The following is a 288,358-nucleotide window of genomic DNA, read 5'->3' on the forward strand; positions in this document are numbered from 1 at the left end:
ACTCATTTTTTTTAATTTTGCTTGGACCTTCCCTTTAACTGCGTGTGAACATAACTACAGAGGGAGGTAACTTAACTACAGAGGGAGGCAACTTAACTACAGAGGGAGGTAACTTAACTACAGAGGGAGGTAACTTAACTACAGAGGGAGGTAACTTAACTACAGAGGGAGGTAACTTAACTACAGAGGGAGGTAACTTAACTACAGAGGAAGGTAACTTAACTACAGAGGAAGGTAACTTAACTACAGAGGGAGGTAACTTAACTACAGAGGGAGGTAACTTAACTACAGAGGGAGGTAACTTAACTACAGAGGGAGGTAACTTAACTACAGAGGGAGGTAACTTAACTACAGAGGGAGGTAACTTAACTACAGAGGGAGGTAACTTAACTACAGAGGGAGGTAACTTAACTACAGAGGGAGGTAACGTAAGGAATGAAGAGATAAGATAACTCTCTTACTGTGTGGAGGTAAGTTTTCTCTTGCCTTATTATATCCAGCATGATCTTAGTGAATTGAGGCCAATGACAATTCTAGTTACTGAAATGAAACCTGGTGGTGGGACAGACTAGCAGCACTGCTATTGATAACAGTGACACACAGAGGTCAGCTGCTGCACAGCAAATGATATGTTTGCTGGGGGGGGGAAATAAATACGGTAGGTGAATAGATAGAACACTAAAGTAGGCGATTCCTTGTTCATCAGTCTTCACGGTTTGCCTTCTCACAATTACAACAGTTCTTAGATAATAACAAGGAACACCAAGAGCCCCAATAGTGTAATATGTACTGGTAAATGGTTACTAGATAGAGTAAATATTATTACTCACAAACCAGGGTTACCATTAGGCAACCACTGTAAAGGCAGGTGGGGAGATTTTCCTGACCCCACTTAGGAATAAGAAGTCGCTCTCTGTAGATGAGAAAAAGGGGGTTCAACCCTCCACCCAGGGTGGACTCAATATTATGCAGGAGAACAGGGGCGCCAAAAGGATAAAAGGAAGCTAAATGAGCTTAAAAACCAAATTCGTGGTAAATAGAGGAGGCAGTGGTGGACTTACCTCCTCCAAGTAGACACACGACGACTGTAGTAAACAGTCAATATATTTTATTTATGAACTCCAAATATGCAACGCGTTTTGCAGGTTTGATCCCGCTTCATCAGGCAATAACAACGGAGCAATAGCATATGTGGTCAGTAGAAGAGCCAGAGGTGCCTGGCTCTTCTACTGACCACATTTGCTATTGCTCCGTTGTTATTGCCTGATGAAGCGGGATCAAACCTGCAAAACGCATTGCATATTTGGAGTTCATAAATAAAATATATTGACTGTGTTTACTACAGTCGTTGTGTGTCTACTTGGAGGAGGTAAGTCCACCTCTATTTACCAAGAATTTGGTTTTTAAGTTCTTAGATAATACACTTCTCACTTCAAAATACTGACCACTTCAATAGGAAAAGTTAAATGTAGAACCAGGGCGGTGGATTCGGGAACAAACAAAAAAATTAAAAAAAATAATAATAATGTGACTCAGACTCTTCAGTTTATGAAACCACCGTCTCCAGGTACCCAAAATGGCTCTGACTCCTCAACCCCAACTCTGCAGTCTAATACTTACCAGGGCTGTACAGTTGGTAGAAAAAAATCATCTGACTCAGACTCCTAAGTTTATTGAAACCACTGACTCAGAGTATCCAAAATTGCTCCAACTCCTCAGCCCTGGTAAGGTCATCATATGTGCAGCTCACAGCGTTGGAAAGCTTTAGATATATCAAAAACGAAAGAAGGATGACATTAACTGGCACAGCAGCCTGGGACACAAACAACAAGAATACTGGACATAAGCAAATCTAAACTAGAGATCTTTGGCCCTTTTGGGAAAGTACATCGTATAAAGGGTTTCTAATCCGGTGACATGGACAGGCGTGACACAACTGAATAACCTATGGAATTCCCTTCATAAACAGGCATGATGTAAATGCAGTCTGAAATGGGGAACACAAGAGAAGATCTGCTAAACAAAGGGAAGAGTCTGAAGATAATTGCAAGGGAACAGTGTGACAAGATGAATCATATATTTGTTTAGAAGCAACAATTTATGCTGCAGATCAGCAGAAAAAAAAATGAAGTGCGGTTTCCAGCATTGAATGCACGTTATTCATTTGTGGCTTATCCTGCTTCAGGCTAAAGGGCTTCATACTAGCCAGGATTTAGGGGTGATGTTACAAAGCTGTATTATTGTCTAACAATCAGAGTAATCCTAAAAGCAGGGGGAAGGTCATGGCTCTTGAGATGAAGCTGGAGAGCGCTGCACCCAAATCACCTGATTATCAAACCTCTTATAACTGAATTGTACTTACAAGAGTTTTAAACTATATAGGAAATATCTGCCTATCCCTAGTCTATACAGTATAATGCTCATCTTAAAATTGTTTATGCACTATATAAATGTGTTACATGCATGTACATGGGCCAGTTATATTTCCCCTACATGTACAGCTCTGCTTCATAATTGTGCCATACAGCTCATCTTCAAGTACTTTGCACTCAAAATAAATGCAACTTTAGATACAAGCCAATGGGAGTGCCAGGCACATACCCAATCTGGTAAAATTAAAAACAATGGTGCATGAGCCAGCCTGGGGCCCCGGGAACTCTCACTGCCTGGGGCCCCAGAACCAGCAAGCTCCAAGGGTTTGGCTGCGCTCACATATGGTGTTAGATGCTGGTTCTGGGGCCCCGGGCAGTGAGAGTTCCCGGGGCCCCAGGCTGGCTCATGCACCATTGTTTTTAATTATTGTAGTATCCCATGCAGTTTAGTTAGGAGGGGGGCAGATGAGAGGGAATATCCTGCACGCTGGTGCCCCCTGCTGGTCATATAGCCATTGTCTATATGCAACTGAAGCCCTCTCCAACTGACTGGCTGACTTGCTCAGCTTCTGCTTGATTAATCACTGCAAGCTAGGTGTATTATATGTGTGCATTTCTCATTGGCTTATAAGCAGCCTGCAGGCTTTATAAAGCAGCAGAGAACTGTTTGGGAGTGAGTTTCTCCATTTGTGTGTTTGGTAAGTTTTAGAGCAGTAGGAGACAGGCCTTGGGGGTGGCAGCTCCAAGGGTTTGGCTGCACATACCCAATCTGGTGTCCTGCCAAATTATGTCATTCATATATGCTGGTTTCAGAATTCATGCAACATATTAGACATGCCTGGAGTCTGACAGTCATCAGGAAATTGAATGTCGCTACTGCCATGCATCCAACTGAGCACTTTTGAGCAAGATCTTTCCAGCATCTAACTGGGCCTAAAGGCTAGTACACACTAGCAATTTTGATTGACCAATGATTGCTCAATTTTACCACCTCCATGTAGTATGACCATGTACCTATATAATCTGCATAGAATTGAAAATCTGTTTGGCCCTCATACTGCATGGAGGTGGTAAAATTGAGCAATCATTGGTCAATCAAAATTGCTAGTGTGTACTAGCCTTAACTCTTGTGAACATGCTAGATGAGCAAAGACAGATGTTTTGATCTGCCTCTGCCGAGAATATAGCATGTGTACAGCCCCCAATAAAATATTAAAGTCAAATGTAACTGACCAAGAAAAATTGATGGGCATTATACTTTGAACTCACCTAACTGTGGGGATAGAAAATGGGCTGATGCAGGCCTTATGCAAATGTATTCAGCTTGAAAAAGAACCCATGAAATGAAGCCAGTGCTAGATGTGATTGGCCCATTGTCCAGCTACATACATTTGTACAACAATTGGCATCAACTCAGATTCATTTGCATCTCATCGACCATAGCAACTTAATAGGGATCTCAAGATTTAATTTTAGGACAGGTGTAAATATACAGATGACATTTTACAGCTTATTTATGCACTGCCTTACAGTTCATGTATTCTAGGAGTTCACTTTCTAAAGGCTGTGGGATGGATGGGCTACAGTGCTATTGAGAAGTATGAAAGTCACAAGATACTTCATACATGTGCTGCAAGCAACTTGTTTTAGTTGAAGTCCCCAAGTCCCAAAATACGTATGAAGGGGGGATATGATTCACCAAGTTCAACAGAACAGAAAAAAAAAAAAAGTAAGAAAAGAAAAAAAAAAAAAAAAGGAGAAGCATAAATGCCATTCTAAGGGACAAATGCTGAATCATGACAGACATAAAAATTTCTGCATATGTTTATTTTCCTAAAGTGTACTGGCTCACAACTGTCATATACAGATATGCAATTGCTTTCATACTTAACTACAACAACTGTCCAAAAGAATCACATGGACACACATTAAACAGCGTGGCTGCCAAGCAATATCCAATCAGGAAGTGGAAAGCAATCTACAGGAAACAGAGATTATTCTACCACCAGGAAGTTTACAAGGAAAAACTTTCTCCTAATTAGACAAAGCTCTCTGTGCTCTTAACAAAGAGGAAATAGAACCTTTCAACATACAATCATATAATGTAAAGTAGTGCACATCATTTAACGTGCCAATTCATTTTCTCAGAGTGCAATCAGAAAACAGTTCAATCCATAAACGTAACAGAAGTGCATTGTTAATGTACAATTGTGTTAATTAGTAAAATCCTGAAGACTAATTGTCAGTTACCCACAGGGCACAATTTGAAGATTATGTAGTTGTGTGTAGTTATGTAGTTGTGAGTTCTTGTTTTTAAAATTACTATTCTTCAACAATTATTCTGAATAACACTCACTTCTAGCAGTTCTAAAATCATGGGCAATCTCAGTGCATTTGTAATACGCAGTAATTGGCAATAAATGTATTGCCATTCAGACCTTTTTTGGCTGGAGGTGGTCTGTAATATGGCAAGCTGTCCCAACTTTTGCTGCAACCTGCCATAATATTGTCCTAACCACTTATGATTTTTTTGTGCGTTTATTCCCATCACTCACTCTGTGTTTGTAATTGCCATTCAGCTTCTCGCAGAAGGTAAGAAAACTTCAGAACTAAACTTTGTAACATAAAAAGACACAGAACATTTATATTGTGCTTTTCTCCTGGCGGACTCCAAGCACCAGAGCTGCTGCCACTAGGACGCGCTCTATTGGCAGTAGCAGTGTTAAGGTTCATACACACATCAGACCATAGTCTTTGGAAAATGAAAGATCACAGACCAATCTTACCCCCTTCCATGTAGTATGAGAGCCATACCTTCACAGTCTTTTCTATGGAGCTGAACTCCCGATCAGAAAAAAATCTTTGCAAGATGCTGCACACACAGATGCTGTACAGACACAAAAGATCAGTAGCTGCAAAAGATCTGTTCCTGCCAAAAATCCATTCCTGCAAATTGCAATGATAGTCTATGAGATCTGCAGATCGTCATACACACATGATTTAACTGACATTCATCTGCAGTTCAGATCCACCAGGATGGATTTTCAGATCTGCAGGTGATTGCTTGATCTGCAGATGAATGTCAGTTAAATCATGTGTGTATGATGATCTGCAGATCTCATAGACTCCATTCCTGCAAATTGCAATGATATTTTTGGCAGGAACAGATCTTTTGCAGATACTGATCTTTTGTGTCTGTACAACATCTGTGTGTGCAGCATCTTGCAAAGATTTCTATCCAATGGGGAGTTCAGCTCCATAGAATAGACTGTGTAGGTATGGCTCTCATACTACATGAAGGGTGGTAAGATTGGACTGTGATCTTTCATTTTCCAAAGACTATGGTCTGATGTGTGTATGCATCTTTAGGCTAGGTACACACCATACAATTCTGTTAGCCCCCCCCCCCCCCCCTCCCAGTATGGGTAGCCATAGGGGTCCTCAAAATAGGTAGCCAGAATAGCCCCTGGTATAGGTAGGAAGAGGGGCACCCAGTATAGGTGGCCGCCTCACTAATGACAGAAAGAGAGGCCCCCGGTATAGGTCGCCACAAGTAGCCCCCTAGTATAGTCAGCAGGAAAAGCACCCAGTATAGGAAGGCAGTCCCCCCCCCCCCCCCCATATAAAAAGAGTAACGAACGTAGTGCAGGAGAGAATCAACATACCTTTCTGGTCTCCACCCATCCATGGGTCCTCCTCTCTATGATAAGAGTCCCCTCTCTTCACCTGCAGGTCACCTGACCAGTGGGTCCATAAGGCTGGGGTGACCACGAGCTAGCCCACACAGATAAAACGAATTGCCCCCTCTAGCACATGTGCCATGGGTTAGCCACTACTGCTATAGAGTATTACAATGCCCGTTTTCCCAAGGAGTTTGATAGGTTCATTTTCAAGCTTAATGAATTTGTATATTCTTGCATCAAACTTGGACTTATTTGCATCTAACTGACGATCGTAGACCGCAGGTAGGTAAAACCACATCTTTGCTATTAGTAGCCTGGGTGCATAACCACAGTGATCTGCCAAATCACCAAATGTTAAAATGTAGTAAGACCAGATTAGGTTAGCACACCAGTTTTATCAAACAGTTGGTTTTATTCCATCAGTTAGTCTACAATGCTAGCTGACAAGAGTTTTGGGGCCTGCTGTCTACATTTGTGGTTCAAGTAAGAGGACTCCTTAGGGTCCTTAAACAATTGTTGGCTAGCACTGTAGGCTAAAGCCGAGTTCACACTACACCGCAAACGCAGTCTATGCATAAGCAGCATGGTAAGCGTCCAGCCAAGATGCACCCTACCCTGAACAGATCCGCTGGTGCTGTTCACTCTAGCTGCTGCATTTGCATCGCCGCATGTCAGCGCAACTGTCCACCAGTACTTTTACCCCTTTTCTTGTCATCCATGCCATCCCCACTCACCCAGAGACCAGGAAGCATGTGAATCTGATCAACAAAGGTGCATTCTCATTGGCCCACATGAACCAGGGATAAATTTTCACTGTTGCAGGATTCCCATTGGTTCTTTTGCAAACCAACAGGAAGCCCTATGCTTCCTGGTCCCCAGAGCAGAGGCGGTGGGGGGCAGCTGCAACAAATTTCCACAGGACTGGTATGCGACCTCTGTGCAGTGGGAAGCCTAGTGGAAACAAACACCATCTGTTCCCATAGGCTTCCATTATGTCCGATTTGTGTTTGCGGTTTGGCATTTGTGGTTCGACTGCTCAGAAATGCAGCAGGTTGTGACTTTGAAGTCGGGCAATTGTGTTCTGCATTTGCGTTTCATTTAACAATGTAAAAACATCTTATTCAGAACAGGATGTAGTCACAATCCATTTTTGCATTTAACTACGTTCTGGTAAATGCAGCAGTTTTTCGCATTATTGTGAATGGGCCCTTAGAGATGGAATAAAAGCAACTGATACAACTTGTGGGCTTACCTAATCTGGACTTACTTCACTGAGCATCCCAAATGCTTAACATTAGGTCTCTGCAAACAGTAAGGCAATAGGTGCAAGTTTGACCAATAAAGAAGCCATTTGCCTATACGAACAGTGCCCTGTGGAACTATTCCATTGAATACAGCATTATTTCTATTGTTTTTGCCACATGGAGCATATTTGTTTCCTGCTATCCCTGTGTCACAGATACTAACTGTATGAGAATACTATTGTTGTGGAGTTTGAAAGCGCCACTACCAATTTCTTGTATGAAAGAAGAATGACTGATTTCTGAGCGACAGCATGCATGCGCTCCACATGACACCTGGTTTATGGCTTTAGAGTTACCCCTCTCAAGGGGGCATATGCATTAAACTGTGGTAATCAGAATAGCATGCATAAAGTATTACTTACGATGAGTAGAGCGTAATTCATTGCATAACACTTTATGAGCATCATTCTGTTTGACTCAGTTTAGTGAATATACCTCAATAAGAGCTATTCTAGGTCTGCTGAGAATATAGCCAGAGTACAGAGTTTTCCTCAGCCTGCCCCCACCCACCACCACAACAGTACAAGTCACTAGCCTGGAAACTAGCAATGCATCTGTACACACTTAGCCCTAACCTACTGACTGAGTCCTAATCCCCACAAGCGACCGCCCTTGTACTTGTGTACAATACTTACTCTGTATGTACATAGAAAGGCAATTTCATAGAAAAGAAATGCAACACTGGAGTCATGTGGGAAACAATTATAACATGGAAACACGTATAATGTTTTCACATGTCAAAGGATCACTTTGAAGTTGGAAGTATAACAGTAAACACAGACACAGTGCCTACATAAATAGATGTGGAACACAGCCAGCACTAGCTGCAGTACATAAGCACTGCAGCACTAAAGAGCACGGCACGCATTATTTACAGACATATACATACTGACTAGCACAGAAATATAACCTGCCATTTTATTTATGAGCTTGAAAAGTGAAGTGTGCACATCGCCTCCATAACAAGCAGCATTTCTCACTCAGAACGTCTCCACAAGCACAGACCATAAACCTCATTTCTGCAGCACTGAGATAATACAGTTAGCTAAAATAACCTGGTTACAGCTGAACATATAGTGTCAAGTGTCTGCATACTTTACTTCTGTCAACCTGATATCTTCCAGTACTAACAATGGCATCTTTTTCAGAGAGGTGACCTTTGCCAGTTAAACTCACTTCCAAATAACTTCTACATACAAGGTGCTGCTTTTGCAGGTTATAGGAAAAAGAGACATTTAGGCTATCTCATACATGCCATTATGAATGTGTGTGAATATTCATCACTATAATTAATCTACACATGCAGTCCTAACCGTGTGTATTCTGGTTACTCAGTAATCACCAGACATTACAATGTAATCCAATCTTGAACACAAGCCAGATGTAAAGAGCATGTAACTATCCCCAGCTTTGCCAACTTCCTCTGCTTGAAGCCAAAGAATAATTTGGTTATGTCTGAAAAGCTAGACTGTTTTTCAAAGTGTAAAAGACAGACCGGGATAACAAATCCAACTTAGCACAGGACATGGTCATCCTAAAGGGTTAACAATTGTTAGGCAAGGCTCTAGCAAACAGATTAGGCCATTTATATAGCAAGCAGCGGTGGTTTTATTGTCGATTGGATCAGATTTTTTTATTTTTTTATCTCCTTTGATGAAAAACTCGCTCTCTCATTTTAACAGAATTTCCAGTCAAAATGTGAAATGACTGCCCAATAACTCAAAACTGTGATCCTTCATAGAAAAGAAAAGGAAAGCATTCTTTTTATTTAGTACCTTCTTCATATTGAAATTGCTACAAGGCAAAGAGCAATTTTCTACTATTTTAAATCAAAGAAATAAAAAGAAAAATAATCTGAAGTGCACAAACAAAATTGATCTGTCATAGGTCTGAGGGTATTTCCAGGCAATCAGTTTCTAACATGTACGCACCTTTACAGTACCTACAGCAACAACAACAATCAGGGCTGTGAAAAAGCAAGGTTAGTACCTGCTAACAATGTTTTGAACAATCATTCAGGGCAAAGGTGAGACGTGGCTGCTCCCAGACACAGACAGCACTTCCACTATAAAAAAGTCACATGTTAGTCCAACCTCAGTGCATTTAGACAAGTACCCGACAGGTAAAACTATCACTCACCCACACTTTGTTAAACTATAAAACAAATGGGTGGGATTGTTGCCCTGAATGATTGTTCAAAACATCGCTAGCATCGTGAACCTCACGATCATTTAGGGCAAAGGTGAGACAATTTAAGTTATTCAACCTCAGGGTGGGAACACTGCTTGGAGGACCTTCCTTCCGAATGCTTGGTCTTGTGCAGAAAGAGCATCTATCCGGTAAAGTCTTATGAATGGAGAAAAGCATGACCACATCACTGCCTTGCAAACTTGATCTGGCAATGCTACGGTCTTATTAGCCCAAGAAGTGGCAATAGCTCTATCCCTCAATTTGAGAGGTCAATTGACCATCTGATTCACTAATTGTTAGATCAGATGAAATCAGTGCCATCAAGTGCATGCCTGATTGATGATGGAACCAATTTTGGGGCCAATATTGGTTGCATGCATCGATGAGACATGCTGCAAAATCTCGGACCAATGTGCTCGATATGGTGTACAGTGGTAGCGGCATGCAATCATGGACGAATGCAACAGAACCGCAGTCAGCCACATCCCCCAAGTGTTAGATGGACTCCCCTATGCCTGTGCATTGATACTTTACCTGTGTCACTCAGTCCCCGAGTGTCCATCACTGTGTCCGCATTCTTCTTCCTCACTGGCACGCTATGCAGACGTAATACACATGGGGCGTGTATGTGAGGTCACACATGCCTGGACCATTTTATCTGAAAGGCTCATATATGCACCCCATCCCCATGAATTTGCATCCATGGTAATGGTAATTTGAACTGGTTCTTACCAGAGCCTGTATTTTACCAAATTGGATTCCTGAATCCACCACTGGAGAGATGCTATTACCAAATTTGGAATAGCCTCTCTGAACTCCAATGTCTGCTGTCTGCCATCCAAATAGACTAGCAGAGCTTAAGATGCATTAGAGCCCAAGGAACTACCACTATGGTGGATGACAGACCCAAGACACTGCTCGTAGAGTAAAACCGACATCCTAATGCAAAGTCCATACCACCAAGGTTAGCTTCTGAACCTTTTTTTGGTGGCAGAAACAACATCTGGTTTATTGAATCTATCAATATCATCACAAAATGCTATTTTACTGGGAATTAGAGATGACTTCTTTAGGTTTGTGACCCAGCCTAGAGATTGAAGGTGTTGGGATACCACCCTTAACGCCGCGAATACACGGGTCGACCGGTGGCTCGATTAGCCACCGGATCGACCCCAGCCGCGTCCCCGCTCGATTACCGCTCGCCCCCGCTTCCTTATCAGCGCTCGATTCCCTGCCATTGTCCGCAGGCGAGAATCGAGTGGGCAGGGGTCGAGCGGCTTGATCGGGCCAGCTGAATTTTATCAGCTTGCCGGATCAGCTGGTCGATACACGGTACAGAAACGTACCGTGTATCCCCAAGCATTATGCTGGATACACACGCTGAGATTTCCCATTCGATTCCCGGGATCGAACAGATCGAAATCGATTATTTCCAACATGCTCGATTCGGATTTCGATCGTTTCTGCCGTCGGTGGGAATCCCAGTGATGTACTGCCTGTCAAGCTGGGAGTACATCAATTAGGGGGGTGCATGCCTATGCATGTGACCCTGTCGATGCACTCTGCCACAGGAGCATAGGATTAACTTTTTGGCATTGCAGCAGGAGCATCACAAGACAAAACTCCACAGCCTTAAAGAAAACCTGTACTGAAAATAAAAGTCAAAATAAGCATACACAAGTCATACTTAACTTCCATGTAGTCTACTCCTCAGTGTCTTTCTCCTGTCCCGCACCCTATTTGTTCACTATGATCAAGGGAATTTTCCGTCCTCCATTTTGAAAATAGCCATTACCCCATAACAGCTTTCTGGTCAGCACACAGTTAAACTGTAACATCGCCCACTTGAGCCATAGGGAAACATGAACATTACCTGGTACATCCGTTTTCCTCTCAGCTATAACTGACAGCAACTGATATTTTACTGACAACAACTGATATATTTCAGATCTGACAAAATATTGTCAGAACTGGATGGGATTATTGTCAGAAGAAAATGGTGAGCTTCTGAGAGGAACTGATGGCAAGGTAACTCTGTAATGTTCATTTGAAGTTACCTCATGTGTTTATTTTAAATATTTTTACTCAGTACAGGTTCTCTTTAAGGGCCCTTGCAGACTCCATCCATGGAGTTGCAGAATAATTTTGCATGCCAACTCCCCACTTTGCATTATATTTGGCCCACTGTAGATCACCAGGGAAGCTATATTGGAGATGAAGCCCTAGAACAGCAGGGGAGTCATATGAGGGAGGTAGGGGGGACAGCATTAACCACTTTGAAACCCTTGCTACGCTTATCTACTCCCCACAAAACTTCATCTGAAGCTCAGGGGAGTAGATAGGCGTACTTGTGGTAAACAGTGTGCTGTATGCCCAATAAGCTATCTGATTATGTATATAGGGTATCATTTTAACCATGACAAGTGAGAGAATAGATTTTGTGTTGTTTGACAACTGAGGGCTAAGTCATGTGATTTTTTTTACCGGAAAACTGAATGAAAAGCAATAAAACTGTTATTTTCATGTACTCTATACCCCCAAATAAATACTTGTAAAACAACAAAAGTGACAGCATTGAAAAGAGAATACATAGTTACCCTAGGGACTTAGCTTTTAAAATATGTATGCCATGAGAGTGTATTACTGTTAATCATGAAGATAAGGGCTTTTAATTACTGATAGAGTACAATGAGAAAACACAAACCAGAAACGAATATATTATCGCCATACATTGTACTAGGAACATTTAAATGTTGAGATAACCAGGACAAATTAGCAAATACAATGTGTGTGTTTTACCTATGGTAACATTGTTTATTTGAAAACTATAGTGGATGGAAATGGAGAAATAGTGTATTTTTTCTTTTTTTTCCCTCATTTTTCCCTTTAAAATGCACAGATAATAACATAATTACTAAAAGCAAATATCACCCTCACAAAGCATAATTTGTGGCAAAAAAACAAGATATAGATCATTTACATCTGATGAGTAGCAATAAAGTTATTGGTGAATGAATGGGAGGAGCGCTGAAATGTGAAAATTGCTCTGGTTTTTAAGCAAAAAACCCTGTGGCGCTGAAGTGGTTAAACACTAGGGAACTATACAGGAGAGAGTTAGGCCCTAGGCACCAGGGAACTGCATAGGGGAGGGAGGACCACTAGACTAGACACCAGGGAACTGTTTAGGGGTTGGAGGGGGTCATAGGACACCTGGAACTTTATAAGGGAATAAGATGGCCAGTAGACATTGAGGTTGGCCCACGACTATGTCCCACTTTGTATTTCAGTTTGACACCCCTGCTCTAAACCTATTTGACAAGAGTCTGTTGAATAGGTTTCTTGTGGCTGCACTCCTGGCCATAGAATAGCGCATCCAGACTGGGCATGCTTGAGTAAGGTCTGTGCATGCCCAGTAGAATAAAGCACTTGAGCGGAGCTAAAAATGCCATTTATTATATCTGGCATGCTTGGACCCCACTAGTGCATGCTCACTCCGGAATGCGCTCAGCCACAGCTGGGAGGGTGGCCAGAAGATAAGGAGAGGAATCATGTGCTGAAACAGTGGGATGGACAAGGATCCAGGAAGCCTCGTGGCCATCCAGAGGCTTCAAACTTCTGAAGTATCAAACTTTTACCCCTTTCCCCATTACAGGCTTGCTTTAAATAGTTTTTTTCTCAAAAGGAAACAAAATGTATGTAAGAGCAAAGCTTTTTGAATTATAATACACATTTTTTGCAGGCAGCTCTGGCCTCGACGTGAATGTCATTTAAACACCATTAAGATGTGATTTAACTGCCAGATAGTTCTGTAATAAAATCTTTATCATGATTTAAATAGGAAATATGCACTTTTATTACAAGCTGGAGTTACAAAGCCGTCATTTTTCTTCACTCTGCCAATGACTCTTTTCTTAATGAAACACTCCAATAGTCATCATTTTTACTTCTATGATTTAACAGGAACAGGAAGTAGCCAAAATCATGCAAATTATGTTTCCTGAGGGCAACATAATAGAATCAAAAAAAGTTTCTCCTACTGAGGTGGTGAACAATGAAAGGTGTAAACTCAGTCAGGAACAATCAGATCCACTCAAAGCGTGATATAAACCCAACTCCATAGCTAAACACCCCCAATCAAAGCTCCGGATGATGCTACACACTACCGAGATCTTCAAGTTATGCTACAAGTAACTGCAGTCCCCCTGATTGCTTGAAATCTAACTTTAATGGCCTATTTAAGGGAAAGAAGACAGAATGTCACATTATTTGGCAGCCTATAATCCTTTTTCTCTGTCAGATTTTTTTATTCTCAAGAATCTTTATTTTAAGAATGTTTTAACATGAGAACAAAAAGATCACTCATATCATTCCAGGTCTCATATCAAATGACAGCCCGTCAAGTTTCTGGCATTTCCAGCAAGTTCCACAGACACACATAAAAAGTTTGTCTTCAGCACAACCTGGATGTTTAGGATGTCTTCAAAAGGGAAGAGAAAAGGCTAGATACAGAAAAAAAGAGAGGAACAGGAACTAGGAAAGAATACTCATCAACGGCCTTAGAAATGAAATAATAGGCTCATCTGCCAAGCAAATCAATCCCCCCCTCCCCTCCCCCAAGTCTTTCTACACCAGGTATAGTCTCAGTTATAGTTTGGCAAGGCAAGAGCTTGAGTCAACTCTTTAAGTTGCATTCATCTACCAAGGACCCACTTTACCTACCCCACTGTCACTGAGGACAAAAGGCTAAAAGAGTTAAAGCGGACCCAAACCAAGCATTTTTTTAATTCAAAATATTTAGTTGCACCACTCTGACACATACAAATATAAAGAAACACTCCTTCAAGCCTATGAGCATTTCAGTGCCTGCTTTTCACCCTCCTCTCTGCATAACTAGGGTTATACAGGTGGCAGCCATTAGCAATTCCTCCTTTGCTGGACACCATCTACTCCACCAGTTTGCCGGATTATTTCCCGGCAAAATGAAAGGAAGGGAGGGGTTTCTCCAACAAATGTAAAATATTTTATATTTGTCATCATGCAACTGAAAAAAGGCTGCTATTATTATAATTTAGAAAATAGATTTTATTTCTGAAATCTTGTATTTTTAATTTGGGTCCACTTTAAGAGTTAAAGTAGACCCAAACTAAAAATACAAGATTTCAGAAATAAAATCTATTTTCTAAATGATAATGACAAATAGCTTTTTTTTCAGCTGTATAATGACAAATATAAAATATTTTACATTTACTGGAGGAACCCCTCCCTTACTTTCAGATTGCTGGGATTTTTCCGGCAAACTGGTGGAGGAGACAAAAAACAAAAACACAGGCTGCTACTGATGATGTCACAGGGGAGGTGATCTCAGCTTGTGTGAGATTTTACATAGATGACGCCCCTGTGAGGGAGGGTAGCTGATGACAAACACACCCAAGATCTAAAACTTCCTACTAAGCTCAGAAGTAATGGCCGTCTCCTGTATAACCCTAGTTATAAAAAGAGAAGGGTGAAAATCTTGCACTGAATTGCTCATAGGCTTGAAGGAGTGTTTATTTATCATTGTGTCAGAGTGGTGCAATTAAATATTTTGAGTTAAAAATAATGTTTGGTTTGGGTCCGCTTTAAGCAAAAGGGAGCAGTTGAGTTTATCAGGCTTTTCACAGAGCAATCCGAAGCCTGTCAGCATCACTGGTTTTGTAACTATGTTTAGGGGCACATCTTAAGGCCTCTTGCACACTGCAAGTGATTCCGATTCAGATTCCGCTTTTTAAATCAGTTTTTACATCCGATTCAGATTTGCAGTTTGCTCCTTGCACACTGCAAATCGGAATCTGAATCGGATGTAAAAACTGATTAAAAAGCGGAATCGGAATCACTTGCAGTGTGCAAGAGGCCTAAGTCTGACACCTGTCAATTTGTGCCCGTGGATGTCCATGTCTTTTGTGCGGATTTTCTTCCAATAAAGAATACCGGCTTTTATTAAATCAACTGAAGTTTAAGGATCTTTTTCTGTTGCTTACCATGGCTTAGCTGACCAGACCCTGCACCAGTAAGTACGTATTTGCGGGTATAGAGAATTTGGACTTTGTTGGCTCAACCATCTCATTTGTCACTACCAGGCACCAAGTTTAGTGTCACAGGTTTCTGTAGAGCCCCCTACACCAGGCTGTAATTATTTCTAAGGAGAATAATGATTAAATATGAAGATATTATACATAAATTGTTTGAAAGCATTTCTAATGCAGTCAGTCTTCAACTCCTTGACATCTCTCAAAAAGGCTGAAACAATAGCCTTTTACTGGTCCAAGACTGTAACCGCCACTATGTCTATATTACCATTCCAATTCTTTTCTCTGTATTGTTGAACCTGACCATGTTCAATCCTTAGCCTAGACTCTCTAATCTGCAGGTTACCGATTAGCACTGTTCTTGTGCCTGTGGATAGCTCTAGACCCTAGAGCTATCCACAGACACAAGAACAATGCTAATCGATAACCTGCAGATTGAATCATCCTGATCACATCTGCTTTTGATCTTTTTCCCACAAAGCTGATGAACTGAGATGGTCAATGAGGTGCCAGTACTTCAAGCTTGCCTGCAAAATGCATGCAGCTTGGCATTGGACCACAGAGTTGACAGGAAGTGCAATTTCAAGTTGCATGCAAACTGCTTTAAATTCACTCCAAATCTGGAATTACTAGCAACTCACTGGTCATGTCTACTGATGGACATAGTTTAATCAATTTAGAGATAAAACACCAGTCAGTGGCCAGGAAAAGGGTGTGAATTTGGCATTCCATTGCTCTTCCTATTTCACATCCTTTTATGCTGCTCCTGACCACTGACTGGCATTCCATTGCTTTTCCTATTTCACACCCTCTATGCTGCTCCTGACCACTAACTGGCATGCCATTGCTCTTCCTACTCACTCCTTTTCCTACTGCTCCTGACCACTGACTGGCATTCCATTGCTCTTCCTGTCAGTGGTCAGGAGCAGTAGAAAAAGGAGTGAGTAGGAAGAGCAATGGAATGCCAGTCAGTGGTCAGGAGCAGCATAAAAGGATGTGAAATAGGAAGAGCAATGGGGTCAGGAAGGAGCAAGAGAAAGGGGAGTGAAATGGGGCGAGCAATGGACAGCCATTTCTACATTCCTGTAGAGCAACAGGCATAATTAATCACATGCCACAGTCCAGAGCAGTGCACAAATCTGTATTAGGATACATTTTTTCACCAACATGCATGCTCTATTTAACCAGGAAGGGAATTAAAATTTGTCAAAAGACTCCAGTTCTGGTTAAAAATAACCAGCAGCTACCGGCGCTGACAAGTTGGATGAAAATGTCTGGATTAGGAGAATCATCTGCTGCACTTTGATTAGGACACTGATCTTCTGCTCCTTTCCCATCTGGTGGCCATCAAGCGCTTTCTGGACGCATTTTAATGCATTCAAATGACAGCATTTGTAATACCACAAGGGTCCGTGTTTGACATGCATTGTGGTTACCCAGCAGCAACAAATCATTCCAGAGTATGCATGCTGGCAAGTGCCCACACAGTGCATGGGAGCAGCTGACCGAGGCTAAATGTTCTACCTGTATCAGCGCAGCTGAATAAGTCACTTTCAATACAAGACTCCTTTTTAGGCTCCCAAGGATGCAAGACAGTACCATGTAGATTTGTGGAAGACTATTTCCACAATGGTGTTTGAATAAAAAAAAAAAAAAAAAAAAAAGACAGACTGGAGCAAAACCATGGCAGAAGAGGGCAATTGACCTTATAAACAGAAGAGAATTTTCCATTTCATTGATGAAATAAGATTGGATGTTCTGGGCACTATTACTCCAGTTTTCTGTACACTAAAGTTTGCAACTCAGCCATGGAAAGAAAATACAAAGTACAGCTAAGTCCCTCCTTCTAGCATTGAATGATTTCATGAGAAGTCATAAACATCTATTTTTCCTCTTATCTTCAAGTCAGCTCCACACTAATAAATCAGCAAGAGGGTTACTGCCTTATGTCATTTTGTTTATTACAAATGAAGAGGGAACAAAGAGAAAAGCATATACTTTTGTACTGCATATACTAGTATATATGTATATATTTGTGATGAATAAGACTGAATGTGTTCTATTTCAGACTGTACCACATGCATTTCTAAAGATGAAATGTCACTGCTGTCAGTTGCCACTCCACAGACATGCAAGACAGATATTTCTCTAAGAGTCAGGTCATGTGGTGCTGTGTAACTGCCCCTTTGTAATGCAGCTTACTGCACAGAAATGTTCACAGTGCAGCGGGTGTGTTGCAGTATAACGGGTTGTGATATGGTAATGCACTGATTACCAATAAACCCATGCATTAAACAGTAAAAGTGAAGCGTACCTTGCAATGACTGCATTCTTCCCTGTACCCGACACAAGCATAATGTGTGGGGCCGCTGTCCTGATCCATTGCTTTCCTACTATCACAGAGAAAGCAACCCAATGGCCACTGTGAACAATGAAAACTTTTCAATGAAAAGGATCAATGTGAACAGGCACATAGCAAATGTATGCAGTCTTTGTCCTATGCACTTGGAGGCTGGATTCAGTTGCAAAATGCAAACGTTATAAAGGAGTATGAGCTGCAATGGGCACTGGACAGGGAATTAAATAAAAAGCCTGCATGCAGCACAAATAACGTGATGCAGCACTGTGAACAGGCCCATAGAATTGTATGGGTAGTGAGCTGACATGCAAAATTATTCTGTAATGCAACTAAGCACTGAACTAGGCCTAAATCCAATGCGTACACCAGAAATGCAGGGTAGCAGACATATAGGGTGTACAGACCGCAAGTAGTAAGCATGTTGCCTTGCAGCATTGAGATTCTGGATTCAGTTCTCTCGATATTCATTATGTGCATACCTTGTATATTTACTTGGATTATTTGAGTTTTCCCATATATGTAGGGTTTATCAGCTACTGATTAAAAATAATTTTCATGTGTACAGTACTTGCATGACTATGTAGGGATTTGTGAACTCCTCTGGGGCAGGGACTGGTGTGCACAATTCTGTGCCCAGCACTGCGTATTATGCTGGTGTTATGTCAGCATGGACAATGACTTCAACTTCCACAGTACTTGTCATGCTACATTGCCTGCACAGCAGAGAACTCCTGCTGTAATTAAAGCATGCTAGATTATGTAATCAATGTGTATACTTCTTATAATGACTAAATTAAATATGCATAAGATATATTGGTGGCTTCAATACAATTTTGTAAAAAATAAATAAATAAAACTATCCCACTTTAAATTAATATCATGATTTACATAAGCAGAAATATTTCTGACACTTGGTTAGTCTTATGTGGGTTTTATGCAAGACTCAATGTACACACTTACAATTACACTTTGTCACAGGTTACACTGCAGTACAATCATCACTACTGCACAGACAATGTATATGTACATGTCATACAGCAAGTATGTAATAAGCTCGCAGCCACAGTAAACACACAAAAATAAATAACTGAAGCTATTACAAAAGGAAACCAGTCTACTTCTAGATTACCTCAAAAAAAAGGAGGGGGGGGGGTCTCACAAATTAGCTTGTCACAAGAACCGTCATATTATTCTTATTAGGATAAATGGAGCAGTCACTCATACCAAGAGACGGATCATGGTCCAGTCAAACAAAATTAATCAGTACATTGGCTTGTAATACATCCTGTCCCAAGGCAATGCTCCACAGGCACAACATGATTATTTATTTATACTGTGGTCATGTGTCAGCCCTCCACACCGATGATCAGTACTCCCCCACCACCACCAACAATAACACTGTAGTGCAATTCATGCAAGGGCTTAGCAGTTCCACAGCCAGGCATGGGGTGAAGAGTTGCTATAAAGCCTTGTTACTGTGAGCAGAGCACTCATCAACACAAGAGCTCCTTTGACATATGTTGTTAATGTTAATTTTCAAGTCATTTTGCCCTGGAGAGAGCTGCACACAGACGGAGCTCCCAATGCAGTTTGCTTGCTGAGTTAGCAGAGATTCTTTTCTCATTACCTGGGATACCAGAGGGACGAGGGTCTGCTCCACAGATTTGGTTTTGATCTCCAGCCCGGTGTCCATGCTGAAGCCAGAGGAGGATGAAGAGGAGACCCCGCTACTGCTGCATGGAGAAGTGGCCATGACTCGGGGAGAGAGTGGCAGAGCTTCCTATGTGTGTATCCGAGCAGCAGCAGCAGCAGCAGGCTGTCTTGTGTCTCTCCCCAGCCCCTTCCTTCCAGGCTCTGACTGGCTGCACACAACCTACAGAGGGACCAAACTACAAGTACTCTATAGTAGAGAAATCAGAGCCACGCTGCAGAGAGGCAGCACTCCAGCCTACAGTCCTCCTTCCCCCTAATGTATCCCCTCCCACATCCCGACCCACCAAGGAAAAAAATCCCAAGCAGTCATTGCAACTTTCTCATTCTTCTCAAATTCCTTTCTGTTTGTCCTAGGTGAGCAAACACCGCGCAGGGCTTTTCAACGCTGCAAGCAAACCATGGGGCTCTGGCTGGGTCATACAGTATCAATCATGTTTAGGTCAAACGATCCGCCTTTTATGTGACTGCAGAATATAGTATAAAAGGCTTTACTAAATTAAGAGGGCTTTTAATAGGTCATTAATCTTAGGGTTATTATGTTATTGTACACCCCAGGCATAACGATTGCTACACAGTGGTTGCTGCAGGGTATCGTCTTGTGTAGAACAGTTTGTGTTAGTCACACACATTACAATTTTGTTTATAGTTCTTTCAATTTGAGAATGATAATCAATGTTTCTGAAAATTCTTGATTTAAAACTTCTTGCTAATGTCAATCACACTCCTGTGTTTAATTTTTTACCCAATTATAAAACAAAAAATGATTGAAAATTCGGAAATAACTGCTAGGGTCAAAAAATCAAGAAATTGACAATCTGTCCTACACAAGTAAATCTTCTAAAAAAAATTGTACAGAAATTTCCACCCCTCTCAGTCGAGGTTTTATCGAAAAAAACGCTACCGCAGTGCACCAGGCAGAGAGTATTTTCGAGTGAGATCTTTCCAGCATGCTGGATTGTTCGACTTCAAACAAAAATCGATGTAAATGACAATTGGGCAGCCACATTACAGTATCAATCTCTGCCATGTTAGATCATTATGATCAAATAGGTATCAATGCCGCAAATGTATGGGCACCTTTCCATAGGAAAATGAATTTTGTCTGAGGGTGGTTCAGGTATTATGAGGGTCTGCTCACTATAACTGCACCCTGACCCAACCACAATTCATGCAAACCTCCCTCCTGAGAAAAGAAAGTGACAGTAAGCTGATTCACACAGAAAGCATTTAAGCATTGTTTTCATCGCCAGCATTTAAAAAGATGCTTAGGAATTGAAATCCTATTCAACCTGGACCACCCATGGACAGAATTAATTTTCCAATGTTAGTATGCACAGCATTAGATAAAGGGCTTGAATAGGCTCTCAGCTGTCACTAGCAGACAAACACAGAGATAAAAGGTAAGATTTTACTTTGGCTTCACATAATGCATCATGTAGTTTAATGTGAACCTGAAGTGACAGTAATAGTACTATACTGAAAATGTCCATACGTAGGTGCTTGTACTCATTCTTACACTATTCATTCCTTCTTTATCATTAGTGTAATGATGTAATCCCCTTTGGCAAACTAAGGAAATTGTCTGTCAGAGTTTGACCAGGATCCAGTGCCATTCGTTCATTTTATTTTATATTTTTACCTCCCTGGCGGTGAATTTCTGTCTGGAATTATAAGTCAAAAGTGGTACTTTTTTTTCAAGAATTTTAGACCTCCAATTCTTAAAGAGACTCTGAAGCGAGTCTAAATTCATATTTTTCACTTCTATTTATGTAAAGCACTATAGCTAGTGCTAAACCGCCGCATCCCAGTGGCAAAACAAGGGGTTTATACCCCCCAAATCCCCTGTGCAAAATCCATGACTTTCTTGGTCGTGGATTTTGCTGCTCATGGAGGCAAAGCTTTGAGCTGCAGCTCTGCCTCCATGCACGTCAATCTGCCCGCGGATCTCTGCCTCTCCCCGCCCCTCTCAGTGAAGGCAGTATGAGAGGGGCGGGGAGAGGTGGCAATCAGCGAGGATTGACACGCGAAGAGGCAGAGCTACAGCCCTATGCTCTGCCTCAAGCAGGAAGCGCTCCCCGGATTTTGCAGAGGGGATTTGGGGGGGTATAAACCCCTCGTTTTGCCGCTGGGATGCAGCGGTTTAGCACTAGCTATAGTGCTTTACATAAATAGAAGTTAAAAACGTGAATTTAGACTCACTTCAGAGTCTCTTTATGTCATAACTCCCCAAAATATGCCAGAATAAAAGCCTGGTAGACATTCTGCATATAAATAAAAGACTAGAACAAAAATTTGTTGATTTAATTCAATTGTAAAAATTGTGAAGCGTACAAATAAGGCAGGCAGAGAGTAGTCAAAATCCAGGCAGAGGTCAGTGCAGGCGGCAGGCAGAGAGTAGTCAAAATCCAGGCAGTGGTCGGTGCAGGCGGCAGGCTGAGAGTAGTCAAAATCCAGACAGAGGTCGGTAACAGTAATTGCTATATTGTCATCCTGTGCTTTCAAATGAGCTTATCGTCATCTCTGCCATGGCAGTCAGATGACACAGGGGAGAGATCGAGTTACAACTTGTGATTAGAGACAAATGACAAGGAATTAGAGATGCTAATATTTATATGCATATACATGTATATGTATATATGTGTGTGTATGTGTGTGTGTGTATGTATGTATATATATATATATATATATATATATATATATATATATATATATATATATATAATGTCCTGTACTTGATTTGTGGGTTGCTTTTGCCTTACAGGTCTTTAGGTGGTACTGTTTGCAGCAATATATATACAAACAGGGTGAGGTCTCTTCACGTCCACTTTAAAATTTTGTCCCACCCCGTGACATCACGCCGCTCCACCGCACTGATTGGCCGCCGGGTCCCCAGAAGAAGAGCGGGGATGTGGGGATCCCGGCAACCCGAAATAGCTTTATGTAGCCGGGAAGAGAGGCTGGACTCCCACTGCGCTGCGCCGATCGTGTGCAGGACTCCAAAACTGCATTGAAAGCAGGGAATCAGCTACCCCGACCTGAGCTCGGGCGTATCGCTAGCAGCTCATTTTTCCTACCCTGAGCTCAGGTCGGGGTTACCGCCAGGGAGGTTATAGCGAAAAATTTTAAAATGTAAAATATGTGCAAAATTAAATTATGCAAAGGCGGCACAGTAATACGACAAGCTGCTCAAAGTTCTGAGAAGAACTGAGCGCTAAATGATGTACACTGTTCAGCTGAAAACGTGATGAAAAAGTACTTGTTCCGTGGAGAAAAGGCTTATATGTCAATTACGGTACTCGTGTATTGCAGACAGATAATAGGAAAATATGTGGCGTGTTTCAGTTCAAAACATACTGTGCAATGTCTGCACGCGTGTTGGGACAAACTGTTTCCACCCAATGCATCAGCCGGAAATAATGGCAGACGTCTTGCGCTCCACGATGCAATCCAGGCTCTGTCGGCAAGGATATCCTGGATACGGGGGCAAGCGAAAGACAAACCAATAGTGCAGACTGCGCCTATAGTTGAAAGACTGCGCATACACATATGCACTTACTTCAAAACTTTTTGATTTAATAGCATGTAACAATACAAAATTCCCAATCCGGATTTTGGCAACCGCCTTCATCAGGGGATAAAATATGGGCAAACATAGACAAATAAGAAGTACGTTTTTTCCAGATTAAAATGAGCCATAAATAACTTTTTTCCTATGTTGCTGTCACTTACAGTAGGTGGTAGAAATCTGACAGAAGCTACAGGTTTTGGAATAATCCATCTCTTCATAGGGGATTCTCAGCAAGGCTTTTATTCTTTATAAAGATATTCCCCAAAAAGGATATAAACAATGATGCTGGCAAGCTTCCCTGCTCGCTACACAGTTTTTTGGCAGTTGGACAGAGCAACTGCCATTCACTAAGTGCTTTTGAAAAAAAATAAATTCCTGAGAATCCCCCCATGAAGAGATGGACTAGTCCAAAACCTGTTGCTTCTGTCAGATTGCTACTACCTACTGTAAGTGACAGCAACATAGGAGAAAAGTAATTTATGGCTCATTTTACTTTGAAAAAACGTACTTCTTATTTGAATATGTTTGCACATATTTTAAATTTTACAATTTTCACCATAGTTCCCCTTTAAGTAAATGTGTACTGTCACTTTTATTTTTAATATCTGACAAGGGGAGTCCTAAGGATATCTTAGTGATATATTTTGCCATAAGTGGTTATTTTATCGTAGGTAATATAACACGGGGCACCTGGCAGGTCCTTTAATTTACCATTGCCGGGTTTTGCCAACATAAGTTAGCTAGACTTTGAAAAAAAGTCCGCCCAGACATAGAACCAAATTACATACAAAAATCGTAGTAAATACTTTATTCTATTTAAAAGCAGAGGACTAAGGGCTTAGGTTGAAACGGACACTTGTACAACATTTACCGCTGTCCAGGGTGCTCATCTTTGAATACATAGGCAAAGCCAGTACCATTGTTTACCACTGTTTACTGTCATGTGCGCAAACACCGTGTTTTGATCCGTATTTTCCCCATTGTGTTTGAGCCGACTCGTCGTGTAGCGTCCCACTACTAGAGATGGCCCGAACGGTTCGCATGCAAACTTGTTCACACGAACAACGCGGGTTCGCGCTCTCGTCGAAACGCGAACTTTATACGAGTTCGACCTGCCCCCTATACTACATCACTGGGCTAAACTTTGACCCTCTACATCAGGGGTCCCCAACCTTTTCCGGCCCGGGGACCACTTACTGACCAAATTTTTCTCCGGGGGGTGGGGTGGGAGGGGCAGGTTATTGCGCGCGCGACCTAGTGGACAGTGTCGTGCGCAGCGGGTTACGGGGGAGGGGCTGGGGTGCGGCGGCATAGCTAGCATAGTTGCCCCAGTATAGGGAGTTTAGTTGCCCCAGTATGGCTAGTATAGTTACCCCAGTGTAGCTAGTATAGTGCCCCAGTATAGCTAGTATTGTGACCAGTATAGCTAGTATTGTGACCAGTATGGGTAGGTAGTGCCCTAGTATAGCGCCCAGTATAGCTAATATAGTGTCCAGTATGGGTAGGTAGTGCCCCAGTATAGCTAGTAAAGTGCCCAGCATAGTTCCCCAGTATGGCTAGTAAAGTGCCCAGCATGGCTAGGCTAGTATAGTTACCCCAGTATAGCTAGTATAGTGCTCCAGCATGGCTAGTATAGTGCCCAGCATGGCTAGTATAGTGCCCAGCATGGCTAGTATAGTGCCCCAGCATGGCTAGTATAGTGCCCCAGCATGGCTAGTATAGTGCCCAGCATGGCTAGTATAGTGCCCAGCATGGCTAGTATAGTGCCCCAGTATGGCTACATCACAGAGTCTACATCACAGTCAGCAGACACATGGCAGCCAATCAGGCTGCACTCCCTCCTGGACCAAAGCCCCCCCCCCCCCCCCTTCCTTATATAAGGCAGCAGCGTCGTCCATTTTCTCACTCTGTGTGCTGCTGTATTAGTGAGAGAATGGAGAGACATTAGAGAGATAGGGAAAGCGATAGTTAGGGGGTCTGTTAGCTTGCTCCTTGCTGATATCTGTTGATAAAAAGCACCCCAAAACAGCTCTTTTGAGAGCTAATGTTCTTTTGATGTGTTTTTTTTTCTTGTGTGTGGCCCACTGACACTGCATATACAGCCCTGTCTGTCGCAGGTGACCCTTGTTAATTGCTATACTGTGCCAGGCCCAGCACATTCAGTGCCTAGTGTAACTGCTGCACATTGTATATTGTATATACCAGTCACTGCATACCTTTCACTGCATCTGTGTGACCGCACACTGTTTTATATACCAGCAGTCAGTGCATCCATTTTCACTGCACCTGTGTGACTGCACATTTTTATACCAGCAGTCACTGCATACCTTTCACTGCACCTGTGTGACTGCACATTGTTCTACCAGCAGTCACTGCATACCTTTCACTGCACCTGTGTGACTGCACATTGTTCTACCAGCAGTCACTGCATACCTTTCACTGCATCTGTGTGACTGCACATTGTATTAGTCAAGTCAGTGTATAGCTTTCACTTCATCCCCCCCAATATGAACAACACAACAGGCAGAGCCAGAGGTAGGCTACCCGTCAGGTCTGTCCGAGGGTCGTGATTTCCTGCGGCCCTCGACCAAAGTACAGTGTTCAGAAAAAGGCACGTGCCATCAACCCCCAATATTGTCGGGGACGTAGTTGACTAACACAGAGCACCTCATCTTCCTCAGCTTCCACACGGAAGCGTGACATATCTTCCTCCTCCTGCTCTGATTCTGGCACCCCACTTAACACTCAGTCGGCAGCCATCACCAAAGTGCCATCATCCCAGGGCTCAGCGGTGTGGACATTTTTTGTGTGTCTGCTTCAGATGAGAGCGATGCCATCTGTACTCTCTGCCACCGAAAATTGAGCCGAGGAAAGACCAAGACCCATGTAGGGACAACTGCCTTATGAAGGCACATGATGAAAAAGCACAAACTGCAATGGGATGGTGTCATCTCTGGCACACAGCGTTGGGTCAAGGGTTCATCTGACCACAGATGCCTGGTCCGCAAAGCATGGTCAGGCCTGCCCGAAGACTAAGTCAGTCTCCACACACAGCATCTCTGCCTGCAGGCGGCTTGACTGCCTTCTCCGTCACCACCAACAGGGTCCAGGACTCCAGGTGGATTCCTGAATTTTTAAGGCTGCTTGCTAGCAGCGGCCGCTATAGTAATTTTTCTGGTGCGTTTACATGCCTGCCTAATTTTTCTGGATGCACTGCAGCTGCAACAACAACACAAAAGGCATGTACATGTGTCAATTCCCCTTCGTGATCGTTACCTTGCCGCGATGAAGGGGCTTGTGTATCACAATGAAGCAATGAGTGCGTTGGGGGACACACCGGACACAAGATAATAAGGTCGTTGCTTCTTTGTGGATGGCCAAATTTGATCAGCTGGACACTCAGTCACTGTTGTTCTGTCATTGCTACCTCAGCCCGACCATATGGGCTTGAAAACCACCATCGCCTGTACTCTCGCCATGGTGCGCACCAGTCCAGCACGGCCGTCACTACACAAACAGCTGTTTGCGGTGCTTTACAGAGTGAGTTTGGTCTGTCAGTTTGAAGCAGTACACTAATTACACTACCTGATTGATGTATACACACGCAAGGGGCTTGATTCACAAACCTAGTTAGCACGCCTAAAGACTTTTGGGCGTGATAAGCATTGCACTAAGTAGGTTAGCACCGCTTTGAGGGAAAAACTCGCAAAGTCCGGTGCGCGCGAAATGTCGCATAGGGTTTAATGGTGTTGCGCGCGTAAAAGTTTACGTGCATAAAACTTTACGCGCAAAACGTTGCGTGCGAGTTTATTTTATCACGCCTAAACTGAGTTTAGGCGTGATAATGGGCTTTTCACCAGCGTGCTAACAGTTAGCACGGCTTTGTGAATCAAGCCCATGATGTTTTAAAGCACTTTATCCCTCCAGTTTAGCAATGCAATGTGATTTCTGCCCTTAAAACCCTGCTGTGCGTCAAATCCGTAATTTTCCCCACGACTTTTGGCATGTATCCCAGTCCGCCATGCCCCCCTCCAGGTGTTAGACCCCTTGAAACATCTTTTCCATCACTTTTGTGGCCACAATTAGTGTTTGTAGTTTTGAAAGTTTACCTGCCCATTGAAGTCTATTGCGGTTTGCGAAGTTCACGCAAACACAAACTTTTGCAGAAGTTTGCGTTCGAGGCGTGTACTATTTGAGCTACACGCCATGTGACCAGTACAGACACCCTTCTGAATCAGCCCTAAGGCTTGGTTCACGGTGGGCATTGTGTTCCCTGTGACAGTAGGAATGCAACACATCGGAACAGGAAAGCTGAGCCGTATGTTATTCGCGCATTGCATCATTTACTTTGAAGCACAGTGAAGCATACAGTTAATGGAAAGTATGCTTCACTGTCAATGTTAATACATGCATTTTATGGTAATGCACAGCAGCATTACCATGCCGCACACAGTTATATCGCAATGCACCCGCTGCACTGTGAACATAGCATAGATGGTGGTGCATTGCAATATGGCAAGTCGCATTACAAAGTGGCTGTAATGCCGCACCGCAGCACACCACTGTGAACTTAGCCTTACCAAAAAAATGTTTTAAATTATATTTCAGATTTTAAGTGTTCAACTATATTTGTGCCAGTCTTTTGCAAAATGTTATTTCTATAATTTACAGTACAACTGACTATAGTGCACATAAACATAGCATAATCTTTATAATTCCCTCTGGCCACTAACTTAGATGGGGCTCTGCGGGGTAAACAAACAACAAATACTGTATTTTTCAGACTATAAAACACTCCTGACCATAACACACCTAGGTTTAGAGGACAAAACCAGGGGAAAAATATATACTAAACCTGGTGCATCCATGGTGAAGGGGCATCTTGTGGATTATACCCCCTTTGTACCTCATGCCCCCTTGTACCTCTTGTTACTCCCTTAGTCCTCTGTCCCCTTGTGTCCCCCATGTGTCAGCCTCTATCCTACTTGTGTCCTCTATGCCCCTTTGTGTCCCCCTTTTGTCTTCCTCTATATCTCTTTGTGTGCCAGTGTCCTCCGTTTGTCCCAGTGTCCTCCTCTGCATGGGCACAGTACAGGGAGTCCCCGACATTGCGGCGGGTTGGAGGTTCATATTGGCAGGTGTTCACAAGTCAGGAACTCTCTCCATTTAGATTATAAGACGCTGTGGAGATATATTGAGGTGCTGATGATATTAAGGATAACAGGAACATATTTCCTTCATTTTTTGACTGTAACATATGGGATTGTCTGTTAGCCAGTCTTCCTGGAATTCCGTATAAAGTGTAAATTACCTATCATTGTCTGCTTCTAATGAGGAAACCCTTAATTAGACAGTTGCTGTGAAGCCTATACAGGTGGTCAGACCATGTTGTCTGAATAATGCCTCAGATGTGTATTGGGCTTGGGAGTAATTGGTCACCTGGCCAGAGTAAACTGAAGTCTGTCTAATGTAATTCTGTATGTAGATGTCCATTACCTCTGCCCCATTGTCCAGCAGGGGAAACTGTGTCTACTGCTAATTACCTGCCAATTGAGGAAGAATAGGCTGGTCGGCATGGCTTTTGAGTCTGGTGTCAGCCATTGGGACAAGGCAAGCCTGCTAGAGTCTTGGGGGCAGGGGGAAGCTGACACCTGAATGTTTGAAATGTATTTGACAGCCTACTGGAAATTATTGAAGAGGTGAAGTCCTTTTGATACCATTTTCTACCTGTGGAAATTGAATTATTGGTGGAGTTGAAAAGCCTCATTTAACAATCTCTTGATGTAAAGACATTGTAACCTGGGGAAATTGGGCTAAGGAAGTCTTTTGTTGGGTGTGTGGACTATAGTGGATGTTGGATCTCTGGAAATCCAATTATGACTGAGGATGTAATTAAATCCAGCTTCCCCCCCCCCCCCGTCCACACAGGCTTACAGCCTCGAGGCGAATATTTCATTATAAAAACCAGGGGACAGCTACCTCAAAGCAGTTCTCTTCTGACGGTAGTGGCAGCCGGTCTCCTGGCCCAAGCTAGTGAACTCCTGGTCTAGCCAGACTGTGTCCGTCCACACCAAAGTCCACGATTCTTCTATCGGGATCCCTTTATTTTGGTAAGCAAAATCGCTTTGTGTGTTATCTTTGTACATTTTATCTTGTAACTATTTTTACTTGTTTTTTTTTGTAATCTCTTTGTATATCTTCAGTTTTGCACTGTTCTATGTTTTTCTAGAATATTAAATTATTATTTAATAAGTTTGACTTCTGCCGTACTAAACTAACCCTCATAGCCTAGAAGAGACTGAAGTGTAACCGTGTATAAGTTCATGCCTAATTGTACGCTTGAGCAACACTACCGTAGGAAATTGTAATTGCATTGTGTGTGGGGGCGTTTGTCATACGTTGGCCTAAGCGCGCAGCTGACCCAACGTACGAACAACGCCAGTGCGAGTAGCTAACAGTATCGTTCGGAACGACTGTTAGTGGGTCTTTGCTTCACGACAGTGTAAGATTGCAACTGTGTGTGTGTGTGGGTGCGTGGCGTTCCCGTATTTGGCCTAAGCGCAAAGCTGACCCAGATACGAAAACGCGGAGTGCGCACTGAGGACTCGACAGCAGAGTGGAAGTGTCTAGCGAACAGCTAGTGGTGGCAGTGAGAAGTGTTTGAGGGGTTCCAGCCTTGTTTGTAGCTTAAATAAGGCTGTTCCCCGCTTAATCTGGTCAAACCCGCAGTCGGGAACCGTATACGCAGGCGTGCCGCGGGCCGGTTCCTGACATAATTGGCTGGCAGTGGTGGCATCGTTTAGTACATTAGTACGCAGTTTAGCTCGCTATTCTGAGTACTAAAGGCTGGAAGCTTGCTAGAAGTAACTAGCCTACAGAAGTCTACTCAGTGCAGAATCTATATACTTTTTTTTTTTTTTTTGTTCAAAGATACACACTTGGTGTTTGCTTTCCCTCCCCCCCCCCTTTTTTTTTCTTTTTATTTTTTGCAACACGATGGCTCAGAAAGCATCCAGCTATGCAAGGCAAAATAAAGAGATGCTACTCCACCTGTGTGAGCACAAAGGCATCGAGACGGTGAGCGGCCAGACTAAGGAGCAGTTGGTTCGTGCCCTCGAGGAGCATGATGAGACAGAGCAAGCCCGTGCTTCAACGTCAGCGGATGCAGCTCACGACATGCCAGAGGAGGAATCGCTCCCGCTACAGGATGCGAGTGGAGACGATGTCCTGGATGATCCACCGAACACGGAGATGACATCTCTGGAAGCTGATCTACAGCTACTGAACTCGGCTGATCCTGAACTGCGCCTAAAGCTGATCCTACTGCACCGACAGGCAGAGAAGGAACAAGCGGCACAGCGACTCCAGGCCGAGAGGGAACAAGCGGCACAGCGACTCCAGGCCGAGAGGGAACAAGCTGCACAGCGACACCAGGCCGAGAGGGAAAGTGCTGAACGGCAACACCAGCTGGAGCTGGCTAAACTTCAGCAGCAGAACCGGTCTGCTGGACCCGCAGAACGCGAAGGTGAGCGAGTCCACAGAATCCCCCTGGATAAGTTCCCCGCTATGGACAAGGACTCTGACATAGACACTTTCCTACAGGGGTTTGAAAGGACTTGTCGGCAGTATGGGGTGCCCCGTGAGCAGTGGGCAAGATACCTCACACCAGGGCTGAGAGGCAAGGCCCTGGAGGCGTTTGTGAGTCTCCCCCAGGAGGAAGAAACAGACTTTGAGGCAATTAAGAAAGCCATCATTGCACGATACCACCTCACGCCAGAGGTGTATCGAAAACGTTTCAGGACAGTGCAGCGAGGTCCTAATGACAGTTACCTGGATCATGCATGCAACCTGCGCACTGCATTCCAGCAGTGGCTAAAAGGACTGTCAGTTAAAACCTTGGATGCCCTGCAGGAGCTGATGATAAAAGACCAGTTCCTACACACCTGTCCTGTGGAGGTCCGGCTGTTTGTGCTGGATCGAGAACCAAAGACAGTGGATGAGGCTGCGGAAATGGCCGATGCCTACACCGCCCATAGAGCACCTGAGTCCCGGAGGACTACTACGCCCAGCTGGAGAGGAGAACAGATGGCTAAACCGGTGTCACCCAGCACCCAGAGGAGGCAAGCACCGCTGTCTCCTGGAGTCAGGCAACCAACCACTGACACTCGGAAATGCTTTGTATGTGACAGGGTGGGTCATATCAGCACGACTTGCCCAGAGAGGAAGAGGGAGGCCCCAAAATCCAGTGAGGCCTCAAACCCCAGTGAAGTCCCAACGGCTTTGTGTGCTACCAGGAATGCCACTGGCTATGCAGAGAATCTGCAGCTTGTCACGGTTGGGGGTACAGTTGCCACTGGGCTGAGAGACACTGGAGCAGAAGTGACTCTCATACATCCCCAGCTTGTGAACCCAGAGCAGTACATACCTGGGAAAATGATTGCTGTCAGAGGAATTGGGGGTGTCACCCCAGCCATACCCACCGCCTTGGTCCACCTGGATTGGGGGGCCGGCAGTGGACTGAAAGAAGTTGGGGTAACTGACAAAATCCCCACCAACGTTTTGCTGGGTACTGACCTGGGACGGTTAGTAGCCCGGTATGAGCCTAATCCAACCCCCGTGGAGCCTGCATCCCCAGCAGAAGTTCAGGACTCTTGCAAGGTACTGTCTGATAATGCTGTGCAAATGGGGAGTGCTGGTGAGGCCCCAGGGGCTATGGACTGTGTGCTAGGAGCCAGCCCTAGTGAGTCTCCAGTGCCTAGGCCTGGAGTGGGACATGTTGATACAAAGAATGCAGAAATTGATGTCATTTATGACGCACGGACTATCCAGGCGATCGATGCAAGAACTGTTGATGCTACTTGTGAAGTGCTGAGTAGCAATGTGTGTAAAGATACAGATAATGTTGATGTTTTATGTGATGTCCCAAATGACAATATATGTAGGGCTGATAATGCTGCTGTCATATGTGTTGTACTACATAATGCTGTGTGTCATGTGGACACTCCGTCAGCTGCAGGAGGAACCCGCGGCGCTCGCTGGGCTGCAGCAGGTGGACTGTCCACTGAAGGGGCAGATGGCACCAGGCCAGATCCTTCCCCTTCAGATGGTTTCAAGACCAAAGGTGATGTGGTTCATGATATGTGTAAGGTGGGCGCTCCCTCGGCTGCCGTGGTAACCCGCAGCGCTAGCGGGTCTACAGCAGAGGGACTGTCCACTGAAGTGACAAATGTTGCTGGGTCAGCCACATCCATTTCGGAACCTGGCCCTGAGGGCCCAGGAGCCTCTCCGTCTGCAGCCTTCCTGGAATGTGTGACAGGCAGCACTGAGCTCTCTGGGGCTGTTCGATTTGACAGCACCCTGGAAGAGCTCAGGGGGCTAGCCAGCAGGTCACCAGCTGGGAGGGGCGGGCTGAGAGGGTTCTGGGAAGTTATTCCCTCGGAGCTGTCCGAAGTGGAGGAGGCAGCCCGGCAGGGAATCGTTCCCCAAAGGGACCGAGAGATAGCTCCTGCCACTATAGAGAAAGTGCGTGTAGCGACGGTTGGAACCCTCCCCCAGCTGCAGCACTGTCTTTATGGTCACGAATTCACGGTCGTCACTGACCCACATTCCCCTGGTTGGTTACGTCAGGTTGCTAAGGGCAACGACACATTGCAGCAACCTGACCTAGCTTTCCAGTCGTGTAGCTTGGAGCTAACTGACAGGTGGGGAACCCTCCTGAGGATGCTAAAGGGTTACCCCACCCGGCCAGGCCGTCAATGTAGGCTTTGGCAGGATGATTCGTTGGACTCACCTGCCAGCGCTATCGGGAAGGGGAGCAATCATGGGAATGCTGATGGGCTGTCCCGTCAAGCAGAACCAACAGTGTAGGTGCAGGCAAGATGATCTGGGAAGATCGTCTGCCTTGCACCAAGTTAACGGCGGAGGTGTGGAGATATATTGAGGTGCTGATGATATTAAGGATAACAGGAACATATTTCCTTCATTTTTTGACTGTAACATATGGGATTGTCTGTTAGCCAGTCTTCCTGGAATTCCGTATAAAGTGTAAATTACCTATCATTGTCTGCTTCTAATGAGGAAACCCTTAATTAGACAGTTGCTGTGAAGCCTATACAGGTGGTCAGACCATGTTGTCTGAATAATGCCTCAGATGTGTATTGGGCTTGGGAGTAATTGGTCACCTGGCCAGAGTAAACTGAAGTCTGTCTAATGTAATTCTGTATGTAGATGTCCATTACCTCTGCCCCATTGTCCAGCAGGGGAAACTGTGTCTACTGCTAATTACCTGCCAATTGAGGAAGAATAGGCTGGTCGGCATGGCTTTTGAGTCTGGTGTCAGCCATTGGGACAAGGCAAGCCTGCTAGAGTCTTGGGGGCAGGGGGAAGCTGACACCTGAATGTTTGAAATGTATTTGACAGCCTACTGGAAATTATTGAAGAGGTGAAGTCCTTTTGATACCATTTTCTACCTGTGGAAATTGAATTATTGGTGGAGTTGAAAAGCCTCATTTAACAATCTCTTGATGTAAAGACATTGTAACCTGGGGAAATTGGGCTAAGGAAGTCTTTTGTTGGGTGTGTGGACTATAGTGGATGTTGGATCTCTGGAAATCCAATTATGACTGAGGATGTAATTAAATCCAGCTTCCCCCCCCCCCCCCGTCCACACAGGCTTACAGCCTCGAGGCGAATATTTCATTATAAAAACCAGGGGACAGCTACCTCAAAGCAGTTCTCTTCTGACGGTAGTGGCAGCCGGTCTCCTGGCCCAAGCTAGTGAACTCCTGGTCTAGCCAGACTGTGTCCGTCCACACCAAAGTCCACGATTCTTCTATCGGGATCCCTTTATTTTGGTAAGCAAAATCGCTTTGTGTGTTATCTTTGTACATTTTATCTTGTAACTATTTTTACTTGTTTTTTTTTGTAATCTCTTTGTATATCTTCAGTTTTGCACTGTTCTATGTTTTTCTAGAATATTAAATTATTATTTAATAAGTTTGACTTCTGCCGTACTAAACTAACCCTCATAGCCTAGAAGAGACTGAAGTGTAACCGTGTATAAGTTCATGCCTAATTGTACGCTTGAGCAACACTACCGTAGGAAATTGTAATTGCATTGTGTGTGGGGGCGTTTGTCATACGTTGGCCTAAGCGCGCAGCTGACCCAACGTACGAACAACGCCAGTGCGAGTAGCTAACAGTATCGTTCGGAACGACTGTTAGTGGGTCTTTGCTTCACGACAGTGTAAGATTGCAACTGTGTGTGTGTGTGGGTGCGTGGCGTTCCCGTATTTGGCCTAAGCGCAAAGCTGACCCAGATACGAAAACGCGGAGTGCGCACTGAGGACTCGACAGCAGAGTGGAAGTGTCTAGCGAACAGCTAGTGGTGGCAGTGAGAAGTGTTTGAGGGGTTCCAGCCTTGTTTGTAGCTTAAATAAGGCTGTTCCCCGCTTAATCTGGTCAAACCCGCAGTCGGGAACCGTATACGCAGGCGTGCCGCGGGCCGGTTCCTGACAGACGCAGCAACTTTTTTTCCCCACTTTTGGGGGAGAAAAAGTGAGTCTTAAGGCTCGTACACACATCTGATCAAAGGCAACGACTGGTCCATCGTCACCTTCCGCTGGGTGGGTTTTCAGCAGACAGTACAGCGTGTGTACAGTCTGTCGGGAGACTGATAAGGCTGTTTCTGAGAGATCCGCCGGGCAGATCGCTCAGAAACAACCTTATCAGTCCACCGACAGACTGTACACACGCTGTACTGTCTGCTGAAAACCCGCCCAGCGGGAGGTGACGACGGACCCGTCGTTGCCTTTGATCAGACGTGTGTATGGGCCTTTATGGTCCAAAAAATACATTATGTCTGAATTTAAAACTGAACTTTTGAGAAATGGTGAAAATTGAAAATCTGCAGAACTGTAAAACCCATCTTTAGTTTTATAACATAATTAAGTTCCTAATATTATTTTTTTCAACATATCTAAGGCATGCAGTAATGCATAACATGTTGTATATTAGTGCTTTTATAAACATCTATGCAACAATTACATGTATCTTTGTGTTCTGATGGTATGTTATGTGTCTGTAGGTGGTAAGGGATAATATTTTTAACATTGTTTATACAGTATAATCTGATTATAGTAAACTCTGATCGAGCACGTCGATTAGAGCACAGGAGATATGAGCGCAGCCAACACCACCATAGACCGTAATAGGAATTACGGCTATAGCAGCACACAGGGAAGATGGAGCTGAAGTTACTTTTAAAACACTGTAATGCGGCCGCCAGCAATAGCTGGAAGCCAAATTACATCATTCCCCCACCATCCACGTGGTCCTGGAGTGGGAGTAGTAATTAACGCCGTCGGGACTTGTGCAGGAGCAGGGTAAGCCCTATATCGGCTGTATCTTGCGCCCAACTCTCCCGGTGTCAAATTGTCTTGTACTCAACTCTGATATAGTAAAACTTTGGGTATAGTAAACTAAATGTCCAGGTACCAGCCAAGCACCATTATAACTATATGGGAGTAACACCTGGTATAGTATACCCGGGTATAAAGGAACTTCTGTTATAGTGAACCTGTTTTTTGGACCCTGCTGTTATTTGTACAGTCAGAGACCCATGACTCCCAAGTATTGACTGATTTAAGACAAAGTACTATGGTACACTTCATGTGTTTGAATATGACCATTTCTGGTATAGTACATTTCCGATACAGTTAACTACTTGGCTAGGTCCCTTGGAGTTTACTATAAAGGGGCGGAGAAGGGGTGTACTGATTGGCTGAGAGGGAGTGTAGCATGAGTTCCTCTCTGGTGGAGAAGGGGTGTATGTGGCGGAGAAGGGGTGTTCTGAATGGCTGAGAGGGAGTGCAGCAAGAGTTCCTCTCTGGTGGAGAAGGGGTGTATGTGGCGGAGAAGGGGTGTTCTGAATGGCTGAGAGGGAGTGCAGCAAGAGTTCCTCTCTGGTGGAGAAGGGGTGTATGTGGCGGAGAAGGGGTGTTCTGAATGGCTGAGAGGGAGTGCAGCAAGAGTTCCTCTCTGGTGGAGAAGGGGTGTATGTGGCGGAGAAGGGGTGTTCTGAATGGCTGAGAGGGAGTGCAGCAAGAGTTCCTCTCTGGTGGAGAAGGGGTGTATGTGGCGGAGAAGGGGTGTTCTGAATGGCTGAGAGAGAGTGCAGCAAGTATTCCTCTCTTGGAAAGAATGCCCGCCCCTTCTCAAGCTATCGACAGGCTCCTTGTTGGCAATTTCAGGGGGTGCTGCGGCCAGGGGGGACCCACAAGAGAGCAGGAAGGACAGAGATACATGTAATAGGGAAATGCAGCCTATTATTATTAGTAGTAGTAATAAATAGAGGAGAAAGGGAGCATACTAATAGAATCCCTTGCACATGGGGATTGGGTGAAACCATGGTCATACCACAGCAATACAAAGTAATACTGCATTTGTGTGGCATATGGAGAATGAACTCCAGGTTACATGTTATTACTGAGGTGTTACCCTATGTTTATCCTCACGCATGGTGTTACCTCCAAGTGGTGAGCAGCCGGTTGTGTTTCCAAGTCATTATAGTGGTGCCTCTACATGGTACAATTTTTTCTTTTTTCTTTTTTAGAGAATTTTGTTTGATTATTCGGTTAGAACGAATATAAAGATATTTTTCCAACATGTCCAATCGGATTTTTTATGAAAAAACTGGATAATCGTTCATTTTTCTTGATTAGAAAAAAAGATTATTTTTGACTTTTATTTGATTCGATTGTTTTGCTCAAATAAACAGGAATAAAAATCGAATGTGTTTATTGTACCATGTATGGGCACCGTAAGTGTGATTTAGCAAGGTTAAGTAAAATGAGGAGCAGTGAAGTAATCTCACGCTGCCTCCAAACATCCAGTATGTGAAAAGGAATTTAAAATTAAACTCTGTTACGGTCAGAACCCGAAGTCTATCCACTTCAGGTTCTGGACAGTCAAAATGCAATTACTGTGGCCAATGCGAGGAATTAATTGATTCCGGCGGCTCTGTGCTCCTCTCCTCAGCTCTGGCTCTTCCCCTTGCCCCCTCTTATTTACCTCTGGCAGCTGGGTGCATGTTCATGTCTGCTTTGCACCTGTGTTGACTAGAGATAGCCCGAACGGTTCGCCGGCCAGTGGTTCGCATTTGTGGCGAACCGCAAACAGATAGCGAGTTCGACCCGCCCCCTATACCACATCATTGGGCTAAACTTTGACCCTCTACATCACAGTCAGCAGACACATGGCAGCCAATCAGGCTGCACTCCCTCATGGACCCCCGCCCCCCTATAAAAATGCTGCTGCGTCGGCCATCTTCTCACTCTGTCTGCTGCCTGCTTAGTGAGAGAAGGGAAATACATTGCTGCAGAGATTGGGAAATCGTTAGTTAGCTCTTGTTAGCTTGCTCCTTGCTAATATTTGTTGCTGAAAAGCACCCCCAAAAAGCTCTTTTGAGAGCTAATGTTCTTGTGATGTGTTTTGTGTGTGTGTGTGTGTGTGCCACTGCATATATACAGCCCTGTCTGTCGCAGCTGGCCCTTGCTATACTGTGCCAGGCCCAGAACAGTCAGTGCATACCTTTCACTGCATCTGTGTGACTGCACATTGTATTATACCAGTCAGTACATACCTTTCACTGCATCTGTGTGACTGCACACTGTATTATACCAGTCACTGCATACCTTTCACTGCATCTGAGTGACTGTGCATTGTATTATAGCAGTCAGTGCATACCTTTCACTGCATCTCTGTGACTGCACATTGTATTATACCAGTCAGTGCATACCTTTCTCTGCATCTGTGTGACTGCACATTGTATTATACCAGTCAGTGCATACCTTTCACTGCATCTCTGTGACTGCATACTGTATTAGTCCAGTTAGTGTATACTGACTGGACACATAAAAAAGCACAAACAGCAATGGAATGACCACCTGAGGAAAAGAAGCACACAAACACAAAGCCACCTGTGATGTTGAAGGGCAAGTGGTGTCATCTCTGGCACACAGCGTTGGGTCAAGGGTCCACATGACCACTGATGCCTGGTCTGCAAACAGGTGGATCAGTGGCTGACCCCACACCAACTGGAGATCGGCAACGTGGTGTGTGACAACAGCAGCAATTTCATTTAGGCTTTGAGTTTGCGCAGCTTGACACATGTACCCTGCATGGCACATGTGGTGAATCTTATAATCCAAAGATTTGTGTGTAAGTACCCAGGCTTACAGGAGGTCCTGAAGCAGTCCAGGAAGGTGTGTGGGCATTTAAGGCATTCCTAAATGGCCATGGCACACTTGGCTTATATTCAGCAGAGAAACAACTTGCCGGTGAGGCGCTTGATTTGCGATAGCCCGACTCGCCGGAATTCAACGCTCCTCATGTTTGACCGTCTGCTACAACAGAAGAAAACCGTCAACGAGTATTTGTACAGCTACAGTCAAAGGTCAGGCTCTGGGGAGCTCGGCATTTTCTGGCCGTACTGGACACTCATGCGTAATGCCTGCAGGCTCATGCGTCCGTTTGAGGAGGTGACAAACCTGGTGAGTCGCAGTGAAGGCGCCTTGATCCCATATGCTTTCTTCCTGGAGTGTGCCGTGCATAGAGTGATGGATCAAGCTGTAGAGGAGCGTTAACAGGAAGAGGAAGAGTTGTGGGAACCATCACGACCACAACCAGATTTTTCGTCAACACCTGCAGCAGCACAGAGGAAAGGGAGGAGGAGTCGGCTGGGAAAGAGGAGTCAGATGAAGAAGGTGTTTTTTTTTTGAGGAGGAGGTGGAAGAACAACCGCAGCAGACATCGCAGGAGGCTTGTGCTGCTCACCTTTCCCGTGGTATTGTTCGTGGCTGGGGGGAGGAGGAGAACTTACCTGACATCACTGAGGAAGAGCAAGAGGAGAAAGCTAGTAGGTCGGCACCTGACTTTGTGCAGATGGGGTCTTTCATGCTGTCCAGCCTGTTGAGGGAAATGACCTGTACTGGGTGGCAATGCTACTAGACCCTCGGTATAAGCACAAAGTGGCGGAGATGTTACCAAATTACCAGAACGCAGAAAGGATGCAGCACTTGCACAACAAGCTGACAAGTATGCTTTACAGTGCGTTTAAGGGTGATGTCACAGCACAACGGAATAAAGGTGCCACTGCCAGTAATCCTCCTCCTCCCATGTCCACGCAGGCAAGGACAGGACGCTCTAGTGATCTCATGGTGATGTCGGACATGTGGACATTCGAGTCCTTAACCTCCCTGGCGGTAAGCCCGAACTGAGTTCGGGCTATGCCGCCGGGAGGCACCGCTCAGGCCCCGCTGGGCCGATTTGCATATTTTTTTTTTGTTACACGCAGCTAGCACTTTGCTAGCTGCGTGTAACCTCCGATCGCCGCCGCTACCCGCCGATCCGCCGCTATACACGTCGCCGCAGCCGCCCCCCCCGCCCCAGACCCCGTGCGCTGCCTGGCCAGTCAGTGCCAGGCAGCGCCGTGGGGTGGATCGGATTCCCCTTTGACGTCACGACGTCGATGACGTCGGTGATGTCATCCCGCCCCGTCGCCATGGCGATGGGGGAAGCCTTCCAAGAGATCCCGTTCTTTGAACGGGATCTCTTGATCTCCGATCGCCGAAGGCGATCAGAGGGGCTGGGGGGATTGTCTCGCTACATGAAAAAAAAAACGTATTTGCTGCCCCCTGGCGGATTTTAATAAACCGCCAGGGAGGTTAAGTGTGGATATAGACACTCTGAGCAGCGATGAACCCCTGGACTACTGGGTGCGCAGGCTTGACCTGTGGCCAGAGCTGTCACAATTTGCCATGCAACTTCTGGCTTGCCCTGCCTCAAGCGTCCTGTCAGAAAGGACCTTCAGCTCAGCTCGAGGCATTGTCAGTGAGCAGTAGAGATGTACCGAACGGTTCGCCGGCGAACGGTTCCAGGCGAACTTTGGGGGTTCACGTTCGCCTGCACCAGACGAACTTTTGCGGAAGTTCGATTCGCCCCATAATGCACTATGAGGGTCAACTTTGACCATCTGCATCACAGTCAGCAGGCACATTGTAGCCATTCAGGCTACACTAAGCCCTGGAGCCCCACCCCCCCTTATATAAGACAGGCTGCCTCACTCGTGTGCCTGCTAGAGACAGACTAGGGACAGCTGCTGCAGACTTGTTCTTCTATGGACAGATTAGTTAGGTTCTTGGCTGCTTAGCTTGCTCCTGGCTGATTGTTATTGCTTTTATAGCACCCCTCAATAGCTCTTGTCAGAGCTCATCCTGTACTTTTTTTTTTCTGTGTGTCAAACTGACACTTTTGTTGCATGCACAGCCTTGCTAATTGATAGTGTGTGTGCCACTGCCAGCAGCCCAGCACATTCAGTGACTACCTGTGTGTGTGACAGGGAGCTGCACATTGTACTGCCCAGTACTGCATATACCCAGTACCTGTTGGGTTTACTTAACCCACCTCGTCATCACTGCATATACCTAGCTTTGTGTTGAGTGAACCCAGCTTACTGCATCTAACTACCTGTTGTGTTCAGTGAACCCACCTCACTGCATCTAAGTACCTTTACTGCTCAGTGAACCCGGCTCACTGCATCTCACTACCTGTTGTGTTGAGTGAACCCACCTCACTGCATCTAAGTACCTTTACTGTTCAGTGAATCCAGCTCACTGCATCTTACTACCTGTTGTGTTCAGTGAACCCAGCTCACTGCATCTAAGTACCTTTATTGTTCAGTGAACCCAGCTCACTGCATCTTACTACCTGTTGTGTTCAGTGAACCCAGCTCACTGCATCTAAGTACCTTTACTGTTCAGTGAACCCAGCTCACTGCATCTTACTAGCTGTTGTATTCAGTGAACCCAGCTCACTGCATCTAAGTACCTTTACTGTTCAGTGAACCCAGCTCACTGCATCTTACTACCTGTTGTATTCAGTGAACCCGGCTCACTGCATCTAAGTACCTTTACTGTTCAGTGAACCCACCTCACTGCGTCTAAGTACCTTTATTGTTCAGTGAACCCACCTCACTGCATCTAAGTACCTTTACTGTTCAGTGAACCCGGCTCACTGCATCTCACTACCTGTTGTGTTGAGTGAACCCACCTCACTGCATCTAAGTACCCTTACTGTTCAGTGAATCCAGCTCACTGCATCTTACTACCTGTTGTGTTCAGTGAACCCAGCTCACTGCATCTAAGTACCTTTACTGTTCAGTGAACCCAGCTCACTGCATCTTACTAGCTGTTGTATTCAGTGAACCCAGCTCACTGCATCTAAGTACCTTTACTGTTCAGTGAACCCAGCTCACTGCATCTTACTTGCTGTTGTATTCAGTGAACCCAGCTCACTGCATCTAAGTACCTTTATTGTTCAGTGAACCCAGCTCACTGCATATTACTACCTGTTGTGTTCAGTGAACCCAGCTCACTGCATCTAAGTACCTTTACTGTTCAGTGAACCCAGCTCACTGCATCTTACTACCTGTTGTATTCAGTGAACCCAGCTCACTGCATCTAAGTACCTTTACTGTTCAGTGAACCCAGCTCACTGCATCTTACTAGCTGTTGTATTCAGTGAACCCAGCTCACTGCATCTAAGTACCTTTATTGTTCAGTGAACCCAGCTCACTGCATATTACTACCTGTTGTGTTCAGTGAACCCAGCTCACTGCATCTAAGTACCTTTACTGTTCAGTGAACCCAGCTCACTGCATCTTACTACCTGTTGTGTTCAGTGAACCCAGCTCACTGCATCTAAGTACCTTTATTGTTCAGTGAACCCAGCTCACTGCATCTTAATACCTTTTGTATTCAGTGAACCCAGCTCACTGCATCTAAGTACCTTTATTTTTTAGTGAACCCAGCTCACTGCATATTACTACCTGTTGTGTTCAGTGAACCCAGCTCACTGCATCTAAGTGCATATTACTACCTGTTGTGTTCAGTGAACCCAGCTCACTGCATCTAAGTACTTTTACTGTTCAGTGAACCCAGCTCACTGCATCTTACTACCTGTTGTGTTCAGTGAACCCAGCTCACTGCATCTAAGTACCTTTACTGTTCAGTGAACCCAGCTCACTGCATCTTACTACCTGTTGTATTCAGTGAACCCGGTTCACTGCATCTAAGTACCTTTACTGTTCAGTGAACCCACCTCACTGCATCTAAGTACCTTTATTGTTCAGTGAACCCACCTCACTGCATCTAAGTACGTTTACTGTTCAATGAACCCAGCTCACTGCATCTTACTACCTGTTGTATTCAGTGAACCCAGCTCACTGCATCTAAGTACCTTTATTGTTCAGTGAACCCAGCTCACTGCATCTAACTACCTGTTGTGTTCAGTGAACCCACCTCACTGCATCTAAGTACCTTTACTGTTCAGTGAACCCAGCTCACTGCATCTAACTACCTGTTGTGTTGAGTGAACCCACCTCACTGCATCTAAGTACCTTTACTGTTCAGTGAACCCAGCTCACTGCATCTTACTACCTGTTGTATTCAGTGAACCCAGCTCACTGCATCTAAGTACCTTTATTGTTCATGGAACCCAGCTCACTGCATCTCACTACCTCTTGTGTTCAGTGAACCCAGCTCACTGCATCTAAGTACCTTTACTGTTCAGTGAACCCAACTCACTGCATCTTACTACCTGTTGTGTTCAGTAAACCCAGCTCACTTCATCTAAGTACCTTTACTGTTCAGTGAACCCAGCTCACTGCATCTTACTACCTGTTGTATTCAGTGAACCCAGCTCACTGCATCTAAGTACCTTTATTGTTCAGTGAACCCACCTCACTGCATCTAAGTACCTTTACTGTTCAGTGAACCCAGCTCACTGCATCTAACTACCTGTTGTGTTGAGTGAACCCAGCTCACTGCATATACCTAGCAAAAATGGACAACAAAATGGACAAACCAGGTAGAGGAAGAGGTAGAGGCAGACCCAGAGGAAGACCACCAGGCACCGGCAGGTCTGTGCGAGGTGGTGTTGCTGTGATTTCGTGCGGACCTGGCCCAAAATACAGTGCTCAGAAGAAGGCACGTGCCATCACTTCCCAAGATCAGGGCGTGCTTGACTATTTAACACAGAACACCTCATCTCCCGCAGCCACCAGTGCTACAACAAGCACCACATTTGCTGCATTTGACACTTCGCAGGAGTTATTTGGTGGTGGTGGTGAAATCACTGATTCACACCCACTACTGCAACAACAAGAAGAAGGCGCAGGTACACTACCTCATACGTCTGAGTTAGGTGGCAATAGTATGGACGTAATGTGTGAGGAGGGGGATGATGAACCACCTGAAGTTGGTGCAGTTGAGGAGGTGTCTGAGGAAAGCGAAGCTGGCCAGGAGGATTATGATGACGATTATACGGATACCACATATGTTTCCGGTAGAGGAGATGACCATGGGGATAGTTCAGAGGAGGAGTCAGAGAGGAGTAGGAGGAGACGACTCCATGATAGAAGCAGAGGGAGCTCGTCCTCAGAAACAGCTGGGGGCAGTGTCCAGGGCCATGTATCGCCAGCTATGGCCAGCCAGCCAACATGCTCTTCAACGTCAGCTGCTGATGCCACCGTAGCGCCATCACCCCAGGGGGGCTCAGCGGTTTGGAAATTTTTTCACGTGTGTGTCTCAGATCGGAGCAAAGACATCTGTTGTCTCTGCCAGCAAAAATTGAGCCGTGGAAAGGCCAACTCTCACGTAGGGACAAGGGCCTTACGAAGGCACCTGGAGAGAAGGCACAAACAGCTATAGCAAGAACACCTGAGGAAAAGCAGCACCCCTCAAACGACAAGCCACACTCCTTCTCCTCTTCCTCCTTCAGGTGCATCGTCTTCATCCACTTTCTCCCTTGCACCTTCACAGCTACCCTCCTCCACACCGCCTCTTCCCTTCAGCGGTTCCTTCTCCTCTGCCCACAGCAGTACCCAGCTGTCCGTGAAGGAAGTATTTGAGCGTAAGAAGCAAATGTCTGCCAGTCACCCTCTTGCCCGGCGTCTTACAGCTGGCGTGGCGGAACTATTAGCTCGCCAGCTATTACCATACAAGCTGGTTGAGTCGGAGGCTTTCCGTAAGTTTGTGGCCATAGGTACACCGCAGTGGAAGATACCAGGCCGCAATTATTTTTCACAAAAGGCCATACCCAAACTGTACCGTGCAGTTGAGAGGCAAGTGGTGTCATCTCTGGCACACAGCGTTGGGTCAAGAGTCCACCTGACCACGGATGCCTGGTCTGCCAAGCACGGGCAGGGCCACTACATTACATACACAACCCATTGGGTCAACCTGGTGACTGATGGCAGCAAGCAGGGAGTACGTGGCTGCGCAGCGGACCGACTTGTCACACCTCCACGGCTTGCAGGCAGGGCTCCAGCCACCTCCTCTCCACCTGCTACCACCGCTTCGCTGTCGTTATCCTCCTCCTCCTCCTTGGCTGGTGCCGCGATCTCCTCTCCAGCTACACAGCCCCAGCACCCCAGGGCCTATGCTGCATGCCAGGTACGACGGTGTCACGCAGTGTTAGACATGTCTTGCCTGAAAGCGGAGAGTCACACTGGAGCAGCTCTCCTGGCTGCTCTTAACAAACAGGTGGAGCAATGGCTGACCCCGCACAAGCTTGAGAACGGCAACGTGGTGTGTGACAACGGCAGCAATCTCATTTCCGCGTTGAATTTGGCAAAGTTACCACACGTACCCTGCATGGCACATGTGCTGAATCTGGTCATGCAAAGATTTGTGTCCAAGTACCCAGGCTTAGAGGACATCCTGAAGCAGGCCAGGAAGTTGTGTGGGAATTTCAGGCGCTCTTACAAGGCCATGGCACGCATTGCGGACATTCAGCGTAGAAACAACTTGCCGGTGAGACGCCTGATTTGTGATAGCCCGACTCGCTGGAATTCCACCCTGCTGATGTTCTCTCACCTGCTAGACCAGGAGAAAGCCGTCACCCAGTACCTGTATCATTACAGTACAAGGACACAATCTGGGAGGATGGGGATGTTGTGGCCCAACAACTGGACACTGATGCGAAATGCATGCAGGGTCATGGAGCCCTTTGAGGAGGTGATAGAACTGGTTAGTAGTGATGAAGGCACCATCAGCGACTTGATCCCCTACGCCTACTTCCTGGAGCGTGCCATGCGTAGAGTGGTGGATACAGCTGTGGAGGAGCGTGAACGAGAAGAGTTACAGCAGCAGGAGTCATGGGAGCCATTTACACCCGAACCCAATGTTCCCACAACACCTGCGGCAGCACTGAGGGGGGAGGAGGAGGAGGAGGAAGAAGAGGAGTCGTGTGGGGAAGGAGAGGAGTCAGACTCTGATGATGGTGATGATGAGGAAGGTGTTTCTGTGGAGGAGGAAGAGGCGGCGGAAGAAGAACAACCGTGGCAGCCGTCACAGGGGGCTTCTGCTGCTCCACGTTCCCGTGGTATTGGTCGTGGCTGGGGGGAGGAAGAGGAGTTGCATCCTGTCACTGAGGAAGAGCAAGAGGAGATGGAGAGTACGTCTGCATCCAGCTTTGTGCAGATGCCATCTTTCATGTTGTCCAGCCTGTTGAGAGACCCCCCTATCAAAAAAAGACGAATGTGTAACGATTGTAGAATTCTCTCCGTGGTCAGCGCACAAGACTGCGCTGACACTGCAGAAATCCTCCACAAGCGTGTAATTTGAGGGAACCCAGCAAAAGGTGCAATGCACCTGTAGAGGGAAATTCCTGTCGGCAGGTGGAGCTGTGGAGTGCAGAGGAACCGCTCCTCTGCCCTACCACACATGCCAGACAGGAATTGCACGAAGGGAAGAAACGCAGGGCAAGATAGCCCTGAATGAGATTGAGCAAAGGGACAGATTGTATGTGTGTGCACCAAACTAGTCGCCAACCCGCGACGGTGCATACACAACAGCAGATATGAAGTAGGAATGCAATGGCGAGTGAGGCGATTGCCAGAGGCGACACAAGGCTACAGCAAGGCAGAGCACGAGAGTAGCAAAGGCACAGCAAATCATACAATAAGGAGATAAGGAAAATAACAAATGCTAGCTAAACGCGAACATTCGCAACAGTGCACGCGTTTATGCGCGGTCTCCGCGTGTTAAGCACAACAGAGACAAGCACGCCTAACTAACCACCGACAAACAAACATGAAACAGAGGACGCGAGCGCTTGCTTAACGGTTACCTCACCAAGCCTCCAGCAAGCGTTCGTAGAAGACAAGACAGATACACGAAAACAGGAATAAGCGAGAGATGGGATCCACAGCACTAGCGCAAGAGGCTAGTGCGATCCAGGAAGACAGAGCTGAAGGATCCACAGCACTAGCGCAAGAGGCTAGTGCGATCCAAGTACAGCAAGAGAGATGGAGATCAGACGGATCCACAGCACTAGCGCAAGGTGAGTGCGAACCTGACAAGACAGAACAGATGAGATAGCTGGTAGCAACCGCTGCTCCAGCTATACTCCAAGAACAAAGTTCATAACGACTTCCTGTCGACCACCGCTGGGACAGGACAATTGCAACAGACAAACAAAGCAGATATGCAATCCTAACTGCACTAGGGAAACTGCCTAGTGCAGTTCCAGGAATTACTCCAGGCTAATCTTCAAACAAAGAGCAAGGCTGACACTCCAGGCGAGTGTTACACAGGAACTAACTCTTATGACCAGCAAAGGACTCTGGGAAACATAGCTCTTTATACTGCCAGTCATCAAAGGAGGCAGGTAAGGGATTTGCATAATGAGTGTATGCAAATTCCCCAGCAGCAGAACAGACCAGAATCTTGTAATGGAAAAACAGGTCTCTCTTGCAGAGACCTGCAGCCCACAGACTAGGGAAATGGTCAAACTGCTGTCTGCCAGTGCATCCAGCTGGGCGGATCATTACAGAATGACCTGTACTGGGTGGCCACGCTACTAGACCCTCGGTACAGGCACAAAGTGGCGGACCTGTTACCAACTCAACACAAGGCAGAAAGGATGCAGCACTTGCAGAACAAGCTGTCGATGATGCTTTACAATGCTTTTAAGGGTGATGTGGCTGCACAGCGCAATCAAGGTACCACTGGCAGTAACCCTCCTCCTCCCAAGTCCATGCAGGCAAGGACAGGACGCTCCAGCGATCTCAGGGTGATGTCGGACATGCGGACATTCTTTAGTCCAACTCCTCGCCATAGTCCTTCCGGATCCACCCTCCACCAACGCCTGGACCGGCAGGTAGCCAACTACCTGGCCTTGAGTGTGGATGTAGACACTGCGAAAAGCGACGATGAACCCTTGGACTACTGGTTGTGCAGGCTTGACCTGTGGCCAGAGCTCTCCCAATTCGCCATACAACTTTTCTCTTGCCCTGCCGCAAGCCCTGTCAGAAAGGACCTTCAGTGCAGCTGGAGGCATAGTTACTGAGAAGAGAAGTCGCCTAAGTCACGACAGTGTACAGTACCTGACCTTTATCAAAATGAATGAGGAATGGATCACGGAGGGCTACTGCACGACCGAAGACTAAGTCAGTCCCCACACACAGCATCTCTGCCTGCAGGCCGCTTGCCTTCTCCGCCACCACCACCAGGGTCCAGGACTCTAGGCGGATTTCTGAATTTTTAAGGCCTCTGCTAGCAGCGGCCGCTACACTAATTTTTCTGGTGCGTGTACATGCCTGGCTAATTTTTCTGGCTGCACTGCGGGCGGCTTCAACAAAAAAACAAAAGGCATGTACATGTGCCCATCCCCCTTCGTGATCATTATCTTGCCGCGGTGAAGGGGCTTGCGTATCACAATGAAGCAATGACCGCCAGCTATTTGAGTGTCTCGGGTGGGGGTGGCACACAAAAGATAATACGGTCGTTGCCCACATTGTGGTCAGACCAAATTTGATCAGCTGGACAGTCACTGTTGTTCTATCATTGAGCTACCACAGCCCGGCGACCATATGGGCTTGAAAAACGCCACGGCCTACACTCTGGCCATGTTGCGCACCAGTCCAGCACGGCCGTCACTACGCAAACAGCTGTTTGCGGTGCGTTACACAGTGAGTTTGGTGTGTCAGTGTGAAGCAGAACTCTAATTACACTCCCTGATTGATGTATACCCATGCAAGATGTTTGAAAGCACTTTAGGCTTGCAATTTAGCATTCAATGTGATTTCTGCCCTTAAAACGCTGCTTTGCGTCAAATCCAGATTTTTCCCCGGGACTTTGGGCATGTATACCACTCCGCCATGCCCCCCTCCAGGTGTTAGACCCCTTGAAACATCTTTTCCATCACTTTTGTGGCCAGCATAATTTTTTCTATTTTTCAAAGTTGCTTCTCCATTGAAGTCTATTGCGGTTCGCGAACTTTTACGCGAACCGAACCTTCCGAGAAGGTTCGCGAACGGGGTTAGCGAACCGAAAATCGGAGGTTCGTGACATCTCTAGTGAGCAGAGAAGTCGCCTAGGTCAAAAAAGTGTTCATTACCTCATCTTTATCAAAATGAATGAGGCCTGGATCCTGGAGGGCTACTGCCTGCCCGAAGACTAAGTCAGCCCCACACACAGCATCTCTGCCTGCACGCCGTGTGATTGCCTGCCCTAAGACTAAGTCAGTCCCCACACACAGCATCTCTGCCTGCACGCCGTGTGATTGCCTGCCCTAAGACTAAGTCAGTCCCCACACACAGCATCTCTGCCTGCCTGCCTGCCGGCCGCTGCTGCCTGCCCCAAGACTAAGTCAGTCCCCACACAGCATCTCTGCCTGCAGGCCACTTAACTACCTTCTCCGCCACCACCAACAGAGTCCAGGACTCCAGGTGGATTAGCTAGCAGCGGCCGCTAACAAAAACAATAATAATTTTTCCGGTGCGTGCACATGCCTGCTTAATTTTTCTGGCTGCACTGCGGCTGCAACAAGAAAACAAAAGGCATGTACAAGTGTCAATTTCCCTCGTTATCTTGTCGCAGTGAAGGGACTTGCGTGTCACAATGAAGCAATGATCTATATGAGTGTGTTGGGGGGCACACCCAAGATAATAAGGTCGTTGCTTCGATGTGGACAGACCAAATTCGATTAGCTGGACAGTCACTGTTGTTCTGTCATTGAACTACCTCAGCCCGACCATATGGGCTTGAAAACCGCCATCGCCTACACTCTCTCCATCATGCGCACCAGTCCAGCACAGCCATCACTACACAAACAGCTATTTGCGGTGCATTACACAATACGTTTGGTCTGTCAGTGTGAAACAGTACACTACTACCTGCTGTTTTAAAGCACTTTATGCCTCCAATTTAGGAATGCAACGTGATTTCTGCCCTTTAGGGATTATAACCCTGCTCTGCGTCAAATCCGTAATTTTCCCCGGGACTTTTGGTGTGTATCCCACTCTGCCATGCCCCCCTCCAGGTGTTAGACCCCTTGAAACCTCTTTTCCATCACTTTTGTGGCCAGAAACAGTGTTTGTAGTTTTTCAAGTTTGCCTGCCCATTGAAGTCTATTGCGGTTTGCCGAGTTCGACGGTTCAAAATCTGCGGTTTGAGCCGTCTCTAGTGTCGACGTATAAGCTGATTATGACTGCTGATTACAGCTGTCTTTAGCTACCTAGGTGGAGTGAACTCAGCCGATAAATACCACCTCAGCCATGATCCAGGGTGTGTACAGTGGCCACACAATGCCTGCTAAAGATCCAGGGTGCCTAATGCCAGACAAACAACTATCGCATTGTTCATGCCATTCATCCAGCCCATGGTAAACAGCTCCATCGTATGCCGCTTGTTGTCCCTCTGCCCCCACATAGCAAAAGACGCATTACTAGCCTGCAGGTTAGTGATGCATCTGTACAGCGTCGGCACTGCACTGTCACACAAGGGATCAAGTACCGATCCCTGCTGAGCAACAGAAATGCCTTTAGGAGAATGAGGCTTTCCACATGGCCTGACCTTTATTTTGTCCCATAGTGTGATTCCACTTGACCATTTGGTACTTCACTCAGTTTCCTGGCCTTTGTTTACTGTCACCAGTTATTATCTCTTTCTGTCAAAATGAATATCCACTTCAGGGAGAGGCTACTGAAGTGCCTGCATACTCAGTGTCCAGACTACATAATGGTTTTATTATTGTTGGTTTAGATAGCAAAGTAAGAAACAAGCATGGATACAAAATAAAGAGGTAATAGACACCATCAATGTTACAGTGACTGATGTCAACATGTCTAATCAAATGTGCCACAATTACGAGAAACAAAAGTGGTAAAAAAAACTCTGCACTTGTGAACTTATAATCTAAAGGAATAGGGGTAAAAAAACAAGGAAATGATTAGGGAGTATGGAGTAGTAGGAATACTTGATGGTGAGAACTTGAGTTATGTTCTGCAAGAAATGGAGTTTGGTCAGGGGATGATTCTAGCCTAGAATTCGGTCTGTCATGGTTATTGCTGGGCTGATCCTGAACTACAGTGGGTTGCAAAAGTATTCAGCCCCCTTGAAGTTTTCCACATGTTGTCACACTACTGCCACAAACATGCATCAATTTTATTGGAATTCCACGTGAAAGACCAATACAAAGTGATGTACACGTGAGAAGTGGAACGAAAATCATACATGATCCCAAACATTTTTTACAAATAAATAACTGCAAAGTGGGGTGTGCGTAATTATTCGGCCCCCTGAGTCAATACTTTGTAGAACCACCTTTTGCTGCAATTACAGCTGCCAGTCTTTTAGGGTATGTCTCTACCAGCCTTGCACATCTAGAGACTGAAATCCTTGCCCATTCTTCTTTGCATAACAGCTCCAGCTCAGTCAGATTAGATGGACAGAGTTTGTGAACAGCAGTTTTCAGATCTTGCCACAGATTCTCGATTGGATTTAGATCTGGACTTTGACTGGGCCATTCTAACACATAGATATGTTTTGTTTTAAACCATTCCATTGTTGCCCTGGCTTTATGTTTAGGGTCATTGTCCTGCTGGAAGGCGAACCTCCGCCCCAGTCTCAAGTCTTTTGCAGTCTCCAAGAGGTTTTCTTCCAAGTTTGCCCTGTATTTGGCTCCATCCATCTTCCCATCAACTCTGACCAGCTTCCCTGTCCCTGCTGAAGAGATGCACCCCCCGAGCATGATGCTGCCACCACCATATTTGACAGTGGGGATGGTGTGTTCAGAGTGATGTGCAGTGTTAGTTTTCTACCACACATAGCGTTTTGCATTTTGTCCACAAAGTTCCATTTTGGTCTCATCTGACCAGAGCACCTTCTTCCACATGGTTGCTGTGTCCCACACATGGCTTGTGGCAAACTGCAAACAGGACTTCTTATGCTTTCTGTTAACAATGCCTTTCTTCTTGCCACTCTTCCATAAAGGCCAACTTTGTACAATGCATGACTAATAGTTGTCCTATGGACAGAGTCTCCCACCTGAGCTGTAGATCTCTGCAGCTCGTCCTGAGTCACCATGGGCCTCTTGACTGCATTTCTGATCAGCGCTCTCCTTGTTCGGCCTGTGAGTTTAGGTGGATGGCCTTGTCTTGGTAGGTTTACAGTTGTGCCATACTCCTTCCATTTCTGAATGATCGCTTGAACAGTGCTCCTTGGGATGTTTAAGGCTTTGGAAATCTTTTCGTGGCCTAAGCCTGCTTTAAAGTTCTCAATAACTTGATCTCTGACCTGTCTTGGACCTGTCTTGTGTGTTCTTTGGACTTCACTGTGTTGTTGCTCACAATATTCTCTTAACTTTTTTATTTATTAATCAACAAACTTAAAGCATACAAAGAATAAATTAATAAGATAAAAGGTATGCTCATAAATCAGAAATACCATTATACAGCATACAATGAAATAAATAAAATTAAAAGTATGCAATACAAACAAAAGCAAAGATAGTTAGGGAATAGTCTATCCCACAATATAATGCAACTGAAATAGTCATAAGTGCAGAAATACTCTGCCAATTCACACAAGAAAAGCGTACTGTTCCATAATCAGGAGATATGGCTGTTGAGGAGACACCACTCATTTACACACACAAAAAAAACCAAAAAAACCCCATACACCACCACCCAAAAAGTGAAAGACAACACCCACACTACACCATGCATCCCACATGCATACAGCGGGACTTTTACGCCCGACCAATGAGCAAGTACATGAGACTAAAGACAATACACAAGACAAGACTAAAATAAAACTAAAACCCAACACAGGACGAAAACCACACCAACAACTAAGAAAGAGCACAAAGGGACACTCCCCTTGTGTCTGCGGCCAGACTTCAAAAAACATCAAGAATAAAAATTGAAAAAAAACTAAGGTGTACAAGAGAAGTGATAGACAAGTGAACACCTAGGAGAGATCTCCACCGGTTTAACCTCCTTAGCGGTAACCCCGTGCTGGACACGGGGTAAGCCGCCGGAGGGTGCCGCTCAGGCCCTGCTGGGCCGATTTTCATAATTTTTTTTTTGCTGGACGCAGCTAGCACTTTGCTAGCTGCGCCAGCACTCTGATCGCCGCCGGCCCCCGCCCGATCGCCGCTATCTGATGCGGTGCGCGGCCCCCCCCCCCAGACCCCGTGCGCTGCCTGGCCAATCAGTGCCAGGCAGCGCCGAGGGGTTGTTCGGGACTCCCAATGATGTCCCGACGTCGCTGACGTCAGTGACGTCATCCCGCCCCGTCACCATGGCGACGGGGAAAGCCCTCCAGGAAATCCCGTTCTTTGAACGGGATTTCCTGATCGCCTATCGCCGGAGGCGATCGGCGGGGCTGGGGGGATGCCGCTGAGCAGCGGCTATCATGTAGCGAGCCCTGGGCTCGCTACATGATTTAAAAAAAATAAAAATAAAAAAAACTGCTGCGCTGCCCCCTGGCGGAATTTTTCATACCGCCACTGGGGTTAAGGAGGCTTGATGTTCTGCCATGCCAGAACCCAAGCTCCTCTCCCCAGCTTCTTTCTCTCCAAGAACCGAATATTCCCCACCTCACCAAGAATAGTGCTCACCACCACCTGGACGGGCAAGTCTTTCTGTCTAATAGCTAAGTCACACCGTGCCAACCATAAGTGTCTCCTGACCACTAAGCTTACTATATATAAAGTGCACAAATTATAACCCTGGCGCTGATTGAAAGCCCCATAAGCCCACTCGGCATAACTGAGATGCGCTAGAAACGGGATATTCAAGGCCCTCCCCACCTGTTTGTACACCTCCACGTTGTAAGGGCATGACATCAGGAAATGGTCCATGGTCTCCTCAACAGCACACCCCTGCCAAGGACAGCCACGTTCCGCCACACCCCGACACTTCATGTTCCCCCCAGCGTAGAGTTTGCCCTGAAAGGTAAGCCAGGCGATGTCCCACAATTTATTAGGAACTCGCGGCGAATTTAGCAAACGCAAGCCGTCCTCCAAAATTGTGCCTGGGCAATCCCTCAAGGCCAGTGAGTCAGGAAAGTAGGAGTCCACCACTCTAGTCAACAGGACTTTCCTGTCGACCGATCTGATGTCCTTCACCATCAATCCCCACTGCCGCAGTTTCTTCATGCAAGGCAAGACATAGGCCGGAAGATAGCCGTGACGTGCTCTCAGATTTTTCACCGGGCCACCGCTCTTCCATTCTCCAAGGAAAGGCTCACACCAAGTCTGGAAGATACCTACCCAACCAGGCGGGCTCTCTAACAACAGGCTACCAAGATTGTGTTTGATGAAGATTAGAGAGAAAAAGACAATTGGGTTGACCATGCCTAAGCCACCCTCCCGCCTGGTTTTGTAAGTGATATTCCTGCGCACATGGTTCAGCCTGTTTCCCCACAACATTAGGAAAAACAGGTCATTAACCCTGGTGTACAAGGATGCTGGCAAAATCGCGACATAGCTGACATATAACAATATCGGCACCAGATAGGTTTTGATCAGGTCAACCCTTTTCCTACAGGTCAAACTCCAACCTTTCCAGCGAACTACTTTCCTGTCAACATCAGACAGCTTGCTCTCCCAATTTCGCAGGCCATAGTCGCCTGGGCCAAATTTGATGCCGAGAATCTTGATTTCCTCTTGAGGCATGGGAAAGGATCCAGGAAGTCTGAAGGACTCTCCAACTTTGCCCATCCAAAAAGTTTCACATTTATCTGGATTGATCTTTGAACCGGACGCCAGCGAGTACCGGGTGATCTCCTCAGCAACCACCAATGCCTCCTCTGCATCCGAGACCACCACAGTGACATCGTCAGCGTATGCCACTACCTTCAATGATGAGCCACCAGAAATGCCAGCCGGAACCCCACTAAGCACGCTGCCCTCAAGCCTTCTCACAAAGGGGTCGATGGCAAACACGTACAGCAAGGAACTCAGCGGACACCCCTGGCGGACCCCCGAGCTCACCTCGAAAGGCTGGCCGATCCATCCATTGATCAACATGAAACTCTCAGCCCCCTTGTACAAAGTTCGCAGCCAATCAACAAACCTCCCCTGCAAACCATACACAGTAAGTAGTCGCCACAGGTACTTATGATTGACCCGATCAAAGGCCTTAGACTGGTCCAAGGTCAGCAAGTACTTTCCCCAACCTTCAGCCCTGCACCGTTCCAGGACTTCCCGGACAGCTAACAGTGCTGAGAGCGTGCTCCTACCTACAACAGAGCAGTGCTGATGGCGAGAAAGTACATCTGTCATCTGGGACAACCGCCAGAACAAAATTTTCACCAGGATCTTCCTGTCGACGTTGAGAAGGCTGATGGGACGCCAATTCTCAATCATCTCAGGATCACGATCCTTTGACAGCAGGATCACTGCAGATTGTCTCATGGAGGGCGGTAACTGGCCCTCAGCAAGACAATCATTAAAAGCACCGGCCAATTGAGGGGCCAAGATGGACACGAAAGCCTTGTAAAATTCGGCCATCAGTCCATCCGGACCCGGAGTCTTTTTAGGCGCAAGGCCACCAATGGCTCTTGCTACTTCATCTGCAGTGATCTCTGTCGTCAAGTCTACGGCAGAGATATCAACATCTTCCAGACCTGGTGTGGAGACCAAGAAGTCCTCCATCCTCGTCTGATCAAGTGGCTTCTCCCCAAGCAGGTCAGCGTAAAACCCTCTAGCGATGTCTAGGTTCTCTGACCTGGACTTCGCCAGAGACCCCGAGGCATCCCTGAGACCGATGACCGTCTTAAGCGCTGCAATTTGTTTAAAACACTGGTAAGGATCAGGCGAACGGTATTTACCATGATCCTTTTCCAGAGTCAAAGAAGCCAGCCAGTCGTACTGCTGCTGCTTAAGGCGAAGTTTGACCTCGGAGATCTCCCCCGGATCCCCGCCCTCAGAGACGAGGACAGTCAACCTCTCCCTTAGATGCTGGTAAGCTAGATTTCTATCAATACTCCTACGGGATGCTAGACCCTTGAAAAATCCAACAGCACATTTTTTGACCTCTTCCCACCGCTCAGACCTATTGTCAAAGCAGTCCAGGATGGAGACCTGTGCATGAAAAAACTCCTCAAAGGATTGTCTTACCTCATCTTCCAGTAGCAGGGTCGAATTCATCCTCCAAATACCCGGCCTCTGGGAGGGGCATCCGAAGCATTCAAGCCCACCGACAGAATAAGGTGATCAGAGAACTCCACCGCCAACAACTTAGGAGTTGAAGTGATGAGGCCCACCGAAACAAAAAACCTATCTAGCCTAGACCTACTACTACCTCTATAAAAGGTGAAACCCGTGAGATCCGGGGAGTGACGAACGTGCACGTCCACCAGATCAGCCTCACTAACTAATCTAACTAAATATCTACTATCTACACCTATCCGGACCTTTGAAACATCATGTCTAACATAGTGTTATGCGGTGATCTAATCAAACCCCCTTTCTGCACTAAAAGTACCTCACCACCCTTCTCTGTTTGTACTAACAACCCTTTCTGAGCACTATCACTATCCAAATCTGTCTCCTCAACCACAAGCTGTTCAGCCTCCTCACCTATATCACCAAGTGGCAACTTCACATGCTTGCTAATTTTATTTCTACCTTTTTTTGTTTTTTTCTTATCAGAAAGTAAAGAAGGATTGTTCTCACCCTCCGAAGTAGTCCCAAGTTCAACCACCAGAAGTCCTTGTTCTTCCTCATCGTTGTCCCCAGAAAAGAGTTCCTGAGCCAATTGTTCTAGTCCAACGTCAGGTGGAGTCCAGAATCCAAGGGAATCCATCCTCTCGCCTCCAGTAGAGTTTCCCTTAAAAAGGTCCTCTTGAGACACTCCCGGACTTGCTTGCCCAGCTCCTTGCACTTTTCTTGTGAGTTTCCCCTCTTCCTGGGTCTCAGGAGACCCCTTAACATCATCCTCACAAGTTTCCATACTTTTAATGGCCATTGGCAACCCCTCCTCCGTATTAGCATGCTCCTCCTCTCTTTCTCCTTCAGATTTCACCTCTGGTTGCGGATTTCCATACTCATCTTGGGCATGCGCATTACTGGACGCCTCCTCTGCATTGGAAACAGCGTCGGGCACACGCGCATGCGTACAAACGGTCGCTTCCCGCTCACCCATACATCCGCTTGAAGGCGGGGCTTGCGCTCCACTGGCCGCATCGTTCCGGACTGAATTTCTGCGTGGCACTGGCACATGCGGATTAGCATCCGCGTCATCCATGTTGAAGTCCCCGCTTGGCATCCGGACATGCGTATTAGCGGCCGCATTGACTTGATTGTTAGATGACGACGCGGGCGTACTGCTGTCCACGTGCGTCACTTTCGGCGGCTCCAGCGGAAGTTGACTCGGCGTCTCTCCCACGCCGCTCCGGACCTCCGCGCCATCTTGGATACCAGCACAAACAACAGGTAGGCTTTCCCCCGAGCCCTGGGTGCACTTCTCCTCCCCCATCTTCACCCCAGACCGCACAGGAGTTACAGGTAATGACCCCATTGCGGGCCCCGGAGTTCCGACAGGGGGGAATCCATGCGGGCCCCGGGGAGGCTATCACAGCCCCAGCCACTCCACCATCTCCAGGTGACTTAGAGGGAGGGGGCACAGCAACTACATTTTGGGCACCAGAGATGCCCGCATCACCACCCCCGGCCCCACCGGAGACCCCAGCAGCATTTATGCCGTAGAGGCAGCAGCACAGGCACCCTCCCGGGCACCCACCACAGGGCTGGGTACTAACCTCGCACCCCCGGTTACCTCCATGGGCACGCCATCACCGCACTCTTTGATCACAGCCTCTCCGAAGGCCTTCCCTTGTCCCAAAGGTATTGGGGACTGGGTGTCTTCGTCCTTCACCAATGAGGGTTTCTCTTGCGGGGTGCTCTGCTCCTCCAGGACAACACAATCCTCATCGGTATCATCACCCGTGTCTATATCGGTATCAGGACTCAACATTTTCTTGAAGCACCTTTTGTAGCGCATCTGCTCCACAAAGGGCCCACCAATCTCTTCCAGTTTGGCTAGCTTGGTTTTCTGCACCCGAATGTCCCTGCGGAGCTCGGCCAGATCTTCATCCGTTTTCAGAAACTCTGGTCTCCAGCATATACCATAACGGTACCTCAAGGTGTTGAAGTTCCTCCTTAACTCTATTATCGTCTCTTCACAGGCTTTAACTTCTTTCAGCCAACGGACCATATCATCCGCCATGGATCCCTCGGAAGAGGACCCACCCCCCGGGTAAGTTGGTGAAGTAGGAGGGGTATGAGCTGGCCGCTCCATGTTTGGAGCGGCCAGTTAGCACAGGGAAAGTACCTGCCCGGTAAGGCCCGGAGCAGGGACCTCAGGTGAAAATATCCCCAGAAAAGGTGCTTGAAGATCGGGTGCATTAACGGCACAAGAGGACCTCCCCTGGAAGTTGAGGAGCTCATCCACACATGTCTTTACTCTCCCAATATTCTCTTAGACAACCTCTGAGGCCCTCACAGAGAAGCTGTATTTGTACTGACATTAGATTACACACAAGTGCACTCTATTTAGTCATTAGCACTCATCAGGCAATGTCTATAGGCAACTGACTGCACTCAGATCAAAGGGGGCCGAGTAATTATGCACACACCACTTTGCAGTTATTTATTTGTAAAAAATGTTTGGAATCATGTATGATTTTCATTCCACTTCTCATGTGTACACCACTTTGTGTTGGTCTCTTATGTGGAATTCCAATAAAATTGATTCCTGTTTGTGGCAGTAATATGACAAAATGTGGAAAACTTCAAGGGGGCCGAGTACTTTTGCAACCCACTGTAGATGCACATTGCCAAACACTAAGCCAGTCATGTCCAAAGTCCGACCCAGGAGCCAAATTTGGCCCGCTGCACCATTTCTGGTGGCCCTCAAAGCTTTCTATAGTTGTTAATTCCATGTGGCCAGCAGGCTGTAGCTGAGGTGCCCGCATGCAGGGGCCAGCAGCAGTAACAGGCACTGATTAGCAGTTGCCACTGTGCTAACTGCACACGGATGTGGGTTATTTCCAGTGAAAAAATGTTATTTGACAAATATAGCAGCGGCTATCATGTAGCAAGCCCTGGGCTCGCTACATGATTTAAAAAATTTTTTTTAAAAAAACTGCTGCGCTGCCCCCTGGCGGTATTTTTCATACCGCCAAGGGGGTTAATTACTGACACATATGAATTCTACAGGTTTCATGGCTAGGTAGATGCAGTTAAGGGCAGGCACTGATTATGTGTAAGTAGCCCCAGAACCTGTAAACCTTAGATGTGTCAGTAATTAAAGGGATGAGTTGGCAACACTGATTCACTGTCCACAGTAACTAAATAATGATTTCCCTGCTGACAAAATCTATTACTAGCTCTCTCTCTTTTGCTTGGTTTGTCTATCTTGCTGTTATTTTAATAGATAATATCCTGTCATGCAAAGCTCAAGACTGTGATATTTTTCACTATAAACTTATTGGTACATTAGTTTCCATTGCCAATATGGGGGCATGGTATGATTTTAGCCTTGAGATGCCAGATTGAAAAAGTTGCCCATTAGTTAACTGGTTATCCCTCCCAGGCTCTGTACCCTAATCTCAGGAGCCTTAAAGAGGAGCTGTCAGCCATACTATCTCAGAAAAAAAACACCTATATAAGTAGATAAATACTTGCTCTACTTACATAACATATGTATTGCACCGTCCCCGTTTTGATTGTAGTGATTTTTCTACAGTAAAAAAAGAGAAAATCATTCTTAGCATTTTCATTTTAAGTGTGGCTATTTTGAAGCCAATCCTGATATAATTTCCTGCCCTACTCTCCTCTGCCCGATTTGCCCACCCTTCACTATAGAAAGTGCATTGTCTCAGCATGAGAAATATTGGCCAATCACAGAGGAACAGAGGTGTGGGAGAGGAAAACAGGAGGGAAACAGGCTTTAGCCAATCAGGCTGCATTAGTTAAGTCTGAGGGGAAATAGAGAAGCAAAAAAGGACAACCCAGCATGCCCTGCAACTTCCTTTTTGTGTACCAAATTTTGTGTGTACCAAATAAGAGTCAGGTAAACTAGGGAATGATAATTTATCAACAAGAATAGTAAGAGTGATTTTAACTTTAGTATTGCCTGATTAGCATCCTTATTACTTATTTACCAGATGAAAATAAAGAATTGATTATTGATTTTATGCCAGACAGTTACACTTTAAAGAGGCACTGTAGTGACATATAGCAGAATGCAGTAAATTATTAGGATTCCCGCTTTTACGGTCATTTTCCTGGTTTCAGCAGAATCATATTGTGTAAATTGATAATGTTACCCAACAACATTGAGGGACTTCTCATAGTTCAATGATTTTAACTGTAAATGATTCAGGAGCTGTACCAGTGTACTATATACATTGTACATTTAGTATTATAATTCTGTTTGATCCTGCATTTTATACATGACATGCAAAATACATGACAAGTAAAATATATGATTGTATTATTTATCAGGACTTATCAATTTATTAATATTTAATATTACTACTAGGAAATGCACTAGCAATTCTGAGGAGAGTCCCTACCCTTTTACCCTGTAGCAGCCAATTCATTTAGCCACTTCAGTGCCCTTGCTACGCATATCTACGCCCCTGTATACTACACTTCAGGCTCAGGGGCGTAGATATGCAAACTGTGTACTTAGCGCCGCCACTTACGATCGGTGGGTCTCTCCCATTCGCAATAGCCGCAAACCTGTCCCTCCATGATTGGGGAATGAGAAACAGCTGTTCTCAAACCTGGTCACCATGCCTGTGGAGAATCAGAGCTTCCTGCAGCAGTGCAGGCTCTGATTAGAAAAAAAAATAACTTATTGTAACCTAAAATTCAAGTCTTTATTGGTAAACTTTTATATACAATACATTATTTTCCAAAATGGGATATACAGTACAAGATTTTCAAGGCAGACACTAATGGCACACATTTGATCTTTTAATAGTAAAGATTAATTGCTCTTTTATTATAAGTGTTTCCCATGGCAAAGAGACTGTAAGGAATGTAGTCCCCAGTCCACCATGATATGTTCTTATCCTGCAGTTTTTGGACAGTTTATGATAATATATTATGACCTTTTAATTACTGCCTATGCATCCATGCTAATCTCCATTCTTTCTCAGTGTAAAAATAGCTTAAATGAATACATTTGGATACTGGTTGTTTAATGCTGTAGCTGCTCTGCCACTGCAAAGAAAGCTCCATATGTACAGCTACCTTTAGTTCAATGCTATAGTTTTTTTTTTAAGTGGTCTGAAAGCCAGCATTTCTACTTTGCGCTAAAAGATTCCTCACAGCTTGAAAGCTACTCTCCCAGAATTTTTTTTTTTAGCAGAACATCACTGAAATGGTTAAACAAAGCACTTTGTTCTGCTATTCAGCTTCAAATCTGCATCCAATCTGGAGATAACCGTATATTTGTTTACATTCCAATGTTGTTACAATATGTGTAAACACAGTGTAACAAGTGAAAAGGAGCTATTTGTGAAGCTCTCCATGCTTCAGACACACACAGTTCAGAATAGCTCATTAGAAGATGTTAATATATAATAAAAAGCAGTTTGAATAAACTGCAATGACAGCTTTTAGGGAAAGATAAACTACACTTTGGAAACTTGTAATTTGTAAACAGACAAATGCAAATATGATAACTGTATGAGTAATAAAAAGTAGGAAAACACATTTTTATTGAATGTTATGTTGGAGTTTCAGACCACTTTAAATTGTCTATCCAGAAAAAAATAATCTGATTACGTTTGCATGTTTTTTTTACATTCCTTTTATTCACCAGCTTCGGTGTTATTTCTTTTTCATTGAACCTCAACTTTTTATATTTGTTTTCAAGCACGTTGTTGTGATACAGTCAAACTTTTAGCTAGTGAACCAGTTTCTTCTCTAATGCCATTATGATACCAAGGAAACGTGTTAAGAGGCTTATATGAGTACATACAGTGCAATAAGACAAAACGTAACGTAGGATACAAAGTGTTCTTGCAAATCCAATTTGAAACACTGACGTTTTATCCAAAGAATTTAAGAATTCTGTTTGGAAATACACTGCTCTTAGTTTTGCTTTTTAAGGTGGACTTACTTTGGGCAATGTTAGAATTCTTACTTCTTTAAACAACTAAAAGCAACTTAACTCCTTACAAAATAAATCTTTATAATGTGTGCTAATGCTAATATATGTTATTTACGATGTTACTCCAGAATACTGGGGCAGCCATTCAAGTTTGTTTCATTTGGCTTTGACAAGAGTTTTCGTTTGGTGATATGGGATATACATGTACCCATACTCCCTCAATTCATATACATGGTTACCATGATGTATGTGACATCACCCTCACATAAGGCTTCTCTAAGGCAAACACTAATAACTTCATTGCCTAGGAAAGTTTTCCTAATTGATGTTCCTGGGCCAATATTTTTTTTTTTTAATTATTATTTTCTTTCAATGAAAAAAAACAGTTACTTTGCTAAAGTGCATTCTTAGTATTTAACCCATTCGCGTTCCGTCGTTTTCACTTGAGCAATGTTCACCTCCCATTCATTAGCCTATAACTTTATCACTACTTATCACAATGAACTGATCTATATCTTGTTTTTTCCGCCACCAATTAGGCTTTCTTTGGGGGGTACATTTTGCTAAGAGCCACTTTACTGTAAATGCATTTTAACAGGAAGAATAAGAAAAAACGGAAAAAATTCATTATTTCTCAGTTTTCAGCCATTATAGTTTTAAAATAATACATGCCTCCATAATTAAAACTCACGTATTGTATTTGCCCATATGTCCCGGTTATTACACCATTAAAATTATGTCCCTATCACAATGTATGGCGACAATATTTTATTTGGAAATAAAGGTGCATTTTTTCCGTTTTGCATCTATCACTATTTACAAGTTTAAAATAAAAAAAATATAGAAATATTTCATCTTTACATTGATATTTAAAAAGTTTAGACCCTTAGGTAAATATTTACATGTTGTTGTTTTTTATTGTAATGGTTTTTTTTTATATTAAACAATTTATTTGGGTATTTTTGGGAGGGTGGGATGTAAACCATATTTTTTTAATGTAATTGTGTGTTGATTTAAATTTTTTTCACTTTTTGTTGTAGTTTTACTTTTTGGCCACAAGATGGCGGCCATGAGTTTGTTTACATGATGTCACTCTAAGCGTAACACGCGCTTAGAGTGACGCATCGAGGAGGGAACAGCCAGAAAAGGCGCAGCTTCCGAGAGAAGCTGTCGCTTTTTCAGCGGGGGAGAGGAATCAGTGATCGGGCATCATAGCCCGATTCACTGATTGCCTGGCTAACGAACCGCGGGCCGGGAGCGCGCGTGCATGCGCCGTAGTGCGCATGGTTCCTGGACGTAGTTTCTACGTCCAGGAACCAAAATAGGTTAATTGTGTTTTAACTTGAAATTTAAACCACATAGAGACACATTGGGCTTTATTAACTGATGAGATAATATTCCAACTGCAGACTTACTAAGCAAAATATGCCGCGCATGGGTGCATGTGACCTGTGATGGCACATCACTTTGCGATTTCTGGCCATCGTAATTCTCCTGGTGATAGCAATGATTGCCACTGCTATCATTCATCTAAATTTCATTCACATAAAGCACTGGTTTTGTAACCCTTGCAATGGAAAAAAAAAATAAATAAAAGGAAACACAGGCAAGTTCTTGCTATGTTTAGTAGTGAATTTACTCATGTTTATCTTATCATGTCACATGCCAGTTCAGGTTAGCTTTGGTCATTGAACTTTCACTTCTTGCACAAATGAAGCAGGAAATAACATATTTTGTTTATAGTCCTGATTCAAGTTTGACCACCAGAAGGCCAAATGCATTAAATCAAATATCCGGCATAAAGGCATAGTGGAACCAGGTTAGAAATGAGCGCACAGCTGGTGACCAGGCAAGGTAGTTTCTAGGGGCAACCAAAAATACATACTGTATTACAGGGAACGATCAGGAACAGGACAGAATTAAGGGCAGAGGCACAGTTTGTAAGCAATCCAGAGGTCAAAGCAGGCAGTGGGCAAGTATAATTGGTTTCTAGGCAGAGTTCATTGGCTTAGGTACATTGATGATGTGCTCGTCGTGTGGAGAAAATCCATGGAGGAGTTTGGAAATTGATGTTTTCAGCTGATACTACCAATATTACCTTTCTTGATTTGGAAATTATCAATGAAGACCGGTGTCTTGAGACAAAAACATTCCAGAAGCCTACTGCTGGGAATACTTGCGGCGAGCCATCACCCGATGTCTGTTCCTGAGGATTTGTCGGAATTGCTCTGGGTTTGATGATTTCACCTATGAAGTTAAACAGGTGTATACCGTATATACTCAGATACAAGTCGACCTCATGTACAAGTTGACTCCATTATTTGAGCCTCCTAAACTGGATTTTTTTAGAGGCTCAAGTATAAGTCTACCCCTCAAAGTTAATGGCTGCACTTGGGGACTAGGAGGGGTTAATGGCTGCACTGCGTAAAGTATAGTGGCCATGAATCCCTCCTGGCCCCCAAGTGCAGCCATGATTGTCTCTCCCCCACCCTGCAGACTGCATGGCACTTGTGACACGGGACATTGATCCTCCTTCCCACCCACCAACACCCAAAGGGCAGCCACCTCTCTCTATCCCCATCCCCCCCCCCCCATGTAATTGAATGCAGAGTAATACTGCAGCAGAAGTGAAGTGGTTGCCGGTGAAGTGGTTGCCGGGGACTTTAATGAGAGGGCACCTTTCTCTCTCTCCCTCCCTGCAGTGCGTGCACTAGTGGCCGGGTATTGAGGTCCTCCGTAATCCCCGCAGCAGAAGGGAAGTGGTTGCCGGGGACTTTAATCCTCCCTTCCTCCATCACCCAAAGTGCAGCCGCCTCTCACTAACCTTCCTCCCCGTGTGAAATTGAATGCAGCGAAACATCGCAGCAGAAGTAAAGTCATTTCCCTTCCAGCGCCGGTTGCCATGCCCGCTCATCTTCCTCACTCGCACCGCGTCATATGACTTCAGGAGACGGTGGTACGCTAATGCACGTACCACCGGCTCCTGAAGTCACATGATTTGATTTAATTACCTGGATAAAAAAATTGAATGTCAAGTTCATTCAAATTGATGTGTGTATGGTGTATATCAGGAGGGTGGCTGCCCATAACTAAGGTCTAGCTTTGTGATAAGGACACAGATAGCTAATTTAGTTGCTTGAGTCCCACAATAGCATTTTCCTGGACAATATTTAGCAGCTGCATACAAGCATTATGAAAAATGCTTTGTTTTTGCATCCCGGATCCTATATTGCAGTTATCATGGGAGTCATCAGGCTTGCTGCACACCTGCTATTTGCCCTGTGGTATTGAGAGTGAGGCGCTTAAGAGCTGGGCGCAATACGCAGCATAGCTATTTCTAGCTGCCCAGTTATGACAGCACCAGCTGGTACCCACTGAGGAGGAATGGGTTGCAGAGGTAGAGGTGCCTAGAGACCCCCGAGAACCAATTATGCACAGTCAATGAATTTTGTTCAAGAACTTTGGAGATACTGTACATGGTACAGGGCTTGGGTACCGTTTGTTCCATGAGTATACAGTACATGTTGGTAATCCATTGCTGGTCTGGCTCAGAAAGTGCTATTTATGTGCTTCTTACTAACATCACTGGCTGTTGCGCTGATGCTTATATGTTTATCTGCATCTTCTACTGGAATGTCCAAGTTGGAGAACTGTTAACCCTGTTTGGGACTGCTCTCAAGTGGAGTTCATTTAGATTGGATGCAGCTTTAGGAATTAAGTTTCCCGTATACTGCATTAGACTTTGGTAGGCCTCTTGGTATGATCGGCCTGCATGTGTGAATGATGGGTATGCTGGCATGTTTGCATTAACAGCGCTGTTATTTTAATAGTTTTTACTCAAATGCAATTGATCCCAACTTTGTATGTTCAACCTTAATACTGATCAATTAAATATGTTTTTTCACACTGGTCAGCTGGCTAAACATCATTCTTTTTGATCTAAGTGACATTGATGTGCCAATCGGATTTATCACTTAGGGCCTGTTTCCACTACACGCAGATTGGATGCAGAATGGATGCAGAAAAACTGAATCCAATGAAAGCCTATTGGCCTGTTTCCACTAAACGCAATTTTTCTGATGCAGATTTTCCCATAGGCATTCATTGGAGTCAGTTTTTCTGCATCTATTCTGCATCCATTCTGCATCCAATCTGCGTGTAGTGGAAACAGGCCCTTACAGTTGAGTTAATGTATTTTTAAAGAAGAGTTTTCTTCATCCTCTCCTCCCTTTCCCCTTTCCCATTGTTCCCCATTCCTGTAGTAGCAAACAAGTTATAGTTGGTATCTTGATAGAGGTTGAGGCAGTGTGAGAGGCAAGGATAGCCAAACTGATATCAAGTAAACAGGATAAACTGCATCCGGAACAAGTTAACAAAATAAGTGGTTAGGAAAATGTTAGCAAAAAAATGAGATATAAGATCAGGAAATCCAGCTGTATGGCAACAAATCAATGGTCAGGTTGTACTGTAGAACCAGCAATGCATGCTGGAAACCCTGGAGGCTTAAAGTTTCCTCCCGGAACACAGGTGAGAAACATAGACATAAAGAGACAAAAAAACCTAAAGCAGACTGTAGAAAAGCAAGACCAGAGGCAGGCATGGGGAAAAGGTAGTTGTGTAGCAGCAAGTGGCATTGGATCAAAGATCTTTTGGGCCCTTGGAAAATACATTTATTGCCAGAGGTAGTGGAATTGCCACTTGAATTGGAACTCTGCTATTGCAGACAATTTCTTCAATTTATTACAGGGGTTAATGAAAACCTTATTTCAGCTTGCAGATTTTATGCATCCTTTACATAGTCTGCGACAGTGCAGTCTCCAAGCTTGTTGTCAGTCAGTTGATTACTCCAGATGCAGTTTATTGGGCTGTCTGTACCCCACAAAGAGTACAGATTCTAGGATGCAAATAAGATCAATTTCAGCTTCAGTTCAAATTCATAACTGGCTGCAAACAGAACCTCAAATATATATGTTTAAAGACACTAAATTATAAGAAATCTTCCAAAGAACTGATATACGCTTGCAGCAATTGTCAATGAAAGCGGAGTTTTACTTTAAAATCTTCCAGATTAGTGTCCTTGTGATTGCCATTCCTAATATTCCCAACCTATACAGGAAAGAGCAATAACAGGCATTACGCCATGAATAACATCTAATCTTTTGATTATAAAATGCAAATTATAATTAAAATCAAGTGATGTTAATAGAAAGCATTAGTACTGTTGGCTCTCACCAATATCCTGATTAAGTAATTTTTATCATGGGTTTTCTTTCTCACCCTTTCTGCATAATACCTTTAGAGCACCCAGTAAATGAAAAACTCCTTAAAACAAGTTGCCCTCATTAAAGAGTAACTGTCAGGCTGCAGAAGCTAATTTAAACCTCTATTCTCCTGTGTTAAACAGTTTAGAAGGAAGCCATAAAGCAACTAGTGAAGATAAAAATCTCAGTTACCTTTGATGTGTGCTTATCAGCAAGTCTGTTACAGAGCCATAAGGACGCAAGCCGCATACTAAACTGCAAAGCATTCTGGGGCCCTCCCCTCGGCTGCTAATGAGACGGTACAGGAGCTTCTAATCAGTCCAGCGCTTAGCACTGATAAATCTCCGGGCAGAGTACACTGCAGGAGTCAGCTATTGTTCCTAGCCACATGGCTCATTAATATTCACTGCACACTGTGTTGTTCAAGTAGGAGCTTATCTGTGATCAGGAAGCAGGCAGGACATGACGACACATTTGACAGAAAAACATGGAGCCTGCCATGAGCTGTCAGGAGCATCTATCTCTGCATATACTATATACAAATTCTGTGAAATCCAAACGTGGACAGTGAAATGCATATGTAATGTAAGTACAGCCAATCTTTAGCTACTGATATATGTGTTTATTTTCTCTGAGACCTTATACCTAACAGCTCCTCTTTAAATGAAGGTTGATTCTTACCTTATTTTTTTTCCTTATGGCTGGCTAGGTAATAAGAAGGTATTACGTAGATAAATTGATAAAACGGCACTAAGGGCCCGTTTCCACTATCGCGAATCTGCATGCGTTTCCTGCATGCAGATTCGCACAGCCAATACAAGTGGATGGGCCTGTTTCCACTTGTCAGTTTTCCTGAGCGTTTTTCTGTGCAGGATTTTTCTGCACTGCAGAGCCCTCAGAATTCGCCTGCGTGTGGAATGCATGCAAATCGCCGCTAATGTATTTAATAGGGAAATCGCCTGTGGCTTTGGTATGCGAATTTTCATGCGAATTCACATGGAAATCAATGGAAATGCACACCGGCACTGCCATGGTTAAATTCACATACAGCGTCATTCATGCGAATTTGCATGCGAATTTGCATGAAAATTCGCATACACCCGCATGCGAAATTCGCATCCGCATGTGAATTTTTACCACAGTGATTCGCACCGCACAAGTAGAAATGGGCCCTAATACATATTTCTTTTCTTTTTTTCTCACCTTTACTTTTTTTGTGTGTTGATTAATTAACCACCTGAGCGGTCTGGACGAGCTCAGCTCGTCCAACACCGCCGGAGGCTGCCGCTCAGGCCCTGCTGGGCCGATTTTAATGAAATAAAAAGCAGCACACGCAGCCGGCACTTTGCCAGCCGCGTGTGCTGCCTGATCGCTGCTGCAGCGCGGCGATCCGCCGCGTGCAGCGGCGAAAGAGGGTTCCCCCAGCCGCCCGAGCCCAGCGTAGCCGGAACAAACAGTTCCGGCCAGCGCTAAGGGCTGGATCGGAGGCGGCTGACGTCAGGACGTCGGCTGACGTCCATGACGTCGCTCCGCTCGTCGCCATGGTGACGAGGTAAGCGAAACACGGAAGGCCGCTTATTGCGGCCTTCCGTGTTACTTCTGGCCGCCGGAGGCGATCGGAAGAACGCCTCCGGAGCGCCCTCTAGTGGGCTTTCATGCAGCCAACTTTCAGTTGGCTGCATGGAATAGGTTTTTTTTTATTTAAAAAAAACCCTCCCGCAGCCACCCTGGCGATTTTATCAGAACGCCAGAGTGGTTAACATTAGAAATTCTGCCATGCATGTTAATCAGAGGATGGTATTAAAGCGGACCCAAACCAAACATATTTTTACATCAAAATATTTAGTTGCACCACTCTGACACATACAAAGATAACTAAACACTCCTGCAAGCCTATGAGCATTTCAGTGCATGATTTTCACCCTTCTCTTTCCATAACTAGTGTTATACAGGTGGCAGCCATTAGCAATTCCTCCATTGCCAGACACCTCCTACTCCACCAGCTTGCCGGATTATTTCCCGGCAATATGAAAGGAAGGGAGGGGTTTCTCCAATAAATGTAAAATATTTTAGATTTGTCATCATGCAGCTAAAAAAAAGCTGCTATTTATTATTATAATTTAGAAAATAGATTTTATTTCTAAAATCTTGTATTTTTAATTTGGGTCCACTTTAATACGAAAGCTCATTAATGCACACACAATTGGTTGCGTGGTAGCAGGATCATCACTCTTGCAAGAACTACATCAGTTTTCTAATATGACAAGTAGAGATTGTCAATGAGATGCAAACAATTTTGGATAGATGCAAATCTGATTTACATTTTTTCAAATTTAAATAGCTTGGGTTTGGACCAAAGAAATGCAGTAACTGATGCTTTGATTGGTTCAGTTCTGAGCTATGTAAGTTTACATAAAATGAACACCAAATTTGCATGAACTTGGAATTATAAGCATCTCATTGACCATCTTGTATGGCAAACATATGCTTAATTATTGCATAGTAGGAGCTCTCCGGGGTGCTGAACTTGAGAAGAACCTGTCACCATGTTTGAATAAGTATGTATGTTTATGGCTAGGCTTACAGCGGTAGTTGCATTCCCAGGAAGCAGGAATACAATGGAACAGGAAAGTCACACAGCACGTTATCCGTGTGTTGCCTTGCATATAGTGAAACATACAGTCAATAAAAAAAATACTTCACTGTCACTGTTAATGTGCATGTTTTGCGGTAATGCACTTTATGCAGTGCGTTGGGATGCTGCATGGAGTTAAACTGTGCTGGCCGCACTGTGAAAGTCTCATAGGCTTTGCATTACAGTGTGATGTTCTGCATTAAAATGCGTCCATTACGTTGCACCGCAATGCACTAGCCTAAATGTTCAAATAATGCAACATTTTAAATGAATGAAAAAAAAACTTAAACAAACATGTAACTTAGTAAATTAGAAAGAAAACCTCCCCACCAGCCAGTACCTCCCTCTGTTCTTTTGGGAAGATGCAATGTATGCCTTTTAACTTTTTCAATTAAAGCTCAAGTTTTATTCAGGGATGTGCAAGGCCCTTTTTTTCTTTCTAATTTGCTGCATATACAAAGTTGTTTGGCTGGTTGCACTCCCTTAGTAATACATTCAGCCTCCTGTGCATGGTCTTTTTCTCTCTGCAAATAAACATGTAACTTAGTGAAATGGGCCATTGCAATAAAAAGTAGCCTTTGCTGAAGCAGAAGGGAAGAAAGAGGTTTTGATGCGTTTCATGATCAAATATCTACTGCATCAGAAGACATGACATTAAGAGGTTAATTTACTAAAGAAGCGTACATTCCCAATCACTGAAACACAGAGGTTGTGAATTTAATAAATTAGAACTAGCTGTGTTCATGCATTTAATGGGGAGTATACAGTAAAAATACACATATACTATGGATAGACATCTAACAAGAAGATATCATCAAAGTGGATACCACTTCTTTATTCCAATTTTTCTCTTCCTTGCAGGCTATTACGCATGCACTAGGGATGTTTCATTCAAATATGTTAGCAGATTCCCCACTCAGCACTAAAGGTTGACAATGATACCAATTTTATGAAACATTTGTGTTAGATGTCTGCCTTCAATGACAGGTGATGGGTAAGGCGATCTGTCGGCAGACATTAGGCATTACACACATGTCAATGTATAAACCTCAGTAGATGTGTATCCACTGTGTCAGTGGCGGACACAGCCAGCAGTGGGCCCCTGTGCAAAATTGTAATTGTGGGCCCCCTATGACGGCAAAATATTGGTGTGGCTACAACCTGCGGCGCGCGAAGCGCGCCGCGGCAAAAAATAGTGGATAGAACCTGCGGCGCGTAGCGCCGTGGCAAAAAATGGGCGTGGCAATGACCGGATGAGGGCGGAGCTAACTGTAACTTAAAGCGAACCCGGGGTGAGGGTTTATTTCCTTTTAAACAATACTAGTTGCCTGGCGGCCCTGCTGATCTATTTGGCTGCAGTAATAAACTGAATTACACCAGCAACAAGCATGCAGCTAATCTTCTCAGTTCTGACAATATTGTCAGAAACCCCTGACCTGCTGCATGCTTGTTCAGGGTCTATGGTTGAAAGAATAAGAGGCAGAGGACCAGCACGGCAGCCAGGCAACTGGTATTGCTTAAAAGGAGAGAAATATGTCAGCCTCAATATTATTCTCACCTCAGGTTCCCTTGAAAAGTGCAACGCAAAGACAGTGGGCCCAAGTTTTGGTGACCCTTTCCCCAGAAAATTCACATAATTGTGCAGGTTTTCTCAAGAAAATACACATATATGCCCAGAAAATACGTGCAATCATGTCGGCAGATATGCCCAGAAAATACGTGCAATCATGTCGGCAGATATGCCCAGAAAATACGTGCAATCAAGTCGGCAGATATGCCCAGAAAATACATGCAATCAAGTCGGCAGATATGCCCAGAAAATACGTGCAAACAAGTCGGCAGATATGCCCAGAAAATACATGCAATCAAGTCGGCAGATATGCCCAGAAAATACGTGCAAACAAGTCGGCAGATATGCCCAGAAAATACGTGCAATCATGTCGGCAGATATGCCCAGAAAATACATGCAATCATGTGGCAGACCTGCCCAGAACATACACCTGCTAATATAAATAAAACAAAAACATTTACTCACCTGCAGCAGCAGACCTCCTGTCCCAGCCTCCATCCGGCGCGCAGCTCCCATGGGTGGTTGAGTGGATAGGTAGCCTAGTGGGTGGGTGGGTGGGTGGGTAGGTAGCCTGGTGGGTGGGTGGGTAACTAGCCCGGTAGGTAGGTAGGTAGCCCGGTGGGTGGGTAGGTAGGTAGCCTGGTGGGTGGGTTGGTAACTAGCCCGGTAGGTAGCCGGGTGGGTGGTTAGGTAGGTAGCCTGGTGGGTGGGTAGGTAGGTAGCCTGGTGGGTGGGTTGGTAACTAGCCCGGTAGGTAGCCGGGTGGGTGGTTAGGTAGGTAGCCGGGTGGGTGGTTAGGTAGGTAGCCGGGTGGGTGGTTAGGTAGGTAGCCTGGTGGGTGGGTAGCCTGGTGGGTGGGTAGGTAGCCTGGTGGGTGGGTTGGTAACTAGCCCGGTAGGTAGCCGGGTGGGTGGTTAGGTAGGTAGCCGGGTTGGTGGTTAGGTAGGTAGCCGGGTGGGTAGGTAGGTAGGTAGCCTGGTGGGTGGGTGGGTAGCCGGGTGGGTGGGTAGGTAGCCTGGTGGGTGGGTTGGTAACTAGCCCGGTAGGTAGCCGGGTGGGTGGTTAGGTAGGTAGCCGGGTGGGTGGTTAGGTAGGTAGCCGGGTGGGTGGTTAGGTAGGTAGGTAGCCGGGTGGGTAGGTAGGTAGCCGGGTGGGTAGGTAGCCGGGTGGGTAGGTAGCCGGGTGGGTGGTTAGGTAGTTGGGTGGGTGGTTAGGTAGGAAGCCTGGTGGGTGGGTAGGTAGCCGGGTGGGTAGGTAGCCGGGTGGGTGGTTAGGTAGTTGGGTGGGTGGTTAGGTAGGAAGCCTGGTGGGTGGGTAGGTAGGTAGGAAGCCTGGTGGGTGGTTAGGTAGTCGGGTGGGTAGGTAGGAAGCCTGGTGGGTGGGTAGGTAGGTAGCCGGGTGGGTAGGTGGTTAGGTAGCCGGGTGGGTAGCTATCCTTAAACTTTATAATGGGAAAAGTGCCAAAATAATTTATCAATGAACACTGTAAAAATATGTAGCTTTACTGATTAAGGTATGTACTGTAAAAAAGAAAGTGGCAGTGGGGCGCCAAGAAGGTGTCAGCAGCTAGATCTAGATAGGAAGTTCCCCTTTAGCCTCCACACAATAAATAGCAATGAATCTAGACAGCGCTAGAAAGCTCACTGATTAAAGCTTTTCAGACAGAATGATAATTCAATGCAAATGTATTAAATGTAAATATAGACAATGGACTCATTCAATTGCACTCATATATCACACCCACCTACTGCAGTAGGAAAAATCTTAAAATATATGTAAAAATGTAAATATATATATATAAACTTGTATAAAAAAGCAAAAATTGAGAGTAAAAATGAGGAAGCTAGTTCCTATAGCAAGGGTTCCACACGCAATATAAGCTGGGAACAATCTACAGATTGTTCTATTTGCAATTGTGAAGAACCTTATCTTGATTATACCATTCCTATTGTGGAATATGGAAACCCTTTGTGATTGATATTGCTATCCAAGAAAAAGGAAACTTGTTACCCTTCTTGCTGTATAGGTCTATATACCAGGATACATCAGCAGATCGTTCCCAGCTTATATTGCGTGTGGAACCCTTACATTTAGTAAATTTGCATTGAATTATCATTCTGTCTGAAAAGCTTTAATCAGCAAGCTTTGTAGCGCTGTGTAGATTCATTGTTAAGGTATGTACTGTGCAGAATAAGTTCTCTTTACACTCGAGTAGCAGAGGATGTACTTGCCCTGCATTCTCAAGTGAGTTGTCTGCAGCAGTATACAGTATGGAGGGCACAACTAGTTAAGTTAGCCTGACTAAACACTGTTCTTAGCTTGCACACCTGTGTCAGAGGTGAAAGGTCTCCCTCCTGAATGCCATTCAAATTGTTGCCAGTCCACTCATACTGGGTTTTTACATTACTCATATATCATTACAATACAGGCAGTTGCATAGCTAACGAGCTATGAGCCCCAGTGGAAGTTTTACATTGGGGCCCTCAAGCACTCTAATCTTCCAGGACAACCACCGTGTCGGGGGTGCAAAAAGGGAATGGGAACAGTTTGTCAATGATTATTACTATTCAAAGCACCTATAGAAGTGATCATTACCAGCACAGGACCAATAAAAAGCCAATATTGTGTTTGAGGAAAGGCCTTACAGGGCCTCGGCCCCTGGTGTGGTTGCAACCTCTGCTTCCCCTATTGCTACACCACTGGTATTTTATTATTGACTTCATGGTGTAGAATTATTGTTTTAGTGTGATCTATCTAATGAACTGGATTTTAATTTCTGTAGGTCATTGTTCTGCAACAAATACACCCTATGAAGACATATTTAGAACATACAGAAATACTTTTCCTAGGGTACCACAATGGTACGTATCACTCCTTCAGCAAGTCAAAGAGCGTTTTCACTGCAACACAAGGCAGCCCATTTATTCTACAATAATATTATTCTTATTATAGAAACGTAAATTGAGTACAAGAACTAATGATTCAGTCAGAGACAATAGTGTGACTTGGGAAATTAAATAACCACCTCATTTAATGACTTTGAAGAGTGCCCTGCAGTATATTACCATGAAATGATCATCCACATCTGCGTGATTATTCTTATTTGGCATGACACAGTTTACATTTCATCACAATGCGCTGCAACAATTTAACATCTCCTTTTGATTTTCCATCATTAGCGTTGGGCGTCTCAGACCATTCAGTTTTATCGAAGAAAAAAAGCTCAGAAACAGGAGATGAGAATTTTGATGCCTGCGCTATTTCCTCTCATTTTTTATTCATTTGAAGCTATCTCTGTGCTCTTGATTGCATTTTCCATGGTAATTCACTGGGTGAGCCTCAACAGAAAGAAAAAAAAACACTGGAGTTTCCCCTTATAATAGTAAAAAGACAAGAAACGCGTAACCTTGTTGTGGTTGAAACCCCCAGGCTGAAATAAAGGGGCCAGTGAAAAGAGGCTGCTACAGCTGAAGGGCCTGTATTCAGGCTAAAAAAATGGCTGGGCAGACAACCAAGGAAAGCTAAGGCTATGGCACACAATGCAGGAGACATAAAACAAAGTAGGACACGGAGTAGTGCCTATTATGCAGAGGCAGACTGGAACAGACTGTATGCAAATAAGATTGCTCTTGTGTCATAACAATGTATGTAGAGTCAACTACCAACTGCTATTGTTTTAGATATTTGATTGAACAGAGCCTCTGGCATATGCCAAAAAAGAGCCTTCATGACGACATGAATAACTATTATTCTCAAGATGGTTTCGGCACAAAGAGTCCAGTCTGGAAGCACGCCAATGCTGCGCAGAATAAGCACAATACTAACGTCATTAGTCTGTAGTTAGATTATATTGATACGTTTTTCTGAATGTTTTAACTGATTGCAAAATTATAGCCATGCAATTTTTTCCCACTATCACAAAACTGTGACTGCTGTAGTAAGCATAATTCTCTAGAATAGTATTCTCTCCCTGGCTCTGCAGGCAGATATATATCTCAAGCCACAAGAATAAATCTTTCAGTGGGAATATTATCTGACAATGTTGTGGGATGAACATTTACTGTTGAGGATGTGGGAAATGTTGTGGTAATGTTGTAGAACAAATAAGATCAGAAGTATTTAAAGGCATAATACTTGCAGTAAGGCGTAAAGATTTCATAATTTAGCAGCATTATAGTTTCTTTCATGATTATTTTAATTAAAAAAGAGGTCTAGCAATATATTAATGCCAGACTTAAGCTGCTTAGCAATCTTGCTGGATTTCCATTTTGTCTATGTCTTTTCAGGGCTCCTGTGAAACCATTACAAAAAAAAACAATAAAATGTTTGTTTGCATTATTTATTTAGATGAGGTACTATTTAAGACCAGTGGCAGGTACAGATCCATGGGCCGCAGTATACATTTGACACTGGAACACTCCTGCTCCCTCAGTCTGTATATGCAATAGTCATGATACAAAGTGACAAAACTTGTTTTCCAAAGACAAAGTCAAAGAGAGAGAAGTGAACAGGGAAGGGGAACAGTGTGTTAATGATTACCACTAATAACCAATTAGTATGTTTTTGGATTGTGCAAGGAAGATTTTGCACATGGAGGGAATTCATGAGACCAAAGGGAGAACACACAAACACTATTAAAAACATGGTGCCCAATTACTGCAAGGAAAAATTATTAGCCATTTCAATACTGTGCCACCCCAAATCCATATACATTATTTATGTTATTGAGATTTACTTTGATCTCAGATCAATATGGCTGATTTTAATTGATTGAAAACCATGCAGTTATTTGAGTCACCTAACCACTTGCAATCCCAGTAGCATCATCAACCATATTTGTACGCCGATGTAGACAGACCAGAACAAGCTGTATCAGATGCCTAGGCATATAGACAAAGAGAGCATTGTCTCAGCATCTGGCGACAAGAATGAACTGCAGAGTGGGGAGCGGAGTGTAGTGGAGAGGCTAATTCCTTTCTCAAGCAACATGATCCACCTTATTTATTATTTATTTATTGTATTTATAAAGCGCCAACATATTACACAGCGCTGTACCTTCTTCCAAAACATCCCATCTTCATTGCTCCAGCAGTGTCACTCACCACATCATGTACCATTACACAATACTTGCAGGAGCAGTCCCAATAGCTACAGTATATTAATAAGCTAGTGATTGGTGGGATTGCCACTTTATAGATCACCAAACAGCGTTCACCACACTGAAAGTTCTCTTCAAGGGAAAATAGAGCAATATTAAAGCGGAATGGAAACCCAGCATTTCTTCTTTGCTCAAAAAAATTATTTACAGCATATTATATACAACCAGCATTTTTTTTTTTACTAAAACAGCATTCAAAGGTTTACACATAGGGCTGGTAAGTTCAGCGCAGGTAAAATCCGAAGTTGTAGATAATGTTATCTTGTGTTTACTTAAATGTATCAAGTGACTGTGGAGAAGCTGCTAGACACAGAGAGACACTGAAAGCATTTCTGCCTTCAATACATAATGAATAAAACCAGTTATGAATAAAATGCAAAGTCCGCTCTCAAAGCAAAAAACTTTACTTTTGGGAATGTATAATTTCTAAATGAATAATAATACTAATACTACACAAATGCAAATATGACGACCATATGGCATATTAAAAGTAGGAAAACATGTTTCTATTGAATATTATGTCAGGGTTTTATACCACTTTAATTTCTAACAACTATTTGACTTTTTTTAAAAGTTGCAGACAGAATCAGTGCAAGACAATGGGCATTTTTGTGTGTGTGTGTGTGTGTGTGTGTGTGTGGGGGGGGGGGGGGGGGGCAAAGTCAGCACTTCTTATCTGAAACTCCATTGAAGTGAACTTAGATTTGGTTCGCCACTTGTGGTAATTACGTTAGGCAATGAAAACACCAGTAGCAACCATAAAAATCACACCACCCCTTATAAACTTGGTGCTGTAAAACTGATAGCCAGAAGGTATTTGCGATAATTCGGCTTTAAGTGAGCAACTTTGGTTTTTCATGATACATCACCTTTAAATATACAAATCCTCTATTTAAGCCCATGAAAACCAGAATGCAATGCAGAACCACTGGTGTATATAGCCTATAGCTTATATATTTTACAGAGCCACACCAATCCAACATGCATACTGAAGCTATCTTTTGGACTTAATTAAGGATGGACTAATAACAATTGCCAGGAAGTTATTTTGATTGGTCGCATTTCAAGCTGCATATAATATACATGGAATTTGAATGCATGGAGAAATGATTTGCTTGTTATTGTTCATCCCTAGTCCTCGTCAATGCATGATATGAATTGATATGGCTCTATGGCATAGGGCTTGGACCAGTGCTACACAGTACCTAGTTAGCTCATGGTGACACAGAACCACTAGAGGACTATATAGGATTAAAAGAGACCAAAAAACCCTCTTACTAAAAAGCTATGTTAAATATAATTTTAATGTTGTATATAAAAATAATATTATTATATTAAATTATATTTAACCTTATTTTTAAAACTGGAGAACAAAGTTTTGTAAATCTGTTAGCAGATCAACTGTTCTTTATAATTAGCACCAAACATGCACAATATTTCTTGAGCCTCTGATCAACATGCAGCCTGTCTTGCCCATCTGTAGGTGCTTTCTGCTGGTCAGGACCACACTGCCAGCTAAGTTACACATGCTGCTACACACTTGCCAGAAGTCTCTACAAAAATGTGTCCCGGAGGAGGGGAAAAACAGACTTTTGTTTGATTTATTTTGATGCATTTATAAGTGGGCCTGTGTTAATGTGCTGTAGGTCTGCCCTCTGCTGGGAGATATAGTTAGCACATAACTTGCATGGAATGAGGCAAATATACAAAAGTGCAGTAACCCAGGGTAAGCAGCCAAAAATAATAACAACCAATACTGTACACAATTGTTGCTTGTTGCTTCCCTGTTCAGCCTTAGAAACAAAAACTGGATACAAATGAAAATGTCTTCGGAGAGCAGTGTTCTCATAGAGAGGTTTAATCGGTTTTTTGTTTGTTTTTTTCAAGAATACGCACTCCTCTCTTGCACAGGGAAGGTGAAAAGTAGAGAAAAAATAAACAATTCACTGAAGTCTCATTTTTGTCAATGGTGATGAAAGTTTTTGAGAAGCATTTTACAATAGCACGATTTCATGCATCAGTCACACTTGCCTCGCAATGCGTACATCAAAAAAGGGCGTCGGGAAAAAAGGGCGCGGGGTGTAAACGATGAGCAGTAATACCGTTTATAAAAATGTTGTGTTGTATTTCGTTTACAAATAATGTTTTACAAATTTAGAAATCATTAAATAATGTGTATGAAATCGCCAATTGTGAAAACGTTAAAATTCCCTGTTTCAAAAGTGAAACTTATAATTACGTTTGTAAAAAAAAAGATAATATATGTTTAATCATTATAATTGTATATTATTGTGAATAACCTTCATTTATTGTTTCTTCTTATAATAAAATCAGAAAATATTGTTTATAACGATGATATAAATATAACTACGTTCGTAATAAGTGTTGTAAAACATTAGTAAGTATTACTAAAATTTTACTAAAACTAAACCTAATCCTACTCTCGCACAGAACCCTCCCTGTACCTATCCTTAACCCTAAGACCCCCTTGGTGGTGCCTAACTCTAACCAACCCCTGGGGGTGCCTAACCCTAGCCACCCCCCTGGTGGTGTATATTGTACTGTAACTATACCTAACCCTACTCTCACACAGAACCCTCCCTGTACATATCCCTAACCCCTAGATCCTAATCCCTAACCCCCTAGATCCCTGGTGGGCCTAATCCTAAGACCCCCCTGGTGGTGCCTAACCCTAACCACCCCCCTGGTGGTGCCTAACCCTAAGACCCCCCTGGTGCTGCCTAACCCTAACCACCCCCCTGGTGGTGCCTAACCCTAAGCCCCCCCTGGTGGTGCCTAACCCTAACCACCGCCCTGGTGGTGCCTAACTCTAACCACCCCCCTGGTGGTGTCTAACCCTAACCACCCCCCTGGTGGTGCCTAACCCTAACCACCCCCCTGGTGGTGCCTAACACTAACCACCCCCCTTACTGATCGCTTTATTATGTGGATAATAATGTTTTACAAATAGTGACTGTAAAAAATATATTGCAATTTACGTTACGTACTAATCGCTTTATTTAGTGAATAATAATGTTTTACAAACATTAAGGGATAACATTTTAAATAATTTTATTGTGTGGATAATAATGTTTTACAAATAGTGACTGTAAAAAATATATTTCAATTTACGTTACGTACTGATCACTTTATTTTGTTAATAATAATGTTTTACAAACCGTAAGGGATAACATTTTAAATAATGTTTTAGTTAAAGTGGAATATAACCCAGTATTTCTTCTTTGCTCTAAAAGATTTACAGCATATAATATACTGACACTATGTTTTTTTTAGTAAAACAGCATTTAAAGGGTTACATCACAGGACTGACTTTTTCTCCTGCAGGGGCTGCCTCATCTGAACTGGTGATTAGCTTATCTTCTGTATGCATTCTTTACTTGATACAATTAAGTAAACATTCTCTGGCTGTGCAGGAAGTTATGCTAATGAGTCCTGGAGTGAAACAAAGGTCAAAAATCACCGATGGCTGCATTTAAAACAGAATTATGAACAACAGTTATGAATAAAATGCACTAGCAGCTTTCAAAGTAAATAGTAACTGAACTTTGGGAAGTTATAATTTATAAATGAATTATAATACTTGTGCACAAAAGCAAACATGTTAATTGTATGGGTTATAAAAAGGTTATAAAAAGTAGGAAAACACATTTTTGTTGAATATTTTGTCAGAGTTTTAAACTGCTTTAAATAAGATAAATATTTTTATAAACGTTATTCGTCACGGGAGCATTTTCTAAACTTAAATCATCACAAGCACAGCTATAAAACATTAAAAATCTCCGGGCGCCATTTGTAAAACATTAATAATCTCCGGCTCCCTTTTTTCCTGTTCGGCGCCCATTAAACGATATTTATTATGGGAGTGAATGGCAGCGCCCTTTTTGTCCGCTAGCTCCCCTTTTTCCTGTTACCCCTCACAACAGCCTGGGAAATGCCTCTCATACACTACAAGAATAAAATCACTTTCACACTTAAATAAGCAGAAAAAAAGTCCTTTGCTGGTTGGCAAAAGTCAAAGAAATGCAAACAAATTTACTAGATTTACTGTAAATGGCATCTTAGTTCTAAATATCGAGTGCTAGCTTGTAGATCTTATTCCTTTCTGATGAGTGAAGGCTATATCTAGACATGTATAAGTACAAGTACTTACTAAAGCCAATAGTCTATCTAATTAAAGACTCATTATGAAGATGTTGATTGCAGGGACGGATCAAGATCAAGTTGCACCTGGGGCAAGGTCAGGTTTTGGGGCTTAAAGGTCAGGTTTTGGCGCCTAAACTGCCATTCATTTTGCCGCCTTTTTAAGTATTCAACAAACTGCGCCTAGGGCTAGATACCCGCTTGCCCCCTCCTAGATCCGTCCCTGGTTGATTGTTTGACGTTTCTGACTGAAGTTGTTTTTGTATGTTGATGGTTAATGATTTCTTTTCAGAGGATATTTTTTTTTTAAATGTATTTTTCCAACATAAAAAAACAGAACATCTTGATAACTGTACAAGATATCAAAATGGCATCACAACTGGACTGCCTACCATGCTGTATATAATTCTGTAAATGGCATCTGTGTATAACAAATCTGTAGGTAAATAGCTAAATCCAAACTATCAGACAGGTATACATTTTTTCATTTACCATCATTACATTTTATACCTGATAATAAATGGAAAGGTAAGTCCAGTTTATGCAAAGAAAAAAGAAAAGAACAAGGACAAAACAAAAAGAAAATCACAGATGGAACTAAGTATTGTTTACACCCCACCCTCCTCCACTGTGCCCAAGAACCCATTGGATCTATCTTAAAGCGGATCCGAGATGAAAAACTAACTATAACAAGTAACTTGTCTATATATCTTATCTAAAGTTTAGATAGTTTACACAGCAAATATAGCTGCAAACAGCTTTAATAGAAAATTATTATTTCTTCCTGTCATACAATGACAGCAGCCATGTTGTTTGTAAACATTACACAGAGGCAGTCTTATCTGTATCTTGATCACTAAGCCTGTGAAAAAAACCTAATCCCCCTCCTCCCTCCGCCCCTCTGCCTCTGAAATCAATGGCTATTAACACCTCCTCCCCCGCCTGCCTGCCCAGACTGAGCTCCCATGAGCCCTTGCTACTGCCACGGCTCTCTGAAAACCTGTGGGCGTGGTTTATTTACTTTATAGGAAATTAGAGTATTAGAACAAAAACAAAAAAGTATTTGGCTTGAGGAATGCCCTATAAACAATAGGAAAGGAACACAATTATGTAATGAGTAAAAATTCACCTCCAGTTTAACCACATTTTTAGCAAGGACAAAATCCCACTGCGACCTTCAGCATATCAGGTCAACAACAGTTTCCCTTCATTGGAGAGTACAAAACCTATCTCAGCCAGGTCTGGTCAAACTTCTCCCTATTAGACACTAAATGAATTACTTTTTCAGCCTGCTACAAAGAATTTAGCTCCACTAACCATTCTTTGATTGTAGGGGCAGATTCAGACCTTCAAAATTTTGGAATAGCAAGCCTTGCAGCAGTGAGGATATGACAAACCAGTTTTAAAAGGATTGAGCAAATTGAACAATAAAAGGGAAAGCAGTTAATTAGAAACATTAACCACTTAAGGACCACAGGCTTACACCCCCCTAGTGACCAGGCTATTTTTTTTTACAATTCAGGCCACTGCAGCTTTACGGGCTAGCTGCAGGGCCATACAACTCAGCACACAAGTGATTTTCCCAACCTTTCTGCCCACCAACCAATCTTTCTGTTGGTGGGCTCTGATCGCTGCTGCAGGCATTCAGGTTTTTAGTATTGTTTTTTAAAATAAATTTTACTATTTCTTTTTTTTTCTTTCCCCTCTCCCTCCCTCCCCCTGCCAGCCAATCAACATGATTGGCTGTCATAGGCATCAGCCTATGAGAGCCGATCACTCTTCGGCCTCTCCAAGGGACAGTTGAGTGACGCGGCTGTCTCCAGTACAGCGCTGCCATAGACCGCAACGATGTACCATGTAAATAACATTCTCCTAGCGGTGATCGCTGCTGGGAAACTGATGACAGAGTGCAGGTCCGTCATTCAAGCTGGGATGTGCGTGCATTGTCGTGTGCGATCCTCTGCAATCTCCGCCCCCAAGACTTCACGCCGATTGCCGTTGAGCGGTCTTGGGGCTGCTGCCGTGTCCACGCCCATTTGCGTGGAGTGGTCGGCAAGAGGTTAATGTCACAAAGAGCTTCTATTATTTTACAGATGGCTACTCCAAAAGGTTGTATCTTATGACAGCTGTACCATATATTAATCATGTCATCTACCTCCCTGCTGCAGCACCAGCACAGGTCAGAAATAGCAGAGTTATATTTATGGAGCCTCTCTGGTGTCCTATACCAGCTAGATGTAATTTTTTAAGCATTTTTGTGCCCGGACTGAAAGAGAACATTTATGTGCAAAAATCAAGCATTTGGACCACTCTGCTTCAGAGACCTGAACCGCCAGCTTCCAATGCCAGTCACAGAAGTGTGGGAGAAGCGAGGCATATAAATAGGAATTCTTATGTTCTGTTGGTGGGTGCACAAAGCACAAAATCTCAACATCAGTTTCCTCAAGGCTTGGGAGATCTTGATCCACAAGCCTCTTGAGGAAATGTTTGAGTCAAAGATACTAATATTGCAACTGTGTTATGGTAGGTAAATTCCCCAACAAAGCAGATAAAGTAACTGACTGCCCATGTCTCCAAACCTGTTTCAGTGTCAAAGTGGAAGAGGTAACCTTCCTCAATGTATATGAAGTCTGCATGCCGGGGGGAAGAGTGGGTTATACCATGTGTGCATAGCTGAGCCAAAATAAGATGTGATACAATGGTGTGCTAGGAGCTTATCCCATACCCTATAAGTCTTAGTAGTAAGGGAGAAACCCTTTGAGAGAGATGTTGGTCTCCTATCTGGCCATATCCATATACCAGCCCCTGGGTCATAATCCTGCATCTCCCTTTCCTGTTCTACACACTGTGCCATATGTAGATTGTGGGTCCAATCTATAATTCTATTCAAATAAACCATGCTATCATATGCTTTGGGTGTGGCGAAGCTAGCCCACCCTTTATTTTAGTCCTCTGTAACATCGCTAAGGCTATTCTAGGCTTACAAGACATAAACCCGACAAAACCTGACATAAGTTTGGTTGGTTTCCCCCAGAATATTTCAGGTATAGCCGTAAGAAAGAATAGCCTGTAGAATATAAAGAAGGCAGGGCATAAGGTTCCGTTTCAAATTATTCACCCTTCCCACTCGTGAATGCAAAAGCGATTTCCAAGAACCAACATCTCTCTCAAATGTGGCAAGTAAAGGTAAGTAATTAAGCTAGACAAATCAGAGCAGAGCTGCACTCCCAGGTAAGAAATAGTCATTTCCACACAAAGGGAAAGGAGCTCTGCAACACCATCTGACATAGTTGGCATAGAGATATTCAAAATCTCTGATTTAGTGGAGATTATTTTGTAATTACTCAATGCCCCAAATTCTTGTACTAACCTTAGAAAATTAGGAAGGGAAATTAGTGAAGGCGTAATAAAGAGCAACAAAAAGTCTGCATAAATAGCAGCCTTGTACTCCCTTGTTCCCCCCCCCCCCCCCCCTAATGTTTGGATGTGATCTCATTGCCACTGCCAATTGCTTCATGTACAAGATGTATAATAGAGGAGTGGGGGACAACCCTGCTGGGTACTGTTGCCCAGAGAAATTGCCTCAGACAAACAGCCATTATTCCTAATACTAGCTGTGGGAGACTGATATAATGAAAATACCTGCTGATAGAAAAATTTGAACAGAGGCACCAAAAAGGATAAAAGCATTGAAAACCGTTTAAAAGGGGGAAGTTATGGTGGACTTAACTGCCTCGTAGATCAACAGACATAACACCGTTATTTTAATAAAAAAAAAAACAACATTTATTGGATGCTCCACAATGCAACAAGTTTCTCAAGCTACAATCCCGCTTCATCAGGCAAATAATAGAGAGAAAACTACTAGGAGTCTGTGTAGCAGCCAAGCGCCTCTGTAGCACAGAGGCAGTACAGAGGCGCTTGGCTGCGACACAGACTCCTAGTAGTTTTCTCCATTATTTGCTTGATGAAGCCTAATTGTAGCCTGCAAAATGCGTTGCATTGTGGAGCATCCAATAAATGTTATTTTTGAATTAAAATAATGGTCTCATGTCTGTTGATCTACGAGGGAGGTAAGTCCACCATAACTTCCCCCTTTTAAACGTTTTTTTTAAACGCGTTTATCCTTTTTGGGCCTCTGTTCAAATTCTTGTACCCAGTCTAGCCCACCGTTGGTGTATATCCATTTATCCTCTATCTACAGAGAGCGACTTCTTAACCCTGAGTGGGATCAGGTTCTAATTCTCCCCACCTGCCTTGATAGTGGTTGCCTGTGTGGTAACCTACGTTTGTGAGTATATTTCCTGTTGTTCTTACAATATTACACGTGATCTACATAAATACTACAGTTATAGTACAAACAAGACAGTCCGTGCACCGCTTCTAGGCTTTCTTTATTTCCCTTAGCAGACACATGGCAGATGTATACAGATCCATTGCATGACGTAACAATATGGATGGGTCAAACCTTATCCAGGATCCGTGTTGGGGCGGATGAGGGACGGTGACCAGGGGGTAATCGGACTACAGTACTATATATTGGGCTCTCGGTTTCCTTTTGTTTGTTTTTTAAGTGACCTGCTGATAGAAATTCATTTCCTCTAAGATTCCACTATGAACCAAGACAGAATGTTCACAGAAAGTAGCAAAACAGGGAACTGTATTAAGAGCAACATTTTAGTTGGGTTATCCAATGGTTCTCATTTGGAAACAAAGCCCACCTGGTCATTATGAATCTGGAGAGGGATGAATAATTGCAACCTATTAGCAAAGATTTTCGATATACTCTTCAAGTCCACATTTAGAAGATAGATAAGATGATAATGAGTGCATAACATGGATCCTTCCCTGGATTTGCGATAACTGTTACATGGGTTTAAAGTGCCTCCCTACCAAGGTATCAAAGTCAGCCTTGTTAGGGACTGTATGTAAGAATAATTTCCAGTCGAAGCCCAGATTTGACTTGTCATCTGAGGACTCAGTTACCTGATCTTCTGACCTTCTCCTGGGTGAGGGCTGAGTCCGGAACATCTGAAGCATAGATAGAGCAATGGCGCCTGGCTCTTCTTCGGCCACATTCTGTCAGTGATGTGAGGCCCTCCAAAAGTAAGAGTCTCTATCGCCCCCTTCCTTTTTGGCTCAAGCCTTCTTCTTCTTAATGCTATTGCGGCCCATATCTGTGCACATTTGTGGGGTTCTCACTATTTAGCAAGCTGGAAAAACAGCGGGCGTCTTGGAGCTTTCGGCATGAGTGTCCTGCTTTCTTCCATAACCACGCCATGCGCCCCCTCTTGTCAGAGGATTTAAGGACGGTTGTTCCAGTATGAGATTTATGTCAACCACCCTAATCGGTAGGGGAATTCAATTCTCTTGCTCTTGATGTGATCCTGCCGCGCGGGTTTTCTGCACCGTATGTTTTTCTGCTGTAACTTATTGTTTGATCACTGTTACGTTCACTGTATGTTTCTGCTGTAACTTATTGTCTGATCACTGTTTACGTTCATGCCTCTGCTGTAACTTATTTCTGTGAAGCTGCCCTGTGATGCTAAAACCAATTCCGGGCATGACCCAGTCATGCTTGGCGAAATAAATGATTCTGATTCTGATTCTGAACATAGAATGTTTGAGTTCGTTTTACCAAACTTACCCATATGTTTTAAATACAACGTGTGTGTGTGTGTGTGTGTGTGTGTGTGTGTGTGTGTGTGTGTGTGTGTGTATGTGTGTGTGTGAGTATGTGTGTGTGTGTGTGTGTATGTGTGTGTGTGTGTGTATGTGTGTGTGTGTGTGTATGTGTGTGTGTGAGTATGTGTGAGTATGTGTGTGTGTGTGTGTGTGTGTGTGTATGTGTGTGTGTGAGTATGTGTGTGTGTATGTGTGTGTGTGAGAGTATGTGTGTGTGTATGTGTGTGTGTGAGTATGTGTGTGTGTATGTGTGTGTGTGTGTGTGTGTGTGTGTGTGTGTGTGTGTGTGTGTGTGTGTGTGTGAGTATGTGTGTGTGTGTATTCTCCTTTCTGCAGAGTGAATGATTTGTGATTCCGTAACCTTTGTATTCTATACTCCTTCTTCCTCTTGTAATTTCTAACCAGTTTGATGTTTCCTTCCTCTTTCTTAGTATTTCTCTTTCACAGCTCTGTACATGCGTTGCATAACTCCCAACCCATCAGTTATAGTGCTCAAAATTACTCTTCCTTAACGTTAATCTGAAGCCAAGAATTAAAAAACCAAACCAAAACAAAAAAACAGATACTTACCTAAGGGTCCTATAGAGCAGGGTGTTTCAACCTTTCCACTAATTGTACCACTTTTATCGCCTGAGAACTTTCAAGTACCACCAGTGTGTCTGCACAGTAGATTGGATGCATTCGGGCTTGGCTGTTTCTGCTGGAGCCTGAACGGAGAGCAGCTACTGCGCAAGCGCACACACCGATGAGGAGAACTATGGGGCTCCCAGCACTGGATCCTATCTACTGAGGAGGAAGAGGGAAGCCTCTTTAGGATGCAAAGGCCTCCCCTTCCCTGAGGTAAGAACCCCCGGGGCACTTTTTTCTTGCAAGGTACACTTTAGGAAAAGAGGGCATATGGGAGGGGTAAAGTAGGAGGCATTGGTGGGGAAAAAAACTACTAGATTGCTAGCCTACATATTGTCAGTATTGGCAATCTAGAGGTAGATTGCCAATATAGGTAGCCATACAAGTTCCACCCCCCCCCCCCCCCCCCCGTGCTTAATTATAGGTAGCCTGGCCCCACCACCTGAAAGCTAGGCAGTGACTTATCACAACGTTCGGATCCCCCCTTGCTCACACCTCAGATCATTGGTAAGCCAGCCGCAGTGAAGAGACAGCCAGCCGCAGTGAAGAGACAGCCAGGCAAGCGGTGCACAGTGACGGCGTGTATACTTGAAATGAGAAGAGATGTCACTTTCTGTATGTGCGCCATCACTGTGGCCTGGCTGTCTCCTCCACGCTGATCTGAGGTCTGAAGTATGCCGCAGAGAAGCTCAGCAAGGAGCGAGGGAGGGGGAGCCAAACTTTGCGGAGGAAGGACAGAACCAGGACAAGTGGTAGGTGGACAAAAGTGGCATGCAAATCTGGTGTGTACCACCTGGCCGACAGCAAAGTACCACCGGTGGCAAGCGTATCACAGGTGCAAAGCCTTGGTCTAGAGAGATTAGCCTGTCTAATTAGGCCTTAACAAGTAAACAGCAATTGTAAATTAGGGCTGTCAGGTGTGCCACTCTATGCCATAATTTGTGCTAACATATAACACAGGAAGTTAACCCTTTTGTGTTCCTAGGACACCAGAAAGTAAACACGGCAGGGTTTTAGTAAGATTTCTGTAAGTTGTAACAAAGAAATGTTTTTTTTAAAGTTATGATGCTGTTGCTTATCTCCTTAGAGCAGAGAGGAAGCTCTCAGTTTAGGTCAGCTTCAAAAACTGACAGAACCAACAGGTTTTGGACTAGTTCATCTCCTTATGATGGAGTCTCAGGGTTTCCCTTTGTTTTCAAAAGCATTTGCTGAACGGCCATTGTTAAGTCTGACTGCCAAAATAGTGTGCGAGTAGGGACGCTGGCTGGTCCTATTTTGGCAGTTAGACTTAGCAACTGCCATTTAGGAAATTATTTTAAAAAACAAAGAAAACCCTTTGTATCCCCAATGAGGAACTCGACTAGTCCAAAACATGTTGGTTCTGAAAGATTTTAACTGCTTACTTTTTCACTGTAATGGTCCTTTAAAATGGTAATTTGATAACAACCGTGAAGGTCAGGATGTACTGCTGAATTGCTGAGCTTATTTCAGTAATATCTCAGACTCTCATGTGCTGTGCAGCAGTGTGTTCTGACAATAACCTGCTGCATGCATTTCTGTGCCAACACAGTGCTGTCTCATTTCAATTAATACTGCCATGCAGAGCAAAACACACCCCATACATTTTTGTAAAGAGAAGTAAATGGTTGGCACTCCAAAAAATTGGTACAGAAAGATCTGTAATTTATTCTGTAATTAAGATAATCCAAAATTCCAAAGCAACAAAGTACCTCTTTATCAAGAAAAAACAGTGCAAGCTAATCTGAAAAACAACTCCGCAACAATAAATCACCATAATGCTCAATAAATAAATACATTTGAAGTAGCCCAAGAAAAAGAGGGTCACCATTGTGGAGGAACACAAGTACCAAGCACTAAGGTAGAGAATGTGTGGACAAGTTTCAAAGGTGGCTAAAAGTGCTAGCCTGGAAAGAGAACCACTATGAAAGTTGAAGCCAATAAATGGGTCATTAGAGTGGGAGCAAGATAGGAAGATAAAACACCAACATAGGCTTTTTCCTTCCACTCCCTCTCTACAGTTATCCATATAATAATTCCTTTCTTTGTATAGCGCTTCTCTCCTGTTGGACTCAAAGCGCTTGTGAGGCAGCCACTAGAGCGCACTCAGTAGGCAGTAGCAGTGTTAAGGAGTCTTGCCCAAAGAACTCCTTACGGAATAGGTGCTGGCTTACTGAATAGGAAGAGCCAAGATTTGAACCCAGGACTCCTACGTCAGAGGCAGAGCCCTTAACCAGCCACTATATCTGACACCTGTCACTGTTAGAGATAGCCAGTTTTAAATTGTGCAATTTGTGATGCAAATGTAGCCCCCAAAACACAAAATGAGGTAGCAAATCAACATTAAACATTGAGGATCTCAAGGCGAAATAAAAAAAAAAGGGAAAGGAAGAAGGAGACAATTGGAAAAGGATAGTCGAAAAATGGAATTTGAAAAATGACAGTTGGAAAATAATGGCAGTCGAAAACCAGTTAAAATTTGGCTGTTGGAAAATGACAGTTGAGAAATGGCAGTTGGAAAATGACAGTTGAAAAACAACAGTTAAAATTTAGCAGTTGGAAAATGACAGTTGGAAAATGACAGTTGGAAAATGGCAATTGGAAAATGGCAGTTGGAAAATGACAGTTAAAATTTGACAGTTGGAAAATGACAGTTGGAAAATGACAGTTAAAATTTGACAGTTGGAAAATGACCGTTGGAAAATGGCAGTTAAAATTTGACAGTTGGAAAATGACAGTTGGAAAATGGCAGTTAAAATTTGACAGTTGGAAAATGACAGTTGGAAAATGACAGTTAAAATTTGACAGTTAAAATTTGACAGTTGGAAAATGACAGTTGGAAAATGGCAGTTAAAATATGGCAGTTGGAAAATGGCATTTTGAAAATGACAGTTGGAAAATGGCAGTTGGGAAATGACAGTTGGAAAATGGCAGTTAAAATTTGACAGTTGGAAAATGGCAGTTGAAAAATGACAGTTGGAAAATGGCAGTTGAAAAATGACAGTTGAAAAATGGCAGTTAAAGTTTGACAGTTGGAAAATGGCAGTTGAAAAATGACAGTTGGAAAATGGCAGTTGGAAAATGGCAGTTGGAAAATGACAGTTAAAATTTGACAGTTGGAAAATGACAGTTCAACTTTTAACTGCCATTTTCCAACTGTCATTTTTCAACTGCCATTTTTCAACTGTCATTTTTCAACTGCCATTTTCCAACTGTCATTTTTCAACTGCCATTTTCCAACTGTCAAATTTTAACTGCCATTTTCCAACTGTCATTTCCCAACTGCCATTTTCCAACTGTCATTTTCCAACTGCCATTTTCCAACTGTCAACTGCCAAATTTCAACTGCCCTTTTATAACTGTCTTATTTAAACTGTAATTTTCCAACTGTCAAATTTCAACTGTTTAAAGGACCACTACAGTGAAAAAAGTGAGCAGTTGAAGGAGAAATTAAGTGAGAGGCATATTGAGGCTGCCATATTTATTTCCTTTTAAGCAATGCCAGTTACCTGGCTATCATGCTGATCCTCTGACTCTAATACTTTTAGCCACAGCTCCTGAACAAGCACATGCAGATCAGGTGTTTCTGATATTATTGTCAGATCTGACAAGGTTAGCTGCATGCTTGTTTCTGGTGTGATTCAGACACTTCTGCAGAGACATAGATCAGTAGGGCTGCTATACGGCTATTGCTGGAAGCCGAATTGCAGTGTTTTAAAAGCAACTTCAGCACTGTCTTCTGATGGCGCCGAAGTTACTCAGCGTGCGCCGCTATAGCCGTAATACCTATTTCGGCCTATGATGGTGCCGGCTGCGCCCAAATCTCCTGCACTGTTATTACAGTGCTCCCCACCGCATAATTATAGGTAGCCTAGTCCCACCATCAGAGAGCTGAGAGCTAGGCAGTGACTCACCACAAAGTTCGGCTCCCCCCTTGCTCACTCCTTGTTGTGCTGCCCTGTGGAATAGTTCACACCTCAGATCATCGGTAAGCCAGCCGCAGAGAAGTGACAGTCAGGCAAACGGTGCATGGTGATGGCGCGTATACTTCAAGTACAGGAAGTGAGCAGTGATGTCCCTTTCTGTATCTGCGCCATTACTGTGCACTATTTGCCTGACTGTCTCTTCCCCACTGATCTGAGGTCTGAAGTATTCTGCAGAGCAGCACAGCAAGGAGCAAGGGAGGAGGAGCCAAACTTTGTGGAGGCAGGACAGGACCAGGACAAGTGGCATGCGGGCAATAAAGTGGCAGGCAAACCTGGTGTGTACCACCTGGCCAACAGCAAAGTACCACCGGTGGTACACGTATCACAGGTTGAAAAGCCTTGCTATAGAGCCTTCCCATTCCTCTCCTCATTCCCTTGTTCCCCCGCACGGTCCTCCGTTTAAATCTCCAGCCGCATGAGGCTTCGAAAGTCTTTGGGAGCTTGAGTGTGTGAGAGAGGGCGCTTATGCGTGCGCAGTATAGAGCGGGCCGCTCTATACTGTGTCTATACTATACTCTCTCTCTATTCTATACTCGCTCTATACTATGTATTCGGGAATCAGAGTGCTCAAAAACACTTCCGAACCCCACCCGCAGCAGAACAGAGCAGTCTCCGAGCCAGAGCAGGAACAACAGGACGAGGAGAGGAACGGGAAGGCTCTATAGGACCCAGAGCCTTCTCCCTCCTTAGGTAAGTATCTGGGTTTTTTTGTTTTTTTTTTGGCTTCAGACTCCCTTTAAAGTATACTTGAAGTGAGAGGGATATGGAGGCTGACATGTTTATTTCCTTTTAAACAATGCAAATTGCCTAGCTGTACTTCTGATAACCTGGCTCAAATACTTTCAGCCATAGATCTAGAACCAACCATGCACATCAGATGTTTCTGACTGAAGTCTGACTAGACTAGCTGCATTCTTGCTTTAGCTGTGTGATTCAGACACTACTGCAGTCAGAGAGAACAGGAGGCTAGGCAACTGGTATTGTTTAAAAGAAAATAAATATGGCAGCCTCCATATCTCTCTCAGTTCAGATGTTCTTTAATGAAACATATCTGGCACATGCCCATGACTCAATAGAGTACAAATTTGATGGCTGTCTACAATGCTATGGAGTGTATGTGGGAGTGGGAGGAGGGACTGGGGCTGTAAAGGTGGCAAGTGGCTGTGGTCAAGGTGTGTGTTAGCTGTAAAAGAATACCTGTAGAGTGATTCCTTACCAACTCAGGCTTTACCTGATATAGATGAGAAGAATTTGTATTCGCTTGGTAATGCATTGTACATTCTAATAATACTGTAGTATTCATTAAAGGAAAAAATATCTCTCATTAAACCATTATTAAAGTACCATTATGATGAAAAAGTTTGTATGCACAATGTACATTTGCAAATGATTTGTTTCCTATGTAACTGTCATTTTCTCTTACATTATTACTGTAATCTAATGGCTCAGACCCGCTTACTGGCAGGTTTTTGATGGGGATGATAACGTACAGTTACCCAGCTGCATGTTGCAGCCACTTCCACTTTTTATAGTCACAGGGTAAGAAATTGGGCTATTTGAGGTTAACTAGTCCAGTAGCCGAACATTTTAATTAACTGGTAAGGGAGCCGAGAGAGATGGAGGAAATATCACAATTTTGTTTTGTTCATGTTAAATTTGAGGAAATGGGGTGACATGTTTGCAGAAACAGCAGCCAGACAGTCAGGGACCCGAGATAATAGACAGGTCAGGAGGCGAGATTGAATGTCATCAGTCATCAGTGTACAGGTGATACTGGAAACTAAAAGAGCAGAGGCGGCGCCAGGGGGGTGCTTTTGGGTGCTCAAGCACCCCCTAGAATTGTCCAAGCACCCCCAAAGCATCCCCTGGCGTGAACTGACTTCAGGTGTCTCAGAGACGCCGAGTCAGATCACAGCCGGAGCCCGAAGCAGCAGAGCAGGGCTACGATAAGATGGCTTCCGAATGCCCTGCTCTGCAGATTTCGAGTCTGCAGTGCAGGGCTTCGGGCAGCCATTTTCCCGTAGCCCTGCTCTCAGCACGGGGTAATGCAGGCAGGAAGTCACGTGACGTCGGGAAGGAAGAGGATCGTGGGAGCTGTGCGCCACAAGGAGGTCGGGACAGGAGGAGGTCGGAGGTCTTCTGACTGTAGGTGAGTAAATGGGGTTTTCTTTTTCAACAGGTGGTGCTGATTGGGGTCATGTCAGCTGAGGATTGTGCATATTGGGGTCATGTCAGCTGAGGATTGTGCATATTGTGGTCAGAACTGCTGAGGATTGTGCATATTGTGGTCAGAACTGCTGAGGATTGTGCATATTGTGGTCAGAACTGCTGAGGATTGTGCATTTTGTGGTCAGAACTGCTGAGGATTGTGCATATTGTGGTCAGAACTGCTGAGGATTGTGCATATTGTGGTCAGATCTGCTGAGGATTGTGCATATTGGGGTCATATCTGCTAACGATTGTGCATATTGGGGTCATATCTGCTAACGATTGTGCATATTGGGGTCATATCTGCTGAGGATTGTGCATATTGGGGTCATATCTGCTAACGATTGTGCATATTGGGGTCATATCTGCAGAGGATTGTGCATATTGGGGTCATATCTGCTAACGATTATGCATATTGGGGTCAGATCTGCTAACGATTGTGCATATTGGGGTCATATCTGCAGAGGATTGTGCATATTGGGGTCAGATCTGCTAATGATTGTGCATATTGGGGTCAGATCTGCTTACGATTGTGCATATTGGGGTCAGATCTGCTGAGGATTGTGCATATTGGGGTCATATCTGCTAACGATTGTGCATATTGGGGTCATATCTGCAGAGGATTGTGCATATTGGGGTCATATCTGCTAACGATTATGCATATTGGGGTCAGATCTGCTAACGATTGTGCATATTGGGGTCATATCTGCAGAGGATTGTGCATATTGGGGTCAGATCTGCTAATGATTGTGCATATTGGGGTCAGATCTGCTTACGATTGTGCATATTGGGGTCAGATCTGCTAACGATTGTGCATATTGGGGTCATATCTGCTAACGATTGTGCATATTGGGGTCATATCTGCTAACGATTGTGCATATTGTGGTCAGATCTGCTGAGGATTGTGCATATTGTGGTCATATCTGCTGAGGATTGTGCATATTGGGGTCATATCTGCTAAGGATTGTGCATATTGGGGTCATATCTGCTAATGATTGTGCATATTGGGATCATATCTGCTAATGATTGTGCATATTGGGGTCATATCTGCTAACGATTGTGCATATTGGGGTCATATCTGCTAACGATTGTGCATATTGGGGTCAGATCTGCTAACGATTGTGCATATTGGGGTTAGATCTGCTAACGATTGTGCATATTGGGGTCAGATCTGCTTACGATTGTGCATATTAGGGTCATATCTGCTAACGATTGTGCATATTGGGGTCAGATCTGCTAACGATTGTGCATATTGGGGTCAGATCTGCTGTCAGGGACCCGAGATAATAGGCAGGTCAGGAGGCGAGATTGAATGTCATCAGTCATCAGTGTAGAGGTGATACTGGAAACTAAAAGAGCAGGGGCGGCGCCAGGGGGGTGCTTTTGGGTGCTCAAGCACCCCCTAGAATTGTCAAAGCACCCCCAAAGCACCCCCTGGCGTGAACTGACTTCAGGTGTCTCAGAGACGCCGAGTCAGATCACAGTGGCAGCCCGAAGCAGCAGAGCAGGGCTACGATAAGATGGCTTCCGAATGCCCTGCTCTGCAGACTTCGAGTCTGCAGTGCAGGGCTTCGGGCAGCCATTTTCCCGTAGCCCTGCTCTCAGCACGGGGTAATGCAGGCAGGAAGTCACGTGACGTCGGGAAGGAAGAGGATCGTGGGAGCTGTGCGCCACAAGGAGGTCGGGACAGGAGGAGGTCGGAGGTCTTCTGACTGTAGGTGAGTAAATGGGTTTTTCTTTTTCAACAGGTGGTGCTGATTGGGGTCATGTCAGCTGAGGATTGTGCATATTGTGGTCAGAACTGCTGAGGATTGTGCATATTGTGGTCAGAACTGCTGAGGATTGTGCATATTGTGGTCAGAACTGCTGAGGATTGTGCATTTTGTGGTCAGAACTGCTGAGGATTGTGCATATTGTGGTCAGATCTGCTGAGTATTGTGCATATTGGGGTCATATCTGCTAACGATTGTGCATATTGGGGTCATATCTGCTAACGATTGTGCATATTGGGGTCATATCTGCTGAGGATTGTGCATATTGGGGTCAGATCTGCTAACGATTGTGCATATTGGGGTCATATCTGCAGAGGATTGTGCATATTGGGGTCATATCTGCTAACGATTGTGCATATTGGGGTCATATCTGCAGAGGATTGTGCATATTGGGGTCAGATCTGCTAACGATTGTGCATATTGGGGTCAGATCTGCTAATGATTGTGCATATTGGGGTCAGATCTGCTTACGATTGTGCATATTGGGGTCAGATCTGCTAACTATTGTGCATATTAGGGTCATATCTGCTAACGATTGTGCATATTGGGGTCATATCTGCTAACGATTGTGCATATTGGGGCAGATCTGCTAACAATTGTGCATATTGTGGTCAGATCTGCTGAGGATTGTGCATATTGTGGTCATATCTGCTGAGGATTGTGCATATTGGGGTCATATCTGCTAAGGATTGTGCATATTGGGGTCATATCTGCTAATGATTGTGCATATTGGGGTCATATCTGCTAATGATTGTGCATATTGGGGTCATATCTGCTAACGATTGTGCATATTGGGGTCATATCTGCTAATGATTGTGCATATTGGGGTCAGATCTGCTAACGATTGTGCATATTGGGGTCAGACCTGCTAACGATTGTGCATATTAGGGTCATATCTGCTAACGATTGTGCATATTAGGGTCATATCTGCTAACGATTGTGCATATTGGGGTCAGATCTGCTAACGATTGTGCATATTGGGGTCAGATCTGCTAACGATTGTGCATATTGGGGTCAGATCTGCAAACGATTGTGCATATTGGGGTCAGATCTGCTAACGATTGTGCATATTGGGGTCAGATCTGCTTACGATTGTGCATATTGGGGTCAGATCTGCTAACGATTGTGCATATTGGGGTCATATCTGCTAACGATTGTGCATATTGGGGTCATATCTGATAACGATTGTGCATATTGTAGTAAGATCTGCTGAGGATTGTGCATATTGTGGTCAGACCTGCTGAGGATTGCGCATATTGTGGTCAGATCTGCTGAGGATTGTGCATATTGGGTCATATCTGCAGCGGTTTGTGCATATTGGGGTCATATCTGCTAAGGATTGTGCATATTGGGGTCATATCTGCTAACGATTGTGCATATTGGGGTCATATCTGCTAACGATTGTGCATATTGGGGTCATATCTGCTAACGATTGTGCATATTGGGGTCATATCTGCTAACGATTGTGCATATTGGGGTCAGATCTGCTAACGATTGTGCATATTGGGGTCAGATCTGCTAACGATTGTGCATATTGGGGTCAGATCTGCTAACGATTGTGCATATTGGGGTCGGATCTGCTTACGATTGTGCATATTGGGGTCAAATCTGCTAACGATTGTGCATATTGGGGTCAAATCTGCTAACCATTGTGCATATTGGGGTCAGATCTGCTAACGATTGTGCATATTGGGGTCAGATCTGCTAACGATTGTGCATATTGGGGTCAGATCTGCTAACGATTGTGCATATTGGGGTCAGATTTGCCAAATTATTGAACGTGTTTTTTGTTCAAATCTGCTCACATTACGTGTATTTTCTTGAGAAAACATGCACAGTTATGTGAATTTTCTCGGGAAAGGGTCACCAAAACTTGGGCCCTCTGTCTTTGCGTTGCACTTTTAAAGGGAACCCGAGGTGAGAATAATATTGAGGCTGCCATATTTATATCCTTTTAAGCAATACCAGCTGCCTGGCTGCCGTGCTGGTCCTCTGCCTCTAATTCTTTCAACCATAGGCCCTGAACAAGCATGCAGCAGGTCAGGGGTTTCTGACAATATTGTCAGAACTGACAAGATTAGCTGCATGCTTGTTTCTGGTGTAATTCAGTTCACTACTGCAGTCAAATAGATCAGCAAGGCTGCCAGGCAACTAGAATTGTTTCAAAGGAAATAAATACGGCAGCCTCCATATCACTCTCACCCTGGGTTCACTTTAAATTACAGTTAGCTCCGCCCTCATCTGACCATGACCACGCCCATTTTTCTTGCCCATGTTCTAGCCACACCCATTTTTTGCCACGCCCATCAGCTACCCTGGAAATTTGCCCAGCACCTGCATAGCACCTCCCCCCCAAAAAAAAATCCTGGAGCTGCCACTGCAAAAGAGCGTATTAATTGTCCCAGGCCATGAGTATAGATGGAGAAGAGAAGGGGTCCTAGAACGGAGCCTTGAAGTATGCCAACAGATAGCGGGCATGGGGAGGAGTTAGTGGTGGAATAGGAGAAAGTGAAACAGCAATCAGACATGCAGGAGCTAATCCAAACTGTGCTAGGCTGTTGACACCCAGTGACGAGAGTGTCTGGAGAAGTAGAAATTGATCCACAGTTTCAAAGGATTGGCCTTTGGATTTTGCAACAAGGAGGTCGTTTGCAACTTTAGTGAGGACTGTTTCAGTGGAATGATGAGATCGGAAGCCAAACTGGAGGGGGTCTAACAAGGAGTTAATAGACAAGCAGTCAGACAGTTCTAAATAGATGTGTCATTCCAGCAGTTTGGAAGCAATTGGAAGAAGTGGGACTGGACAATAATTAGAGAGGGCTGTAGGGTCCAAATAAGGTTTTTTTGACCAGCAGTCTTATGATTGCATGCTTTAATGAAGAAGGGAAGATTAGGAAGATGGAGAGAGTGATTGACTGGCCAGGTAGAGAGAAGGAGGGGTAGTTTCTGGTGGTTGAGCAGCCAGGCACAGGTGAGGAAGGTGGAGTAGATGGTTGGACTGGTAAGAGGGGTTGCATTTTGAAGTTATTCTGTATTGTATCAATTTTTCTAATACAGTATGATGCAAAATCTTCAGATGATAAACATGATGCTGGGGAGGAGGTGGGGGCAGAGTAGGGAGTTGAAGGCATTGAAAAGTTGTTTAGGGTTATAGGATTGTGAAGATATGAGTGAAGAAAGGGTGTCTCTGAGCTGATGCAGCACTTTTGCATAATGCTGGAAGTCTCCTGCAGTAGTGCTTTTCCTCCACTGTCACCTTGCCACTCTGGATTGTCTTTTCAGTTGTTTAATAGGTTCAGTCAGCCAGGGCTGTCTGTTGATGCGGCAGGGGCGAAAGTTGGTGAGAGAGGAAGCTGAATAGAAAATAGAAGAAACAGAAAATAAAAGTATACAGATCAGAAGAAATTTGTTTACAGAAGAAAATAGAAGCACAAGTATTAAAAAAAAGGGCACAGATGAAATAAAGAGACACAGAAAATGAAAGAAAAAGCAATAATAATTTTTTGGGGGATATTTTTTCCTTAAATATTTTACAGCATTTTTTTTTATTTTAAATAATATTTACATTGAATATATCATAATAAATGGATGGGGTTGATGAGCCCTTTAACTTTGCCTGGAGACAGATATCTAGGTGTCCCATTAATGAAATGTGGTTCCCACATTTTACCATAAGCGCCCCCCCTCCCCCAGAACTTACCTCTACATTTGTGTGAATCTCCACCTCCTTTAGCATAAGTTGGGGATGAGCCCTTTGCCCTTAACATTAGACAAAAGCAATTTGAAAAGGGCATGAGGCTGTACAGCTCCCCGTTTGTAGACTGACCACCAAAGATAAAAAAATATGTGAGTTGGTATTGCTCAGTTTGGAGCCCCACGTCAGTGGTCTCGTCAGGTTTTACTAGCCTGCATAGGGGACAAGGGTTTATGGGACTTGGGAGGCAGAGGGAATGTTCTTTTTTTTAACATACCGTTTTGATTATAAAAATATATATAAATTTTATGAAGCTAAAAATATACACTGTTAATGCATCTATACTACAACTTCAGTTGTTTTTGAGCAGCTAAAAACAGCACCACCTCCCAGGATGCATCTCAGTGATTAGCCATACAGCTATCACTAACCACGTGCTGTGCATGCACGTGGCCAGTATTATTATTAGTAAATACTATATGTGCCTGGACCATTCCTGTTGTATGCACCTTTATAGTGTGATAATAAATCACCCTCCCTGTGTTATTACATATGTATGTTCTTACATGAAATTCATTCAATCAAAATAAAAATGAATAGCTTTCAACTAACAACACTGGAATGCCATAAAATCATGCAACGTTGTAATTACTGGTGCGGAGATAATATTATAAACTCTTACAGGGTCCAACATGTCTGATACGTTCATTGGCAAGGAAAGCTAGGCTTTTGATTGTGCCTGCAGCAGTACATTCTAGCATGATTCAGCTTGAGACATGGCTGACTCTCCAGCAAATTGTTATTTCAATATTACCCATTTTCATTTTGTGTTTATAGCTAAGATAAAACACATATCTTTCTGTCTCTGTCACACACAGACACTATTTTTTCCCTTTCATTAAGTTTTATGTTATATTATATTATAATTAAATAGTTGGATAGTTTGAAGCATGTTTCCTAAATCAAATAGTAAAAATCTCTGTTAAATTCACTATAATTGCTGCTTGCAACACCTGGAAGATATTGAATACTCTAGCAAGTATATACAGTATACAGTGCTGCCCATAATTATTCATATCCCTGGCAAAGTTTGACTTAAAGTTACTTTTATTCACCCAGCAAGTATTTTATTGATGGGAAAGGACATAGGTGTCTCCCAAAAGATAATAACACAATGTACAAGAGGCAAATACAGTGGGGAAAAAAAACATATTTTATTTACATTTGAGTAAAAAGTGTCCAGTCCAAATGTATTCATACCCTTCACAGACTGTCACAGCCTATGGGGAAATCATAAGTTCTATACTATTCCAAATAGCCCAAGCTGATCTAAAGCATCTTCATTGCCCTGATTAATTGGGAACAGCTGTTTTAAACAACTCAACATGTGAAAAACAGCAGCTCTCTGCAGTTTGTTTGTGGACAGTCATGGCTAAGACAAAGGTGCTCAGTGAGGATCTGCGGCTACTCACAAGTCAGGAAAGGGCTACAAGACAATTTGTAAATGTTTTCACGTTCCATTGGCTACAGTGCAAAGTATTATTAAAAAATATAAGACATTTCGCACTGTAGAAAATCTCAGAGGACGTGGTTGGAAGCCAAAAGTGACACCTGTGCTGGCCAGGAGGATAGTGAGAGAGGTGAAAAACAATCCAGGGATCACCACCAAGGCCATCCTGGTGAATCTGGGCTCCGATGGTGGCAATGTCTCAAGGCAGACAATCCAACGGACGCTGCACACTGCTGGGTTCCACGGATGCAGACCAAGGAGGACGCCACTTCTTCAGATAAGGCACACAAAAGCTCACCTTTGCAAATGCTTATCTGGACAAAGAAGAAGACTTCTGGTCTTCTGTGTTATGGTCAGATGAAACAAAAATTTAATTGTTTGGTCACAATGACATTTCCTTCATTTGGTGTAAAAAAGAGAATCCTTCAACCCAAAGAACACCATCCCCACTGTCAAACATGGTGGTGGGAACCTAATGCTTTGGGAGAGTTTTTTCAGCCAATGGACCAGGGAACCTAATCACAGTCAAGGGCACCATGAAAAAAGAGCATACATGAGGGTACCTTGGGTACCAGTGGACATTTCAGCATGAAAATGACCTAAAACACACAGCAAAAGTGGTGAAGAAATTGTTAGCAGACAACAACATTAATGTTTTGGAAAGTCCTGACTTGAATCCAATTCAGAATGAAGGACAGTTTCATGTCACCGGTTGTATACTCTGTGGCAAGACTGGGGCCAACAACAAGACACAAGGTAGTTATGCTACATCAGTAAGCTCTTTCCCAAGGATTTCACAGCAGACTGGGGTATCAAGATGTGCTGTTCAAGCTCTTTTGAAGAAGCACAGCGAATGTCTTCATGGAACAACTGTGTCTAAAAAGCCAAGTTCCTTTAAAAACAGTGTGCAGTTTTGGTCAGATGATATCTTGAATCAACCTCCATATGTAACCATGTTGATGAAATAACCATCTCGCACATTAATCTTAGATAGTATTCTGGGTAATTGGTAGTGGTAGAGGGAGAGGTTTGTTTATATTAAGATATGGACTTATGTACAAAAATGTGTGGTACAATTTCTGCTCATATAGAATGTCTGATGGTTAGCAATCATAGTAGGTCTAAATCTGTTTTGCAAATACTGTATGCATTGGAATATACAATGCTTTTTTCTCCATTTCCTTTCCTTACCCCCAGATTAACCAGCGAACATTAACACATTGAAAGGTCAGTTTCTGAATAGACTATGCACATGGCCTCTAAAGTTATCCTTTATGCTACACAATACAATTTTCTGACATATTTACTGTCAGATCGACTATTTCCAACAGGTCCGATCTGATTTTCCATTCACTTCTATGGAAAATCGATTGGAAATCAGATTGGACCTGTTGGAAATAGTCAATCTGACAGTATATCTGTCAGAAAATTGTATCGTGTGTACCTATCATTAGGTATCATTAGGTATCAGAATCAGATTTATATTGCCAAGTGCGACAGTTGCCACACCTGGATTGGGCATAGTGCAAATTTACATACAGTGAAAAAAACAGACATAGAATAAAAATATACAAGAAATTGAGGCCTAGGTAACAGTAATATGGGGGGTACTATGCTAGGAGGTTTTTCTGTGTAAGGGGCTCGAGTTCAGAAGGCGCAATGCTTGGGAGAAAAAGGAGTTCATGTGTCTGGAGGTTTTGGTGGGAATAGTTCTGTTTTGGCGGCCTGAAGGCAGGCGGTTGAAGAAGCAACTCCCAGGGTGGTGGGGATCATATGATCCTATTCACCCTGGTTCTCAGCCTGGATGCGTGGAGAAGGTTCAGTGGTGGCAGGGGTGCACCAATGATTCCTTCCACAGCACTGATTCTTCTTTGTAGTCTGTATTTGTCGCCTGTGGTAGCACCTGCATACCATACGATGATAGAGGAGCAGAGAATAGACTCGATGGTAGCAGTGTAGAAGCTTGTCAACAGCTCCTGTGGCAAACCGAACTTCCTGGTATGATAGATCCCACAACAGCTCCTGGGGCATACCGGACATCCAGGTATGATAGATCCTACAACAGCTCCTGTGGCATACCGAACTTCCAGGTATAATAGAACCCACAACAGCTCCTGCAGCATACCGAACTTCCAGGTATGATAGATCCCACAACAACTCCTGTGGCATACCGAACATCCAGGTATGATAGATCCCACAACAGCTCCTACGGCATAATGAACTTCCAGGTATGATAGATCCCACAACAGCACCTGCGGCATACCAAACTTCCAAGTATGATAGATCCCACAACAACTCCTGTGGCATACTGAACTTCCAGCTATGATAGATCCCACAACAGCTCCTGCAGCATACCGAACTTCCAGGTATGATAGATCCTTTAACAGCTCCTGCGACATACCAAATATCCAGGTATGATAGATCCCACAACAGCTCCTGTGGCATACTGCACTTCCAGGTATGATAGATCCCACAAAAGCTTCTGCGGCATACCGAACTTCCAGGTATGATAGATCCCACAACAGCTCCTGCGGCATACCGAACTTCCAGGTATGATAGATCCCACAACAGCTCCTGCGGCATACCGAACATCCAGGTATGATAGATCCCACAACAGCTCCTGTGGCATACTGCACTTCCAGGTATGATAGATCCCACAACAACTCCTGTGGCATACTGAACTTCCAGCTATGATAGATCCCACAACAGCTCCTGCAGCATACCGAACTTCCAGGTATGATAGATCCTTTAACAGCTCCTGCGACATACCAAATATCCAGGTATGATAGATCCCACAACAGCTCCTGTGGCATACTGCACTTCCAGGTATGATAGATCCCACAAAAGCTTCTGCGGCATACCGAACTTCCAGGTATGATAGATCCCACAACAGCTCCTGCGGCATACCGAACTTCCAGGTATGATAGATCCCACAACAGCTCCTGCGGCATACCGAACATCCAGGTATAATAGATCCCACAACAGCTCCTGCGGCATACCGGACATCCAGGTATGATAGATCCCACAACAGCTCCTGCGGCATACCGAACTTCCAGGTATGATAGATCCCACAACAGCTCCTGCGGCATACCGGACATCCAGGTATGATAGATCCCACAACAGCTCCTGCGGCATACCGGACATCCAGGTATGATAGATCCCACAACAGCTCCTGCGGCATAGCGGACATCCAGGTATGATAGATCCCACAACAGCTCCTGCGGCATATCAAACATCCAGGTATGATAGATCCCACAACAGCTCCTGCGGCATATCAAACATCCAGGTATGATAGATCCCACAAATAATAACATGATTTATTTAATGAAAGTAGCAGAATTGTCACCAATGCAAATAGCAATCATCCACCACGCCACTGAGAAACAAATTATTAAATAACCAAAGATCGGAACAATATCAAAAAACTCTAAAAGGTTTTAAATGTTGCTCAGAGTTGGAACCCATTGGTGACCGAAGTATTGCATTTCATTTAGATTTCTGTCTTGTTTATTCATTTTGCTTTGCTAACTAATAAACTATCTCTTTTAATCTGTCTGCCTAAAACACACACACGCACCACAACATTATACAGAACATGTGTGTGTCAATGTGCGTGTTTGTGATTATGTGTGCGTGCTTCCAAATGCACCATGGAGACAGAGAAAGAGGCTTTAGTCTAGCTATTTGCTTTCTGAATGCAAAGAACCCTTAGATTGTGTGTGCGTTACAATGTATAGTACAAGGACGTGACCTAAGAAGGAGTTAAAGCAACTGCCATAATAAGAGTTATTTTTATATGAAACATTCTGAACAATTTTCACCAGCAAAGAAAATAACACATAACCATATATTATTATGATATAGTTATATACAGAGCCGGGACAAGGTCCTCCAGCTCCCAAGGCTGAGACACCAAAGTGCGCCCCTCCATCCCTGCCACCCCAGCTGTCACACACTGATTGCTATTAGACTAAGAGGCGCCACAGGGCCCACAACCTCCCCAACACCTTAATCTCTAGTTATCTGGCTTGCAGTCATTGCCATGTATCCCCTTTTCTTATTTATTTCTGCTTCAAACACAATTAGGAATGACAGCTGAATGAATTGTGCGCCCCTCCTACATTGCGCCCTGAGGCTGGAGCCTCTCCAGCCTATGCCTCGGCCCGGCCCTGGTTATATAGCTCTGACATCTTCACTGTCTATCAGAGAAACTTACAAACCAACTACCAAATATCTAACCTAAGTACCATGTGATAGTCACAGTGGCCCAGCTTTATCAAAATTCATGCTCAGCTTTTGTCCTCTGCCTAACAGTATTAAGTGGGCTGCATTAAATTCTGGTGAACTGAATGATGGGAGATGGTTCCGGAAAAACTCCCACTCAGGGACGTAGCACTCGGGGTTGCAGAGGTTGCTACCGCATTGGGGACCTTGGGCTGGAGGGGCCCTCCCTCAACTGCAGTATTAGCTCTCTGTTGGTCCTGTGCTCATAATAATCAATTCTATACATACTTTGAATAGTGGTAATCATTAACAAACTGTTCTCCATCCCCTTCTTGCACCTCTGACACTGTAGTTGCCACTGGCAGGGTTTGGTGCACCGCATCAATTGTTATTTATAGAATGCTTGGGGGCCCCAATATAAAACTTGCATCGGGGCCCACAGCTCCTTAGCTACGCCACTGTTCCTACTGGGATGCCAGTGGATAAACCTGTATAGAACACAGGTCTCCTGAACACTTGATCAGGGAGGTGGTGAGTGATTCAGCACATTGCCACAAGGATTACCACATTACATATGGCTTCCAGGCCTCTCATTTAGTTGTGTGGAGGTGAATTCATACATTGCTATACAACGGTCAGTTTTATCCCACACTTAAATATATGTTGCAGACAATAATATCCTTTGTTGATTTTTTTTAATAGCATAATTGACTTTGGCCAGCTATCACTGATTGTTATACACAGGAGAGTCCTGATGAACAAGTACAACCTGTGATTTTTTGTATTGGTGAGTGTCAAAGATGGATTATGTTAAAATTTCGTCCTAGGCAAGGCAGCGGCTTTGGCTCCCCTGTTTATCACCTGTCCTTTTTTGGTAAGGTGAGGTGGCAGCAAGGGTGCAGAGGAAATGGCAGAAGGGCAATGGACATCCACCAGGCCTAGTCACCTGCCTAGGTTGCCTTGTGAGTGATCCGACTTTGTTAGGCATGCTTGCCATTTACAACTTGTTTACACTGAAGCATCAGGTACAGAACCCTCTAGCTTGCACTTAAAGGATAAAGATCACATAAATAATGCCACACTTATGCATTACTTACTTTGCCCGCTGTCTATTTATGCCCTTCCAGCTGCCTCTATTTGCTATGTATACTATGCATTACTCTACCAGCCTCTCCATTCTTCTCCCTGGAAACCTCCCACCTCTGCACCCAGTATGTGAACACTGTAATTTCATATCTGTCTGTTAAAGTGGACCTGAACTCTTGCAGCGGACAGATGGAAAAAAAGAAGAGAAATACACCCTGTATGTATTCAGAGAGTTTATAGTCTGTCTAATTCTCCCTTATCTGTGACTAATCACAACTCTAATTTGATCTCTCAGCTGTGTCAGCTGGATGCCTTGGCAGAGCAGCTAATTTGTAAACACAGGATGTTAATCCTAAATCCACTTCCATGAAAGCAGGAAATAGACACACTGCAGCTGTATTGCAGAATTTTTATCAGCTGTAATAAAGAAATGTTTTTTGTAAATGTTATTATGCTTCTAGAGCAGAGAGGAAGTTCTGAGTTCAGGTCCGCTTTAAGTTTGATCATTGCTTCCTGTTCCTGTGTGTACCCAAGAAGCAAGAACGGCATCACAGAAACAAGAAAGAGATCTCAGAGTTATAATCACACCTGGTCTTCAAGTCAAGCTCTTAAAGGGATTGGAGCAGTAACATTTGAAAACATTTTTAAGAAAACCTCCCCCTCAGGGAGGTTTGTTCAATGTGATGCAACAGGCATTTACTAACCTATAGAGCAGGGGTAGGGAGATCCTAAGGCTCCGGAGCCAGATGTGGCTCTTTTGATGGCTACATCTGGCTCACATACAAATCAGTAGGGGTGAGTCACTAAGCTACACTGCTCAAGCAGCACCGCTTAGTGTGGCAGCGCAAGTAACATTTTCAAAGTAGGCACGCTACTGCTGTAGCATGCACTACTAACGTACTCACGCTACCTCCAAAATTAACAGCTGCTCCAATTGTCCCATTCTGGACCCTTTCAGGTCTAGTGACTTTGTAGGATGAGATCCCTGCACTTTTATTGGCCCAATAGGCTGCCTGTCACTTGACAGGCAGTCTACTGGGCCAAAGTGCGGGGATCTCGTCCTACAAAGTGAATTAGCTCCCAAGTCAGCTAGCTAATTGTACAAGTTGTTAGTCGGTATTTCTTCTGACTGGCTCTTGGGGAAATTGCTGAAACCCAAGAGAAGCTGAAGACGTGTCTGACACTTCCGTTGCCCGGCAGGTCAACTGTATACACATCACCATGGCAACAGGGACATGAGCCCTCCGCTGCGCATGCACACTGTCCCAGTTTGAGACATATTTTATGGCTCTCAGGGAAATACATGTTAAAATATGTGGCGTTTATGGCTCTCTCAGCCAAAAAGGTTCCTGACCCTTGCTATAGAGGGTGGGTGCTCTGTAGCCCCCTATGTCCATATGGAATCCTCCATCTTCTATCCCCTCTTGCTGCAGAATCGCAGGTTCCTGCAGTTTCATCGTATTTTCCCGGCAGCGTAATGCACGCTGGGGATGCGCAATTCATGACGCATACCGGGGTGAAGTCGTTCCCATTGATGTGGTTAGTAGTTACATTAAGGGAACTACATCTCCGGGCATGTAGTTCAACAAAACTTAGGGATTCCGTGGCAAGGGTGGATAGAAGATGATGGCTTCCATATAGACACCGGGGCTATGGAGCTGCCCCCATAGGTAAGTAAATGTCTGCTGCACCACAAAAGTCCACACAACTAATGAACCTTCCTTAGGGAAAGGTTCATTTGAAAAGTTTTCAAAATTTACTGCTCAGACCCCGTTAAAGGACAACTGTAACAAGAGGGATATGGAGGCTGCCATAAGTATTCCCTTTTAAAGGACCCCCTTAGCGAAAATAAACGAAATAAGTGATTGTATCTAGTTTTATTTTATGTTTAAATCTACTTTTTAAGTTTTAACTGTTTTATTGTTTTTGTTCATTGACACATTCATTGAAGTATGCCAGAGCTAAAATCTATGAACTATTGATCCTTTTTATCTCTTTCCTGCTCTCAGAAGCCATTTTCTGCTAGGAAAGTGTTTTATGGTTGGAATTTCTTATCAGTGAGGGGCACACTGTAGTTACTTCCTGTCTGAGTCAGGACTGAGTCCGCCACTTACATGCCTGATATTTAACTCTTTCAGGCAGAGAAAGAAAAAAAGTAACACAGCATAGTTATTTGTGTGCTAGGCACTGTACATACACATGTCTATCTCATCATGTCACAAGTCACTTCGGGTATCCTTTAAGCAATACCAATTGCCTGGCTATCCTGCTGATCCACTGTCTCTAACACTTTTAGCCACAGACCGCGAACAAGCATGCAGATCGGGTGTTTCTGACATTATTGTCAGATCTGTCAAGAGTAGCCACATGCTCGTTTCTGGTGTTATTCAGACACTACTGCAGCCAAATAGATCGGCAAGGCTGCCAGGCAACTGATATTGTTTAAAAGTAAATAAATATGGCAACTTCCATATTCTTCTCACTTCAGTTGTACTTTAATCTCCATACCACACCCCAGATGAAAATCGTCTGAGGCGACTGATAACAACCACCTTTGTAAAAAATCCAATGTGTGTACAGCAGCCCCCGACTCCTCTCAACCTCTCGATCCATACTGATGGATCACTTTGGCCGAGCGACAGCTGAAAGCATTGTTCATCCAACTTACACCGCTCTGCCTCCCGCATAGAAAAGAACACGTCCCTTGCTTGCAAGTGAGTGCTGTATCTGCACAGCCTAGGCCCTGCAATATCGTCTGAGGGATCAGGTCCGGATTCCTGTCAGGTGACACTGATTGAGTGTGTGTATGGGCTTTTACACAGGGATGCAAAGATACTGTATATACAGTAAGAGACAGAGCTAAAGTACAGTATACATAGCTAGGAGGAGGGGGTGGGGGGAAGGAAAGAGACGCATGCTTCAGAGGAGTAAAATCAGTCGCACATTATTACTGAAACATTGTTTAAAGGGGAACAATGGTGAAAAATTGTAAAATTTAAAATATGTGCAAACATATACAAATAAGAAGTACGTTTTTTTCCAGAGTAAAATGAGCCATAAATTACTTTTCTCCTATCCTATGTTGCTGTCAATTACAGTAGGTAGTAGAAAGCTGATAGAAGCGACTTATTTTGGACAGGTTCATCTCTACATGGGGGATTCTCAGGGATTTATTTCTTTTCAAAAGCACTCAGTGAATGGCAGTTGCTCTGTCCAACTGCAAAAAAAACTGTGTAGCGAGCAGGGAAGCTGGCCAGCATCATTGTTTAAATCCTTTTTAGGTAATATCTTCATAAAGAATAAAAGCCTTGCTGAGAATCCCTCATGAAGAGATGGACTAGTCCAAAACCTGTCGCTTCTGTCATATTTCTACTACCTACTGTAATTGACAGCAACATAGGAGAAAAGTAATTTATGGCTCATTTTACTCTGGAAAAAACATACTTCTTATTTGTCTATGTTTGCACATACAATATTTAAAATTTTAAAATTGTTTGCCATAGTGTCTCTTTATAGAACAAAATATGACTGATTTACTGTAACATTTATGCTTCAAGAGAATACGTATCCATGTGAACTCCGCATGCAATTTTCTGCATTTTTGCACACGTCCGATTCTGCATTTTAGATTTTTCACTTATTGTCCTTTGTCTTTTCCTCTTCAATTTTGAATTTTGTGAGCGTTTTTATGCACTCTTTTGGATTGCAATTTTTTAGTTTATACCAATGAAGTTAAATTACATGAGGATGTATCTGATTAACTTAAAATTCGGATGTAATTTTTCACACAAGAATGCAATTTTTTTTGCATTTCCACTGTCGTGTCATCACCCTTGCTCTCCATAACTTACAGGTTGCAATCTTGTTGGGGCACTTAGGTTGGCTGTATGAAGTATGTTTGAATAGGCAAGACGCTTGCCCTATTATTCGTGTTTACTAGTATACTATTATTATTATTACTAGTATAACTAGTGTTTTTTGGGGGGGTAAGATTGGTTCAAGATTGTGGTGTGTTTCTTCACCTTCTTTATAATAAAGCCTTTTTTAACTTACTGTTCAGTAAGCCATTTACAGTCTTTATATAGGTTTATTATTACCCGTTCCTTGCCATCCACGTGCTCAAACTATTATAATCAAACCTAAATAGCTGTAGATGCTTTCCCCTCACAAACACATTCCATTCACACGTTTTATTTGCAGGAGAACTGATCTCTTTTGCTGTGGATTCTCTGTGTGAAAAGCTGACAAGACTGACTGCTTGACCTTGGTCTGACTCACTACAGCAGCCTGTTTACCTTGGAGGAACCCTTCAAAAAATTATTGGCCTGCCTGAACCACTGCATATCAATTACACCTACGACTCATGGTTCGTTGGTGCAATTGATAAGTTGCATATCTATTATCTAGTGAAATACAAACCACAGTAAAATTACAAATATTGAGGAAAGATACGAGGAAATGTTAACTTAATTTAATAATAATAAAAATCATTAAGTATTCATAATTACCAAGACAAATAACATTCATATTGTGCTTTTCTCCTGGTGGACTCAAAGTGCTTCAGAGCTGCAGCCACTAGGACGCACTCTATAGGCAGTAGCAGTGTTAGGGAGGGAATCTTGCCTACAGCTATGCTTTTCTAGCACTGCCAGATTATGTTTCCATGCAACCAAAGCAACAGTCATTCATTTAGACCCCCTTTGGCACACAGTTTTTATGCCCTTAAAACAAGTGTAACAATTACAGCAAATGCATGCAGTCATCATGTCCTCCTTATAAAAAAATGAGCCATACCTCCCTTATAACATGGATTGCAGTAAATCCTCCAAACAATATGTGTTGCAGTCATGCCCACATAAAACATATGTGGCAGTTATTCCCTCCATAAAATGTATATTGCAGCCATTCTCCCATATAATGTGTGGCAGCCATCCCTCCATACAATATTTATGTCATCCATTTCCCCCATATAACAAGTCTGGCAAACAAGCCCACCATATGACATGTGCGGCAGCCATATTCCCTTAAATTGTGTGTGGCAAGAATTGCCCCATATACAACCATTCACCCCTATACCATGTGCCTAGCTCAGTCTGCATGTTATGCAATAAAAAAACATTGCTACTTCAAATTCTAGTGGAGTCCTGGGTGTTTTTGCTGCATTTGGACTTAGCCCTGAAGGGTCTGGTTACCTAGTCTTGACTCCCTGGTATGCCTTAGTTTCAAGCTTCAGGTTGAGTGCAAGGTGACTCCCTTCTGTGATTAAATACATGTTCCGATGTAATCAGATCAGCTGTGTGCCTGGGATTCCTTGCAACAGGGAGACAGGTTGAAGCTGACAGTAAGGTGGAGACTATTGCTTGTCAAGTAATTTAAAGTTGGAGGTGCTAACATTGTTGCATGCGCAGATTGCTTCCGGCTGTGGGAGTGTGATCAGGGTGCGCGCAGCTCAAGGCTGCATATGTGCAGTAGCTGCTGACTGGAAGGTTATGATTAGTTATCATTTTAAAGGGACTAGTTATGGTTAGGTATCATTTGGACAGTTGTTGCAATTTCCTCATGCAGCCAACAGCTTCTGCTAAGAAGGACATGTATAGCCAAGACCAGGTGTTGGCTCCTAAACCACCAGTACACAATTTACACCCACCCAACAATGAAGTGCTTTTTTAGTGAGAATATGTGACCACTCAGAGCCTTCTATGATTTAATGGAGATGCTGTAGAAAATATTTTTTCAGCATTAAAAATAACCTTTCCAACCTTTGCTTTCATAGGAATGCCTGCATATGTCTCATCTCTTCAGGACTTTCTTTATTTAATGTATTATGTAGTAGATATTACTAAGCAATTGCACTTAATATATCACCTAGGGAACTGTACTTGGTTGTTCTGAAAAGACACTGTATTGCTTTGCTGTTCATCATTCCCTGGCAGCTAAGCGGAAAGTATGTATATTGTGTTAGTAATGCATGATTTATAAAATGTTACTTTGATTAATGTCTTGCTGTGTTATGACATTTTCAGTTCATGTTAGCCTGTATGTCACTTATGATAATTAGCATATTACCCATTACAACTCCTTCGCTGAATATGAAATTATATGAAATAATATCATCAAGGCTCGCCTGTGAAAATGTATAGCATACCTACAGAATACCTATTCGGTGTACTGAGCTACTTGGCTGGAAATCTTGGATTGGCAAAGTGTATAAGTCAAAGTCAAAAGAGTAATCTAAGAATAAACTAATTCAGTGAAGTACAAAAATTAGAGACACCCCTTATTTGAAAGTAAACCAGTCCAGCAGTGAAGCAGAGTGACTTAATGCAGAGTTGTTTATATAAGGAACGTTCAGCTTCGGATGACGAAGCTGCCACGGAAGTTAATGTTCAAATGGGTAAGACGAAAGATTTAACCACTTCCCCTAAACTGGGATGAGTAACTACGTCCCTGCAAGTTCCCATAACTTCTTGCAGGGGCATAGCTATCACGTCCCTCCCCACTGCGCGTTACCGCTCGCCCCCCGTGCTCGTTACCGCCGACGATCGTTAGCCGCTAGATCAAGGAATCGGAACACAGTTCCCATTCATTGATCTAAGTCCCTGTGTGAATGACCGCAGCCGTCTATTAGACGGCGCCGTCATTCACAAAACCCGTCCACGCAGTGCTTCCTCTATGCGTGCTAATACCATGCATTAAGAAGACACCAGCGAGGACATCTTGTGGCCAAATAGTAAAATTACATCTGCATTTTGTTTTTCAATGAAGGACCTATTTTTTACTTTATTTTTACTTTTTAAATTAAACCTTGACCTTCCACACTCCCCAATAGTTAGCAATTAAAAAAAAAAAAAAAAAAACATAAATAGTTACATTACGGATGAGGGATGGACGAAAAAACTGAAAAAAATGCACCTTTATTTCCAAATGAAATATTGGTGGCAAACATTGTACTAGGGAAAAATGTTAAATGTTGCAATAACCGGGGCAAATGGGCAAATAAAATGTGTGTGTTTTAATTAATGTATGTACATGTATTATTTGAAAACTATAATGGCCGAAAACTGAGAAATAATGCCATTTTCCCGATTTTTCTTCTTTTCCCTGAAAAAAGACTTTTAGAATAAAATAATTGTCAGCAAAAAGTACCCCCAAAGAAAGACTAATCGGTGGCGAAAAAAACAAGATATAGATTGTTTCCTTGTGATAAGTAGAAATAAAGTTATAGGCAAATGAATGGAAGGTGTGCTGACAAGTGAAAATTGCTTGAGGTGAAGTGTGGTCGCCATGGCAACCGTCACCACAGCAACCAAGTGGTTGTCATGGCAACCGTCTCCATAGCAACCAAGTGGTCGCCATGGCAACTATCACCGTAGCAACCAAGTGGTCACCATAGCAACCATCTCCATGGAAACCAAGTGGTCGCCATAGCAACTCTCACATAGCAACCAAGTTTTGATAACCATCATCATAGCAACTAAGTAGTCGCCATAGCAGCCGTCGCCATGGCAACCGTCATCATGGCAACAAAGTTGTCTCCATGGCAACCAAGTGGTCGCCATTGCAACCAAAGTGTCACCATAGCAACCGTCATTATGGCAACCAAGTGGCATGGCAACCGTCGCCATAGCAACAAGTGGTCACCATGGCAACTGTCGCCATAGCAACCAAGTGGTCACCATGGCAACCGTCATCATAGCAACCAAGTAGTCCCCATGGCAGCCGTCGCGATGGTAACCAAATTGTCGCCATGGCAACTAAGTGGTCGCCATAGCAAACGTCATCATGGCAACCAAGTGGTATCCACGGCAACCGTCACAATAGCAACCAAGTGGTTGCCATGGCAACTGTCACCATAGCAACCAATTGCTCACCATGGCAACTGTTGCAATGGTCAAGTGGTCGCCATGGCATTTAAGTGGTCGCCATGGCAACCAAGTGGACCGTCATTGTGGCAACCAAGTGGTCGCCATAGCAACCGCTATTATGGCAACCACATGGTTGCCAAGGCAACCGTCACCATAACAACCAAGTGACCTCCATGACAACAGTTGTCATAGCAACCGAGTGGTCGCCACGACAACCGTCACCATAGTAACCAGTGGACGCCATGGCAACCGTTGTCACAGCAACCATGTTGTCGCCATGGCAACAGTTACAATAGCAACCAAGTGGCTGTCAAGGCAACCGTTGCCATAGCAACCACGGGGGTCACCATAGCAACTGGCATCATGGCAACCCAGTGGTCGCCATGGCAACCATCACCACAGCAACCGAGTGGTTACCATGGCAACAGCAAACAAGTGGTTGCCATGGCAACCATCACCATAACAACCAAGTGGTCACCATGGCAACAGTTGCCATAGCAACCAAGTGTTTGTCATGGCAACCATTAACATAGCAATCAAGTGGTCGCCATGGCAACCGTCATCATGGCAACCAAGTTGTCACCATAGCAAGTAAGTGCTCGCCATGGACACTGTTGCCATGGCAACAGTTGCCATGACAACCAAGCGGTCACCATGGCAACCAAGTGTCCACCTTTTTTACCTTCGCCATAGCAACCAAGTGGTCATCATGGCAACCATCACCATAGTAAGTGGTTGTCATGGCAACCGTCACCATAGCAACCAAGTGGTTTTCCTGGCAACCCTTGCCATAACAACCAAGTGGTTGACGTGGCAACCATTGCCATAGCTACCTACTGGTCACCATGGTAATCATTGCCATAGCAACCGTCATCATGGCAACCAAGTGGTCGCCATAGCAAGTAAGTGGTCGCCATGCACACTGTCGCAATAGCAACCAAGTAGTCTGTCGCTATTGCAACCAAGTGGGCACCATGGCTACTAAGTGGTCATCATGGTAATTGTCACCATTGCAACCAAAGATATCAGCAACAACTTGCTGAGTCCATGCCAAGAAGAATATCAACTGTGATCAGAGCTAAAGGTGGACCAACTCGATATTAGTGGGTGTCTCTAATTTTTAGGCCACTCAGTGACTGAGTGGCCTAAAAATTAGAGACACTCACTAATATCGAGTTTGTCCACCTTTAGCTCTGATCACAGTTGATATTCTTCTTGGCATGGACTCAACAAAATGCTGATACCTTTGGTTGCCATGACAACCACTTGGTTGCTATGGTGATGGTTGCCATGGTGATTACTTGGTTGCCATGGTGATTACTTGGTTGCTATGGTGACGGTTGCCATGGTGACCACTTGATTGCTATGGTGACAGTTGCCATGGCAACAACTTTGTTACCATGGTGATGGTTGCCATGACAATCGTTTGGTTGCTATGGTGACGCTTGCCTTGATAGTAAAAACATAAAAGAAGGGGCGCTTTGAGCTATCTATCAAGGTAATACAGCGCTGCTGCTGGGCAGGTCTCACCTGATTCAGATGTGGCTGGCACCGCGTACGCAGCCTCAGCACACTTGCGTCCCACTCAGCCGAGCCGGGGACCGGGCTCACACGCGTAAGGGCGGATGTGACATCGCGTCCCAGCGTCCTCCGGGGTCTGTAGTGATGGAAACTAGGACGCTCACTCAGGGAGCGATATGCGGAAGTGTACTTGCGAGTATACCGCTACGGGTGCAATTCCACAGTTTGTACAGGAAGGAAGGTGCATTCAAATGGTAAAAGTACTGAGAAAGTACAATTTATTAAAAGCTTGCCTTGATGACCACTTACTTGCTATGGCAACGGTTACCATGATAACCACTTGGTTGCTATGGCGACAGTTGAAATGGTGGCCACTTGGTTGCCATGGTGACCGCTTGGTTGTCATGGCAATGGTTGCCATGGCAACAACTTGTTGCCATGATGATGATTGCCATGGCAACCACGTCATTGCCGTAAACAGTTACCATGGCGACCACTTGGCTGCCATGGTGATGGTTGCTATGACGACCACTTATTTGCTATGGCAACGGTTGCCATGATGACCACCGTGGTGACCGCTTCGTTGACATGATGATGGTTGCCATGGCGACAACTTGGATGCTAATGGCAACGGTTGCCATGATGCCCACAATGTCCCCATGACAACAACTTGAAAAAAAATGCTGCCATGCATATTGAAATTATGCTTTTCTTAAATTATAAAATTAACCTTAAAGCATATCTGAAGTGACATGAGATGGACATGGGTACATACTGTATATGTATTGCTGAAAGTCCTACCTATCTGATCCATTGGCTACCACTATGCTAAGAAGGCTTCTCACTGACCGTATTACATCGCTGATGACAGAAACACAATTTACTAATGTTTAAGGTGCAAATAATAAGCAGTAATACTGAAAAAAATACCTTCAAACTATTAACATAAGAAAAAGGGTTCAGTTGTACTTGCATAATTGTAAGCACATACAAGGGGGTGCTGGCTTTGCCCCCTTCAGGGCCGGATTTTTGGAAAGGCACAGGCCTTGGGTGACTGCAACAAAAGGGGCGCATGAACATGAAAATGGGGTTGCTACATATAAAAGAGTAGGATGAAAATGGGGAGTAACCCAAAAAAGGAAAACTGATGCTCAAGGGAGCTTCATGAAACAAAGGGGCTGCTGTACATGGTTGATAAAAAGGTAAGAGGGTTCTGCACATGGAATGGGAGGGGAGCTGCTGAACAAGAAAGGTACGCCACAACATAAATGGCCTAGGAACAAAAAAAAGTGTAAATACAGCCCTGGTCCCCTTCCAGGTGTAATAGAAAAATGATTGTGGGGGCATATGACTGGCTAATATCTTAGTATGTAACTGTACAAATATCATGTGTTTGGGATTCTTAAAACTGTTTTTGTTTTTTTATTAGTGAGAAGCTGTGATGGCAGAGGCATAAGCGAGTTTCCAATTGTTAGAGTAACAGGCCGTCATGACTTTCTTGTTTCTCCAGGGATAGCTAGAAAAGGACATCCACACTGAGATGTCATAAACACTTGGGGAGAAGTATCCTTCCTACAACACTGTCAGAATCTGAATATCTCGTTTCAAGACTGGGCATTTCACTGCTAACGACGAGCCAGTAATAGCCCCCCCCCCCCCCCCAAACTGCAACTAGCTGTACCAAGTGCATCAGTCTCAGAGGAGAATATTTTGAATAAATGTGTTATTTCATAACTCTGTCTCTCGTCAATCTGGGCAAAGCCAGGAACTTATTGGCACCCCCTTGTAGCTCCTGATTTATTGTTTGTTCAGCAGACAATATTTAGCAATTTTCCATATTTTTCAACTGAAAGTGTTTTAATCAATTCTGAAGGCTTAAGCGTTAAGATAAACCTGAACTATAACACTTTTTTTTATTTGCAAAGTAACTCCTCAACTTCTCAGAAAGAATCATGGGATGTTAAGTGTGACACATACTAACTGTCCCTTATCCTGTGTGTTCTAATATGCTCCTGTATGTTTTAACATGCTAATAACATAACATACAACCAGGCACTACATGACCATAAGCAGACAAGTCCTTTCTCCCACTGTGTTATGCAGTGCTAAGAGTGCTTGGATGATTAATTTACCGTATACTCCAAGGGCTTGATTCACAAAAGAGTGCTAACTGATAGCACGGCCATTTTGTGCGAATTTTCGCGTTGCACGCGATCACTTATTTTTGCAACGAAACAATAACGTTTTCACGTGCAAATGCGAATTTTCGCGTGAAACCAATATCGTTTACGTGGGAAAATTCACATTTGCGCGTGAAAACTTTATCGTTTTGCATGAAAATTCACGATCGTGCGCAACGGCCGTGCTATCAGTTAGCACTCTTTTGTGAATCAAGCCCCAAGTGTCTTAACACTGGGCCAGGAGTCATATAGACTGTTACCAAGAAAGTCTTGTAGCTGCATATCAATTGCAGAATCCCTACTAAGGTGCCAATAGTATGGTGTTCAGGGAGAGTTAGTTAATTTAATTAATGGGAACATTTTCTAACATGCTGTTATTAAATTATTATATATACAGTATAGCCACTTGCCTTATTGGGCAGCAACAAAAAAGAGGCAGTGCAGAGTGGTACTCACCACAACCTCCCAATGCTTTTAATGTGAGCAGGTCCTAAAGCCTTACATATCTCATTATTTTTATTCTTTGAGCCATCAATGTCCTTTGTCTCCACACATTCACATTCACTTCCCATGTTACAATTGTGAACCATGTACGGCATCCACTTCCAGCCCCTGTGACACCACTGGAACACCCAAACTAGTCCCACAAAACTGTTCTTCCTCTCTAAACTACTTGTAACACTTGCATGTTCCTCTGAATGTCATCTGGTATGATAAATCCACATGAAATTGAATGGATTACCCTGTATGAGATCCAAGACCCTGCTCAGATGAGCAAATATTCCTATGTACAGCTTCTGACACCACTTATACAACCTCTATACATCTCCACTAAAACCATAGATGACATTTGCCTCCCACAGAGCACATAGCCTGTTTTTACCATATTATTATGCCTTAGGTACCAATTATTTACATGGACCCTAATATAATGCCTAGTGTGTTCACCTCCCCTCCCCTTAGATTGTTTGTAAGCCTTTGGCAGGATACTTCCTTCCCTAGTGTATTCCACAGGTATCTACTGTATCATTTCTAGATTTCCTGGTCCTCCTGTATGTTGTAGACCCACCATGGTAGAGGTCCTGGTCCTCCTGCATGTTTTAGACCCAACATGGTAGAGGTCCCGGTCCTCCTGCATGTTGTAGACCCACCATGGTAGAGGTCCTTGTCCTCCTGCATGTTGTAAACCCATCATGGTGGAGGTCCTGGTCCTCTTGCATGTTGTAGACCCACCATGGTAGAGATCCTGGTCTTCCTGCATGTTGTAGACCCACCATGGTAGAGGTCCTGGCCCTCCTGCATGTTGTAGACCCAACATGGTAGAGGTCCTGGTCCTCCTGCATGTTGTAGACCCACCATGGTAGAGGTCCTGGTCCACCTGCATGTTGTAGACCCACCATAATAGAGATCCTGGTCCTCCTGCATGTTGTAGACCGTATAGTACTGTATGCTGTTTATCTGCTAGATTTGCAGCACATCAGTGGTATATCATGGACATAGCTTGTTTGTGGACACACATACCTACAACAGACAACTCTAGTATAAGTAGATTTAATTATTTATTTAAGTATTTATATAGCGCTGACATATTATGCAGCGCTGTACAGAGTATATATTGTCTTGTCACTAACTGTCCCTCAGAGGGGCTGACAATCTAGTCCCTACCATACTCATATGTCTATGTATGTATTGTATAGTGCATGTATTATATTCTAGGGCTAATTTAGGGGGAAGCCAATTAGCCCATCTGTATGTTTTGGGATGTGGGAGGAAACCGGAGTGCCCGGAGGAAACCAACGCAGACACAGGGAGAACATACAAACTCCTTGCAGATGTTGACCTGGCTGGGATTCGAACCAGGAACCCAGCGCTGCAAGGCGAGAGCGCTAACCACTATGACACCGTGCTGCCCCAGATGTTAGTAATACCCTTATTATAATTCGAAGAAATGTATTTTTTTATATTTTGCAGATGACTATTTAGCTTATTTAGCCCTCTGCATCTTAAAGCATGATGACAATAATAAAGAATAAAATCTTTTATTTAGCCTGCAGCTTTTATCCATATCAAACCTCCACAATTATTCTCTTAATAGTAGTAAAATGAAAAGAACTATGGGATATCTATAACTGAAAGCAAAACCTGCATGTGCAGAGCATAAGAAATACCAGGAAGTGTTTACTGTGATGAATGGCAGAGATGGCTGTACTTTTCTGTGGTACAGGCAATGAATGCCAATGTGCTGCGATGCCATGACAAGCGGGAGTGCGTGATTCTTGTGAATAGCAATGGAAAGCAAAATATCCCCATTACACTCTATGGAGGCTTAGTAAATCAGTTCCTGGGAATGAAGCGATTAGATCAGAGGCTTCTGCAGGTACCATTGTAAAGCTTCAGCATAAATAAACACACAACATTTTCTGCAAATCAAAGCAGCTTCTTATAATAGCTGAAAACACATCCAATTTCTTTGAGGATTTTTAGTAGCTTCTTGCAATGTTTCTGAGTCAGAAGGACGTCATTGCTGACAAAGTACGTATAATTAGATGCAGGAAATGAAGAATACTCCATTCCCTTTATAAATCATAGACTAGTAATGAATCTACTGCTGGGTTCCCTGAAGATGTTGACTATACTGATAAAGCAGTATATCTCGTTTCCTTACAGCCCCAATGGTGAAAACAAAAAGTTTACATGCTTATCAATAAAGAGGTCATAAAGTAAGAAACATTGACGTAGCTTCTATTTTATCATCCTTTTCTCTGAATAAAAGGCTCCAGCTCATACTGCGTAACTTTTATCATTTAGAACAGGCTGAGTCTGGGTAACAGGAAATTGAAGAATGGCTTGCAACACAACAACAATAAGAGCAGCATCTGAAATCCAGTTAAAGAGACTCTGTAACAAATTGTTTATCTTTATTTCTTCTATGCTATAAGTTCCTATGCCTTTTCTAATGTGGTCTGGCTTACTGCAGCTTTTCCTAATTGCACAGTAGCTGTGTTATCTCTGTTATATGATCTAATCTTCTCTCTATAGTCGGCACAGTCAGGCTGAGGCAGTCAGACTGGAATGTGCAGGGCTGCTTGTGATTAGCTAGAAGCTGTACACACCCCCTGCAGGCTCTGTGTGACTAACACACTCTGCTTAGCTGAGCCTATTAGAAGCTGGTTAGTTTGTTTGTAAACACTGCCTAAAACTGGCAATTACAAGCCAGGTTTGCAGCAGAGAATGGCAGAAACAGCACAGAGGGGACCAGGAGCACATAATGAATAGAATGGTATGCTTTTTATTGTAAGAATTTCAGAGTACAGATTCTCTTTAAGGCAGCTGTCTGAGGTGTGAGGTAAAGACATTTGCTGAGAAGGGATAACAGGGAGATGCTAGGTATGGCCTATATGAGCCTTCACACAGCAGCATTTATCAGGTGGTGTTTAGGAAAATGTGATACTATTACACCTTTTAAGAAGGAATAGGAGTGGTAGCTGGAAGGATAAAGTCAGGAGAAGTCCCACAATTAGGAGTCAGGAAAAGGTATTTATGTACAGATCTTCGCCCAGATACTCCTACCTTAAACACACTCAACAGGGTGAGGTAATCCTAACCTAAAATAAGTTTAAACATTAAACCATATGTTCCAGTTCACAATGTATAGAGTACCATTATTGCCCCATCCAAGATGAGTTACATTCGTCCACTGTGAAATGTTGCTATCCTTTGTACAGCTATTAAAGTGGGATAAAACTGCATATTAGCTGAAAAAAAAAAATCATCTAATGAAAAAATACTTATTTAGCTCACCTATCCTGTTGTTCTTAGTGTTCATTGTCAGACTTAGGAGAAATGTAATATGACAAGGAGAAAAGAATATTTCTTCTGGTTTCCATCTTTACTTTTTCTCTGTGATGCTAAAAGTGACATCACTTCTGCCATTTTCTTTTGTTTTTTTCAACCCAGCTCTGTGTTGTGTTAATTCAGTGCCTCTTCCAACCTTACTATTGAATTAACACTCTTTAATGTGTACCTATACTAATGCAGAAATAAAGAGTTTAACTTACTGTACCTGGGGCTTCTACCAGGCCCCTGCAGTCGCCCTGTGCCCGCACTCAATGATCCTCTGGTCCCCTGCTGCAGCTCAGTTTCGATTCTGCTGATTGACTAAGCCAGTTGATGGCCACTGTGCTTGCGCGGCCCCTCCCATCACTGGGAGTGTCCTGTGCAGGCACAGTATGAGAAAATCTTTACTGTGTGCGCGGCCAGGCTGCCGCCGGGTCAGTGCCTCACTTACCCAGACTGAGCGGCCAGGGTGCCGCAGGTGCAGTGGCCATCGAGTGGCAGAATCAAAACTCAGCTGTGGCGGGGGCCTTGAGGATCATTGAGTACCAGCGCGGTCACAGGGCGACTGCAGGGGGACAGTAGAAGCCTCAGGTAAGTCAAACTCTTTTTTTACTCCATCAGTTTTGGTTCCTGTGAGAGATCGCGGAAAAGCCGCCGCATGTGCTACTGAGCAGGCGGCTGATTCCGCGTCCAGCGCGGCGGTTTGCACACGGCAGCGTGTGTCTGGTGCGGCTGAGTCTGTTAGTGCACATAGGCTTAGGAATACACGCGCGCGTGCTGAGAGGCAGAATTCTTATACTAAGCAGGAAGAGTCAGCTGACCACACCGATCAGCTGACTCCAGAGCAGGATACTATTGGTTGAGCAATTAAGGGTGGTGCTGGAGAGCACTACTCCATATATAGTTCCTGCTGGTCACTTGCAAGTTGTCTGCCGTTGCGATCACTACGTGGAAGCACTCAGACCTAGTCAGATCCTTCAGTGTGTTTGAACCAGGTGGACCTGGGAATTCACACTTAGCCAGATTACTTGAATTGTATTTTGTTTATGCTTAAGCTAGTTCCAGGGTGTAGAGACCAAGGACCTCACACCCAGCTTAGGGAACTGTGTTAGCATCTGTGTTATACCTGAAGCTAGTTCCAGGGTGTAGAGACCAAGGACCTCACACCCAGCTTAGGGAACTGTACTATCATCTGTGTATACTTCAGACTAGTTCCTGGGTGCTGAGACCAAGGACCTCGCACCCAGAATAGGCATTGCTTGACACATGTTATGACTTACAGCTTTTCTGACTACTCCTCTGTCTTCTGATTCGGTACCTCGCATATCTGATATTCCGTTGCCAGACCCTGCTTGACTTGGATACCGAATCAGCCTTCTGTCTTTGTACTTTATCTGTCAGTGTGTTGCCGATCCGGCGTGCCCGACCTCGAGAGCTATCTCTCCCCTTAAGAGATAGTCTCCAGATCAGATAGTGACATCCACCTTTAGGTGTCACTCACTCTCTGGCCCTTCCTGTCTCCAGCCTGACTCCTCCCCCTGGAGAGCCTCAGGCTGCTGGAAGGTTCCTGTGCTCCCTGAGCAGTGTCTCTTTACTGTTACGGTATATCGCCTGCTCAGCAGGTGCATCACTCAAAGTATTACTGTTACACCAAACACTCACATATTCCTAGGTGTCCAGAGGTTAGCAATATATCTGTATTATCGGTGATTCTGCAGATCATCAATAATAGGGTATATATCTGCATTCTTGGTGATACTGCAGATCACCAATAATCAGATTCTCTCTGCGTGCTGACACCAATCGTTACAGTTCCCTTTAAAACATGAAACTTAATCCTGGTACACACTTTCAATTATGATTGGCCAATCACTAACCAATTTTGAAGCAGAAAAGCCTAAGGCAGCTGATTTAGTGCCTTTGGCAACTGGAGTTTCTGCATGGGCGCGGCACAAATTAGTAGAAAAAAAGGGTAATTAGGCCGTCGGCAATAGCTGCTACCCAAATTAAGTGTCCCCCTGAGTTGCTACAATTTAGATGGGTAATAGTAATCAGTATGGGCCCAGAGTTTGTGCAAGAGCAGGGTGACCTGTTTTCCAGCTTCACACTGCAACAAAATGGCCTGGGCTGATGATTAATGGACTCGAAAAAGGGACCCATAATGCCTTTAAAAAAAAAATCTCACAGGTTTCCAGAGACATACAGATAAGTTAATTGGGTTCACCCATAATTGCCCTAGTCTACAGCAGGAATATTAAACTATAACTATTGCAGGGATTAGATTGTGAGCTCCTCCGAGGACAGTTAGTGACATGACTATATCACCTGAAAAAGTGCTGCAGAAGGTGGCAGCACTATATAAATATACAACAACAACAACAATAATAATAATAATAATAATAATTTAGACCTTCCCAGATCACTAGCACAGCAAATCCATTTTGGTAAGTAACAGCTGCATATTTCTGTGCAGGATTTCACCATTTGCGTATTAAAATAAAATGATATTGTCATCTCTTAGTTTCAAATGATTACACGATGAGAAGAAAACATTTTTTTTTCAGTTTTACATTTCATTTAAATTCCTATATCTTAAGGGAAAACTCACATAAAGTATCTACAACAAATGCAGCTTTTATTTTATCTTCGGGAATGACAGCAATAACCAGAGCTTTTGCATATAACATTAAGCCTTGCCATAGGCAATATAACTTCATAGTTTTTAATTTAGTAGATAGAAATGTATCTACTTCAAAAAACAGAGCAGGAAGTTTAAAGATTATGAATTTCACTAATGCACATTATATGACATCTGATGACAATAAGCCATATCCCTGGAATTTATGAATTGTGAATAAAATAAAGTGTCTGTTGCCTTCAGCAAAGTTCCTGGATCTCCCTGCCTTCATGCAGCTGCTTTTAGCTTGTCTTTTATTTTAACTCACTGCAGATTAAGCAGGTGCATTAGAGTAACTGATACACCATCACGCTCAGCTAAGAGTTATCATTTACATCACATTAAGAAGAAGAGCCTTCCAAAATTGTCAGAACAAAATGGTTTTATTACTCTTTATCAGTGCGACTGGTTCTTGTCTTTTACAGAATGGCATATTGTGCTTAACTTGCAAGTATTATGAGTAGCAGTAAAATGATTTACAACAATCTCTGACTTGGACTGTGGAAATGACTATGTGAAATTTTTTAATAAACTGAAACTGTGTTTTATATTGTTAACTGACTTCCTACTAATTCGATTTTAGCACCAGCTTGCTTAGTTGCAGAGAGGGAAAACACATGGAAACACAAACATTTCTTAATCTATTGACTTATTTTGTGTATCTATACAGCTACAGCCACTTTATAGAGTTACTGCCCTTCCAAAAGGCTCACAGTCTAATAGCCCCACCACAGTCTAGAAATATCTTGAAAAGAAGCCATTTGACCTACCAGGATATTTTTGAGAGGAATTCATAGCACCCCGATATACAGAGGCATATCTGGGTAATATGGCGCCTATGCCAAACACTATAATTGCGCCCCTCCTTATTTGTTATTGTTTTCTGTGGGGTTTTTTTGTCACTTAATACTGCCGGACCAATGTCGGTTACTTTTTCGGGAATACCTATAGTATATTAAAATTAAGTATCCATGCCCCTCAAAATTAAAGAAATAAATAGTCACGTGCTTCCAGATAAATGGATAAAATAGTTCCATGCCTCCACATAAAATAATAAAGTAGTCACATGTCGCCCAACAAAAATATTAAATAGTAATAAGCATCCAGACCAGATGAAATAATTACATTACAGATTGTTATTATAGATAGTTATTACGTAGCTAAAATTATCCCCAAAAGTATAATGTACAAAGGCCTACCAATTCCAATAGGTAGCCAGGTGTGATCCCCCAGTATTATGTAGCCAGAGGTGTCCCCAGTATAGGTACCCCCCTCAGTTTAGGCAGTAGCAGGTGCCTCCCATGGACAGGTAGGGAGAGGTGAATACCCAGGTCAGGTAGTGACAGGAACCCCCCAGGTTAGGTAGTGACACGAACCCTCCAGGTTAGGTAGCGGCAGGATCCTCTAGGTTAGTGATAGGGACCCCCTAGGTTTGGTAGTGACAGTGACCCCAGGTTAGGTAGCAGCAGGGACCCCCATGTTCGGTATCCCAGTTCCCCCAGGTTAGGTAGCAGCAGAAACCCCCTGGTTAGGTAGCGACAGGGACCCCAAGGTAAGGTAGCGACAGGGACCCCCAGGTTAGGTAGCGACAGGGACCCCCAGGATAGGTAGCGACAGGGACCTCCAGGTTAAGTAGCAACAGGGACCCCCAGCTTAGGTAGCGACAGAGACCCCCAGGTTAGGTAGCGACAGGAACCCCCAGGTTAGGTAGCGACACGGACCCCCAGGTTAGGTAGCGACAGGGACCCCCAGGTTAGGTAGCAGCTAGAACGCCTAAGTTAGGTAGCGACAGGGACCCCTAGGTTAGGTAGCGACTGGGACCCCCAGGTTAGGTAGCAGCAGGGACCCCCAGGTTAGGTAGCAGCAGCGACCCCCAGCTTAGGGAGCGACAGGGATCTCCAGATTAGGGACCCCCAGGTTAGGTAGCAGCAGGGACCCGCATGTTAGCTAGTGAATGGGACCCCCATGTTAGGTAGTGACAGGGACAGGGAACCCCGTAGGTTAGGTAGTGACAGGTGCGGTGCCCCTACTCACAGTTAGTCAGACCTCAGATCAGCCTGCCCGCCACTGCCATCTTCCATCCTGTCCACGCTGCCTTAATTCAAACTCCATCAGCGGGGAAGTGATGAGAGGGCTCATGGTACGCACGTACAAGGTTGCGCTTCATATGCGGGAAGTGACTAATGACGTCACTTCCGCATGTGTATTCAGCGATGTATACGCGTGCCTTGCATCCTTTCCTTACGTCGCCACCGATCGGAGGTCTGATGGAAGGCAGCGTGGATGAGGCAGGAACAGAAGCCGCGGGTGGGCGGGCAGGGGCAGGACACAGCAGTGGCGGGCGAGCAAGCGGGAGACAGCAGTGGCGGGCGGGCGAGCAAGCGGGAGAAAGCAGTGGCGGGCAGGCAGCGAAAAAGTGGCATCGGCAGAAAAGGGGTGCAGACATGGCTCCCATGGGTGCTATGGCTCCCATGGCACTAGCCATGCCTGCACCCTTGAAGATACGCCACTGCCGATATAACACATTGTCATGGATAAGGCAAAGGAGGCACATTCCTCTTATTACAGTTCTGGTTGATGTGGGCAGGTGGCAGCAGGCCTAGCTGTGTGATAAAGAGATGGCCGACAGAAGGATCATTGTATGACAGGTCAGTGCAAACAGCATTCAGAAGGGAGCATTCTCAGGGATTTATTTATTTTCGAAAGCACTTAGTGAATGGCATGGCAGTTGCTCTGTCCAACTGCTAAAAAACTGTGTAGCGAGCAGGGAAGCTGGCCAACATCATTGTTTAACCAGTTCAGCCTTCAGTCGTTTTCACTTTATGCATCCGAGCAATGTTCACCTCCCATTCATTAGCCTATAACTTTATCACTACTTATCACAATGAACTGATCTATATCTTGTTTTTTTCGCCACCAATTAGGCTTTCTTTGGGGGGTAAATTTTGCTAAGAGCTACCTTACTGTAAATGCATTTTAACAGTAAGAATAAGAAAAAAAATGAAAAAATTCATTATTTGTCAGTTTTCGGCCATTATAGTTTTAAAATAAAACATGCTTCCATAATTAAAACCCACGTATTGTATTTGCCCATATGTCACGGTTATTTCACCGTTTAAATTATGTCCCTGTCACAATGAATCGCGACAATATTTTATTTGGAAATAAAAGAGCATTTTTTCCGTTTTGCATCCATCACTATTTACGAGCTTATAATAAAAAAATAGAGATAAATATTTCATCTTTGCATAGATATTTAAAAAGTTTAGACCCTTAGGTGAATATTTATGTGTTTTTTTTTATAGTAATGTTTTTTGTTTTTTTTTATTAAACATTTTATGTGGGCATTTTTGGGAGGGTGGGATATAAACAGTGGTGCATCTTCAAGGGTGCAGGCAAGGCTAGTGCCATGGGCGCCATAGCACCCATGGGCGCCATGTCTGCACCCGTTTTCTGCTGATGCCACTTTTTTCGCTGCCTGCCCGCCACTGCTTTCTCCCGCTTGCTCGCCCACCCGCCACTGCTGTCTCCCGCTCGCTCGCCCGCCACTGCTGTGTCCTGCCCCTGCCCGCCCACCCGCGGCTTCTGTTCCTGCCTCATCCACACTGCCTTCCATCAGACCTCCGATCGGTGGCGACGTAAGGAAAGGATGCAAGGCACGCGTATACATTGCTGAATACACATGCGAAGTGACGTGATTAGTCACTTCCCGCATATGAAGCGCAACCTTGTGCGTGCGTACCATGCACGCTCTCATCACTTTCCCGCTGATGGAGTTTGAATTAAGGCAGCGTGGACAGGATGGAAGATGGCAGTGGCGGGCAGGCTGATCTGAGGTCTGACTAACTGTGAGTAGGGGCACCGCACCTGTCACTACCTAACCTACGGGGTTCCCTGTCCCTGTTACTACCTAACATGGGGGTCCTATTCACTACCTAACATGGGGGTCCCTGCTGCTACCTAAGCTGGGGGTCCCTGCTGCTACGTAACCTGGCGATCCCTGCTGCTACCTAAGCTGGGGGTCCCTGCTCAGCCTGCTGCTACCTAACCTGGGGGTCCAGGTCACCACCTAACATGGCGGTCCCTGCTGCTACCTAACCTGGGGGTCCCTGCTGCTACCTAACCGGGGGTCCCTGTTGTGATGTATGCTTTTTATTCTTGCAAAATGTATTTTTTCCTGCATAGAGTGCTTGCTGTGATCTGCATGTTGTCTTGTGTTGATTTTAGCTTGCTGGGGTGAGGTGGAGTGTCTATTGTTCTACTGTCTGCTAGCAGACTTGTCCTTATCTGTTCATGTCTACCAATAGACAATGGTCTGATTCCTTTCTGCTGGACCACACAGCTCCTGGAGGAGGGGATTATCTGTATCTACGGAATAGTCTGAGAGCAAGGTGTACACAGGTAGACATGATCCTCGTTCTGTGATATAAGGTCAGGTACTTGGGGCTGTTGGAGTGAGTCAGTGATGGAAACAGCAAGCTGTGGCACTAGTTCTATAAACCCTTGGAACCAGTAGTTATGGGATTGAAGAAGCTTCCTGAAGCATTTCATTGCCTGCATATGGATTACTGGACTAATTGCCTGGACTTTCTCCTTGGACTACTTGTAATGTATGGAGTTATCTGTGGACACTACATATGCCTGTAGTTCTGCTTATGCTGCTGTTTTTTCAGTTCTGTTTTGCTGGAATGTCGAGGTTGCAGAAATCCAAGTCGTTTTGGTGGAATAATAAAACACCTGAATCCTTTCCATATTAGCCTTTGCCAGTGTCCTATGTTACATATCATCACATCTGGTGGCAAGCGGTGGGAACCAGGACGCTGGTACTGCTAGAAGATGGAGGATACACTACTTGAACTACGCTTGGGAACACTTCGTAAACTGTGCAGGAATCGTGGACTGAACCCTGAAGGACTGAAGAAAGCAGCAATGGTTGAGCTGTTACTGGGATCAGCTCAGAACCTCAATGAGAACCAGGATATTGTGAGTTTTTTGGCAGAGACAGTTGATGGAACTGGGTATATAGTGGTTAGGAGGCGCCCGGTCTGGATAACATCATATTAGAAATTAGTATACTACTATATCCATATATAGAAACAAACAGTGACTAGGTTCGTTCCCCTAAGGTATGGAGAGTTTAAATCGTCCTACCTTATAGGTGTTTGATCGAAAACATAAACAAGTGGATATTTACGATTGGATTCGTTTTTTATTGGTGCACTTTGACAACGCGTTTCTCGGCTTGCTGCCGCTTCCTCAGGTCAATACATGTGCCTGTGGGGAATTCCGTACATTGGCGCCCGGATACCCGTACGGAATTCCCCACAGGCACATGTATTGACCTGAGGAAGCGGCAGCAAGCCGAGAAACGCGTTGTCAAAATGCACCAATAAAAAACGAATCCAATCGTAAATATCCACTTGTTTATGTTTTCGATCAAACACCTATAAGGTAGGACGATTTAAACTCTCCATACCTTAGGGGAACGAACCTAGTCACTGTTTGTTTCTATATATGGATATAGTAGTATACTAATTTCTAATATGATGTTATCCAGACCGGGCGCCTCCTAACCACTAGATACCCAGTAGCCTTTCCCCTCGTATATACTCTATATCGAGGGTGATTTAGTCGAGTTTCTCGATAACTAAATCGTTTTTCCTGGGAGTAGCGACACGTCTTGGATTTACAAGGCCGAGTGGGGACGGTATTTCTCCACCTGCGAACACAAGTGGTTGCCTTGCTGCAACCCACCTTTGTGAGTATACACTCAATTACTTTTTAATATACCCAAACCCACTAACGATATTGCACCAGATTGGGCTCCCGGACTTGTTTTGTGTTTTTCCTCTACTACTCTACAGTTGATGGAACTGAATGTTTAACACAGAATAATTCAGAACTCCTGCAGGAGGAACAGCCAAGAGGCCCTGCCACTTCTGATATGTATGAAAACCTTTTGCGACTAGTCAGTGACTTGACAATTCGTCAACAAGGAGCATCAGTTCAGAGCCAAACATCGGAACAGCTTTGGGATATTATTAAGTTGTATACATTGTTTCCCATGTTTGATGAAGGTAAGGAGGAGATCGATGCATATCTACAAACATTTGAACTGTTATGTGAAACCCACGCTGTGCCAGTCCTTGAATGGCATCGCATCCTTTTGGGAAAACTTACTGGCCGGGCCAGTGAAACATTTAGGTCACTGCCTCTTTCTGAGAGAATTAATTATCCTGAGGTGAAACGAGTCCTTCTAGCTCGTTATACTAAGACACCAGAGATTTATCGGCAGTCCTTCCGGAGTTTAACTAAATTATCACAGGATTCCCACACAGAGTTTGGGATGAAATTAGTCCATGTTTTTAATCAATGGATTCAGGGTAGTGGGGTACAATCTATGGAGAACTTGAAGGAACTGTTTCTTAAGGAGCAATTTCTGAATACCTGTGCCTCCGACGTAAAACGTTGGGTTCTGGATCGGAATCCTAAGTCTATAAAGGAGGCTACACATTGGGCTGACCAGTTTGTAGAGATTCAAGCACAGATTCCGATAGTCGTTCCATCCTGGCCCAGAGCGAGACCTGCCGAACCCTCAAGAACTGCGGTAAGTGGAGGTCAAAATCATCCTGTCTTCACCTCAAATTCTCTAAGTCAAAAGTTGTGTTTTGGCTGTGGATCGCATGCTCACCTTTTGGCAGCATGTCCTCAAACCACCACAGACAAGAAAGCTGCCAAATATGCTCAGCATGCTAGTGGGAGAAATGTCATGGTCGTTTCCTCAGATATTTCCCCAAACTTCAGTACCACCGTGGAGAGAGAGGATGCCTTGGGGATTAATTGCATTAGTTTGTCAAGTGGTGTATTGACTGGTGCCATGTCTGGAATGGAAAGGTCTGATAAAGTTCACAGGGCAGGATCCAAGGTCTATGTTGGAAACTTGGGAAACTGGGGCAACGAGTGGGAGTTGGGACAGACGTTTGGCCGCTATGGACCTATACATCATGTTTGGGTTGCACGAAGTCCACCCGGGTTTGGTTTTGTAGACTTTCAGAGTCCAGCAGATGCAGAAAGGGCTGTAGCTGGACTGAATGGACAGATCTTGTGCGGACGTCGTGTAAAAGTTAAACTGGCACGAACAAGGACCAGAAAAATGAACTATGAACTCCCACCTAGACTAAGGAGTAATTATGCACATTTAACATGTACCTGTACCCCAGCTTCACCCAATTAAGGGTTCACCTGGGGGTACATGGAAGTATGGGGGGAGGAATGTGATGTATGCTTTTTATTCTTGCAAAATGTATTTTTTCCTGCATAGAGTGCTTGCTGTGATCTGCATGTTGTCTTGTGTTGATTTTAGCTTGCTGGGGTGAGGTGGAGTGTCTATTGTTCTACTGTCTGCTAGCAGACTTGTCCTTATCTGTTCATGTCTACCAATAGCCAATGGTCTGACTCCTTTCTGCTGGACCACACAGCTCCTGGAGGAGGGGATTATCTGTATCTACGGAATAGTCTGAGAGCAAGGTGTACACAGGTAGACATGATCCTCGTTCTGTGATATAAGGTCAGGTACTTGGGGCTGTTGGAGTGAGTTAGTGATGGAAACAGCAAGCTGTGGCACTAGTTCTCTAAACCCTTGGAACCAGTAGTTATGGGATTGAAGAAGCTTCCTGAAGCATTTCATTGCCTGCATATGGATTACTGGACTAATTGCCTGGACTTTCTCCTTGGACTACTTGTAATGTATGGAGTTATCTGTGGACACTACATATGCCTGTAGTTCTGCTTATGCTGCTGTTTTTTCAGTTCTGTTTTGCTGGAATGTCGAGGTTGCAGAAATCCAAGTCGTTTTGGTGGAATAATAAAACACCTGAATCCTTTCCATATTAGCCTTTGCCAGTGTCCTATGTTACATATCATCACACCTGTCACTACCTAACCTGGGGGTCCCTGTTGCTACCTAACCTGGGGGTCCCTGTCGCTACCTAACCTGGGGCTCCCTGATGCTACCTAACCTGGGGAACCCTGCTGCTACCTAACGTGGGGGTCCCTGCTGCTACCTAACCTGGGGTCCCTGCTGCTACCTAACCTGGGGGTCCCTGCTGCTACCTAACCTGAGGGCCCCTTCTGCTACCTAACCTGGGGGTCCCTTCTGCTACCTAACCTGGGGGTCCCAGTCACTACCTAATCCGGAGATCCCTGTCGCTCCCTAAGATGGGGGTCCCTGCTGCTACCTAACCTGGGGGTCCCTGCTGCTACCTAACCTGGGGGTCCCTGTCGCTACCTAACCTAGGGGTCCCTGTCGCTACCTAACTTAGGCGTTCTAGCTGCTACCTAACCTGGAGGTCCCTGTCGCTACCTAACCTGGGGGTCCGTGTCGCTACCTAACCTGGGGGTTCCTGTCGCTACCTAACCTGGGGGTTCCTGTCGCTACCTAACCTGGGGGTCCGTGTCGCTACCTAACCTGGGGGTTCCTGTCGCTACCTAACCTGGGGGTCCCTGTCGCTACCTAAGCTGGGGGTCCCTGTTGCTACTTAACCTGGAGGTCCCTGTCGCTACCTATCCTGGGGGTCCCTGTCGCTACCTAACCTGGGGGTTCCTGTCGCTACCTAACCTTGGGGTCCCTGTCGCTACCTAACCAGGGGGTTCCTGCTGCTACCTAACCTGGGGGAACTGGGATACCGAACATGGGGGTCCCTGCTGCTACCTAACCTGGGGTCACTGTCACTACCTAACCTAGGGGGTCCCTATCACTAACCTAGGGGAACCTGCCGCTACCTAACCTGGAGGGTTCCTGTCACTACCTAACATGGGGGTCCCATTCACTACCTAACATGGGGATCCCTGCTGCTACCTAAACTGGGGGTCCCTGCTGCTACCTAACCTGGCGGTCCCTGCTGCTACCTAAGCTGGGGGTCCCTGCTCAGCCTGCTGCTACCTAACCTGGGGGTCCAGGTCACCACCTAACATGGCGGTCCCTGCTGCTACCTAACCTGGGGGTCCCTGCTGCTACCTAACCGGGGGTCCCTGTCACTACCTAACCTGGGGGTCCCTGTTGCTACCTCATATGGGGGTTCCTGTCGCTACCTAACCTGGGGCTCCCTGATGCTACCTAACCTGGGGAACCCTGCTGCTACCTAACGTGGGGGTCCCTGCTGCTACCTAACCTGGGGTCCCTGCTGCTACCTAACCTGGGGTCCCTGCTGCTACCTAACCTAGGGGCCCCTTCTGCTACCTAACCTGGGGGCCCCTTCTGCTACCTAACCTGGGGGTCCCTTCTGCTACCTAACCTGGGGGTCCCAGTCACTACCTAATCTGGAGATCCCTGTCGCTCCCTAAACTGGGGGTCCCTGCTGCTACCTAACCTGGGGTCCCTGCTGCTACCTAACCTGGGGGTCCCTGTCGCTACCTAACCTAGGGGTCCCTGTCGCTACCTAACTTAGGCGTTCTAGCTGCTACCTAACCTGGGGGTCCCTGTCGCTACCTAACCTGGGGGTCCGTGTCGCTACCTAACCTGGGGGTTCCTGTCGCTACCTAACCTGGGGGTTCCTGTCGCTACCTAACCTGAGGGTCCGTGTCGCTACCTAACCTGGGGGTTCCTGTCGCTACCTAACCTGGGGGTCCCTGTCGCTACCTAAGCTGGGGGTCCCTGTTGCTACTTAACCTGGAGGTCCCTGTCGCTACCTATCCTGGGGGTCCCTGTCGCTACCTAACCTGGGGGTCCCTGTCGCTACCTAACCTTGGGGTCCCTGTCGCTACCTAACCAGGGGGTTCCTGCTGCTACCTAACCTGGGGGAACTGGGATACCGAACATGGGGGTCCCTGCTGCTACCTAACCTGGGGTCACTGTCACTACCTAACCTAGGGGGTCCCTATCACTAACCTAGGGGATCCTGCCGCTACCTAACCTGGAGGATTCCTGTCACTACCTAACCTGGGGGGTTCCTGTCACTACCTGACCTGGGTATTCACCTCTCCCTACCTGTCCATGGGAGGCACCTGCTACTGCCTAAACTGAGGGGGGTACCTATACTGGGGACACCTCTGGCTACATAATACTGGGGGATCACACCTGGCTACCTATTGGAATTGGTAGGCCTTTGTACATTATACTTTTGGGGATAATTTTAGCTACGTAATAACTATCTATAATAACAATCTGTAATGTAATTATTTCATCTGGTCTGGATGCTTATTACTATTTAATATTTTTGTTGGGCGACATGTGACTACTTTATTATTTTATGTGGAGGCATGGAACTATTTTATCCATTTATCTGGAAGCACGTGACTATTTATTTCTTTAATTTTGAGGGGCATGGATACTTAATTTTAATATACTATAGGTATTCCCGAAAAGTAACCGACATTGGTCCGGCAGTATTAAGTGACAAAAAAACCCCACAGAAAACAATAACAAATAAGGAGGGGCGCAATTATAGTGTTTGGCATAGGCGCCATATTACCCAGATATGCCTCTGGATATAAATAGTGTTTTATTTGGGGAAATATTTGTGTATTGTAATGTTTTTTTACTTTTACTTGTAGTTTTACTTTTTGGCCACAAGATGGCAATCTTGAGTTTGTTTACATGACGTCACTCTAAGCGTACAATGTACGCTTAGAGGGACAGAGCTTCAGAAAAAGCGTAGCTTCCGAGAGAAGCTGTCGCTTTTTCAGCGGGGGAGAGGAATCAGTGATCGGGCACCATAGCCCGATACATTGATTCCTGGGGTACCGAATCCGCGGGCGGGAGTGCGCGTGCACGCGCGCGATCGGCCGCGGGAGCGCGCGGACGCGCACGTGGCCTCCTGGACGTAGGTACTACGTCCTGGAGGCATAAATGGTTAAATCCTTTTTAGGGAATATTTTTATAAAGAATAAAAGCCTTGCTGAGAATCCGTATGAAGAGATGGACTAGTCCAAAACCGCTCTGTCAGATTTCTACTACCTACTGTAAGTGACAGCAACATAGGAGAAAAGTTATTTATGGCTCATTTTACTCTGGAAAAACTGTACTTCTTATTTGTCTATGTTTGCACATATTTTAACCACTTCCCTACCACAGGTTTTTTCCACTTCCAGACCAGAGCAATTTTCACATAATGCTCCTTCCATTCATTCGCCAATAACTTTATGGCTACTTATCACAATGAAACGATCTATATATTATTTTTTAGTGGGACAAACCAAGCTTTGTTTGGGTATTACTTTTTGCTAAGAATTATTTTATTATATATGCATTATACACTAAGCAATTATAAGGAGTGCAATAAAAATTGTAAAAAAAGAAATTAGGCTGGCAAAGATCGAAGCTGAAAATCAAATCGCTAGGGATATCAAATCTAACCCAAAAAAGTTTTACAAGTACATCAACTCTAAAAAAAGAAAGGTTGACTGTATAGGAATCCTAAAGGATGAGGGTGGGAACTCAATGGTGGATGACAAAGGTAAGGCAGAGTTATTAAATGCTTTCTTTGCTTCTGTCTTCACAAAGGAAACAGCACTGTTGCAAATTACAGAGGCAGAAGAGTCTCAATCTTCTAACTGTAATATTAAATACTTAACGCTGGAAGAAGTAAAGGCAAGACTAAATAAATTAAAAATAGACAAGGCACCTGGCCCGGATGGCATGCATCCTCGGGTCCTAAGAGAATTAAGTTCAGTTATAGCTAAGCCCCTTTATCTTATCTTTTGTGACTCTCTTGCAACTGGCAGAGTCCCAGTGGATTGGTGTACAGCCCACGTTTTCCCATTATTTAAGAAGGGCAAAAAATCTGATCCAGGAAATTATAGACCCGCAAGCTTAACATTAGTTGTATGCAAACTATTTGAGGGGTTACTAAGAGATACTATACATGACTTCATAGTAGAAAATAATCTTATTTCTCAGCATCAACATGGGTTTACTAAAGACAGGTCCTGTTTGACTAACATGCTCAGCTTTTATGAGGTAGTGAATGCTAATATGGATATTGGGAATGCTGTAGATGTGATATACTTGGACTTTGCAAAGGCCTTCGACACTGTTCCCCACAGAAGTCTGGTGCAAAAGTTAAGGATGCAAGGACTGGGGAAGAGTTTGTGTGCATGGATAGGGAACTGGCTAATGGACAGAAAACAAAGAGTTGTGGTCAATGGATCGTACTCAAAATGGGAGACTGTTAGCAGTGGGGTCCCACAGGGGTCTGTACTGGGTCCAGTGCTCTTCAATTTATTTATTAATGACCTAGTAGATGCAGTAGTGAGCAATGTTGCTATTTTTGCAGATGATACAAAATTGTGCAGAATCATCAACTCTCAGGAAGATAGTGTCATATTGCAACAGGATCTGGATAGGATGGCTATATGGGCACATACATGGCAGATGAAGTTCAATGTTGACAAATGTAAAGTCATGCATTTTGGTCGTACCAATGGTCTAGCACCATACAAAATAAATTGGATACAGTTGGGGACATCAAACTTGGAGAAGGACTTAGGAGTACTCATCGACAACAAGTTAAATAATCGTACTCAATGCCAAGCCGCTACAGCTAAAGCGAACAAAATTTTGGGATGCATTAAAAGGGAAATAAAAACTCGAGATGCTAGCATAATATTGCCCCTGTTTAACTCTCTAGTAAGGCCACATCTGGAATATGGAATTCAGTTCTGGGCACCACATTACAAAAAAGATATTGCAGTTTTAGAGCAGTTGCAGAGACAAGCTACAAAATTGATACGTGGGATGGAAGGTCTCGCTTACCAAGAAAGGTTAGATAAACTGGGTTTATTTAATCTAGAGAAAAGACGCCTTAGAGGAGATCTAATTAACATGTATAAATACATCAGAGGGCAATATAATAGCTTGGCGGATGAGCTTTTTGTCCCTAGGCCTTCTCAAAGGACTAGAGGACATGATCTGCGCATGGAGGAAAAACGTTTTAGCCATTTACTTAGGAAAGGGTTCTTTACAGTAAGAGTGATTAAGATGTGGAATGCATTGCCACAGGAAGTCGTTATGGCAAACTCTATACCTGCATTTAAAGGGGGCTTAGATGCTTTCCTTGCGTTGAAAGACATCCATGGCTACAATTACTAGGTTATGCATAATGATGTTGATCCAGGGATTTTATCTGATTGCCATCTGGAGTCAGGAAGGAATTTTTGCCTTTTGGGGCTAATTGGACCATGCCTTGTGGGGTTTTTTTCGCCTTCCTCTGGATCAACAGGGGTATGTGGGGGACGGGCTGGAATTGTACTTTGTACTGGTTGAACTCGATGGACGTATGTCTTTTTTCAACCAAAATAACTATGTAACTATGTAACTATGTAACAAGGAAAAATAAGAAAAAAATTGGAAAAATTCACCATTTCTCAGGTTTCAGCCATTGTAGTTTAAAAACAAAATGTGCTATTGTAGATAAAATGGACACATTTTATTTGCCCATTTGTCCCGGTTATTACAACATTTAAATTGCGTCCCTAGTACAATGTATGGGGATAATATTTTATTTTGGAAATAAAGGTGTATTTTTTAAGTTTAGTGTTTTTTTTAATACTATAAAAATAATTATAAGCGTTTATTTACAAAAGCAACAGTCATTAATATATCCTCATAACATACATATTTAAAAAGTCCCTAAGGTAACTATTTATGTAGTTGGTTTTTTTTTTAAATGTTGTATTTTTTTTTTTACAAGTTTTAGTTTAGTAACTATGGGGTAGGGGTGGAAGGGATAAAAAATTATAAATATTTAATAAACGTTTGAATGTAAATGAGTCTTATGTTATATTTGGGTGTATTTGTGTGTATTTTACTTTTTAGCCACAAGATGGCACTACACTTATGTCACCGCTTGCTGTTTATAGCAGATAGGAACCAAAGTGTGTGTAACAGTTTCCTTACTAGTTATGAATGAGAAATGTATCTTTCTCCCATTCATAATGACACAGTGATCGGGGCTGAGAGTAGATGAGTCTCATGCCCTGATCACAGAAGAACAGGGATGCCGCGATGGCGTACGGAAACGGAGTGGGAATCGCAATTGGCGGCGGTAAGTAAAGAGTGCGTATATATACGCCCCTGATCTGCTAGTGGTAAACACAGGGGCGTATATATACATACCAAAGATCCGCAACTGGTTGAATGTTACAAATTTTCGCCATAGTGCCCCTTTAAGATGCTGAGGTCAGGGTAGGCAACAATCACGGAAATTAATAGACAGGCTGGGTTTGGTAATGGTAGAACAACATGTACCTGGTGCTCAGGCACTGATGCGTCAGCATCTCTAAATGGGTTTGCCTTATTAATGAACTGACAAAAAGCAGGAAGGGACTTGGTTGTAGCTCACATTAATGGTGATTTTTACTCCTAGAAACATTAGTTCCCAGTGACATGGGGTGGGGAGATGGAACACTATGAAGACACTTAAACAGCTACCCAGACTACGATGTGGAAAAATATACTGGAGATAGCGAAGAGGTGAATATTGCTACTGGAGCCCAGGCAGTGGGGGTGGGGTGGGGAGGAGGTAGTCAAGGAAATCAAAGGCCCTGCAGGTGGGACTGCATAAGCTGCAAAAGCAAGGCAGTAACGCTCACAGCTTGGCTGGAGTGACACTATGGAAAGATGGCATATCCATACAAACTGCACAGATGAGGTCCTTACTGGACTTCAAAATCTTCAAACCTTTTTATGCAAAGCAGAGTGCTTCAAAGCAAAACAATTGTCCTGCAGCAAACTCCATTCAGTCAATAAATGTGCTGCTTAGAAAAAAAAGATCTGCATTTTTTAAGTGTCCTATGTGTAATTAACGTATACGTAAGCATTGATTAAAGGAAACCTGAAGGTGCATTTCAGGATTTCTCTTTAAAAATGCTGCTGACAGATGATTTTCTGTCTGTAATATTTTCTGAATCACTGACCCAGAACAAGTGTGACAATCAGACTCCACTGGCTGCAGGCTTGTTGCATTTGTATGATTTAAACTGCTGAAGCTAAGAAATCTGTATCATAGTTAGGCAAGGAATATTTTATAAGAGAAAAAAGCCAGCTTTCATAGGCCGCTCAGCTCAATTTTCCACTAAAGGTACTATATAACATCCAAAGCACTTTACAGAGTCTGTAGCTATGTCCCTAACTGTCCATTCGATTACTGAAACTCACAGAACTTCAAATTAGGTTGTCATTCATGGTTTAGTATTGACTGTTGAGATGTATATAGTAGGGAAAAAAAGCAAGTGTCCTTTTCCTAGAAAATCTCAAAATATCTATTGCATTTTTGGAGTTCAGTGTGATTATTCAATTTCACAGTATGATGGCATTTTTTTTTTTCTGATGATTCGTAAAAATACATTAAAACAAGGAAATTGCAAGACAATAATTGGAGACGTATTTTGATATTTGGACAAACTATTGTCAACTACTTACTGTATATTTCACCTTATTGTTACAATTCCTAGATTATGAAGCAATTGCAAGACAATTCCATGCGTTTGATCCTGCGCTACCATTGACTTTAAAGTGTACCTGAGGTGAAGTGTGAGATTATGAGATGAACATTTGAATGTACAGTGCAAAGCATATTAATAACTAGACTTATACAAGTTTTACTTGTTTTAGTTTGCTGCCTAAAAGACTTAATTTTTAGGCATGGAAGTGACGGCTTCTGTCTTGTCAGTACCTTGTTGGGAATATAATAAACATCACTGATAAGCAAAGTACAGCCATAAAAGTTTTCCTGGCAGAATACAACTTCTGAGAGCAGGGAGAGTTAAAAAAAGGTCGATAGTTCATGCATTTTCATTCAGGGACACTTAATAAGCAGCCACTGAGCAGAGACAACAACACATTCATCTACTTTGTAAATATTTAAATAAAAATAAAACTATGGGACATCTAAAAAAGTTATTTTCTGGAGTAGGAGGAGAAATGCAATTGTTTATTTTCACCTTTTATATATTTATTTATTTTCATCAGTTTATTTTCACCTCAGGTTCACTTTAACCAAACGCGCAAAAGCAGAAGAAGTGCATCAGGCAATAAGTTTGCATTTGAATAAAAATCAAGATTGCATCACTGGAAAATGGGGAGTGCAGTATCCATGATAATCACTGTGCCCTTGCGATTGTGTGATCTGAAAATTGTAATAAAACATAATGAGTGTTTTTTTGCAAACCACATGCTAAAGTCCTGGTAATTTCATGTTGCAAGACGGATAGGGAAACTTTACAGCAAAAAGTATTTAAGAAAAGTTCAGGCATGTTGTATGAGAAAGAGCACTTAGAAAAGCGATGGTAGGGTCTAAAAAAAAGTTCTCCAAGATATTGCATCAATAAAGCACAAGCATAAACTTCAAGAAAGCATAAGCCAAAAAAAAATCCCAATTTACTGAACAGAAAATATTTCACCAGCTCATCCAATTTATGAATTAATAAAAACAAAAAGAAAAGAAAAACGCAGATACATGCACATTTGTGACAGTAAACCCCAAAATTTGAATTTGTCATTCTGAGACACTGAAGCAAAAAAAAAATAAAAAAAAAAAAAAAAAGATGATATAATGAATTGTATGTGTAGTACGGATAATTACTAGAACATTAGTAGCAAAGACAATATTCTCATATTTTTATTTACAGTTATATAGTTTTTTGTTTTTTTTAATAACATTGCATCATTCTCTAATATTTGCAGTTTACACACTACTCAGCATTCCAAATGATTTTGCAGAGCAGCAGTGAACTTTTGAACCCCTTCTCAGAGAAAAAGAAGATACAATCACTGACAATTGAGATAACAAGCTTCAGAAGACAGAGCTCTGTGCGACTTTGAAAGTCCTGGAGCTCAATGGCTTTTTTGCATAGATAACAACTGGAGTTTCTTAGCTCTTCCTGTACTGGAAACAACATTAGACTTATGTCTTTGCTCCTAATGTTTTATTTCTTACTTGTACTACACATACAAATCATTATATCATTTTTTTTTTCACTTCAGTGTCTCTTTAAGAGGCATTGCAGTGGGCCCAGTGTCACACAGTTGAATATATGTCTCCTATTAACAGGTAACATCTTTTAAGTAAGTGTTTTATGAACACAAGCAATGTTTAAACGTCACTGCAAGCTCTGTTAATTTGGCTAACCATATGTTGAAGCCATAAATGTACTGTATGAAAATAATTCAACACTTAACACCTTTCTCTTTCTCTAAACAATCTGCCATAATTGTCGTTACCAACATAAAATAATTATACATACTGTTAACCTTTGCTTCTGTAATTAATCATGTAATACCGAGGTTCCTTTTTTAAGCAAATGTTTATATTTTCAGTTTTCAAACACCAACTCCAGACGGAGCTCTAAATAGACTATTTTCTAGCTTAGAGTCCAAATGTTACTTTTCTCCTTCAGCTACATATTCTGTTTTAACAATTAGAATTACATGACCTAAAGCAGCTTAACAAAAGGTGTTGAGTGTTCCTGAAGTGACATAAGATAAAGTGAACAAATACAGGTTGATTCATTAAGCTGCAGTAAAGCAGCAGCGAGAGATAGAAGTTAGCGCATGCACGCTACGTGCGGTCCTATTGCATAGCATGCACTCCTAAATTACATGCGCTCTTTGTAATTGCCACGTGATGTGAAGTAGTGCGACCACTGCTATGTTAATCAACATATTAAGGCTATGTTTCCACTGTAGCGTAAAATTTTTGCCTGCAAAAAAATTGTATAAGATTTTCCTGCTTGGTGAAAATTTGCATGTACATTTTTACACTTTTTTATGCACATTTTCATCCATGAAAATTTGCATCAGTTAAATATAACAATCTGCCTAGTAACAGCTTAGTTATGACTGCTGACAACTTCCTGTAACCATGGATCTAATGCGAATTTTCATGCAAATAACATGAACATTTGCATTGCCTATACAAAGCATAGTACGCAAATCATACGCGATGTCCGAAAACATGATGCAGGACCTCAGATTTTTTCATGCCTACGAACGCGTATGAAAATTTGCATTGAATGGAAACCGCCCCATTCACTACCATTAGTTGCCAAATCAACGCACATTTTCTGAGAGAAAAATCTGACACAAAACACACAAGTGGAAACTTAGCCTTACAGTCCTGTTAGTGAAGTATCGCGGGCTACTTCCCATTGCACAGCAAATACAAAGAGCGTGTGTAACGTAGGAGTGCAGCTTAATGTATCAACTTAATAGGTCCTTATTCAATTGGCTTTTTCTCCTAAGTTTTCTCCTAGGAGCTGATATTTTCACACCTTATCAATAAAATGCCTTATAAGCCTCCAGCAAACAGGGAAATTGAATCATTTTGACTTTACTTTTTCAGCTACTTTTGATACTTTTTCAATTGCAGAATGCTAAAAAGTTATTTTAAACAGACAATGAAAAATTACCTCAGAAAACTTAGGAGAAAAAGTAATTTGAATAAAGCCCATAGTACCAAGCCTAGTTGCCTGTTTTCACTTTATATATTTTTTCCATTGAAAGGGTTAAAACATTAATGCTTCTTGTTTGCAAATGATGCAAGTGAACTGCAGTGGAATACTGCTTTACTAGTGACGAGCCTATATATACTCTGTAAAGCGCTGCGGAAGAGGTCGGCGCTATATAAATACTAAATAATAATAATAATTACTAAATAGTAAATACTAAAGCTCTACTAAATAGTAAATACCCAACACTTTCTCAACATGCCAATAGGCTCATACCCCCGCCCTGTCCTTATTCCCTCCCATCCTCCATAACTACCAAGAGACTTATCGCCCAATATCAATATACATAATCTCGTTAGGCACAGTGGGAGATAATTTAAATTTCTATTAATAGCAGCATACTTTGTTTGTGCTTTATTTATGCATAACAAAACAGGGGTGCTCCCCTGTGAAATATTTAGCAAAGTACAGCATGCACTTTTTTCCTTTTCGTCTTTGTAGTCAACACTTTTCATTACTGTCACTCAAAATACTTTTTAAAAAGCGTTTTTGGCGACAGTTTGTGAATGATCAGTATGAAGATGTGCTGCTCAACTCCTTGCTGAGCAACATTTTCTGCTAAATGGAGAGGGAAGGAGGCAAGATAAAGGACACAGGAACACTTTGTAGATTTTTGGCCTGGACATTCAGGAACTATGGTTTTCGGCCAAGGAAATTCTAAACTACATATTTTCAAAGCATACCACTCAAAATGTTAGGTGGAACCTCATGGGTGAAAATTTTCTGGGGGGTGGGGATGGTTGGGGGGACTTGGCAAAAAGGGGGGAGGCAAGTCCTGCCAAAAATGGGCATGGCCATGGACCAGGATATGGGTGTGGTCATGGGTGAAGACAAATTTTTTATGAACTTAGCAATGGTGGGATATTAGACTAGGACTATGGTAGGGATAAGATTGTGAGCGCCTCCGACACAGGTGTCCCCCAGTTTAGGTAGTCGCAGGGACCCCCCATGTTTAGTGACAGGGACCCCCCTAGCTTAGGTGATGACAGATGCCCCCCAGTTTTAGGTAGTGACAGGCAGTGGCATACCTAGGAAATTTGACACCCGGTGTTAACTATTTATAGAACCCCCCCCCCCCCCAAAAAAAAAAGAAAAACAAATAAAAAACTTTTGATGGGAATTTGACACACCAAGCACATCCCTGCAAATTTGGTGATTTTTTGGGAAAATGAGTCATCAAGATGTGGACAAAGCTAACTGTTATGAAACTCTGTACTCTATACAGTGCTGCAGAAGATGTCAGTGCTATATAAATACACAATAATAATATGGTAGGACATTAGGCAATGACTATGGTAGGATTAGATTGTGAGCCACTCTGAGAGCAGTCAGAAAAGGGGGACATATGAAAGAGGGGATGCTTGGGTGGGAGATAAAGAGGTAGAGGCACAAGACAGAGAGCCTGGTGGGAGAGGATAACTAGAAGGAAGACCTCTAACCAGAACTACAGACATCACTAGTGCTGTTTGGCAGGGACATGCTGTTAAAATAAGCCACTAAAATCTGAAAAGAAGAAAGGGTCATGGGGAAAACAATCAAGCTAATCTAAATTCCCTGGAGCTTGCTTCTCTGCTCACTACAGATGTTGGCTGTCAGCACCTGTATCACTGGCTTCTGCAACAGCAGACTGTGCTGCATTATTAATTAATTACTGTGATCAGGATAAATAATCAATAGTCTAGCCCTGCTGCTCTGCACATTCACTCACTGCAGGCTGTGTGTAGAGGAGAAACATTGCCCATGGGACAGGAAGGGTGAGGGGTCCTACATCTAGTACAGGAAGTAGTGCAGTCCCCTGTGCTGCCTGCTGCTATGCTCCTGAATGTTGCCCAAACTATGAAACAAGGTCCCAGGTGGAAGAACACAGTGACTGAGCACCACAGTGGCACCTTTAGCCAAGGCTACACCCAGTGCTGTGGGCACCTGCAGCCTTATGGTAGGTATGCCACTTGTGACATGGACCCCCATGTTTAGTGACAGGGACCTCCCCTAGTTTAGTTTAGTTTTCACCCCATTTTGCCCCTATGTGCGGACGCCCGTGTCGAACCTACATCTAAAAAAAGTCACATTTCTATTTGTGAGTGAATAGTTTTTTCTAAATCAGTTTTAGCATTAAACCAAACATATACAATAACAAATTCAAAGTCTTCTTTCTTTTTTAAACTGAAATAATTGTATTGATTAAAAGGCAATTCCTTGCGTTAAAATGTGAAATATCACTTTCTTTTATCATTACTACAAACTTGTATCATTGCCATGAAAGTCCCTGAATGAAGGTGAAATTGCACTTCTTCGCAGTCCTGGATTCTGTACTCTGTGGAGGATTTCATGCGTAAATAAGTAGCTACACAGAGTAGAAGCTTGTTACTCAGTTTCACCAATACCTAACTGGTTGCAAACCTTGACACTCCTATTTCACAGTCTATGTTAGGAACCATATTGAAAAGCCATGTTTTCCATTCTTATATGCAAGCAAGGCTTGGCATTAAAGAGAGACTGAAGCCTCTCAAAAACCTGTTTTTACTACACAGTCCTTTTCAGTATCAATGTCCTACCTGAAATAGCGCATCCCCGCGGCTTAACACTCAATTAATCCCCCCGAAATCCCCTGGGGAAGATTTGGGGATCTTTTCCGGATAGAGGCAGAGCTTTGAGCAGTAGCTCTGCCTCCACTCAGTCAATCTGCGCGAATCTCTGCCTCTCCCCGCCCCTTTCAGTCTTCTTTCACTGAGAGGGGCGGAGAGAGGCGGCGATCAGCACAGATTGATTGGACTGGAGGCAGAGCTACAGCGCTAAGCTCTGTCTCCCCCGAGCAGCAAAATCCACGACCTGGAAAGTCGTGGATTTTTGCCCTGGGAGTTTGGGGGGATTGATTGAGTGTTTAGCCGCGGGGATGTGGCAATTCAGGTAGGGCATTAATACTTAAAAGCACTGTGAAGTAAAAACAGGGTTTTAGCGAGGCTTCAGAGTCTCTTTAATACCTGCAATGTATAGAGCTGAACTGAAGGGATTGCCGTTTCCTTAGTAACAGTGAAGATTCACCTTATAGCAACCTGAGCACCAGAATTTTTTTTAAAGTGAACCTCCCAACAAGGGAGGTTTGTAATGATGTGTGCTGTTGGGGGGGGGGGGGGGCAGGGGTTTGGGTGAGCCTCCCTACTTACTTACGGGTTGCTGCTCCTTTCCACCAGACTGGCAACATTTGCTGCATGTTGTAGTCCCAGAAGTTTGTACTCATGGACTACATCTCCCAGCATGCATTGTGGCTCACGCAAGAGGGACACTCCCGGGAACTGCAAATTCCAGCCGATGCTGCCAGTCGGGTGCCAGAGAAGCAGCAACTGTAGGTAAGTAATGAGGCTCGCCCCAAGACCCCAATGGCACACACCATTACAAACCTTCCTTGTGGGGAGGTTCATTAAAAAAAATTGTTTTAATCAGTGCTCAAATCGCTTTAAGATCCTTACCATGATTTTTGCAAACATTTTTTTTTCAGATTTATTGCTTTGGCTTTATCTGTAGAAACAACTGTCTACAACCTTGCTAAGGGATTGCAAACTTTACAGTGCTTAATAGAGTTGTCAGCTTGCTTATTCCTACAGGTGATTCCTCTAAAGTTGCAGTGCTTCCAGTTCAATGCAGCTAATAAGTTAAGCTGGAAAATAGGAGTTATTAGGCAGGCCATCTTTTATTGTCTCCATAAAAATCTAGAGATTTTATGGTTGGAACAAATTGCTATTTGAACTTATTGGTCCTTTAAGATGCTCACAGTTGTAAATTCAAATGGACAATTCATTTTATTACAAAGTGACTTGTGCAGCATTGAAATATGTTATAAGCAATTCTTTTTAGTAGCAGTAAAGTGTGGTACTGTGTTAGCCATAAGTAAAAGCAAGAAGTGTTGAATTAGGTATCATCCTGATCCCAGACTTCTTGCAATTCTTTTTAGCAAGGGTGGAACTAAACTTTAAAGAAAATCTATAATAAAAAAAAACCTTCTGGGGGATACTTACCTTGGGAGAATGAAGCCTCTGGATCCTAACAAGGCTTCCCCCATCCTCCTCTGTCCCATGGTGGCAGCGCTGGAAGCATGTAAATATTTACCTGCTCTGGCTCCAGCGCAGTAGCAGCTCTCCACTCGAGCTCAGGCGGAAATAGCTGAGCCCGATCAGGTCCACTCTACTGCACATGTGTGAGTCACCTGCAACTTTGCGCCCATCGGGAAGCTGTTATTGCACCTGTGCTGGAGCCAGGGAAGGTAAATATTGCAGGCGCAATCATCCATTTCAGCTGTGGTTTCGGGGGAGCCAGCGTTGCCTCCTCGGGACGGAGGAGGACGGGGGATGCCTCATTAGGCAAAAATCTTAAAATTTAAAACATATGTAAACATATACAGATAAGAAGTACATTTCTTCCACAGTGAAATGAGCCATACATTACTTTTCTTCTATGTTGCTGTCACTTACAGTAAGTAGTAGAAATCTGACAGAACCGACAGGTTTTGGACTAGTCCATCTCCTCATGGGGGTTCTCAGGGTTTTCTTTGTTTCAAAAAGCATATAGTGAATGGCAGTTGCTCCAACTGCCAAAAAAAGTGTAGAGTGAGCAAGGAGGCTGGCCAGCATCTTTGTATAAATCTTTTTCAGGGAGTGTCTTTATAAAGAATAAAGGCCATGCTGAGAATCTCCTACGGAGAGATGGACTAGCCCAAAATCTGTGGGTAATGTCAGATTTCTACTTCTTACTGTAAGTGACCGCAACATAGGAGGAAAGTATTCTATGGCTCACTTTACGCTGGAAGAAACACACTTTTTATTTGTATGAGTTTACATATATTTTAAGATTTTCACGATAGTGGTCCTTTAAGGAAGTTTGAAAACTAATACATATACATATATACAATTGATTACAAATACTGAATCCCATTCTCCCCAGAGATATTTTCACTGCATGGTTTTGAAATGCCATCAAATCTTATAGACAATCAGTTTTGCTACGTTTGTTTAATGCAGATGATAGTCTAAATGGGAGAAAATAATGGAGCACCTGGCGCTTACAATAATGGTACAGATCAATATGATCAAGTTCGTCCGTCCATAAAAACTGTGCACTGCAAATACTCGTGGACAACAATTCCTGAGAGACAGTTCATATGTGTGACACAGTACCTCCGTATATTGCGTACAATTGTACGGGGTCCGCATGGATAGCGGAGCAGTATGCACGCGTATGGTCGCACGAAGATGCGGAAACCGTCTCCTTCCCCTTCCGCCAGTGGTGATGTCGCCGCTCGCAGTCCAATATGTTCCAAGACTCTACCGGCTGGTTCCTGGTTATGGGGATGCAGAGGGGACAAACACCATAGTGCAGACTGCGCCCAAAGTTAACAGACCCACACAAAATTGCACTTACAAACAAATTCTTGTGTTTAAAAACGGGCTAGGTCTGTCACTAATCCGCCATGTGCACCAGCCCCTTCTGGCCCCGCCCTCCTCCGGCTCTTGGCAGTGTCTCTGCATCTGTCACTGCACATGCGCAATAAACACAAGAATTAGATATGCAATAAACACAAGAATTTGTTTGTAAGTGCAATTTTGTGTGGGTCTGTCAACTTTGGGCGCAGTCTGCACTATGGTGTTTGTCCCCTCTGCATCCCCATAACCAGGAACCAGCCGGCAGAGTCTTGGAACATATTGGACTGCGATCGGCGACATCACTACTGGCGGAAGGGGAAGGAGACGGTTTCCGCATCTTAGTGCGACCATATGCGTGCATACTGCTCCGCTATCCATGCGGACCCTGTACAATTGTACGCAATATACGGAGGATGCTGCACACTGATAGGGAGGTATTTCCATACTCCCAAAAGGTACTGTGTCACACATATGAACTGTCTCTCAGGAATTGTTGTCCACGAGTATTTGCAGTGCGCAGTTTTTCTGGACGGACGAACTTGATCATATTGATCTGTACCATTATTGTAAGCGCTAGGTGCTCCATTATCTTCTCCCAATTCTCCTGTTTAGGGCTTGAGGACTGGCCCTGAGCTCACCTTGGCTGCTGCTGTTCGCTATTGCGCTCCTGCTCTGTTTTTTACTGCATAGTAGTCTATATGCCTTACATGTGCACCCTTGTTTTTTTTGCCATGTAAAGGGGTGAAACACAGTCTTTGGTGCTTGCACTTTTGTACTATTTTAGTGACTGACCCTCTCAGTGTTGCAAAAAAGCATCTCACTTTACCATTGTTTTGATTCATTTGCAAACATATCTATGTCTACCATATACTGTCAGCCTATCAGTGCCATAGAGATACTTGAATTATTATTTATGAGAAACAAAAGATTTATTGATTGTTAACAACCCTCTAAAGTCCTAAGAGTAAAATATATTTCAAGGTTATTTATGTTACAAATTTTTCTATTTAACCACGTAACCTTTCACCAGAGATGTCTAGAAAGTGTAAGATATGCCCACAGTATTATACATACATAAATAAAATATTCCTCTAGATTTGACATTCATAACTGCTATCTGAATTGTAGAACATCTGCATTAGCATTGTGCAGCTGAACACTGATGCAGATACAAAAAAAAAAGGCTTGAAGTGTAATAAGAGTTTATAAAGTACTAGTGAGCTTAGCCCGTTTAAAAACGGACTAGGTCTGTCACTAATCCGCCGTGCGCACCAGCCCCTTCTGGCCCCGCCCTCCTCCGGCTCTTGGCAGTGTCTCTGCGTCTGTCACTGCACATGCGCAGTGCAAAATAGCACTGACACAGGGACAGACGCAGGGACACTTGCAAAATATATAGAGAGAGATATAAAGTAAAATCTCTTTGTGATGATCTTATACATTTTGATCTTCAAGCCATGTTAGCAGTAGAGAAATTGATCAATTAAAACATTAGGTGAATCTAGCAACTGACATATTTAGAACATCTTGAAGTTTTAATTCATCTGAATAAGTACATAGAAATGTACCCAGGCTGAAAAGAATCATAATATAAATAGCAGACATCCTGATTCTCTTAAAGCATACATGTCAAACTCCGGCTCATGGGCCAAATATAGCCCTCAGGGCCATTTAATTTGGCCCCCAAGGGCCCACTTTGCATTATGTTTGGCCCACTTGAGACCACAAGGGAAGCTATATTGGAGGTGAAGCCCTAGAACACCTGGGAAGTCATATGGGGGAGGTAGGGGGGAAAAGCACTAAACACTAGGGAACTGTATAGGGGAGGGAGAACCACTGGACACCTGGGAACGGTATAGGGGTTGGAGGAGGGCCATTAGACACCTGGGAACTTTATAAGGGAGGGAGGTGGCCAGTAGACACTGAGCTTGGCCCACGGCTAGGTCCCAGTGTACAATTTCGGCCCATTTGGTATTTGAGTTTGACACCCCTGTCTTAAAGGGAGCCGACCAGAGCTTACAGTGTAAACAGATATGGCCAGCCATGAGCAATAACCATGATCTCATTTGTCCACAGATGACAGAAGGTTCCCGGACAGAACCCCACAGTAGAAGGAACGTTAGGTCAGTGAGTTACCAAGGTTTTCTGGGTACACATGAAAGGAGTGTTTAAAGAAAAAAATAGTTGTGGATTCTTTTTGGTTTCTGCACTTAAGCCAAGATGAGTTTATATTAATTTTTATAGTCTGCATGCATGGTGAGATCTACTGATCATTGCGTCTTTTATAAATACAGTACTGTATAGCTTAAAGAGGAACTTTACCGAAAGATAGTAGTAAGGAAAAAAAATAAATCAATACAAGTTAATTTGAAGTTAAGGGTTCACATATCTTTTCCAACGGCACTGTCAATGTTTACACTAGACTTAATAGCCCCCCCCCTGCAAAAATGATAGCATGGGGCCCCCTTGGTGCCCGAACCCCATGATGGTCACGTGATCAGGAGCCAGCAAATGGCAGTAGGGAGTGTTCTGCTATGAAGCAGTGTCTAGAAGCAGGAAAAAATGGCAGGCGCTCCCGCTACTCACTACTCTGCACGGCAGGAGGAGGTGGCAGGGACATTTTTTTGTGAGCAAAAAAGGGAGGTTTTTTGCTAGTTGGCTGCACTTATAGTAGGGGAGAGGCAGGAGGGGCCCCCAAAGCCTCTGGGCCCCCCTGCGATAGCAGGGGTCGCAGGGGTGATTGCTACGCCCATGGCCATGGTGATTCCTTTACAATCCGATTACAGATAGCAGCCAGATGCAAATATTAGCAACCAATTACAGTGACTAGCTGCAAGTGCTAGACACTATTTTCAGCAACTACTTCCTAGGATTAGCAACTTCTTGCTATGACTAGTTGCTGGTAAATCAATCTCCTGTGTGACATGCATACAGGTATGTTGTATTGGAGGATATTAAGAGGCATAATGTACATGTTTTTCAATCCTTAGCAAGAATCATTTTATGTAAAGGTGAAGCAGGTAAGATTGCAGCAGTTTTGCTTGAGATAGGTGTAATATTATCCAATGGAAAATAGCATAGATTCCACGATATAGACATTGGTAACTGTGAAAACAGCAAGCTCTTTCAAGGGTCATTTTACTCATTTTTTGCTCAGTAGCAGTGGAAAAATCTGGGTCAAATATTAAACAACTTGAAATTGTCACAGTGGAGGAAGATGGATACTTGCTTTACAGGTAGCATTTACTGCTGACAGCACCATTATTATACTTCTAGCACTGCAATACCAGGAATTATAGCATAATGCTGATTCCAGAAGACTGCACTGGAAAGAAACGCCTGCGACAGAGAAAGTGTTCCAGCGCAGAAGAGCCAATAAATATCATGTATATTGTGAACAGAGGATGAACATGAACTTATTGCACATGAATATGGATCGACCCTAATTCTTAACAGGCTTCTAAAATATACAGTATTGATTTTCGCCAGCTTCTTTTATCACTAGGCTACATAACCGCATTACTTTTTTTGACTGGTTTATTACTACAGGGTACATTTATTACCGTGATTAGTCCATGCTTTCTAAGTCTTTTTTAAACTAACCTGCAGTTAAATATTTGAAATCCTTTACAACATTCCATACATAATCTGATGACCTGCTATGACCCTGTAGTACAGAGAACTATGTAAATACATGTTTGTGGTTACAGTGGTGTCACATTTATGTCACTCTTATTTTGTCTCTTTATCCTGCCCCCAGACTTCTATATCAAGGAGCAATGATTATGTTATTGACAGACAAAATTGGTATAACAAAGATGAGAAACAATGTAAATGTATTTATAATAACCATTATTACCAACAATGACCATTCACAGTGCTGATATTGCATGTTCTTTGACACTGAGATCTTGTTTTGGGGAGGGGCAAGTAGAAGAATTAGTCCTCAGTGTGATGATGCTGCAACAGCAAGTTTACAGCCAGCATGTAACTAAGCTGTATTTCCTAAAGAGGGGCTAGGGCCGGTGCTTTTATAGGGGCAAACTGGGCAATTGCCCCAGGTCTCCAAACCAGCTGCCAGTTCCCCTCCAGGCCTCGTCTCAACTTTATTGTTGTCCCAGGGGCCCCTAAAATTTTTCAAGCAGTGTAGAGACTCACCTGTCCCGGCTGGCGTGCTCCTCCATCAGTCCGTGGCTTTGTGCGTTCTTGTCTTCATCCCCACTGGCTGCATTTTCTCAGTGACTTACATAAACCTGCTCTGGGCCACAGAGGCGAGACAGGAATGAACAGAGCCATAATAAAATTGGGGGGAGACGTTGAAAGGGGGCCCAGTAGCTGGCTTGGGGGCACTGGAGGATTTTTGAAGAAACAAGGTGGCCCCTAAAGTCGCTTGGGGGGGGGGGGGTTTCCAGTCTGTTACGGGGTGTCTGTCAGGGCGAGCCCCATGTTAATTTTCTCTGGGGCCCCATTGTAACTAGAACTGGCCCTGAAATGAGCAACATTACATTTTAAAAATACACACCAACCAAAGATTAGAGATGCTGGCGAACAGCTCGCCAGCGAACATCTATGGGCAATACTACTTCCAATGTCCCGGAGTAGTACGCATGCCCGTGCCCGCACGCGTCCATTAGTATGCATGCCTAGGACCGGTGGTGCGCGTCCTTGATTGCGCGGCTGTAGGCAGGCACGTTTCATGATGTCACACACACGCGCAAAACGTGCCCGGCCACAGGTGCGCAATCAAGGACATGCACTGCCAAACCTGGGCATGCATACTAATGGGCGGTGAAGGCACATTGCGACCCGGAAGTAGTACAGGGCCATCCTGCCCATAGCTATTCGCGGTGAACAGCTCGCCTATAAGGTGAGCTGTGCGCAAACATCTCTACCAAAGATGCGCTTCTCTTTTGTGATGTATTGCTCAACTACCGTATATACTCGGCTATAAGTCGAGAAATTTTGGACTGACTCAAAGTATAAAAGTGGGGGGGTCGCCTTATACTCGAGATAGTCCAAAATTTCCCCACTTATAGCCAGGAATGGGGAGGCACCTCTTTCTCTCCCCCTTCCTGTAATGTTAAGCAGACAGTTTATTGAAAATCCCCCTCCCTCCCACCACCATGCAAAGGAGCCTCTTGTCACTATTTCTCCCCCCTGTGTAATCGCTAAAGTGGAAGCTTCTCACTCACTAATCCATCGGAGCACAGCGCTCTTCTCCCTGTAGTCACGCTGGCTGGGCTGTGTGTGCATCAGCTCACAGCTACGAGCCCCGATGTCATGTGACTTCATGTATCACATTACATCGGGAGCTGTAGCTTATGCATACAGCCCAGTCAGCGTGACTACAGGCAGAAGAGAGCTGTGCTCGGATGAATTAGTGTGAGTTTGAAGCTTCCACTTTAGCAATTACACGGGGGAGAGATAGAGATAAGAGGCTCCTTTGCGTGGTTGTGGCTGGTGGGAGGGAGAGGGATTTTCAGTAAACTGTCTGCTTTGCAGCGCGGGATAGCTCAGTGAGTGATTGCTGGCTTCAGTGATCACACAGAGGGGGGAGAGGTAGAGAGAAGAGGCCTCTTTGCATGGTGGTGGGAGGGAGGGGGGCTTTTTAGCAAGCTGTCTGCTAACACTGCTGGGAAGGGGACACAGGGGAATAGCTATTGCCCACCAGTGACTGCACAGGCAGGGGGACACAGGGGCCTCACAGCAGGAGCCACACAGCCAGGCGGACACAGAGGCCACACAGCCTGGGGGACACAGAAGCCACACAGCCAGGGGAAACAGGGGCCACACAGCCAGGGGAAACAGGGGCCACACAGCAGAAGCCACACAGCCAGGGGAAACAGGGGCCACACAGCAGAAGCCACACAGCCAGGGGAAACAGGGGCCACACAGCCAGGGGAAACGGGCCACACAGCCAGTGGGACACAGATGACACACAACTAGAGGGGCCACACAGCCAGGGGGACAAAGGGGCCACACTGCTAGAAGGGCCACACAGCCCTTAACTTTGCTGCACCGACTTATATTTGAGTAATTAATAAATTCCTGTTTAAGAGGGTCAAATATTGGGGTCGACTTATACATGAGGTCGACTTGTATCCGAGTATATACGGTAATCCTATGCATTACAGCATGAAAAATGCTTTGTGTATGTATATATTGTATTGAGCAGTTTACTTCTGGCGCATTATTAAACGTTTTGTTTTTAGGATATTTGAGGCATCTGGCAATTAAATATGACTTGCTCACTATATCTTCTATCACCAATAAGATTCTCTTCAAGGGGGTCTCTTGCTGCGGTTGGCAGCTAGTAATTGGTTCTAGGGATAGTAAGTAACGCAGAATATACTTTGTGTGTGGAATTACAACTTGTTTTTGCAATGTTGTTTTGCATTATTTATAACCACAGCCTTGCTATGGCAAGCATTAAAAGCTGAAGTTTTAAGGTGCTTGTGCAGAGCTCAAGCTTGTGTAACTCCAAATGTATTCTGGGTTTTTTTTTTGTTTTGTTTTTTACACATAATGGACTCCATGCACCTTTGATGCTTCTAGCCTTGTATGGGGACATATTTGAGAGACTTTACAAATATGGGCATGATAGGCTGGACGCCCACCTGTTTCTGCACTGTACATTTATGTATTTTTCTCTGTGTTTTTGGAATGTCATTTTAGTATGCATTTGTGTGCCTTATCTTCTAGCCAAGCTCAGAAGTGCTCAGAGCTTGGCTAAAAGACATAGCAGGCACTGTTATTGGCCTGAGGAAGTGGGACGACTGCCCACGAAACGTGTTTCCGTAGTGTAAATTAAATGTCTACATTTCCAATACTTCTATTTACTGGTGAGGTAAGCCACCTCTTAATTCTTGCCTTTATCGTTTTTTACATATTTTTTTAAATTTGATTTTCTCCTCATTATATTATCTTCCTTTGGAGAGTGGTCACCGGTACTTTTTCAGAATCAGAAATCAGAATAAAAACATTTTATTCACCTGGCACGACTAGGTCATGTTCCTGCACCAGCAGAAATGCGTAAAAATGTACGCAATGTGGCCCGCCGACCCCGAGGTCGGCAAAAGCGAAACTAGCTGCCAGCAGGGGACTGGAGCAGCAGTGAGTGACTAGAGGCCACAGAATGGAGGCATCGGGCTGGTAGAAGCCCCAGGTAAGTGAAACTCATTTTTTTTCCCTGACGATTCCTTTAAGGAGGGAAAGGGGAGGGGGACGCTGGAGAGAGTTGACAGTAGAGGGAAAAAAAAAGAGTTCCTATGCCTTAGGGCCTGTTTCCACTAGCCACCGTGCACGGCTGCAAGACGCGCAGAGGCACTTCTGGGTCTGCGGATAAGCAGACGAATCTGCCGTACTCGGATATGGGATTCACTGCCTCCTGCACGAAAACTGATGGCAACTGATGTCGGCTGAATCGCTAGGGCAAGAGATTCAGCTGGCGGCGCCATTATTTCCTATGGCAGTGTTTCCCTGAGCGATTAGCCTGCGGAAAAACTCTGCGGATTCGACCCGGTTTCCGTGCTAGTGGAAACGGGCCCTTAAGGCCTGATAGATATGGTCTGAAACCTCCAGACTGTTTACAGCCAACTGAAGAAACTGGCCAGAGTGGGTGGTATTTTTGGCAATCTTCAAAGCTCTGGAGCACAGTCTGGAGTTGTAAAGGAGGTCAAGTGGGGGGTTGGGTTTTCCAATTATTCTCTCTGCTGATTTGATGATTCTCTGTAGCTTGTATCTGTCCTTGGTAGGGGAACTAGCATACCAGACCAGGGTGTAAGAACACAAGACAGATTCAATGGTGGCGGCGTAGAAGCTCACCAGAAGCTCCTGGGCCATACCAAACTTCTTTAGTTGGCGAAGGAAGAATAGTATCTGCTGGGCTTTCCTCTTGGTGAAGGCGGTGTTTGCTTTCCCGGTCAGGTCATTGGAAAAGGTTGTGCCAAAAAGTCAAACGCAGGACACTCTTCTGACTTTGGAGCTGTTAATGTAGATTGGAGGTGGGGTGGGGGCCGTGGATCTTCAGTTATTCATATATAGCAGTGATACGCAAACTTGGCTCTCCAGCTGTTAAGGAACGACAAGTCCGACAATGCATTTGCCTTTATGAATCATGACTGTGGCTGTCAAACTCCTGCAATGCATTGTAGGACTTGTAGTTCCTTAACAGCTGGAGAGCCTAGTTTGCTTATCACTGGTAAATAGGGGAAACAGGATCGGGGACAGGACGCAGCCTTGTGGGGCACCTGTGTTGGTCAGGAAGTCCGTGATCCATAGGCATAGGGTGGCATGAACCTTGCATGCTGAAAGCTTCTTTTGAAGAATACTGGAGCAAATTGGATTAATGGCTGAGCTGAAATCCAGTAGGAGGATCCTAGCGTATGAGTCAGATTTATGATCAGGTGGTCGCTGATGAAGGCAGATATCAATAGCATCGTCAGTGGACCTGTTTGCTTTCTATGTGAACTGGGATGGCTCCAGTAGGGGTAAAGTAGAATGTTTAAGGTGGGATAGGACCACTCTATTATTTTTCTTGGCTATATAAGGTGCTGTTTTATAACCAAAATTATGTTTCTCGGCTACATCTGGTTCCCTTTTTTCCAGGCGCCTTTCAAATGAATGCCTTTCAGGACCGTGTAGCACTAGTCAAGGGTGTTCAAGTTCCTAGTGGGGCAGGCAACATGCTGGTGAAAACATGGCAGCTCTTAGCGGAGGTTTGCTGTGTTGAAATCACCCATAACAATAAACAGCGCGTCTGGGACAGACACCTCCCACTGCATGATAGTATAGTATCACTAAGATCGTGCTAGGCATGTTTGATTTCAGCATCAGGCGGAAGGTGCACACCTATGATGAGGTAGGAGGAGAACTTCCTTGTAGAGTATTTTGGCCTGCAATTGACAAGCAGGAGTTCGAGGTCGAATTAATCACATGTCAGCTGCCTGTCTGAGAGGCCTAATCCAAAAGTCAATGAAGCTGCCCACAGTTACTAAGCTGCAGATTCACTTTTACAAGTGGTGCACAATCAGTAAGCTGTTTCGTCAAAACAAATTCAGCTTTTTCAAAAACATATGGGTGGTCTTCTAGATTACTTAACTACTATGTGACCGCTCTACGCCAATTGGCATGGCCGCGGCGGCAGCCCCAGGGCCGCCTAACGCCAATTGGCGTCAAGTCCTGGGGCTGCAGTGTGCAGGAGATCGCACGCAGGCTGCGCGCGCATCTCCTGCTATGGGGCTGAGCTCCACCCCGCCTTCAGTCTCCGAGCAGCGATCACTGCTCAGGAGACTGTTGAATGGCGAAACCGCCGTCTTTACACACAGTACAGTGCTTCGATCAGCAGCAGCCCTGTACTGGGGACAGCCGTGTGACCAAGCTGTCCCCGTGGGGCAGAAGAGAGCGATTGGCTCTCATAGGCAGAAGCCTATGACAGCCGATCGCCAGGATTGGCCGGCTGGGGGAGGGAGGGGATTGAAAAAAAGAAATAAAAAAAAGAAATAGTACAAAATATTGAAAAAAAAATTACGTAAATATTTATTTAAAAAAAAATAAACATAGGGAGGGTTTTGGGGCGATTAGACCCCACCATCAGAGAGCTCTGTTAGTGGGGAGAAAAGGTGTGTGTGTGTGTGGGGGGGGGGGGTGGAAATCACTTGTGTGCTGTGTTGTGCGGCCCGGCAGCTTGGCCTTAAAGCTGCAGTGGCCAATTTTGAAAAAGAATATCCTGGTCTTCAGGGGGTTTTACCACTGTGGTCCTCAAGTGGTTAATATACATATATGTAGTAGATTTACATCACTTCAAATAACTGGTTGTGTGATATGAATATCAGAATACAGCAGCGTCTCACAATGTTGTTGTAAGTGATTCATCATGTTGGATCCCTAACACCTGCTTTTGGTATTAGTCTATTGTAGTTCCTGCAGTATGGCACCTCCCACTTTCTTCCCCCTCCCCCTCTCCATAGAATAGATAAAGATCTTTGAAACAGAGCAAAGCAGCATTTACATGAAGCAATTGTTCCTCAACTGTCACCCATAATGATCATGAGCAATTGTTTCAGGTGACAGTTACTAAAAGTTTATACATAGCTAAGGGTTTGAGAATTAAGGAGAAACCTTGACAACATAAGTGATCCAGCAAACCTAATCTATCTATTTTTCAAACATAATATTATTTTGGATTTATATAGCGCCAGCATCTTCTGTGTCGCTAGGAAACAAAAGTTTGAAAATCTCACCTAGTTCACAACAGAACATAATGGCATTGCTAAAGGGTTAGTGAATTAGTATTCACTCTATTGCAGCAGCATGCATAGACTTATAGCAATAAGATTATATTATTCTAGATGGCGCTGCTTGTTCCTTCTATTAATATTGTACAAGAATAATCCTTCCACCTGCTGCTTCCTTTATTGCAGTGATGGGCCCCTTAACCCCACTGCCAAATTTCTGACACAATTATACCTTAAAAAAGTAAAAGAGCGCAGGTAATAAAATCTTAAAGTTGGACTTTATTGTCTAATAGTCAATGTGTATAATTATAGCAATAAGATATCTTTATTAAATCCTAGGCCATCTGTGTAAGACACAGGCAATGCATTCTAATTTTGGTGTCCACAAATATATCTAAACTCTGTGTGGGTGTTTATTATTCATTAAGCTTCTTAAAGAGGATCTGTAACATGAAAAGATCCCCTGGGGGGTACTCACCTCGAGTGGGGGAAGCCTCCGGATCCTAATGAGGCTTCCCACGCCGTCCTCCATCCGTCAGGGGTCTCGCTGCAGCCCTCCGTGGAGTCCGTGCAGCGGTGACGTCAATATTTACCTTCCTGGCTCCTGCGCAGGCGCTCTGACGGCTGTCGGCTCCGAACTACACGAAAATACCCGATCGCCGTCGGATCTGCTCTACTGCGCAGGCGCAAGTTTCCTGCGCCTGCGCAGTAGAGCGGACCCGAATGAGATCGGGTATTTCCGTGTAGTTCGGAACGGAAAGCCGCCACAGCGCCCCCGCTGGAGCCAGCAAAGGTAAATATTGAACTGACAGTCGGCACAGTCGCCGGCTGTTCGGAGGGCTGCGGCGAGACCCCCGTGGGACAGAGGACGGCGTGGGAAGCCTCATTAGGATCCGGAGGCTTCCCCCACCCGAGGTGAGTACCCCCCAGGGGATCTTTTTAATGTTACAGAGTCTCTTTAAAGCATTTGCAATACTTTCTACAGAACCGAAATATTTTATGAACAGTGCTTTTCTCTTGGAAGTGCCCTCCATCCCTCCATCATCCCCACGCATGCACACACACTAAAACAGTATATATAGGTTCTGCCTCTTCATTTTACATTTAGGACACTGGAGGTTAAAGAGGAACTGCAGTGAAAATAATGTAATGAATAAAATTATTATTTTTTTTTACAATATTCATTTATATATTATTAAGCCAGTATTTGCCCATTCTGAAATTCAACATCTTTGCTACTGTCAAGTGCAACTCTGCAAAGTGTTTGTTTCAGAGAATTCCCAGGCCAGTGAAAATAATGACTTGCCTCCCAGAATGCTCTTGGAGGAGAATTCTGCATAGCTAAACAGCCTAAGCAACACTGGGGCAACACTGGGATTGAGGGGCTACATAACAATATACAACAATATATAGACATAGAATTTTGGCGCCTGTGGCTGCCTGGTAATTTGGGCACCACCATAGACCCCAATGTTAATTGTGGCTATAGCGGCACCTAGTGTAAAATTTGAGCACCAGAGGTGATTTCTGGCTAACAATGATGAAAGGAGAGAAGATATTGGAATTGGTTACATGGAGAACTCCTGATATCAGAGGAGGGACTCACAAAGCGGCACATGGAGCTCAGCTACTATGTAGTTGAATTCTGGATATTGGCTTGGGTAACTCCTGTGTTGCCCAGGTTTTGGCTGTTATTGGCATTGATAGTGTTGTGTGTAGGTGAGGGGCAGAGGGATTAGTGTTAGGCGTAGGTAGTGGGTTGGTTAGTGTTAGGAGTACAGGGTAACGATACCAGGTTCACAACAGGGGTACAGAGTACAAGGTAAATTTTCCTGTGGGTCCACCAATCTGGTATATCTGATCATGTGTGCTAAATGCCCCAATGTTATGTACGTGGGAGAAACTGGACAAACACTGCGCAAACGTATGAATGGACACAGGCACACTATTAATGATACCAAATCTGGACTCCCAGTTGCTACACACTTTCAGTCCAACGGACACAGCATGGATGATCTTCGTGTCACTGCCCTGAAGGGCGGCTTCAAAACGTCAAATGACCGATTAATAGCAGAAACAAAATTTATAAATTGGTTCAAAGCTGTGCAGAAGGGTTTGAATAAGGACAACGACTTTCTATATTGGTATGAGATATATGAACTGTCTCAGCCACTCTAGCTGAACTTGTGAACTAAGAATTTACGATACCTCTGGGTCAATACTAATACCAGGTCTGTGAGCAATGGAGTAAACAAGGATCCTTATCTTACCCAATTTAGATGGTCTGTTTGTATTAAGGCATCTTAATGACGTATTTATGCTTGAAAAAAATATCTGTTTTCCCTTTTGATGTTGCATGTATATAAGCTGTCTGTACCACCAGCTTGCAAACTAACAGGATGTAAACCTGATGAAGGCTGCAAGGCCGAAAGCTTGTTTATTCTTATTCATTTGTAGTTAGCCAATAAATGGTATCATCCTGATTTAAAACTTCTTGTTAGGAGTAAGTAGAGGGGAGTGTTAGTGTGAGAATTAACTTAGGTAAAGTGATAGTAGAATATTGGTATTCTACTATTGACCTTATCCGGCGACCACTAGTAGAATATTGGTAACCTTGCCAATATTCTGCTGTCAGTATTATCCAGCTCTTTAAAAGAGAACTCAAACAGGAACCAATTCAGCAATGCACTGCTAACCTTCCTGCAGCAGCTCTTTTCTGTGAGGAAGAGTTTGTCTTATCTATAATGCATCTGTGTCCAGCTTCAACCACTCACTATATGGGCAACAAAGAGTGGAAGTTTGCATAAGTACAATTTTTTGGTTTAATTTTAATAAATAGACAGTTTTTTTCTAGAGCAAAGCTCTGACCTAACCTGAGAATTCCCTGTATTGATAACGGTACAGAAAGGGGTGTTTTTTTCATCCATTCTTATAAGATGATAAAAAAGTTAAAATCTGCATTTGGAAACTACAGCAATTGCTATGATTTCTGATAAAAGCTTGTTCTTTAATGAATGAAAAATGTTACCGTACGTCCATGCACTCCTCTTGAAAAACAACCATAATTGAGAATCCCCTGTACATCATTTCTAAATTGTCTTTCATTGAGAATGAGGGCATGACAGATTGGATACTGGTTAAACTGTCATTACTGCATTTAGCACAGAATCTGAGCAAAATATTGTATCCCACTTTTAATAGTTTAAATATGCATGATGCAAGGGAGATAACCAGAGCAAATGCAAACCTAACTACAGAATTTGCTCTTATAATTATCACTTAATAATTTAACAGATGTCTACAAAATATTTTATGATGCGTGATATGAAAGCGTATTTTACAGCTAACATGTTGCAGATACAGTACAACAGCAGAGAGCGGTACCTCTTACAATATAGGTCAGGGGCCAGGGCAGCAAACAGCTAATAAATGTTTAATCTATAGCTTCAGAAAAGCGCACCTAATAAGAGGACTTGTAATCAAGTAAAACACAATACAATTCTGATGTATGAAGAACACACATTTTTCAGCGTGTGTCAACAAAATAGATTTGTTTTTTGTGTATTAATTACAAGGCATTTGTTTAGAGATTATTTGTCTTAGTTGATTTATGGCAAAACAATCTGTAGATTCATTAATATATTTACTGGCAAGTGAGATTGAAAACGTTTTTGCTCTTTTGAGTAGCATGCTTTTTTTGTTAGAATTGATGAGCTTTGCATTTTGAGAGAAAAACTGCGGAACAGATGCTTACAAATGATGAAACTCACTTTGTAATATATTTGAGTAAAATAGCCAAAATGAATGTCAACAAAATTATGCTTATTTGATGCACGAATGTTGTCCAATGTGGGTGAATTGGGATCCACAGGTGAATGGGAGATTTGATAATGGTAAACCACAGTTATCATGGATCAAAAGGTTTCTCTGAGTATCACAAGTGCAAGTCCATTGGTGGCAACAAGTGAAAGGTGGGAGATGCTACAAGTATTATGGATATTATTCATGTAATAAATGTGCTCTGGCAAATTACAAAATCTATCTCATTTGGAAAATATTCTGTAACCAAGGCCAGATTTATGGAAAGGCCACTAGGCCAGGCTGAAGCCCAAGGTGGTGGCTGGACATGGAAGAAGGGCTGTCACATAAAATGGGGAGCTGCTGCCCAAGGGAGCTGTACATGAAAAATACTGTTATTGCACATGTATGTTACACATGAAAGAGGGTGGTGCACATGGAATGGGAGGGGACTTCTCACATGGAAAAGGAGCCACAGGAAAGGTGACCGAGGGCTAAAACACGTATAAATCTGGTCTTGTCTGTAACATCATTGTTAATAGTGCTTTAACCTCTTACATATTGTAACTATAATAGAACAGATAATATGAGTTCCTCTTTTTAGAGGAAACATTAATACACCAGCTGACTTCTGTTGTCACAATCTCTCATGTAAGCCATTACCTAGCACAAGACACAAGAAAAATGCCACCACTTCTATGTGGCCTTGTCTATATTCTATGTGTTTTTGGCATTATACAGATGATTACACTGATCGATTTCTAACCATGTTTTTTTTTTATTGAATCTTCCGGTCATCTTTTGGTCCAATATATCCAATCAATTCAATTTCATATTCATAATGCCAATCCAGTAAACATCTGGAAAAATGAAAAGTAGGCAGTCTAAAGCAAACAACATCCCAATAGGAATCAGTAAAATTTGCTCCAAACTAATGCGTTGGACTGGACAGATACAGCTTGGAAAAATGCACTTGTACTTATAGTTGTCCTAGGAAGGCACTCCAGTCACTTAAACCAAAAGATCGCATACATTGACAACACACATATCGATAAAAGGTGACCACATTTTCATAAAAGATTCAGTCATGGGTATTATTCATTATAGCAAGAATGTTCCCAGTAACCAATGTTTCTGTAAATCTAGTTATCCCGCTGGAAGTGGAAAAGAATTGATTGGTTCCATTGTTTGGCTATGTGAAATTTGGCTTAATTGGACATATATTGGATTATCCTTTGAGTAGCTGTGTTATAAACCACTGGTTTATTACCCAAAACAAGAACAGCAGGTTCAAGCATAAATTGGACACTCAGAAACTGTGTACACTGGATATATCTAGTATACACCGAATTGAATGCCAAAAGTGCATCACTCGAGGAAAAGCCACCATACAAGCTAAAGTGAGCCTTCATTACCACAACCCATAAAACATGTGTTGGTCTAGAAGAGTCCTTAATATGTAGCGTTTTGGAGACTAGGTAAGTCTTATGTAACAATTAAATTGAGCACTCCATTTGGGAATAGTAGGAACAACCTTTTGTGACTGTGGGTCATTTTTTTTCTGCTAGCTCTAAACCTTTAAGTATCATTCCCATTTCTGCTGGGATCTAAATCTCATAAGTAAATTATTGTAAGCTAATACTGGATAAATATTTGAGATAAAGCCAGTGCCTAAAAGGGAGTTCAAACACTTTTGAACCAAGTATATGTGTTATCTTCAGTATTTGTCTGTTGTTTTCTATAAAAGTAGTGTAAGACTTGGCTAGTCCTGAAGACTTCTGAAGGTGGAGGTTTACATTCTAGAAACATCTGTAATATAGACATAATTTTAAATGAATGTAGAAAACTTGCTTTTTTACTCATTTCTTTACTACGGCACCAACCACAGCCTTTAAAGGGAACCTGTACTGAGTAAAAATATTTAAAATAAACACATGAGGTAACTTCAAAAGAACATTACATACGTTCTGAGTTCCTCTCAGAAGCTCACCATTTTCTTCTGACAATAATCCCTTCCAGTTCTGACAATATTTTGTCAGATCTGAAATATATATGAGTTGCTGTCAGTAAAATATCAGTTGCTGTCAGTTATAGCTGAGAGGACAACTGCTGTACCAGGTAATGTCCATGTTTCCCTATGGCTCAAGTGGGCGATGTTACAGTTTAACTGTGTGCTGACCAGAAAGCTGTTATGGGTAATGGCCATTTTCAAAATGGAGGACGGAGAATTCCCTTGATCACAGTGAACAAACAGGACACAGGAGAGGAGAAAGAGACTGAGGAGTAGACTACATGGGAGGTAAGTATGACTTGTATATGCTTATTTTGACATTTAATTTTCAGTTCAGGTTTTCTTTAAGAAACCCATCCCAGGAGAAAATCCAGATTGTAAGTGATATTGACATAAGGCTAAAAGGGGCTTGTATTCCAAGTTTACACCTGTATTTTTACCAAACGGAAAAGGAATGAGTAGCAATGATTATTATTATTATTTTATTATCATTATTATTGTGTATTTATATAGTGCTGGCATATTTTGCAGTGCTTTACAAAATACACATTGTCTTGTCATTATCTGCCTCTCAGAGAAGCTCACAATCTAATCCCTACCATAGTCGTAAGTCATAGTCTAGTGCCAATATAGGGGAAAGCTAATTAGCTTATCTATATGTTTTTAGGAAGTGGGAGTAAATCGGAGTGTGGAGAGGAAACTCACACAGACACAGGGAGGGCTTAGAAGCTCTGTGCAGAGAGTGCTCTGGCTGGAATACCAAGAGAAGTGTGGCTTGGTCCTCAGAGGAGGATTGGTGAGGAAAAGGACTGTAATGAGCAAAATCAGTGTTATTATCAGTCATTTGGTGAGCAGGTTAACTTTTAACATATTATTTAGCGTTACTCCTATTACCTTCTCCATTCATCACATTATCAGTACAGGGAAAAATAATGACCACATGGTGAAAAGTAGATTCCAGTAAACAGTGACTCCCAACCTCCCTTAAATATTTTCTCCACCAAAACATAAGCAGAAAAGATCTAAGAGATTTTCATTAACTCAGGGATATGCCACTGTTTATTTTTCATTAATTCTACACTATACAGTTTATTCAAAGAAGATTGCCTTACATACCAGCATCATCACTCACTAGAATGAAAACGATTTAGAACACAGCAGGAACTAAACAGACTAAAATGTTTGTTTTAATAGAAACAAACTTTTAAATGATGTGAACATTAGCCAAGGCATATGTTACTAACAACAGCGATACTGCACTGTTAAAAGATACTTTAATGCACATATTCCCCTAAATACACACATGACCCTAAAGTGACCTATTGGTTGAGATAAATATCCCAGGATGGAATAGTTCACATGGGTGGTTGACCCATGTGGTGCTCTTTAGCTGAAGATTGACTGCCACTCGGTGGCTGTGCAGTGCAACTGACTGAGGTTATCCACACATACAGTTGGGGATGGTGGTTGCCAGGTGTTGAACATCTGTGCAGTAGAAAGTCAGCACATGTAATGCCACAACCACCCTTTCCTGTGGTTAGGCTGTCAGTAAACAGGGATTGCAGTCAGTCTCACCACCCTTTGTTGCAGGGGGCAGAGTTCAGACCAAGGAAGAAGAATGCCGTTAGAAATCAAGCTATTGGCTGCGAGTATTTGGGGAGCTGTGATTTGACTGATACAGCTACTTTGTATATTGCACACACTAAACTACATTTTGTAGGAGCATTTTTAATGCATTTACAAATTAAATAATTAAAACTGAAGGTAAAGCATGACTTATTCTTATGTGTATATACTAACAGAAACTGTGTCAGTGTCTATTTAACAGAAAAATCTAGATGGGGTGTCTCAGGGGCATAACAACAGCCATTGTGGGGAGTTTTGGGGGCTGGGGGGCTTGCCCAGCTCCTGTACATAATGTAGAGCGGCAGCAGAGTGTTATACATTGCCTCCTTCTGGCAGCAGGATAGGTCCTCTTCACTCCTCTTAAGTATATAAGCGCTGTACAGCCAATCACCATGCAGATTCCCTCCTCGTCACGTGACATGCAGGGATGGGAGTTGCATGCTGACTGGCTGTACAACGCTTGTACATTGAAGAGGAGTGAAGAGGACCTGTCCCACCACTGGAAGGAGGTCATGTATAAGGCCCGGTTCACATTAGCTTTTGCCAACGGAACCAGCCGTATGGTTCGGTGGTCCATCCCGCTGAATGGACAAAAAAATGTAGCAGGACCCAATTTTCCGGACCGTTTCGCTCAGCGGAACGGAAACAGAAGGGTTTGCAGCACAATAGGAACCTATGGAAAACAGACTTTTACAGCACACTGGCTGTAAAAACGGACTGTTTTCCAGGATTCAGATGGCCGGATCCGTACGTCCGGCTCCGCAAAAAAAACGCAGATGTGAACCGGGCCTAACACTCCTCTGCCGATCTGCATTACGTGCAGGAGCGGGTCAACACATCTCTGCAGAGGGACCGGCACAATGAAGTCTGGCCCTTGAGACGTCTGCTTGCTTATTATAATCTGACTAGTCCTGGGTGTGCAATCCGGTTATGACTGTCTTTAATAAAACCTATAAAACACCTATTGTGTATAAAACTATTATTGGCTTTCTACAAATATGGATTTACAGACGTACTATGAATACATATGTTACAATATTTGTAGGCTTTTTTTTTTTATTCCCAAATATCAATAAGGAAGAATGCAACAGGGATCAGGTTTCATCTTCAGAAAATTTGCCTTCCTAGATGTAAGGATTCCTATAAATCCAGGCCAACATGCAGTGTGTGCTTTCACTGCTTTACATCCTACCCACAATGCATTATAACATATACATCTTAGTTCAATGGGGACTGAGACTAATTATATTGTCACATCTGCCAGTACACGAAAGAAGTCAGTGTTTAGAAGAAGGCAATGTACTTGTCATGCTAGAGTAACCTACAGTTACAGTTATTTTGCACAATAAAGTTTTATCTCTCCCAAAAGACTCATTATGACAAAGTTGTTTTCTTAGAACCTCCTCACGTCTTGCTCGGCTGAATAGAATGAGAATGTTAAGATGTCAAAGCAATTGTCAAAACAGCTAATTGAAATATCTTTTTGTTCTCAGAGATGGCTCCCTGGGGCTTTCCTGCTTTTCATTTCAACATAACATCACTGCTCTTTATGTCATTCGACTTATTTCCTGTCAAAGTCTTTAGTGATGTATTTGTTGTGTATTTTTTATTGCATATATTGAATGATACTTCCACCTAACACAGTTTACCAACGTAATGATACGCATTCTTCCACAAACCAAAGCACCTGTTCGATAAGCCTCTTATGCAAGTATTCTGTCTCTGGCACTCTTAAGCCCCATCTACATCATACAATTTTTTGTCCGCTTCGATTCATTGATTCGATTCGATTCAATCCAACATGTCCGATCGGGATTCGATTCGCCATTGCAAAACAATGGCAAATTAAAATTTGCTGGGGGGGGGGGGGCTGCTCCTGTACTTAAAGGACTACTGTAGGGGGAAAAAGAGTTGAACTTACCTTACTTTCTAATGGTCCCCCGCAGATGTCCTGTGCCTGCGCAGCCACTCACCGATGCTCTGGTCCCCGCCTCAGCTTCACTTCTGGAATTTCTGACTTTAAATTCGGAAAACCACTGCGTCTGCGCGACTGCGCCCTCGCTCCCGCTGACGTCACCAGGAGTGTATTGCTCAGGCCCAGTAAGGTCTGCGCCTGCGCAGTACGCTTCTGGTGACATCAGCGGTAGTGAGGGCGCGGCCAACTTTAGGGTCGGAAATTCCAGAAGTGAACCGGAGGCGGTGACTGGAGCATCGGTGAGTGGCTACACGGGCACAGGACGTTTGCAGGGGACCATTAGAAGCCCCAGGTAAGTTCAACTCTTTTTCCCCCTACTCCCCTACAGTACTCCTTTAAGATACAGAGCAGCAGTGGAGTGTTATACATTACCTGCTTCTGGCGGCAGGACAGATCCTCCACATTCCTCTTCAGTGTACAAGGGTTGTACAGCCTATCACTATGCGACTCCCAATGTCACATGACATGTAGGGATGGAAGTTGCATGGTGATTGGCTGTACAAAACATGCACACTAATATGGAGTGCAGAAGATCTGTCCCATGGCCAGATGCAGGTAATATATAATAATCTGCATCTTAAAGGGAAACTAAGCTGAAAGGATATGGAATTTTTCCTTTTAAAATAATACCAGTTGCCTGATTCTCCTGCTAATCCTTTGTCTCTAATACTTTTAGTCACAGCACCTTAACAACCATGCAGATCAGGTGCTCTGACTGAAGTCAGACTGGATTAGCTGCATGCTTGTTTAAAGGAGTCATCAGGGAAATTCTAATAAAAGAAGTGCTACTTACCGGGGGCTTCCTCCAGCCCCAAGCTCCCAGCATGTCCATCGCCGCAGCTCTCCCCGCAGCTGTTTGCCGCAGCTCCGTCCCGGTCCCTGGTGATGACGTCAGGGCGACCTACAGGTCGACCTGTACTGCGCCTGCGCGAGCGGCGCTGTCAATCACCGCCACGTGGGCCGGAGCGGACTGCGCAGGCGCAGAACTATTGCACCTGCGCAGTCCGATCCGGCCCACGTGGCGGTGATTGAGAGCACCGTTCGCGCAGGCGCAGTACAGGCCGATCTGGAGGTCGCCATGACGTCATCACCGAGGACCGGGACGGAGCTGCGGCGAGCGGCTGCGGGGAGAGCTGCGGCGAGGGACGTGCTAAGAGCTTGGGGCTGGAGGAAGCCCCCGGTAAGTAGCACTTATTTTATTAGAATTTCCCTGATGACTTCTTTCAGGTGTGTGGTTCAGCCACTACTGAAGCCAGAGATCAGCATGACTGCCAAGCAACTGGTATTGTTTTAAAGGAAACATCCATATCCCTCTCAATTAAGGTTCCCTTTAACACAGGAGCAGGCCCCCTAGCTGCCCCCCTACTCACAATGCAGTGTAACTGTTTTGTGATGGGGGAGGGGTCTGTTCTACAGATCTCTGCTGAAAGAAAGAAAGAAAGAAAGAAAGAAAGAAAGAAAGAAAGAAAGAAAGAAAGAAAGAAAGAAAGAAAGAAAGAAAGAAAGAAAGAGACTAGATAGATAGCTCACTGCCTCATTGGCCCCTTTATCTACTACCCCAGTGTATCCAACCCACTAACCTCTAGATTGGGACCACTGCCTTGTGTTTTCTGTTTCAATTCCTGTGCAATTTATCAAATGAACATCCATCAGTACTGGTGATGTTTTTCAAACTACACATTGATTGCATGTATAGGTACTTGTGTCACTGGTTGTCCAGATTGTATAGTATGTTGAATTGCTCATGAATCTATGCTCTCCATTATTGCATGTTTTTGTACATTGTACAGCGCAATGGAAGATGCTGGTGCTACGGTATATAAATAATAATAATAAACAAAAAAGATACCGTAGATCGATACATAGACAGACAGATAGTATGTACCAGTATTGGTCATTTGTTAAACCGCACATGAAATACGTATGAATTTTGTACTTATGTTGCTGGATGTTCTAATTGTATTATATGTTGAATTACTTATGTATATACTGTATGCTCCCCACTATTGTCTGTGCTCAGTACAGCCATAGGAAAAATGTTGGCACTATATAAATACAAATAATAATAGATAGATGGATAGATACATAGATAGATAAATACATATCATGGGGTACAGCTGGTGCTGCTGAAATGGGAGGTTCAGACGTGCCAACATGTTCATTCTGTGCAGTGCCTGCTCTGTGTGTTGCAATGACAGAATGCAAACTAGCTACATGCACATTTTTATGGACATTAGACAGAAGTCAAAACATGTCACAATAGCAATGCAGTAGCAACTTTTGTTATTTTTGACAAATAGTATACATTTGGTAGCTGATTCAGAAAGTATAGAAGGCTAAAGATCAGCACAGTATCCAGGGAGGTGCTTTTTGAAAGTAGCGTTGGCAATGGTACTGTACATATTCCTATCAGTGTGAGTTTCGTTTAACAAAATATGTAGTATTAAACAATTAACACAGATTTCACATTTCTGCTACAGTATACTATTTGAACTGCTTCTACACCATGCTGACTGAAATCTACATTCTGTTTGTGGCTGCTTATTCCCGCCATAGCGAAGAAGTCAATCAGCCCCACCAAACAGTCTCGTTGTTCTCCCTGTTTGTGCCACGGTCACTCACTGTCACTCTGACAGCAGAGCTTCCAGAAATAGGGACAGGACAGCTCTTGTCTTAAAGAGGAACTCCAGTGAAAATAATGTAATAAAAAAAGTGCTTCATTTTTACAATACATTTATACAATTATGTATAAATGATTTAGTCAGTGTTTACTCATGTAAAATCTTTCCTCTCCCCGATTTACATTCTGACATGTATCACGTGGTGACATTTTTACTGTGGGCAGATTATGTAGCTGCTGCTAGCTGTTTTGGGTGTTAGAGACAGCTGTAAGCAGCTATTTCCTGTCTGTGAACATCGTTATATTGTGGCAGTTTGCCAGGAGCACTGCGGTCCTCAGAGCTTCTTGTGGGAGGGGTTTCACCACAATATCAGTCATACAGCGCCCCCTGATGGTCTGTTTGTGAAAAGCAATAGATTTCTCATGTGAAAGGGGGTATCAGCTACTGATTGGGATAAAGTTAAATTCTTGGTTGGAGTTCCTCTTTAAGGCTCATACACACAGGTTACAACTGTCGCCGCAACCACGTGGCACGCGCGTGTTGTGGCGACAGGTCCCCCGTGTGCATAACACGCGTGCCACGAACCATCGCTAGTCCGAGCTGACGCCAGGCGATTGTCGTAGGCCAATCGCTGGCAACAGCAGTCGCCGCAACTTCGCCGCAGCTGTCGCTAGTCTGCCACGCGTACTGCGTGTGTATGCAGACTAGCGACAGCAACCCACCCACCATGGACGGAGCTTCCGGCAGGGGGGAGGAACCTTCGGCGACAGCTTCGGCCGCATCTCTGTCCCTCTGTGCGCCGTGTGTACGGCTGCTGCACAGAGGGACCTGGCGACAAGCTGTTGCGAGCTGTCGCGCGCACATCCCCGGTGTGCTAGCAACAGGCTACAGCGGTACCCCGTGTGTACCCACCTTAAAAGGGGCCATCTGGTCCGAAAGCAGTTAAACCTCCCCATCAACCCACTAGGCAAATTTAGCTAAACTAAAATTATGAAACAAAAAGAAAAGGCTCTATCTAAATTATGAGATATCTATGTAGCATATTTCCATGTCTTTATATATGCAGCTGTTCCATTTACAGATTATACATCCAAAATATATGTATATAGCTATTCAGGACAATAAATTAGATCAATGACTGCTGCTAGTGGTGTAGTAATGTTGATCTGATTGTTGACTGATCCTTCTTTCTGTAATCTAGGCAGTCATTGCTCTCTTATGAGGTACCTTCTTCTCCACCTGAGTTGCTCTAGCTTGCAACACACTTTACTAAAGCGGACCTGAACTCAGAACTTCCTCTCGGCTCTAAAAGATAAGCAACAGCATAATAACTTTAACTTAAACATTTCGTTGTTACAGCTGATACAAATCCTGCAATACATCTGCAGTATGTCTGCTTACTGCTTTCATGGTAGCAGACATACGGTAAACATCCAGTGTTTACAAATTAGCTGCTCTGCAGAGGCAGCCAGCTGACACAGCTCAGAGAACAAATTACAGTTATGATTAGTCACAGATGAGCGGGAAGTAGACAAGCTAAAACTCTCAAAATACATACAGGGTGCATTCTCTGTGTCTTCCTTCTGTCCTGTGAAAGAAATACAGGTCCACTTTAATCATTCCTTCTGTCACTGTTATTGAACAGCAATACAGATCTTATACTGTGAATAAAAAATATTTAATTAATATTATCACAAATGGTGGAATATAGACATGGTTATTGCAACTGTAAAATGAACAAAATAAGATTGATTAAAGTTTGTACAATTATTTGGTGTGCGTCCAGCCTCAATTCAATGCATTTTTTAATACTAAATACAACAATTGCATTTGTTATGTAGTACATCTCTATCTACAAACAAAGCACTTCACAAGTATTTTCTGGTACATTGAAGCATGCACTGTATTCGTATATATTGGGAGATCAGAAACCATATCCTGCATGGTGTGTCACTTCACCAATAATTCTCATGTATAAATACAAGTACATACAGTATATAGAATGAGCAAATTATTTGAGGACACCAAACATTTTTTTGAAGATGAACATATTTGAATGTATCAAAAGTGCAAAAGAGTTTCACAATTCTTTAACAAATGTCATCTTCGAAATAGACATCCCATGGTGAATATTAACATATGATAACCACATGGAGATGACCAGTAGTTTGTTTTAAGGTGACAACGTTGACTTGTTTCGAGTAGACGGTGACCCTTCTTCAGGCCTTCACAAACACTAATACACATCTGCACTGCATACATACAGACAACGATGATCTAACAACATCTGGGCACAAGCATTTTCTGGTACATTGAAGCATGCAATCAAATGTACCACAAAACTATTCACTGCCCAGCCCTTGCTAGCAGGCTCAGACAGGGCCAGTGGAAGTTCGGGATTTCGCCCAGTAGGCCTCCCTTTTAGTGGCCCCCAGGGGCCCCGAGCACTGCAGGAGGGGGCACAGCACAGGAAGGAGGAGCAGCGGCAGTCTCCCCCTCCCTCACCTGGGCCCCCCCCCCCCTTCCGTGCTTCCCCCTCTAGATCAGAGTGGCAGGCAGTCAGACCAGAGCGGCAGCGAGCAGGGAATCTATCAACTTACTACATCCTGGTTCCCGCTCTGCGTGCCACTGCTCTGGTCTGGTCTTCTCTATTGTACTGTCCAATCACGCTCTCACTGTGCTTCCTGTGAGAGCGTGATTGAACACAGCACAGCAGAGAAGACCGGAGCAGTGGCAGGCAGAGTGGGATCATGCAGGAGGAAATAGTAAGTAGAAAGTTTTTGCCCGCTCGCTGCCGCTGCTCATTCTAGCCTGGAGGGAGGAGCGGTGAAGGGAGGGCCTCCAGTTAAGGGGGGGCTGCCCCCTCCCTGCTGCTCTGTGTCTGCCGCTGCTCCTCCTTCCAGGCTACCTAGTCTGGGGACACCTATAGACCTGGCTAAACTGGGGAGACACCTATAGACCGGTTAAACTGGGGACACCTATAGACCTGGCTAAACTGGGGACACCTATAGACCTGACTAAACTGGGGGCACTTATAGACCTGATTAAACTGGGGACACCTATAGACCTGGCTAAACTGGGGTCACCTATAGACCTGCCCACCAGGCCCTCTCTTTTTTGGGGAATCTTCAGGCCCTCTACCATGTGGTCTGGAAAAAAAATGGTCCTCCATGCCCCCTGAAGTTGGACAGCACTGAACTACTTAATATTTTTATTTTGCGCCATTTCACTACTTGAATTATCATGAGGCATGTAAAATCTTGATTATTTTATCTAAAATGTATCTGGACGGACCCAATCTCTGTGAATAACACCGCTACTTATTTTGTGTATTTTTTTGTTATTTTAAAGTCTGCCCATGACCCATCATGACCATGTCAATGTTCCAGCGCAAGGTGACACCCATTTATTTTTGCTGTCACGTGGAATTCCAATAAAATTGATTCATGTTTGTGGCAGTAATGTGACAAAATGTGAAAAACTTCAAGGGGGCCGAATACTTTTGCAACCCACTGTATATAGCAAAATTTCTAGAGTACATGCGCATATGAGCCCAAAATGGGGGTGGGGAGAGGGGATTGGAGGGGGGAAAGGGGATCGGGCGGGGGGGGGGGGGGGCAGGGTGAAGCTTTCCTGGTGGGCCCTTAGAGTCCCAGGCTAACCCTGCTTGCTAGTAAATTTGTAATAGATTTAGGTTAGTGCACTAATTATAAATGTAAAGGAGAACAGCAATACATTTTCATTGATACACCAATGGATTGATTGGCACCTGCAGAGTTCTGCACTGCATCAATCAGCACAATGTAAACCCAGCAGCAGTGAAAGATGCTTATTAACAGGATTTTGCTGAGTCCAAACACTGCAATGTGGTCGATCAATTGCTCTCCCTCCATCAGTTTTTAATTGAGTAGGAATCAATAGTTTGTATAGTGAGACCACTTCTGACCTGTATATCGCCATCTTTAAATTTATAGAAAACACAGGAGGGGGAAAGATACTGTACATATATATTCTTGGGAGCAACACATGTACACTCTTGTATATGATATAAAAAAGGTATTTGTAAATATATTTGAGGCACATAAACGTATTCATATTTACATTATTGAGAACACATTTGACAATATATTCATTATTTCAGTAGAATATTAGAAGCTTATTTTTCTGACAGGTTAGATGTATATATTTTCATAATATGGAATGCTAATTTTGAGACACCTAAACTATTTAGGAAAATTGGATACTTACCTGCCGGTAATTTTCCTTTCCAGATGTGTCCATGGCAGCACGATAGGGTTAAGTCCCACCCACTTCACCCCATAGGACCAAGAATGAATAAATTAAATCCCTTAGCGTCCCTCCCCAGTCTTGTAACTCGGAATCACCGAATCTAGGGAGGGAGCCTCGTGCTGCCATGGACACATCTGGAAAGGAAAATTACCGGCAGGTAAGTATCCAATTTTCCTAATTCCATATGTTTCCATGGCAGCACGATAGGGACATAACTAGTCAAATAATACCAGGGAGGGATGAGGTGCGATTCAGAAGTTTTAATGATATTCACACAGTATTTACAGTATTCACAGATAACACATTTGCTCCAAACTGTACAGAAGAACTTGCAGCTGGGTCTACCCTGTAATGTCTCATAAAGGTGTTCATTGAACTCCAATTTGCAGCTTGACATATTTTTTCGGGTGAAACCTTTGTGAACGCTGCCCAGGAGGCTGCCAGACCCCTTGTTGAGTGTGCACAAATTTGTTGTGGAGGGACCAGGTTACGTATCCTATACGCCTCCTGGATAGTCTTGACCAACCAATTGGCTATTGTCCTGGATGATGCTGGTAGGCCTTTTCTATATCCAGTAGAAATAACAAAGAGTCTTTCTGACTTTCTAATAGAGGCGGTTCTTGAAATGTATTCTTTCAAGGTCGCCCCCACGTCTAGAGGATGTGGGACAGTGTCCCCTTCCTGCCATAATGTTGGTAGAGTCCAATCCTGGTTGAAGTGATATAAGGTTGCAACCTTTGGAATAAATTGTTGTATAGGTCTGAGGATTACTCTGTCTGGGAAAAAGGTTAAAGATGGTTCCTCAGATCCTAACGCTTGGATCTCTGAAACTCGTCTAGCTGATGCTATGGCCACGAGAAACACAGCTTTGTATGCTAAATGTATGAGGTCACAGTCCTCCACCGGTGTGAATGGTGGTCCTGACAGGACTTCCAGAACTAGAGGTAAATCCCACTTGGGGAAGAAAGTTTTCCTAGGAGGTTTCTGTTTCATTACCCCTCTGAGGAACTGTACAACTAGGGGATGTAGAGCCCATCTGTAGTCAGTTAGTGCTGATAAGGCTGAAATCTGGACTTTCAATGATTGATACCCTAGTCCCTTATCCAATCCAGTTTGTAGAAACAACAGTATCTCCTTCACCTGAGGTTTGAGGGGATCAAGATTATATTGACTCATAAATGTAATGAATCTATGCCAGATGTTCTGATATGATGTTTTTGTCGCTGGCTTCCTTGCTTTTAGTATGGTTTCAATTACTGAGTCTGGGAGCTTTAACAGCTCCAGCTTCCTCCTTTCAATGTCCATACTGCTAATTCCAGTCTTGCTGGATTGGGGTGGAGGATTGGTCCCTGGTGCAGTAAGTTGACGCAGTCTGGGAGTCTCACCGGCTGGCACGTCTTCAGACTCCATAGTAGCGGAAACCAGGGTCTCCTTGGCCAGAACGGAATCACCGCTATTAAGGTGACTGGCTCCGTGAGTAGTCTTAGTAATAGTCTCTGAATCAACGGCACTGGGGGAAACACATATCCCACTGAAAAGTTCCATTCCGATATCAGAGCGTCTGTTGCTATCGCATTCCTGCACTGCCATCTGGACATGAAGATCTCGCATTTTGAGTTCTTTGAGGTTGCCATCAGGTCTATCTCTGGAGTTGCTATCTGGCTGCAGATCTCCCGAAATATGCTGTCGCTGAGGGCCCACTCGTTGTTGTCCAGGCGATTTCTGCTTAGAAAATCTGCCTGCATATTTTCGGGGCCTGGAATATATGTTGCTGTTAGGTTGAGTAAGTGGTTCTCTGCTAGATAGAAAATTGGGGCTACTTCCTGCAGAAGTCGTTTGGATCTTGTTCCGCCTTGCCTGTTTACATAGGCTACCGCGGTGCGGTTGTCCATTCGCAGTAGAACCTGTTTTCCTCTTAGATGTGACTTGAATCTGTGCAAGACTAGATAGGCCGCCCGTATCTCCAGTATGTTTGCTGGGAGATTGGAATCCTGATGTCTCCAGACCCCCTGCGACACTTCTCCTTGTAGGTGTCCTCCCCATCCTAATTGACTGGCATCCGTGGTCACTATGGTTGGAGGAGGAGGACAGATCTGTAACGGAACTGAAAGATTCTTCCTGTCTGTCCACCAAAATAGGCTGTTCCTCATAGGCTGAGATATTAGGATCTGCTGGGACATCTCTCTGCTGTGCCACTGATTCAGGAAACCCATCTGCCAAGTCCTGCAATGCCACTGCGCCCATCGTACCATAGGAATCGTAGAAGTCATGGTTCCGAGTAAACTCAAGCACCGAGTCTCTGATGTTGATGACAGACAAATCATGTTCCGTACTTTGTGAATAAGCTTCTCTTGTTTCTCCAGTGGAAGGCCTATTGAGTTCAAATGTGTGTGGAACGAAGCTCCCAAGAATATGATACTTCTTGACGGTTCCAGTTGGCTCTTTATTAGGTTTACTCTCCATCCAAAGTTTTCCAGTTGTAATAGCAATGTCTGTCTGTGTAGCAATATCTGTCCCTTGTCTTGATCTAATAGTAGCAGATCGTCCAGGTAATGGAACAGTCTTAGTCCTTGTACTCTCAGGATCTCCACTAGAGATAGTAGAATTTTTGAGAATGTTCTCGGCGCTGTACAGATCCCGAAGGGAAGACAGCGGAATTGGAAATGAAGGTTGCCAATGGCAAATCTGAGGAATCTTTGATAATGAGGGTGGATCATAATGTGAAGATAGGCATCCTCTAGATCGACTGAGAGTGCCCAGTCGTTTTTCATGACTCCTCTTGTGATTGTCTGCAAAGTTTCCATCTTGTATTTTGCCAGACTGATATATCTGTTTAATCTTCTTAAATCGATCACTGGACGGAGATCTCCCGATCTCTTTTTTACCAAGAATAACGGGGAGTAGACTCCCATCCCCCTCTCTGCTTGAGGAACCTGGATGATAGCGTTTTTGCTAGAAGATTCTGAACGTACTCCATCAGAATATCTTTCTTTTCCTGTGATGCTGGAATACTTGTAGCTTTGAATATTCTTGGGGGTATCGTGGTGAACTTCCATCGATGTCCGAATCGTACCGTCTGTACTACCCAGGGATCTTTGATGTTGTCCGCCCAGACATTCGCAAAGGCCTGAAGCCTCCCGCCTACAGGTAATGCCTGAGCGGTCCGACCATCAAAAAGACTTCTGTTGGCCGGGACCCTGGGTAGTCTTTTTCTGTTTGTTCAACCTCTGCAGGGTAGCCTGTGAACTCTGCCAGTTCCTTCTAAATCCTCCTGAAGGCCTATATCCGGCTGTAGATCTGAATCTATTCTGCTGGTAAGCTGGTCTCTGGTTTGTCGTCGGCTTCCTACTCCTACGGTCCTGGGGAATCATTCCGGATTTTCCGCCAGTCACCATACTGATGGCTGAATCCATAACCTGTCCGAACAAGTTTTTTCCATCGTAGGAAATCTTGCACCATTCCTGCTTGGATCCTTGGTCAGCCGACCAATGCTTGAGCCATAGGGCTCTTTTGGAAACCACAGAGTGTAACATGGACCTTGATGAGCAACGGAGGATGTCAACTGCTGCTTCACCGACAAAGTCGGCTGTGAGTTTGAAGTCGTCCAGAGCTGCGATAATAATCTCCTTATCCGCATCTGATCTAATGGCTTCTTCGATGTTCTCTGTCCAACCCCTTAGGGCTTCTGCGACTGCTGTCAGCGCTACTGCTGGTTTGCAGGCACTTCCTGATGAAGTATACGATTTTTTCAGCTCTGAGTCGATCTTCCTCTCTAAAGGGTCGGTGAATGAGGTTGAATCTTCCCGAGGTAATGTCACATGCCTGGCTAGATTCATAACTGATGCGTCCACTCTAGGCGGTTCGTCCAACACCGCCGTTTTACTCTCCTCCAGAGGGTACAGTTTATTAAATTTATTGCTTAAAGAAGGCTTTTTATCTATTTTCTTCCACTCATCCAGTATAACCTCGTTAATTCTATCGATAAATGGAAAAGTCTTAGTACTCTTTTTCAGATGAGCGTAGTAGTCCTTTCTCGACTGTGTAGATGTAGAGGGGACTTCCTCATCCTGCCACTCCATGGCCTCTCTCACCGATTTAATGTATGGTTGTACTAAACCAAATTCAAAACCAACTGCCGGTTGGTCAGGCTCTGATTCTGTGTTAGCCGAGGGGCCTATTGATGATTCGGATTCTTTATGATGACTGGCTTGAGGTAAGGAAGCAATGTACTGGTCCATGGACTCCTGCACCGCTTGTTTAATCATGGCGGAGATATCCATGGGCTGTTCAGGTTCTCTGGCCATAGAATCAAAGCAAGATCTGCATACTAGCTTTCCACTCATCACGTCATTGTCGCATGCCCAGCATTTCTTTCTTGAATCCGATCTCGAGTCTCTATGCCTAGGCGATGAGCTCTTGTCCTGTCTCCTGGAGGAGGAGCGTTTGCTGGAACGTGAACGGGAGCGAGAACGGGATCGAGAAGGAGATCTCCTTTTGGGGGTCAGTCTCCTCTTGGGGGAGTATGGCTCTGAAGGATCCCCATATAAGCTTGATTGGTCCAAACCCCGAACTTGCTCCTGAATTAGGCTGCAAAAAAAACAAACAGAGCCTAATTAGTAGGCACTCTTTTACCTAAAACAAAAAATTGGCCACTTACTATCTGCTTCCTACCTTAGGCCATCAGGCTGGTCACTGTCAGGTAGGGATGACTCCATACTACAGCAATCCTGCTGTGGAAAGAAAAGATTCTTAATAGAAGTATGCCACCTACTAGGCATTCCTAATGCTCATCCCCCCCAGATATATTTCCTACCAATAATAGATGCAAAGACCTTTGGTTGCGCACGATCCAGTGGAGAACTACCACCTGCCACCTCTCCGTCAGACTCGCAGACCCTGTCTGACAGAGAGAACCGGTTTAAATCCCCGTCCGCTCCGCCTCGACCAATAGGCGAGGGGAGGAGGAGCCGAACGCCGCCGCCGACCCCTTCCGCATCTCAAACGGCAATGAAACGCGTGCGTGTCATACGGAAGTGACGTCAGCCGCATAGGAACGCGGAAGTACACAGCGGGGAAGCTGGAACGCACGCCAGAGCGTCTCAGCATGAGGAGAGAGAGCAAGGAGAGATCAAACACCCTAACCAGACAAAGGTATGGAGTCCCAGAAGAAAGTGCATTGCACAATCATACTGATTCGAGGACAAAAAAAGACTGGGGAGGGACGCTAAGGGATTTAATTTATTCATTCTTGGTCCTTGTGGGGGACTTAACCCTATCGTGCTGCCATGGAAACATATGGAAAAAAGCTTGATGCACAATTATTAAGTGCACACATGCTAATAAGGAAAAGCTTCTGAAATCTGAGTAGCAAAGAGATGGCTTGTTGTCTAAATGGCTACTTTCAGACTGTAGTTCTGGACAGCCAGGAAGCTTACAAATGGAATCTTTAAATAATATACCTGATTATAACCTCCAGGAAGTTGTCTACTTAGATGCAGGCTTTGAAAGAAATTCCCCATATAACACTGGATTTCTTTACCAAAATGCATCAGGGTGGGAAACTTTCTGTAGGTCATGTGACCTCAGTCGAGTGAAAAGGAAAGTAATGCCTTTGAGCTTAAAAACAAAATATACTTTTGAAACACTACTATTTTTTTAATACTGCTGGACAAGCAGATATTCATTTCGGGAACAGAATCTTAAGTGACTGTTGTCACTTTAATGCCTTTATTTAGCCATCTATATCTGGAGATTGAGTGTAATTGAATTTAGAGTAATCCAGAAGACAAAAATAAGTGAGATAGTTCCCATGTCAGCGATCGTGATAGGGTACATATGTGTGTGTGTGTGTGTGTGTGGAGGGGGGGGGGGGGGGGAAGGTTAAAGATCACCTCCAGCCAAAAAAAGGTCTGAATGGCAATACATATACTGTATGTATTCTATGCACTGTGTGCAGTTTGATAAACATATAAAGTTTACATCTGGTACATCATAGTGGATAGAACAGACTCACATTTATATTAGTAAGTAGCATTTCCTTATTTCTCCTGAAGCTGAAACCTTGCTAAAGCATTTTGCCCTCCTCTTTAGCCTGGTTAACTCCCCTGCCACTCCCTTCCCCACTCTCTTCCTGCCTGGATCAAATTACTTCTCTTTCCACAGTCTGGAGGAGAGAAAAGAGACAGGAAAACTGCTGCAGCCTGTCTTATCATGTCTGTTTGCTATAATTCTTATTTAAGATGTCTGTCCGTCTGCCTAGTTTAGATCACATGGACATGAGCGGTGGAGTTATAACATCAATCCCCAGCATCCTTTGCACCTATGGTTTCGAAAGAGAAAAAAAGCCCAATTTCACACTGGGGCCGCAGATTTCAAGACCATATACTGAATACGGACCCCAGGGGTGAGAAAATCAGGCTTTATCATGTCATCTTGGCAACTTATTGGGTTTAAAGCAAACTGTAATTTATAATTTAGGTACTCTTTGAGGGCAGGTGCCCACCAAGAGGGAGGTTAAGGGCAGGTGCACACCGGGAAGGGGTAATGTTAAGGTTCAGAACCGTGGGGGTTAATGTTAGGTACCCTCCAGGGGGGAGTTAAGGTTAGGTACCACCAGGGGTGAGGTTAAGCCACAGGGGGAAGGGGGGAATTCTGTGTAAGTATAGGTAGAGGTTGAATACTGGTAAATATTACCAATGTGTTGCTATATGAAGTAGTAGAATATTGGTAAATTAACCTACTACCAGCTATTTTCTGTGCCCCTTACAATGGGTGCTTTTATCAAATGTATGCCCTTGGGGCCCTGTTTACAGTGATTAATTGTGTTGCGGAATGGTTCTGCATGTCAACTCACTGCCCACACAATTCTATGGGCCTGTTCACAGTAGTTCCAGGTCCGGAGAGCACTTCCTATCGAGTATCTCTGAGGAGGGGCACCATGCGAAGCTGATGTAGAAGCAGATGCCGCCCCCTCTTTTTTCCACAGAGAGGACAGGGTCCCGGTCTGCTCGGATGATGGTGAAGCCCGGGAGAAGGAGGGCGTTGTCGGGGATGCTCTCATGTAGCCATGTTTCTGTGAAGCAGAGGGCCGGGGTGATGCTGTCGAGGTCTCTCCTGTCGAAGAGGAGGCGCAGTTCATCTAGTTTGTTAGGGAGGGATTGGACATTTGCCAGGAGGACTGAGAGGATGGCTGAGCGTAGACCCCTCTTCCATAGCCTCATGCGGGCTCCGGCACGACATCCTCTCCTCCGCTGACCTGACCGGAGTTTCAGGGCTGGGTCCAGGACCTGTTGTATGTGGTCCCAGACTAGAGTGGTCAGGAGCCTGGCTTCAGTGGATGCGGGGCCATGTGTTTCCCACTCTAGAAGCTGTTCCCGGGTATAGGTGGTGCGTGTGGCGGGGAGCGGCATGGGCAGGCCATGGCCGCCGGCATGAGGGGTGGTGGGACGCCAGCGGTGGGAGGGGGAACATGGCATCCTAGTACCTCCAGCTTGCTCAAACACAGCCTAGTGCCACCAGCTTGCTTAAACACAGCCCAGCACCCCAAAAGTTAGGCTGCCACTAACCACAAGCCCCAGCATGCAACTCCCAGCCCGATACTAGCAGAAGAACTCAGCAGATTCTACTGCAGGTTCGAGAACCAGGAAGCCCCGGAGGGGAACCTGGAACCAGCTACCCCACCTCTGGGCCCTGCAAACAACATCCTGACCATCCCCTCTCCCTCAGTGGTGTGTGAGACCGAGGTACTGCGCCTCTTATCATCACTAAATGCCAGGAAAGCCTCTGGCCCCGACGGAGTATCTCCAGCCTGCCTGAAAACCTGGTGTCGGCAACTTACTCCCATCCTCTCTGCTATGTACACCAAGTCCCTAAAGGAAGGCAAGGTCCCCGCATGCTTCAAGAGGTCTACCATCATACCTGTCCCTAAGAAACAAGGACTTAACAATTTTAGGTCCGTGGCCCTGACATCTGTCATCATGAAAACCATGGAGCGGGCGGTCCTAGCCTACCTTAAGCTCTCCACTTCGCCCCTCCTAGACCCCTTCCAGTTTGCCTACAGGGCAAACAGGTCCACCGATGACGCGATCTATATCTGCCTGGAGCTCATCAACGACCACCTTGACAGGCCAGACACGTATGTTAGGATACTGCTCCTGGACTTCAGCTCGGCCTTCAATACCATCTGCCCAACGGGACCTAGCCGCACTTGGAGTCCACCAGAGTCTACAACTATGGATCACAGACTTTCTCACCAACAGGTCCAAAGTCGTCAAACTGGGAGATATCCACTCCCAAGCAGCGACCACGAACACGGGTGCTCCTCAAAGCTGCGTCCTGTCTCCATTGCTGTTCTCCCTCTACACAAACAATTGCAGATCTGAGGAAGACTTTGTTAAGGTCATCAAGTTCGCTGACAACACAACTATCGTTGGCCTCATCACCAAGGATGATATCCAGGGGTACCGCCAGCAGGTGGAGAGAATCTGCAACTGGAGCAAGGAGAATAGACTGGTGCTGAACACTGCAAAAACCATAGAGCTAATCATTGACTTCAGGAAGTCCGCCCCCACCCCACCTCCAATTTATATCGATTGCACTGAGGTAGCCAGAGTTCCCTGCGCCCGGCTTCTGGGTACCACCATCTCCAGTGATCTCAGCTGGAAGCCCAACATCACTGCCACCCAACGGAAAGCACAGCAGAGACTTTTCTTCCTTCGCCAGCTGAGAAAGTTCGGCATGACTCAAGGAATTCTAACCAACTTCTACTCCGCCACCATCGAGTCGATCCTCTGCTCTTCCATCCTGGTCTGGTATGCTGGTGCCACCGTCAGCGACAAGGACAAATTACAGAGAGTCATCAGGTCAGCAGAGAGGATCATTGGGTGCCCCCTCCCCTCACTTGCGCTACTACACAACAAAAGGCTGAAAGGCAGGGCACTGAGGATTGCCAACGATCCGTCACACCCAGGCCACCGCTACTTCAGCCTGCTGCCATTGGGCCGGAGGCTACAGGCCATCTCCACTAAGACCACGAGACACAGGAACTCGTTCTTCCCCTCGGCGGTCAACCTTCTAAACTCTCTCCACATACTACCATCAACGCAAGCCCCAATGAGCAGCGGGGCTAGCCTCGATATGGCCATTCAGTTAACCGAACTAACCGGCCCACAAGACTAACTGTCAGACATATCAGTGTCACACTGGGACCGTGATGTATATTGCAATTCAATGTTAACTTGTCGCATCAGCTGTCTGCTACTATCTAACTATGTCTCTATCTATCTATCTACCTATCTATCTATCTATCTATCTACCTATCTATCTATCTATGTTTTCCTTTTTTCCTCCTGAGCTATATGTATTGTACTGTATTGTGCCAAAAACAATTCCGGACACAAACCAGTCATGCTCGGCGAAATAAATGATTCTGATTCTGATTCTGATTCAGTACTGCGTTGTAACTGATCACATTATTCTAACTTGCTGCATGCAGGCTTTGTATTAAAGTCTATGTCCAGTCTCCATTGCAGTTCACACTCTTTATAACGCGTGCATTATGCACCTGACCACTGGGAACCTAGCCTTAGAGTGAAGCATATTTAAAAGTAGAGGAATTCAGAAAAAGTAAAATATATTTTTCATAGTACCACATTGATGTCATCACCATTGTCTGCAAACCTACTGCACTGCATATAACACCTCTTTTTAACTAACCAAAACCTAAATAGTTCTCACAATACCACAGGTCCAACACTTTAGCCAGCTTATTTCCACTATTTTGGTGGGAATTGTAAAGGCTTGTAGATACAAATACTCTTGTTATTTCAACAAAAAACATTGTTTCCACAAAGAACTAAAACTGAAGTGTTAAATGGTTACTTATCAAACTTGGACTCAAAATGCTGCTTTGTGTGGAAATGCCAATTCAGTCACATTTAGGCTACAGCGGAAATATTTTCTTTCAGGGGAAAAAATCAAGACATAACCATAAAATGATCAGTTCTTATTCAAAACAATAAATCACACACAGAGGAAAAGATAAGAATACAGTATTCTTATTGAAATTCCCCTTGAACTTACCTCTGAAGTTGAGCACACAGCAATAGATAAATGGCTCTCATTTTATTCTGCAAAACATTTTTATGATTGCTCACAAACAGCCTTTCATAATACAGGAATGGTCACTGGAAAATATGTTAAATTGATTTACCAATGTAAACTTTTGTAAACTAACCAGGGGCGTAACATTAACAGCTTCACTGAACATCACCTGCAGAGGGAGAAGAGGATTGCAACTGGAAGGAGGGGGAAACGGGCGCGGCGGCAGGATGGATAAGAGGTTCCTTGCGCACTCTGCATCCATTTTTCTGTATCTTTAGCATATAAGATACACCCCCCCCCCCCCATTTTGGGGAAGAAAAAGTGAGTCTTATATGCCAAAAAATATGGTAGTTTAAGAAGAAGATGAAAATTATCTCCTATATGTGTGAAAACATGCATGTTTTATCACAGAAGCTAATGTAATTGATAGAGAAAATGCATGCAGTGCTTCATTGCTGTCTGTTTTAATCTTTATGGAGAAAACATATTCAAGTGTGCGCTGGCCAATTGAATAACATTGGTTTTCAATTTACCTGCACAGAAAGCTGGGGGGGGGGGGGGGGATCCAAAGTTTCGCAGGGGGGCCAAGTGATTTCTACTTAAGCCCCTGAAACTAACTGCAGTATGAAAAAAAGAAAACAGCTTTCACTGAAGATCATGAAATATATTTAATTATTTTTCTAGATGATGTGTTGAATAAGTACTAAAAGATTTTCTATAGTGTAAAGTTACAGCAATACAAATTACAGAAAAAGCCCATGCTCCAAAGCCACATATTACAATAAATCATGTACAGTAAAATGAACTAAGAATGCGATTCATAGCGCTTATCTATAAGGGTTTCTTTTTAAAGCAGGAAAGGTAGATACTGCATCCATTATTCCTGTCTGGCTTAATGTCTCCAGTGTAGAAGCCAGTGTGTGATCTTGCACGCCTGGCCTAGAATAATTAAAGATCCTCTGGTAGAAGTCGCCCATAGTTAGCGGAATGTGGCTGACATATGACAGTGACCGTTCCTGAAATATGTGTGAATTAGTGGTTATGAAACTGCTATCCTTAGGATTTCTAATGATCTACTGGCTACTAGAGATTTTATATTTATTTATTAAACTTTTGTAAACCAGAGCTTTGCTCTTATTCAATTAACATTTCTCCAAGGCGTTGATATTTCAAATTTTCTACGAAACATAAAATAAGTGCCACAAAGTAGGTGAAAATGTAATATTACAATTATTTTGAGTATTTTCTTGGTTGCTGATGGCTTAAAAGGCATTTTATTGATGAGATGTGAAAATGTCATCTGGGAGAAATGTTTATTAAATAGGGGCCATTTGCTCGTATTCAATCCACTTTTTCAAATTCGAACTCAAATTCAATTGAAGTTTTTTATTTTTATTTTACAGTTCGAAAAAAGCCAGCAAACAGCTCAATGAAATGGCCTTTTAAGCCACCAGCAAGCATGAAAGTACTCAGAATAATTGTGGCTGTACTTTTTTGACTGGTACTTTTTCAATAGTAGAGTGCTGAAAGGTTATTTTAACAGAAGATGAGAAGATGAAAAATGATCTCCTAGGAGAAAGCTTATGAGAATAAGTGAATTGAATAAGGGCCCATGTGTTAAAGCACTCATCACAAGCATTGAGGTACTGCTTTTCAAATAATCATTGTAGGACTTTATTCAGAACTCCTCTGTTTCAGTATTTCATCCTCCTCTCTGTTTCTACTCTCAAGGCAAGCATCAGCTACAGGGTGGGTCGCAAGTGGCAGATAGCGAATGGTCTGCAGACATGTAAGTTAGTTGTGAATAAGGTAAAACTGAATAAGCAGCCCTGAACTAGAGAGGTAGTTCTAGCAGGCTGCAGTGTGCATGTTAAGAGCTGGCTCTTCACAAGACAGAAAAAATGACACCCTGTGACAACACTGTGACATGGTGAGAAAGCAACACCACAAAATCTTCAAACTTCAAAGGCTAAGGGTGGGATTCCCAACAGAAACGTTCCATCACTGCCTTGTGATAGGGTGATAGGGCAAAGACTCTAAGGTCCCAGAGACATTTTCCTGACAGAAAAGAGGCCTTATTGTCCACTCTCTGAGAATACAATATGTCAGGACACTTGAGGGCAATGGGCTGATAAATTTCCTATTGCAAATTAAATAATCAAATAAACAGAGGGCTATGGAAAAAAGACTGATGATATTTAATCCGTTTTGGCCTGAAATGGAAAACTAGAATAAACTGTTTGAAGTTAAACTTTGGCCAAGGCTACTAGACCAAGACAAGTGGCAAAGAAAATATTATATGAACTACATGTTCTGATACATAATATCAGTACTCCACCATAGGCTGTGTGCATTGCTCTGTATCACTTCCTGTGAGAACTTGCTCCAATGGACAGGTGGTTAATTGTTATCTATGTTATCTATGTAATACTGTACATATATATTTGTGAAAATATGTTGTCCTGTTTGAGTAAAGTAATGGAAAGTAATGGCATCCTGTTATCTTGTGCACATACTCCCGTGTTCCAGCTGTGCTTCCATTTATTTTGTCTGAGATGCCTTGCAACCTCTGAATTCCTAAGTTGATGACTGGCTGCTGTGCTTGCCATGGACAGAAGATGTAAATCAGTACTAACAGCATCACTATTTCCATAATTCATAGTAATCAGATAAAGTTTAAAGAAGGATTGTTCACCAGAGAGTCATTAAAATTACAATCACCCTGAAGAAAAATCTGTCATGATGATATTTGTATGCAAGATGTTACTGAGGGTTTGTGAGGCATTACGGAAACCTGACAACAATTTAAATCATATGCCAGTTACCAAACTAATGGCAGAATTATATCTGCATCTATTCATCGCTGTTTCTAAGACGTGGGTGCAAGCATTTTTTAAATGTTTATTCATTTATAAGGTTATCCTCAGTGGGACCTCAGTACGTTAGATATCAGCCGTGAATTGTGCTTCCCAAAAGGATGCACATAAGGTGTATAAAAATAAGTGAACTTATTAATGTGAACTTTGCAATAAAACTTGCATTTCAAACTCTTCACTCTAACCTACAAAACTTTCCACAATCTCTCTCCCCTGTACATTGCCTCACTAGTTTCTAGAAACCACCCCAACGACAATCTCGGCTCTGCACACAACCTCCTTCTTTTGTCTTCTAGAATTACCTCCCCACATTTATGTATACAAGATTTCTCACAAGCCTCACCCCTCCTCTGGAATCCCCTTCCAAAACACATCACTGGTTCTACAACCTTTGCAAGTGAAGGATGGTCAAACCTTGATTCGGTTAATACCTTAAATGATTAACTGTATATGGTTAATTGCAAGCTTTTAAAATGTTTAGTTTCTTCTTCAGCCATTATACAGATATGGATCAGAACTGTGCAAAAGCGAATAGAATAATATATAAGTCGTTGTATGTTACATTCACGTTTTTATGGTTCTGATCCAGTTCTGTATAATGCCTGAAGAATAAACTTAATGTTTTTTGAAAGCTTGCATTTAACGCTGTACAGTTAGTCATTAAAGGTATTAGCTAAATCAATGTTTATTAGTTTGATGTCTGAATTTCTACAACCTTTGAAATCTTTAGGCGCTCCCTCAACTCACTTTTTCTGGCAAGCATAAGCTCTAACTTATACCATTCAACATATTGCCAAGGTGTGCTCTTTACTCAATATAACTTAAAGGGACACTTAAGTCAAACAAAAAAAATGAGTTTTACTCACCTGGGGCTTCCAATAGCCCGCTGCAGCTGTCCGGTGCCCTTGCCATCTCCCTCCGATCCTCCTGGCCCCGCCGGCAGCCACTTCCTGTTTCGGTGACAGGAGCTGACAGGCTGGGGACGCGAGTGATTCTTCGCGTTCCTGGCCACAATAGCGCCATCTATGCTGCTATAGCATATATCATATACCATATAACAGCATAGAGGGTGCTAATGTGTCTGGGAACGCGAAGAATCACTCGCGTCCCCAGCCTGTCAGCTCCTGTCACCGAAACAGGAAGTGGCTGCCGGCGGGGCCAGGAGGATTAGAGGGAGACAGCGAGGGCACCGGACAGCTGCAGGGGGCTATTGGAAGCCCTAGGTGAGTAAAACTCATTTTTTTTGTTTGACTTAAGTGTCCCTTTAATAACACACTGCCTGTTATTATCTCTCCTATAGCATGTCCTGCTGCTTGCAGTTGAAGTGCAACCAGGCAGCTCTGATTTCTCTGCATGCATTCAGTTGCATAGTTTTGCCATCTGCAATCAGTCTGCACTTCAGAGCAGCTCAGGATGCTGTCATGAATCCACCTATGGCTTGTTGCAGCTGAGCTGCAGCCAGACAGTGCAGAATTCCCAGCATGCATGTTGCTGCAAAATATTGCATGCATTTGTAATGAGAGTCCTATCCATCTGCAATCAGCCTGCAATCTCCAATCAGGGTAACACAGAATTGAGTGATTACCATTCAGCTGTGTTGGAGTTTGCATGTCTGCTCTTATTGGGTGATGTCCATATAAAAGCCTCTTCCTTCCTTGACACTTTGCCTGTCATAGCTTTCATCTTTGCATAGCTGGTGGCTGGGTCCCATGTCTCTATTGTATTTACCTTGTCTTGCTTCCTTGTGGAGGGTAGCTATTCCTGCGTGGACAAACAGCAAAGTCCATTCCAGTACTGCTAGTCTGGACGCAGCCATCACTGTGGTAGTGATTGGCTAGCGCTCCTGCTAATTCTGATCCTATAGCAGCAGTTGCTATTAGTTACGCTCCTTCTTGTTCTGTCTTGTTTGTACCTGTGTGGATGTTTGCCATTGCTGCAGTAGCGATCAGATTGGCAAACATTTCTTCCTGTCTATTTGTCTGCCCTTGTCTTATTCAGTGTGACGGACAACAGAAGCTCAGAGCTGCGGTCACTGTGAGCAACCTTCCTCCCTGTCTCTAGTCTACTACGCTGTGATCTGTGTTGTCTCTTCCACAAGTGCATCTTGCACTATCTCCGGATATCATCCAGTAACGCTACTCTTGTTAGTGGGCTCTGGTAGTACTCTGGTATTCCTGGCCTCAGTCTCTATACTTTGCACGCTAAAGTGCTGTGGGGTAAGCATAGTCGGGTAGGCGTACTGGTCTTCCGTTCACGCGGGGGCTTGGTGTATATGTGAAGAGCGTGGTATTAGATTGGGGTATAGAGGCTGAAGGAAAACAAGAGATCTGCCAGGCCTTATACTGACTCTAGGTATACAGGCCTTATACTGACTCTAGGTATACAAATTGTGTATTACCCCATCTCTTGTTTCCTTCCTATTCCTTTAGATTGTAAGCTTGCAAGGGCTGGGCTCTCTCACCCTTTTATGTCTTGTAATTTGCTACACATTTTGTTCATCATGACCCATTTGTCACTGTAATAACTATGTCTACGATTTCTGTTTTATGTACCAGTGTCTATATTTTCTGTATGTCATTGTGAGTATTATTATGTACTCCATGTTATTTTCTTACTCTGTAGAGTACTGCACAATATGTTGGTGCTTCACAAATCAATAATAATCATTTTGCTTTGCACCCCCTCCCGCTCCAAAACAAACTATAGATTATGGTGTTTCACATAACTCCTCACTTTAATGCAAGCATTTAACCTGACTTTGGACATGTTACATAGTGTAACGTCCGCAGAAATGGCGGCTGCGGGCACGCAGGGTGTCTCCGCAGCTGCCTTGTCTTTCTGCTCAGGGACTTCGCCCGTGCCTCTGGCGTCTTGTACGCCGAGGACGGGTTGGTCTATTGCACATAGAGTTGCCGTATCGCGCGGGCGTGCGGAGACAGGACCTTTATGTGGGGAGGAGGCGCGTCAGCTGACCGGCCGGTCGGCTGACGTCACAGGAGACTCACTGCGCTCCGGATTGGCTGATTGGAGTGGGTGCGGCTGTGTTGTCTCCTCTGCTTCAAAAGCCTTCGGTATTCACTCACAACTTGTCTGATGTTGCGAATACTTATGTGCTAGCGCTCAGATCTTAGATAGTATTCGGTGTGCTTTGATCTGGGAGGAAACCAGGGATTTCACACAAGACTAGGATTATTGTATTACTGTATATTGATATTCTCTGTATGACTCTGGCTACCCTCTGACTCTGCTCTTGCTTATCGTTTCTGTACTTCTGCCCATCTGACTCTGTTGCTGAACCTTACTACTCTTTTGCCTGCCGATACCGTACTGTACTTGCCCGCCTGTTACTGATCCTAGCCTGTCTGACCTTTCTACTCACCAGTGAGCCCTTGTCACTGGTAGTGTTGGGCGAACAGTGTTCGCCACTGTTCGGGTTCTGCAGAACATCACCCTGTTCGGGTGATGTTCGAGTTCGGCCGAACACCTGACGGTGCTCGGCCAAACCGTTCGGCCATATGGCCGAACTAAGAGCGCATGGCCGAACGTTCCCCGAACGTTCGGCTAGCGCTGTGATTGGCCGAACGGGTCACGTGGTTCGGACCCGAACGCGCTCTGATTGGCCGAACGGTCACGTGGTTCGGGTAAATAAATACCCGAACCACGTCATATCTCCGCCATTTGTCTGTGGGTTTAGCTTTGGGTAGGCAGGCAGGGTAGTTCGCGCTCCAGCCACGCTAGCCAGGGTCCCCCCTGTCATTGTGTCACTGCTGGGAACAGTAGTACACCGCTTGCTCAGCCACACTATATAGCATTCTGTTTACTGCCACTCTGTGTACCTCGCTCAGCCACACTATATAGCATTCTGTTTACTGCCACTCTGTGTCTGCTGGGAATAGTAGTACACCGCTTGCTCAGCCACACTATATAGCATTCTGTTTACTGCCACTCTGTGTACCTCGCTCAGCCACACTATATAGCATTCTGTTTACTGCCACTCTGTGTCTGCTGGGAATAGTGGTACACCGCTCGCTCAGCCACACTATATAGCATTCTGTTCACTGTTCTGTGTCTGCTTGGAATAGTGGTACACCGCTCGCTCAGCCACACTATATAGCATTCTGTTTACTGTTCTGTGTCTGCTGGGAATAGTGGTACACCGCTCGCTCATCCACACTATATAGCATTCTGTTCACTGTTCTGTGTCTGCTGGGAATAGTGGTACACCGCCCGCTCAGCCACACTATATAGCATTCTGTTCACTGTTCTGTGTCTGCTGGGAATAGTGGTACACCGCTCGCTCAGCCACACTATATAGCATTCTGTTTACTGTTCTGTGTCTGCTGGGAATAGTGGTACACCGCTCGCTCATCCACACTATATAGCATTCTGTTCACTGTTCTGTGTCTGCTGGGAATAGTGGTACACCGCCCGCTCAGCCACACTATATAGCATTCTGTTCACTGTTCTGTGTCTGCTGGGAATAGTGGTACACCGCTCGCTCAGCCACACTATATAGCATTCTGTTCACTGTTCTGTGTCTGCTGGGAACAGTAGTACACCGCTCGCTCAGCCAGAGTATATAGCATTGTGTTTACTGCCACTCTGTGTACACCGCTCAGCCAGACTATATACCATTGTTTACTGACACTCTGTGTACACCGCTCAGCCAGACTATATACCATTGTTTACTGACACTCTGTGTACACCGCTCAGCCAGACTATATACCATTGTTTACTGCCACTCTGATTCTGCTGGGAACAGTAGTACACCGCTCGCTCAGCCAGACTATATAGCATTGTGTTTACTGCCACTCTGTGTACACCGCTCAGCCACACTATATAGCATTGCGTACTCTGCCAGTCAGTGTGTATATTGCTGGGATCAGTAATACTCCACTCACCGTCAACCACTATATGAGCTCAACATGAGTTCCCCAGAGACCTCCGCTGTGAGCAGCACTCCCAACAACAGCAACAGCCAACGCCCCACGCAAGCTATAACATCCACCCCAGCAGCCAGTGGTCAGCAGCAGCCCTCCCCGGAGGAGAACGTTGTGTCCATCAGTCCGTCGCCAGAGCGATTAATGAGGGCTGCCATTGAGGAGATGATGGGGCCTGATGTGGAGGAGGAGGTCTGGCTCAGGCCAGCATCCCAAGTTAATGTTGAGGACGATGAGGGGTCTGTGTCTGGGGATGTTGGGGTGGCAGAGGTGGTGGGTGGGTCAGACTCAGGAGAAGAGTTGTATGATGAGGATGATGATCGGGACCATCTGTATGTGCCTCAGAGTCCGACCCCGGAAAACATGTTGTATCGTGTGTTTAGGTACTAAAATCTGCGTTCCCTCCCAGTAGTGTTGGGCGAACAGTGTTTGCCACTGTTCGGGTTCTGCAGAACATCACCCTGTTCGGGGTGACTATATAGCAGACTATATAGCATTGTGTTTAATGCCACTCTGTGTACACGGCTCAGCCACACTATATAGCATTGTGTTTACTTCCACTCTGTGTCTGCTGGGAACAGTAGTACACCGCTCACCCGCCACTGTATAGCATTGTGCTCTGTGTCACTGCTGACAATAGTGGTACACCGCTCACCCACCACTGTATAGCATTTCTGTACTGCCACTGTACTGCTGCCAGTCAGCGTGTACTTTAAGGATAAGTGAAATGAGGAAGAAATCCGGTGAAAGAGGGAGGGGCAAGGGAAGAGGTGTTTCCCCTGACGGTTCACGTACAGGCCACAGGGGAGCACCCAAGAAAACCCACTCAATACTGCCCATGTTGTCCAGGACAACAACCCTCGCAGATCCAAAAGAACAGGACCAGATAATTACTTGGATGACCTCTCAAGCGTCCAGCAGTGGGTTAAGCAGCACCAGCACATCACGCACGAGGTCCGAGTCCTCAGCCAGTTAAAGTCTGGGCTTTCTTTGAAGACTGCACTGAGGATGTTACCATGGCGATTTGCAAGGTGTGCAAGACCCGCCTGAGCAGGGGGAAAAGTATTAACAACCTCTCCACCACCAGCATGAGCCGCCACATTCTATCCAAACATCCCACTCTGTGGGCAAACGCGGCAGGACAGGGTACCACCAGCAACACTGCCTCCCTTGGGTTCACCAGACTCACCACCAGACCCGCCTCAGCAGCAGCAGTAGCCCAGCCATTGCGTGGTTCACAACATTCACAAACATCAGACGATGCTGACACTGTCACTTTCCGGACTAGTGCTCTTGAGGTCTCCCAGTGTTCATCAAACACAACAACCAACAGCCCTTCGGTGTGCAGCGCTACGGTTGAGTTGTCTGTCTCTGAGATGTTTGAGCACAAGAGGAAATTGCCAGCAAATGACCCCCGGGCCGTGGCAGTAACAGCCAGCCAGCATAGCCAAGCTTCTGGCCTGCGAAATGCTGCCATATCGAGTGGTGGAGACAAACAGCTTCAAGGGCATGATGTCAGTGGCCATCCCACGTTACGTTGTTCCCAGCCGCTACCACTTTGCGCGCTCTGCAGTGCCTGAGTTGCATGAGCACGTGGTCAGCTAAATAACCCGAAGCTTGAAGAATGCCGTTGCCTGCAAGGTTCACCTCACCACTGACACCTGGACGAGTGCGTTCGGCCAGGGTCGATACATCTCCCTTACCGCGCACTGGGTGAACCTTGTGGAGCCTGGCAGCGATTCCTCACCTGCTACGGCGCGGGTGTTGCCCACGCCGCAAACAGCTGGATAACAACAGCAGCACCTACCTCTCTGACTCCTTCTCCTCCAACGCATCTCAAAGCTGTACCTCATCCGGAAATGCTAACCCAGCACCAGCAGCAGTAGGATCGTGGAAGCAGTGCAGCACAGCTGTTGGCATGCGTCAGCAAGCGTTGCTGAAGCTGATCTGCCTTGGGGATAAGCAGCACACAGGGGAGGAAATTTGGAGGGGAATAAAGGAACAGACGGATTTGTGGCTGGCACCGCTGGACCTGAAACCGGGCATGAAGCTAGACACCTGGCACGAACTGGCAATGTACGCAATAGAGGTGCTGGCTTGCCCGGCAGCCAGCGTTATGTCGGAACGCTGTTTCAGTGCTGCCGGAGGCATCATCACAGATCGGCGTATCCGCCTCTCCACAGAAAATGCAGACCGTCTGACTCAAATTAAAATGAATCAATCCTGGATTGGAAACGACTACGCAACACTCCTGGACCCCAACCAAGTAACATGACCGATGAACATCTGGGATGGTTTAGCGTTTCCGGTCCCTGTTTATTGAACCTCTCATCTGTATTACATTTATGACTGCATGGCGGCAAAAAGCATTGCTGCTATATCCGCACGCTTTTTGTCCTCATGCAAGGCCTGGGTTGTTGTGTCTCACAAAGCGTGGCCTTCTCCTCCTGCGCCTCCTCCTGTTCCATCACGTGTGCTGCTGCTGCTGCTGCTGCTGCTGGGTTACCGTTGCCGGTCCCTGTTTATGGAACCTCTTATCTTTATTACATTTATGACTACATGGCGGTACAAAGCATGCTATCCGCACGCTTTTTGTCCTCATGCAAGGCCTGGGTTGTTGTGTCTCACAAAGCGTGGCCTTCTCCTCCTGCGCCTCCTCCTGTTCCATCACGTGTGCTGCTGCTGCTGCTGCTGCTGGGTTAGCGTTGCCGCGTGGTCCCTGTTTATTGAACCTCTTATCTTTATTACATTTATGACTACATGGCGGTACAAAGCATGCTCTCCGCACGCTTTTTGTCCTCATGCAAGGCCTGGGTTGTTGTGTCTCACAAAGCGTGGCCTTCTCCTCCTGCGCCTCCTCCTGTTCCATCACGTGTGCTGCTGCTGGGTTAGCGTTGCCGCGTGGTCCCTGTTTATTGAACCACTTATCTTTATTACATTTATGACTGCATGGTGGTACAAAGCATGCTATCCGCACGCTTCTTGTCCTCATGCAAGGCCTGGGTTGTTGTGTCTCAAAGCGTGGCCTTCTCCTCCTGCGCCACCCTCCTCCTGTTCCATCACGTGTGCTGCTGCTGGGTTAGCATTACCGGTCCCTTTTCCTGGAACCTCTTATATGTATTACATTTATGACTGCATGCCGACAAAAAGCATGTTACCTGTGCAAAGAAAACAGACATTTCCCGCATTTAAAAGACAGTTTTCCCTTTGAAACTTTAAAATCGATTTTCTCAAAAACTATAAGCTCTTTTTGCTAAATTTTTTTTTCCTCTTGTACCCACTCCCAAGGTGCACATACCCTGTAAATTTGGGGTATGTAGCATGTAAGGAGGCTTTACAAAGCACAAAAGTTCGGGTCCCCATTGACTTCCATTATGTTCGGAGTTCGGGTCGAACACCCGAACATCGCGGACATGTTCGGCCTGTTCGGCCCGAACCCGAACATCTAGATGTTCGCCCAACACTAGTCACTGGTGAGGTGCTCTTCTAATAGTACCCACCAGCTCCTCTGGTGAGGTCTAGATAAACTATTCTGTTATGCTAGGTACACACCATACAATTTTCTGTTAGATTCTTCTGGTAGATTTACCTACAACATGGAAAAAAGCTATCTGGCAGGTAAATCTAAGAGAAAATCTAACAGAAAATTGTATGGTGTGTACCTAGCATTACTGTTGCACCAAGCACTACATACTTTGTATTCTGCCAGCTATACGTGTATTATTGGTGATACTGCAGATCACCACATAATCAGGTATAGCGTCTGTATTATTGGTGATTCTGCAGATCACACATAATCAGACGTCAATGTTGCTACACCAATCGTTACACATAGCTACTCATCCTGCTCATTCTCAAAAATCAGCATTTAGGACAGTGCTTGGGGACGGGCTTAGGGTTAAGCATCAGGAAGAAATTAAGGTTAGCGTAAGGGGTTACAATAGTAAGGTAGAATAGGTTAGGGATAGGTTTAGGGTAACAGAACATTACTGATATTATACCTAGCAGCATCAAATTAATAAGCAATGTTATTAGATGTATGCCCCTGTGTGGATGTGAAACAACTGTCTGTTTCTGTAACTTACATGGCGAATAAAGTATTTTGCTTTTTGAAATGTTTGCAGATTCTTTTTCATTTTGGAGATGGTTCAATGCTTCTCCCTACATAGTAATGTATGTTCCTGCTCATGCCTGAGCCACTGATTGGCTTCTGCTAGTCCAGGGGTATTATGGGGCAGGTTTTCTGTTTGGGTAGTCTCAAATTTAATACATGATATACAGGGTAAATTCCATTTTACATACTAAAACCTAGACAGCATTATATTTCTACCATCTGACAAGATGACTTTGCCTTTGTTTCCCAAAAACCATGCTTGTCATACATTTCATTCCATCTCAAAATGCATTATTTACTCTTTGAAGATTATTTATCCATGTATTTAGTGAAGGCTCCAGCTTTGTGAATATTTTACAGTGTACAGTATACTAAGCCACTGTCAGTATGTCAGAATAGCAGTATTGTTTAATTACTTTGCAGGCAGCAACCTACAACTGTATTTTTATCTGCAATTCTGATTATGAAAGGTAGATTGTCTGCTATCGGAAGTACAGATAATTCTTTAAAGAATGCGTACATACAGAAAGGCACGTAAATTAATTCCATTCAACAATGTGTCTGGGAGTATTACAGCAACAGATTATATTTAAAGCTGTTTTTTTTCAGAGAAAAGTGATTTGCCTGAATAAAGCATCAAAACCTGCAAACTTGGGCAGTGGGAGGCCATCTTCTCTGCCCTGGCTAGTTCATCTGACCAAGGAACGAAACTACAGAATATTATATAACTGGTTTAGAACTCCGGCTCAATTGGCCAAATGGGGGCTAACGTCTTCTGATTTATGCTTTCGAGGTTGTTCTGCCCCAGCGGATCAAGTTCATTGCTGGCGGACTTGTCTTTTGGTAGCTGATTTCTGGTTCTTGAATTTCTCTTTGGCATCTGAAGTGTTGGGGAAGCATGTCCAGTCTGACCCTTGGTCGGCTTTGTTTCACAGAAAATCTCCCCCAGCTCTTCAAACACCAGAACAAGCTCCTGGGTCCGATTTGTAATGCCTCTAAGACGCTCTTAGCTAAATCCTGGAAGTCTCTCACCTCCTCAAGGACTGAGCTGATTAAAAGAATCCACTCCATTTATATAATGGAAAAAATCACCTCCACTATTAGGAAATCCACCACCTTGTCTGACAAGATTTGAGAACAGGGGCGCCTGTTGCCATAGGCAATATAGGCAGTCGCTTGGGGCGGAGTCCAATCACAAGGCGCAGCTGGGGCCGCATGCAGCTACTACTGTATATTTTATTTCTGTCCCAGTCCTCCTTTCAGCAGCGGCAGCCAGCATCCGGGTGATACCACATTCACGTCTCTCCCCTCCGCCCTCTGGAGCTGGCTGGCCAATAGACAGGGAGGAATGCTCTGCTCCACGCCTCTCCTCCTCTAACCAGCCACAGACGCAGTGCTTACTGTGTGTAGCAGCGCCCCTAACTCCGCCCACCGCCAGTCATGCCTGGAGTTACCATAGATGCCAGGCTGGATGTTGCAGTTGACCTCTGGCCCCTTACTTTAGGAGATGGCCAGTCTGTGCCCTCCTGCATACCCACTGGTGGACAGCAGAGCGGGAGAGAAGTGAGAGCGAGCCAGCTTCAGCCAAAGGGACAAGAAGGTCAGAAGCACCAGAGCAGCAGTGTTATCTGACAGGATGGCTCATGTGAGCAGACAAATACCGAATTTTATGTTCCGAAGGCATTTTCAATTGAAGTCAATGGCACCATTTTTTTTTTTTAGAAAAGACTGTGTAGTTTTTGAGAAAATTGATTTTTATTTATTTATTTATGTATTTATATAGCGCCGACATATTACGCAGCACTGTACAGAGTATATTGTCTTGTCACTAACTGTCCCTCAGAAGGGCTCACAATCTAGTCCCCTACCATAGTCATATGTATGTATTGTGTAGTGCATGTATGGTCTAGGGCCAATTTTTTTGGGGGAAGCCAATTAACTTATCTGTATGTTTTTGGGAAGTGGGAGGAAACTGGAGTGCCCGGAGGAAACCCCTAGCAGACACGGGGAGAACATACAAACTCCTTGCAGATGTTGACCTGGCTGGGATTCGAACCGGGGACCCAGCGCTTGCAAGGCGAGAGCACTAACCACTATGCCACCATGCTGCCCTAGATTTTAAAGTCTTATAGGAATTTTTTTTTTAAAAACTGGCTAAAATGACACTTTGTTGCTGTACACTGTACTGCATTCCGAGTTATGTATACACACTGTATAAATTTCATGAAAACAGACAGTGTAGGGTCCCCATCCCGAGCCTCTTTAACATTTAACCTCTTGTCACCCATGCAGGATGGGATAGCCAGAATGTGGAGGCCAGACTGCCTGGTGCTCCTCACTCTGAACTATACCAGCCCACATGGTCTATTGCATGGGGGACATTGAAAGAGAGGGGCATCCAAGCCTCCTCCTCTCCCCCAGAGCCCTTGTTTAATTTATGGATAAGGGGCTCTTCCCACCTCTGGTGTCCAGGAGGAGGTGGGGACTGTCAAAGACCTGGCGGTGTTCATGGTGGCAACCGGGGGTCCCCTTTAATAAGCGGATGCACCCCTTGCTCATTTTAACCCAAGAAGGCCCATAATCTCAGGGAATTGAACTCTCACAGAGAATATCTCAGGGTGGTTGGAACACATTTTGAAACCTCTAGTCTGTAAAAGACCAAGCTACATACAGGATACTACACACCTCCTGAACCAACTGGCAGCCATCAGCCCAGTGTATCCAGGTATTCTTCTTCAATCTTTGGAGGCACCATTCTTGCCAGTATGGATGTAGAGTCTCTGTACACCAACATTCCCCATAATGATGGTATTGCGGCCTGTCACAAATATCTTCAAGGTTTGGGCACACCTATAAAGCCAATTGCTGGACTGTTGAGAATCGTTCTCACCCACAATTATTTCACTTTTGGAGAGGACCTCTATTTACAGCAAATGGGAGTGGCAATGGGCTCACGGTTTGCACCGCAGTACTCTTCATGGCAAAGATTGAAGAAGAATACCTGGATACTTGTCATATAAAACCTATGGCCTACTTCCGTTTTATAGACGATATCTTGATCATCTGGTCCACAAGTGAGGAGGATTTTATCCAATTTCACAGGAACTTCATACCTTCCATCCCACAATCAAAGTGAAACTGAGCTACTCTCACAGGGAGATTAACTTTCTTGAAACCATCATATACATCAGAGAGAACAGCCTAGAAACGTCCATGTATCGCAAACTGACGGCTCGTGCCACATACCTCAGGTATGACAGTTTCCACCCCAAACATATAAAGAATTCCATAATTTACAGCCAGGCAATAAGATGCAATCGGATCTGTTCTGACAGGAATGACAGAGACAAACACCTGGGTGACCTGAAGAAGAATTTCATTAAACAGGGATACAATCCTCTAATGGCTGAGACCCAAATCAAGAAAGCTAACAACATCCCTAGGCTCCTGGAGTACAAGCAGAACCAGGAAGAGAGCCGTGTTCCACTGGTAGTCACCTACAACCCACGCCTGGAAATCTTAAGAAAGATTACAAAAGAACTTCATCCTGTTCTACACAAGGATCAGAGACTGAAAAAGATATTCCTAACGTTCCGACAGCCACCCAATCTTAAGCAGATGATAGTGAGGAGTGTCTTAAATAGGCCAGAACAGAATGGAACATTCCCCTGCCAAGGGAAAAGTTGTGGGACCTGTAAACACATTCATTCCACAGACAGGGTACTAATACCAGGTACACAACAGAAATACAAAGTGCAAGGCACCTTTTCCTGCGACTCATCTAATGTGGTATACCTGATCATGTGTGGAAAATGCCCCAAAGGAGTTTATGTGGGAGAAACAAGACAACCTCTGCGTGATCGCATGACACACCACAGGTTCACTATTAACAGCAGAAAAGAGGATATTACAAAATATACTGATCTCCCAATACCAACACACTTTTGTTTACCTGGACACAGTTTAAGCGATTTCCGCGTCACTGTATTAATGGGTGGCTTAAAATTGGGAAACATGAGACTAACACAAGAAACAGAATTTATACATTGGTTCAAAACTGTAGAAGATGGTTTAAACAAGGACTCTAACTTCTTCTGCTGGTACGATGGGTTTAAAATGCCACAATTCTTTTAATCTTTCTATCTTTTCATTCCTTTTTTGTGTGCCATATGCTATGTAAGATGGTGTTCACTGTCACTATTCATTTTATTTGCTTTCATGTGCTGGTTTTAAATGCCACAATTCTCTTTAGCTTAGAATTAATGGCGCATGTAACCAGCCCAGTTACCATTTGAACTCGGAATTTACGATGTCTTCCCATCACCAGAGTCTCCTTTATGTTATGTTGAGGGAACTGTTGATCTTATCAATTTAGCCAGGATGCCTGGGAAAGCCTCAAAGAAACAGTCAAGGCATCTAATTACATTTATGTCTGCTAAAGAATGTTTCTCCTCTGTATGTCAGTGTATATAAGCTGTGTTTTTCAGTTTTTGTCAGGAACCAGTCCGACAAAGGCTTTTTTATAAGCCGGAAGCTCACTGTTTTTTCAGCTCTAAGTTAGCCAATAAATGGTATCATCCTGATTCAAAACTCCTTGCTTGCACAAAGGGTTAAAAATAAATAAATAAAAACACAACCACGGATAAAGTCCTTTATTGTTCTTTATTGTTCTAAATAAACCATAAAAACCTTTGGATAATCCTGCGCAAGTGTCCTCAGAAGTGATCCAAAGCCAGTATCCTAAGGAGGTACCATGCAATCGTCGATCTTGATGAACTTCTGGCGCTGAATGGCCATAGACAGCCTCTGCATCTGTATTGCAGAGACTTGAAATGTGAAAATTGGCTTCTGAAACAGTGATGCAAACAAGATGGTTTGGCAGAATGGCAGAACGTTTTTCCACATGGTTCGGGGGTCCAGGGGAACAGGGTAGGGGTTACGTACACCCATGCATGTGAAAAAACACTCATTCTGGAATTTTAGTGTGGCATCCGGGGAACTGGGAATACCTGGCAAACATTTTATTGGCGTCACTATGGACCGAAAATTCTTGTTTCAAAAGCCAATTTTCACATTCCCAGCCATTTATGTTAAAGAGACACTGAAGCGAAAAAAAAAATATGATATAGTTAATTGGTTGTGTACTATGAATAATTACTAGAAGATTAGCAGCAAAGAAAATATTCTCATACTTTTATTTTCAGGTATATAGTGTTTTTTCTAACATTGCATCATTCTATAATATGTGCACATTACACAACACTCAGCATTCAAAATGAGTCTTTCAGAGCAGTCTGTGAAGTAATGACCTCTCCTCTAGCAGAGGAAAAGTAAATAGTCCAGGACCAGTTGAGATAATAAAAGTCAGATAACAGCCCTCTCCATGACTAACTTAGTCGGAGAGCTTAATGGCTTGTTTGCATAGAGATAACAACTGGAGTTTCTCAACTCTTCCTGTACTGGAAACAATTACACTGATGTATCTGATCTTAAAGGATACCCCAACTGACATGTGACATGATGAGATAGATATGTGTATGTACAGTGCCTAGTACACAAATAACTATGCTGTGTTCCTTTTTTCTTTCTCTGCCTGAAAGAGTTAAATAGAAGGTATGCAAGTGGCTGACTCAGTCCTGACTCAGACAGGAAGTGACTACAGTGTGACCCTCACTGATAAGAAATTACAACTATAAAACACTTTCCTAGCAGAAAATGGCTTCTGAGAGAAAGAAAGAGATAAAAAAGGGGAATTTCTTATCAGTGAGGGTCCCACTGTAGTCACTTCCTGTCTGAGTCAGGACTGAGTCAGCCACTTACATACCTTCTATTTAACTCTTTCAGGCAGAGAAAGAAAAAAGGAACACAGCATAGTTATTTGTGTACTAGGCACTGTACATACACATGTCTATCTCATCATGTCACATTTCAGTTGGGGTATCCTTTAATGTTTTATTTCTTAGCTGTGCTACACATACAAATCATAATATCATCACTTTTTTTTCGCTTCAGTGTCTCTTTAATGCTGTGTTTGCTGAAAATTCTTGTTTCTAAAGTAAAATTCTGCATTTGCAGAACAGAATGTGGTACTAGGAACAGAGTTATTTACGATTTTCGCGATTTTATCCTGGAATGGCCGAATTCCGATGTGAAAACTATTCTAATAGTAAATCTGTGATTGTGATTTATTTCACTATCGCAGATCATTGCTTCTATGTGCAGCTGACATAAATCAGGACCTTACTGTACGGGGGAGTTTAAGTGAACAGAATAAATATTGTGGAAAAACAACTACGGTAGCTAGATTGAATCAATGAAGGAAAATGCTGTTTTCGTGGAGCAGGATCTGCGCTGAAGCTCATGCATTTTGTAGATTAGATATACATACAGTCCTTCAGATCATTCCAACATTAGCAGATAAAGTTTGGCATTAACCACTTGAGGACCACAGTCTTTTCGCCCCGTAAGGACCAGAGCCTTTTTCTCCATTCAGACCACTGCAGCTTTCACGGTTTATTGCTCGGTCATACAACCTACCACCTAAATGAATTGTACCTCCTTTTCTTGTCACTAATACAGCTTTCTTGTGGTGCTATTTGATTGGTGCTGCGAGTTTTAGTTTGTATTATATTCAGCAAAAAATACATGAATTTTGTCAAAAAATGATTTTTTTACTTTCTGTGCTGACATTTTTCAAATAAAGTAAAATTTCTGTATACATTTTTGTCCAAATGTATTCTGCTACATGTCTTTGATAGAAAAAAAAATCAATTTAGTGTATATTTATTGGTTTGGGTAAAAGTTATAGCGTTTACAAACTATGGTGCCAAAAGTGAATTTTCCCATTTTGAAGCATCTCTGACTTTTCTGACCACCTGTCATGTTTCATGAGGTGCTAAAATTCCAGGATAGCTACCGTTTTTGCCCTGCACCCACCACCGCCACCTTTTGACATGGTAGGACATCCTCCTCTTGCAACTGTTTGAATGCACAAGATTTTTATACTTGATGAAATTTCCAATGATGATGATGTTTTGCACCTACCTTTTAAACGTCACAATCTTTGATACAACTATGGTGATTTACTCCAATCTGAAACACCATTAAAACAGCAATCACTGCAGTGCCTGACTCAACCGTTTTTTCTATTGATGCTGATCCAATGTATGTATTTGATTCATCTGTCACGAGCACGCAGTATTCATTACAATAACAAGGTGGCTTTTAGAGCATCTCTCCTTCCTCAATCCCAGTGATACGGTTACAGATATTGTAGTGCCGGCAACCCCTTTTTCTCTTTGATCGATAGTATAAATACCCCCCAAATGACCCCATTTTGGAAAGAAGACATCCCAAAGTATTCACTGAGAGGCATGGTGAGTTCATAGAAGATTTTATTTTTTGTCACAAGTTAGCGGAAAATGACACTTAATGACAAAAAAAAAAATTCCATTTCTTCTAACTAAAAAAAATGACATCTGCCACGGACTCACTATGCTCCTCTCTGAATACCTTGAAGTGTCTACTTTCTAAAATGGGGTCATTTGTGGGGTGTGTTTACTGTCCTGGCATTTTGGGGGGTGCCTAATTGTAAGCACCCCTGTAAAGCCTAAAGGTGCTCATTGGACTTTGGGCCCCTTAGCACAGTTAGGCTGCAAAAAGGTGCCACACATGTGGTATTGCCGTACTCAGGAAAGTAGTATAATGTGTTTTGGGGTGTATTTTTACACATATCCATGCTGGGTGGGAGAAATATCTCTGTAAATGACAATCTTTTGATTTTTTTTACACACAATTGTCCATTTACAGTGATATTTCTCCCACTCAGCATGGGTATGTGTAAAAATACACCCCAAAACACATTATACTACTTCTCCTGAGTACGGCGATACCACATGTGTGGCACTTTTTTGCACCCTAACTGCGCTAAGGGGCCCAAAGTCCAATGAGTACCTTTAGGATTTCACAGGTCATTTTGTGACATTTGGTTTCAAGACTACTCCTCACGGTTTAGGGCCCCTAAAATGCCAGGGCAGTATAGGAACCCCACTAATGACCCCATTTAAGAAAGAAGACACCCCAAGGTATTCTGTTAGGAGTATGGTGAGTTCATAGAAGATTTTATTTTTTGTCACAAGTTAGCGGAAATTGATTTTAATTGTTTTTTTTCACAAAGTGTCATTTTCCGCTAACCTGTGACAAAAAATAAAATCTTCTATGAACTCACCATACTCCTAACGGAATAGCTTTGGGTGTCTTCTTTCTAAAATGGGGTCATTTGTGGGGTTCCTATACTGCCCTGGCATTTTAGGGGCCCTAAACCGTGAGGAGTAGTCTTGAACCCAAATGTCTCAAAATGACCTGTGAAATCCTAAAGGTACTCATTGGACTTTAGGCCCCTTAGCGCAGTTAGGCTGCAAAAAAGTGCCACACGTGGTACTGCCGTGCTCAGAAGAAGTAGTATAATGTGTTTTGTGGTGTATTTTTACATATACCCATGCTGGGTGGGAGAAATATCTCTGTAAATGACAAATTTTTGATTTTTTTACACACAATTGTCCATTTACAGAGAGATTTCTCCCACCCAGCATGGGTATGTGTAAAAATACACCCCAAAACACATTATACTACTTCTCCTGAGTACGGCGATACCACGTGTGTGACACTTTTTTGCAGCCTAGGTGCACTAAGGGGCCCAACGTCCTATTCACAGGTCATTTTGAGGCATTTGTTTTCTAGACTACTCCTCATGGTTTAGGGCCCCTAAAATGCCAGGGCAGTATAGGAACCACACAAGTGACCCCATTTTAGAAAGAAGACACCCCAAGGTATTCCGTTAGGTGTATGGTGAGTTCATAGAAGATTTAATTTTTTGTCACAAGTTAGTGAAAAATGACACCTTGTGAAAAAAAACAATAAAAATCAATTTCTGCTAACTTTTGACAAAAAATAAAATCTTCTATGAACTCGTCATACACCTAACAGAATACCTTGGGGTGTCTTTTTTCTAAAATGGGGTCACTTGTGGGGTTCCTATACTGCCCTGACATTTTACGGGCCTAAAACGGTGAGTAGTCTGGAAACCAAATGTCTCAAAATGACTGTTCAGGGGTATAACCATCTGCAAATTTTGATGACAGGTAGTCTATAAGGGGGAACATTTTGTGGAACCGGTCATAAGCAGGGTGGCCTGTTAGATGGCAGGTTGTATTGGGACTGATCTGATGGATAGGAGTGCTAGGGGGGTGACAGGAGGTGATTGATGGGTGTCTCAGGGGGTGGTTAGAGGGGAAAATAGATGCAATCAATGCACTGGGGAGGTGATCGGAAGGGGGTCTGAGGGAGATCTGAGGGTTTGCCCGAATGATCAGGAGCCCACATGGGGCAAATTAGGGCCTGATCTGGTGGGTAGGTGTGCTAGCGGGTGACAGGAGGTGATTGATGGGTGTCTCAAGGTGTGATTAGATGGAGGAATAGATGCAAGCAATGCACTGGCGAGGTGATCAGGGCTGGGGTCTGAGGGCGTTCTGAGGGTGTGGGCGGGTGATTGGGTGCCCTAGGGGCAGATAGGGGTCTAATCTGATAAGTAGCAGTGACAGGTGGTGACAGGGGGTGATTGATGGGTAATTAGTGGGTGTTTAGAGGAGAGAACAGATGTAAACAATGCACTTGGGAGGTGATCTGACGGCGGGTCTGCAGGTGATCTGATGGTGTGGGTGGGTGATCAGATTGCCCGCAAGGGGCAGGTTAGGGGCTGATTGATGGGTGGGAGTGACAGGGGGTTATTGATGGGTGGCAGTGACGGGGGTGATTGATGGGTGATTGATAGGTGATTGACAGGTGATTGACAGGTGATCAGTGGGTTATTACAGGGAAGAACAGATGTAAATAATGCACTGGCAAATTGATAAGGGAGGGGTCTGAGGGCAATCTGAGCGTGTGGGCGGGTGATTGGGTGCCCGCAAGGGGCAGATTAGGGTCTGATCTGATGGGTAACAGTGACAGGTGGTGATTGGGGGTGATTGATGGGTGATTAGTGGGTGTTTAGAGGACAGAACAGATGTAAACAATGCACTTGGGAGGTGATCTGATGGCGGGTCTGCGTGCGATCTGATGGTTTGGGTGGGTGATCAGATTGCCCGCAAGGGGCAGGTTAGGGGCTGATTGATGGGTGGCAGTGACAGGGGGTGATTGATGGGTGATTGACAGGTGATTGACAAGTGATCAGTGGGTTATTACAGGAGGGATAGAGGCATACAGTACACAGGAGGGGGGGGGGGGGGGGGTCTGGGGGGGGGGTCTGGGGAGAATCTGAGGGGTGGGGGGTGATCAGGAGTCCCCAGGGGCAGTTTAGGGAATAAAAAAAAATAGTGTTGACAGATAGTGACAGGGAGTGATTGATGGGTGATTAGGGGGGTGATTGGGTGCAAACAGGGGTCTGGGGGGTGGGCAAGGGGGGGGGGGGGGTCTGAGGGGTGCTGTGGGCGATCAGAGGGAAGGGGGGGAGATCAGTGTGCTTGGGTGCAGACTAGGGTGGCTGCAGCCTGCCCTGGTGGTCCCTCGGACACTGGGACCACCAGGGCAGGAGGCAGCCTGTATAATAGGCTTTGTATACATCGAAGGGACACAGCGAGGGCACTGTTCAGCTGCAGGGGGCTGAGGGGAGCCCCGGGTGAGTAAAAGTCATTTTTTTGGGAGACTTAAGTATTCCTTTAAGTCTGAAAGTATGGAACTAAGTTAAATTATTTAAAATAAACAAATGATGTACCTGCAAATGAATATGACATACCTACCTCGCCATCAGTTCCTCTCAGAAGCTCACCATTTTTTCTAACAATTCCTTCCAGTTCTGACAAGATTTTATCAGAACTGAAATACATCAGTTGTTGTCAGTTATTTATCAGTTGCTGTCAGTTATAATTAAAAGGACTACTGATGTACATAGTAATGTCCATGTTAGGGCTCATTTCCACTAGGAGCGGTGCAATGCGGCTACATAGCCGCATCGCACCGCAGGTGTGCTGAAACACATGCACGCCAGTGGAACAGTTTCCACTGCGTACATGGTGTGCGGAGCGGTGCGGTGCGATCCGATAATGTGCAGCATGCTGCAGATTTTCGCACGGCCGCATCCGCCTGCAGCCGTGTCCCATCTCCTCAATACATTTCCGCATTGGGAGATGCGGAAGTGATGCGGCCGGCGGCGGAAGTGATGCGATGCGGCTGCGTAGCCACACTCGCATCACTTCGCAAATGGAAAGCTAGCGTGGCACAAACTGGAGCGGTTTCTGGCAGGTAGAGTAAGAAGCAGTGTGCTAGGGGTCCTGTCCCTTACAGTAGTAAGCAGTGAAAATCTGACAGATCTGACAAGTTTTGGGCTAATCTGTCTCCTCAGCAGGGATTTATTAGGGTTTTCTTTATTATCACAAGCACTTATGAAATGGCAGTTGCACAGCCCTACTTGCTACTGCTAAGTGACAGCGATATAAGAAAAAAGTAATTTAAAGTGCATTATAATCACATACAGGGCTGCCCATAATTATTAATACCCCTGGAAAATTTTGACTTAAAGTTACTTTTATTCAACCAGCAAGTCATTTTTTTTGACGGGAAATGACATAGGTGTCTCCCAAAAGATAATAAATGATGTACAAGAGACATTATTGTGGGGGAAAAAAAACATTTCTCAGCTTTTATTTACATTTAAGCAAAAAGTGTCCAATCCAAAATTAACCACTTAACTACGCCCCTGAATCCTGAAGTGGTTTCCATGGAAACCGTTCCATGTCAGTTCACGGAGGGTGTCTCCGTGAACACCCTGCGAGCCGTCGATTGCGGCTCGCAGGGTAAATGTAAACACGCGGGGAAGATCTTCCCCGGTCTTTACATATATACGGTGCTGCTGCGCAGCAGCGCCGTAGAGGAGATCGGCGATCCCTGGCCTCTGATTGGCCGGGGCTCGCTGGCATCTGATAGGCTAAAGCCTATCCTATCCGGCGCAGGACGGCTTTCCGTCCTGCGCCACACACAGGGGACGGGAGAGGGAGGGAAGGAGGCAGAGGGAGGACTAGTGCTGCGGAGGGGGGCTTTGAGGAGCCCCCCCCCCCCGCTAGGCACAGCAGCGCGGCGGCGATCAGACCCCCCCAGCAGGACATCCCCCTAGTGGGGAAAAAAGGGGGAGGTCTGATCGCCCTGCCTGATTTCTGATCTGTGCTGCGGGCTGAAGAGCCCCCGCAGCACAGATCAGCCAAACCACCCGGAATCCGGAAGTGGTTAATTATACTCTTCTCAATAATCAATACAAAAGCCTTCATTGGCTATTACAGCAATCAAACGCTTTCTACAATTGCAGATCAGCTTTTTGCATGTCTCCACAGGTGTTTCTGCCCATTTATCTTTAGCAATGAGCAAATTTTTCAGGTTGGAGGGTCTTCTTGCCATCACCCTGATTTTTAGCTCCCTCCACAGATTCTGAATTATATTAGAGTCAGGAGTCTGGCTGGGCCACTACAAAACATTAATGTTGTTGTCTGCTAACCATTTCCTCATCACTTTTGCTGTGCGTTTTGGGTCACTGTCATGCTGAAAAGAGAGTCCGCTGGTGCACAAGGCCAAGTTTCTCAGCAGACTGCTTGATGTTGTTGTTGTTGGTAATGCTCATGTATTGCTCTTTTTTTCATGGTGCCGTTTACTGTGATTAGGTTCCCTGGTCCATTGGATGAAAAGCACCCCAAAGCATTAGGTTCCCATTACCATGTTTGACAGTGGGGATGGTGTTCTTTTGGGTTGAAGGCTTCTCCTTTTTTATGCCAAATGAAGGAAACAACATTGTGACCAAACAATTCAATTTTTGCTTCATCTGACCATAACACAGAAGTCTTCTTTGTTCAGATGAGCATTTGCAAAGGCCAAGCAAGCTTTTGTGTACCTTATCTGGAGAAGTTGCGTCTGTTAGAATTTAAGTATGATATGCTTGAATTCGGAGGCCTCAGTACTGGTTTAGTAAAAGTACTTGCTCTGCAGAGGGTCTCTTTAAGTGACATAAAGACATTTGGAGGAAGTACAGTTCTGAGGTTTAGTAGAAATGTTCTACGGGTAGGTTCAAGGTCGCCGTAGCAAGACCAGCTGGCGACAAAGAACATAACATGAAGTCATTGTTATGAAAATATTCTCAGAAGTACATGAAACAATGTTCTTTTCAGAAGAAGGGTACAGGTCATTGGAAAATGAAATCTTCCAGTGCATGCGCAGTAAAGTCTGTCATGATATCACGTGTTCTTATCAGCCAATAGCAGGCAATGAGTAATTGATCCATCCCCGGCTGGATGATGTCACATTTAACTCTTTAGAGGCTGGTATTAAAACAGCCAACGGACTCCAGAGAGCCACTTCTCACTTCTGACTGACTTTCTACTTTCCTTCTTACATTATCTGTATGCTGTATATAAGCTAAGTGCAACATACATTATAAGATAAAGCCTAGACCCAGGCCCGTTTCCAGAGCCGTGTGCGGTCAGTGCGACCGCACTGAACGCCGGGTGGAGCTGCTTGTAGAAGGGTGCAGCGGCAGGCATCATGTGCGGACTGGCTTGAGGGAACTGGGGAGACTTCCCCCCGGGCCGCATCTTCCCCTGTGTTCGGAGCCAGCTGTATGCTCCTTTGTCCCTGTCTGCAGAATTGAATATATGCAGCAGCCAGTGCTGCTTCAGTCTCATTGGCTCCAGGCTTTAATGATCTGCCACTCCATCTTCGGCAGCCGCTTGTTCTCCACTTCCGGGTTCCTCTGCACTTGATTACATGTGAGGTGCAGAAGACCTAGGGATAGAGAACAAGCGGCTGCCGCGGAGGATAGAGGCGGGGCAGATCATCGCAGCCTGGAACCAATAAGACTGAAGCACCGATGGCCCCCGCGTGCATCCTATTCTGCCGACAGGTAGAAGGGAGAGGTGGGATTGAGTAGCACTGTCTGGGTAGGGAAGGGGGAAGTGGAAGCACCTCTGCGCTCTGCACCCACTGTGGGGAAGGGGGGGGAGGAGTTTGAGCACACCTGTCTGGGGAGGGGGTTGGAAGCACCTTTGTGCACTCCTGCTGGGGGGGGGGGGGGGAGCACCCCTGCCGATAGGTGAAAAAAAAGGGGAAGTTCTAACACACCTGTGCCCAGTACACAGCACCCAATGTGGTGGTGGGGGGAGGGGAGGGTTTAAACACTCCTTTGCACCTGCCACACTCACTGCTGGAGGGGAGGGGGTTGCATGGACACCACCTCTGTGCGCAGAACCCACAGAGGGGGAGGGGGGGTCTTGGATGTACCTTTGTGCCCATCACCCACTGTCTGGGGTGGGGCTGTGGTGGAGGCCCCTCTGTTCTCAACACGCATTGTCTGAGGGGAAGGAGGGCACCTCTGTGCCCAGCACCCACTGTTTGGATGGGGGGTGGGTAGGAAGAACCTCTGCGCCAAACACCCATTGTCTGCTGGGAGGGAGAGCATCTCTGTGCCCAGCACTCACTGTCTGGGGTCGGAGGGGGAAACACCCCTGTGCCCACCACCCATTGTCACTCCTGTCGGGGGGGAGGGAGGAAGCTCCTTTGCACCCGGCACCCACTGTAGCGCTATGCTGCCCGCTCTTCCCCGCCGCTGCCTAGCAAACTATACTGGGAGCTCCTATGCCTGACTATACCGGGAGCTCCTATGCCTGACTATACCGGGAGCTCCTATGCCTGACTATATTGGGAGCACCTATGCCTTGCTATACTGGGAGCACCTATGCATGGCTATACTGGGAGCACCTATGCTTGGCTATACTGGGAGCACCTATGCTTGGCTATACTGGGAGCACCTATGCTTGGCTATACTGGGAGCACCTATGCCTGGCTATACTGGGAGCAGCTATGCCTGGCTATACTGGAAGCACCTATGCCTGGCTAAACTGTGAGCTCCTATGCCTGTCTATACTGAGAGCACCTATGCCTTGCTATACTGGGAGCACCTATGCTTGGCTACACTGGGAGCACCTATGCTTGGCTATATTGGGAGCACCTATGCCTGGCTATACTGGGAGCTTCTATGCCTGGCTATATTGGGAGCTCCTATGCCTGGCTATACTGGGAGCTCCTATTCCTGGCTATACTGGGAACTCCTATGCCTGGCTATACTGGTAACACATGCCTGGCAATACTGGGAGCATCTACCTATGTCTGGCTATACTGGGAGCACCTATGCATGACTATACCGGGAGCACCTATGCCTGGCTATACTAGGAGCACCTATGCCTGGCTATACTGGAGGGGGAAACACCCCTGTGCCCACCACCCATTGTCACTCCTGTCGGGGGGGGGGGGGGGGAGGAAGCTCCTTTGCACCCGGCACCCACTGTAGCGCTATGCTGCCCGCTCTTCCCCGCCGCTGCCTAGCAAACTATACTGGGAGCTCCTATGCCTGACTATACCGGGAGCTCCTATGCCTGACTATACCGGGAGCTCCTATGCCTGACTATATTGGGAGCACCTATGCCTTGCTATACTGGGAGCACCTATGCATGGCTATACTGGGAGCACCTATGCTTGGCTATACTGGGAGCACCTATGCTTGGCTATACTGGGAGCACCTATGCTTGGCTATACTGGGAGCACCTATGCCTGGCTATACTGGGAGCAGCTATGCCTGGCTATACTGGAAGCACCTATGCCTGGCTAAACTGTGAGCTCCTATGCCTGTCTATACTGAGAGCACCTATGCCTTGCTATACTGGGAGCACCTATGCTTGGCTACACTGGGAGCACCTATGCTTGGCTATATTGGGAGCACCTATGCCTGGCTATACTGGGAGCTTCTATGCCTGGCTATATTGGGAGCTCCTATGCCTGGCTATACTGGGAGCTCCTATTCCTGGCTATACTGGGAACTCCTATGCCTGGCTATACTGGTAACACATGCCTGGCAATACTGGGAGCATCTACCTATGTCTGGCTATACTGGGAGCACCTATGCATGACTATACCGGGAGCACCTATGCCTGGCTATACTAGGAGCACCTATGCCTGGCTATACTGGAGGGGGAAACACCCCTGTGCCCACCACCCATTGTCACTCCTGTCGGGGGGGGGGGGGGAGGAAGCTCCTTTGCACCCGGCACCCACTGTAGCGCTATGCTGCCCGCTCTTCCCCGCCGCTGCCTAGCAAACTATACTGGGAGCTCCTATGCCTGACTATACCGGGAGCTCCTATGCCTGACTATACCGGGAGCTCCTATGCCTGACTATATTGGGAGCACCTATGCCTTGCTATACTGGGAGCACCTATGCATGGCTATACTGGGAGCACCTATGCTTGGCTATACTGGGAGCACCTATGCTTGGCTATACTGGGAGCACCTATGCTTGGCTATACTGGGAGCACCTATGCCTGGCTATACTGGGAGCAGCTATGCCTGGCTATACTGGAAGCACCTATGCCTGGCTAAACTGTGAGCTCCTATGCCTGTCTATACTGAGAGCACCTATGCCTTGCTATACTGGGAGCACCTATGCTTGGCTACACTGGGAGCACCTATGCTTGGCTATATTGGGAGCACCTATGCCTGGCTATACTGGGAGCTTCTATGCCTGGCTATATTGGGAGCTCCTATGCCTGGCTATACTGGGAGCTCCTATTCCTGGCTATACTGGGAACTCCTATGCCTGGCTATACTGGTAACACATGCCTGGCAATACTGGGAGCATCTACCTATGTCTGGCTATACTGGGAGCACCTATGCATGACTATACCGGGAGCACCTATGCCTGGCTATACTAGGAGCACCTATGCCTGGCTATACTGGAGGGGGAAACACCCCTGTGCCCACCACCCATTGTCACTCCTGTCGGGGGGGGGGGGGGGGGAGGAAGCTCCTTTGCACCCGGCACCCACTGTAGCGCTATGCTGCCCGCTCTTCCCCGCCGCTGCCTAGCAAACTATACTGGGAGCTCCTATGCCTGACTATACCGGGAGCTCCTATGCCTGACTATACCGGGAGCTCCTATGCCTGACTATATTGGGAGCACCTATGCCTTGCTATACTGGGAGCACCTATGCATGGCTATACTGGGAGCACCTATGCTTGGCTATACTGGGAGCACCTATGCTTGGCTATGCTGGGAGCACCTATGCTTGGCTATACTGGGAGCACCTATGCCTGGCTATACTGGGAGCAGCTATGCCTGGCTATACTGGAAGCACCTATGCCTGGCTAAACTGTGAGCTCCTATGCCTGTCTATACTGAGAGCACCTATGCCTTGCTATACTGGGAGCACCTATGCTTGGCTACACTGGGAGCACCTATGCTTGGCTATATTGGGAGCACCTGTGCCTGGCTATACTGGGAGCTTCTATGCCTGGCTATATTGGGAGCTCCTATGCCTGGCTATACTGGGAGCTCCTATTCCTGGCTATACTGGGAACTCCTATGCCTGGCTATACTGGTAACACATGCCTGGCAATACTGGGAGCATCTACCTATGTCTGGCTATACTGGGAGCACCTATGCATGACTATACCGGGAGTACCTATGCCTGGCTATACTAGGAGCACCTATGCCTGGCTATACTGGGAGCTCCTATGCCTGGCTATACTGGGAGCGCATGCATGGCTTTACCAGGAGTAACTATGCCTGGCTTTACTGGGAGCTCCTATGCCTGGCTATACTTGGAGCACCTGAATGGCCATACTGGGAGCACCTATGCCTGGCTACCTATACTGGGAGCACCTATCAATAGCTACCTATACTGGGGGGACCTATACCTAGTAAACCCATACTGCAAGCACCTATACCTAGGTTGGCGGGGGGGGGGGGGATTTTTACACCTTCGCCCTGGGTGCAATTTAGCCTAGAAACTGCCCTGCCTAGACCATTCACCAGGGATGGCCCAAGTCTGCATGGAACGCATAAGGTTCTACAGACCGATTGCTTTGCTGAGGTAACGAAGATAAGATTATTGCTGGACACATCTGTATATCTGTTTACTGAATAAGCACCTTAACCTGTGATGATGTCTAAGCAGTTCTATCTCCTGTGCTGTTGCAGTGATGAGTGTCAAGTTATCCCACTTTCAGTGATAGGGTGCCGAGCAAAGGTCTAGTGTTGTTGCCTATAGCAACCAACGAATATTTATTACAGCGTCCTCCTTGGTCTGCATTTGTGGAACCCAGCAGTGTGCAGTGTCCATTGGATTGTCTGCCTTGAGACATTGCCACCAGCCAAGCCCAGATTCACCAGGATGGCCTTGGTGGTGATCCTTGGATTCTTTTTCTCCTCTCTCACTATCCTCCTGGCCCAGGTGTCACTTTTGGCTGCCGACCACATTCTCTGAGATTTTCCACAGTGCGGAACATCTTGTATTTTTTAATAATACTTTGCACTGTAGCCACTGGTACGTGAAAACATTTAGAAATGGCCTTGTAGCCCTTTCCTGACTTGTGAGCAGCCACAATGCGCAGCCGCAGGTCCTCACTGAGCTCCTTTATCTTAGCCATGACTGCTCACAAACCAACTGCACAGACCTGCTGTTTTTCACCTGTTGAGTTGATTAATACCTCTGTTCTAAATTAATCAGTGGAATTACAATGCTTTAGAACAGATTGGGCTATTTGGAATGGTATAGAACTTTTGATTTTCCCACGGACTGTGACAGCTTGAGAAGGGTATGAATAATTTAGGATTGGTCACTTTTTCCTCAAATTTAAATAAAGGGTGAGAAATGTTTTTTTCCACAATAATGCCTCTTGTACATAGTATTATTATCTTTTGGGAGACACCTGTGTCATTTCTCGTCAAAAAATGACTTGCTGGTTGAATAAGAGTAACTTTAAGTCAAAATTTGACAGTAGTATGAATAACTGGGCAGTACTCTAGATTTTAAATTTTACTATTTTTTACAATAGTGGTCTTTAAGGGCCTGTTCAGACTATATGCGTTCCTAGCCGTTTTCAGGGAACATGTCCGGGTACCAAAAACGCATAGAAACGGCTCCTAATGCTTTTGAATGGGCTAGTTCACATGTATGCGTATGAGACGCATACGTTTCTCATCCGCATTGCTGCACGCAGTTCTGTGCGATACGCATAGAAACGGACGCAATGAAAGTCTATGGACGCGTATCAAAAACGCGTACTATTGCGTTTTTAGCGTCCGTTTTCCTCTGCGGTTCCCATAATTCTTTTTTTTCCCCTGGGTCACGTGTTTGTGCAAAACGCAATAGAAAACGCATTCAAACGCAAGAAAAACGCATGCGTTTTTCAACTTGCGTTTCTTTGAATTTATACGCGTTCTACAAACGCAGCAAGTATGAACAGGCCCTTAGTGAGAAGTATATGGAAAGTGCCATTACTGACTTGTTTAAAATTCTTCTTGCCTGGCTACAACTAGTTATATTGCGAACTTGAAATTTTTGGTTCGCGAACACGAATTTGCCGTAAACATTCGCGAGCCGCGTAACTCACCATAGACTTCAATGGGCAGGTGAATTCTAAAACCTAGAGCAACTGTTTCTGGCCACAAAAGTGATGGGAAAGTTGTGTAAAGGGTCCTAACACCTGGACCGTGGCATGCTGGAGAGGAATCCATGGCAAAAGTGCCACGAAATATTATGTAGTTGACCCAGAGTCTTGTTTTGATCTCTAAAGGGCAGAAGTTACATTACATTCCTAAATTTGTAGAATAAAGTTCGGCCCACTTCACACTGACAGACAAAATGCCACATTTACTGCACCGCAAACAACCGCTAAGAACTTTAGTGATAATGTCAGGTGAGCAAATTATTGTTTTTACAAGTTGACACTTCCAGGATGTTAATGTTAGCCCTCTCAATGGCAATCTTTGTATAGTGGTGACGGTCGCTGTGCTTGTGCGGACATTCATGGGAGTGCAGGTGATCGCGTTTTTTTAGCCGCTATGATCGGGTTGAGGTAGTTCAATGATGTTGTGGAGTGCCCATATCAGAGGAGGATGAGGATGTTGCAACAAGGTTCCTAGAAAAAGCAGTAGAAGATGGTATGTGCTGCTGTGTAAGCTAGTCAACTATTTCTGTGGCATTTCGTGAGTTCAAGGTACATGGCCTCCAAACACTTGGCGATATGCTAGGTATATACCAGATTGGGGACACTTTGGTGCAGTTGGTGAGCTCAAGCTTGTTAAAGCATAACCAAGAGCCCCTGCCACTGCTTTCCTGTTGTGTGCTGCAGCTCCTCTGTATTTATATATTTCTTACGGAGATTGTGGATCTCCATTGCTGCATGGAGCCCCCGGGGGGCGAATATGCTGCCGGAGGGCAGGTTAATCTTGTCCTGGGGCCCCAGTGTGGCTTGAACTGGCCCTGCCTGCATGTTCCTTTAATACCAGGTTTGCTTTAAGATGATTTCATAATTCAAGTGCAGTTATAAATACACTGCCTACTAATCAGGAAAACCAAACCTAATGGCTTATGACTGCTCTGACTCATTGCTGTTGTGTCAGTAAGTCTCTACCTAGGCGGCAGTCTCATTGGAAGCAGATGACAGTGCCACTGTTTGTCATCATGGCATTTTTCCTTTGGCAAAACTGTCCTAGCATTCTGTTAAATGATGTTCACAAATACAAAGAGCCACAAGGGTATCTTTATTATTAGCAAGCCAGGTCCTCCCATACCTGTGTTCTGCTAATAAAGAAATGCCAGAATGTGACATCTGCTTTACTTAATATATGTTTTTATTCCCCTCCATCCACCTGCCTGGATATCTGCCTCTGGCATCTCCCAGCTGCCTCTGCCTTCACATCTGTCATGTGGTTCACAATGTGCTTGGCATTCAAAACAGATTGTTAATTTAGTGAGGCAGATAATTGCCTCTGTCTATTATTCCTTTCTTGTAGAGGAAAGGCCTTTTATTGTCTGCAATAACTTTGTGCAGTGCATGATGTACGACTACAGTAGTAACTAGCCTGTTGCACAATGAAAATAAAGAATGCATAAAGTGTTTTGTTCTTTGACAAATCACTATATGCTCAGCAATCTTTCTTAAGCCTCATACAACAACTGTTGCCGCAACCACGTATGCGCGTGTTGCGGCGACAGGTCGCCCGTGTGTATGAGGCGCGTGCCAAGAACCGCCGCTTGTCAGAGCTGTCGCCAGGCGATTGACTTGGCCAATCGCCGGCAACAGCTGTCGTCGCAACTTCAACGCAACTGTCGCTAGTCCGCCGTGTGTATGCGGACTAGCGACAGCAACTCCATACACAATGTATGGAGCCTCCGGCGGGGGGGGGGGGGGGGGGGGGGAGGAACCTTCGGCGACAGCTTCCGCCGAATCTGTGTCCCTCTGTGCACCGTGTGTACGGTTGTTGCACAGAGGGACCTGGCTGTCGCTGCTTTTGTTTTTTTATGGCTCTTGCCACAGCGGTGGCTCGTGTGTATGAGCCATTAAAGTGGAACTAAACTCAGGACGTCTACTCTGCTGTAAAAGATTGGCCACAGCACGATAACCTTTATGAAAAAAATATTTCTTCATTACTATTTATGGAAATCCTTAAAAACCCTGAAATTTTACTAGGTTTTACTTTTGCAGGGTCCCCTGAAAGGGTTAAACCTCAGTGTATCGGGAGAGCTGCTTTGGCAAAGCTCTCCCACTGCCTTTTCACAGTTGCTGATGAGAACTAATAATACACATTGATCAAATCTTTAAAACACAGCAAAGTGAATTCTTCAGCAACTATATATGAAATGAAGACTTTCAATTGTGTGCTATGCAATAGTTGAAGTCCGCTTTAAGACCAGAGAGGCAACAAAAACTGCACATGTAAAAATGCTAGTGTACACACACACACGTACACACACAAACACACACGGCTTGTTGGATGCTTCTACTTATGAGTGACTATCATTATGGGCAGTGAAGTTCAGACTGCGTTTGGTGATCCCAGAAAAGTTCTGTAACCACTGTTAGTGTTTACACATCTCTTAGTGTGTGTATGTGGTGTGTGTGTGTATGGTGTAAGTGGAAGTGTGCTGTAGAGCCATTTTTTTCGCCAAGCCAGCTGCCAGGTCCCTCCCCACATATATTGCAGTGCCAGGGGCCCCTGCGTTCCTATCTTCACCCTTGCAGGGCTGCCTCTCCTCCATGACATTACATAATATGCCACCAGGTAAGTAAGAAGAAGCGGCCAGTGGGGATAAAGACAGTACGCTCAGAGCCATGAGGTGGGACAGTCCAGTCAATATTTTGCTAAAAGCTTTGCAGGGGCCCCAGAGACCACAATAAATTTAGGGAAAGACCTGGCGGGGCCCGGCAGCTGCTTTGGGGCCCTGTGGCTATTGCCCAGGTTGCCCTTATGGTAACAACGGCCCTGTCTATATCTTCTTTTTGGCAGTCTAAGTATCTGCTTTTAAGCTCCATTTTCTCTTTCCTTCTTTACCATCTGTTGCTAATGAGGCACCAGTGGCATGGTACTGCCCTAATCAGGGGCGTAGCAATAGGGGTTGCAGAGGTAGCGACCGCATCGGGGCCCTTGGGCCAGAGGGGCCCCGAAGGGCCCTCCCTCAACTACAGTATTAGCTCTCTATTGGTCCTGTGCTCATAATAATAACTTCAATAGATACTTTGAATAGTGGTAATCCTTAACAAACTGTTTCCCATCCTTTTCTTGCACCTCTGACACTGTAGTTGCCCTTGGCAGGTTTTGGTGTGCCGTATCAATTGTTACGTATAGAGTGCTTGGGGGGGGGGATTGGGGGCATTGTAAAACTTGCATCGGGGCCCACCGCTCCTTAGCTACGCCACTGGCCCTAATAGCCATTTATTATACTTCCTGTGCCTTGTGTCGCTCATGCTAAACCATGACTAAGAAGTCAAAGCACAGCTAAAGGCTCATCTCATGGACTTTAGTGCTTTGAAAACCACAAGTGATTGGCTGTGACACTCATCACACACCCAACACAGGTGCCTCTTTTCTCTTACATTAGGTACTAGCAAAGTGAGGTACTACAAAGGCAGTGATCTCCCTTTTTGATCTTTACAGTTAATAGCAATTTTTATTGTACTTTTTCTATATGTAGTGCTTGTCCTAGTAGGAAATATTATCCATCCTAAGTAAAACATAATGTTTGTGTATTGTATAGCATAATGCCCTGAATAAACTTCATATCTTACATTTTGTAAGAAAACTGCAATAAAATACATCAAAAAATATTACAAGGATGAAAAGAGTGCAAAATGCAATGGATTTGTACATTGTGCAACTATTTTCATGTCAAGGATAAAAATGCTTTAGCTAGGATGTTCTTCCTGTATTGTGAATGCAGTATTTATGGAGAAAATGTTATTATACTTGTGTTCCCAAGGTTATTCTATTGAAACAGTCAATTAACGTTAATATGTACAATGGAGTATGGAACCTTGGAGAAAACTTCTAATTCTGTGCAAGGTTTACAAGCAAAGTAAGTATTGAACTAGAAAAAAATAATAATAAAAAAATAACACCGCAACACTGTTAGATAGTGACTAGAATCACTCAAGTTGTGTCAAGGTTCTTGCGAACCATCTGGGTTCTGTTGATGCCGTCACTGGTATTAAGGGGCGAGCAGCCCCAGGACGTGGGGTCTAAGCAAGCACAGGTCTTCCCCAGCGCACCCCTCAAGGGATGATGGGCCGTCACCACCAGTCGGTGGTAGACTACTTTGCTGCCTGGAGCTCGCCAGGTCACGACCCCTAGGACTATCGCACCAGTGACAGAAAGAGCAGAGGGTATCTGATGGGATATAGGGGATACTAGCAGAGTGGACCATTGGACAAGGACAGGCTAGCAGGACCAGACTGGCAGGACAGGAAGGCCTAACTAATAGGGATCCCAGAAGGAACTGACAGGCAGGGGAAATCCCAGGAAGGGAAATACCAGGAAGGGCTGTATGGTTCCCGGGAGGCAAGGGACATCCTGGGTAAGAAGCTTACAGCTAGAATCCCAGAAGGGGTACTGACTGATAGGGTAAATACAGATGATAGTGACAGTCAGAGGTAGGCCCTGGGAAGGGAGCTGACAGGCTAGGAACCCAGGAGGGAATGGGCAGGCTGGAGGAAACCCAGGGAAGCTGCAGGTGACTGGAGAGCTCCTGGAGGGAACAATCAGGCTGAGGGAAACCCAGGGAAGCTGCAGGTGACAGGAGAGCTTCTGGAGGGAACTAGCAGGCTGAGGGAAACCCAGGGAAGCTGCAGGTGACAGGATAGCTTTCCGAAGGGAACTAGCAGGCTGAGGGAAACCTAGGAAAGGTGCAGGTGACAGGAGAGCTCCGGAGGGAACTCGCAGGCTGTGGGAATCCCCAGGGAAGCTGCAGGTGGCAGGAGAGCTCCGGAGGGAACTCGCAGGCTGTGGGAAACCCCAGGGAAGCTGCAGGTGCCTAGCAACAGAGGAATGCCAGCTTCAGGGAGAAGGTCGGGCTGGCGTCTCTCCGCCATGACAGGATGGAGACAGAGAAGCTACGTGGAACCAGGTGGCTGGAGTGAAACGAGCGATCTTTACACTCTGCTGCCATTGCGGGAGAGCCAGCGCAGGAGCGAGGCGAGGTGAGTAATGAGCGATTGTTACAAGTTGTGTTGCAAATTGTTCTACAGAGTTGACAGATTACTGATTGGTGGACTAAAAAATGATCAGGAGTAATGCAGAAAGAATACACATTTATTTGTAACTTATTAATAAAGACGTTTGGTATACTTTAGAACAGTGTGTTATACTGGTCCATTATGTTGTACAGGGTGCTTCAGGAATATATGGCCTATCTGCGTTCCACAAGTACTTTTTTATAGGTAGATGCCGGTCAGCCTGTCCCTATGTGCCCAGTACTCGTTCCTTCCTCTGTGTATCCTCCTTCGGTTTACTGAGGCCCATGTCTGCCTGCATCTGCTGCTGTATGAGAGCATTACCCAAACAGAAGGAGATTTCCTACTTCTTAGAATGCAGCAGGACAAAGTCATTATCAGGAGGTAGAATAAGAGGAGGACGAGCAAGGGAGATTTTTTGGTAAAGATCCAACACAGGTCAGGCCAATCCCTAGTGTCTGCTGACACACCCCAGGTCTTGTGCAGGCAAGGGAAGAATCTAAACTGCTTCTGCTTTTGGAAGAGGTTGAGGAGGACACTTTTATGAGAATTGCTGAGGAGGATGAGCCTAGCGGACATCTTTTTCTCATGTCTGTACACATGTTGCAGTGCTTCTGCAGGCACCCCCATATTTGTTGTGTCAAAAAGTGAGATAACTATTGACTGGCACCCCTACAAGATATCGAAAGATTTCTGACTTTCTGAATTTCTGACAGCTGAGGAAAAAGCAAAGCTCAGCCACCTAAGTGCAGTATCCTGTGAAATAAAATAAATTGGGGTGCGCTGGGCCTATATATGACTGACCCCCATATAGAGGGGGGCGCTACCCACTGTCACAAAACTTAGACAACAAAAAAGGCTTGCAGGGGGTATCTTCAAACAGTATCAAAAAGTTTATTGAAAAATCCTATACAACCTTCATAATTACCCTTATCCCCCCTTAAAAAACACGGCCGTATTTCCACTTGTCAGCTGACCATACACCCTCTCATACTCAGCATTCACTCAACAGTTTTCAATACAGAGATTTTGGTTTCCCCTGTCCCGCTGCATAAGACAGGATTCAATCTTCTACTATGAACTGAACTGAGTAATAAAACTAGCAGCATGCAGTCACTAAGGATAACGAGTCCCAGCTGGAACCAACCAGCAGAGGATCGGTAGAGGTGACTGTTAATGGTAATTTGCCCTCGCAGATGGTCTCATAACTTTCTTCAATCGCAAGAAAGATTTCAAAGAATCAGCCCCTACTGTAGTCCACTGATACCAGAATCCTGCTTTTTTTTGACATGTTTCACTTGGTTAACTCCAAGCTTTCTCAAACGTTAGTTGGGATTGGCTACTGCCTCTTTCATTTAAATAGTCACGTGGGTCATGCTCTACCAATTAAAAAACAAACAGATTCTACCTGGTAACAGCTGATGCAGGCTCAAACCAATCACTGCTTCTTCAACTCTAGCTCAGCTCGATTTAACTATTCACTGTCTCCACTGCGGCTGTATTGCATAGACCTATGCTTATAACAGGATACACTCTGGCACTGTCTATAAAAACCTGCACTCAGTATCCTGTGAACCGGTGTGCAGATTCTACCCAACCACAATCCACGCAGTGATGTCAGGCAACCACCGCCTTCTCCTCTTCATACAGCTTTAGCACCAGGTTATGCATATTCCCCAAAGTTGGGGGAGGTTATGTGGAGATCTTATGGATACCTGAATCAATAAACTGCGATCTTCTCATCCATATGAATTGTAGGGCCATAGTCACTGTCACGGAACAGCCGTGAGAAACGCAGGTGAATCTAGAGAATTCACAGTCGATTTCCTGATCGCTCCCTGTCGGATCTGTGCAGTCGTGCAAGCGATCAGAAAACAACACTTTTGTGTTTTTTAATCCAGAGATCTGTTCCCCTGTGAGCAAAGCATTCCCCTCACCCCTCAGGAATGTTGCACGTGGCCACACTCCCTGCAGGGACCAACTCAGTCCCCTACAGCCAGATGTCTTTATGAAAAGGACTAGGAAGCTGGCTCCCCAGGGGGGCCCTGAGGAAGCCAGACTCTCCGGCACCGACCAGAGCAGACCTGAAGTTATGTGATGTATGGTTTCGTGTCGATTATATGGCGACTGTACATCGCACAGCTATAAAATTCATATAGTCTCGTTCGGTAAAATCTGGCCATCGTGCTGATATGAAATTCATCGCGATAGTCCATCCGGTTATTGAGGTATGACCCTTCTCAAGAACTGGGTCCGTTGCACTAGCCATGTCTGATGTCATATTAATCTGTATTTTCTGACAAGTATGAATCTGTTATCCACCTGAATATGACGTGTATCGTTTGTGAGTTACGGCAGTTTGTAAGTTTAAAACCTAAAATCTCTCAGAGGAAATGAACTGTCATTGGTTGGTAATTCAGAGGGGCCGGCATTGCCACACCCCCAAACCAGGTTCATCAAAAGCATATGCGAGGGGCTCTTCCCTCTGTCCTCCACATTCCATCTATATGAGAGCTGTCTGGTGCTAGCCAGAGGACACCTGGCTAGCGGCCATCTTGATCGGCCATCTTGTCTGAACTGAAACAAAGGACATTTTCCATTTTGTTTGGACTTTGAACTTTGCTGAAACTGAACAAAAGGAACTCTACAAGTTTTCCCAGAACGGACATATTTCCAGAAACCCTAAGTATTTTCTCCTTTTTTTTATTTCATACTGGCTATTAATGTTTCAATAATTGTTGATTTTAATAATTGTCTGTATATATTAATTATTTATATTGCCGTGAATAAAAGAATTTATCAAAGTCATTCACTGTTCCGCTACCCTGCTTTTCAGCCATTCACAGAAACTGATCCCAGGTCTCTGGAGAGACGCTACTACTATTTTTGATATCTAGACAGAATAGAGTGTGTTTAACCGTTTTTATTCGCAGGACCAATCAGTCAGTGGGTCCACTGGCCCATACCAGTGGTGGTGGCAGTTATACCCTGAAATTGTGTGTAAGTTGTAATTACCGTACCTCACAGGCTCCCTTCTGGTTTGTCTGATGCCAATTCCCAACGGTTCCTACGCATTGACTGCGACCAGAGTTCGCATGATCCGTGCGCTGGCACCGTTTGGAAGGCATTTCGCTTTCCGACCACTAGGGCTCCTGTGACAGTCACCATCAGCAGCTGAAAGATACGGTACAGGACTATCTAGGTTAATTTGTTGGTGGTGGTGATGATGAGCCACCTATGACAGCTGGAAGATTTTGGAGGCCAGTTAAGAATGTTGAATGACACTGGTAACCACCTATAACTGCACTGTCAACAAAGACTTAGAGGTCACTTGTAGCTGCTGGCCAAGGTGGTCGTAAACATGTAAATGCTTTAAGAGGAGCCAACACACATTTATGTCACTCTTTTCTCCTGGCAGACTTCAGAATTTCATCCACTTAGGGCACACTCCACAGGTGACCAAGAGCATTAGGAAGCCTTGCCCAAATACTCCTTTTTTGTTTTACATACTGGCTTGATATTCTAACCCAGGTCGAAGCTATCCAACTGTTCTAAAACTGAGGGACTGCTAGTCCACACTGGCAACTACTCCTGCATGTAATTCCTGCGAATAACTACTTCCCAGCTCCACCTCCTCCAAAGTGTGGTCCAGTCACTAAGAGGGAGGTCAGGCTGGGGAGGCTGTGTTCTCATGAAATGCCACTTAGCAGAGAAAAAGCCACATGGGGGCAGTGTTGCCAACTCACCCCTTTAATTACTGACACATCTAAGTTATACAGGTTCTGGAGCTACTTACACATAATCAGTGCCTTAACTGCATCTACCTAGCCACATAACCTGTATAATTCATATGTGTCAGCAATTAAAGGGATGAGTTGGCAACACTGCATGGGGGTGATAGCTGAACTGGATTAATAGCAATGTGGCCCTATTAGCACATGCAGAGGGTCCCTAAAACCCCCCTTTAAATGAAAAAGAGTAGCCTGGTGGGAAATGCCTCCCTGCCTCCTGGGCCAGTGCTTCCCTGGATTACATCCAGGACTGATGAACATAATACTATATACTGAAAGCTTATTATTATTATTTTTGAATTATAAAGCACCAACATATTCCGTGGCACTATAAAAAATAAGAGACAATCATGGTGTACAAAATAATAGAGACAATGATATACACCAACAAACAAAATACAGAGTTGGTACAAAATACAGATTGAGTACAAAGTACAGAATCGGTAATAACAGTGACAGAAATAATATGAATAAATGTGCAACAAAATCCAAAACACAAAAGGGCGAGAGATTTAAATGTTGCTCTTTAAATGTTCTACAGTTTAAAACTTCTACAGTTAATCAATTTATTGTATCACCCAATTTGAAACATTGACAGCTTGACACTGGCATTGTACATTGTACCCTACTAACGGTACTGTAATTATTGTAACCCACCTTCTCTTCCCTGCTAAGCTGACAGCTCCATTCTAGCTGAGACACTTGATGTCCCAACATTATACCATTTATAGAATTGTGTCACCATGGTCAGGAATTCTGAAGAAAGCTACACGTTGCATCTGTTCATTCTCAACAGGGAAAGGAAGGCAAATCACCCATTACAATCATGGCAGGAAGCAAACAAGATAGAAGTATACTGTACAGGAGGACCCTCTAAAAACATACAGACAATCAAAAGCATCTCCTGCTGGTCAGCACTAACATGACAGGCAACAGCCTACATGCTGCAAACCAGCACAGAACATACATAGCTGTGGGTCTGTCAGTTAAAGCAATTCAACATTGTCCTTTCATAGAGCAGCTCCTGTAACTGGTGAGTGGTTCCGGATGGCCATCTTGGAAGAGGAGTTCATGTGAAAAGGTACCAGTAGGGATAAATATAACCTCTCCCCACAGATTTATTTTTCTGCTATACAGGCATCTTCTTTATTATTTTTTAATAACCCTCCTAGCTAATACCTTAAAAGGCTTTGCATAAACAAGTTGAAAACTAAGAAAACAACACTACTTATTATTTCCCTTTTCGATCATGCTTATAATAATCTCACAATATCCACTTTAAACATCATTCCACAATTTCTCACAAAGAAAACTATTACTGCAGTTTAATAATGGACACATACAAGTTGTCCTCATATCAGAACCACAGGAGGCAGAAATCATTCCAAAACAAAAGGGACAAACAATGTATAACTCTACATATGATGGAGCTTATTTATTACATTTCTTCGGAAAAGTGACTGATCCTGTAGCATTCCTGCTGTACTGTAATTCTGTACAACAAAGAAAATCAATCTTGCTTCAGAGCAAACAAAAGTTTACAGTGTGAGTTCCAGCAGCCCTGAGTGGCAAAACCTTCCAGCCAAATATACAGCCTTGATGTTTGTGCGAAGAAACTAGCAAAGGGAGCAGTGCATCCAGGTGTTTAAAGCCAGTTCTTATTACAAAAGTTTCTTCTTAACAGAACATAAACATTAAAAAATGTAACTAAAAAAGTGCAATCAAAACTTTGATTTTAACCCTAAATAAAAAGGAAAGAAGCAATTTGGGCTTTTTTTTATCTGTCCAAGTTCTCATTAGGGAGATTTACCTCAACTTCTTGTCTCAAATACCACAGTCAGAGAACAGGAAGTTAAATGTTCTTTAATAGATACAGTACATATATACAGGTTAAAACAGGACACATTGTTCTTGATCCAGTAGACAAGGGTTAAAACTTCTGCCAGGTTTTTACTGCTAACTGAAGCAATGTTAGGAGTTCCTTCACCTCTTCCTGCAGTGATCAGAGTAACAAAAAGAGGTAAAGGGGGGCACTCAACAATTTGAATCAGACAGCAATGAAAACCAAAATATGTTTGCAATAACTGGCACGGGCACTGATATTCTGTAAGTGAGAACACTGTTACACGTATTCAGTATATTGTATTTTTGGAGTTAATGTTAGGTAAAGAAGAGGAGGAAGGGTAGCATTGAGTGCTGTAATAACAGCGCAGGAGATTTGGAGTATTAGGTCATTGGGTTTACACATGGGACAGGTAGAGTGTTCTGGGTCAGGAGCAGAGAGGCAGGAGCTGCAAAAATCAGCATTAAAGAATTTTTTTCTTTACTCTGATTCCCTGCACCCAGTTACGAAATAAAGGCATTCCAGTAACATACATATGCTAAAGGCCCCCTTCCACTATATGATTTTTCTTTATTTGATTAGACAGTTGACATAACAAAACAAAAAAACATCACAATGAGGAAAAAATTTCATCAACATTATATATTTCATTGTATAATGTGCCAAAGGTGCCAATATTAATGGAAATTTGATCAAGAGGGGCAGTTATTTTAGCAACTGTATTTTAATGGTTTAAAAATCTAAAGCTACAGTTCTTATATGATAAAATCGTAAGGAAACAACAATATCAATCATACGACAGATCACTATGAAGTAAGTAGATGGCACATCAAATGCTTTTATTCAATTTGTTTTTGGTATACAATCAATGTGTACATTATGTAGGTAGAAAATACATGATATTATAAAAATGATACCTTTTATTGACTAGCTGAAAAAAGTTGTATAACTTAACTAAGTAGGTTAGTTAGCAAGATGGCTATGATGATGTCTTTTGGCTTGAGCCCTTCATTTAGCAGTATGGTAGGGCCTTTGATGCCAGACACATATTCTGTGCAAAAATCCATTAACCCTTCGCACACTCGCATGCAAATGTTCAAACAAATGAATTCACAGATTCACTCATCCAGGCACAACCGTTATCCCTACAGCTAAGTTAAAAGCCGGGGTCCTAGTTCACAGAAGAATGCACTCCCATGCCCAGTCACCAACACTGCGCAGAAGTACCCAGGTAAACATAGGTGTCCTAACTCTGGCCCTGTAACATGCATAGTGCAGACATGCAAACACATTCATTGCATCAAACCTATCAATGGATTAGGAGCACACATCCTGACGTCCTCTCCTGGGACAGACAGTGCATCTTACCAATCGCACAAGGGAGCTAACGTAATGTATCCATGTGCACCATCACATACACCAGCATAAGCTGTGTGCATGCTGACAAACACATACAGGGGAAGGAGGGAGTGCACTGAATTAGACCCTAGCACCAGGGGTCAGTAACAAGAAAAAAATACATATATCCAGGCACATCGCCTCTAGTTAGGACATTAAATAAGTTATTAAGGAAAGGGAGGTGCTGAAGGGGGTGTGGCTAGAAAACAGCAAAAATCCATTAACCCTTCGCACACTCGCATGCAAATGTTCAAACAAATGAATTCACAGATTCACTCATCCAGGCACAACCGTTATCCCTACAGCTAAGTTAAAAGCCTGGGTCCTAGTTCACAGAAGAATGCACTCCCATGCCCAGTCACCCACACTGCGCAGAAGTACCCAGGTAAACATAGGTGTCCTAACTCTGGCCCTGTAACATGCATAGTGCAGACATGCAAACACATTCATTGCATCAAACCTATCAATGGATTAGGAGCACACATCCTGACGTCCTCTCCTGGGACAGACAGTGCATCTTACCAATCACACAAGGGAGCTAACGTAATGTATCCATGTGCACCATGCACATACACCAGCATAAGCTGTGTGCATGCTGACAAACACATACAGGGGAAGGAGGGAGTGCACTGAATTAGACCCTAGCCACAGGGGTCAGTAACAAGAAAAAAATACATGTATCCAGGCACATCGCCTCTAGTTAGGACATTAAATAAGTTATTAAGGAAAGGGAGGTGCTGAAGGGGGTGTGGCTAGAAAACAGCAAAAATCCATTAACCCTTCGCACACTCGCATGCAAATGTTCAAACAAATGAATTCACAGATTCATTCATCCAGGCACAACCGTTATCCCTACAGCTAAGTTAAAAGCCGGGGTCCTAGTTCACAGAAGAATGCACTCCCATGCCCAGTCACCCACACTGCGCAGAAGTACCCAGGTAAACATAGGTGTCCTAACTCTGGCCCTGTAACATGCATAGTGCAGACATGCAAACACATTCATTGCATCAAACCTATCAATGGATTAGGAGCACACATCCTGACGTCCTCTCCTGGGACAGACAGTGCATCTTACCAATCGCACAAGGGAGCTAACGTAATGTATCCATGTGCACCATGCACATACACCAGCATAAGCTGTGTGCATGCTGACAAACACATACAGGGGAAGCAGGGAGTGCACTGAATTAGACCCTAGCCACGGGGGTCAGTAACAAGAAAAAAATACATATATCCAGGCACATCGCCTCTAGTTAGGACATTAAATAAGTTATTAAGGAAAGGGAGGTGCTGTGCATTCTTTCTTAAAGAGAACCTGTACTGAGTAAAAATATTTAAAATAAACACATGAGGTAACTTTAAATGAACATTGCATAGTTACCTTGCCATCAGTTCCTCTCAGAAGCTCACCATTTTCTTCTGACAATAATCCCTTCCAGTTCTGACAATATTTTGTCAGATCTGAAATATATCAGTTGCTGTCAGTAAAATATCAGTTTCTGTCAGTTATAGCTGAGAGGAAAACTGATGTACCAGGTAATGTCCATGTTTCCCTATGGCTCAAGTGGGCGATGTTACAGTTTAACTGTGTGCTGACCAGAAAGCTGTTATGAGTAATGGGCATTTTCAAAATGGAGGACGGAAAATTCCCTTGATCACAGGGAAAAAACAGGACGCAGGACAGGAGAAAGACACTGAGGAGTAGACTACATGGAAGGTAAGTATGACTTGTGTATGCTTATTTTGACTTTTAATTTTCAGTTCAGGTTTTCTTTAAGGCTCACTCATAGTAACAGAAGTGCTTTAATGATTTACTGCTCTCGGCAAGTTGGATCTCCTCTTCCTCCAGGCAGCCAATCGCTATATGCTGCCCCCGGCTCCTGATCACATGAAATGCACATTCCGAGCCGGTCATGTAGCAGAGCAAGTGGCTGCTTAGAGGAAGTGGAGTCGGATGTAACCTGAGCAAGTACATCTATTTACACAGCCCCTGCGATCTGTGAGGGCGAAGGGTAGAAGAGATAACAACAATAACAATAACAATAATATTTATATAGCGCTTTTCTCCCTGGGGACTCAAAGCGCTGTGACCCTGCATTATGCAGTCTCAAAGGCTAGGGAAAAGAGGTGAGTTTTTAGCCTTTTTTTAAAGCTGTCCAGAGAAGGAGCCTCTCGTACTGATTGTGGAAGTGAGTTCTATAGAGTAGGGGCTGCATAGGAAAAGGCCCGAGCACCAAATGTTAAGTGTATCCTGGGAATAACCAGCTTCATCTTGTTGGCAGAGCGGAGGGTGCGTGGAGGGGCATAAAGTTCCAATAGATCCGCTATGTATTTGGGTCCCATGTGGTGTAGAGCCTTGAATGTCAGCAGGCAGATCTTAAAATTGATTCTCCATTTTACTGGCAACCAGTGAAGAGTTTGCAGTACTGGGGTGATGTGTGAGCTGCGGGGGGCATTGGCTAGGAGTCTGGCTGCAGCATTCTGTACTAGCTGTAAGGGGCGCAGAACCTTATCTGTAGATCCGATTAACAGGGCGTTGCAGTAGTCTAGGCGGGAGGATACAAATGCGTGAACCAGGGCAGGTAGGTCTTCAGCTGGGATAAGGTGTTTTATTTTCGCTATATTTCTTAGATGGAAGAAGGAAGACTTGACGACAGCTGATACCTGCTGTCTGAGTTTTAGATTTCCATCCAGGATCACCCCAAGGTTTCGCACAGAGTCTTTATACTGCACAGTATCTCCCCCAATTGCTAGTTTGAGGTGGTGAGCGTTTTGAACTTTATCCATCATGTGTGGACCACCTACCACCAACACCTCTGTTTTGTCAGAGTTCAGCCTCAGCCAGCTGGTGTTCATCCAATTTTGTAAATCCACTAGACACGCATTTATGGATGCTGATGGGTCTTGGGTGCCAGGCTTGAAGGTCAGATACAGTTGTGTGTCATCTGCATAACAATGGTATCCTAAACCATAGTTCTGGATTATTTTGCCCAGTGGGAGCATGTAGACTGCAAAGAGTAATGGTGATAGTACAGAACCCTGTGGAACTCCATAGGCAAGTGGCACTGGATTAGAGTAGTGTGTGCCCAGACATACTTGCTGTGTCCTGCCAGATAGGAAGGTCTGAAACCAGCTAAGAACAGTACCCCTTAGGTCACAGTAATTCATGGTCCACAGTATCAAATGCTGCTGACAAGTCAAGAAGAATCAGAATTGAGCAATCACCCTTGTCCCTTGCAGTAAGTAGATCATTCATTACTCGGACTAATGCTGTTTCAGTGCTGTGCCTTTTCCTGAATCCTGACTGAAAAGTATCAAAGATGTTGTTATCTGTAAGCCTGGCTTCTAGCTGGTTGGCGACTGCTTTCTCGATAACTTTTGATAGGAATGGTAAGTTCGCCACAGGTCTGTAGTTGGTTACAGAATCAGGATCTAGTGATGGTTTCTTCAGGAGGGGTTTTATGATTGCTTTCTTTAGTTCTTCTGGGAAAAGTCCACTTTGCAAGGAGCACTGAGTGATTTTGTGAAGTGCTGGCCTGAACAGCGCTGGGCACTGCATTAAGGATCCAGTTGGGCCAGGATCCAGGTCGCAGGTAGTGGGGCGGAGACTTTGAATGAGAATTCCAAAATCTTCTACACTCAGAGTGTCAAAGACTTGCCATGGTGGTACGGTAGTAGGCATATGCAACGTCCAGTGGTCAATTGATGTTGTTGGTGTAATGCTGGCACGGATGCTAGACACCTTGTTTGTGAAGAAGGCAGAGAATTCTTCACACCTTTCCCTGGAGTATGTGGTTGGGGCTTTTAGGCAGGAAGGATTGCAGAGTGATTCCACTGTGTGGAAGAGTTGAGCAGCTCTGTTGTTGGCTGTAGATATTTTGTGCGAGATAAAGTCTGATTTTTTCTTGGTTATTGCTTGTTGGTATTGTCTGAGGTGTTGAACTAGGCTAGATTTGTGCTCCCCAGTCCCTGATTTACGCCACTGTCTTTCTAGTCTGCGCCCTTTCTTTTTTAGATCCATGATGGTTTTGTCAAACCAATTCGCTTTCTGCTTTTTGGTTGCTGATTTGGTGCACCATGGGGCAATACTGTCAAGTGTTTCATATATCGTGTTGTTGTACTGGGTTACTAGAGAGTTTGGGTCCATTTGACTGTGGAGCAGATTTGTAAAATCCAGGTTGGCAGTTATCCTCTCCGGTGTTAATTTACTCAGGGGACGGGTTTTGATTGTTTCTTTAGGGAGCTGCTTGATAGGGTGATGTTCAATAGTAAACTGTATTATGTGATGGTCTGACCACACCACTGGGGTTACTGTTATGTTACTAATGTCCATTCCGAGGTGGAACAGTAAGTCTAGCGTATGCCCTCCTCTGTGGGTAGCTGATTTTACAACTTGTGTGAAGCCTAGTCCACCCATGAGATTTATTAGTTCATTTGCATCTTGTGATTGAGTGTTATCAGCCCGGATGTTGAAGTCACCAAGGATGATCCATCTCGGATAAGACAGAGCCAGCATGGCCAGAAGTTCTGGGAATTCCTGTAGGAAAGGGTCAGCATCTCCGGGGGGACGATAAACCACTAAAATTTTGAAGCCTTTACCAGCTGAGATCTGGGCACCTATACATTCAAAGGACTTTGTTGAGCCAACATTCAGGGCCCTGAGCTGCAGAGTTGTTTTGCCACAAATTGCTACACCCCCTCCTCTGCGGTCTCGTCTTCCCTCACTTAGGACTGAGTAATTGTATGGGATGGTTGCTTCCAATGTGGGGCCCGCATTGGCATCAATCCAGGTTTCAGTGATGCATGAAAAATCGCATGTCTGAATAAGGTCCGCAATAATGGCTGTCTTATTGTTTATAGAGCGGGCATTGCAGAGCAATGCAGTGACTGCATGGGGCTTAGCAATGGCGACTGGGTTCACTGCCGGGGTGTTACTGCATCTCTGACTAGGGACATGGTAACTTCTGCTTCTTTCAGCCTCTGATTTCCAGTACACATCACTAGAGATCGCTGGAAAGTTATTTTCCAGCGATAAACCCCCATAGTCCTCCTGGTTGGGGGGGATTTTGTTTGCTGCAGGGGGTCCCATGATGGTTGTGCTTGCTGGGGGTGGACTGGAGGGGTATAGTGATGGTCCTGGTAGGAAAGCTCACTCAACAATGATTTGTGGGTGATGTCGTGCAGCTTGCATTGCTCGGCACTGTTTCCAGTTTGAACATACCCTTCCAGTAACAAATATAGCTGGATGCCCTCCTCTGCTGCCACTCAATGATCCTAAAGTCAGGTGGGCAAAAATAATTATTTTTAATTTTCTGAGTGTCTGGCTTAAGCTAGCCATTCACGTATTGATTTTTACAATTTTTAACTACTACTTTTATCAAATTTGCCAGAAATCTATTGCCATGAACATTAGAGATGGCCCGAACGGTTCAGCTGCGAACTTATTCGCGCAAACTTCGGTGGTTCGCATTTGCGGTGAACCTCGAACTATATGCGAGTTTGACCCGCCCCCTATACTACATCATTAGGGTCAACTTTGACCCTCTACATCACAGTCAGCAGACACAGGGTAGCCAATCAGGCTACACTCCCTCCTGGAGCCCCCTCCCTTATAAAACGCAGGCAGCGTCAGCCTTTTCACTCACTCGTGTGGCTGCAGTAATTAGAGAAGGGAGAGAACCTGCTGACATAGAAAAAGCCTAGTTAGGCTCTTGTGTTCGGCTTGTTAGGGTTCTCTTTCTTGCTGATACTTATTGCTAAAAAGCACTCCTCATCCTCAACAGCTCTGAGAGCTAATGTTGTTCTTGTGATCTATTTTGTGTGTGTGTGTGTGTGTCCCACAGACGCTCGTGTTGCATATACAGTCCTGTCAGTCAGTCGCAGCTGCTGGACCTTGGCCCCTTGGTAATTCCTACTGTGTCACTGCCAGGCCCAGAACATTCAGTTACTACCTGTGTGTGTGAGACAGCTGCACATTTGTAATACCAATCACTGCATACCCACCAGTTCAGTGCACCTACCTACCTACGTGAGTGCACGTAGTGTCACTGCACCTGTTAATGGTACCTGTGTGTGTGACAGGTGCACATTTGTAATACCATTCACTGCATACCCACCTGTTCAGTGCACCTACCTACCTACCTACGTGAGCGCACGCAGTATCACGGCACCTGTTCACGGTACCTGTGTGTGTGACAGCTGCACATTTTTAATACCAATCACTGCATACCCACCTGTTCAGTGCACCTACCTACCTAAGTGAGCGCACGCAGTGTTATATACCAGTCAGTCACTGCACCTGTTGACGGTAACTGTGTGTGTGACAGCTGCACATTTGTAATACCAATCACTGCATACCCACCTGTTCAGTGCAGCTACCTACCTACGTGAGAACATGCAGTGTTATATACCAGTCAGTTGCTGCAGCTGCTCACGGTACCTGTGTGTGTGACAGCTACACATTGTATTGATACCAGTCACTGCATACCTGTTCACTGCACCTGTGTGACTGCACATTGTATTAGTCAAGTCAGTGCATACCTTTCACTTCATCCCCCCAATATGGGCAAAACAGGCAGAGGCAAGCCACCCAGCAGGTCTGTTCGAGGTTGTGTTGTCATAATTTCGTGTGGCCCTGGCCCAAAGTACAGTGTTCAGAAGGCGCGTGCCATCAACCCCCAAGATTGTCAGGACGTAGTTGACTATTTAACACAGAACACCTCATCTTCCTCAGCTTTCGCACGGAAGCGTGACATATCTTCCTCCTCCTGCTCTGATTCTGGCACCCCACTCAACACTCACACCATCACCACCAAAGTGCCATCACGCCAGGGCTCAGCGGTGTGGAATTTTTTTTTGTGTCTGCCTCAGATGAGAGCAATGCCATCTGTACTCTCTGCCACCAAAAATTGAGCAGTGGAAAGACCAAGACCCGCGTAGGGACAACTTCCTTACATAGGCACATGATGACTGCAATGGGATGACCACCTGAGGAAAAGCAGCACACAAAAGCAAAGCCACACACCGCAGTGGAAGATACCAGGCCGCAATTATTTCTCAAAAAAGGGGATACCCAAACTGTACCATGATGTTGAAAGGCAAGTGGTGTCATCTCTGGCACACAGCGTTGGGTCTATCTGACCACGTGGTCTGCAAAGCATGGTCAGGCCTGCCCGAAGACTAAGTCAGTCCTCACACACAGCATCTCTGCCTGCATGCCGAGTGATTGCCTGCCCCAAGACTAAGTCGCTCCCCACACAGCATCTCTGCCTGCAGGTCACTTAACTGCCTTCTCTGCCACCACCAACAGGGTCCAGGACTCCAGGCGGATTCCTGGACCCTGTTAATTTTTCTGGTGCGTGTACATTCCTACTTAATTTTTCTGGCTGCACTGCAGCTGCAACAACAAAACAAAAGGCATGTACATGTGTCAATTCCCCTTCATGATCATTACCTTGCCGCGGTGAAGGGGCTTGCATATCACAATGAAGCAATGACCGACGGCTGTATGAGTGTCTCAGGGGGGCACGCCCAAGATAATAAGGTCGTTGCTTCATTGTGGACAGACCAAATTCGATCAGCTGGACAGTCATCGCCTGCACTCTCGCCATGGTGCGCACCCGTCCAGCACGGCCGTTACTATACAAACAGCTGTTTGCTGTGCATTACACAGTGAGTTTGGTCTGTCAGTGTGAACCAGTACACTAATTACAATACCTGATTGATGTATACACATGCAAGATTTTTTAAAGCACTTTAGGCCTCCAATTTAGCATGCATTGTGATTTCTGCCCTTAAAACGCTGCTGTGCGTCAAATCCAGATTTTTCCCCGGAAAAAATCAAAAACTCAGGTGTTAGACCCCCTGAAACATCTTTTCCATCACTTTTGTGGCCAGCATAAATGTTTCTAGTTTTCGAAGTTTGCCTCCCCATTGAAGTCGATTGCGGTTCAAAAAGTTTGCGCGAACCGAACTTTTTGCGGAGGTTTGCGTTCAAGGTTCGCGAACCGAAAATCGGAGGTTCAAGCCATCTCTAATGAACACATCTAAATGATCAGCGCTACATCGAAAGTTTTATTGGCTACCGTATTTTTCGGAATATAAAACTGGGGGGAAAAAGTGGTTGCTTCTTATATTTCAAAGGTACGGTTTTGGGTCCCGGAATATACTTACCGGATCCTGCTGCCGCGCTCCTGTCCTCCGTCTGCGGTAATCCGAGGCTGCCGATCATCCAGGTTGAGGTTTTCTGTATCATGAGGCTGCCCACTCATGAAGGATACTGTTTTTCAGCATCCCATCCGCCGCACTCCTCATTGCTGCAGTCTTGGTATATAGACTGCAGCCTTCCGGTGTACGAGTACTTCTGCCAATACCCTTTCTAGTTACAGCATCATAGGCACTTCCTGGTTACAGTGCCTCTTCTATGTGACCTGCAGAGCACGTAACCAGGAAACACCTATGACGCTGTAACTAGGAAGGTGTAAAGATCAGTGAAGCACAGAGAGGATCTGATTACCGGTGATCTGCAGTATCACTGGGAATACAGATGTATACCAGATTATAAGTGATCTGCAGTATCACCGATAATCCGATATACCAGCTAACCTCTGTTCACCTGAGTAGAGTGTAGTGTTTGGTGTAACAGTAACACTTTGAGGACTAAGCCTCAGCGCAGTAAGGTATGCTGCACGGATTCCTTCCGAAGACCTGGACTCTCCAAGACGGGAGGAGTCAGGCTGCGAGTAGGAAGGATTGTCTAAAAGTAACACTCTGGAGGAAGTGTCACTGATAGAACGGGGAACCGCCTCCAACAGTGAGGTCGGTTCTCGAGGTCGGACAAGCCAGGTCGTACACACACGGACAGATAAGGTACAATATCAAGAGGCAAAGGCGGAGTCAGGTACAGGCAGGGTTCGGCAACAGGGTATCAGAAATATCGAGGTACAAGATCAGTAGGCAGAAGCAGAGTCTAAGGACGAGCCGGGGTTCGGCAACAGAGTATCAGAAATATCGAGGTACAAGATCAGAGTTCAGGAGGATAGTCAGGCAGGCAAAAGGTCAAAACAGATAATCACAATCAAACTAGTACTTTAAGCTATCAACAGAAACTAGCTAAGTGTAGGATTACAGCTCCAGCTGGTCCCGGCACACTTGCGGATCTGACTACGGATCTGGGTGCTCCCACGTATGTGATCGCAACGCCAGACAACCAGCAACTGAATAAGCAGCAGAATATATAGTTGCTGGACTCTGCTGCCCCGCCCGAACCATTCAGCCAATCATGAGTCCTGCAGGAATCAGCTGACCTTCCTGATCAGCTGACACTTCCTCTGCAGGTATAAAGGTCCTGAATTCAGGCCCGCGCGAGCATAGCTCTCCATCTGCCTAGGTGCACTAACAGACCCAGCCACACCAAGCACATGCTGCTGCATGCAAACAGCCGCTTTGCTGTCAGGACATGCGGCGGCTTTTCCGCGTTCCACCACACCACCAGACGCGTGCAAACCGCTGCGTAGGACGCGGAGTCAGCCGCCTAGCTCTTGGCACACGCGGCGGCTTTTCCGCGTTTCCTCACAGAAGGGTATCGGCAGACGCACGTGTACACTGGAAGGCTGCAGTCTATATACCGAGACTGCAGCGATGAGGAGCACGGCGGATGAGATGCTGAGGAGCTGGATCCTTGATGAGTGGGCAGCCTCGTGATACAGAAGACCTGAATCTGGATGATCAGGCAGCCTTGGATCACCGCAGATGGAGGACAGGAGCGTGGCGGCAGGATCAGGTGAGATGCAGCAAGGGTTAGTTAGTGAAGTGCAGTGTAGTGTAGTTGGTGGGGGCAGCAGAGTTAGTTAGTGAAGTTTAGTGTAGTGTAGTGAAGTGTTGTGTAGTTGGTGGGGGCAGAAGGGGTTAGTTAGTGAAGTGTAGTGTAGCTGGCCAGTGTAGCTTAGATAAGGACACTTTAGAGGGGAGTAAGTTCATAAGACGCCCATGCACTAAAGACGCTCCTAGGTTTAGTTCATTTTTTTCCTGATTTTTGCCCTTTAAAACTAGGTACGTCTTATATGCTGGAGAAAAATACGGTATATTGAGTAGGTAGAAAAAAAACAAAGTTTTGTAAAAGTAATACCTTTTAATGGCTAACTGATAAAGTTAAATTATGCAAGCTTTATTGGATCTAGACTCCTTCTTCAGGCATATTTCCAGATGTTAGCTGAAGTAAAACACTGATGCAGCTAAATAGTAAACACAGAGATGACAGTTGTGCTGGTTACTGTTTAGCAGTTAGATGTCAGGTGATCAGCAGGCTGGAGCCAGTGACCTCACACACATACATGAAATCTAGCAGGTTTCTGAAGAGCATGAAGCAAAGTCAATCATGTTAATATAATCATATATTGGATATATTGGAAAATCTCTATAAAAGCACGTAGCAGAGGAGTTTTGCTGGCCTCCCCTCCATCTTGGAGCTATGCTTCTTGTTCAAAGCTCCAACTGGACCCAATCCAAGCAAATGCCAATGCTGCATACTCTCTACTCACACTCTTCGATCACACTCACAAACAGTGGTTTACAGTAGCTACAGCCATAAGAGTTATGGGCATGTTCGGAAACATTTGTAACCACACTTGCCCAGGGCACTTCTGGCAGAGGATCCAGGACCAGCACAGAGCAATGTGGGAGTACATAAAATGGACGTTCGAGTGGACAGCGCATGCCCCCTTCAGGGAAGAACAGGGAGGACAGAAAGCTGGAAGGTACAGAGGAAGTAAAAAAAAACCTCATCTTTGAGTTTATAGGGGCATAGAGGAAGCCACCTCATGTATATTTTTTCAGTTCAGGTGTGCTCTACGTTGCTCTGCTGAAATCTAGTCAAGTTCAAGTGTGCAGTGTGGTAGGAAATGAATGACCATTTGATCGATTTCCAATTGGTGTGGAGGTTATTGGCTTGCCATATGGAGCTGTAATTGACCCAAAGATTTAGAAAATCACTGACACCAGATTGTGCAAAGGTTCCTCTTTTAGAGTATCATACTGGACTACTAACAGGATGCAGGTTTCTGTTGACAGAAAACAAATAGCACCATCTGCGGTATATAATATATTAACGATGTTTCACCCAACACATCACAATGTTAATGTTTAGAGTCTAATTAAGTGCTATGATAAAGGAGAATGGGTGAGAATGAAATGATGCTTGGCACAGTTAATGGAAAGGCTATATTGCTCTCTAACAGGTGTTGCAGCTGCAACATTTGGTGTAGCTTCCATATCTCAGCCCACATTGTGCCTAAATTATAAGGTAGCAGCTGTGTGGATGTGAGCCGTTCTAGTCACCCTGGAAGAACACGTTTTTCGGTAAAGAAAGAAAAAATGAAAATAATCTGTTTCTCAGTGACAAAGCATTTTTCCCAACTTTCTGGTTGGCACAGAGTTGTATGGCACTTGGCTCTTTTGGCATACTTGACATTTGTGTTCCAAGGTCTGTACTTTACACATTCTGTGTTTGTTTCCCTGTTATGGTTACCGCACAGTCACTATTTCTTGGATTGTAGGCCTCCACTGGCAATATACATTTTAAAATAAACCAAGAGCGATATGGGGGTTTGCTTTTCTAACCTCCTCCTGAAAATTCATTCTGTCAGAAAATAGTAGAAAAGAGTGGAGAACTTAGGTGATCGAGCAATCCTGACCTAGATTTTATTTAAAGGATTCTTAACCCATTAGGGCTCTTTCACACCACAGGCTATTTTGAACATTTTAACGCACCGTTTTGTTTGTGCGTTAACCAAGGTAAAATGAAAGTCCATAGACTTTCATTTTACCTTTCACATCTAACGTCGCATTTTACTGCGTTGCGTTTCAACGCTCCGGGGCGCATTTTATCGTCCAACGTTGGCGTTAAGCATTGCAATTGTAGTCAATGTAAAACACGCACTTTAAAAAAAAGTGCGTTTTACTGCGTCGCGACGCATAGTTTCTCTCCCAGAATGCTAGAAAACTGTTTTCTGTGCGTCACTTCCTTTTCCGGCTGGCTGGAGGAACGTGCAGAGCGCGGAGAGGAGGTTGTGGCGCAGTTCAGAGGAAAAGAGCAGATTGGAGGGCAGGCTGAGTAACGTGGAGGAAAGAGGTGGCACTCAAGTGATCTCAGGAGGACAGAGGAGGCTGTTGTGTAGTGGAAAATGTCTCCCAAACACCACTACTACGACATAGAGGATGTTATAGTGAAGGTGCAGGAATATCCTGCCTTATATGATAAAGGGCACGAAGAGTTTAAGAAGACCAAGAGAAAATACAAGTACTGGAGAAAGATTGCTTCAGAGCTGTGTACTGTCGATTGGCCTTTGTGGAGTGAGGATTGAAAAGAAGCAAAAGGTTAGTGATAATAATGCATAAATGTGTATGTAGATAAATTCTACTCCTATTTACATAACAGATGTATTGTGCTATCCATGTACATATCCCTGTGTTTTTTACAAAGAAAAGCAGTGGCCATTTCTCCAAGCTAATGCTGACAAAATATGCTCCCTGACTCTTGTTCCCCCCCCCCCCCCCTCACATTTCTCTTGCTCATGGTGTATTCATTAGCTGACCTTCTCCCACAGTCTTCATACACTCCTAGGGCCTGATTCACAAAGCGGTGCAAAGTGTTTGCACGCCTGTGAAAAGCCCTTTATCACGCCTAAACTCAGTTTAGGCGTGATAAAATGAAACTCGCGCGAAATTTCCGCGCGCAAACGTTTGCTTCGCGCGCAGCGCCAATTAAGCCCTATGGGACTTTGCGCGCCCGTGTACACGTTTGCGCGCACAAACCTTTGAACGCAGGAGCTTCGCGCGAGTTACAGCAGAAAGCGGTGATATCTTTGCTAGTGCAAAGGTTATCACACCTAAAGTCTTTTAGGCGTGATAACTGAGTTATCACCGCTTTGTGAATCAGGCCCCAAGTGAGGTGAATACAATTTGCACGCAATCTGTGTCAAGCCTTGTGTCTTACAGCTCTTGCATGCATTGGCTGTTCTGGTCTGTTATTGGCTGGTCTGTTATGAGCCACTACCTGCAAGTGTTTTGTGATTCAAGGATTTGGCTAAATAAACCAATCACACTCCACATTTTGTGTTTTTTTTTCATTTTTGTACAATTTTTTTTTTTACTTAATCATGTTTGTTTCTAGTGAATGAAGTGAAACTGAAGTGGCGACATGTCAGAGATAATTATGTGAAGGATGTGAAGTTAGAGAGAAAAGAACAGAGAAGTGGGTCTGGACGGTCCAAGCGAGAGCCCTACATACACTCAGCAATCATGAGTTTCCTGCGACCTACTGTGGAAATGGCACTGTAAGTATTTAAAAAAAGAAAGCAAATGGAGTAATTATTTGTACTTGATCAATAATCTTTTTCCCCTTTTTTTAAGGGACACTGTCGGTGGGTCAGGTGAAAATGAGTTGAAGCTTCTAATGGTCCCCCGCAGACATCCTGTGCCTGCACAGCCACTCACCAATGCTCCGGCCCCGCCTCCGGATCACTTCTGGAATTTCTGACTTCAAAGTCTGAAAACCACTACGCCTGCGTTGCTGTGTCCTCACTCCCGCTGATGGCACCAGGAGTGTACTGTGCAGGCCCAGTATGGTCTGCGCCTGCAACATCAGGGGAAGCGAGGACACGGCAACGCAGGTGTAGTGGTTTTCAGACTTTAAAGTCAGTAATTTCAGAAGTGAACCGGAGGCGGGGCCGGAGCATCGGTGAGTGGCTGCGCGGGCACAGGATGTCTGTGGGGGACCATTACAACCCCCGGGTAACTTCAACTCATTTTCACCTGACCCACCGACAGTGTCCCTTTAAGTTGTGGGGAGTTGAGATTTGCTTATTTCTCAAACATAATTTTTTTCTTCCATGCTTTTAAAACAGTTCACAGGACAACATTCCTTTTTCTTCGGATGAAGACTCTAGGCACTCCATGTCTACCTCAGGACCTACTAGACAGAACAGTAAAGACGACGAAGCAGAAATTGATCTTACACAAGAAAATATAGAGGACGCTGATTTGGAAAGTGTTGTTAGTGATAATGCTGGTAAGACTGCATCCAAAAAGTCTACGGTTGTAGATTCCAGGCCAAAAAAAGTTTTAATAAGGCCAAAGAGGAGGATCTAATGTCTTCTTTGAAGACATGTATGACAGTTATTAAAGGAAAGGAACAGCCACTCAGCGAAGCCCAATCATTGGCACAAAGCTTTGATTGAACGAGTGCCTTCAGCCAATATGTTTTCTCTTAGGCATGCATTATTGGATGCCATTTACGCACATATTCACACTCCCTCAACCTCACAGCCTCTTGAAAGTCAGTCAACCAATCAGGAGTTTTCTAGTCCAAATTTTGACCCCCCAAAATATGCGGTAAAATCAAGATCAATGGATCCTGAACTTGCACATTCTGATAATGCAGTGCAATCTATGCATGCACAGTACTTAAAAAGAAATTCACTCATACCAGCTCCTAGCATTCTACCTGTGAATGCAGATATGAAACGCAGTTACCAAGAATTTCACTTCCAAACACATGATGTTCAGCCATACCAAGTACAGGTTAGAAAACCACCACAGTGTGGACCATCTCGGTACAATCCCCTACCTCCACGTACTGATATTCAATCCCCTGAGCCCAATTATCAAAACAGGAGCTCTTCACATGCTTTGCAAGGAATTGCTGACCATGCCCAAATGTATGGCTCTGAAACACAAATGACCCATTCTTTTCTGAATGAGCTTCATTCAAACTCACCACGTCCTCTCAATGCTTCCAACCAAATTACAAATTTTAATGAAAACCGACAAGTTGAGTACTGCATTTTCCAACAGGGTTTGCAGGATAACGAAAGTACTCCTGTAAACAACTCATCTGCTGATAATTCCTATTTCACTAATCTTTAGCAATTTTACAAAAAATGTTGCAAATAAATTATTTTTGCTTACATTTTGTTACCTGTTCACTTTATTGCACTAAGTTTTTGTCATGTTTTGCACTTTTAAACAACAAAAATATACAACTTTAATTTTTCACAAAGTTGTAATTGCATTCCCTGATCTTTTAAGCAGGTTGTAAGTAAGCCCCAGGTGAGATAATTAAAATCACTTTAGTTCAACCGAACCTCGTTACTCTTGAAACTGGAAGAAAAATAGTGGTTTGTTTACAGTCAGAACTGGTATGAGGCACTTTATTTCCCCGATATTGACGAAGAAGGCTCGAGTTGATGTGACATGATGAGAGAGACGTGTATGTACAATGGCTAGCACACAGATATCTGTGCTGGGTACATTTTTTGCATTCTGTGCTACTGAAATATGTTGTGGTGAGCTTAGTCCTGACTAACAAAGTAAGTGGCTACAGTGAATTTTTTGTTATTTCTTACAGTTAAATTTTGTGCTGTGAATTTTGATTCAGTGAGAGTCACACTGTACTCACATCTTGTCTGACTCCAGAAAGAGTCAACCACTTACATTTCTGATACTGTGTGCTAAGCACTAAACTCACCCATGTCACAGTTTTTTTAAGCAAGTTAGTTACGCTGATGTGTGCCTTATATAGAATAGAGTAAGGCTTCATACACACTTGAGATAAAAGTCTTTGAAAAAGGAACGATCACAGAACAATTTGACCACATCCCATGTACTATGAGAGCCATACTCTACACAGTGTATTCCATTATGCTGAACTCCTCATCCGATACAAATCTTTGCAAGATGCTGCTCACAAAGATGCTGTACACATTCAACAGATCAATATCTGCAAAAGATCGGTTCCTGTCAAATGCATTCAAAGTCTATGATATGTGCAGATCCTCATACCCACAGGTGTGTATGAGGATCTGCACATAGCATAGACTATGAATGCATTTGACAGGAACTAATCTTTAGAAAGAACAGATATTTTGCAGATACTGATCAGTTGTATGTGTACAGCGTCTTTGAGTGGAATCTCCAGAAAATATTTTAATCTGATGAGGAGTTCTGATGTAGAGTATGGCTCTCATACTGCATGGGATGGGGTTAAAATTGGTCTGTGATCTTACATTTTCCTATGACTTTTATCTGAAGTTGTAGCATAATTTGTGAGTTCTGATACTATTTCAAGTCATATTCATGTATACTTTAAAAAAAATGTGCACTTACATGGGCCTTTTTCTGGGTACTGGCAGTTGGTTGGTGCCCTTGTCGCAGTTCCTCTCCCTCCTGGCATCCAGCAGTCTGACTCGGTGCGTTCCAAAACTGGTGGTCACGTGGTGTAGGTACCTCATCGGGTCTCTATGGCGCAGATAGAGACCAGATGATGTCACTTACACCCCGTGACCACCCCCCCATTGAACATTGCACTGAATTAGTCCTGACTATTTTAGCTTCTTCTTTGCTGGACAACAGGAAAAGGAGAAGAGCATTTTGTTTTCAAAGGCTGCGTCGATATTGTAAAGCAGCAATATTTACGGAGGAAAAATTTTGTTAATTAATCTGCAATGTTGCAAAGTTCTGTGAGTAGCAGCATTAGTTTGCACAGATTGTGAAACTTGTAATGTTATGTCTAATATTTGAGACCGAAAAAATGTTCTGTTTTTGTTACACAAAAGTTTAATTTTCCATTTTCAAAAACTATGGAAAAGGGTTGGAAAATAAAACTATTTTTTGACTCTAAACCTGTATTGTTGCATATATTGAAATATAAGTAAGGTATACACATGTAAAGTTTTAGGACTGCATTTTATTAATACACACTTATTTTTAAATTTAAAGAAAGACAAAAAACACCATTTTAAGGTAAAAATTGTTTTTATTTTTGCTACCATTTTATAGAATTTTTTTTTATTTATTGATCGCATCATCTTGCCAAACAACAGGTGCATCAACAGCAAAGTACTTAGCAAACTCATCTCTGAAATTCAATGCAATTGAACAGCTTCTAGGTACAGGACCACAAACAGTTTGCAATGGTCGTTCTGTTTGTATTGACTCATTAACAATACCGCCCTCCATGTCCCGGATGAAATTATGCAAAATGCATGCAGCCTTAACCACTTTTACAGCATTTTGCGGATGTAATTGCATTGCAGTGTGCAGTACCCGAAATTTGTTAGTCATTATACCAAAGGTACACTCCACAACTCTGCGTGCACGGGTAAGACGGTAATTAAATGCATCCTTGTGTTCATTCTTTGCTTTTTGCGAGTAGGGTCTCATGACATGTATGGACAGTCCAAATCCCTCATCGGCAACAGAGGTATAAGGTTGAGGATTGTTTTTTCTGGGCCATGGTCTTGGTGGTGGTAGATCAATTTTTCCATCTGCAAGTTTCATTCCAAGTTTACATTTCTGAAATATGCTGGCATCGTTATTGCTGCCATAGTTTCTGATGTCAATATAAGTAAAACGATAATCTGCATCCACTACCGCCATGAGAACGATAGAGAAATATTTTTTGTAGTTAAAAAATGTACTTCCACTACCCGGGGGGCACACTAGTCTGATATGTTTTCCATCAATTGCCCCTAAACAATTGGGGAAATTGTGTTTGAACCAGTAATTGTCGGCAATTTCAATCCATTTTTGTACAGTAGGGAAGCACATGTGTTGAGGTTCAAGTCTTTTCCACAACACTAGTGTTGGGCGAACACCTAGATGTTCGGGTTCGCGAACGTTCGCCGAACATCGCCGCGATGTTCGGGTTTTCGGCCCGAACTCCGAACATAATGGAAGTCAATGGGGACCCGAACTTTCGTGCTTTGTAAAGCTTCCTTACATGCTACATACCCCAAATTTGCAGGGTATGTGCACCTTGGGAGTGGGTACAAGAGGAAAAAATTTTAGCAAAAAGAGCTTATAGTTTTTGAGAAAATCGATTTTAAAGTTTCAAAGGGAAAACTGTCTTTTAAATGCGGGAAATGTCTGTTTTCTTTGCACAGGTAACATGTTTTTGTCGGCATGCAGTCATAAATGTAATACATATAAGAGGTTCCAGGAAAAGGGACCGGTAACGCTAACCCAGCAGCAGCACACGTGATGGAACAGGAGGAGGGTGGCGCAAGAGGAGAAGGCCACGCTTTGAGACACAACAACCCAGGCCTTGCATGAGGACAAGAAGCGTGCGGATAGCAATTTGCGTTTTGTCGCCATGCAGTCATAAATTTAATACAGATGAGAGGTTCAATAAACAGGGACCGGAAACGCTAACCCATCACAGATGTTCATTGTTCATGTTACTTGGTTGGGGTCCGGGAGTGTTGCGTAGTCGTTTCCAATCCAGGATTGATTCATTTTAATTTGAGTCAGACGGTCTGCATTTTCTGTGGAGAGGCGGATATGCCGATCTGTGACGATGCCTCCGGCAGCACTGAAACAGCGTTCCGACATAACGCTGGCTGCCGGGCAAGCCAGCACCTCTATTGCATACATTGCCAGTTTGTGCCAGGTGTCTAGCTTCGTTACCCAATAGTTGAAGGGTGCAGATGGATTGTTCAACACAGCGATGCCATCTGACATGTAGTCCTTGACCATCTTCTCCAGGCGATCGGTGTTGGAGGTGGATCTGCACGCTTGCTGTTCTGTGTGCTGCTGCATGGGTGTCAGAAAATGTTCCCACTCCAAGGACACTGCCGATACCATTCCCTTTTGGGCACTAGCTGCGGCTTGTGTTGTTTGCTGCCCTCCTGGTCGTCCTGGGTTTGCGGAAGTCAGTCTGTCGGCGTACAACTGGCTAGAGGAGGGGGAGGATGTCAATCTCCTCTTTAAAGTCTCCACATGGGCCTGCTGGTATTCTTCCATTTTGACCTGTCGGACTCTTTCTTCAAGCAGTTTTGGAACATTGTGTTTGTACCGTGGATCCAGAAGGGTATAAACCCAGTAATTGGTGTTGTCCAGAATGCGCACAATGCGTGGGTCGTGTTCAATGCAGTCCTAGGCCGAAGAGGTCATAGCCTAGGGTCACAAAAACCTGTTTATTTGGGCAATTTCAATGGTAGTGATGGTGACGTACATAAATCTCAGCCATGGCCGTTAGCAACGTCTGAATTTCACGAAATGTCTCATGCAGGTAGAAGACATATTGTTAGACTTGGATTCCAAAGATGGGGTCCCTACATCTCTGCAAACCAGAGTTACAGGGGTCCAAAATTGGTAAAATCCCCCATAGGCTTTCATTGGGCCTCCTATTTACAGTTCCAAAATCTCACATCTTTTCAAAGGGCAAATGATCAGCAGTGGCAAATTTTCTAGCATTGTAGGGACCCTTAGGGGGAACATGACTGGTGAGTTTCGGGCCCCTAGGCCAAAGAGGTCATAGCCTAGGGTCACAAAAACCTGTTTATTTGGGCTATTTCAATGGTAGTGATGGTGACGTACATAAATCTCAGCTATGGCCGTTAGCAACGTCTGAATTTCACGAAATGTCTCAAGCAGGTAGAAGACATATTGTTAGACTTGGATTCCAAAGATGGGGTCCCTACATCTCTGCAAACCAGAGTTACCGGGGTCCAAAATTGTTAAAATCCCCCATAGACTTTCATTGCCTCCCTATTTCACTTTCCAAAATCTCACATCTTTTCAAAGGGCAATGGCTCAGCAGTACCAAATTTTCTAGCATTGTAGGGACCCTTAGGGGGAACATGACTGGTGAGTTTCGGGCCCCTAGGCCAAAGAGGTCATAGCCTAGGGTCACAAAAACCTGTTTATTTGGGCTATTTCAATGGTAGTGATGGTGACGTACATAAATCTCAGCCATGGCCGTTAGCAACGTCTGAATTTCACGAAATGTCTCATGCCGGTAGAAGACATATTGTTAGACTTGGATTCCAAAGATGGGGTCCCTACATCTCTGCAAACCAGAGTTACAGGGGTCCAAAATTGGTAAAATCCCCCATAGACTTTCATTGCCTCCCTATTTCACTTTCCAAAATCTCACATCTTTTCAAAGGGCAATGGCTCAGCAGTACCAAATTTTCTAGCATTGTAGGGACCCTTAGGGGGAACATGACTGGTGAGTTTCGGGCCCCTAGGCCAAAGAGGTCATAGCCTAGGGTCACAAAAACCTGTTTATTTGGGCTATTTCAATGGTAGTGATGGTGACGTACATAAATCTCAGCCATGGCCGTTAGCAACGTCTGAATTTCACGAAATGTCTCATGCAGGTAGAAGACATATTGTTAGACTTGGATTCCAAAGATGGGGTCCCTACATCTCTGCAAACCAGAGTTACAGGGGTCCAAAATTGGTAAAATCCCCCATAGACTTTCATTGCCTCCCTATTTCACTTTCCAAAATCTCACATCTTTTCAAAGGGCAATGGCTCAGCAGTACCAAATTTTCTAGCATTGTAGGGACCCTTAGGGGGAACATGACTGGTGAGTTTCGGGCCCCTAGGCCAAAGAGGTCATAGCCTAGGGTCACAAAAACCTGTTTGTTTGGGCTATTTCAATGGTAGTGATGGTGACGTACATAAATCTCAGCCATGGCCGTTAGCAACGTCTGAATTTCACGAAATGTCTCATGCAGGTAGAAGACATATTGTTAGACTTGGATTCCAAAGATGGGGTCCCTACATCTCTGCAAACCAGAGTTACAGGGGTCCAAAATTGGTAAAATCCCCCATAGACTTTCATTGCCTCCCTATTTCACTTTCCAAAATCTCACATCTTTTCAAAGGGCAATGGCTCAGCAGTACCAAATTTTCTAGCATTGTAGGGACCCTTAGGGGGATCATGACTGGTGAGTTTTGCCACTGCTGAGCCATTGCCCTTTGAAATGGTGTGAGATTTTGGAACGGTAAATAGGAGGCCCAATGAAAGCCTATGGGGGATTTTACCAATTTTGGACCCCTGTAACTCTGGTTTGCAGAGATGTAGGGACCCCATCTTTGGAATCCAAGTCTAACAATATGTCTTCTACCTGCATGAGACATTTCGTGAAATTCAGACGTTGCTAACGGCCATGGCTGAGATTTATGTACGTCACCATCACTACCATTGAAATAGCCCAAATAAACAGGTTTTTGTGACCCTAGGCTATGACCTCTTTGGCCTAGGGGCCCGAAACTCACCAGTCATGTTCCCCCTAAGGGTCCCTACAATGCTAGAAAATTTGGTACTGCTGAGCCATTGCCCTTTGAAAAGATGTGAGATTTTGGAAAGTGAAATAGGGAGGCAATGAAAGTCTATGGGGGATTTTAACAATTTTGGACCCCTGTAACTCTGGTTTGCAGAGATGTAGGGACCCCATCTTTGGAATCCAAGTCTAACAATATGTCCAGGTTTTTGTGACCCTAGGCTATGACCTCTTTGGCCTAGGGGCCCGAAACTCACCAGTCATGTTCCCCCTAAGGGTCCCTACAATGCTAGAAAATGTGGTACTGCTGAGCCATTGCCCTTTGAAAAGATGTGAGATTTTGGAAAGTGAAATAGGGAGGCAATGAAAGTCTATGGGGGATTTTACCAATTTTGGACCCCTGTAACTCTGGTTTGCAGAGATGTAGGGACCCCATCTTTGGAATCCAAGTCTAACAATATGTCTTCTACCTGCATGAGACATTTCGTGAAATTCAGACGTTGCTAACGGCCATGGCTGAGATTTATGTACGTCACCATCACTACCATTGAAATTGCCCAAATAAACAGGTTTTTGTGACCCTAGGCTATGACCTCTTCGGCCTAGGACTGCATTGAACACGACCCATGCATTGTGCGCATTCTGGACAACACCAATTACTGGGTTTATACCCTTCTGGATCCACGGTACAAACACAATGTTCCAAAACTGCTTGAAGAAAGAGTCCGACAGGTCAAAATGGAAGAATACCAGCAGGCCCTTGTGGAGACTTTAAAGAGGAGATTGACATCCTCCCCCTCCTCTAGCCAGTTGTACGCCGACAGACTGACTTCCGCAAACCCAGGACGACCAGGAGGGCAGCAAACAACACAAGCCGCAGCTAGTGCCCAAAAGGGAATGGTATCGGCAGTGTCCTTGGAGTGGGAACATTTTCTGACACCCATGCAGCAGCACACAGAACAGCAAGCGTGCAGATCCACCTCCAACACCGATCGCCTGGAGAAGATGGTCAAGGACTACATGTCAGATGGCATAGCTGTGTTGAACAATCCATCTGCACCCTTCAACTATTGGGTATCGAAGCTAGACACCTGGCACAAACTGGCAATGTACGCAATAGAGGTGCTGGCTTGCCCGGCAGCCAGCGTTATGTCAGAACGCTGTTTCAGTGCTGCCGGAGGCATCGTCACAGATCGGCGTATCCGCCTCTCCACAGAAAATGCAGACTGTCTGACTCAAATTAAAATGAATCAATCCTGGATTGGAAACGACTACGCAACACTCCCGGACCCCAACCAAGTAACATGAACAATGAACATCTGTGATGGGTTAGCGTTTCCGGTCCCTGTTTATTGAACCTCTCATCTGTATTACATTTATGACTGCATGGCGACAAAACGCAAATTGCTATCCGCACGCTTCTTGTCCTCATGCAAGGCCTGGGTTGTTGTGTCTCAAAGCGTGGCCTTCTCCTCCTGCGCCACCCTCCTCCTGTTCCATCACGTGTGCTGCTGCTGGGTTAGCGTTACCGGTCCCTTTTCCTGGAACCTCTTATGTGTATTACATTTATGACTGCATACCGACAAAAAGCATGTTACCTGTGCAAAGAAAACAGACATTTCCCGCATTTAAAAGACAGTTTTCCCTTTGAAACTTTAAAATCGATTTTCTCAAAAACTATAAGCTCTTTTTGCTAAATTTTTTTCCCTCTTGTACCCACTCCCAAGGTGCACATACCCTGTAAATTTGGGGTATGTAGCATATAAGGAGGCTTTACAAAGCACAAAAGTTCGGGTCCCCATTGACTTCCATTATGTTCGGAGTTCGGCTCGAACACCCGAACATTGCGGCCATGTTCGGCCCGAACCCGAACATCTAGATGTTCGCCCAACACTACACGTGACCCATTCGGCCAATCACAGCGCTAGCCGAACGTTCGGGTAACGTTCGGCCATGCGCTCTTAGTTCGGCCATATGGCCGAACAGTTTGGCCGAACACCATCAGGTGTTCGGCCGAACTCGAACATCACCCGAACAGGGTGATGTTCTGCAGAACCCGAACAGTGGCGAACACTGTTCGCCCAACACTACACAACACCTCACAAGTTGTTGTCACAATTTTTTGAACAGTGGAAATACCCATTCCGAATTCATAGTGCAATGCAGTATATGTATGACCACTAGCAAGAAATCTAAAAAAAAAAAATAAAAAAAAAAAATTACATGACAACCAGTGTAAAACACCATCACATGCAAATGTCAGTTACTCACAAGCAGGGGTGTAGCAATAGGGGGTGCAGAGGTAGCGACCGCAACTACAGTATTAGCTCTCTATTGGGCCTGTGCTCATAATAATCACTTCTATAGATACTTTGAATAGTGTTAATCATTAACAAACTGTTCCCCATCCCCTTCTTGCACCTCTGACACTGTAGTTGCCATTGGCAGGTTTTGGTGCGCCGTATCAATTGTTATGTATAGAGTGCTTGGGGGGCCCCAATGTAAAACTTGCATCGGGGCCCACAGCTCCTTAGCTACGCCACTGCTCACAAGGGCAGTGCTGAACTCAGCATTGCCCTTCTGAGTAACTGACACCTGACATGTAAAAGGGTGCAGAAATTTAAATCAAAACAGAGGATGAAAATGGAAGAGGCCTATTCTCACCTCAGTGTAATGAGAAGTCGTTCAGTTGGCGAAATAGGCTTCCTGAAGTGTGTCGTCTGATATTCCAGGTCTGCATGAACAAGTTCAGGGGCGTTCCTAGGGTCCTTGGAGATCAGTGGCACCTGGGGGCACTAGGTGGGGGCTATGTGCGCCGCTGCAGAAAATGGGCGTGGTCATGCAGTGAGTGGGCGTGGCCATGGGTGGGGCCAATCGTACATTAGATTAGGACAGTGGTGGCGAACTTTTTGGAGGCCCAAACTGCAACCCACAAGTCACTTATCTATCGCAAAGTGGCAACAGCAATTTAAACGAAATACTATACAAACGTTTTAGCACATACATGAACATTATGGAAAATCCAAGTTGAAAAACTGAAAAGATAAACAATTTCATCCATCCTACTCCTGAAAAAATGTATTCATTTTTTTTAGAATCTCCCAGTTTTATTTTCTGTTTTAAAAAGCTAAAAAAGTAGGTTTAATGCTATTGTCTCATATGATGATGATTCATTTTTTTTTCCATAGTCTCGCAGTTAGCAATCATGTGACCCTCAACAAGACAAATTCAGCAATCATGAGGCCCCTATCAAGACAAATTCAGAAATCATGAGGCCCCCAACAAGACAAATTCAGCAATCATGAGGTCCCCAACAAGACAAAGTCAGCAAGCGTGAGGCCCCCAACAAGACAAATTCAGCAATCATGAGGCCCCCAACAAATCATGAGGCACCCAACAAGACAAATTCAGCAATCATGAGGCCCCCAACAAGACAAATTCAGCAGTCATGAGGCACATAAATAGACAGCATTTCACATAAATAGGCAGAATGCCCCCTTAATATGGTAGACACCTCTCACCTGGCTTCTGAATTCTCCTCTACTGGCTGCTGTACCTGGCAATACTGTTTTTGGCTGGATTGGGGATGATGTGTGAGCTGAAAGGCCTGGCAGTGATGCTGTGGCCTGGCTGGCGGTGATGCTGTGGCCGATGTTGTGGCTGGGTTGGCTGGCAGTGATGCTGGGCTGTGCTTGGCTGGTTTAAGTAAATGCTGGCCTGACTGGTGGTGATGCTGTGGCCTTTTTGATAGTGATTCTGGGCTGGTTTGCTGGTGGTGATGCTGGGCTGGCTGGCCTGGATAGTTTAGGTAGCGTCAGGTGCCCCCTAGTTAAGGTAGCGCCAGGAGTCCCCCAGTTTAAGTAGCGACAGGAGCCCCCCAGTTCAGTTAGTGACAGGAGCCCCCCAGTGTAGGCAGTGACAGGCACCCCTCAGTTAGGTAGTGACAGGGACCCCCCAGTTAGGTAGTGAGTGACAGGGACCCCCAGTTGGGTAGTGAGTGACAGCAGGGACCCCCAGTTGGGTATTGAGTGACAGCAGGGACCCCCAGTTGGATAGTGAGTGACAGCAGGGACCCCTGTTTAGATAGTAAGTGACAGCAGGGACCCCCGTTAGGTAGTGAGTGACAGCAGGGACCCCCAGTTAAATAGTGAGTGACAGCAGGGACCCCCAGTTAAATAGTGAGCGACAGCAGGGACCCCCAGTTAAATAGTGAGTGACAGCAGGGACCCCCAGTTAAATAGTGAGTGACAGCAGGGACCCCCAGTTAAATAGTGAGTGACAGCAGGGACCCCCGTTTAGATACCCATTTAGACACCCATTAGGGCAGCCCCCTCCTTCAACATCAAGAAAGCCCTCAAAACTCACCTTTTCACTCTGGCCTACTACCCCTCAAAAGTGCTCTAAACCTACAGCTGAACTCTGGTCCCCTACCATTCGTGTCCTTACCTCTCCCTCTAGATTGTAAGCCTTTGGGCAGGGTCCTCCTCCTTTTGTGTCCTACCTGATCTTGCACCTCCATTACTGTGAACCCATGCTATGCATCTGAGTGAACCTAACTTGCCTAATCTCCATGCTCCATCCAGTGACTAAGCATTACCTGGTACTCATACTATGGTGTGTGATCTGGTTTTCTTGTATTCCTGTATTGTCATATTGCTGTATGTCACCCCTAAATATTGTCTGTAACCTAAATTAATGTTCAGCGCTGCGTAATATGTTGGCGCTTTATAAATACAATAAATAAATAAATAATAAATAAATAAATAAATAGTGAGTGACAGCAGGGACCCCCGTTAGGTAGTGAGTGACAGCAGGGACCCCCGTTAGGTAGTGAGTGACAGCAGGGACCCCAGTTAGGTAGTGAGTGACAGCAGGGACCCCCGTTAGGTAGTGAGTGACAGCAGGGACCCCCGTTAGGTAGTGAGTGATAGCAGGGACCCCTGTTAGGTAGTGAGTGACAGCAGGGACCCCCGTTAGCTAGTGAGTGACAGCAGGGACCCCCGTTAGGTAGTGAGTGACAGCAGGGACCCCCGTTAAGTAGTGAGTGACAGCAGGGACCCACAGTTAAATAGTGAGTGACAGCAGGGACCCCCAGTTAAATAGTGAGTGGCAGCAGGGACCCCCAGTTAAATAGTGAGTGACAGCAGGGACCCCCGTTTAGATAGTGAGTGACAGCAGGGACCCCTGTTAGGTATTGAGTGACAGCAGGGACCCCCGTTAGGTAGTGAGTGACAGCAGGGACCCCCGTTAGGTAGTGAGTGACAGCAGGGACCCCCATTAGGTAGTGAGTGACAGCAGGAACCCCCATTAGGTAGTGAGTGACAGCAGGGACCCCCGTTAGGTAGTGAGTGAGTGACAGGGACCCCCGTTAGGTAGTGAGTGGTAGGCGCGCTCCCCACCCCACTTACCTTGCTGCTTCAGACCTCAGGATCAGCGGGCGACCCGACCAGATACAACGGGCGCCGGGCACAAATATGCGGAAGTGATGTCACTTCCGCATATTAGCGGTGTCCGCTAGGTCCTAGCGCCCGCTCTATCTGGTCACCCGGCGCTGATCGAGGTTTGAATGGCAGCGCAGCGGGGACAGCAGGGCAGAGCGGGGCAGCGGCGGCCGGGAGATCCGTGGCACCCCAGGACAGATTGGGGGCACGGGCCCCCCCAAAATAGGGCTAGCGACGCCCCTGAACAAGTTGCAGAAGCACATCAAAATTGTAAAGGAGAAAGAAATTATTACATGAACAATGTAAAAATCACAACAAAATTTTTTAAATATATTCATTATCTACAAAAAAAAAAAAAAATACTACAGATACAAATGAAAAAAACTTACCTATTCATGTTCATCCTAGTATAGTTAAAGAATTTTTCAGGATGGCTGCGAACATCCAAATGCTCGCGCTTCTTCAACAACGGATGCACCCAATATCGTCGTTTTTTCTGTCTTCTCAATTGCAATATTGCAATGATAATAATCAATGCTACTCCAACCTCTGCATACATATTGCTTGTAAGCTCAGTGCTGCAAAGTATAGAAGTCTCTCCTCTCAAACCTTTCAGAGAATGTGCATGTAACAAGCCCTTATATACTATTCCAGACCTAATCTCAAACCAATCAAATCATTTCAAATAGCATTTGTAAATTAACATAAAACAAAAAAAAAATTGTTTACTTTTTGGGACCAATCACTGCACTTCAAACAAAGGACCAATCAGTTCTCTTCATTTTGCATCTTTTGGACAGTAGAATTCAACGTTTTATAGACGTCAAAACGCTATAAAAACGCACAGCAAAACGCAAACCAGTTGCGGTGAAAAGTACCGCAACACATGAAAAACGCAGTAAAACGTCACAAAAAAAGTCACAAAAAAAGTTGACTTCAAGAATCGTCAACGTCCATGTAGATGTGAAACCAGCCAGTTTCAAACAAAATTATTCATTTGAAAGCTGCTATGCTTTCTATACCTCTGCCAGCAAATCTCATTTGGCTCCCCAGTGCAGCCAAAGAAGCGGGCAGCAGGAAGCAGTTATAGTTACCTGTTCCAGATGGCTTTTTCTGTTCCTCCACTGGAGGCACTGAGCTTCCGACAGGTCTTCTGGGTCCTGATCACATAATAAGACATGTGATCGAGCAGACTATGTCAGTGTTACAGCACCACCTGGTGGTGGAAGAGGGGTGATACAAGAGATGACACTCTTCCATCACCCATCTTCCACCACTGGGTGTTGATGTATGGATGTATTTTCTATGTGGATCCTGGATCCTGATCACGTCATATCATGTGATTGGAATCGAGAAGACATGTTGGGATTACATTGCCACCGTGGTGGAGGAAGAAGTCAATCCAGCCATCCGGACATGTAACTATAAAAGCTCCCTGCCGCCCACTCTGCTTACCCTGCCGAGCCTGCCAGGATGGGGAAGGAACACTTTTGCAGTGGCAGGAAAATTTGACCCTGCAGCCAAATAAAGTTTTATTTTATTTGCCTGCTAAAGGGTTAAACTCCTGCGGACCACCACAGGTGAAATCTGCCCCCTGTGTGTGGCCGTTCGGCTCTGACAGATGGGCTCTGTATGCCTGTTACCATCTGATTTCATTGGCTCCTGAACCTGGGATTATTGTGAGCCAATCACAGGGATCACAGTTACAAATCCAGCAAAAAAAGGGCTCTGGTCTTTAAGGGGCCAGTGCCTGCTGGTAATGAAAGGGTTGTCCAGGTGGGAAAGATTTGCAACTGTTGCTTGGGCTCACTTGGCTCATAGCATCCCTGGTTCGAATCCCAGACAGGGCACTATCTGCACAGAGTTTGTATGTTCTCCCTTTGTCTGTGTGGGTTTCCTCTCGGCACACCTGTTTCCTTCCACATCCCAAAAACATACAGATAAGTTAACTGGCTTGCCCCTAAATTGGCCGTAGACTACAATACATACACTACAGGATAGATACATACATAGACATATGACTATGGTAGGGATTACATTGTGAGCTCCTCTGAAGAACAGTTAAAGGGGCACTATGGCGATAAATTGTAAAATGTAAAATATGTGCAAACATATACAAATAAGAGGTATGTTTCTTCCAGAGTAAAATGAGCCATAAATTACTTTTCTCCTATGTTGCTGTCACTTACAGTAGGTAGTAGAAATATGACAGAAGCAACAGGTTTTGGACTAGTCCATCTCTTCATGGAGGCTTCTCAGGGATTTATTTATTTTCAAAAGCACTTAGTGAATGGCAGTTGCTCTGTTCAACTGCCAAAAAACTATGTAGCGAGCAGGGAAGCTGGCCAGCATAATTGTTTAAATGCTTTTTAGGGAATATCTTTAGAAAGAATAAAAGCCCTGCTGAGAATCCCCTATGAAGAGATGGACTAGTCCAAAACCTTTCGCTTCTGTCAAATTTCTACTACCTACTGTAAGTGACAGCAAGATGGGAGAAAAGTAATTCACAGCTCATTTTACTCTGGAAAACCGTACTTCTTTTTTGTCTATGTTTGCCCATATTTTAAATTTTACAATTTTTTGCCATAGTGCCCCTTTAAGTGACAAGTCTATATTAAACCTGTACAGCGCTGTGGAATATGTCAGCGCTATAAAGGAATACATAATAATAATAATAATAATAAAATGGCAGATTAAGGAGAGGATTGGTAAAAGGACAGTGAAATAGATGAATAGTCAGGTGCACACACATAGTGAAAAATGTTGTAATAAATTCATTCAAATTATTTTCACTGCAAGTGTATGCAAGCAACTGCAATTCACAACTGCTATATCACTAACTTTATTTTTCTTTATTTTTGTTAAACGTTTTACATTTTTTATCTGTAAAGAGTACAAAATTCCACAAAGTAGCTACATATCACATAAGAAAACTAACAGATACAATGAAATAAGTGACAACATAAACTAACAAGGCAGTTAGAAAGCTGCCTAGAAAAAGAACAATTTCATGTTAGTAGACCTCCAGGACTTAGTCAACAATGTCTTAGTAGCCAGAGGAGTCAGTTCTGATGCTTAGTCAGGGGTGAAAGGGGTTTATGGAACAAGGTCATCCACGGAGCTGGATGGGCTTGCTCTCCCAATACCTTCGTAGCTAGTGTGAAACATATTGTCCAAAAGTTAGCCACGAATGGACAGTGCTACTAGCAATGTGCTTGATTGGCCGGCAACTGACAGCCCCAAAAGCAAAATTTTAGTTGGTAAAACAGCAATATAAAAAAAGTATGGCAAAATAACTTTTTTATTCCTAGGTCTAAAAGGACAATATCTTTTAGCAAACTCTTGCTTAAAAAAAGTGCCCGAAAGAGTTTGAGTCCTCTCTAAATTTACTCCTGGAAATCTTCTTAGTCCCTGACTTTGCTTGAGGGCTGATTTATACCAGAGAGCTTCTGTGTGCAAGCTACGAATATAGACAGCAGTGGGGTCTGAAAATCGATGAGTGCTACAGATTGAAATGAATATCACATTAGATAGCAGTTTCTTAGTTCTAGTCTTACATACATACATACCTTTACTTACATACCTTTTGGGTGAAAGTGACAAATATGTCCTCACATAACTAATATAGCTGTCTGAGAGTGGGGAGAGAGAGGGATCTGAATGCAGCCGTACTTTTGACTTTTAAAAAACAATAGTTGCCTGGCAGCCGTGCTGATAATTTTGGCATCAGCAGTGTGTGAATCACACACCTGAAACAAGCATGCAGATAATATTCTTAGATTTCCATCAGAAACAACTGATCTGCATGCTTGTTCAGGGTCTATGGCTAAAAGTATTAGAAACAGAAAGTTGCCTGGCAAGTAGTATTGTTAAGAATTAAAATTGTTATATATATATATATATATATATATATATATATATATATATATATATATATATATATATATATATATATATATATACTGTATATCCCTCTCACTTCAGATTCCCTTTAAAGAAAATCTGTATTGTTAAAATCCCACAAAAGTAAAGATACCAGTGTGTTAGGGGACATCTCCTATTACCCTCTGTCACAATTTCGCCGCTCCCCGCCGCATTAAAAGTAGTCAAAAACTGTTTTAAAAAGTTTGTTTATAAACAAACAAAATGGCCACCAAAACAGGAAGTAGGTTGATGTACAGTATGACCACACATAGAAAATACATCCATACACAAGCAGGCTGTATACAGCCTTCCTTTTGAATCTCAAGAGATCATTTGTGTGTTTACCTTCTTCCCCCTGCAGCTCTCACCCACTGAATAGTGACAGGCTGCAGACAGCTCTGCCCCTGTCTGTAATTCCTCAGTATGTGTCAGCCAGCTCCTTTCACAGCCTAACAGAGGAGGATTTTTATCCAGCTCTCTTCTCTCACTGATAAGAGAGCAGAGACGCTGCTGGCTTATGTAAATAACACACACACTGGAGTGTGCATAGAGGGGCCTGGAGAGGGGTGTGCATAACAGATCAGCACGGAAGAGTTGGCAGTCTTCCAGACAGAGGGCGACAAGTCTGACAGGGGAAAGATACATTGATTTAATACAGAGACGGTGATAGTAGAAAGTGCTGCAGTAAGCCAGAGCACATTAGAATAGGTTTAGGAACTTGTAGGATGGTAGAAAAAAGGATGACATTTTTCTTACAGAGTCTCTTTAAATAAAGGAATTGCACTTTTCAGCAAGTTAGACAGAGGGCTTTATGGCTCCTTTAGTTCCTTTCCAATAAATGAATCACAATCTAAATTGCCTGGTTATTGTAATGATCCGCTCAGCTGTCTGCACAGGCAGACAGCTGTTTGACCATTCCTTAAGTCTGTGGGCTGCAGGTCTCTGGAGAAGAGACCTGTCTTCGCTTTGCAAGTTCCAGAGTTGCTCTGCTGAGGAATTTGCATACACTTGTCATGCAAATTGCCTACCTGCCTCCTTTGAATGCTTGCAGTATAAATACCTTGCTCTCCCAGAGTCCTTTGCTGGTCATGATGGTTTGTTACTGCTAACACCGGGACTGTCAGCCTTGCTATTGTTTGCTAAAGATTATCTTAGAGTATTCCTGGGGACTGCATTAGGCATCCCTCTAGTGCAGTCAGGTTGTATTACTTGTATTGCCTTGTTCTGTTTCTCTGCCTCGATTGTCTTGTCGCCAGCGGCGGTCGACAGGAAATCGTTCTGTCTGTCTGGGAGTGTAGGCCAGAGCTGCGGTTGCTGCTGGCTGCTCCATCTGTCTGGATTGCATTCACACTAGTGGTGGTGGCAGTGCTTCCTTCTGTGTTCAACCTTAGGAGTGCTAGCCAGAGCAGCGGTTGCTACTGGTTACTCCTTGTGAATCGCATTCGCTCTGGCGGAAAGAGCAGAGGATCCTACTAGGCCTATTTATGTACTTGGATCACACTTGCTCTGGTGGAAAAGAGCAGTGGATCCTGCTAGCTCTGTTTCTGTACTTGGATCACACTTGCTCTGGTGGAAAAGAGCAGTGGATCCTGCTAGCTCTGTTTCTGTACTTGGTTCACACTCGCTCTGGCGGAAAGAGCAGTGGATCCTTCCTGTTCTGTCCCTGAACCCGGATTGCACTCGCTCTGGCAGACAGCGGTGGATCTTATCTGACCTATTCCTGTTTTCCGTGTGTCTGTCTGTCTGGAGCAAACGCGTGCGGTTGCCTGAGGTTAGGCAGCCGTTTAGCAAGCGTTCCTGTTATTTGTTCATTTGTGTTCGTTCGTCAGGGTGGCATGCTTGTCTCTGTTGCGCTTATCGTGTGGAGACCGCGCCGTGAACGCGCTTGTCGCTGTTGCGCCTAATGCGCGGTGACCGCGTTTAGATATTGCGTTTGTTATTTTTGTTGACATTCTCATTGTATGATATGCTGTGCCTTTCGCTCTGCTCCTGTGTTTAACCTTTACTCTGTCTTGTGTCACTGTTGGCAATGACCACTCTTGCGATTGCGTTCACACTTTGGTTTTCACTGTTGTATGTCGACCGTCGCCGGGCGACGACTAGATTGGTAGACATACATACATGCTGTCTCTGTGCTCTCTCCCTCGAGAGAAACTGTCCTCCTCCGTATTGCCCCTTTACGTACAATCCTTAACTGGCATCTGTGGCTGTGCAGAGGATCTGTTCCTCTGCACTCCACAGCTCCATCTGCCGGTTGGAATTCCTCTCTACAGGTGCATCCTCACCTTAGCTGTGTTCTCTTATCCAAACGTTTGTGGAGGATTTCCGTGGTGTCGGTGCGCAGGTTGTGCGCTGACCACGGAGATAATTCCACAATCATTACAGTATGACCAGCCAAACCGAAATTTCCAGTGTAGAGGGAATTTTCGATTTGTACGTTTTTGTCGAATTTGGTTCTTATATCTTTAAGAGCTTCAAAAGACTAGACTCTGAAACCAAGGAAGACTTCCTTGCTGAAAGTGTAAGATTTTTGCTGAATCCTACCTTTCAAATTACTGACCCGTCCACGTCAGCTCTCCAATTCGCTTATACGCTATTGCAAGGAGATCTGTTTGTGTGGGCTTATGAGATATTGAAAAGCAATTCCTGGGAGGATAATCTTTATCAGTTTCTTACATTGATTTTTTCCCACTGGTTTAAGCTGCCTTGTTTACCACCCATGCTTGATGAGTATGTATCTGCTAATCAGTCAGCTGTTCTATCCCTTTCATGCAAAACCATTCAGCGTGATAGTAAATGCAGTAACAACTCCCTGGTATCTAGACAGCAGCCACTTGTAGCGGCTGAAACTAAAAAGAGAAAATCTAGGAAAGCTTCCCAGCGGAAAAATCCGTTGCCCATAGCAACTACAAATAAAGAAGTTATTTCTGTAAAGTCTGAAATGTGTAAAACACTTGAGTGTGATGAATTCAGAGAGACTTCTCAGTCTCAGGTGTTGTTACCCCAGGCTAAAGCATATGTGGAGCCTATGATAGGCAGAGTTATTTGGTATATTAAAGGTGTAAGAAAATCTATGCTAGTTTCTGATCCCAAACCCTGTGAGTGTTTCTTTGATACAGAGTTGTTTGAACCTCTGTGGGAGGTTGGGGCTTTGATTGAAGAGTTTGAGTTTGATTGGAAGGCGTTTTGCGATTTTTACATCGCAAAAAGCGAGGTGATTCTTAATGCTTATGTTGAGTCGGTGTACGCTTTGATTGGATCTGATGAGTGTGATGAATGTTTTGTGGATCCGCTGATTTGCGTGTGGCAGACGATTTTGGATGAATTGCACACACACCAACCAATTGACTCCAATAAAGCGACACCGTTGTCTGATAATTGTTCCTGCCTTTCTGGGGTAAAGCAAGTGAGTTTAGACATTGTGCGATCTGAAATGAATGGGTGTACTATGGTGGTGGACACCTGTGTGAATTCTGAAAGATTCTCTCCTGTTTCTGTGGAATGTGAATCTGTGCGATCTAATGCCTGTATCTCAGGCTTTTCTGCAGATTGTGATCAACATAAATGTGTCAGTTTTGTCAAAGATATGTGGGATCTCTTTTCAATTAAAAACAGATCTTTTTCTCTCAGTAATTCTTTAAGACCTTCCATCTATGATCCTGCTATGGGGAAAATTCCTAAACTATGCAGCATCAAAAGTAATGTTAATATGTCTAATAAAGTTTCTCCTGTTGTTGTCGCAACTTCTTCTGCAAATGAATCTATGTCTCACTCTGTTCACACTTGTAAAGGCCCGTTGCCTGATGACAGTTGCTCCAGTGTTTCTGTCCTGAACACCTTGCAGTCTGGTCCACAGATTGTGGAGGTTTGCGCTTTGGAAGCGTCACAACCTAAAGCAATCTTGGATTCACTAATTTTACGTTCTGACTCTGTCAGGAATATAGCCGCTAGTTATGAGGCTGATAATGTTAAAGATAATAACAGAACATATTTCTGTCCTGTTTCTGTCTACTGGGTAAAACCTCAGATGTATATTGGGCTTGGGAGTAATTGGTCACCTGGCCAGAGTAAACTGAAGTCTAATGTAATTCTGTATGTAGATGTCCATTACCTCTGCCCCATTGTCCAGCAGGGGAAACTGTGTCGACTGCTAATTAGCTGCCAATTGAGGAAGAATAGGCTGGTCGGCATGGCTTTTGAGTCTGGTGTCAGCCATTGTCCCATTATACAAGGCAAGCCTGCTAGAGTCTTGAAGAAAGGGGGAAGCTGACACCTGAATGTTTGAAATGTATTTGACAGCCTACTGGAAATTATTGAAGGGGTGAAGTCCTTTTGATACCATTTCTACCTGTGGAAATTGAATTATCGGTGGAGCTGAAAAGCCTCACTTAACAATCTCTTGATGTATAGACATTGTAACCTGGGGAAATTGGGCTAAGGAAGTCTTTTGTTGGGGGTGTGTACTATAGTGGATGTGGATCTCTGGAAATCCCATTTATGTCTGAGATTTAATTAAAAACTAGTTCCTCCCCTCCCCAAGGAAGTTGCAGCCTCCAGGCGTATTTCATAGTATAAAACCGCAGCTAGGATAGCCACAACTGGTAGTTCTTGGAGGTAGCTCACACGGCTAGAACTAACCTGGTTCCTGACCAGAAGTGCGTACCCCCCGCAACAACGCCAGATCGATACGCTGGTACGTTTATTTCCCATTTATTTTGGTAAGCAAAATCGCTTTTGTGTTGTGTCTTTGTAACTCTTAATTTTGTACCTTTTTACTTTGTTTTTTTTGTAATCTTTTGTATATATTCTGTTCTGCATTGTTCCATGTTTTTCTGGAATATTAAATTATTATTTATTAAGCTTGACTTCTGCCGTACTAAACTAACACTCATAGCTTAGAGGAGACTGCAGTGTAGCTGTGTATAAGTCCGTGCCTAATTGTATGTTTGAGCAACACTACCATATGAAATTGTGATTGCATTGTGTGTGGGGGCGTTTGTCATACGTTGGCCTAAAGCGCGCAGCTGACCCAACGTACGATACGCCAGTGCGAGTAGCTAACAGTATCGTTCGGAACGACTGTTAGTGGTTTTGCTGCACGACAGTGTAACTTGCATTACAAGTCAGTGTCTGATTGTGCTGTGTTACTGTACAACTGTACTGTGTGTGTGGGTGCGTGGTGTTCTCGTATTCGGTCTAAGCGCAAAGCTGACCCAAATACGAAAACGCAGATTGCGTGTTCAGCCCTCGACAGCTGAGGGGACGTGTCTAGCAACGCTAGTGGTGGCAGTGGGAAGTGTTTGAGGGGTTCCAGCCTTATTTGTAGCTTAAATAAGGCTGTTCCCCGCTTAATCTGATCTAACCCGCAGTCGGGAACCGTATACGCAGGCGTGCCGCGGGCCGGTTCCTGACAGACTCCTCGGATTCAACATTGTTAGCCGAATATAAGGGTGAGACAGTGCTTTGGTTTTGCGAATCTGATACTGGAGAATCTTTGCCTTGTCCAGAGAAGGTCTCTGTGAGCCTGCACTGTACCATGAATATAAACATGATGTCCACTCGCACTGACATTTGTGAGCCCCTTTCTTGCTCAGCAGATAGTACTGACTCGCCAGCCTGTACTCTGGATGAGTCAATATTGCCTTGCATAAAATCTCCTGCAGTGACCCTAGAGGCTCGTCTAGGTATTGCTACCATTCTCACCTGTTTTTCTGCCATTTTGGAATTGCAGTCTAGTTTTTACTGCTATGCGGTGTTCTGCGTGCAGTGAGATTAGTGTTAGGGAGTCAGTGTGTGTTCCAGTACATATTCCTGTGCATCCTGTTCATGAAGATAATATTCAGTCTCAGCGGATTGTAGAACCATCCCTGGGACATTTGCTCTGTCCGCAAAATGTATTTGATGTTTTGCCCTGTAACATGGATAGTTCAGAATCCTTGATTTCTTTGTCAGAAAACTTGGGAAACAATGTTCCTGAGCTTTTGTTTGATGTTCTGAAGGTCTCCGAGTTCCTCCCAAAGGGTGCAGAACTTTTAGGAGGTGCCTCCTGTCCCGCAGGGCCGTCTGAAGTATTGCCCACTTCAGTGGGCATCGCTGCTATGTTGACTACTTTTGCAGCTCTTGTGGAGCTTCAGTCATGCGTAGTCAATGATGTGTGTTGGTTAGATACCAGTACAGTCACAGAAATTTCTAAGTTGGAGTCCAAGTCTTCTTTTGAAAGTCCAGTGTTTGTGACCACTACTCGTGATGATTCTCTGCCCAGTTTTGGTTATGATCTTGTCATGACGGACTCTGAGGTTGGCAGTTCCTTGACGTGTCCTGAGGTTTCTCTTGTGCTAGACAAAGACAAAACAAATAACATTTATATTGCGCTTTTCTCCTTGCGGACTCAAAGCGCCAGAGCAGAGCAGCAGCCACTAGGGCACGCTCTATTGGCAGTAGCAGTGTAAGGGAGACTTGCCAAAGGTCTCCTACTGAATTAGTGCTGGCTTACTGAACAGGCAGAGCCGAGATTCGAACCCTGGTCTCCTGTGTCAGAGGCAGAGCCCTTAACCATTACACCACCAGCCAACTGCTAGTGTACCCCGATGCGCTCTGTGACCCAGAAAGCCCAAGTGTGTCTCAGTTGCCAGCATGCTCAGATGCTTCCTCGGTGGAGACATGTTCTGATATTGCCTGCCTGCCTGCATGCCCAGAAGTGATCCCTGAAAGCCCTAATCTTGATGCTTGTCCTGGTAATCCTGAATCTGAAATTGTCATTGGTTCCATAGGGGTTCTTGGTAGTTCTCCATGTGAGCCTGGTGATCATTCTGCCCTCTTGGGATCTCTGCGGAGCTTCAAAGTGTTCTGGGAGATTCTGGGAGAAATATTTCCTGGTACCCTGGATGAGATCAACAGTGAATTCTCTGTGGAAAGGGACACTTCAAATAGGTATTGTGGCAGGTTTGGTATTTTTGGACGGTCCCTGGAAGGTGGCGGGCATTGCTCAGAGAGTGTCGATGGGTTTTTCTCTGGCATTCACAGTTCTGATGGGTGTTACGCTGAGACTTGTAGTACTGATGGGCATGTTTCGGTGGCTTCTGCTTCCGACGAGGTCGGTTTCGGGAGCATTGACTCTGAAATTGGGCCTTGTCGGGATGTCCCGACCTTCATGAGTCTTCAGTCAGAGTTTTTTTTGCTAATAACAGTTTTGAGAGACGTCTGGAAGCCTTCTCTAGAGGGGGGTACTGTAACAATCTACTCAGCTGTCTGCACAGGCAGACAGCTGTTTGACCATTCCTTAAGTCTGTCGGCTGCAGGTCTCTGGATAAGAGACCTGTCTTCGCTTTGCAAGTTCCAGAGTTGCTCTGCTGAGGAATTTGCATACACTTGTCATGCAAATTGCCTACCTGCCTCCTTTGAAGGCTTGCAGTATAAATACCTTGCTCTCCCAGAGTCCTTTGCTGGTCATGATGGTTTGTTACTGCTAACACCGGGACTGTCAGCCTTGCTATTGTTTGCTAAAGATTATCTTAGAGTATTCCTGGGGACTGCGTTAGGCATCCCTCTAGTGCAGTCAGGTTGTATTACTTGTATTGCCTTGTTCTGTTTCTCTGCCTCGATTGTCTTGTCGCCAGCAGCGGTCGACAGGAAATCGTTCTGTCTGTCTGGGAGTGTAGGCCAAAGCTGCGGTTGCTGCTGGCTGCTCCATCTGTCTGGATTGCATTCGCCCTAGTGGTGGTGGCAGTGCTTCCTTCTGTGTTCTACCTTAGGGGTGCTAGCCAGAGCAGCGGTTGCTACTGGTTACTCCTTCTGTCTGTCTTGCCCTGTGGATCGCACTCGCTCTGGCGGAAAGAGCAGTGGATCCTGCTAGGCCTATTTCTGTACTTGGATCACACTTGCTCTGGTGGAAAAGAGCAGTGGATCCTGCTAGCTCTGTTTCTGTACTTGGATCACACTTGCTCTGGTGGAAAAGAGAAGTGGATCCTGCTAGCTCTGTTTCTGTACTTGGATCACACTTGCTCTGGTGGAAAAGAGCAGTGGATCCTGCTAGCTCTGTTTCTGCACTTGGATCACACTTGCTCTGGTGGAAAGAGCAGTGGGTCCTGCTAGCTCTGTTTCTGTACTTGGTTCACACTCGCTCTAGTGGAAAGAGCAGTGAATCCTTCCTGTCCTGTCCCTGAACCCGGATCGCACTCGCTCTGGCGGAAGAGCGGTGGATCTTATCTGACCTATTCCTGTTTTCCGTTTGTCTGTCTGTCTGAAGCAAACGCTTGCGGTTGCCTGAGGTAAGGCAGCCTTTTAGCAAGCGTTCCTGTTATTTGTTCATTTGTGTTCATTCGTTAGTCAGGGTGGCGTGCTTGTCTCTGTTGCGCATATCGTGCGGAGACCGCGCCGTGAACGCGCTTGTCGCTGTTGCGCCTAACGCGCGGTGACCGCGTTTAGATATTGTGTTTGTTATTTTCGTTGACATTCTCATTGTATGATAGATATGCTGTGCCTTTCGCTCTGCTACTGTGTTTAACCTTTACTCTGTCTTGTGTCCCTGTTGGCAATCGCCACTCTTGCGATTGCATTCACACTTTGGTTTTCACTGTTATATGTCGACCGTTGCCGGGCGGCGACTAGATTGGTAGACATGCATACATTCTGTCTCTGTGCTCTCTCCCTCGAGAGAAACTGTCCTGCTCCGTATTGCCCAATTACGTACAATCCTTAACTGGCATCTGTGGCTGTGCAGAGGATCTGTTCCTCTGCACTCCACAGCTCCATCTGCCGGTTGGAATTCCTCTCTACGGGTGCATCCACACCTTAGCTGGGTTCTCTTATCCAGACGTTTGTGGAGGATTTCCGTGGTGTCGGCGCGCAGGTTGTGCGCTGACAACGTATCTCCGTGGTCAGCGCACAACCTGCGCACCGACACCACGGAAATCCTTTCCTGTCTGCATTTGCAAGGTGTGTCAGTGGCTGTAATCTCAATTTTCAGTAGTACAAAATCACTGTAACGATTGTGGAATTATCTCATTCCACAATCGTTACAGTGATTTTGCACTACTGAAAATTGAGATTACAGCCACTGACACACCTTGCCAATGCAGACAGGAAAGGAAAGAGAAACGCCAGGGATGCAGATAAAGTCGTAGAAAACAATGACTGTAGGGATAAAAGACCTTATTAATTAAGGGTTTAAATAAAAGCTGCCTTTATTACCCTGTAATGAGAAAATGATTCAGACCAGAAATGGAATATAGTTTTTAGATTGTGAAAGCTTGCATTTGTCTGATACTGAGTTCCTAGACCTTACATGAAGTATTATAATATCTGATTTGAACGCTCATTACAAAATAAACAAACAAGACCTAACCAACTATAAAGACAATAATCACAGGGCTTCACTGAAGATTTTAATTGCTTGAGATTAAGAGATTTATATCCGTAATTCCAATTGCCTCATTCAAACCCTGTGTATAGCATATAAAGTAAAGTACTACAAGGAGATGTCTACATCTCAAGCTATTAGTCTAACTTGTATAGCGCAAGTTTAATCTCGCAACAATCTCTCAAAGAATTCCTACCATTTCACTAAGAATTGATTTCACTTCTGAGATTTTTTTTTTCAGATGCTGTATTCTGGGCTACTGTGGTGTTCATACTTCTGGCCTGTAGATGGCACTGTGATATACTGCACGATTGCATTCATCTGATTTTTATGCGCAGCATGCGCAAGCGATTAGGTTGTGCACTTCTCTGAGTAGCAGCAGTTTTTTTTAAAGGTAACTTTTATTAAAAGTTTAAGCTATACAGAAGAAATACTGTGCAATTAGCTCATTAACAGCTGTACCATACTTTTGTTAACAAATAACTTAACCTAAAATATTCCAGCCACCAAAAGGCTGCTTACCTCCCTGGCAGTATAATTATTTTCTGATTTTAGGTTCTAAAAGTGGTACCATTTTTTCATGTGCTTTTACACCCTAAAACTAGAAAAAATAATCATATTGCAGATAGATTTTCTGCAGCCCTGCACATTACCCTGGGATACAGCAATGCAAATCTTCCTTCTGTCCTCCAGGTGGCGCTTTACCCCATGATGATCTTATCCGAGGGATCGAGAGCCTTAAAGTACTAGATAGTTAACTGATTGACAGTTCCTAATTTTACCTGACCCATTATATGTAAGTATCCTGTAGATATTTGCAAGTCAGGTAAGTTTCTCAATCATCTTTACAATGGAGTCCCAACACATGATCTGTATACTCATTATGGGTCGGATCTGAGATTCAGAAAGTATGTAAGACGACAGTGACTTCACCTTCTATACATTTGCTATTATGATCCTACGGTCAGTGGTCCTACTCCACCCCCACAAGAAACAGCAACGTGTTTTAAGTTTTCACTCTGATCTGAGAACCATTGTCTGTTTTCCTCATAGAAACAAAAAGCAGCCAGCAACATGAAAATATTACTTGAATACATACATATGCACCATGAAAGAGTTAACATACAAATCAGAATAACACTTATCTGAACTGATAGCAGGAAAACAATTATGTCAAGGGTGTTCTCATCGGAGAGCTGCTGAGCTCACACTGGCAGATGGTTTGTTTTATTGCTCCTGACATGATTATATTTCCTGCAAACTTCCTTTGATAAGAAGCATTATACATAATTATACAAGTGTCACATAAAACGCTGCATGCTTGTTTGCAAAGGAAAATACTTGCTAGTAAAACAGCCCTAATTAAGACATGGTGCAATGTGATATGATATCCTTCGATTAACACTGACTTGCAGAGTCTGCAGAGAGGTAACTTCTGTACAGTGTTGGCCACCCTTGTGAATGCACTGTGAAGCCTGAAAAATGCCTAGTCTTGGCAGCATAATCTATTAATGAGTTCTGGAAAGACTGTCCTAGATTCATCCTCAGAGAAAATGAAACCTCCATTGTAACTCCTTTTCCTCCACCCTTTTCTGGGGACCCTTGATGTAAACATCATTTAGAAGTATGGATAAAGTAATCACAGAGAGGAACTTGCAGAGCTTCTCATGCCGTTTGTACTTCATATAGAAAAAACAAGACCAGTAAAAGATACACTTATGTGCCTAGTTTATAAAATTTGTAAAATCATTTTCAATTATTTCATCAGTTGGCAGTTTGCATAGTCCGTATTATAGTCAGATGTATTTTTAGCACTCAAATAGTCATATGCTCCATTCAATACACTTGAACCAACATGGAGAATACATTTGTCACCTTCCGCTCTGAATAATGCTACAACATTCAGGATAGTTATGGTAAAATGTCAAATAGATAACTTCTTTACTGGACACATTCACTAGAGGTGCAAAAGTGACACGTTAATGGAGAGCACCCTACAGGGAAAAAGCACAGCGATAACTAGAGCCCCGATGGTGCAGTATGTCACTGCAGTAAGTAGTGTTGGTTATTGTAGCGATATAATACTCACAAAGGAGGGTTGCAGCCGGGCAACCAACCACTGCAGCCAGGTGGAGATACACAAACCTGACTCCACTCAGGTGTCCAGGCGAGCTGGACTTGGTCACACTCTAGGAGAAAAAAGGACTGGAATGCTCCCAATGTGGCAAAGACACTAAGGGTCAACTGGAACACCTCTCCTGAAAGAAGGGTGGGGAAAGAGGCACCCAGGATATGATAAAAATGTCATAAAAACAAATAAATAGAAAAGGGATGAGGTGGCTTACCTCAATGATGCCAATTCGTGTGAGAACAACAAATTTAATTATACATTAAACTGTTACACAGGGGCGGCGTCAGGGGGGTGCAAGGGGGTGCCTAGAATTGTCCAAGCACCCCCAAAGCACCCGCTGGCGTGAACTGACTTCAGGCGTCTAAGAGACGCCGAGTCAGTTCACAGCGGCAGCCTGAAGCAGCAGAGCAGGGCTACGGTAAGATGGCTTCCGAAAGCCCTGCTCTGCAGACTTCGAGTCTGCAGTGCAGGGCTTCGGGCGGCCATTTTCCCGTAGCCCTGCTCTCAGCATGCAGGCAGGAAGTCACGTGACGTCAGGAAGGAAGAGGATCGTGAGAGCTGCGCGCCACAAGGAGGTCGGGACAGGAGGAGGTCGGGACAGGAAGTCTTCTGACTGTAGGTGAGTAAATGGGTTTTTCTTTTTTAACAGGTGGTGCTGCTGATTGTGGTCAGATCTGCTGAGGATTGTGCATATTGGGGTCATATCTGCTAACGATTGTGCATATTGTGGTCATATCTGCTAACGATTGTGCATATTGGGGTCATATCTGCTAACGATTGTGCATATTGGGGTCAGATCTGCTGAGGATTGTGCATATTGTGGTCAGATCTGCTGAGGATTGTGCATATTGTGGTCAGATCTGCTGAGGATTGTGCATATTGTGGTCAGATCTGCTGAGGATTGTGCATATTGGGGTCATATCTGCTAACGATTGTGCATATTGGGGTCAGATCTGCTGAGGATTGTGCATATTGGGGTCAGATCTGCTGAGGATTGTGCATATTGGGGTCATATCTGCTGAGGATTGTGCATATTGTGGTCAGATCTGCTGAGGATTGTGCATATTGTGGTCAGATCTGCTAACGATTGTGCATATTGGGGTCAGATCTGCCAACGATTGTCCATATTGGGGTCAGATCTGCCAAATTATTGAGTGTGTTTTTTGTTCAAATCTGCTAACATTACGTGTATTTTCTTGAGAAAACCTGCACAATTATGTGAGTTTTCTCGGGAAAGGGTCACCAAAACTGGAGCCCTCTGTCTTTGCGTTGCACTTTGAAAGGGAACCCGAGGTAAGAATAATTTTGAGGCTGCCATATTTACCTCCTTTTAAGCAATGCCAGCTGCCTGGCTGCCGTGTTGGTCCTCTGCCTCTAATTCTTTCAACCATAGACCCTGAACAAGCAGGCAGCAGGTCAGGGGTTTCTGACAATATTGTCAGAACTGACAAGATTAGCTGCATGCTTGTTTCTGGTGTAATTCAGTTCACTACTGCAGCCAAATAGATCAGCAGGGCTGCCAGGCAACAAGAATTGTTTAAAAGGAAATAAATATGGCAGCCTCCATATCACTCTCGCCCGGGTTCACTTTAAATTACAGTTAGCACCACCCTCATCCGGTCATGACCACGCCCATTTTTTGCCACGGCGCGCAAATCAGCTACCCCGGCAATTGGTCCAGCACCTGCATAGCACCCCCTAAAAAAATTCCTGAAGCCGCCACTGCTGTTACAGGATGTGCCCAAAAGGCACCACAGATTTCCCTTCTTTATCGGGCCGGAACGTATTTGACCTGAGGAAGCGGCTTACGCCGAGAAACGCGTTGTCATTGGGCACTATGTTTTTGTTTTAAATAAATTGGAAATTGAATTTTTTACTAAAACAAACTCATTTGAGTTATCATTTTATACAAATTCACCTACCTAACAACCTTTTGGGCGCCTCCTGCAACAGTTTAATGTATGTTTGATACCCTACTGTGTGGGGTCCCGCTTCGCATGTTTGCAAAGGGAATTATTTAGGAGCAGCGACCAGTACTCCTTGGAGAAAGACCGAGTGGGGACGGGTTTTCCCCACAGGCTCAGACGAGTGGTTGCCTCCTATAGCAACCCATCCTTGTGAGCATATTTTCAGCATTTGATATCTCCAACACTCCAAACGATATTACACCAAAGCTGGCTCCCGGTGTTCGTCTGTCTTCTTTTTGTTTCATCATTGACAAATTTAATTATACACTGGCAACGCATTTCGCAAGTCTATGCCGACTTCCTCAGGTCAAATAAGTGCCAGAGAAGTAATTGAGCAGGAGAAAGGTTTTCTCACACAAATTATCATAATTGAGGAAAGCCATCTGTAATGATTCGCTCAGCTGTCTGCACAGGCAGACAGCTGTTTGACCATTCCTTAAGTCTGAGGGCTGCAGGTCTCTGGAAAAGAGACCTGTCTTTACTTTGCAAGTTTCAGACTGGCTCTGTCACTGAGGAATTTGCATACACTTGTCATGCAAATTGCCTAGCCTCCTCCTTTGAAGGCTTGCAGTATAAATACCATGTTCTCCCAGGATCCCTTGCTGGTCATGATGGTTTGTTACTGCTAATACACTCCTGGAGTTTCAGCCTTGCTATTATTTGCTAAAGATTATCTTAGAGTATTCCTGGGGACTGCACTAGGCATTCCTTCTAGTGCAGTCAGGTAAGGTTGTATTATTTGTATTGCCTTATTCTCCCTCTCTGTCTCGATTGCCTTGTCACCAGCGGCGGTCGACAGGGAATCGTTCTGTCTGGGAGTGTAGGCCAGAGCTGCGGTTGCTACTGGCTGCTCCATCTGTCTGGATTGCATTCGCCCTAGTGGTAGTGGCAGTGCTTCCTTCTGTGTTCTGCCTTAGGGGTGCTAGCCAGAGCAGCGGTTGCTATTGGTTACTCCTACTGTCTGTCTTGCCGTGTGGATCACACTCGCTCTGGCGGAAAGAGCAGTGGATTCTGCTAGGCCTATTCCTGGACTCGGATCACGCTTGCTCTGGTGGAAAAGAGCAGTGGATCCCGCTAGCTCTGTTTCTCTACTTGGTTCACACTTGCTCTGGTGGAAAAGAGCAGTGGATCCTGCTAGCTCTGTTTCTGCACTTGGATCACACTTGCTCTGGTGGAAAAGAGCAGTGAATCCTGCTAGCTCTGTTTCTCTACTTGGTTCACACTTGTTCTGGTGGAAAAGAGCAGTGGATCCTGTTAGCTCTGTTTCTCTACTTGGTTCACACTTGCTCTGGTGGAAAGGAGCAGTGGACCCTGCTAGCTCTGTTTCTGTACTTGGTTCACACTCGCTCTGGCGTAAAGAGCAGTGGATCTTTCCTGTCCTGTCCCTGAACCTGGATCGCACTCGCTCTGGCGGAAGAGCGGTGGATCTTATCTGACCTATTCCTGTTTTCCGTTCGTCTGTCTGTCTGGAGCAAACGCTTGCGGTTGCCTGAGGTACGGCAGCTGTTTAGCAAGCATTCCTGTTATTTATTCATTTGTGTTCATTCGTTAGTCAGGGTGGCGTGCTTGTCTCTGTTGCGCTTATCGTACGGAGACTGCGCTGTAAACGCGCTTGTCGCTGTTGCGCCTAACGAGCGGTGACCGCGTTTAGGTATTGCGTTTGTTATTTTCGTTGACACTCTCATTGTATGATATGCTGTGCCTTTCGCTCTGCTCCTGTGTTTAACCTTTACTCTGTCTTGTGTCACTGTTGGCAATCGCCACTCTTGCGATTGCGTTCACACTTTGGTTTTCGCTGTTGTATGTCAACCGTCGCCGGTCGGCGACTAGATTGGTGGACATACATACATTCTGTCTCTGTGCTCTCTCCCTCGAGAGAAACTATCCTGCTCCGTATTGCCCCATTCCGTAAAATCCTTATGTAACGATCGGCGTCAGCACACAGAGAGAATCTGATTATTGGTGATCTGCAGAATCACCAAGAATACAGATGTATACCTGATTATTGATGATCTGCAGAATCACCAACAATACAGATATGACTAACCTCTGGACACCTATATAGTGTGAGTGTTTGGTGCAACAGTAATGACTTTGAGTAGGACCAACCGAGGAGCAGGCGGCCCTTGGCAGTATGAGAAATACCTCCCTCTGGGAAGTATGAAGACCTTCCAGCAGCCTGAGACTTCCAAGGGGATGGAGCCCCAGACTGAATAGCAGGAAGGCGTTGTGGCTAACTGACCCCTGGAAGGTGGGTGTCACAGGTAGCTCTGAAGGCTAATCTCTCTAGAGAGAGTGATAGCTCGCTAAGTCGGGCAGGCTAGGTCGGCAACACACGGGCAGATAAAGTACAGAGACAGTAGACTGATTTAGTAACCGGGGACAGGCAGAGTTTGGCAACAGGAAGGCAGATATGCTGAGGTACCGAATCAGAAAGCAAGAGCGAGGTCAACAGAGAAAATGGTCATAACAGATAACAAATAGATTCCTAGTCTGGGGTGTGAGGTCCGTGGTCTCAACACCCAGGAACTAGTCTAAGGTATAACACAGTATTGACACAGAGTTGCTAAGCTGGGGTGTGAGGTCCGTGGTCTCAACACCCTGGGACTGATCTAAAGTATAACACAGTAATGACACAGAAATCCTAAGCTGGGGTGTGAGGTCCGTGGTCTCAACACCCTGGAACTAGTCTAAAGTATAACACAGTAATGACACAGTAATAATCTGTCTCAGTGTGAATCCCCAGGTCCTCCTGGTTCTAACACACTGTGGGATCTGACTATGGTCTGAGTGCTTTCACGTAAGTGTTCGCAAAGGCAGACAACTTGAGACTGACCAGCAATAATTATATATAGAGCGGCGCTCCCTGGCGCCACCCAGCACTGATCAACCAATAGCCGCCCGCTCTGAGATCAGCTGACCAACCTGGTCAGCTGATCCCTCCCCATTTGTCATAAAGGTTCCACCTCTCAGCGCGCGCGCGCGTATTCCTCAATCTGTGTGCACTAGAAGGCCCAGCCACATCAGACGCATGCCGCCGCGTGTAAACCGCTAAACTGTATGCAGAACCAGCCACCTCGCTGCCAGTCCACGCGGCGGCTTTTCCGCAATCTATTACACCTTATCTGGCATCTGTGGCTGTGCAGAGGATCTGTTCCTCTGCACTCCACAGCTCCATCTGCCGGTAGGAATTCCTCTCTACGGGTGCATCCGCACCTTAGCTGGGTTCTCTTATCCAAACGTTTGTGGAGGATTTCCGTGGTGTCGGCGCGCAGGTTGTGCACTGACCACGGAGATAATTCCACAATCGTTACACCATCTCATCCTTTTTCCTTTTTTTTGTTTTTACCACAGTTTTATCATATCCTGGGCACAGGATATGATAATTGTATTCACAAGAGGAAATGTTTGCATTGCCAGGCACAGGTACTACTGTTTGAAGTTGTTGTATTACAAGCAGTGGATTAAGTGCTGCAGAATAACTGTGGCTGTGCTGTGATGCTGGATTTCAGTGGTGACAGTTTTCATAAGCTATCCCTGCTCTTTCTTTTTTTTATCACAAACCTCAAAAGGGATGAATTAAGGACTTTGAGGGACTTCGGGACATACTCAGGAAACAATATTAAAATTGCAGAGCACAGCTATTTTGCAGTAGTTACCAAGGTAATGCGCATATTGCTAGTGTACCACATAGGCCATAATGCACGGTTCACTTGCATTATGAGTCATTTCACCCCCTTAAGACTTAATTCAATGGGCATATTAAACAGATTTCACTCTATCCATAATATGAAATATCCCAAATAATTTCCAATTTTATTTCCCATAGAAGGTTTTTAATGTTTGTTCTTTTGTCTGCATGGGAGCAGGAGTGTTGCTGTTACTCTACATAACCCCCAACGCAGTGTACTCCCCATTCCAAACTTGCAAAACACTTGTGATGCCCCTAGCTATATCATGTTCACAACTCCTTCAGAGTGCTCTCCACTCCAGCAATCTCCCCCCCCCCCCCCCCCCCCCCCCCCCGCCCATACTGTGATTTTCACACTTGAGTTCACCCATATACCTTTCCCCACTGCCTCTGGTCTACCCTCCCACATTGAGATCCCTGCTTTTGGCCTCTCCTACCTTGCTGGGCTCCCAAATCCTGGGTAACCTAGTTTATGCTCTCCTTGTCTAGCCTGTAAGCAGTTCTTATTCAGTAATGACGCTATTAAGCCAAACCAAACTATACTAAAAAACTATACTAAAAACATCTTATAAGCAGTTCTTATTTTATTTTTTTAAAGGTAAAATGTATTGATTTTATGCAAGCAGTTCTTATTTAGTAATGACTCTATTAAGCCAAACCAAACTGCATTTTAAACATCTCATTTATTTGTTGTATTTTTATGCTGCAGTTTAGAAGCTCCTGTCCAGGAGATTTAATTTTAGAAAGATGTATTTTATTTGGCTTCAGTTTTTAAACAGCCTGGAAAAAAGTGTCTCAGAGAGTCTGTGCTGCCGTATAGCAACCAAACAGCTCCAAACCTGCACTGGAAAATAACAGCTGGGCACAATTACAGTCAAATAACTGTGCCAATGATGGGCAAGGACAAGTGTGAGCACAATTTCAAAGTGAACCTGTGAGCAGTAAAGCATCAACCAGCAGTTATTTGATGTAACAGGCACTATAATATGCTCTAACATTTACTTGTATGCTCTTTATCTGGACTGGATTACCACCGGGCCTTTGTGAACCTTTATTGACAAAAAGTCAAGAATAAAGCACTAAAAATAGGTTTTTAAAGAATAACTGAAGTGAATGGGATATGGAGGTTGCCATATTTCTTTCCTTTCAAGCAATATCAGTTGCCTGGCATCCTGCTGATCTTTCATGCACTAGCAGCAGTGTCTGAATCACCCCTCTGCACCCATGTAGCTTATCTAGTCACACTTCAGTCAAACATCTGATCTGCATGCTTGTTCAGATATATGGCAAAAAGTATTAGAAGCAGAGAAACAGCAGGGAACCTAGGCAATTTTGCATTTACGAGAACCGGGAAGGCTCTTTGGGATCCAGAGCCTTCCCTCTCCATAGGTGAGTATCTCACTCTTTTTTTCGCCACTTCAATATAGCTTTTTAAAGGGGATGTATTAGAAACAGGAAAAACTGACACGTGAGGATCAGGAAAATTTTGACACCATCTGTTCCAGCAAGCAGACAAGTGGGATTGTATCACTGATGACTGCCTGATTACAACATGGAGGCCTGAGATTGCCAGGGCTTCTGATTTCTGACCAGTAGAGAGAGCTGTGGAGGAGAAGGCCAGTACATTTTTTTTGCAGCTTCCAGGTTGCGGTTGATAGGTGAGTGGTTAGGGAGGGGACCCTTGTGGGAGCTGTACGATTATGTCCAACCGAACGCTGCCTAATTTATGCAATTCCTGCTAGATTTGGTATGGCAGGCAAAGGGTGTATAACTGTACACTTGATTAGCTGACATTTGCCTGCTGACCAGATAAAGGTAGGAAAATGCTAGAGCTGGGAGTGTGCATTTTCTTTTCATGTGTTTTGTAATCAGCATTCAGTTTAGAGGCAGTGTGGGTGGTTCCCTTGGTGGTGAGAGTTCCAGGGCTCATCTGTACCTCCCTGTAGGTAGCGCATGGTGGTTTGGGGGTCCTGGCCTGTGGGAGAGTCTGGGGCCTCTGTGTGAACCAGTGTTTGCAGTACATTTTTTAGCCATGACTAGGCCAATATTCAGAAGCCCAGAGTCTTGGCTTGAAGATTCCACTAAGAAAAGAGCAGAGGCATCTTATAACATGGAGACAATCTCTCCAGTATCTTGGAACATTGTTGGAGACTCATGTAGCATAAACCCTGGTTCAACTCACATAAATCCAGGGGATACACACAACACCTCCAATAACTCAGAGGTTGTTAGTTTCTCATATCTATTAGAATGAGGTTGAGCTCCAGAGCCAGAAACAAAGCAGATCTTATTCTATGAATCCCTTTGGTAATGGTGAATGCAAACACATTCTAAACAAGCAATTATTGCATCCTTAATGGGACACATATATGGATGACCAAAAAACTTCAGAGTGAACTTTCTTTGAGGTTGTCCACTAAGCCAGTTCAAAACCTTTTTAGGTGCAGTTAACAATATAGGGGGACCACCACCAGAATCCATTTTTTCCCCTGTATACTCCAGCCAAAAAGAAAAAGAAGAAAAAGTTATGGTTCGCTTAGTCAAGTCAATAACCTACATGAGATGTGCTTACATGGTAAGACAGTAAATCACATAGCAAAAGCATAAAAGAACCCCCAAATCCACTCCCACAAAGCCAGTGGATACACACATCTGCAGGTAAGCAGACTGTAGATATATAGACTTATGGAACAACAATCTCTGTTTTTTTTCTGTTCTTATCAAAACAGCAAGAAATCTAAAATGAAATAGATAAGCATCATCAGAGCTGAATACTAAGGAAATTAAAGCTACGCAGCAGAAAACTAGGGATTCTAGATTATTTATGTCAAGAGCGGCAGATGAATGATTGAGAAGCTGCAGGGAATTGAGAAAATCTTCCAAAATGGCAACAAGGTTACAAGAAGCAGATAATGAAACCCACAGAGCAGAAAAGAGCAAGACTTCCTGAGAAGGTTTTTCAATTATTTTATATCAATGATGAAAGTATGTGTCATTATTTTTTGAAAGCGCTGAAGAAAAGAGTATGAACTATTGAACAATATTGCTAAGAGAAGTCAAATTAAAACCTTATCATCATCAAACGCATTTAACAACTTTTGAAACCATTATTTTACCCAAAGTACATCACAGTGTTCATGTAATTGGCAAAATAGAGTTTATCACAGCTAAACTAAAAAATATATACACCATAGAAAATTAAATTTTGACAAGAAACAAGTAGTGGCTGGATAGTGTACTGGTTAAAGGCTCTGGCTCTGACACAGGAGACCAGGGTCCGAACCTCGGCTCTTCCTGTTCAGTAAGCCAGCACCTATTCAGTAGAGGACCTTGGGCAAGACTCCCTAACACTGCTACTGCCTACTGAGCGAACCCTTGTGGCTATGGCACACATTCCGCCAGGATAAAAGCATGATATAAATGTTCTGTGTTATTGTGGCTTGATAGTGTATAGTGACTGGATAGTGTATTGTGGCTAGATAGTGTACTGGTTAAAGGCTCTGGCTTTGACACAGGAGACCTGGGTTCAAATCTCGGCTCTGCCTGTTCAGTAACCCAGCACTTATTTTAGTAGGAGACCTTGGTCAAGTCTCCCTAACACTGCTACTGCCTATAGAGGGTGTCCTAGTGGCTACAGCTATAGCACTTTGAGACCGCCAGGAGAAAAGCACAATATAAATGTTCTGTGTTTGTATTGTGAACAGATTTTGCTATTTTTGATATAGGTTTATATGGACGCAGGGGCATAACAGCCATAGCAACAGCTATAGAAGAGGGGGCTCAGATGGCACTTGATGTGTTCACTGTTAACTTTACTTTGTTGCTTCACCCTCTGACTTTGTCTCAGTGCTCATGAACTATACACTGTGTGCAGTGAATGAGAATGTAAATTGATAAATCAACTCATATTCATCAGTTAAGGACAAGAAGCATTTCTCTAGAGCAGTGTTTCTCAACACGCGGTTTGCGTACCCCAGGCAGAGCCGGATCAAGGCCAAATGGGGCCCCAAGCAAAGTAGCAGATTTGGGCCCCCCCTCTGCTCCCTCCCCTCACATAATGTCATAATAGAACCGAGGGTACCTTTGGCTTCTGGCACTTACCGAGTAGCTATGTACTTGTAGCTACTGGGAATCGAAATTTAAATTAGACAGCAGTGATGGGGGAGGGAGGGTTTAACATACCCACGCGGCCCGTCTGACCCGATGTGCTATAAACACGCACGCACACACACACTAAAGCTGAGATGAAAAAACACAAGGTTTTTTAGTTACCTGGAGCTTCCTTCAGCTCCCTGAAATCCATGTGCTCCATCGGTGTCCATCCGTTCTGCTGTTGTCAGCCCCGGCAGTTGGGGTCTACCGAGCATGCACAGACAGGTCAGTGTAGGTTGCAGGGGGGTGAGGGAGAGGTCAGTGTGGGTTTCAGGGGGTGAGGGAGAGGTCAGTGTAGGTTGCAGGGTGTGAGGGAGAGGTCAATGTGGGTTGAAGTGGGTGAGGAAGAGGTCAGTGTGGGTTGCAGGGGGAGAAGAGAGGTCAGTGTGGGTTGCAGGGGGAGAAGAGAGGTCAGTGTGGGTTGCAGCAAGTGAGGAAGAGGTCAGTGTGGGCTGCAGGAGGAGAAGAGAGGTCAGTGTGGGTTGCAGCAAGTGAGGAAGAGGTCAGTGTGGGTTGCAGGGGGAGAAGAGAGGTCAGTGTGGGTTGCAGCAGGTGAGGAAGAGGTCAGTGTGGGTTGCAGGGGGAGAAGAGAGGTCAGTGTGGGTTGCAGGGGGTGAGGGAGAGGTCAGTGTAGGTTGCAGGGGGGTGAGGGAGAGGTCAGTGTGGGTTGCAGGGGGAGAAGAGAGGTCAGTGTGGGTTGCAGGGGGAGAAGAGAGGTCAGTGTGGGTTGCAGCAAGTGAGGAAGAGGTCAGTGTGGGTTGCAGGGGGTGAGGGAGAGGTCAGTGTAGGTTGCAGGGGGGTGAGGGAGAGGTCAGTGTGGATTACAGGGGGTGAGGGAGAGGTCAGTGTAGGTTGCAGGGGGTGAGGGAGAGGTCAGTGTGGATTACAGGGGGTGAGGGAGAGGTCAGTGTGGGTTGCAGCAGGTGAGGAAGAGGTCAGTGTGGGTTGCAGGGGGAGAAGAGAGGTCAGTGTGGGTTGCAGGGGGTGAGGGAGAGGTCAGTGTAGGTTGCAGGGGGGTGAGGGAGAGGTCAGTGTGGGTTGCAGGGGGTGAGGGAGAGGTCAGTGTAGGTTGCAGGGGGTGAGGGAGAGGTCAGTGTGGGTTGCAGGGGGGTGAGGGAGAGGTCAGTGTGGGTTGCAGGGGGTGAGGGAGAGGTCAGTGTAGGTTGCAGGGGGTGAGGGAGAGGTCAGTGTAGGTTGCAGCGGGGTGAGGGAGAGGTCAGTGTGGGTTGCAGGGGGTGAGGGAGAGGTCAGTGTAGGTTGCAGGGGGTGAGGGAGAGGTCAGTGTGGGTTGCAGGGAGGGGAGGGAGAGGTCAATGTGGGTTGTAGGGGGGTGAGGAGGGAGGAGTGAGTGTGGGTTGCAGGGGGGTGAGGGAGAGGTCAGAGTGGGTTGCAAGGGGTGAGGGAGGAGTCAGTGTGGGTTGCCGGAGGGGAAGAGAGGTCAGTGTTGGTGCTGGTAGAGGGGGTTGCAACGTGACCTGGGAGGCGGGGCTTCCCGTGGGTTGTGGGCGGGGCTTCATGTTGGTTGTGGGCGGGGCTTCCCGCTGCCATGTCTGGGTGTTTATTTCACCTATGCCTCTACCATGGCAGTAGCAGCTGCGGACCCCCCATCTCCTTCAACCCCCCTCTACTTACTCAAGTCTGAGCAGCAGCAGCAGCAGCACTCCTGTCTTTACTCGTCTCCCTCACATCGCGTGGGGCTCCAGGCTCTGTGCTCAGCAGTGCCACCTACAGCTCCTCCTCCCTGGCCGGAACTAAAGATTAATTGTCGGCTGGCCAGGGAGTGTTCTTCCGCCAGCCGGTGAGAGAAAATAGTCCCCCCCCCTCACCTGCTTGCTGCTGCTGCTGCTACTCGGTAAAGTACATCTGTGTGTGTGGGGGGGAAGGGGGGCTGAGAAGTATTATGTTAAAATACATTTTTTACTTTCAGTAAAGTTAGGAAGTTACCTGCTGTCAGGATGGGGCCCCAAGCTGGTGCTTGAGGTGCCTGGTTGATGATCCGGCTCTGACCCCAGGGGGTACGCGAGACCATAGCTGGGGGTACGCAGCCAGGAGGGGATGTAGCGCAAAACGGGGGAGTATGCCCACACATAGCGGCGGGGAGGAGGGTCCACTCCCCCCCACCCTCACCTTGGACTCCCCCATCAGCGCTTCCCCCTCCGACACGCATTAATAGCAGCAGCATGGTAAAAGGAACGCGGACTTACTTCCGCGTTCCACGCCAGAGGTCCTTCTCTCTCAGCGATGATGCTACTTCCTGTTTATCAGGAAGTAGTGTCAGGCTCAGAGAAGTTAGGACCTCCGGCATGGAAAGCAGTAGTAAGTGTGTGTTCCTTTTACCATGCCGCCACCACTGTCTGCTATTAATGCGTGTCGGAGGGGGAAGCACTGACGAGGGAGTCCAAGGTGAGGGAGGGGGGGAGTGGACCCCCCTCCCCGCCGCTATGTGTGGGCATGCTCCCCCATTTTGTGCTGCATCCCCTCCTGGCTATACTTTGGGCACACATGCCTGACTCAACTGTAGGCACCCATGCCTAGCTATACTGGGGGCATCCATGCCAGGCTGTACTAAGGGCACCCATGACTGGCTATACTGGTGGTACTTATACCTAGCTATACTGGGGGCACCTATACCTAGTTATACTGGGGGCATTCATGCCAGGCTATACTGGGCGGCACCCAATCCTGGCTATACTGGGGGGCACCCATGCCTGGCTATACTGGGCGGCACCCAATCCTGGCTGTACTGGGGGCACCCATGCCTGGCTATACTGGGGGCACCCATGCCTAGCTATAATGAGGACACCTATACCTATATATACTGTGGGCACCAACCCATGCCTGGCTATACTGGGGGCACCTATACCTAGCTATACTGAGGGCACCTATACTGGGGGTAGGCAACTATACCTGGCTATCTATCTATACTGGGGGCACCTATACCTGCGGTGCGGTATATATGCGGTATATATATATATATATATATATATATATATATATATATATATATATATACGTGGGGGGGTACTTGGCTGGAACTGAATTGCGGTAGGGGGTACTTGGGTCGAAAAAGTTGAGAAGCACTGCTCTAGAGTGCCTAGATATGATGGCCCCACGTAAATTTTGCTATGGGGCCCCATAATGTCTAACTACGCCACTGTATGGACAGTAATCACTACAATATAGGACTCAACTTCACTAAACTGGGAAAGACAAAGAAATTCTTCTAGTTTTACATTTGTTGCTTTTTTGAAGTCTTTCATAAATGTATTAACGGTAGTAAAAAATAAATAAGTAAACAATTGGGGGAGGAGCACCTGGCTAGTGGCTACCTATACTGAAGGGGGGGGTCATCTGGTTACCTATACTACAGGGGAGGGGTCATCTGGCTACCTATACTGAAGAGGGATGGCTGGTGACAGCGGCCTTGGGCGGTAAAGAGTAGCAATCCGGCCCTGGACATAAAAACTTGTTTGGAGCAAATATTCTATCTCCTGACATTGCTCAAGAATTTCCAACAAATTCAGTCACCGGCAATTTGCTGTTGATGTATGATCGAGATTAGCCCCACACCAACAAATTAAACAAATCATTTGAGCATTGCAGAAGCAAAGACAGATCATTGGTGGATGAGATGCAGTGTTGTGTTCAGCATTATGCATTTCCACTCGCCTTTTTTCTACTAAAAGAATAAGAGCACAGTCTGCCATGCCAGCTGGTACAGCTATAGGATCGCTGAGCTGGGCAGCAGCATTGTTCTTCACCATACTGAGCTGTACCAGCAATGATGACCCATGACATCTGCTGGATCTGCATGAGAGGAGCAGAATTCCTCCTCTCCTACAAATCCCCAATACATTGTATATTAATTTTTTATTTATATAGCACCAACATCTTCCGTAGCGCTGTACATAGTACAAAATAAATATTGGAGAACATATATACATGAGTTCATGACACTGTACAATGATGACATCCAGCAATACAAGTACAAATACATACATAGTTAACCACTTGAGGATCACAGTGCTAAACCCCCAAAAGACCAGGCCGTTTTTCTGTAATTCGACTGCAGGGTCGCACAACAAAGCAGACGAGTGTCTGTCCCCCCCCCCCCCCCCCCCCGCTTTTCCCCCCACCAACAGAGCTCTCTATTATCAATATTTATGTTCTTTTTTTAAATTATTTTTTACTATTTGCTTCCTTTTTTTTTTCCCTAAACCCTCCCACCCCCCAGCCAGCCAATCCTGGCGATTGGCTGTCATAGGCTCCTGCCTATGAGAGCCGATCGCTCTCTTGTCCCCCAGGGGGACAGCGCTGCTGCTGATCACATCGCTGTACATGTAAATAGCGGCGATTGCCGCTCAGAGACTGAAGATGAGGAGGAGCTCCCCCCCCCCCCCCGAGAAGGAGATGTGCGCGCACCAATTGGCGTTAGGCGGTCCTGGGGTTGCCACCGCGACCAAGCCCATTGGCGTGGGGTGGTCTTTAAGTAGTTAACGTGTGATTTGAGATATAACTAAAATTGCTAGATATTCATATGATAAATTACAGTAAAAAAAAAAAAAAAAACAATAGGAGGAGGTCTCTTCCCTTGCAAGCTTACAATCTAGAGATAGACAATGGGCTCATCGGCATCCCATGCTCAGAGAGGTTGGAGGAACCACCACCATGTATGTGGTGATAGGTCCTGAGGAGGACTTATGACACAATCTGGGAACCTCCTTAACCTCCTTGCCGTTATAAAAAATTAGGCAAGGAGGCAGCGCTGCACTTTTTTTTAATTTATTTTTTTTTTAAAATCATGTCGCGAGCCCAGGGCTCACTACATGATAGCCGCTGAGCGGCGGCATCCCCCTACCCACTCCGATCGCCTTCGGCGATCAGAGTATGCAGGAAATCCCGTTGAGAACGGGATTTCCTGCAGGGCTTCCCCGGTCGCCATGGCAACCGGGCGGGATGACGTCACCGACGTCATAGACGTCGTGACGTCAGAGGGAATCCCGATCCGCCCCTTAGCGCTGCCTGGCACTGATTGCCCAGGCTGCGCAGGGGTCTGGGGCGGGGGGGGGGGGGGAGGCTCGGCGCGGCGGGTAGCGGCGAGCGGCGGCGATCGCGTACTACACGCAGCTAGCAAAGTGCTAGCTGCGTGTAGGAAAAAAAATTATGCAAATCGGCCCAGCGGGGCCTTAGAAATCCTCCTGCGCAGGTTACCCCGAACTGTGTTCGGGATAACCGGCAAGGAGGTTAAATAAAATGACCCACACATTCTGTCCCCTGCCAGGCTAATTGGTAGAGGATTAGTTTTGACCCTCTACCTGTTTACAATTAAGTGTAGAAAACCCTTCATTAATTAAAAAATTGTGACTTTCTCTTTCCCAGCAATAAGAGCAGGATCAATTAGGTACTTGCATCAATACTTTGAAATAAAAAAGTGTGTGTGTGTGTGTGTGTGTGTGTGTGTGTGTGTGTGTGTGTGTGTGTGTGTGTGTGTGTGTGTGTGTGTGTGTGTGTACTTATTTTAAACTATTTTTAGGTACAAGACGTTAAGTACTGTGAGTTTCATCCCACTTCAAAGAGGACTCCCATTAGGTGAAACAATGGACAAATGTTGAGCACAAGCGGGATATTCAAATATGCTTTTGCGGGTACTCCTTTAGGCAGGGAACACGCTTGACTGTTTTCATGTGCGTTTTCTGCACAGAAAAACTGAGAACTCATGTTAATCAATGTTCACACACGTAATGCGTTTTTTGCATGCAGAAAAAAAAAATGACATCCTGCAGGATAATTCTGCATTTTGTCAGTCTTCTCTATTAATTACATTAGCTGCTGTGAAAATTCTGCATACAAACACACATGGGCCTCAATTCACAAAGCTTTATCAAACACTTTACCAAACGTTTGATAATTTACCTCATGGGTAAAATCTAATTCTGAATTCACTAAGGTGTTATAGATTTATTGAACGTTTTATCAATGAAACATTTGATGAATATATAACATCTTAGTGAATTCAAAATTAGATTTTACCCATGAGGTAAATTATCAAATGTTTGATAAAGTGTTTGATAAAGCTTAGTGAATTGAGGCCATGGTGTGCAGAAAATTCAACTACAAAAATTGCTTGTTGTCTACCTTGGCAAAAACAAAACATCTAACTGTAACGATCGGTGTCAGCAACCAGAGAGAGAATCTGATCCTTGGCGATCCGCAGTATCCCCAAGAATACAGATATACCCGATTATTGAGGATCTGCGGAATCGTCAATAATGTCTAACCTCTAGACACCAGAGAGAGTGTAAGTGTTTGGTGCAACAGTAACAACTCTGAGTGGGGACCACTAGAGGAGCTGGCAGCCTAAGACTCCTGAGGAATTCACCCCTGACAGTGGGTGATATTCCTGTAGCCTGTGGACCCCTGGGCGAGGGACCGAGACTGGGTGCAGGAAGCCCTGCTGCTAATATGCAAGGAATTGCCCTGAACTGGGCTAACGTACCACAGTAATAGCAATACTAGTCTGAGGTGTGAGGTTTGTAGTCACAACACCCTGGAACTAGTCTGGAGCATAACATAAATGATAATACAATTCCCTAGTCTTGGGTGTGAGTTCCATGATCATCAACACCCTGGAACTGGTCTGGAATATAACACAAAGACAATACAGTTCCCTAATCTTGGGTGTGAGGGCCTTGATCTCAACACCCTGGAACTATGCTAGAGAATACACAGAAGATATACAGTATTCCTAGTCTGGGGTGTGAGGGCCTTGATCTCAACACCCCGGAACTGGTCTAACAAATAAACAGTACAAGGTAATCTGACTCAGTGTGAATTCCCAAGTCCTCTTGATTCAAACACACTGTAAGGATCTGACTATGGTCTGAATGCTTCCACGAAGTGTTTGCAATGACAGACAACCAGCAACTGACAAGCAGCAGAATATATAGTAGCTGAACTCTGCTGCCCCGCCCGAGCCACTCAGGCAATCATGAGTCCTGCAGGAATCAGCTGATCTTCCTGATCAGCTGACACTTCCCCTGCTGGTATAAAGGTCCTGAGTTCAGGCCCGCGCGCGCATAGCTCTTCCATCTGCCTATGTGCACTAACAGACCCAGCCACACCAAGCACACGCCGCTGCATGCAAACCGCCGCGTTGGACGCGGAAACGGCCGCTTTGCTGTCAGGACATGCGGCGGCCTTTCCGCATTCCACCATACTACCAGACACGTGTCTATGCTTGCAAACCGCCGCGCTGGACGCGGAGTCAGCCGCCTTGCTCTTGACAGACGCGGCGTTTTTTCCGCGTCTTCTCACACTAACATGGAATCATATTGATTGCATGGTCTTTTAAAATCACCTTCATTTCAATTATCAAGGTCTTATTTTCATATATTTATATATTTGTGTAATATACCAAGATCACGTCACTTGTATGAGTTCCAAATAGCTAATTACATTTGTAAAGAAGTTTATTGCATTAGTTTCAAGACAATGAAGGGTTCTGGTGTTTTGTGTGCAATAAATAATGTATATTCTCATTTTTTTTTCCTTAGGCACATTATACAATTAATTACATTGCAAGGTTGGATAGCTCTTAGGCATAAACACCTGCAGTACATTGGACAGCTGCTTATCCTGCTTAACCCAACATACCTCCAGGCTACAAATTAGAGATGGGACCAATCCCAAATTTCCTCAAATATGAATCCAAATAAGATCTTGAATATCTCGAACCTTTTAATGTAAATGGGACAATTTTTTTGTAAAAAAAAGAAACCAGATACTTACCTAAGGTGAGGGAAGGCTCTGGGTCCTAATGATTCTTCCCTCTCCTCTGCCGGTGTCCTTGGTGCAGCGCTGGCTTTCCCGTTTAAATCTCCCACAGCGGAAGTCTTTGGGAGCCGAATCCTCCCGAGCACAGGCGGCTCCATACTGTGCACATGCAAGTGCATGAGAAAGGGCGCTCGCGCATGCGCAGTATGTAGCGGCCCATCTTCAGGAGCACTCAGGCTCCCGAAGACTTTCCGAAATCACCTTCGCCAGCGGAGCGTGCAGTGTTTGACCGAATTAGCCAAATACTGCTCTCGGGGACAGACTTTTTTATTTACCCTTACATTTGTATAGCTTGCTGTCACTGCTCTCTTCACATGCCTGCCCCCTCAGTAAATTGTGCCCCCTTAGTAGACTTGATACAGCCCCTCAGTATAAAGTCCCCATAGTAGATAGAGAGGTAATATCCCTAATTACAAAGTGGCCCCTTAGTATACTAAGTAATGCCCCATCAGTAGTGCCCATTAAATCTGATATAGCTAATATGCCCCCTTACTGTAATACTACAAGCTAATGCTCTCTCAGTATAGAGCCCCCTTAGTAGTAATAGCCCATCAGTACATAGTGCCCCTTTAGTAGAGGAGGGGAGACACTCACCTCCTCCTCGCTCCAGCGTGCGCTCCACTGACATCACTTCCTGCAGGAAGTGACGTCAGTGGAACGCACGCTGGGAAGAGGTGAGTGTCCTCCCCGCCCGTGCCTCTTACACATACGGCTGCTTCTATTTAGGCTGGAGGGGAGCGGAGGACGGGGGACCCAGGCGAGGGAGGGGGGGGTCCGACCCCCCTCCCCGCCGCTGGCCCAATACCCCCGTCCTGCCAGCTACCCCTCCAGCTCGGCGGCCCCCCAGAGCGCCCCCCCCCCCCGAGGGGAGGGAGGGGCGGCGGTGACAATTTTTAAAAAATTTGCCTCAGGCGGCAAAAAGTCTAGGGCCGGCCCTGCTCAAACCACACATTATCCATGTATGTATTGGAATTTGTATTGCTGGATGACCTGCTTCTATAGTGTTTTGAATGTCTCATGAATATATGCTCCCCACAATTTGTTTTGTACAATGTACATCGCTACGGAAGATGTTGGTTCTATATAAATAAAATAATAATATTGTTATACATATATGGTGCCTGGGAGGTGGATTTTTTCTTAATGTGGGAAAAGAACACAGGAAGAAAGGCTGGGTTCACACATACATCTGCACATTTCCAGTCCGGTCCAGTACTAGCCTCTCCTGTCAGTTTTGCATCAGCTTTC

The 288,358-nt window shown here is 44.5% G+C and overlaps 1 protein-coding gene across 3 annotated transcripts in view; it reads right to left on the bottom strand.

Annotated features, from left to right (window-relative positions):
* CTNNAL1 (catenin alpha like 1) overlaps window positions 1-23,476 on the bottom strand; it is a 285,190-nt gene extending 261,714 nt beyond the window's left edge. The window contains exon 1 of one of the 3 annotated variants that reach the window (XM_068236706.1): window positions 23,416-23,476. In XM_068236706.1, the coding sequence (XP_068092807.1) occupies window positions 23,416-23,472 (57 nt within the window). In that variant the 5' untranslated portion in view covers window positions 23,473-23,476. Of the gene's footprint in view, window positions 1-6,037; window positions 6,076-19,600; window positions 19,889-23,415 lie in introns of those variants that run through there. The other 2 variants (XM_068236703.1, XM_068236704.1) reach the window with 2 other exon arrangements.
* Between the last annotated feature and the right edge of the window lie 264,882 nt (window positions 23,477-288,358).

Source organism: Hyperolius riggenbachi, chromosome 5 (assembly GCF_040937935.1).
Source record: "Hyperolius riggenbachi isolate aHypRig1 chromosome 5, aHypRig1.pri, whole genome shotgun sequence".
Lineage (NCBI taxonomy): Eukaryota > Metazoa > Chordata > Amphibia > Anura > Hyperoliidae > Hyperolius > Hyperolius riggenbachi.